We start from the raw sequence: 286,441 nt of genomic DNA, 5'->3' as shown, positions 1-286,441 counted from the left end.
GACCACAGCGCCACCTGCGGCCCTTACAGAGCATAGAAAGGTAAAGGCAAAGGACCCTTGACAGTTGTTTGAAACAAAAATAACATTCTAGGCAATACATTCATCTTTATAGCTGCAATTCGACCCAACAAGGAAAGCTTCAAATTTGTCCAAATTTCTAAATCTTTTTTCACTTCTGTCCAACATTTCTCATAGTTATCTTTAAACAAATTCACATTTTTAGCTGTCATGTTAATCCCCAGGTATTTCACTTTCTTAACCACAGTTAACCCTGTCTCATTCTGAAACCTCTCCCTTTCTATAGGTGTTAAATTTTTCTCTAATACCTTAGTTTTTAATTTGTTCAATTTAAATCCTGCTACTTGACCAAACTCTTGAATTAATTCTAGAACCCTTTTAGTACTAGATTCTGGCTCTTGTAATGTAAGTACCAAATCATCTGCAAATGCTCTCAATTTGTATTGTTTAACTCTGACCTGTACCCCTCTACACACACACACACACACACACACACACACACACACACAAGATAGAATATAATGTATAACATCACTGCAACATATCACTAAAAATGCATAACATCACTGCAACATATCACTAAACTAACCAAAGCAGCAGCACTTGATGTCCGGAGAATATTTTTGACATCAAAAACTCAGGAGAAAATGACAGCCACCTGCCCGCTGTAGAGTTCTCTTCCCCTCCTCCCAGTTTCTCTGATTTACTAGTCCTACTGCAATGGAAGAGGCTTACCTCGGATTTCTTTGTTGTGTTGGGATGGGCAGTGCAAGATTGCTACGAAGAATACAATGTTTTAATTCTGCTTGCAACTGACTGAAGTGTTGCCTCAGGCGGCAGCATTAATGGGCTCTAGCAGTGAGGGGGAGGCCAAGCATGCCCATCCGACATGCCCTAGGGACCCGTCAAGATTAAGAATCTGACTGGTCCAATCTCCCCTTAAACTATGGACCCCGAAGGGGTAAGGATGAAGATAGAGCGTTGACGAATGGAATGAGAAAAAACAGTATGTAGTCCTAGGACTACAAGAAGTTTTGCAAGGAGAAATATACGAAGTGTTACAAAGTAGAAGAAGATAGAGATATTGGTTATGAGTTTGAAATGCAATAGGGAAGATAAGAAATGCATACGGAGAGATTAAATTGGAAAATTTTCAGACAGGATTGATGGAAGACAAAAAAATCAATAAGATGTAAAAGTATGTTTAATTACTGTTGAAAATGATATATTAAACAAAACTAATAAAAAAATTATTAAAAAAGAGAAAAAAACAGTATGGATGTGTCTTAAAAAAGGTTTAGAGTGGGGCTGCAGTAGACACAGGCTTTGGGCACACTTTAAAGCACACCCAAAGCACATTTCTCTCCTCAAAGAATTCTGGGAACTGTAGTCTTCCCCGTTCCAGAGTTAAAATTCCCAGCAACCCTTAACAAACTACAGTGCTTGGAATTCTTTGAGAAGGAAAAATGTGCTTCGGGTGTGCTTTAAAGGTATAGCTGCATAGCCCAATTCTTCATTCAAATGTCACTCTGGTCTGGTTCACAGGACTCTCTCTCTCTCTCTCTTTCTCTCTCTCTCTCTCTTTCTCTCTCTCTCTCTCCCAAATGTCGTCATCAGAGCAGGATGGGGTCAGGTGTCCCCATAACCTGCCCCCTGGGCCACCTGCCCTCCTCTCAATTTGAGAATTCTGCTTTGGAAGCAAAAGGATCTTCAGTGTCCCTTCCAAATCTACGATTCAGCTTTCTGTATTTGTCAATATTTTTATTAGCAAGTAACAGTTCTGGTGGCTTTTTCTTAAGACTGCCCCCCCCCTTTTATTATTATTACAGAAATTCAATTCTTGGCGACACAGAAGAAGTCCCCTTTCTTCCCGACCATTCCCCCAGCCCTGAGTACCTGAAGAACCATCCAGTGTAAAAAACAAAGTGCTTTCAGGGGGAAGATTTATAATTTCATCTCCATGCTCTGTGCCTGTTTTCTTCTTTATCTAACTTCTCCAGCACAGCACGCATATGGGATGGGGGCGGGCGGCACACGGATGTGGGAAATAGATGCTCTGCACACACTGTCCTAGTTTGTCTTCAGCGTCTGGTGGGGAAGGAGAAAGGGGGAAGCTAAGGATAAGAAGAACCTTGCCAAATCAGGCCAGAGACCCATCTAGTCTCATAGAGGCCAACCAGATGCCTACAGGAAACTTGCAAGCAGGTTGTGAGCACGACAGGCATGTCTGTCTCTTTCTCGTATATAAAGGGGGGGGGGGTGTCTTGTTTTTTAAAGAGTAAAAAGAGTGTTATGTACTGAGTTGAATAGGATCCAAAAGGCAGCAGTCTGATTGGTCCTAGAACAATAGGATCCAGAATGCAGCAGTCTGATTGGTCCTAGAACAATAGGATCCAGAATGCAGCAGTCTGATTGGTCCACAGGAGCCACCCAATCCAGCTCCAGGTGGAAGGGAATCCGCAAACTGATTGGCCTACAGGAGAATCCCGGAATTAGCCAATCACGTGGGGCCCATTGTGTAAATAATGTATATAAGGCAGACATTCTGGGGGAACTCCGATTCCTCTTCACCACTATGAGCTGAATAAAGAGCATGAAATCCACTCTCGAATCCGAGTATATTTCAGAGAGCACAGGTCTCCTTGGATGGCTGTTATCGGCAGGGGCGGAGTAAGGTGGGTGTGGTGGGGGCAGTCTGCCTGGGGTGTCATTACCAAGGGGGTGACATTTGGTGCACCGCGCACCCGTGATTCCCGCCTACCACGATCCATTGGGGGAAGGGGTGGAGCTGTGCCATTTTGCTGGCGGCCTTTCCCCTTCGTTTTGACAGCCCCACACTCCTGGGCTGCTGCAGGAGGCATGCAAGCAGGCAGGGAGAGGACGGGAAGGAGGCAGGTAAGCAAACAAGCAGAGGGGGGAGGGAAGGAGAGAATAATAATAATAATAATAATAACCCTGCCAAAGCTAGATGGCTTTCAGGCAAAATTTCTACAATCTCTGCTGCAGGTACCCAACTGCAGTCCCCAACTCCATACTTCCGTTAGAAGCTGGTGAATGCCCAATTTCAACTCAAGCGTGGTGGGCTGCCCTAAAACATTGGCTCAGGATTTCCGTGTTTGATCTAGGGAAGGGTTTGTACCAACACTTGACCAATGAGGAATTTGTCAGCAAATGGCAGAAAACCATGGCTAAAAAAGCCACCTCTATTGGTCTGTCAACCCCCCAAATGTATTACCTTTGTAACGCCCTAAAGACGTTAAAGCAAAGATTATGGGACAAAGCACACAGTGACTTGCGATCTCGATCACACACAGTCTGTAGTCCGCTGGCAGTAGGAGTACAATATGGGCATGTCTTTAACTTAACATCTTACATTAAAAACCTGACAGTACCAAACTATCGAAGGCTTTTCACCAAAGGCAGACTAAACGTCTTTCCTTCTGCAGTGTTGGATGGCAGCTTGAGAGGAGTTCCCTACCAGGACAGACTTTGCTCGTGTGCTCAAGACATCAATTCCATAAAACATATTTTGTTGCACTGTGCAAAATAAGAGCAAGCCAGGGCTGAACTGATATTACCCTTGCCGGTACCTTTCCCGGGAAAATCAGAGGCTCACTATGTCAGGTTCCTATTGGAAGACCGGACAAACGCTAGAACATTAGCAGTGGCAAAGTTTTTATCGGTGGTTGCAAGAACCAATGATCCCTATATTCTGAACAAAATGCTTGTTTAACCTGGAGGTAGGCTGTATGAATTGTGTATTGCTTTGTAACGATTTGTTGGGTCTCTGGACCGTAATAAAGATTGATGATGATAATAATAATAATAAATTTTATTTATACCCTGGCCAGAGCCGGGCTCAGGGCGGCTAACACCAGTAAAATTACAGTAAAAACATAATAAGGGGGGGGGGTTAAATACAGGTTAAAATGCAATTTAAAATGCAGCCTCATTTTAAAAGTAGCCCATAGATCATTTTAAAAGTAGCCCATAGCAGAATCTCCCTCAACTCTGGACCCAAACCGTGAAACTCCATAAAAATCTCAACAACTTTGGCCAACCCTCCCCTAAAAAAAGCCAAAAAGCTCAACAATTCCGGGCAATGACAATGGGTAGATCACAGCCAGTCTTTTTATACTGTGAGTAGATCACAGTCTCTTGGAAGTCCAACCAGATTTCAATGGGGGGCTGACAAGAAATTTTCCGCAGCGGGTACCACCTGACCTTGCTATGCCACTGGCTCCCGGTACAGTCATTACGTTTGCTTCATGATATGTTTTTTCAAGTTGCGTCCTGCAGCAACCCGGAAGTACCGGGTTTCGCCGCTCGTGCATGTGCACAAGCGCTAAATCGCACTTCACGCATGCGCACAAGCGCCAAATCGCACCGCGCACCTGCGCAGATACAGCGCTTCAGGTTGCGGGCTTTTCATGTTGCGAACGGCCCTCCGGAACGGATCCTGTTCACAACCAGAGGTACCACTGTACTTCTCAAACTTGAGCCAGGGATGGAGAAAAGTGCCTGGGGGAATGGAATGAGGCACGGTAAGGTGTTGAGGCACAACGCTGAGGCAGCATTAGGCTTGGTGGCGGCTTTGCTGGGCTGTGAGCATCCTGCAGGGCCGCAACCACAGCCCAGGTGCTTCCCCAGCCGTGTGGCCATGTTGCCGTGATTCATCCCCACCCAGATGATGGGGACATCGCCTCCAGGAGGGCCCTGCTGCTCTTACACCCAGTCATGCGCCACTGCTGAATACCTGGCACATAGAAAACAAGCACACGGAGAAGAAAAGTTCTTCTTTGTAATATTTCTCATTACAGTGGTGCCTCGCAAGACGAAAAGAATCCGTTCCGCGATTCTCTTCGTCTAGCGGTTTTTTCGTCTTGCGAAGCAACCCCAATAGCGGCTAAGCGGATTAGCGCTATTAGCGGTTTAGCGGCTATTAAAGGCTTAGCGGCATAGCTGCTAAAAGGCTATTAGCGCCTTAGCGGCTTAGAAAAAGGGGGGAGCGGGGGGGAAATGGCGAGACTCGCAAGACATTTTCGTCTTGCGAAGCAAGCCCATAGGGAAATTCGTCTTGCGAAGCGCATCGCAAACGGAAAACCCTTTCGTCTAGCGGGTTTTCCGTCTTGCGAGGCATTCGTCTTGCGGGGCACCACTGTATCTTTTCTGCTTTACCATTTCAAATAAACATTTTACGAACTTTAAAATATCCAATGACTTCCCGCCTCTTTCCATGGTTCATTTTACATATCATTACATTCCTGCATATTTTACTACAGTGGTACCTCTGGTCACGTACTTAATTCGTTCCAGAGGTCCGTTCTTAACCTGAAACTGTTCTTAACCTGAAGCACTACTTTAGCTAATGGGGCCTCCTGCTGCCGCTGCGCTGCCGCTGCACGATTTCTCTTCTCATCCTGAAGCAAAGTTCTTAACCCGAGGTAATATTTCTGGGTTAGCGGAGTCTGTAACCTGGACCGCATGTAACCTGAAGCGTCTGTAACCCAAGGTACCACTGTATAACCATTCAAATCAATTTTCCACTTTTACATCCATCAATCATTATTTAGTCTTTTGAATTTATCTTCATGTTGCCAGCGTTTTCAGCTGTACACAGTTCCTTTCCATATATTCAATCAATGTTTTCCAATCTTCAAACGTATGTTCTTCTTGCTCTCTTATTCTATATGTTAAATCTGCAAGTTGTGCATAATCCGTCAACTTAAGTTTCCAATCCTCTTTAGTTGGGACCTCAATCACTTTCCATTTTGGGACTAGCAGAACACAGGTTGCTGTTGTAGCATACATAAATAACCTTTTCTGACACCTGGGAATTTCCATCTGGGTTATCCCCAGCAAAAATGAATCTGGTTTGGAGATATGCTTCAGAGATCCAGACCATGGGGAGCTCTGAAAAATTAATAATTATAAGCTGGACTATAATTTGGTCTTTTTAATTGGAGTATTATGATAGGATATATTAATTGGATGTTTTTTATTGGAAAATCAATAAAAACAATTTTTTTAAAAAGGAATCTGGTTTTGGGAGGAAAGTAATTTTGAACATTTTTTTTTCCAATTCATTATAAATCATTTCCCAATACCCTTTTACACGTTCACAACATGTGGAAGAACGTTTTTACACTTCCAACGGAGTAGAAAAGTTCTAGCCCATTCCAGTGGCGTAGCATGGGTTGTCAGCACCCGGGGCAAGGCAAGTAATTTGCGCCCCCTAACCCGTGGATTTTAGCACTCGAGTGCGAGCGCGCCCCCCCAGATGTTGCGGCCGGCCCCCCCTGACACCCCCCCACGCTACACCACTGGGGCTGGGGGCGAGCGAAGGAGCCAAGGACCCCCCCCCCCCAAAGGCTCAGCAGGAATTTATTAGATTTATTATTTGCGGAGCCCCCGTGGGCCGAGGCAGCCGAAGCCCCCTCCTCTCCTTGGGCTGTAGGTGGAGCCCGCGCTCCGAGGCGCTCCAGATCCAGGCTTGGCGAGCGCCTCTCCTCCCCCCGGCCGGGTCCGGGGGCTTCCAGCCGCGCTCTGTCCTCGCCCGCCCCCCCGCCCCCCCGTGGCTGAGACTTGCGCTGAGAGCCGGAGCCAGCGGCGCCCCCTTCCGCCGGGAGACCCTCGCCCGCCCGCCGGCTTCCTCTCAGAGGGATTTGGGGAGCGCAGGATGCGGCGAGGCCCCTCGGAGCTCTCCTCCCTCCCAGTCGGCAGAAGCAGCCGCCGCCTGTGGCTGGGCCGAGGGGATGGCGTCGGGGTGCGGAGGCTGCCCGTGCCCGGCCAGGCGTCGGTGGCGGCATCAGCGCTGCTGCAGCGGCTGCTCCTCCTGCGAGCAGTGAGTGGAGCGCAGCCGCAGCGGCGGCGGCGTGGCACGCGCGTGTGCTAGGGCGCAAGGCTGGCGGTGGCGGCGGGGAGCCCGGCGGAGGAAGGAACTTGTCCCTTCCCTCTGGACTCGCCCCCCCCCAGATGTTGCGCCCGGTGCAGCCGGCACCCCTGGCACCCCCCACGCTACGCCACTGGCCCATTCCTTCGTTTCTTGTGCTAGTTTTCTATTTGCAGGAAACTTTTTATTAATATTAATATTATTATTATCATCACAGGGAGCATGAAAAAGGTAGTTCCCTTAAGTCTTGCCTGAAGTGGTATTCTCTGTTCTTCCACCTTGACCTTCGCCTCATGGTCAGGCCAGGCCTCAGTTGCGAAGGGAAGCACAAGCCCTTCCTTGTGACCATTCTTTATTTGGATGTGGGCTGTTTTGTTTCCCTCAATGCCCTCCATTTTAAAAACAAACCCTGTTGCCTTCCTGTTTCCCTTAACGCCCATTCCTCAGACGAGAGCAGGATCGGCCTCGAAGTCATTTTGTTTTACCTCAGAGGCCGAGTCCATCTGTCGCTTCATTTTGGCAGGCCTGATAAGGCAAAATTTCACTTATTCCCACCATTCCCACCCCCCCAAACAACATAAGGGGGCAAGCTGAACACTTGAACAAAACATCTTTCTGAAATCTAAATATTACGCCCTCGGAGCATGTCCCTCCTCCCAGCCCTTTCTCCATTTAAATCTTTTTTGTAATGCCTGACTGATGTCATGTTTCTCCTCAAGAGCTCGTGTGTGGGAGTCAGTTCGGCTGCCGTTTTTTGTCCGCTTGATGAGAAATTATTGACTCTGGTTGTAACAACGCACAGGCGGTTTTCCCACAGTTTTTGCCCAAACTTTAGAAATAATTATTATTATTATTATTATTGTTGTTGTTGTTGTTGTTGTTGTTGTTGTTGTTGTTGTTATTAAATTATTAAATTATTATTATTATTATTATTATTATTATTATTATTATTATTATTATTTATACCCCACCCTCCCCAACCAGAGCTGGGCCTGGGCTCAGGGCGGCTAACGCCAATAAATTAAAATCTCAGGGGAAAAAACATTTAAAATACAGGTTAAAATGCAATTTAACTTTTGCTGCTTTTGTTTTGCTGCTTTTAATCCTGTTGTTATTTGTACTGCATTGTATTTAAGAATGCGGATTACGATTATTGATTCTCATGTAAGCCGCCCTGGAAAACATTATTTGAAGGGGTTGGTTAAAATCTGCCATCCAAATAAACAAATAAACAGGATAGCTCAGTTGGCTGGAGCACGGTGCTGGTAATGCCAAGGTTGCAGGTTCAATTCCCGTAGGGGCCAGCTGCATATCCCCTGTTATGTACTGAATTGAATAGGATCCAAAATGCAGCAGCCTGATTGGTCCTAGAACAAAGGATCCAAAATGCAGCAGCCTGACTGGTCCTAGAACAATAGGATTCAGAATGCAGCAGTCTGATTGGTCCTAGAACAATAGGATCCAGAATGCAGCAATCTGATTGGTCCACATGAGCCACCCAATCCAGCTCCAGGTGGAAGTGAATCCGCAACCTGATTGGCCTACAGGTGAATCCCGGAATTAGCCAATCACGTAGGGCCCATTGTGTAATAATGTATATAAAGCAGACATTTTGGGGGAATTAGCATTCCTCACTACTATGAGCTGAATAAAGAGCATGAAATCCACACTCGACTCCGAGTATATTTCATCCCTTCATTGCAGGGGGTTGGACTAGATGATCCTCAGTGTCCCTTCCAACCCTATGAGTCTACAAGTCTCATATATACTGCAAGGGAAACTCAACTCTTCCCATCAGGGATTTGCAGTGACGGGAATAGCCTCAGACAGGGAAGTATTTGTTTTAATTCTGCACAACATTTACAAAGAGAACAAAAGAAAAGCTTTTTATATATTAAAAAAACAACAACAACCGCCTAGCTTGTTTGTCCAAATCCTGCAATGAAACGGGGGGGGGGGGGGGATAGCATGTGGTTCACTTTGAAATTAGACACAAGAACCCTCTGAGATCTGGGAATCCCAATGGATACTGGGCAAAATTATTTGCAAAGTAAAGACAGCAACACACACCAACCCTAATAGATCATACAGAGCAGCAGTGGCGTAGCGTGGGTTGTCAGCACCCGGGGCAAGGCAAGTAATTTGCGCCCCCTAACCTGTGGATTTTAGCACTCGAGTCTCTTCCACTAGTGCAAGCGCGCCGCCCCCCCCCCCCCAGATGTTGCACCCGGTGCGGACGGCCCCCCACGCTACGCCACTGCAGAGCAGTCCTAATAACAGGTCACAATCATACTTTTAAATGCACTCTTATATCTCTTTAACCATCATAGCTTATCCTCAAAAATCCTGAGATTTTTCGTTTCTTGAGAGTTGTTAGGAGACACACACACCCCTCACAGAGCTGCGATACCCAGCACGCTTAAAATCTACATTTCCCATGATTCTTTGGGGGAAGCCATGACAGTTAAGTGTTTAAGATGGCACCATGAACATAAGAGAGCACATGGTTCAATGAATGGTTTCCCTGCGCTTTGCCATGTCTCCACTAGACTAACCGGTATTCGTGTTTTACTATATGTATATAAAGTACCAATAAGCAATCAGAGTGTTTATTTACATAGTTTTCCTAATTTATGCCTCATGACCCAGTCAGAGCCTTCATGACCCAGTCAGAGCCTTCTTTAGAGTTTCTGCCTTTTCCCCCCAACATGGCTCCTATGCTTTTAATTGCTCCTAATTTAACAGATAAAGCTTTCTCATTGCCGAAACTTCATGCTTGGTGACAAGGAAGCTTCATGTGATGAGTTTCTGTCGGTATCTGACAAAGAGCAACTCCTCTGTCTTGTGGTTTTAGAGTGCTGGGGGGAGGGTTACACTTAAAAAGAACGAAAAGTGAGGTAGTGGGGAGACTGAAAAGAGAGAAATCTTGCACAACATAATCCTTTAAAAGGGGGGGGGGGGACAACTACGGATGTCACGAGGTTGTGCTGAAAAATGCACTTCCACTGTTAAAAGGAGCAGTAATGAAAGATGGATTCAGAAATAGACCGGGACCAACTGACTCCATTATGAAGGGGTGGGCAGCTGAGATTTCCAAGAAGGAGGAAAGATGGTTAAAGCGATTAGCAAAAGGTATTCCAAGACACATTTCCTGCAAGGAGGAGACTTCCTTTTCCTGCCTGCATGGCAACAGACCTGCTTTTTATCAGATCAAAACTGTTTATTTCCAATTGAGGGATGCAGACTCAACGAAGTTTTCTTTCCCATCCAAAAAGTCGTAGGCTGAGATAATGAAACAGCCCTTTAAAAACTGAGCGGCATTCTGGTAAACTCAGTTGATATGTATCAACCCACACATTTGGGAAGCAGGATAAGGGGAGTTTAACAACCTACTGTATTCTTAAATAACTCTGCAGTTTCTGGAAAGAGTCTGTCCCCACATCTTCTCACAGCAGGACATTTCAGAGGAGTTATTCCATTCTGACCCTTTTATTTCCACTCCTGTCATATCACTGGCAGCTTACGTAAATTGACTATTTGTCCTTTTTCTGCATTCTGTCAAAATTTGAATTTTTCGACACTTGAAAGCAACTTCAAAACGTGGTTTGAAAACAACCACCACTTCAGACTCTCATACATTCCAATAAATATGTGCATAGTCTTTATTTTATATCAGATATGCTAAGTGCTTTTTTTCACAGGTGGGGGGGACGCAGGGGGATGCATAACCCCAAACATTTTGTGAATCTAAGTTTGGCCTTATTGAGGGGCAGTATTTCAATATGAGTAGGAAAATGACAGTACCCGTAAACATTTTTTTTAGGGAGGAAAAGCACGGGATATACTGATTTAATCCAAGTGGCACACAACAGAACATACTAGTCCAGTTATTGAGATAAATGTGCAGTCAAATGGCAAACCAGCACACTGGAGAAAACAAGCTTGCTCCATCTTCCATGTGACAGCCCTTTAGATATTTGAAGGTGGCTATCATATCTTGTCTCAGGCCATATCTTAGCCATAAACAGTTATCCAGGCTAAACATACTCAGTTCCATTAACTGTTCCTCATAAAGCTTGGTTTCCAGACCCTTAATCATCTTGGTTGCCCTCTGCACACGTTCAACATCCTGTCAACATCCTTTTTAAACTGTGCTGTCCAGAACTGGACACAGTACTCCAGGTGTATTCTGATCAAGGCAAAAGAGAGCAAAACTATCACTTCCATCGATCGGAACACTATACAGTGGTACCTCGGGTTACATACGCTTCAGGTTACATACGCTTCAGGTTACAGACTCCGCTAACCCAGAAATAGTGCTTCGGGTTAAGAACTTTGCTTCAGGATGAGAACAGAATTGTGTCGCAACCCCACTTACCACTTTTTCCCAGGATGGCAAGGAACTATTAGTGAGCAGTCTTTGGGTTCAGTCAGTCAACCAGCTACAAATCCACCTAAAAATGACCTCATCCAGACCACATTTTACCAGCTCCTCTGCACGAATACCATGGCTGATTTTGTCAAAAGCCTTACTGAAAGCTCCTTCCACAGCATTCCCTTGCTCCCCCAAGCTTAATAAAAAAAATGGAAATGTGATTCATCTGGCATGACTTGGTTTTGAGAAACCTATGCTGGGTCTGTTACTATCACTGCATCATTTTCTAAGTGCTAACAGACAGACTGTTTAGGATCTATCCTGGTATCAACATCAAGCTGAAGCATATGTAACCTGAGGTACCACTGTAAAAGGTAAGTGTGCAAGAATTTAGGGTCACATATTAATGGTACAGTATGCATAGCTTAAATTTGCCAAAAAGTGTTCTTCAAAGAAGACCACTGGACACCATCCCATAATACTGGATGAGGGAACTGAAAACCAATTGTTGCAGTCCCAGTTATATATATGTAGTAGCTTTTTCAAAGCCCTTTCATGTTGGAAATCTCCTTTGACAGCTGTTTGTACAGCTGGAAATTGTGGGTGGGTGTTTGGTTTAGGGTTTTGGATTTTACTTGTGTTTTGTTGGCCTGTTTTATTTATTTGTGAATCGCCCTGGGATCTTTACTGAGTAAGGGTGGCTTAGAAGTGCAGTCGATCAATCGACCAATCAATCAACCAACCACCCAATCAATCAATCAATCAAACAAACAAACAGTGCTCTGTAAGAGTTGCTGCAGTGTGGCATTGACATTCATCCCACAGTGAAGAATGTTGGTCAGCTTTATATTTAGTCTCCAGAGTTGACTTATGCCAAAATTCACGAAGCTATGGAAGCAGAACGGTCATGAGATGCGGCTGGTTGGTTCTACTGGTCCTTTAAAAAGAATGGTGGCGATTGCCAAAATTCGCTTATCAATCCCATGTCCAGAGCAGATAAATGCCAGTGCCTGTGATGTTGTTGTTGTTGTCTAGTCGTTTAGTCGTGTCCGACTCTTTGTGACCCCATGGACCAGAGCACGCCAGGCACCTCTGTCCTCCACTACCTCCCGCAGTTTGGTCAAACTCATGCTGGTAACCTCGAAAACACTATCCAACCATCTTGTCCTCTGTCGCCCCCTTCTCCTTGTGCCCTCCATCTTTCCCAGCATCAGTGTCTTCTCCAGGGAGTCTTCTCTTCTCATGAGGTGGCCAAAGTACTGGAGCCTCAGCTTCACGATCTGTCCTTCCAGTGAGCACTCAGGGCTGAGTTCCTTAAGAATGGATGCGTTTGATCTTCTTGCAGTCCATGGGACTCTCAAGAGTCTTCTCCAGCACCATAATTCAAAAGCATCAATTCTTCGGCGATCAGCCTTCTAGTGCCTGTGATACGGCGGGTCAATAAGGAATGCCAGCTTTGGATTGCAAAAATACAGGGCCACTGGGCTGAGGACAGAGCCAAGACAAAATTTGGAGATACACTGTCAGAGCCAGAGTGGAACCTGATGCATTGTGGGTGAACAATCTGGACAGAGGCAACTCCAGATGGTGGTTCATTTTCTGGGGGTCCAAGCATACTCCAATTCTCAACTAACATAGGGTCTCTCTTCAAGGTCACTGCCTTGTCTGGTCCACAGACCTCTGTCCTTCCAGATTAAGAGACTTGGTGATGGCAGCTGGCCCAAGGCATCCACAAAGCCTATCCACAATGTAGCCAGGACTGTGGGTTTTGGTGGCTGGCTAGATCACTGTTCTGGTTGCCTGACAGAAATAGGGCATACCGGTAATCTTTCTGCCCAGACTGGTGAAACAGAGACTGATCTTGTTGACAGGCCCCACTCCCACCCCCTGAATTAGTCAATTGGATTCTGAAAACGAAAACAGGGGGGAAGGAACTGATCAGCTGGAGGAATGAAACAGAGTAAGGTGAGGCAATAAGAATCACTTAGTTGTCAGAAATAGGAGATTCATGAAGAATAATTGCGCAGGACCCTACTGTGTTCTGGGGGGAGAGAGGGAGGGAGGGAGGGACTGTGTGTGTGTGTGTGTGTGTGTGTGTGTGTGTGTGTGTGTGTGTGTGTAGATCTGTGCTTTGCAATAGGAAATGCTTTATTAGCTGGGAGTGGTGGAGAGAAGCCAAGCAGGAAGAGGCAGTAATAAGAAACATTTTTAACTTCTCCCACCTCCAGAGCTTGCCAAACCACTGCTTTCAGAGCGAGAGGGAAAGTGCAGAGGGGACTGCAGAAAAGAATCCTGGCTCCTGCTCCCCATTTAATCAACCTTGATTTCGATACGCCGGCCTCCCTGGGATACGCTTTGCCAGGAAGGAGCTTCGGACTGAATCAGGGGACGCTGCGCCTTTAAAGTTGGAAAATTCAGGAAGGTTCGCACGGTCATCGGAAAGGAGACCCATGATTCTGTATCAGGCCAGGCATCCCAGAATGGTGAGGAGCTGCCCAGGGTGATCTAAATACATGCATCTGCTGGTGTTTTAAAAAAGCAACAGCATTTCAGACTTTGGTACCGAAGAAAACTTTTAGCCGAGGCCCGTTGAAACCAGGAAGGCAGCAGGATACAGGACGTGCCTAAGCTTCACTCTCTTCCACCTACATAGACTTCTGGGTAAGTCAGATTCAATGTTTCTGACATTTTCATTTTTACTTGAGGGGGGATTTTTTAAAAGAAGCTGTCAAGCAAACAGGAATTTCTAAGATCCGATCTTTAGGCACCAGGCCCCTCATAAAAGAATGGAGAAAAGGTTGAAATGTATCACTACTGAAATCAAATTCCTAGCAGCATTTAGCATCTTCGGTTTTTTCTAGCCTGGCTCTCAGACAGGACAGACCAGCTCCCTTGAGCTCCTCCACAAAACCAACTGGCCATTGCTTGGACTCTTCTTGAGCTCAGCTCAGCTGGGAATTATGGCGAAATCCTTGGGCAAAAACGCCGCAAGGACGATGCTAGACAGCAGCACCAATTCGCGGAGAAAAATCGAAACAGATGTTTCCAGGGGTGGGTTGAAATATTTCGTTTGTGGATCGCGGGAATCTGGGGGGGGGGTGCCAAACCACTGGCAGTGAAAGCTGACCACAATAATAATTATGATTTATTAATTTTATACCCCGCCCCTCTGGCTGGGTTTCCCCAGCCACTCTGGGTGGCTCCCAACAGAATATTAAAAACACAATAAAAGATCAGACATTAAAAACTTCCCTAAACAGATGTCTTCTAAAAGTCAGATAGTTATTTATTTCCTTGACATCTGATGGGAGGGTGTTCCACAGGGCGGGCGCCACTACTGAGAAGGCCCTCCGCCTGGTTCCCTATAACCTTACTTCTCGCAGTGAAGGAACCTCCAGAAGGCCCTTGGAGCTGGACCTCAGGCTGAACGATGGGCATGGAGATGCTCCTTCAGGTATAAGAGCAGCTGTAAGAGGATTTATATGGGGCGCGGGTGGCGCTGTGGGTTAAACCACAGAGCCTAGGACTTGCTGATCAGAAGGTCGACGGTTCGAATCCCCGTGACTGGGTGAGCTCCCGTTGCTCGGTCCCTGCTCCTGCCAACCTAGCAGTTCGAAAGCACGTCAAGTGCAAGTAGATAAATAGGTACCACTCTGGCGGGAAGGTAAACGGCGTTTCTGTGCGCTGTTCACCAGAAGCGGCTTAGTCATGCTGGCCACATGACCCAGAAGCTGTACGCTGGCTCCCTCGGCCAGTAAAGTGAGATGAGCACCGCAACCACAGAGTCGGCCACGACTGGACCTAATGGTCAGGGGTCCCTTTACCTTTACCTTTTAAGAGGATTTATGGCAGTGGTGGAGAATCTTGTGCCTTCCAGATGTGTTTAGACAACAACACACATCGGCTCAGACCATTGGCCATGCTAGCTGGGCCTCATGGCAGTAGAGAGTCCCAACAACATGTAGAGGGTCACTGGCTCCCCCCCCCCCCCATTGCAGTGATTTTGTCTCTGTCTTCATCTGAAATTGATAGGCATGTCCATTAAAAATATAGTTAGTGTAGCATTCTTGAACACAGTGAAAGGGCAACCTGAAAAAGCACAGGATACAACTTTATTAATCCAAGTAGTATAAAGGTAAAGGTAAAGGTACCCCTGCCCGTACGGGCCAGTCGTGTCCGACTCTAGGGTTGTGCGCCCATCTCACTCAAGAGGCCGGGGGCCAGCGCTGTCCGGAGACACTTCCGGGTCACGTGGCCAGCGTGACATCGCTGCTCTGGCGAGCCAGAGCCACACACGGAAACGCCGTTTACCTTCCCGCTAGTAAGCGGTCCCTATTTATCTACTTGCACCCGAGGGTGCTTTCGAACTGCTAGGTTGGCAGGCGCTGGGACCGAGCAACGGGAGCGCACCCCGCCGCGGGGATTCGAACCGCCGACCTTTCGATCGGCAAGCCCTAGGCGCTGAGGCTTTTACCCACAGCGCCACCCGCGTCCCCAGGTAGTATAGAGAAATTCTAATTTCCTAAATGACTGGTTCCTGAGGAAGCTACAGTTAAGTCAGCCACCACTGCAGATGTGAGTCGTTGCACAGGATTCAAAAGCGGAAGCCCTGTTCAAAGGCTTCCACCTGCACAATGGGGCTATTCCCCCCTCTCCTCCCCCATGTGCCCCCCCTAAAATTGTCTGGGGGCGGGGAAGGAGTCAGAAGAACCACCAGAACATTATGCAGGGAATGGAGAAGAGGATTGCTCCATCTGGCCATCAAACAATTGCCTTGGTGAGATGCTAAATTCCTCCCATGTTGCAGGAAAACAGAGCTGAAAGGAGGAGGTTGCAGGAGGATGGTAGTGGGTGGGATAAGGGTTAAGCACTTCCCCCTCCACCTCCATTTTCCCACTCCAAATCATACCCTCCCCTTCTGCTTTTGCAGCTGTTTGGCAAAGGCTCATATTCATAGGCCCAGGTTTGCGCCCCAGTGTGTGGTTCCAGCTAGGAACAGATGAATCTATCAATTTTGCTTTCTCTCAGTTTTCCTACCTTAAGTTCAATTCTCTGCATTTCCACACCAGTCTGTGAATTTATTTAAGTTTGCAAAAATTTGTTAGCGTCACGGTACAGATTTGCCCTAATAGTCACACCTTTATGCAATTTTCCCTAATGCTGCACACATAACTTTTGTGAGCACAAGCGAATCTCATTTTATTTCCGTTCATGACAACAGAAACTATCCCGTGGTTTACGTCAGTTTCTACAATGCAAAACTGCGCATGCTCGGAGTATTTCTGCAAATCACATTTTCCTCGACCACTGGCCAGGCTGACTGGGGCTGATTAGAGTTGTAGTGTAGCAACATCTGGAGAGACACAAGCATCTGGTCTGACACATCAGGAATGTAGACACCCTTGTAAAGTGTGGAATGGCGGGTGGGAATGTGAATTGTGTGCTTCACAACTAAAGTAATACACATGCCTATCTAAGGGAGCCCCTGTAAGGCCATTGGATCAGATCAGTTTATTTGTACCTAGCCATCGCAGCTTCTCAAAACAAAAGTTTAGCAGTGTAAAAGTAGCACAAGATGACATCAGGCCTATTGAAGGCTTTCTATTCCCGCAGGCATTTTAACGAAATTCTGGTTTTATAGTTTTATCTGGTTTTTATCCTTTTGCACCCTGATTAGAGTTGATTATAATTAAGTAGCATATAAATTGTTCAAATAAGTAAATAAAACTCAGACCTGAGCAAAACTATTGCAGTAAGCCTACAATTTGCATGCATTTAACTTGTGCGCATTTCACTTTACGCGTGTGGCAAAAATTTGTAAAACAATTAAAAAGAGGGCAGAAAGGGTACAGGGTTCCAGGAAAAATGAGGTTTGGCTATACGCAGTGCTATTTTTCTAGAAAAAGAGGTGCCGGAACTCACCATGAACGCCTCTCTTGTTCTCTAATAATGGCAATGGCGCCCACCTGAGAGGTGCCGGAACTGAGTTCCAGAGAGTTCCTGCTGAAGAAAAAGCCCTGACTATACACAGTTTTGGCTTTAGATGCAATCCCCAGAACATAACCCCTGCATAAGTTGTGGGCTTCCTCTATATGCCATTACAGTGGTACCTCGGGTTACATACGCTTCAGGTTACATACGCTTCAGCTTACAGACTCCGCTAACCCAGAAACAGTACCTCGGGTTAAGAACTTTGCTTCAGGATGAGAACAGAAATCCTGCTCTGGCGGCGCGGCAGCAGCAGGAGGCCCCATTAGAGCCAGTGTGGTGTAGTGGTTAAGAGCAGTAGACTCGTAATCTGGGGAACCGGGTTCGCGTCTCCGCTACTCCACATGAAGCTGCTGGGTGACCTTGGGCTAGTCGCACTTCTCTGAAGTCTCTCAGCCCCACTCACCTCACAGAGTGTTTGTTGTAGGGGAGGAAGGGAAAGGAGAATGTGAGCCGCTTTGAGACTCCTTAAAGGGAGTGAAAGGCGGGATATCAAATCCAAACTCTTCTTCTTCTTCTAAAGTGGTGCTTCAGGTTAAGAACAGTTTCAGGTTAAGAACGGACCTTTTCCCCTAAGAAGCAGGCGTCTCTTAATTTCGTGGCTGCCACCATCTGCAGTGATCATGGAGCCCAAGAAAGTGAAATCTCTCACTGCCTCCATTTCTTCCCCTTCTATTTGCCAGGAGGTGATGGGCCCAGTGGCCATGATCTTCGTTTTTTTTATGTTGAGCTTCAGACCATATTTTGCGCTCTCCTCTTTCACCTTCAATAAAAGGTTCTTTAATTCCTCCTCACTTTCTGCCATCAAGGTTGTGTCATCTGCATATCTGAGGTTGTTGATATTTCTTCCGGCGATCTTAATTCCGGCTTGGGATTCATCCAGCCCAGCCTTTCGCATGATGAATTCTGCATGTAAGTTAAATAACCAGGGAGACAAAATACAACCTTGTCGTACTCCTTTCCCAATTTTGAACCAATCAGTTGTTCCATATCCATGAAAATGGTTAAAGGTAAAGGTAAAGGTACCCCTGCCCGTACGGGCCAGTCTTGACAGACTCTAGGGTTGTGCGCCCATCTCACTCAAGAGGCCGGGGGCCAGCGCTGTCCGCAGACACTTCCGGGTCACGTGGCCAGCGTGACAAGCTGCATCTGGCGAGCCAGCGCAGCACACGGAACGCCGTTTACCTTCCCGCTGGTAAGCGGTCCCTATTTATCTACTTCCACCTGGGGGTGCTTTCGAACTGCTAGGTTGGCAGGCGCTGAAAATGGTTAGGAGGTCCCTATTTCCCTCCCAGAGCTGTGGCTGGTGTAATAATAAATCCCTCTTCACAGGAAACTCCGAGAGTTGTAGCGCTGTTAGCGGAAGAGGGGCCTTCCAACAACTCAAGTACAACTCCCAGAATTGGTCGGGGGAAGCCATGACTGTTTAACGTGGCATCGTAGCACCTTAAAAGCATGGTGCGGATGTGACTTTAGGTTGCGAATCTGTCACCCAGTTGTGTACACTTCACTCCATCACAGGCACTCGGTTTTTAAAAATAGCTGGTCATTGCAGGGAGGACTGCACCCGTGGGAAATTCTCCAGCCCCTAACCTTGAAACAAGGCCAGATATCATCCTTGAAGTCACACACCCTGGATTTATTTTTTTAATTTAAAAAAGGAACCAAGTCGTGAGTACTATTTTGGCCCTCAGAAAGCAGAACCAACAAATGTGTTTGAGGTTTCCAGCCACAGAATCGTACTTGGCGTTTATAGAGGACTTTTCTTCTTGTCATCTTCTTCTCAGCAATCCTTACAAAGATCCTACAACGAGTATTATACTCGTGACATATTACAGATTGGGATGGGGGCAGAAGCAGCCAGCCCAGCAGCACGGGGGCAGGTCAGGGGCTGCATTGCTGACTTTGTTTGCCAACACCGCACACCACTTCCGTTAATAATAAAATAATAATAATAATAATTTATTATTTATTATTTATACCCCAGCCACTCTGGGTGGCTTCCAACAGAATATTAAAATACAATAATCTATTAAACATTAAAAGCTTCCCTAAACAGGGCTGCCGTCAGGTGTCTTCTAAAAGTCTGGTAGTTGTTTTTCTCTTTGACATCTGGTGGGAGGGCGTTCCACAGGGCGGGTACCACTACCGAGAAGGCCCTCTGCCTGGTTCCCTGTAACTTGGCTTCTCTCAGCAAGGGAACCACCAAAAGGAAATATACTCGGAGTTGAGTGTGAATTTCATGCTCTTTATTCAGCTCATAGTAGCAATGAATGAAACTTTCCCCAAAACGTCTAGCTATATACAGCATACACATTATTTACACAATGGGCCCCGTGTGATTGGCTAATTCCAGGCTGCTCCTGCAGGCCAATCAGGTTGCGGATTCACCTTCTCCAGAAGTCTGATTGGCCTCTCCTGCATGCCAATCAGGTCGCTGATTCACTTCCACCTGGAGCTGGATTGGGTGGCTCCTGTGGACCAATCAGACTGCTGCATTCTGGATCCTATTGTTCTGGGATTCAGCTCAGTACATAACATGTAGCGTTCATTCTGATTTGTTTGTGGGGAGGTTATATGATGTTGTGTCGAGCACGTGTCATCCCACACTTTTTAGTGCATTTTCCCATCACTTTCCTTATAGCAAAATCTGGGCGTGGGTTTGGATATGTGTGGGGGTGGGGATTGTTTGTTACACAAGAGTGCCAAGTCAACTTTCATTGTGCCGTCCGAATTATCCACTATGTGGCTGAATCCCAACAGCGACAAAGGTACAAAGAGGAGGTCTTGTGAGTGTGGAAATTGGGATCCGTTCCCGTAAGCAAGCTGGCAAGCAGGAAATGTGGCTTACGAGGAAACCTGCCAAATTCTGCCTGCGGTGGAGCAACTGTGCAATTGCTTCACCATGCGGCCGGCTCACAAGCCTCAAACCGCAATGACCGCTGCATTTTTTCTGGTGTGTGGCTTCAGTGCACCCTGAAGGTGACCACATCAGCACATGCCAAATGTTAGCACCCGTTCCATTCAGCAGCAAAATCCTGCACTGGCAGCAAGTTCCGACTTGTATAATCAGTTCCACTTCCTGCTCAGCTTCATGTCATTTAAGGGGTTTTTAAATGTCAAAAACGATGACCGTACGATGAGCCCTGCTGAATTGGAACAAGGGTCATTCTAGTGCAGCATCCTGCGTCCCACGCAATGGCCAACCAAATATCTCTGGAAAGCTCACTATCAGGGCATGAGGGCAATAATGGCCCTCTCCTGCTTTTGTTCCCAACAACTGGCCTTCAGAGGCACACTGAATAGGGGTTTCATTTACCTGTCAGGGACGTGGGTGGCGCTGTGGTCTAAACCACAGAGCCTAGGGCTTGCCGATCGGAAGGTCGGCGGTTCGAATACCCGCGACGGAGTGAACTCCTATTGCTCGGTCCTAGCTCCTGCCCACCTAGCAGTTCAAAAGCACGTCAAGTGCAAGTAGATAAATAGGTACCACTCCAGCGGGAAGGTAAACAGTGTTTCCGTGCGCTGCTCTGGTTCTCCAGAAGCGGCTTAGTCATGCTGGCCACATGACCCGGAAGCTGTCTGCAGACAAACGCCAGCGCCCTCGGCCTATAGAGCGAGATGAGCGTGCAACCCCAGAGTCATCCGCGACTGGACCTAACGGTCAGGGGTACCTTTACCTTTACCTTTATTTACCTGTCATGACCAAGAAGAACCATTGGTAGAGCTATACTCCATGCATTTGTCTGTTGTTGTTGTTTAGTCATTTAGTCGTGTCCGACTCTTCGTGACCCCATGGACCAGAGCACGACAGGCACTTCTGTCTTCCACTGCCTCCCGCAGTTTAGTCAAACTCATGCTGGTAGCTTTGAAGACACTATCCAACCATCTCGTCCTCTGTCGTCCCCTTCTCCTTGTGCCCTCCATCTTTCCCAACATCAGGGTCTTTTCCAGGGAGTCTTCTCTTCTCATGAGGTGGCCAAAGTATTGGAGCCTCAGCTTCAGGATCTGTCCTTCCAGTGAGCACTCAGGGCTGATTTCCTTAAGAATGGATAGGTTTGATCTTCCTGCAGTCCATGGGACTCTCAAGAGTCTCCTCCAGCACCAGAATTCAAAAGCATCCATTCTTCGGCGATCAGCCTTCTTTATAGTCCAGCTCTCACTTCCATACATCACTACTGGGAAAACCATAGCTTTAACTATACGGATGTCTCTGCTTTTTAAGATGCTGTCTAGGTTTGTCATTGCTTTTCTCCCAAGAAGCAGGGGTCTTTTAATTTTGTGGCTGCTGTCACCATCTGCAGTGATCTAGTGACCAAAAATACAGGTATTTGGTTCCCATTAGCATGCAATAAATGACTGGGATTATCAGATAGATGATAGATAGATGATAGATAGATAGATAGATAGATAGATAGATAGATAGATAGATAGATAGATAGATGATAGATAGATGATAGATAGATGATAGATAGATGATAGATAGATAGATAGATAGATAGATAGACCATTGAAGTGATGCTTTGGCAATCCATTCAAAAGCTGTTAAGTGCACACGCATACACTATTATTATATTTGCTGTCATAGCTACGGCATCCTTTATCCCCCCCTGCAAGAACCGCCCATGCCAGGACACGGAAATCCCACTTCCTGACTGCTGGAGATTCTGCACAGTCCCCTTCCAGTGCGTTAGCCCGCAGAGGCCCTGGACTTTGTTCTGGCAGCTTGTGGCCAACAGCATGCTTGTTAGTAGAACTTAGGATGATTAAGCAGATGTAATGAAAAAATAAATACATTACAGTAAGTTCTTTTAATTGGCAAATCCGAAGGTGCAGTAAACATTTGCCCTTGTGGCTATATAAAGAGAAATATTTATTTAATGCCATAAAAGGGGGAGGGGAGAGAAAGAGAGAGATGCTGCATTCCTGTTATCCACTTGTACCAGATTGCTATTGCTCACCCTTCTGCCTCAGGGCGAATTTGCAGAAGTCAATACCTGAGGTTGACGGGTTCTGAGCATCACTTGATTTTACGCTAGGCGGCTCCCTAGCTGCACACAGATTGGTCCAGGAAAATTAACTTGAGACTGGATGAAGAGCTGCCACCAATCATTTGTGGACAGTAGGCGATGAGATATCTTTATTTTAACAATTATTCTTATTGATTTTTCAAGTTTCGATACATAATATGTAAATGAGAAGAAAACACATTCAATAACATGAACTACATAGTAAGATACTGTAAGAATACGATGTGATTTCACCTGGTTTGGGACCAGAACTCATTCCTGTTTAGGGAAGCTTTTAATGTTTGATGCGTTACTGTATTTTAATATTTTGTTGGAAACTGCCCAGAGTGGCTGGGGAAGCCCATCCAGATGGGCAGGGTATAAATAAATTATTATTATTATTATTATTATTATTATCATCATCATCATCATCATCATCATCATCATCATCATCATTGGCTGCATCCACATAAAACGCTGGCCATAAATCATGGTCGGGGAACTTATTCTACACACAACCTACACACTGGGACGTGCAGGTCAGGCAGTCCACACTTTACTCCTCCCTTTCTAGAGTGGGGAAACAAACTTAAGAGTGGCTGGCTGACTGCTACAAACCAGCACTCATTGGTTTTTATCTCCAGATGTAACACAAACGGTTTTGAATTATGGTGCTGGAGAAGACTCTTGAGAGTCCCATGGACTGCAAGAAGATCAAACACATCCATTCTTAAGGAAATCAGCCCTGAGTGCTCACTGGAAGGACAGATCGTGAAGCTGAGGCTCCAGTACTTTGGCCACCTCATGAGAAGAGAAGACTCCCTGGAGAAGACACTGATGCTGGGAAAGATGGAGGGCACAAGGAGAAGGGGGCGACAGAGGACGAGATGGTTGGATAGTGTTTTCGAGGTTACCAGCATGAGTTTGAAAGTGAGAGAATTGAAGTTATGATTGGAAAAATGCGAAACTTAAAGACTCCAAATGGACAGATTCTTCATCCCTACCCATATGTTATTTGCCACAAAATTTGTGGCGGTGAGTTTCCTCTGTAGCTTCCTTTGGCTTGACAGAGGGCAAAACAGTATGCACACAACTTTTCACTTGTCTCCTCCTCTGTACATGGGCTGTAAAAGAGATGCGGGTGGCGCTGTGGTCTAAACCACGGAGCTTGTTGAGCTTGCTGATCGGAAGGTCAGTGGTTCCACACGATGGGGTGAGCTCCCATTGCTCTGTCCCAGCTCCTGCCAACTTAGCAGTTCAAAAGCACGCTAGTGCAAGTAGATCAGGCATGTGCAAAGTCCATTTCAGGGGCCCTTTGGTCGGCCCTCACGGCCCTTCACTTCATCAAATCTGGCCCTCTTTGAAAGAAGTTTGGACACCACTGAAGTAGATAAATAGGTATCGCTGCGTCGGGAAGGTAAACGGCGTTCCTGTGCGCTCTGGTTTCCGTTATGGGGTCATGTTGTGCCAGAAGCAGTTTAGTCATGCCAGCTACATGACCCGGAAAGCTGTTTGTGGACAAACACCAGCTCCCTCGGCCTGAAAGCAAGATGAACGCCACAACCCCATAGTCGCCTTTGACTGGACTTAACTGTCCAGGGGTCCTTTACCTTTTTAAATGGGCTGCGATGGAGCTGATTTATAGAAATGCTCGATTTGACGATTCCCTGGTCTCATCCAAGAAGGATCTGGAGAGCAGTAGACACGAGAAGGCGCCTCTTTGGCGCATCCTCCAGAGACTTCGATGCAGACAGTGTCTATGAGAACTGGAGATCAGGCCAGTTGTGAAATGACGAGGTCACAAGGTTCCCCATCTCGGACAGAAAAATCTGGGATTCAGCAGCTGGAGCAAAGGCAATGCTGAAGTGTTGTAGCTGCCGGGCTGTCCAAGAGGATGAAAATGAGCAGAAATAGAGAACAGAGTGGGAGGAAAGATGATAGACAGAAAATGTCTCTATTGAGCATCCAGTCTGATTTGTCAGCGGGGCAGTTGTACGACAATGAGTATTTATCCTGATTTATGTTTACATACATTCCCATTAATCATTTGTTCCTCCCACACTTTCCAGGCCGCAAAAAGCCCAATTCTCTTTTAAAGTGGATTTGTTGTGCTGGGGAAACAGAGCCCTTTAAGCCATAATTGCCTGTGCAAAGCTCTGGTGTGCACCTGAATCTTGCAAAAAGAGTCACAGTCTGGAGGTACACTTGATCGATGGAGAAATGCATTCAAAGGTGTGGAATGAACTAATTGTTATGGAAGGCGTATAACAGTCCTGCTGCAAGCAGATCAAATGGATGCTCATGGTTGTATAACCAGTGCTATTTTTATAGAAAGAGAGGTGCCAGAACTCACCATGAATGCCTCCCTTGTCCTCTTATAACATACCCTCCAACATTTCTCTGATGAAAATATGGATGGCCTAAGGCAGGCATGAGAGACGCGGGTGGCGCTGTGGGTTAAACCACAGAACCTAGGACTTGCCGATCAGAAGGTCGGCGGTTCGAATCCCCGCGAGGGGGTGAGCTCCCATTGCTCGGTCCCTGCTCCTGCCTACCTAGCAGTTCGAAAGCACGTCAAAGTACAAGTAGATAAATAGGAACCGCTCCGTCGGGAAGGTAAACGGCGTTTCCGTGCGCTGCTCTGGTTCGCCAGAAGCGACTTAGTCGTGCTGGCCACATGACCCGGAAGCTGTATGCCGGCTCCCTCGGCCAATAAAGTGAGATGAGCGCCGCAACCCCAGAGTCGGTCACGACTGGACCTAATGGTCAGGGGTCCCTTTACCTTTAAGGCAGGCATGAGCAAAGTCCGTTTCCGGGGTCTAATTTGGCCCACTGGTTGGTTTAATCCAGCCCCTGTGACAGTTTATTTCCTGGGGTAAAATCCTAAAAAAACCTCCACAACTTCAACCCTAAAAGAAGGTCAGCAACTTTGTGGTTAAATCCCCCAAAACTCAACAACTTCAATCCTAAAAATAGGTCAACAACTTTGCTCGGCCCTCATGTATGTTCACTTCATCAAATCTGGCCCTCTTTGAAAAAAGTTTGGATACCCCTGGCCTAAGGAAAAGCGAGACATTCTGGGATTAAATCAGAAACCAGGGCTGCTTTTGTAAAGCTAGGACTGTCCCTGGAAAACAGGGACACTTGGAAGGTCTGTTATAATGGCAATGGTGCCCACCTGAGAGGTGCCGGAACTGTGTTCCCGCAAGTTCCGGCTGAAAAAAGCCCTGTGTATAACCTCCATGCAAACAAACCAGAACAAATGCTCAATCTAACCTCTGTATATGCTTTGGGCAAGCAAATCAAGTTGCATGCTCAGTAAACAGGTTGTCTGGAGGAGCCCAAAGACTGAAATGAGGGGGGGGGCGTTGTGCCAGAGAAGAGAGGGGAGGACCAGCTCTCGATACAGACTTCTGATTTGCAAGGAGCCAACCTTCCCTCCGCACAGGATCTTGATCTTTGTCTTCCTTTCTGATATCACTATTTACAGGCCAATGTTCTCTGAGCTTTAGCCTCAACTTCCCCTCCACCGGCAAAAACAAAGCAAGCTGTTTCTGGGGGAGTTGCTATTCTTCCAAGGCTGGAGCCATGCAGCATATGCCTTTCTCTGATAGATCTTTGCAGACTGGTTGAACTCCCTTTGCTTGCATATCTCCCTTTCCACCCCCAAACATCAAGGACAGAATCTAAACAATCTTGATTCCTGTCCGGGCTGCAACGCCCTGGCTACACACTGGAATTCTTGAATAGCAGGAAGCTGAGTGGTGACTTGTTTATGCTAGGAATTTGTGGGCGACGCAGGACAAGAACGGTCTCAGACTCTCAGGACCCAAATTTTGCCTGTATTGACGAAGGGGAAGCTTGCAGGAATTGGAAGGGGCATGGGTGAGGTCAAGACTCCCATGGGTTTAGCTTGGCAAGAGTTTCTGTTTCACAAGGAAATGAACAAACAAGCAATCCAAAAAAAACAAAACAGAAAAGCCCACCCAACCTCCTTCCCACTCCTGTCTCTTCAGTGGAGCAGCTGGAACATTTCTGGATTCCTGCAAAGAGTATTTTTATGTTAGCGATAAGCCTGCGACAAAACCCCTGAGTCCCTGAAATCAGCAGCTGGCCTCAGCTCATGGAGATACAGAAGGGACAGCTTGGAGCACAGCCAGGCAGCGTAGCATGAAAAAGAATCCAATCGCACAACAGTGCAGGATGAACTCAGCACCCTTTGGGGCCAGATCTTTCCAAGAAGCAAAATTAGAAACTCTTCTCTCCTTTCAAAACAACAAAAGTGAAAACCAGTACAGTGGTACCTCGGGAGTCAAACGGAATCCGTTCTGGAAGTCCGTTTGACTTCCAAAACGCTCGGAAACCAAGGTGCAGCTTCCGATTGGCTGCAGGAAGCTCCTGCAGCCAATCGGAAGCTGCGGAAGCCCAGTCGGACGTTCAGGTTCCAAAGAATGTTCGCAAACCGGAACACTGGTTCACGGCATTCGGGAGCCAAAACGTTCGACTTGCAAGGTGTTTGGGATCCAAGGTACGACTGTATAACACAATTGCAGCTCAGAACATGCAATGGGCAGGTTTTCTAAGTTAGCACAGCATCATCTCCAGATAGGGTTTTTTCATGAAGAGTCAGTGAATAGAAGACAGTGGCGGCTCAAAAGCCTGCCTTCTCTTTGCAGACCCACCTGCAGAATAGCTCCCTGCCCAACACCTTTGTGCTAAACGTGAACAGCGAGAAGTGCTGTTCTCATTTGGACAAGACATCCTGTTCTCTGAAGGATGCCTTCTTGCTTCTAATAGTGACCTGATTCTGCTGGTTAACCATACTGGCATCCTTTCCCCCACAGCACTGCAGCCTGCCTTCAGCCAGCCTGCCCAAGATGGATCCCGGTCTTCCTTTTTCCTTCTTCCCAGATCACTCACTTAAAAACTCTCTTTTCCTGTTACCTCAGACCCAGTTACCCTGACAACCTTCCAAACTCCCAATCTCGGTTCACACCTCAGGGCAAGGGGGAAGGAGAGTTCTTTTGCATTGCTAGTTTGGCTCTCAAAGGCCCTGTATTGTTTTCTATAGGTCCTAGCTTGGCCAGGTCATTTTGCATAAGCTTGCACAGGAATTCCTCTGCACCTTGTTTTCTCCTTTCATATCCCAAATAATCAAAATCCTGTTGTTGTTGTTGTTTAGTCGTTTAGTCGTGTCCGACTCTTCGTGAAACCATGGACCAGAGCACGCCAGGCACTTCTGTCCTCCACTGCCTCCCGCAGTTTGATCAAATTCATGCTGGTAGCTTCAAGAACACCATCCAACCATCTCATCCTCTGTCGTCCCCTTCTCCTTGTGTCATCCATCTTTCCCAACATCAGGGTCTTTTCCAGGGAGTCTTCTCTTCTCATGAGGTGGCCAAAGTATTGGAGCCTCAGCTTCAGGATCTGTCCTTCCAGTGAGCACTCAGGGCTGATTTCCTTAAGAATGGATACGTTTGATCTTCTTGCAGTCCATGGGACTCTCAAGAGTCTCCTCCAGCACCGTAATTCAAAAGCATCAATTCTTCGGCCATCAGCCTTCTTTATGGTCCAGCTCTCACTTCCATACATCACTACTGGGAAAACCATAGCTTTTACTATACGGACTTTTGTTGGCAAGGTGATGATCAAAATCCTACCATTTATTAATTTCTAGGGTTTAGGGGGGTCCCACTCCCAAATCTATAAGTATGCAGTCGTACCTTGGAAGTCAAACAGAATCCATTCCAGAGGTCCATTTGACTTCCAAAATGTCTGGAAACCAAAGCGCAGCTTCTGATTGGCTGCAGGTAGCTCCTGCAGCCAACCAGAATCTGCGGAAGCCCCATCAGACGTTTGGCTACCAAAAATAGTTCGCAAACTGGAACAGTCATTTCTGGGTTTGCGGCGTTCGGGAGCCAAAACGTTCGCCTTGCAAGGCCTTTGGGATCCAAGGTACGACTGTATAACACTATGGTCAGTGTTCCCCATCAGTTCAACAAGACTCAACTTCGCACACCAGGTCCTGAGAGATTAAGACTGTGGTCACCTCCCCTCCGTTTGGTTCCATGCCCCACATATTCCAGGGCAGACATCTGAAGGCAGCCCTGTTTAGGGAAGCTTTTAATGTTTGATGTATCACTGTATTTTTATATTTGGTTGGAAGCTGCCCAGAGTGGCTGGGGAAGCCCAGCCAGATAGGCGGGGTATAAATAATAAATAATTATTATTATTACTGAATACATTTAAAAATAGGTAAATGTATAAATCTCCATGTAGCATATCTTTGGTGAGACAAATGCTGTTATCCTATGTGTCTGAAATGTTCTTCCAGGATCCCCTTCCTTAACTCATTCTTCCCTTTTTGTAGAGAAAATGCGGCAAAGAGCTATCGCTGGCCTTTTCGTGGCCATCATGAGCCTCCCAAGAAACATGGAGGCGGCTGGAGGAAAAGGTGAGTGGGAGACAGTTGTGTCAGGCAGAGTGGGGAGAGGCGCAGACTTTAGCACTGGGCCCACTTGCAAAAACAGCTGTTTGCCAAAGAGGCTGCTGTTTTTTAGAAACACTTAGCTTCAGGCCCAGGCCCCACTGAAGCAGTGATCTGTTAGCCTGAGTAGCTACAGCTGCTAAGGATACTCCCCAAATCAGCATATTTTATATTCAAGATCCTGTCCTTATTTTCAACAGAGATATGTTGGAGAGTATGTAGTAGATGGTCTTGCAGTCTCACCAAGGGGGAAACTGATCACACCTAGACTTTCTGAGTCTTAGCAAGGGTGCTCTATCAAGCCACTTTCATTGTTCCTGCCTCCGGGACCTTTTAAAAAGAATACTGAGCATATTGTGGCTGTAGTGTTCTTTGGTTGGGCTAGGAGTATGGACAGGGGCGTAGGAAGGGAGGTGCGGTGGAGGTGAGGATTGCACCGCCTCACTGCGATTGGACCTCGCCCCTGGAGGATTGCGCTGAAGTGTCAGTCCAACAGGGCCCAGGCAGAAAACTGGGCTAGGTCAGGCACAGGGTAACAGGCAGGTTCCAGCAAGCAGCAATGTTGAATGTGGGGCAGGGTCCGGCAGCCTTTTGTCTCTGATGGGGTAATGGCCGGTCCTGATCCCCCGGTGACTCACCTCCCTGTCTCGCCCGAAGGTGAGCACTCCTCCTGCGAGTACTCAGGTCTCTCCTTCTCTCAGACCTCAGTCTCTGCAGCTCGGGAGATGTCGGTGGGTTACTAGACCCAGGGGCCACCTCAGCCTCTCCTGACCCAACTGGTAGTGGAGCAACCATAAGTGAGGCAACGAGGTAATCCCCGCATCTGGAGGCAGGGCAGGCTCAGGCCCCTGACTCGGCTCAGCTGATGCTTGTTGCAGGGGAATTTTTACTAATGTGTATGCCTTTTATGCACACTTTCCCTGAATTTTTACGTTTTTGTACACGTAATTTGGCTGGGGAACTGCATCCCAAAATTCAGAGACGTGTAGATTTCAAAGGCTAGCTGTGCTTCAGTTTGCACATCTTGTTTTGGAAAATACAAATCAGGTCGGTTTGTGGCAAAATCTGAACCCCGTTTCTCCATCATCCTTACTGGGCAGGGAAGAATCAAGGCTCAGACATCAGGGGGAAACGCTGTCCTTCTTTTGTCTTCCTGCAGATCTGGTGAACTGTGTGTGTGAACATCCAAACTGTCTCAATAGCACTTGTACAGGGAAGCTGTGTTTTGTGAGCAAGCATCTGACCGAGGGGGTAATGATCCACAAGAAAGGATGCCTTCAATCCATGTCTGAGTTCTGCAGAGGCTCCCACACGACAAATACTGCCATAATATGTTGCTCAACCGACATGTGTAATTTGAATCGCACCATCCAGTTACCAGGTACAGCTATGCTTTCTCTTGCAGGGACCTAGCCTCGAGGATTATTACATAGCTGTTAACCGTCCCTTATTTGGCGGGAAAGTCCCTTATCCCAGCGCCGTGTCCCACTGCTGTCCCCAATTGATGATGTCCCTTACATTTCCCGGGTTTCAAAGGAAGCAGCTCCTCTCCCTCCCTCCTTGCCGGCCAGGGAGGAGGGAGGCTCCAACTGTGTTGCTTGGCTGCGTTGCTCACCCAATAAGGAGTCTAAGAACAACTGGGGGGTGGAGCTTGCATGCCTTGTGCCGATCAAATCGGCCGTGTTGCCTAGGGACTCGCCTTTGCTCAGCGCTTCCCAGCGGAGAGGTGCCGGTGGTTTCCCTTGCTGCATCCCCTTTGCCGGGTTGCTGCGCTGTGGGAACCACCGCTTGAGGCTTTGTTTGGCTACTGGCTGGGCTTTTTGCCTTTGGCTCGGAGGGGCTCAGAAGTTGAACATACCTGTGTTGGGAAAATCCCTTATTTTGGCTCCTGATCCCTTATTTTCAAGGCTGCTGGTCCCTTATTTTCAAATCTGTAAGTTGACAGCTATGGATTATTATTAGCTCCCATAGGTAGGAGATCCCACAGGTAGCAGCTGGATTGCCATTTGATTGGAGTGAATGTCTGTCGCCCATTGAAGGTGGGGAGCAGGGGAAAAAACTTAAACACATAGCAGAGTTTCCAAAAAATAGACAAAGAGGTAATTGTACTTCATCCAGCAGAACTTTACTGATACTGAAGGTAAATGAACATAATGGTCACAGATCCAGTACATTCAGGATTGGCATGGTCCATAAAAATCCAGTTGCAGCAAAAAACAATAAAACTTATAAATTGATAATAAGACTTAGCCTTAACACTAAGCATACAGAACAGAACACCAGAAGAAAGAGGTAGAAAGTGAATGAGACCCGTGCTTCTCCTGGTCTTACTATTATAGTTAGTACGACATTGACAGAAACATAACAGAACCAATTTAAACCAGCTATCTACAGCTTCCCAGAGAAATAACCCATCAGAAACCTTCTTCCTGTTTCTCTCACATTAGAAGTAAACCTTCTAGAACAGTCCTAAACTAATCAGAATAGGGAAGATCTCCACATATCAGATCAATACTTTCTGTACTAGGTTGTAAGGAAGGGGAAGGTACATTTTACCACATGTGGTGGGATTACAAGATTATTATTTTTTAAAAAGGGAAATTATATACAGGGTGAGTCTTTTAAAAGAGGCCCCATGGAACATGTGTACTCTGTGTCCACGGGGCCTCTTTTAAAGGACTCACCCTGTACAATGAATTGGGGGAAAATGTTTAAAATAACATTTGTTTTTTTAAAAAACCAGAAGCTTTTTTTGTTAGCTATTTTAAGACAAGAGTTGTCGAAAGAAAAACGGACATTATATATGTATGCTACAACAGCAGCAAGAATATTAATGGCACAAAACTAGAAGGCCAGAAAGGATGCGGGTGGCGCTGTGGGTTAAACCACAGAGCCTAGGGCTTGCCAATCAGAAGGTCGGCAGTTTGAATCCCCGCGACGGGGTGAGCTCCCGTTGCTTGGTCCCTGCTCCTGCCAACCTAGCAATTTAAAAGCATGAAGTGCAAGTAGATAAATAGGTACCGCTCCGGCAGGAAGGTAAACGGCGTTTCCATGCGCTGCTCTTGTTCGTCAGAAGCAGCTTAGTCATGCTGGCCACATGACCCGGAAGCTGTACGCCGGCTCCCTCGGCCAATCAAGCGAGATGAGCGTGCAACCCCAGAGTCCGCGACTGGACCTAATGGTCAGGGGTCCCTTTACCTTTACCCTTAGAAGACCGGAGAAGTACCATCAAAAGAACAAGGGCAAGAAAAGTTGATGAACTATGCAGAATTAGCAAAGTTAACGGACAAACTGCGTGAAAAGGACAATAGTGATTTTGAAAAAGAATGGGAACCCTTTACAATATATTTGCAGAAACAACAACAAAAATGGACTCATTGGCAGGATTTAAATAAACATTTACCATTTTATTTATAGAGGACAAGAAGTATAACAATATGATAACACAGTATTATATACAAACAGCAGAATGTATCATCTGATGTAATAAACCAGAAATGGAAGCTGAGGGAAGTCAACAGGGAGGGGGGAAATTGGAAAATGAATATTTTGTAATGATATTGGATATTTGTTATGAGAAAAGAAAATCAATTTTAAAAATTATTTTGAAATAATACTTTCTGTACTAAGAAATGAAAAGTGACAATGCCAAGGGGACTCCTCACCATTAGAGAAGTGACAATAACTGAGTTCATTTCCTTTATTTCCCACCAGGTGAAGAAAATCAGCCTGAAGAAGAGAGTCCTTCTCTTAAGAACCTTCTTCTGATGACCCTGGTCCCCCTCTTCGCTTTTCTGGTTCTCGCTGCGTTGGTGGGGCTGTCTGTATGGAAGGTGTTCCAGAGCCGGCAGAGACGGATACGGCTGAGGTCTGATGATCTGGAGGACATGGATTTCATACTGAAGGCATCCACGCTTGGTGACAGTACCTTAAAAGTAAGTACAGTCATACCTCGGGTTACGGACGCTTCACGTTGCGTTTTTTTAGGTTACGGACACGTCAAAACCCAGAAGTACCAGAACGGGTTACTTCCGGGTTTCGGCGGTCGCGCATGCGCAGAAGCGCTAAATCGCTCTTTGTGCATGCGCCGAATTGCAACCCGCGCGTGCACAGATGCGTTGCTGCGGGTTGCGAACATGCCTCCCGCACGGATCACGTTCGCAACCTGAGTGTCCACTGTAGTCAGTACAGTGGTACCTCGGGTTAAGAACTTAATTCGTTCTGCAGGTCCGTTCTTAACCTGAAACTGTTCTAAACCTGAAGCACCACTTTAGCTAATGGGGCCTCCCACTGCCGCCACACCACCGCCGCACGATTTCTGTTCTCATCCTGAAGCAAAGGTCTTAACCCCGAGGTAATATTTCTGGGTTAGTGGAACCTGAAGCGTCTGTAACCCGAGGTACCACTGTAATAGCACCTCTGTCCCACCCGGCATTGGAATGCGAGCTCACCTGAGCTTCTGTGATCTCCCAGCATCTCGCTTCACTGCTGGTGGTGGGCTGGTGAAAGGTTTTGGTTTGAGCTTCCTGGCTGCGCTTCAAACCAGGATCAGTGCCGGCAGCTCCCAGAATCCTTAGGGAAGAATCCTTTGAGCCCAAACTTTCCAGCAGGTCCTCTCACTGATGGACCCTCCTTTAAAAATAAATGCCTGGTGCTCTGATCTCTGCCGGGTATAGCTGGGAACAGCCGCCATTTGAGATTTCCACAATGACCCTGGAATTGATTCACCCCAGGGCATTGTGGGAAAGTTAACTGGCAGGTAGACCACCTGCTCAGAGTACAGGCAGTCTATTGCTGCATGGGCCTGTGACTTTTCCCCTCATCCTGCTTTTCCTGTGGGAATTTAGTTCCTATTTAGCAGAGTTTTGCAGAAAACAGCCCTGGGTCTCACTCAGGAAGGCAATTAAAGGCATAACAAATAGAGAAACCTTCCAAGAAATGTGGACCCCTTTCTTTAACCAAAATCAAGACCTTCTTATACCAACCGCTCAATGTTCTCAGTGGATGGGTTACATAAAGTAATATGTTTGTTGAATGTGAAGTCTATATCTAGAAACAATCAAACACCATTAGATTTACTGCTGGACGTTTAATAGTTATTGCATTTGTTTAAAAATCAATTTAAAAAATCAATTAAATTAAAAATTGTTTTTAAAAAGGCAGCCCTCGGTCGTTTGACACTTTAATTCTCTCTTTCCCACCTATAAAAACTATGCCAGACACTCTCTTTTTAAATTTAAATAACATATGACTTGATGTACTTGCACTGGCAGATTAAATACAGTGGTACCTCGGGTTAAGTACTTAATTCGTTCCAGAGGTCCGTACTTAACCTGAAACTGTTCTTAACCTGAAGCACCACTTTAGCTAATGGGGCCTCCTGCTGCTGCCGCGCCCCCGGAGCACGATTTCTGTTCTCATCCTGGAGCAAAGTTCTTAACCTGAAGCACTATTTATGGGTTAGCGGAGTGTGTAACCTGAAGCGTATGTAACCTGAGGTACCACTGTATACAATTCAGGTAGGTGATTCTTAAGTTGCTAAAATATCTTACGTAGATTTGCATCTAAGGCTAACTAACATTGACACACCGAATGGTACTCTGGCTCTGAGGCAGGCAGCAGCAAACCCGCTGCTCTAACTGTTAGGACTGTTCAACTAACTGCCATAACTATACAGTGGTGCCTCGCAAGACGAAATTAATTCGTTCTGCGAGTTTTTTCGTCTTGCGAATTTTTCGTCTTGCGAAGCACGGTTTCCCATAGGAACGCATTGAAAATCAATTAATGCGTTCCTATGGTCAAAAAAAGTCCAAACAAAGCCAAATTTGGTACAAAAAGAGTTTATTAAGTGCTCTTTAAAGTCACACATACTGTAAAGAGCATTTCAAAAACTGAAGGAACAATAATTTAAGTTTCTAAACATGACAGAAAAGCATTTAAAAAATCACCAAAGTGTACTGTACATACATTTTCTAAGACTCTGGGGGACAACTGCAACAACAGCAGAGTGCCCCAATGGTCATAAAAATGCAGAAAAAAACACACAAGCTTCCAGATTCTTGCAAACCTCTCCCCAACACCAAGTCCTTGAATTCCAAACACCCCAACCCAAAATCCAAAAACCCCCCAAAAAGTTTTAAAAGTTCAACTTACCAAATGGCTGCAAAAGGAGTTTTGGAAAAGCTTCAAAAATCACCAAAGTCTTCAAAAACCTCAAAAAAGGCTACCACACTGCGTGCAACGGCACCTCTTCAAGCAATGCACCCTGGGTATTAACGGTGTTAAGAAAAAGGAAACAAACTTGCAAGACATTTTCATCTTGCGAAGCAAGCCCATAGGGAAATTTGTCTTGCGAAGCACCTCAAAAAAATGAAAAACTCTTTCGTCTTGCGAGTTTTTCGTCTTGGAAGACATTCGTCTTGCGAGGTACCACTGTACCAACTGCCACAACTGCCACAGAGTGTATGACGTCACAGAGTTCTACAGCGCCGATTTTTGAAATCGGCGTTCTAGAGTAGAGCTTGTTTGGGACGAGAAAGGCAGATATTGAAAGCATTGAAATGATTCTCATGATTATGATTATTTGATTCTTTATGCAATTTCAGCCATAGATCTCTGGGTGGTTCTATGACAAAAGTGCATTGAATACGGCTTGGTAGATCGTTGTTAGCTGTTGCCATTTCCCTGAAGTGTGTCTCGCTTGCCATTCCTCTGTGTGTCACCGCTTGTTTCAAATTGCATTTAGAACCTGCTGAACAATGACTGCACCACCGGGAGCGGCTCTGGGCTCCCCTTCCTCGTCCAAAGAACCGTCGCTCGGCAGATCAGCCTGGTTGAATGCGTTGGTAAGCAGCAAGAAACCCGGTGTGCAAATTGTCACCAACCGAGAACTTCCTAGCGTGTGTGAAAACAGGATCATATTTTCCAGCTCTCTCCTAAACTCTGGTCTCTCGAGCCATTCCTTTGCTCAGCATTGTGTGGAATTGCCATCAAAAATAGCAAGCCCAAGAAAGGTGGTGTTGTTCACACAGATTGTGCATTCAGTCCTGTTTAGGGAAGTTTTTAAAGTTGGATGTTTTGTCGCTTTATTGTTATTATTATTAATATTCTGTTGGGAGCCACCCAGAGTGGCTGGGGAAACCCAGCCAGATGGGCAGGGTAATAATAATAATAATAATAATAATAATAATAATAATAATAATAATAATTTATTTTCAATTTCTGTGACAAAACACACCTATGAATCAAACACCAGTTTGGCTTCAAATGCTTACCTTAAAGGTGAACTCCATGTGTTCAAGGATGCTTGTTTTTTTAAGCAAACATTTTGAAAACTGTTCAAAAAACTATTCCAGGGACTGCAGGGAAGAGACACGAGTTGCTGTCATCACAGTTGGGCTTCTACGCTTTTTACAGTGACTGAAATAGTACCTTCAGAACCACTTTATCCATCACTCATTTTGAGTGAGGAAAAATTGCATGTGTATTGACAGCAATCAGGAATCTTCTAAACGTTGTCTGTCTCTCATGCTCAGTTATGCAACTGACACCCTTCCAGTTTTCGGTTGGGGACAGAAAATCCCATGCTCAAAGCCCAGATCCAATTAGCACAGTTGATATGACCACACCTTGTGCTGGCCTGTGGTTTTCTTCATGCTGTGTGAGACCTGTATTTTAGGGGAATGGACTGTCCAAGCAAAGGTTGCCAGTTTTGCAGATCACCATAAACCAGGTCAGCTTGAGAGATCTCCATTATTACCCTTTATTGGCCTTTATCTCGCTTTATTGGCCGAGGGAGCCGGCATACAGCTTCCGGGTCATGTGGCCAGCATGACTAAGCCGCTTCTGGCAAACCAGAGCAGCGCACGGAAACGCCGTTTACCTTCCCGCTGGAGCAGTACCTATTTATCTACTTGCACTTTGACGTGCTTTCAAACTGCCAGGTTGGCAGGAGCAGGGACCGAGCAACGGGAGCTCACCCCATCGTGGGATTCGAACCACCGACCTTCTGATCGGCAAGTCCTAGGCTCTGTGGTTTAACCCACAGCGCCACCCGCGTCCCTAATTAAGCAATATATACAATTAAAAAGACAACAATGGGTAAAAATGGGTAAAAGGAAAGATGTATGCTAACATTCTTTAGTGTACGTTTATGCACCAGCTCAGGATGATGAACTTAGATGGAGGTAAGCAAAACCTCATGTGAAAATTGTCACCCCCACCCCAAACAGGCAAAGGACGATATGGGGAGGTGTGGCGTGCTACATGGCATGGGGAAAATGTGGCGGTCAAGATCTTCTCGTCCCGGGATGAGCAGTCGTGGTTCCGTGAGACAGAGATCTACAACACAGTGCTGCTGAGGCATGACAACATCTTAGGTGAGCAGAAATGCGGCAGTTTTTCCAGAAATGTCAGCACAGATAAATCAGTATTGTCAATGTTTGGTTTTTTTAGCCAGAGTGCAGTTCCAACACCTTTATTTTTTAAAAAAGTACTAAATATATATACAGTGGAACCTTGGTTCTTGAATGCCTTGGTACTCGAACATTTCGGCTCCCGAACGCTGAAAACCCAGAAGTAAGTGTTTTGGCTTTTGAACATTTTTCGGAAGCCAAATGTCTGGTGCAACTGTCGGCTATTGTTTCTGGGGCACCTGCGCCATTCGGAAGCCGCGCCTTGGTTTGCGAACGTTTCAGAAGTCAAACAGACTTCGGGAATGGATTACATTCAAGAACCAAGGTACCACTGTATATATAGTCTTCAAAATTTACAATCTATGAATTTTGCCATTCATTTCACTAACCAAGTAACGTGTACAGAAATGAATATACTAGGGCAAAGTGCATAAAATGCGTGTGCTTGGGAAGATAACATACAGAAGTGCGTTGTATTAGGGAAAAATATGAATGTGCTTTGCAGTATGTATATATTGGGCAAAATTGCCACAAAAATCTGTATATTAGGAGAAATAAGCCCTAAAATGCTGGTGAATCTTAATAGGTGCTTTTGAAAACAGAGGTCACAAACCAGTACGGAAAGGTTGAAAACTCCAGATTGGAAAAATGAAGAACTGAGCAAAACCGAAACGGCAGTATTTGTCCATCCCTACTTCACATCTCCTTTATTTTCTCCTCCTTCTGCCTCTGTGCAGTCACAGATAGCAAACCTGGGAGATGCCTCTGTTTGGAATCGTGAAGAATGAGTTTGAGGCCTACTGCCAGTCAGAGCAGAGAATTGAGGATAATGGGCTGTGGGTCCAACAGCATAGCATCTATTCTCAGTTCACCAGTGCCCTCCTTCAGTTTTTACTCTTGTCTGCAATCCCTTCCTAGTTATCCTAGCTCAGGCATAGGCAAACTCGGCCCTCCATATGTTCTGGGACTACAACTCCCATCATCCCTGACCACTGGTCCTGTTAGCTAGGGATGATGGGAGTTGTAGTCCCAAAACATCTGGAGAGCCGAATTTGCCTATGCCTGTCCTAGCTTCACCTTTTCCTGCTTCTCTCCCTTTCTCCTCCATCCTTCTTATTTCACCTACCCCTCACTCCCACAATCCCCTCCTAAAATTTCCTTAGGGGAAAACAGGCAGCCATTTTGCATTTCTTTCTGAAGCACCTTGATCATTCATGCCCTTGTGTGGGGTCCACTCCTGATTTCTGCCCTCCTTCAACCGTCCGCAGGATTCATTGCCTCCGACATGACCTCCAGGAACTCCAGCACCCAGCTGTGGCTAATCACTCACTACCATGAGCACGGCTCCCTCTACGACTACCTTCAGCACACAGCGCTGGATGTGGAGAGCTGCCTGCTCTTCGCCAACTCCATCATCTGCGGCCTCCTCCATCTCCACGTGGAGATCTTTGGTACCCAGGGCAAGCCAGCCATTGCTCACCGGGACCTGAAGAGTAGGAACATCTTAGTCAAGAACAACAAGCAGTGTTGCATTGCTGATCTGGGTAAGTAATAATAATAATAATAATAATAATAATAATAATAATAATAATAATTTATTGTTTGTACCCCGCCCATCTGGCTGGGCCTCCCCAGCCACTCTGGGAGGCTTCCAACAAAGATGAAAAATACACTAAAATTTCACATATTAAAAACTTCCCTGAACAGGGCTGAAGTAGACTTCAGGTGCTGAGGTGGGACACTGGAATGCTGGTCCAACCGTTACTTAAGGAGTTAGGAAGCTTTTGAGGGGAAGAAGAGAGTCATGGGGAAGTCTGGCTCCCGCATCTTCCAAATGATTAAAAAGAAAGGTAAAGGTAAAGGAGCCCTGGACGGTTAAGTCCAGTCAAAGGCGACTATGGGGTTGCGGCGCTCATCTCGCTTTCAGGCCGAGGGAGCCGGCGTTTGTCCACAGACAGCTTTCCGAGTCATGTGGCCAGCATGACTAAACCGCTTCTGGCGCAACGGAAACCAGAGCGCATGGAAACGCTGTTTGTCTTCCCACTGCAGTGGTACCTATTTATCTACTTGCACTGATGTGCTTTCGAACTGCTAGGTGGGCAGGAGCTGGGACAGAGCAACGGGAGCTCAACCCATCACAGGGATTGGAACCGCCGACCTTCTGATCGGCAAGCCCAAAATGCTCAGTGGTTTAGACCACAGCGCCACCCGCGTCCCCTTTCCAAGTGATTACACACAAGTGGGCACACAGAAAGGCAGGCAGGTGGGCTGCTAGCCAGGGGCGGAGCTACCTGCCCCGGCACCCGGAGTGGCGCTGGGGCGGGGCTAGCCAGCCCACGGGGTGGGGTTAGCCACCAGCACGCTGAGCGTGCAGGAGCACTGTTTGCCACCTGTGGCAGCATCGTCCCTAGCAGCCTGCCACCCGTGCAGCAAGCATCTGGGGGTGCTGCCCACGCAGCGAGCGCGGGGGGTGTGGCATGGCGATGTCACCTGCCGTCATGGCTGATACCCGGTGCGCACCGCACACACCCCACCCACCTTCCTCCGGCAGTGCTGCTAGCCACTCCAAGCCAGAATGGAGAGGTGTGATTTTTGTGTAGGGACATGAATAGTTGCTAGGTAAAGGTAAAGGGACCCCTGACCATTAGGTCCAGTCGTGGCCGACTCTGGGGTTGCGGCGCTCATCTCGCTTTATTGGCCGAGGGAGCTGGGGTACAGCTTCCAGGTCATGTGGCCAGCATGACTTCTGGCGAACCAGAGCAGTGCACGGAAACGCCGTTTACCTTCCCGCCGGAGCGGTACCTATTTATCTACTTGCACTTTGATGTGCTTTCGAACTGCTAGGTTGGCAGGAGCAGGGACCGAGCAACGGGAGCTCACCCTGTCGCGGGGATTCGAACCGCCGACCTCCTGATCGGCAAGTCCTAGGCTCTGTGGTTTAACCCACAGTGCCACCCGCGTCCCTCAAATGGTTGCTAAGTGAGGGTATATTTATTGGATATTATCCTTCCTCGCATTTGTGAGTCCAGCAGAGTGCATCCCTTTGCAGCTTAAAAGGGAAGCTTAGATAGGCTAGTTTAGGTGCTTTAAGGCAGACTGGATTCTCCTGCTATTCCACCCGCCTTCCCCCTCCCTTAAAACAATAATCACACAAGCAGTCTTGTAAAATTATAAAAACATTTACTCACTCAGAATACTTGTTGATGAGTAACACGTACAGCAGCTTTGTTCAGACAGGCTTAAAACGGTAATTCAGTTACTAGTACTGTGTCACCTCGGGTTACATACGCTTCAGGTTACATACGCTTCAGGTTACAGACTCCGCTAACCCAGAAATAGTGCTTCAGGTTAAGAACTTTGCTTCAGGATGAGAACAGAAATTGTGTTTCAGTGGCGCGGCAGCAGCAGGAGGCCCCATTAGCTAAAGTGGTGCTTTAGGTTAAGAACAGCTTCAGGTTAAGAACAGACCTCCAGAACGAATTAAGTTCTTAACCCGAGGTACCACTGTATATGCTTTAGTCTTGGCATAAGTTGGCAGGATGTTGTAACAGACTCATCAGTTGCCATCATAGACCAGCATTCTTCTAACCATTGGCCCTGTTTCTCCCTCAGGTCTGGCAGTCATGCATTCCCAGAGCAGCGACTACTTGGACATTGGCAACAACCCAAGGGTGGGCACAAAACGCTACATGGCGCCTGAAGTTTTAGATGAACAGATTCAAATGGACCGCTTTGAATCCTTCAAGAGGACCGACATTTGGGCATATGGCCTCGTCCTCTGGGAGATAGCCCGGAGAACTGTCGTTAACGGTAAGGCGACCATTAACTCAAGGTTCAAATATAATCAAGTTGGTTTGTCAATCCCACTCTTTTTACGATGGCCATAAGTGACTTCTTTCTGACTCCCTAGCCCAGAGATGGGAAATCTGTGGCTGTCCATATATTGTTGGACTGCTGGCTGCTCAACCTTGTCCTAAGCCATAGCGTGTGGCTTCTTTTCCAAGCTTTTCTCTAAAAGTGTGTTAAGCATTTTTAACCAGCTCATTAACCAAAAGGGCTCCCGGAGTGTCTTACATCAGATCAGCAAAAGCAGTAACAGTCCCTGCTGTCTTATTAGATCAGGGACTCAGCTATACAGCTGCAAATCAAACCTTTTAAGTGTGTTGTAAGGTGCGTTATACAAATGTGACACTAGATGGCAATGGTGAGCTATGGCACATTCAATGTATTTTTCAAAGTGTTTTTTGTTTTTTTTAAGCATTCTCACAACGTTTTTTATATGTGTCTAGATTCCTCCCAGGACATCCAAAGTCCCATCTGGACTCCCCCCACCCCGCCAGCAAATACCTCTGGAACGTTCTGTCTCCATCCCATAGCAAGTGACCATGTGCATTTTACCATTCTATGCAGTGCTCAGCTTCTGGTACGATGCCTCTCTCCTCTATAGGAGGCAGCATGCCTCTGAACATCAGTGGCTGGGACTCAGAAGTGTGGAGAATGCTGTTTGTGGGTTTCTCATAGGGGTACCCGGTTCTTGTGCTCTATGGGTCTTCATCTGTCCCTGGCCAGAGTCACGTGGAGTGCTGTGCGCCCGGCTTTGCAATCTCCAACGATCAGCTGAATGTTGGCATTTTGCAAGCTGTGCCTTTTCCTGCACGGTTTTATTTCAAACCAAGCGGGCAAAAAACAGTCGTCATCCCACCCCCCGCCCCCACCCCCGAATCATGCTGACATGTGATTGAAAGGTGGGTGGGTCAGGGAGATCAAGATCCGGCTCCCCTAGCCAGATCCAGTTTCCCGCCCCTGCTGTAACATCTCACGCAGCCAGCCTGTCTAAATTGTCAATTTAGGATTGAAAATAGCAGCTGCAGCCAGAGAATTCAAAGGGGAGGACAGCCATACACCACCATCTCCTTTTGCATTTGGCTCCCTGCGCAGAAATAATCACTAATCAGGCTTGTTAATGCGAAGGCTTTCGGCTGGTCTAGTTGGATGGAGGCTTCTCTTTTATTTTCCTTTTCCACGCGAGTGATTAGCTGTAAATTATAAACACTGTAATCTAGTGTCAGCGCCAGGCTTACTGATTAAAGGGACCATTAGACTCAATCAGCACTTTGTTTGTTCAGCTCTGATTAGGAAACAAGCAGCATCCCAGCTCAGTCTGGCAATGGGCCACGTCCATGGAACTTCTACTATCCCCCAGCCAATCCTGCAGGGGAATCGCAGCAAAGCCTTCATAAGGATGCAGAGGCCTCTGAGAAACGGCTTCTTGTCCTGTTTCTCCCCGTATGCATTCATGTAGGAAAGAGACCAGAACCTGATCTTCACTAGGGAGCTTTGTAGGGTGAATATGGTGCTGTGCAAATCTCATACCCTCCGACATTTCTCCGAAGGAAATAGGGACATCCTATTCCATACCCTCCAACATTTATCCAGTGGAAGTTTTGTTGTTTAGTCGTTTAGTTGTGTCCGACTCTTCGTGACCCCATAGACCAGAGCACGCCAGGCACTCCTGTCTTCCACTGCCTCCCGCAGTTTGGTCAAACTCAGGCTGGTAGCTTCGAAAACACTGTCCAACCATCTCGTCCTCTGTCGTCCCCTTCTCCTTGTGCCCTCAATCTTTCCCAACATCAGGGTTTTGTCCAGGGAGTCTTCTCTTCTAGCTTCAGGATCTGTCCTTCCAGTGAGCACTCAGGGCTGATTTCCTTAAGAATGGATAGGTTTGATCTTCTTGGAGTCCATGGGACTCTCAAGAGTCTCCTCCAGCACCAGAATTCAAAAACATCAATTCTTCGGCGATCAGCCTTCTTTATGGTCCAGCTCTCACTTCCATACATCACTACTGGGAAAACCATAGCTTTAACTATACAGACCTTTGGTGGCAAGGTGATGTCTCTGCTTTTAACGTCCTAAGGAAAAGCGGGACATTCCAGGATCAAATCAGAAACCTGGATGGCTTCCGTAAATTCAGTACTATGCCTGGAAAACAGGGACACTTGGAGGGTCTGCTGAATTTTGCGGTGCATGCAGGTTCCCTGTAAATTGCTTGGGATGATGTAGACCGAGATCTGGTGCGGCTGCTATTTAGTCTTCATGCAGGGAAGAACAGAGTAAAAAAGTAAGGAAATGCCATATGAGAGACAATGTGCTACTGGTGAGAGAGATGGGTTAGGACTGGGGAAACCTGAGTTCTGATGTCCACCCCCAGGCATGGAAGTTATTTTGGGCAGCTTATAGGCTGGTTGTTTATTGAGCATTCTTCCAGATAGATTTGTGTGGTGGTTACACAAGGACACGGGTGGCGCTGTGGGTTAAAGCCTCAGCGCCTAGGACTTGCCGATCGCATGGTCGGTGGTTCGAATCCCCGCGGCGGGGTGCGCTCCCGTCGTTCGGTCCCAGCGCCTGCCAACCTAGCAGTTCGAAAGCACCCCCGGGTGCAAGTAGATAAATAGGGACCGCTTACCAGTGGGAAGGTAAACGGCGTTCCGTGTGCTGCGCTGGCTCGCCAGATGCAGCTTGTCACGCTGGCCATGTGACCCAGAAGTGTCTGAGGACAGCGCTGGCTCCCGGCCTATAGAGTGAGATGAGCACACAACTCTAGAGTCTGGCAAGACTGGCCCGTACGGGCAGGGGTACCTTTACCTTACACAACATTGTCAGCTAGGGGTTGTTGTTCTGCACTTTACAGCACAGTTTTCCATCATTTTTCGTATATTAATTGCACTGGAAGGTGCTAGATAACAGCGAGATCTTGTACAACTCAGAAAACTCATCTGGAAGCATCTTAGATGAGCCTGAGCCAATCATTTTTTCATAGCCTAACATACTTCACAAGGTTGTTAGGAGGATAAACTGTGGGTTGAGGGAGACCCATGTGAACTGCCCTGAGCTTTAGAGAAAGGAGCTACATTATTTATTATTAGTAATAATAAACCCATCCCGATCTCTTGCCCATAGAGAAGGTATTGGAGGCACAGTCTGCCTGATACTAAGGTCCAAGATTCAGAACCATGCGTCCTGAGATCATGACGTTTAGCTTGTTCCTGTGGCTTGGATTCTTCTCAGTTTACAATGATGCCAGCCAGGGGTCACCCTGACCTTTCCCAATGGAGAATTTATATTACAGGTGAAGCAACAGCTTGCTAATTCTCAGCCCTACCTGCCCCCCAGAAATGAGAGGCTGAAAAGAAAACACTTGTTAATTAAAAAGCAAAAAGAATCTCCTAGTCAAAGCACAGATTGGCCGGGCTAATCCTATCTCTCTCTTTTGGAATAGGCACTGCCCATTAATAAGCCTATTATATTCACAGTGCACGACCTTAATTGGATGCCTGTTAACTGTTAAGTGCCTAATGTGGCTATATGCCTGCACACATATGCCGGCAGAAACACACACAATCTCTACCAAATGTGGAGTCCTATACAAAAAATATAGAGAAATTGTTGCTTGATTTGATTACTGTTTTGATGGGCCTGATCATCCACTGCCTTGATAGTTCTTTTTTTTAGTTATATCAAGGCACAGTGCGACATTTCGCTGGGCATTGGGGCAATCAGTATTTAAGAAACCCAGAAAACACCATGTCAACGAGCCCCAAATGGTTAAAGTCTCCAGTGCTAAAGACATATGGAGCCAATTAGCATTGGAATGGATTAACAAACAAAAGACCAGCTGCCAGAGGTTCTAGGTGAGAGGAGATTTTGGCCACCAGGTGGCGCCAAAGGCACAAGGCTTTGGGAACAATGAACCTGGCCTCTTGCCATTTGGTTGGCAACCCCTTGAAAATAACTTGTCGGAGTTGGAGACTAGTTTGAGCTTTAAGGGGGGTGGCTGCACCCTGATCAGCCTCAAAGGACCATTGGCCCAGGTGAAACTTCCTGCTGAGTTGTGCAACCAAATCCTTTTTTGTCATGGGGTTTTGTAAGCTTAGGAAAAAAGGCGAGTCGTCTTCTTCTTTGGCAATCACTCATAGCCGAGGAAGATTGTCCGCCATAAACGCGGTCTTAACAGTGAGTCCGTAAGTGACTGTGGAGGCCAGTTCTGCATCCACACGTCCTTCCACAGTGGCGACATAGGTTTCTGGGTGGGAGCTGATCACGGTGAGGGTTTGCCAAGCGTGTCTTCCTCTTGGCACGTTTCTTCCTTTTGTCCTGGGTTTGAGCGTCTTCAAAGTCCATGACACCTTTGGTAAAGGCTGTTCTCCAACTGGAGCGCTCGCAGGCCAGTGTTTCCCAGTTGTCGGTGTTTCTACTACATTTTTTAGATTTGCCTTGAGAGAGTCTTTAAACCTCTTTTGTTGACCACCAGCATTACGCTTTCCATATTTAAATTCGGAATAGAGTACAGTGGTACCTCGGGTTACATACGCTTCAGGTTACAGACACTGCAGGTTACAGACTCCGCTAACGCAGAAATAGTACCTCGGGTTAAGAGCTTTGCTTCAGGATGAGAACAGAAATCATGTGGTGGCAGTGGGAGGCCCCATTCGCTAAAGTGGTGCTTCAGGTTAAGAACAGTTTCAGGTTAAGAACGGACCTCCAGAACAAATTAAGTTCTTAACCCGAGGTACCACTATAGTTGTTTTGGGAGAGGATAATCAGACTTCTTCCGCCCAAAGATATCTTGGGATATGTCAGTCTATATAGCAGAGCTTTCCAAACTTTTCATGTTGGTGGTGACACACTTTTTTAGACATGCATCGTTTCACAACACAGTAATTCAGTTTTACTAGCAAAACAGGCGTTAAATTAACCCTTTTCCAGCCCTGGGAGGAGGGCAGGGAGCATTTGCAGGACACACTGCAGCCGACACACTGTGTCAGCAAACCTTTTCAGCAGGGGGCCAGTCCACTGTCCCTCAGACCTTGTAGGGGGCCGGAATATATTTGGGGGGGGGATGATGCAAGAGCACCACAAGCCCTGGTGACTACTTACCTGTGTCTTGCGAGACGATGAGCGGTGCACAAAAGGGCTCCGGAGAGGGGCTGCTTAAAATGGCGGCCACTCAAGTGCTGCTGTTGCTGGCAATAACAAAGCCCAGCCCCCTTCCTCCTCTAGGCAGGGCAGGGAGAAGCCAGGAGGAGGGAGGGAGGAGGCGCTGCCGCCACTGCCATGTGAGGGAGAGGGAAAGAACGTGCGCACTGGTGATCCACGTGACGATTCCCGGACCGTCTGTGGGCTGGATCCAGAAGGCAATTGGGCCTGATCCGGCCCGTGGACCTTAGTTTGCCTAGGTAAAGGTAAGGGGACCCCTGACCATTAGGTCCAGTCGTGACCAACTCTGGGGTTGCAGCGCTGATCTCGCTTTATTGGCCAAGGGAGCCGGCATACAGCTTCTGGGTCATGTGAACAGCATGACTAAGCCGCTTCTGGCGAACCAGAGCAATGCACGGAAACGCCGTTTACCTTCCCGCCAGAGTCGTACCTATTTATCTACTTGCACTCATCTTGCTTTATTGGCTGAGGGAGCCGGCATACAGCTTCCAGGTCATGTGGCCAGCATGACTAAGCCGCTTCTGGCGAACCAGAGCAACGCACAGAAACGCCGTTTACCTTCCCGCCGGAGCGGTACCTATTTATCTACTTGCACTCATCTCGCTTTATTGGCTGAGGGAGCCGGCATACACCTTCCGGGTCATGTGGCCAGCATGACTAAGCCGCTTCTGACAAACCAGAGCAGCGCACGGAAACGCCGTTTACCTTCTCGCCGGAGCGGTACCTATTTATCTACTTGCACTTTGAGGTGCTTTCAAACTGCTAGGTTAGCAGCAGCAGGGACCGAGCAACGGGTGCTCACCCCGTCGCGGGGATTCGAACCGCCGACCATCTGTTCAGCAAGTCCTAGGCTCTGTGGTTTAACCCACAGCGCCACCCGCGTCCCTCCTTAGTTTGCCTACCCATGCAATAATGTGTCACAACACACAGTTTGGAAAGCGCCGGTCTTTAGCCTGACATTTTCTTGGAATCCAGAAATGCCCCACTTCTCAGCGTTTCAGATCTGGATTTCCTGTTGCCAAACAAACCACCCGTATTGTCAAATTTGGCTAGGGTGTGTGCAAATAGCAAAAGACTGTAATTTTGCACCCGCCAGCCATTGATTATTCCATGGCTTAATATCACAATTTGTCACTGCCTGCAGTAGATTACATGGACATGTTTTCCCCGTGATATAGGAACAAGATTAAGATATCAGTGCCATCAGCAATCACTGTGACAAGCTTACACCCAGCAAAGTTCAAAGCAGCTCTTTACAACTGCTGTAGCACGAGCCCTTTATGACCTTTTCCCTGCTAGTAGTTGTCAAAATTGTGTTTGTTTTTGGAACTAAGAGGCATTCTGGTGATAAGGACCTTAGAATTCTCATGAAACATTACTGCCACTGTTCACCATTTATCCGTACCTTTTCTACACCCCTGTCCATCAAACACCACTCAAAACCTTTCCAAACATGCATTTCAAATAAAGGCCTCAGAAACACATGTTGAAAAAGCAACATTATGAAGTCATCAGAGTGGTCCTACCCCACATGTTCAATATCCATCCATCTGCAAATGGGCTTGAGCTGTGACATTGTACCCATCCATCAAGAATACAGCAAGGGTTTTTTCATGTTAGAGTTCATATTGGCTGCCATGGTATATAGACACTGCTCAACAGAGGTTCTCTCAGGATTCCTGTAAATCTTATCTGTCCAAAAATTACAGTGCTGCTCTTTGTCCGACAACTTTTAAGAGCAGCTCACAAATTACAGAACAGTTTTGCATCCAGATCTAAAATAATGCAAAAGAGTAATACAGTGGTACTTCGGGTTACAGACGCTTCAGGTTACAGACTCCGCTAACCCAGAAATAGTACCTCGGGTTAAGAACTTTGCTTCAGGATGAGAACAGAAATCGGCGTGGTGGCAGCGGGAGGCCCCATTAGCTAAAGTGGTGCTTCAGATTAAGAACAGTTTCAGGTTAAGAACGGACCTCCAGAACAAATTAAGTTCTTAACCCGAGGTACCACTGTAAAAACAGCAGAAATAATCTGAGGCACCACTTTAAAACCAGCTGGCTGATATGCTGGAATGCCTGCACTGGCGGGGGCGCAGGGGCACACAGTTTGGTCAAACTCACGTTAGTAGCTTCGAGAACACTGTCCAACCATCTCGGCCTCTGTCGCCCCCTTCTCCTTGTGCCCTCCATCTTTCCCAACATCATGGTCTCTTCCAGGGAGTCTTCTCTTCTCATGAGGTGGCCAAAGTATTGGAGCCTCAGCTTCAGGATCTGTCCTTCCAGTGAGCACTCAGGGCTGATTTCCTTCAGAATGGATAGGTTTGATCTTCTTGCAGTCCATGGGACTCTCAAGAGACTCCTCCAGCACCGTAATTCAAAAGCATCAATTCTTTGGCGATCAGCCTTGTTTTTGGTCCAGCTCTCACTTCCATAGTTTTAAAGCCTAGTGGTTCCATTTTCAACTACAGTCGTACCTTGGTTCTCAAACGCCTTGGTACTCGTATGTTTTGGCTCCCGAATGCCGAAAACCCGGAAATGAGTGTTCCAGTTTTCGAATATTCTTTGGAACCCGAATGTCCAATGTGGCTTCCGATTGCGTGCAGGAAGCTCCTGCAGCCAATTGGAAGCCGCGCCTTGAACGTTTTTGTAAGTCAAACGGACTTCCAGAATGGATTACGTTCGAGAACCAAGGTACAACTGTATATGTTTCCACTCAGTCTTCAAATATCCCGTTGGAAGCTGCCCAGAGTGGCTGGGGAGGCCCGGCCAGATGGGCAGGGTATAAGTAATAAATGATGATGATGATGATGATGATGATGATGGAAAGCACATTGCAGTAGTCTAGCGTAGATTACCATGGCAGGTGGGTGTGCTTGATTGTGTTTAATGAGAGGCATACACACGTTTGGCTCATAGGGCATGTATCAATGTGATGGGTTTGCGCCATCAACAATACGACTGTTCTTCGGCAATCGCGCCATTTCTTCTTGTGCTGATTTCAGCACTATGACATTTTTGAACAAATTGCCCTTTCCTCCTCCTGTATTCTCTTGCCAAACTCCTCAGCTTCATTGGCAATTATCTTATGCTGGCTATGCTATTCCACTGAATGTATTAAGTAAACCAGAAAAATGCGAATGGAATTGATTACAATGTGCCAAAAACATGCAGTTATCTTGCTTGCCATAGCTTTGAAATTTCCTGATATCCTAGCATCAAAACGTCAATGCCTTGCAAAATGAGGGTGCTGACTAGCTGATCACAGTGCAAGGCTGGAGCATCTCAGCTTCCCTTGATCTGTGAACAAAGTCTTCAGGCCATCGTCAAGATCTTAATGCTTGCTTTCTTTCTTTTTAAAAATTTAAATACTGTTTTTATTTATTTTCATGGTACAGAAGATCGATTTTGAGAAAACAATTGTTACAACAATTGTTGTCCTGATAAAATTATAGACTTTTATCATGCCATGTGTTAAAGTTTCATTTAAGAACTCTTAAGAGATCATGCCAGGGACGCGGGTGGCGCTGTGGGTTAAACCACAGAGCCTAGGACTTGCCGATCAGAAGGTCAGCGGTTCGAATCCCCACGACGGGGTGAGCTCCCGTTGCTCGGTCCCTGCTCCTGCCAACCTAGCAGTTCGAAAGCACGTCCAAGTGCAAGGAGATAAATAGGTACCGCTCCGGCGGGAAGGTAAACGGCGTTTCCGTGCGCTGCTCTGGTTCGCCAGAAGCAGCTTAGTCGTGCTGGCCACATGACCCGGAAGCTGGACGCCGGCTCCCTCGGCCAATAAAGCGAGATGAGCGCCACAACCCCAGAGTCGGCCACGACTGGACCTAATGGTCAGGTGTCCTTTAAGAGATCATGCCACATTTTCCCATGAGTGCTGGGTGGATTCCACACACAGTCTGAACAATTTATGTATTCAATAAGCATTTGCCTTATGTTATAAAAGGAATTTGGTTGTGCTTGCCCTTTGCCCCTCTCACCTGACATGTTAGTTTCTCAGCTAATGCTATTGACCATACTCTGTTATACCAAGAATCAATGTTCAACCCATCACCGGTTTTCCAACATCTGGCTATCTCCATATGAGCAGCAGTCAGTAGAAAGGCTGAAAGGTCATCTTCAGGATAATTATGAGCAGACGGGATCCTGGTGCTTTCTAAAATGGGCATGGGCTCTTCTTTCTCAAATTAACGCTACATACCTGATGATGCTGCACATGCGCCGCAGGTAGCAACAGAAAATATATCTGCTCCCCACAAATCATTGCCTGTGTGTTTCAGGCTTTGAAAATCATCTCACAAAATCACAGCTAGTTTTGGGTAGGGCTGCAGGCATGGAGACCAACAGCAGGTGGCGCCAAAGCCAATGACAGGTGAAGCCATCCTAATTCTAATAATAATAATAATAATAATAATAAATTTTATTTATATCCCGCCCTCCCCAGCCGAAGCTGGGCTCAGGGCGGCTAACAACAATCAAATAACCAAATAGTTGAATAATCACACATTCTAAAATATTTCATTATAAAAATTAATTAAAATCAAATTGATGGCAACCAAAATACTTGGTTGCCAGAGGAGGGAGTCAGGCTGCGCCCTGACCAAAGGCCTGGTGGAACAACTCTGTCTTGCAGGCCCTGCGGAAAGATGTCAGGTCCCGCAGGGCCCTAGTCTCTTGTGACAGAGCATTCCACCAGATTGGAGCCGCAGCCGAGAAGGCCCTGGCTCTAGTTGAGGCCAGCCTAACCTCTCTGAGGCCTGGGACCTTAAGGATGTTTTTATTTACAGATCGTAGGTTTCTCTGTGGGGCATACCAGGAGAGGCGGTCCCGTAGGTACGAGGGTCCTAGGCCGTATAGGGCTTTAAAGGTTAAAACCAGCACCTTAAACCTGATCCTATACTCCACCGGGAGCCAGTGCAGGTGGTATAGCACCGGGTGAATGTGATCTCGCAGCGAGGACCCCGTAAGGAGTCTCGCTGCGGCATTCTGTACCCGCTGGAGTTTCTGGGTCAGTCTCAAGGGCAGCCCCACGTAGAGCGAGTTACAATAATCCAGTCTGGAGGTGACCGTCGCATGGATCACAGTGGCTAGGTCAGGGCGAGAGAGATAAGGGGCCAACTGCTTAGCTTGACGGAGATGAAAAAATGCCGCCTTAGTTATAGCTGTAATCTGCGCCTCCATAGAGAGTCCCGTCCCCCCTCCTTCTCTTTGCCGAGTTACACAAGAAGCAACATTGAGATGGAGGAGGAGGAGGAATGTGACAGGCATAGCTACCCTCTGCACTGCTTGTTAGAAAAATGCAGGTAGGGTAACCCTGTTTGAGGCCGCCAGACTGAGGTTGGTGGAGCAGTTCCCCTGTCAGACGCAGGGGTCAGCAAACTTTTTCAGCAGAGGGCCGCTCCACTGTCCCTCAGACCTTGTGGGGGGCCGAACTATTAAAAAAAAAAAGAACGAATTCCTATGCCCCACAAATAACCCAGAGATGCATTTTAAATAAAAGCACACATTCTGCTCATGTAAAAACACGCTGGTTTCCGAACCGTCCGCGGGCCAAATTTAGAACGCGATTGGGCCGGATCCAGCCCCCGGGCCTTAGTTTGCCTACCCATGGCCTAGTGGAACAGCCTGCACTGTGAAAGATACAAACAAGCTGCTGTCACCCACTTCTCACTGTCTCTAATATAAAAAGGTAAAGGGACCCCTGACCGTTAGGTCCAGTCGTGGCCGACTCTGGGGTTGCAGCGCTCATCTCGCTTTATTGGCTGAGGGATCATGTGGCTTTATTGGCTGAGGGATCATGCTTCCGGATCATGTGGCCAGCATGACTAAGCCGCTCCTGGCGAACCAGAGCAGCACACAGAAACACCGTTTACCTTCCCGCCGGAGCGGCACCTATTTATCTACTTGCACTGGTGTGCTTTTGAACTGCTAGGTTGGCAGGAGCAGAGACTGAGCAACGGGAGCTCACCCCATCGCGGGGATTCGGACCGCCGACCTTCTGATCAGCAAATCTTAAGCTCTGTAATATAACCCACAGCGCCACCCGCATCCCGTCTCTAATATAATGGCCACCAAAAACTTAACGGAGGCATATCAGAACATTCAGGGTCTTACTACTTTATCAGATCCCTTTATGTTTTGAACAGAATTTGTGTGGAGCTGATAGCATGCTTTGTAGATTCCCACAGGATGGGGCAGTGCTGGGATAAAGAGCTGCTAAACCAGGGGTAGGCAACCTAAGGTTCGTGGGCCGGATCCAGCCCAATCTCCTTCCCAATCCGGCCTGCAGACGGTCTGGGAATCAGTGTGTTTTTACATGCGTAGAATGTGTCCTTTTATTTAAAATGCATCTCTGGGTTATTTGTGGAGCACAGGAATTCGTTCATTTTTTTTTTTCAAAATATAGTCCGGCCCACCACATGGTCTGAGGGATGGTGGACCGGCCCACGGCTGAAAAAGGTTGCTGACCCATAAGCTAAAGCTTTGTCCCCCCCTTAAGGTCTGCATGCCTTTAGCCATCAACATGACACAAGTTCCTAACCGGGGTTTTCAAAACACCGGTAATGATTTGAAGCGCTTTACTTGTTTCTCAAAACACTTTTGACAGCTGCCGAAAGGAACAGCAGCCAGATAGGTTCGGTATAACTTTTCCCAGGCAACATTAGCAAACGTATCGTTTTAAAATGGCACAATTGACTAGCATCCTTCATATGCTGACAGATGAAACACTCATCATTGCTGTAAAGAATATTTCTGTGGATTAAGGCTTTCCATGCTGATATGGTGATGACAGGAAGGGGGAGGGTTTCAGCGAGGTCATGTATATTTCAAGGGGCCTCTAGAGGTATAGTGTATCTCCGTACCCCCTGCTGAATTATTCTCAGTGGAGACTGCTCAACCAAGTTTCAGAAATGTGCCTTCCTTGCAACATTCTCTCATATGGAAGAAAGTAAAGAGATTCACTTAAAGACACCATCACTGCAACTGCAGCTAAACCTGTCCTGTGTTCCTAGTGACACCATTGTCTAGTGTGATAGACTCCTTTCGCATGTATCCCCCAGCCAGATTGCAGACCATTTCCCCATAGAAGTGAAAGGGAAATGGAGCCTTCTGTTTGGATCAACATATCCCTCTGTCTAGGGACGCAGGTGGCGCTGTGGGTTAAACCACAGAGCCTAGGACCAGCCGATCAGAAGGTCGGCGGTTCGAATCCCCGCGACGGGGTGAGCTCCTGTTGCTCGGTCCCTGCTCCTGCCAACCTAGCAGTTCAAAAGCACGTCAAAGTGCAAGTAGATAAATAGGTACCGCTCCGGCGGGAAGGTAAACGGCGTTTCCGTGCACTGCTCTGGTTTGCCAGAAGTGGCTTAGTCATGCCGGCCACATGACCTGGAAGCTGTACGCCAGCTCCCTCGGCCAATAAAGCGAGATGAGCACCACAACCCCAGAGTCGTCCACGACTGGACCTAAGTTCAGGGGTCCCTTTACCTTATCCCTCTGTCTGCAAATCCTCACCCTGTGTGCCATTTCTCGTTCTCAAGTTTAGCTTGCGACCTGCAGCACACCAAGGTACATATTGCACACATTTGCAGATGAGTTAGACAGCCTGGTGTACAGCAACATGGATGGAATGCCCTATAGATCTGAACACCCTGACCTTAAACATCTCTCTCTCTCCCCATCCCTGTTGCTCCATCTTTTCATATCGCAGGGATTGTCGAAGATTACAAGCCTCCTTTCTTTGACATGGTGCCAATTGACCCCAGCTTTGACGATATGAAGAAAGTGGTTTGCATCGACCAGCAGACGCCCACCATTCCAAATCGGTTGTACTCAGATGTGGTGAGTGATACAGCGTGATGACTCGCTTTGTTCTAAGTAGGGAGGGTCTCTATGCAGCCGAGGGGAGGAGACCAGTGAGCCAGGTCTCTATCTCTTGCCCTGTCCTCCACCCTTGTAAGGAAACAAGGAGAGCGTTTAACATCATAGCTGGATGGGAACTGGGCTTCCATGTCAAATTGAGGGACCCAGCCCTAGGGGAAACTGAGTGGCACCTTCTGTGCCCAGAGAGAAAAGATGTTCATAACATCTAAGGTGTCAGTCGGCAGCCTCGGGTCACATCTACACCATACATTTTATTATTATTATTATTATTATTATTATTATTATTATTATTATTATTATTATTATTTATTTGTACCCCGCCCATCTGGCTGGGCTTCCCCAGCCACTCTGGCCGGCTTCCACAGAAACCAAAAATACACTAAAATGTCACACATTAAAAACTTCCCTGAACAGGGCTGCCTTAAGATGTCTTCTGAATGTCAGGTAGTTGTTTATCGCTTTGACATCTGATGGGAGGGCGTTCCACAGGGCGGGTACCACTACCAAGAAGGCCCTCTTCCTGGTTCCCTGTAGCTTTGCTTCTCGCAATGAGGGAACCGCCAGAAGGCCCTCGGCACTGGACCTCAGTGTCTGGGCAGAACGATGGGGGTGGAGACGCTCCTTCAGGTATACTGGGCCGAGGCCGTTTAGGGCTTTAAAGGTCAACACCAACACTTTGAATTGTGCTCGGAAACGTACTGGGAGCCAATGTAGGTCTTTCAAGACCGGTGTTATGTGGTCTCGGCGGCTGCCCCCAGTCACCAATCTAGCTGCCGCATTCTGGATTAGTTGTAGTTTCTGGGTCACCTTCAAAGGTAGCCCCACGTAGAGCGCATTGCAGTAGTCCAAGCGGGAGATAACTAGAGCATGCACCACTCTGGCGAGACAGTCTGTGGGCAGATAGGGTCTCAGCCTGCGTACCAGGTGGAGTTGGTAGACAGCTGCCCTGGATACACAAGAATCCCATGCAAGAATCCTGGAAACTGTAGTTCATTAAGGCACACTGCAGAGTATGCAAGAAACAAAGGACCCAACAAAGGAACACAGCATTCTGTGTTGTGTGTGTTACAAAAATTGGGTGCCTCCCCTTCTCCCTGCTGAGTTGCAGCAAGATTCCAGGGGGTTCCAGGCATTCACGCAGGGTCTGTGGTCCTTGGGAGAACTGAGACACGGCGGAGACTGTCGTCACTTTAAGAAATATGATTTATCCACCTATTTACACCTTAAGTCTCCATGGAGGGAGTCCAGCTCTTACAACATGCTCATTTCAAGATGGGCTTGCACCCCACAGCAGTGCAACCCTAGAGTCCAAGGTATATCTGCCTGGCAGCCTTCAGCCAGCCTGCCCAAGATGGATCCCAGTCTTTCTTCCTTCTTCCCAGCAACACTTGCTCAAGACTCTCTTTTCCTGTCACCTCACACCCAATTAACTCTTCCAAACCCCTTGTCTCTGTTCACACCTGGGGCAAGGGGGTGGGGACAGTTCTCTTGCATTGCCAATGGTCCTCAATGGCCCTGTATTGTTTCTTGATGGCCCTAGCTTGGCGAGGTCGTTGTTGTTTTTTTGCATGAGCTAGCCCAATAATTCCTCTGCAACTCTCATTTCTCCCTTCACATCCCACATACTCAAAATCCTATCATTTATTAATTTCTGGGGTTTTCGGTAGCATCCCCCTCCCAAATCTATAATACAGTATGTAGATTTGCAATCACCCTGTGGCATTAGGATACAACATTTGCATCCCTGGTGATCTCCACTTATCTTTCCTGTTAATTAAATAAGGAAATTCCTTGCTGCAAAGATAAGAATATGAATCTGTGTGGGCATTGCCGGGTGGAATCTCAGGAGCTCAGAGAGAGGATGGCCAGGACTTTGCGTGGTCGGGAGATAAGGCTCAAGCTCACAGAGGTTCTGCCCTCCACAGCAATAATAATAATAATAATAATATTAATAATATTTTTTTATTTATACCCCACCCTTCCCGGTTCAAAAACCGGGCTCAGGGCAGCTAACAACAAATTTAAAACACTTAATTGTAAAAGCAGCATAAAATACAATATAAAAACATGAATTACAATAAAATTCAAAAATCACTTTAGGGGAAATAAGCATTAGATAATCCCCAGGTCTAGCTGGCTGAATTGGTCCTACTTGGGCCAGCGAGGAGGCCAGGGGAGAATTAGCTGTGGGGTCTCAGAGAAGGTGATCTTCATAAAAGGGGAGGGGGAGGGAAGAGAAGGGAAATAAAATTCAAATTAAAGGCCAGGCGGAATAGCTCTGTCTTACATGCCCAATGGAAGGAGGTTAAATCCTGCAGGGCCCTGGTCTCATGGGACAGAGCATTCCACCAGGTCGGAGCCATCACTGAGAAGGCCCTGGCCCTGGTGGAGGATAGTCTGACATCCTTAGGGCCCGGGACCTCTAAACTACGGTTATTCATGGACCTTAAGGTCCTCTGCGGGGCATACCAGGAGAGGCGGTCCCGTAAATACGAGGGCCCTAAGCCACAAAGGGCTTTACAGGTCAAGACCAGCACCTTGAACCTGACCCTATACTCCACAGCAGAAGAATTAAAAGTGCACACACTGTGAACACGTGAAAAACAGGATTTGGTTGCTTTGTGCAAGTAAGAGATGGGCAACCTCCAGGATGCTATTGGACTCCAACTTGCATTAGCCCCAGCTATCATGGCCAATCTAGGAACGCGGGTGGCGCTGTGAGTTAAACCACAGAGCCTAGGACTTGCCGATCAGAAGGTCGGTGGTTCAAATCCCTGCGACGGGGTGAGCTCCTGTTGCTCGGTCCCTGCTCCTCCCAACCTAGCAGTTCGAAAGCACGTCAAAGTGCAAGTAGATAAATAGGTACCACTCCGGCGGGAAGGTAAACAGTGTTTCCGTGTGCTGCTCTGGTTTGCCAGAAGCGGCTTAGTTATGCTGGCCACATGACCCGGAAGCTGTATGCCGGCTCCCTCGGCCAGTAAAGCGAGATGAGCACCACAATCCCAGAGTCGGTCACGACTAGACCTAATGGTCAGGGGTCCCCTTACCTTTACCTTTATCATGGCCAATGTTCATAGACAGCAGGAGCTGGAGTTCAACAACTGAATCTCGGTTTTCCTCTGGAAGACAGGGCATGCTCCCAGTTAGCAATTAGCAACTGGTTTTCTTAAAGCAGGGCCCTATTTTTAACTGTGCAAGGATGGAAGGGCCAGCAATATTGGCTCCTCCCACCCTTTTGACCCTCCAAAAGCCCAACAGAGACAAGGACTCTTTCAGCCCCTGGTATAAAACACAACAGAGGGACTGGCAAGAGCTTCTCCTCTGTATTGTGTATCACAGCAGCTCCATCTTAATCTGCCCAAGCCTCGTCCTATGAGCTAAGGAAGTGCTAGGCGATCGTGACTGGCCCACTGAATGGGGATTTGAACCCAGGTCTCTCTGGTCCAAGAGCCTCTAGGGCCATTCTCATGGGGAAGGTGGGATTAAATTGCTATTTGCCTATTTGCAGTAGAGAAAACACCTGAGATGCAAAATGAAAGGAGGGCAGGTCCTTAAGTTGGGGAGCCCCAAGCCTATCACTTGCCTGTCCCTGGGAGTGGGAAACTTGCAGGTATTGGACTCCAACTCCCATGGGTCCTAGTCTGCATGGCCAATGGTCAGGGATGATGGGAGTTGTAGTGCAGCCAGTGGCGTAGCGTGGGTTGTCAGCACCCGGGGCAAGGCAAGTAATTTGTGCCCCCTAACCTGTGGATTTGCGCCCCCTAACCCATGGATTTGCCCTAACCCCAGATGTTGCGCCCGGTGCGGCCGGCCCCCCCTGCACCCCCCACGCTACGTCACTGAGTTCAGCAACATTTAGCGGACAAGATCCCTGCCCTAGAGTATTCACAGTCCTGAAATCCCATATCCTCAGCAAGCTAGCTGTCAGGGAACTGCCATCGGCTCAGGGGCGAGAGGGGAAAAGCCAGATGGATTACAGAGAGGCCCCAAAGATCGTGGGAAGCAGCACCTCCTCAACGGAGGAGACGCCTCTTGTTAAGTTGTGGGTGAACATATCAGACAACACAGCGATTCTTCAAACAGCTCTTGTTTATTCACAGGCCAGAACAGAACTGAACTGAAGGGTTCAGCCAGCCTGCTTATATAGAGCTCCACTAGAATGCAACAGTAACCATTTTCTATAACTATCCAATCACTGAACGTTACTTTTGATCCCTTATTTGCATATGTGGACCTGAACTATCTACAGTATCCTCCTGCTGGCCCAGGGTGAGAACTTCAGTACATAACACCTCTAGTGGAGAGGAGATGCAGGGCTCGGAGGAGGCGAGGCGGTGCCAGGACACCTTGCCTGAGCAAAGCAGGGAGGAGAGAGGTCCTCCGTTACCCACGCCTTCCTTGCGCAGTAGGCTTCCGCGCAGAGAGGGGAGGCGCAGACTGGGCGTCAAAAAACTACTCTGCTGGGGAAGGTTTAAGGACCGCCCACTCTCAGATTCGGCCAGTGAATGAGCAAGCCACGGAATAGAGGCGCTCTGCATGGTGAAGGGTTTTTGGCACCAGTAACGAGGCTTTATGGGACGCGGGTGGCGCTGTGGGTTAAACCATAGAGCCTAGGACTTGCTGATCAGAAGGTCGGCGGTTCGAATCCCCGCGACGGGATGAGCTCCCGTTGCTCGGTTCCTGCTCCTGCCAACCTAGCAGTTCGAAAGCACATCTAAGTGCAAGTAGATAAATAGGTACCACTCCAGCGGGAAGGTAAACGGTGTTTCTACACACTGCTCTGGTTCGCCAGAAGTCATGCTGGCCACATGACCTGGAAGCTGTACGCCGGCTCCCTCGGCCAATAAAGCGAGATGAGCGCCGCAACCCCAGAGTCGGTCACGGCTGGACCTAACGGTCAGGGGTCCCTTTACCTTTTAACAAGGCTTTACAACAGACCAGGGAGGCATTTGTCTTATTGCTCTCGAGCAACCCCCTGATACCTGTAACACTAGCCTATAAGGGAAACGTTTCAGCTTCCTATAGCATGGAATTATTATTTTTTTTAAATCACAATGTGAACTGATTCACACATCCACGTTTAAGGTGCCTGCAGGAGATAGGCTAAGTGAGTGTGGCTTGAGGCTTTTCACCCATGAGAATCTGGTAAAGGAATTGTGTGTCTGCTTCCTTATGCAGACAGATCCAGATTTTTCGTTGCAGGGCCGCATTCCACCACCCTTCCCTGAGCTTTGTTTAGATTTGTTATCATGGCGAAGCAGTTGTATAACCCTTCCACCACACACCCGGGAGGGGAAAATTGCAAGTGCTGCCACCAGTTCTTCCTGCTTTTTCACTGTGAAGAGACACAAAGTCTGCAAACCTAATGGATCAGGTTCAACATGGGGATTTAAAAAGTGTGTCGCTGTTTTCTTTGTACGCTTCGGACCAGAAGTGTGAACTGAAGCTGTGCAACCCCAGAAACGCATCTTCTTAGGAATACAAATTGTTGTTGGGCTTCTGTTAGAGTAAGCATGAATAATATTGGGCTGCTTTTTTTTTAGAATGGTCATATAAGATTGAAAGGGACACGGGTGGTGCTGTGGGTAAAAGCCTCAGCACCTAGGGCTTGCCGATCGAAAGGTCGGCGGTTCGAATCCCCGCGGCGGGGTGCACTCCCGTTGCTCGGTCCCAGCGCCTGCCAACCTAGCAGTTCGAAAGCACCTCCGGGTGCAAGTAGATAAATAGGGACCGCTTACTAGCGGGAAGGTAAACGGCGTTTCCGTGTCCGGCTCTGGCTCGCCAGAGCAGCGATGTCACGCTGGCCACGTGACCCGGAAGTGTCTCCGGACAGCGCTGGCCCTCGGCCTCTTGAGTGAGATGGGCGCACAACCCTAGAGTCTGTCAAGACTGGCCCGTACAGGCAGGGGTACCTTTACCTTTACCTTATAAGATTGAAGAGAAGACAGATGAAAGAAGCAGCGTTGGCACTGGGTTTGAAGGGGACTTCAGCAAAGGGCCTTTTGGTAAGCCCAGGTCGGCTTTCCTGTCAGCGACAAGCCCATAGCTGTCGACCGTCCCTTATTTGGCAGGAAAGTCCCTTATCCCAGCGCCGTGTCCCGCTGCTGTCCCTTATTGATGATGTCCCTTAAATTTCCCAGGTTTCAAAAGAAGCAGCTCCTCTCCCTCCCTCCCTGCCGACCAGGGAGGAGGGAGGCTCCAACTGTGTTGCTTGGCTGCGTTGCTCACCCAATAAGGAGTATGAGAATGACTGGGGGGTGGAGCTTGCATGCCTTGTGCTGATCAAATCGGCCGCATTGCCTGGGGACTCGCCTTTGCTCAGCACTTCCCAGCGGAGAGGTGACGGTGGTTTTCCTTGCTGCATCCCCTTTGTCGGGTTGCTGCGCTGTGGGAACCACCGCTTGAGGCTTTGTTTGGCTGCTGGCTGGGCTTTCTGCCTTTGGCTCGGAGTAGCTCAGAAGTTGAACATACCTGTGTTCGGAAAATCCCTTATTTTGGCTGCTGATCCCTTATTTTGGAGGCTGCTCGTCCCTTATTTTCAAATCTGTAAGTTGACAGCTATGGACAAGCCACTGACAGAAGACTGGCAAGGCTGCCATCAGCACTGGGTGGACTGAGCCACCATTTTAATTTCCCACCGTTCTCCTGAGCATTGCTTTGGCAAATGAGGGGTGGGAAACAGAATGGCACCAGGTGCTGGGGGCCCGGGGAATATTAGTACTGATGCCAAGCCTGTAAAGGAACTTATTGTCATGCAAACTAAACCCGACAAAGAGAAAATATGTCCCAGCAAAAGAAGAAAAAAAGAAAAATTGGGATCGGAACATAAAATTCTACAAAGTAATATGATATAAACTAAGTATGTGGAAATTTTATAGCATGAACAAATTAACACTAACCAAACCTTTAAATTCTCATTTTAAAAATGCAACTCGGTCTGAGCATAACTAAACCAAATGCAATTCGACTATAAGTCTTCTTCAGTGGTCTATAGACGTACAGGACATAAAACATATACCCAAAAAAGAGTTTAAAATGAATATTTAAAATGTTATGCCAGTGTTAATTTGCCTATATTCATGATATAAGGCTTTCGTGTGATTAATTCATGCTTTGTGGGATTTTTATGCTCAGCTCCCAGGAAGTTATTTTCATACAATTCATTCTTGCACAATAAGGACAACATATATCAAAGTATCAGTACACTCTTGAGTCGTTGTAGCAAATCCAGAAATATGAGAGAAAAAGCCATCCAAATAGGGTATTGAGGGGTGGGATCCAGAATGGGTTACGAAAGACCTTTTCCATACTTATGACCAACCAAGGCAGCATAATCCACAGAAGAAGGCGAAAACCATAACTCTTTCTGTTCCAAGGCTTGGCCTGAGTTGGTAGCAGTGTTTATCGCCAAGTGTTCATGTGAGATTTGGGCAACTGCAGATCGCATCCAAACAGCAGAGAAAAAAGGGGGAGAAATTCAGTTGATCTTCCATTTACCGTAGTTTGGTCTGGGTGTTCATCAATATGCGGATGATACCCAGCTCTAGCTCTCTTTCAAATCAGAACCAGTGAAGGCAGTGAAGGTCCTGTGTGAGTGCCTGGAGGCGGTTGGAGGATGGATGGCAGCTATCAGATTGAGGTTGAATCCTGACAAGACAGAAATGCTGTTTTGGGGGGACAGGGGGTGGGCAGGTGTGGAGGACTCCCTGGTCCTGAATGGGGTAACTGTGCCCCTGAAGGACCAGGTGCGCAGCCTGGGAGTCATTCTGGACTCACAGCTGTCCATGGAGGCGCAGGTTAATTCTGTGTCCAGGGCAGCTGTTTATCAGCTCCATCTGGTATGCAGACCGAGACCCTACCTGCCCGCAGACCGTCTCGCCAGAGTGCATGCTCTAAGTTATCTCTCACTTGGACTACTGCAATGCGCTCTATGTGGGGCTACCTTTGAAGGTGACCCGGAAACTATAACTAATCCAGAATGCAGCAACTAGACTGGTGACTGGGAGTGGCCGCCAAGACCGTATAACACTGGTCCTGAAAGACATACATTGGCTCCCAGTATGTTTCCGAGCACAGTTCAAAGTGTTGGTGTTGACCTTTAAAGCCCTAAATGGCTTTGGCCCAGTATACCTCAAGGAGTGTCTCCACCCGCATCATTCAGCCCAGACACTGAGGTCCAGCTCCGAGGGCCTTCTGGCGGTTCCTTCACTGCAAGGAGTGAGGTTACAGGGAACCAGGCAGAGGACCTTCTCGGTGGTGGTGCCCGCCCTGTGGAAATAAACAACTATCTGACTTTTAGAAGACATCTGAAGGCAGCCCTGGTTTGGGGAAGTTTTTAATGTTTGATCTTTTATTGTGTTTTTAGTATTCTGTTGGGAGCCACCCAGAGTGGCTGGGGAAACCCAGCCAGATGGGTGAGATATAAATAAAAAATTATTATTATTATTATTATTATTATTATTATTATTATTATTATTATTATTTAAGAGCTATACTCTGCATTTCATTTTAATGATCTCCAAGGCAGATTACAAACCACACAAAAGCCATGATAGCTCCCAGCTCCCCTCTGGGCATTGTGACCCCACAGAGAGTCAGTGAGGTGTGGGGTGGACATTTTATTTCCAGCTCCCCGGCATTTTTGCTGTTGCTGTCCATATGGGACCCTCACACACACACACACCCCGAAGTGTGCTGCTATGTACGGATATCTGCACATTGTTCTCACTTTCCAACACCCTAGGCTGAATGCTTAGAAAGCTTCCCAGCAGTTCCCCCCTGAGAATTATTGGATGTGTAGAGAGATGGCCCCAGTGCTGCAGAGATGGCATCAATTACTCTGGCTCGCTCAGAAAAAAAGATATTTCTGTCCGCATCGGTTAAATTGAGAGTCTCCCTCAGTCTTCAGAGATCCAGCTTCCTCACACAGACTGAGCCACATTTAACTGCCACTTCAACTGGAACCCTATTTGAAAATCCCACACACACCCCTCAGCCCCTTCCCTTGGAATACAGCCTTGTGCAAATTAGTCTCCTGGCTGCTTTTATAAGTGTAATTTTTCCGGACCTCCCCTTTTCCTGTCTGCAAATGAGAGGCAAAACCTGTTTCTCGGAACGCAGAAATCTGCTTGTGTGCTGAGTCGCACTATTAGTCCATGTGCCTCTACTCTTAACTTGAAGCAGTTGGCAGCGTTTCAGATAGGAGCGTATCTCAGCCCTGCCTGGAGCAGCCAAATCTGAACCTGGGACCTTTTAAATAAATGCAAAACGTCTAATCATAGGTTTGTAGGATCCTGTCATTGCTAAAGTTTAAGCCCAGTGCCAGCAGGTGGCCAGGTTGGGCACTGGCCTTGGGCCTTGGTCGAGCTTCTCACTCACCCAGCTTCCAACAGATATAAAAACATAATAAAACATTACACATTAAAAGGCTTCAGGGCTGCCTTCAGATGTATTCTAAAGGTTAAAAAGTTACTCATCTGCTTGACATCTGGTGGGAGGGCGTTCCACAGGGCGGGTGCCACTACCGAAAAGGCCCTGTGCCTGGTTCCCTGTAACTTCACTTCTCACAGTGAGGGAACCACCAGAAGGCCCTCAGAGATGGATCTCAGTGTCCGAGCTGAACGATGAGAGTGGACATGCTCCTTAAACAGCAATCAAGCACAGTTCCCATCTGCCATCTCAATTTCCCCAAAATACAATGTCCTGGCCTATCGCTGTATGAGACGTGATCAGAACTGGGATTGGAGTCGCCACCTACCGTATTTTTGCTCTATAAGACTCACTTTTTGCCTCCTAAAAAGTAAGGGGAAATGTGTGTGCGTCTTATGGAGCGAATGCAGGCTGCGCAGCTATCCCAGAAGCCAGAACAGCAAGAGGGATTGCTGCTTTCACTGCACAGCGATCCCTCTTGCTGTTCTGGCTTCTGAGATTCAGAATATTTCTTTTCTTGTTTTCCTCCTCCAAAAACTAGGTGCGTCTTGTGGTCTGGTGCGTCTTATAGAGCGAAAAATACGGTAATTTTTTCTAAAATGAAATGCTGCAGTAATTTGGGAGTTTCCCACTCAGGAGAAACATCTAAAGCATGTTGAGAGAAGAAAAATGGTTTGGTGTGACTAGCATACCGCTCTAACCAATTTAAGTGGGGCATCCTGGAATTATAGAAACCTTTCTTGGCTTCTGATTGGATCCCGGAATGTCTCTCTTTTTTTGGTCCAGCACTCTGGTGCAATTCAGCTGGTTCGCACCAGAATGCTGGACCAAAAGACGTTCTTCTTTTTTGTCTTGACCTCTGGCGTGAGTCATCTGCTTCCTGCAAGGGACCAAAATAAAATGAGCGTCCCAGTTTGGATCACCTGGACGTTGGAGGGTATGGATTAGTGAAATTTGGGAGCGGTGGGGAAAAGGGTTCCACACAGCCCTAACCAACGTTATACATACATCTGACATCAAGAATCGCAAGACAGAGAAACCAGTAGGAGAACACTTCAATCTCCCAGGACATTCTATACAAGATCTCAAAGTAGCTGTTTTACTACAAAGGAATTTCAGAAATAGACTGGAAAGAGAAGCTGCTGAATTGCAACTTATTACCAAACTTAAAACCATGGAGAGACCTGGTCTGAACAAAGACATTGGATTCTTATCTCATTATACATGACAAAGCCATTTTTCACCTTCTCACCCCTTGCTTTTTCCTATAAGACCTATTGCAGTCGTTAAGAGTCGTCAACAGGCTCATCACAGCTATCTGCCAATCACCCATTCCCACCACCCTTCTGAGTAATACCCCTCCCCACCTTCTCACTATATAGAAGGATCTGGCAACTTCTGTTTCAGTGTATCTGAAGAAGTGTGCATGCACACGAAAGCTCATACCAAGAACTAACTTAGTTGGTCTTTAAGGTGCTACTGGAAGGAATTTTTTTTGTTTCAACGTTATACATATACAGGATTCTGATCACGTAGAATTATACTAGAGGAAAGCCTATAGTAGTTGAATGTTGCAGTTGTTCCTGTGTGAAAATAATATTCCTCCTCCTCCCCTTTTTTTCTTTCTCTGTCTCCCCTCACCCCCTGCCTCCCAGACTTTGTCCGCCCTGGCCAAGATCATGAAAGAATGCTGGTTCCACAGCCCCCCAGCCCGACTCACAGCTTTGAGGATTAAAAAGACACTGAAAAAACTCAGCGACTCCTTCGACAAACCCAAACAACACTCGTAACTGCAGGGACCAGCTCGGGGACCAGGGATCAAATTTCTGACTGTTTGGCTCGGCAAGAAAGTTCAAGGTCACTTCTTCCACTTCCAGTGGGCTAGTCCTGGCCTCTGTCTGTGGCTGCAGCAAACTTTGTTTGAAACCCGGCCAAGAGGATTTGATCTAGAGCCCCCCTGGCTGGGATCGATCCTTTGCAGGGAAATTTCATGGAACAGATGACTTGCTTCGGGCGTCTTTAATTTGTTTTCTCTAGCAACGAAAAGCGGGGTGAGCGGGGGGGGGGGTGGAGAGAAGAAACACCCACTTCTCCGAGAACATGCATTAATATAAATACCCCCTGGATCTGTAACCTGACGCCAGCCCGTCTCGCCACCAACGCCTGAAAAATGGGGAGGGATCCTGCTCGGAAAGAGCACAGCTGTTCTGCCGAAGGGCCTGCTACCTTGGAAACACCAGTTTAAGGACCATTCATAAGCCGGTATTTAGACTGGGCCTATAGGATCTCTGTGTGTGTGTGTGTGTGTGTGTGTGTGTGTGTGTGTGTGTGTTCTGTCTGCATCACACATATGTTCCTACAAAAGGAAAGAGAGAGCAGAAGAGGAACAGACTTGCAAGAACAGGAGTACAGTGGTACCTCGGGTTAAGTACTTAATTTGTCCCGGAGGTGCGTTCTTAACCTGAAACTGTTCTTAACCTGAAGCACCACTTTAGCTAATGGGGCCTCCTGCTGCAGCCGCCCCGCCGAAGAACAATTTCTGTTCTCATCCTGAAGCAAAGTTCTTAACCTGAAGCACTATTTCTGGGTTAGCGGAGTCTGTAACCTGAAGCGTATGTAACCTGAGGTACCACTGTAGATTCACACGCACATGTAGACAATTGTTCCATGCCACCACAATTTAAGCCTGGGGTGTATAGAGATATATGAGCATGGAACGCTGTCTGGATGGTTAAAGGTAAAGGGACCCCTGACCATTAGGTCCAGTCGTGACCGACTCTGGGGTTGTGGTGCTCATCTCGATTTATTGGCCGAGGGAGCCGGCGTACAGCTTCCGGGTCATGTGGCCAGCATGACTAAGCCGCTTCTGGCGAACCGGAGCAGCGCACAGAAACGCCGTTTACCTTCCAACCGTAGCGGTACCTATTTATCTACTTGCACTTTGATGTGCTTTCGAACTGCTAGGTTGGCAGGAGCAGGGACCGAGCAATGGGAGCTCACCCCATCACGGGGATTCAAACCGCTGACCTTTTGATCGGCAAGTCCTAGGCTCTGTGGTTTAACCCACAGCGCCACCCACGTCCCATCTGGATGGTTTGGAAGAGGCGAAAGTGTTATTTTCTCTGCGTTGCATTTAAACCCGACTCCCCTACAAAAAGCCCTACAAAATAACCCTGGGTGTGTGCGAATTTTTTAAAACAAAAATTAATACAATCGTGCTGCACAGTATGAGCAAACAGGTGAGCTCTGTCAATTGGGATAAGGTCTACATTCCAGTATAATGGTCACTAGCAACTCCCTGGCCTCATCCTTCACCCCCAGAGGCTTCCCATATAAAATGTGTTGCCTTGGACAAGAAGGGCTCTCCCTGCCTTACAGTGGTACCTCGGGTTACAGACGCTTCAGGTTACAGATGCTTCAGGTTACAGACTCCGCTAACCCAGAAATAGTACCTCAGGCTAAGAACTTTGCTTCAGGATGAGAACAGAAATTGCACAGCAGCGGGAGGCCTCATTAGCTAAAGTGGTGCTTCAGATTAAGAACAGTTTTCAGGTTAAGAACGGACCTCCAGAACGAATGAAGTTCTTAACCCGAGGTACCACTGTACTTCCAAGCTGGGTTGCAAAGGGGAAATGTTTCCTTGCACCCCTGGTTTGAATTCAAGTTAAGGAAGAATCAGGGGCTCATTTTAAGGGCAGTCCTGATTCTTCTTCCTTTCAGCCACACCTTGAAGCTTCCAGATGTCATATATGATGTCAGGTCCAGGAAATTTAGGTTTGCCCCAAACAACCCGGTGAGCCAAGATTAAAGGCCTGGCAGGGCTGTTTGCACATTGCATACACTGTGTGCATTAGTTTTCCTGTGCAGGATCAGGCCAGTGCACATGAGCAGCTTGCAGACGGGATGCCCTGGTGCATGTAACACTGCCAATTTGGGGGGTGGGGTGGAATTGGGGTTGGAGGACTTGTCCCATTTTAATCAAACTCCAAGCTGTATTGTCACCCCAAAAGAATTAATCTCCCTTGCTATCCATCCTTCAGAAACATTTATTCCCACTCAAAATATATCCACGACAGGGCAGCTGAGTTGAAACTATGTGAAAGACATGTAAACTCATTTCACACAGAAAAAAACCTCAACTTGCTTCAGAAATGTAATTATTTTGCACGGAAATGCGTTTTATATTTATTAAATTTGTACCGGAAAAAAGCACCCGCAAAGTTTGTCATTTTGTACAAGCCGCATTATTTTTGCAGAAAGAGGAAAAATTGCAGGGGGAACTTTCGGGGGGGGGGGTGGTCATTGACAGTTGAAATTACAGGCTTTTGGGGGGGAAGAAAGAAAGCAACTGAAGGTAATCAAATGATCTATCATGGGAAGGAGCACAAAAGAATGGAAAATGGCAGAAAGGGTTCAAAAAGAAAATTTCTTAATAACATGGAGAAGACAAAAATAGAGCTGGATCTCAACGTAGGGCTGTTTAAATCCCATTAAGGCTAGTGGGAGTTAAGAACTCTAATTGCTGGTTTGTAAATAAATCCTTCTCCACTCACCTATGGCAAGTAATGATTCCCCAGTGAAACCCTACCATGGTTCCCTATTTCTTTTAAGTTGCAAATAGCCAACAGGGATGTTTAGACAGGTGGACTAGTTAAAATAAAAAGGTGGGCTTGTACACTTTGCAGATATATTTGCCAAGGGACAGAGACATGAAAGCAAGACTATAGCTGAGCTGGAATTTGAAGTTGGGATTCCCTCCATCAGACAGATACTTTTGAAATGTTTTTTATATTTGGGATTAACCAGAATGTACTGAGACACATAAAGGATGCGGGTGGCACTGTGAGTTAAACCACAGAGCCTAGGACTTGCCGATCAAAAGGTCGGCGGTTTGAATCCCTGCGACAGGGTGAGCTCCCATTGCTCGGTCCCTGCTCCTGCCAACCTAGCAGTTCGAAAGCACGTCAAAGTGCAAGTAGATAAATAAGTACCGCTCCGGCGGGAAGGGAAATGGCGTTTCCGTGTGCTGCTCTGGTTCGCCAGAAGCGGCTGAGTCATGCTGGCCACATGACCCGGAAGCTGTACGCCGGCTCCCTTGGCCAGTAAAGCGAGATGAGCGCCGCAACCCCAGAGTCGGCCACGACTGGACCTAATGGTGAGGGGTCCCTTTACCTTTACCTTAATGTGACACATCAAAGTTAGTTTCACTGACTCTTGGAAATGATGTGCCACTTTTCATGCAATATATTCTTACACGGATATGTGCATGTGTGTGCATAGGAGGGGACAGGCCCCCCACAAGTTGATGAGCACTGCTATTCAAATAGTGTGCATGCACTGTGTCTTGTGATTGATTACGTCAAGCAGCTTAGTCATGCTGGCCACATGACCCGGAAGCTGTATGCCGGCTCCCTCGGCCAGTAAAATGAGATGAGCGCCGCAACCCCAGAGTCGGCCACGACTGGACCTAATAGTCAGGGGTCCCTTTACCCTTTACCTTTTTACTGTGCCCTGTGTGTCATCATCATCTTCTTCTTCTTCTTCTTCTTCTTCTTCTTCTTTGGTGATCCCTCGTAGCCGGGTAAGATTGTCTTCCATAAACATGGTTTTAACAATGATTCCGTAAATGCCTGTGGAGGCCAATTCTGGATCCACACGTCCTTCCACAGTGAGGGACATTGGTTTCTGGGCAGGAGTTGATCACGGTGTGGATTTGCCAAATGTGCCTTCCTCTTAGCACATTTCTCCCTTTTGTCCTGAGTTCGAGTGTCTTCAGAACCCATAACATCTTTGGTAAAGGCTGTTCTCCTATTGGAGCGCTCGTAGACAAGTGTTTCCCAATTGTTGAGTGAGTGTGCCCCGTGTAAAATGCCATCAGCTCCTAAATCCTTACGCTTGGAATCTGCTGGCTTATGCTTCAGTCCCGGTGTGAGTGAGGGCTCCAGTGCTCACCGAGATTTCTGCATCCGGTCCACATGCATAAAGCAAAGCAGGTTTGCTTTCTCCATAGAAATGAATGGGACAACCTGTGAGCATGTAAACTGCAAGTGCAGCCTGGAACACAAGTGGGGCTCAAGACTGGGGGAAATTTCAGCCTCCAAGCGTAACCAGGGTGGGAATAGCATTGCTAAATTAAGGGGCTCGCTCCTGCAGGATGGCCACTAACTTTGATGGGTCCCAAAGAGGACTAGATAAATTCATGGGAGGTAAGGCCATCAATGGCTACTAGCTATGATGGCTATGCTCTGCCTCCATGGCGAGAGTCAGTAATGCTTCTGAATACCCCAGCTGCCCAGTCCACCGGGAGGTCCAACACTTGCCCCGTCCCGGGCACTGGCAACCCATGCTACACCACTGGAAAAGGGCCTTGCATGCCGAAGGTGCTACATTCAATCCATAACATCTCCAGGTAGGGATCAGAAAGACTCCTGCCTACCACCCTGGAGAGCTGCTGCAAACTCCCATCAGCCCCAGCCAGCATGGTCAGAGATGATGGGAGTTGTAGTCCAGCAACATTTAGAGGGCAACACACTGCTACCCCTGTAATACTAAACTCCAGTCTCTCATGCAGAGCATTGGCCTGACTCCGTATAAAACAGCTTCCTATGTTCCTAAGAGCTCAAAGAGCTGCAATAGTTTGCAATCAGCAATCAGTTAGCTATCAAGGCTGTATGTGCATCCGAAATATTATGGCTGGCTCCACAATTTATTTGCCTAGGAAGTTCTGAGTTCCCTGTGGTTATGGCTGGATGCTTTTATCAAGTGGTGGGTGAACAAATATTTGCACATTAAGGGCTCCAGCTCCAGCTCCAAAAGTGGAGGTTAAGCTGAACCGCAAGATAGCAAACTGATAAACCTAAGGACATTTAGATGGTATGTCATGGTGTTCCTTCTCCTCCCAAGCGTTTATCCCATTCTAGTTGCTAGCTTAAAAGACACCTGCTTCTTGGGAGAAAAGCAATGACAAACCTAGACAGCATCTTAAAAAGCAGAGACATCACCTTGCCAACAAAGGTCCGTATAGTTCAAGCTATGGTTTTCCCAGTAGTGATTTATGGAAGTGAGAGCTGGACCATAAAGAAGGCTGATCGCCGAAGAATTGATGCTTTTGAATTATGGTGCTGGAGGAGACTCTTGAGAGTCCCATGGACTGCAAGAAGATCAAACCTATCCATTCTTAAGGAAATCAGCCCTGAGTGCTCACTGGAAGGACAGATCCTGAAGCTGAGGCTCCAATACTTTGGGCACCTCATGAGAAGAGAAGACTCCCTGGAAAAGACCCTGATGTTGGGAAAGATGGAGGGCACAAGGAGAAGGGGACGATAAAGGACGAGATGGTTGGACAGTGTTCTCAAAGCTACCAGCATGAGTTTGACCAAACTGCGGGAGGCAGTGGAAGACAGGAGTGCCTGGCGTGCTCTGGTCCATGGGGTCACGAAGAGTCGGACACAACTAAATGACTAAACAACAACAACAACAAGTTGCTAGAGAAGATATTTGAATATCTTCAACACTTTGAATTGTGCTCGGAAACCTACTGGGAGCCAATGTAGGTCTTTCAAGACCGGTGTTATGTGGTCTCAGTTGCCGCCCCCAGTCACCAGTCTAGCTGCCACATTCTGGATTAGTTGTAGTTTCCGGGTCACCTTCAAAGGTAGCGCCACATACAGCGCATTGCAGTAGTCCAAGCAAGAGATAACCAGAGCATGCGCCACTCTGGTGAGACAGTCCGCGGGCAGGTAGGGTCTCAGCCTGCGTACCAGGTGGAGCTTGTAAACAGCTGCCCTGGACACAGAATTGACCTGTGCCTCCATGGTCAGCTGCGAGTCCAAAATGACTCCCAGGCTGCGCCCCTGGTCCTTCAGGGGCACAGTTACCCCATTCAGGACCAGGGAGTCCTCCACACCCGCCCACCTCCCGTCCCCCAAAAACAGTACTTCTGTCTTGTCAGGATTCAATCAAATCTCACTGGTGAACTGAGCAAGACCTTCCAAGCACTGAGGGATGGGGCTACAATATCTGTCCCGCCCTCTGCCCTCAACACAGGTTAGCAGGAGCAGAACAAACTATGCACAATCAAGCAAACATCGGTACTGGGCATAATGCAAAATGTTGCTTTTCGAATGCAGAAACTGGAATTGTTTCGATGGGCGGGGGGAGGGCACACCTTTTTGTGAAGGGCAAGGGTGGGGAACCTGCAGCTGTGGCAAAAAGTTGGCCTACAAAGGTCCCTTTCCATATAGAAAAGGTAAAGGGACCCCTGACCACTAGGTCCAGTCGTGACCGACTCTGGGGTTGCGGCGCTCATCTCGCTTTACTGGCCGAGGGAGCCGGCATACAGCTTCCGGGTCATGTGGCCAGCATGACTAAGCCGCTTCTGGCGAACCAGAGCAGCACACGGAAACGCCATTTACCTTCCCGCTGGAGCGGTACCTATTTATCTACTTGCACTTGGACGTGCTTTGGAACTGCTAGGTTGGCAGGAGCAGGGAGCAAGCAACAGGAGCTCACCCTGTCACGGGGATTCGAACCGCCGACCTTCTGATCGGCAAGTCCTAGGCTCTGTGGTTTAACCCACAACGCCACCCGCGTCCCTCCCTTTCCCCATACTGCAGCCAATTACCGTCACACCTGAGATCAGGTGGAGACATGGCTAGGCAGGTTGCATGTGCCGCCAATCTATGCAGACAGAAGGACTGAGCTCCTTGCTTATTAGCTGGTGGGCAGGGGGTTTAATCCTGCTTAGTCTCTGTCTGTCCGTCCATCCATCTATCCCCCCCGTGCACAGTCATGTGCCAATTTTGACAGGTGGGTGGGGAAACACACCTGTCCAACACCTGACTTTATTACTCCCCCCCCCTCGGTAAAGGTAAAGGTACCCCTGACCATTAGGTCCAGTGGCAGACAACTCTGCGGTTGCAGCGCTCATCTCACTCTATAGGTTGAGGGAGCCGGCGTTTGTCCGCAGACAGCTCCCAAGTCATGTGGCCAGCATGACTAAGCTGCTTCTGGCGAACCAGAGCAGCACACGGAAACGCCGTTTATCTTCCTGCCTGTTTATTTACTTGCACTTTGACGTGATTTTGAACTGCTAGGTGGGCAGGAGCAGGGACCGAGCAACGGGAACTCACCCTGACATGGGGATTCAAACCGCCGACCTTCTGATCGGCCAGCCCTAGGCTCTGTGGTTTGGACCACAGCACCACAATATACAGCTTCAAATGTATGCACATCACATTTGCAGCCACTGGAAATGCCAAAGCCATTGTTTGAAGCAGAACAGCCCATGAACTCGCATGCCCTGCATCGCCCAGGCGCTTATCAGCCAACTCCCTTCTTCTAGAATCTAGGAGTTTCCTGCTGATAACAGAAGCAAACATAGCCAGAAGAAGAAGGGTGGGAAAGCAGATGGAGACGAAATAATAACTTAGGCCAATTTTTTTGTTGAAATGACTCCTTGGTTTGATTTTCTGATAAAAGTCCAGATGGTGCAATGACATTTCCTGGAATATGTGATTTCCCCCCCTCCCCCTGTCACTGATTCCAGTAATGTTGCAAAACATTAAGAAGTACACAAAATGGAAGTGACCTATTAGATATTCAATTCCATAAGCCAAACTTTAAAAACAGATTTGGAAAACATGTTTTTTTTTCCCTTTATAAAAAATATTTTGGAGGGGAGGAGTAAAACACAACTAAACCTGCAGTTCCTTCTGGAATAGACTTGTATCCCCCCCTCTTAACCTCAACAGAAGTCTCCTACCTTGGAAAATCCAATATATATGATCCAATTAAAGCATGTAAAGGGTTTTGGTGTGTATTAAATATTTTGGAGGGGCTGACGTATCTTCTTGCAAGACAGCTTGTTACTTTGAGAGAAGGCAGCTATCTCACACAGAAAATGAACTGAAAGGGAGCTGGTAGGCTAGGATAGAGGACTATGAAGTCTTATTAGCGTGTTTGAGGGAACTGAAAGTGTCTGAGGAACCACATGCCCATGATGGGAAGGACCCAGAGGCAAAAGCGAATGGGGTAACAACTGTAATTTTTATTTTTATCTCTGCTAGTTTCTACACACAATTGCACATCTGTCTCTCTGCTCCATGCAGGCAAGTGAGAGCGTAGCATCATCAGACTTCAAGGACACTCAGGGTGCAAAATAGGGCCAGTGAGGGGGGGTGGCCTGGGGAAACTTCCAAGGGCCAGACAGAGTCCTGGAGGGCCACATTCAGCCCACTGGGCTGAGGTTCCCCACCACAGCAGGATGGATGTACGGGAGTCTCCCCACTTAACGCACGCTTGACTAGTGCGCAACCGCACAGTGCCGAGAAAGGATTAAATCAATCTATTTAAATGGCCAAAAGGCGCAAAACAGCCAAAAAAAAAAAAAAAAAAAAGCCTGAAAAGAGCAGAAATAGTGCAAAAATGGCGTAGAAAGAGCAGTAAAATGCCAGGAGCCTTTGCAACTCCAATCCCATCAGCCTTTGCACCGAATGTTGATGCCTGAAGAGAATCGGAGTTTGCAAAAGGAGGTTTGGAGGGAGCGACTGTGGTGGAATTTTGTGGATTTGGGGCAGAGTTTTTGGTGTTCCCACTATAGGTATATGTGCAGTACTTGGGAACGTAACCCCCAAGTAAGCAAGGAGACACCTATAGTTCTATAGGCTTGTAAGGAGAAGGGCCTGCATGAATGGAACGTAAAGCAAAGAAGGTATACATTATGTTTCCCTAAACCCTGTTGATACCAGAGTCCTGTGCAGGGCCAACGATGCATCCCATCAATGGTATTCTTCTCCTTGCGCCTGCTGCATGTACAACTGTCCTCCATCACTCCGGCTGTCTCAACATTTCATACCTCCCCCTCCATAAAATGTCCTAGTGGTCTGCATCAAACAGCTAACATAGCATCTTCAGTGTGGTCATAATCAGCCTCCCGCTAGACAAACAAGCAAAAGCATCCCCACCGCAATCATTTGATGCTTAGGATGCAAGCTCCTCGGGGCAAGGACCAGTAGCTTTGCTTATCTTAACTCAGGGTTAGGCAACCTAAGGCCCGAAGGCTGGATGCAGCCCAATCACCTTCTCAATCCAGCCTGCGGACGGTCCAGGAATCAGCGTGTTTTTACATGAGTAGAATGTGTCCTTTTATTTAAAATACATCTCTGAGTTATTTGTGGGGCATAGGAATTCATTCGTTATTTTCCCCTAAAATATAGTCCGGTCCCTCACATGGTCTGAGGGATGGCGGACCAGCCCACGGCTGAAAAAGGTTGCTGACACCTGTCTTAACTCATAAAGGACCATTACACCGGTGCTGGAACAGAATTAACAATAAAAATAATAATCAGACAGAGCTAGGGCTAAGTTACTCTGGGTTAACACCCAATGGGAAGGCTTACAGCTGGGCCGACTAAGCTGTGGCCCCGGGGCCGTCTTTACCCGGGGGTGCAAGGGTGCGGGGCACCCGGGCGCCGAATTCTGGGGGGTGCCAGGTGCCCACCGCAGAAGCCACCTAAGCTCTTAACTATCTACCTGTTATGAAATAATAAATAATTTTGATCAAGCTAGAAAAACAAAATACATATATACCTAGGTATTACCGAAATGTATACCTACTGTTTCACTAAAGGACTTTTGACTTTGTGTGCTCATTTACCAAAGCTACGCCGCGCCAGCAGCAGCGCTTGTCATTCACAATGGCGGCACTTGTCATTCTCAACAGTGCCATGCACGTAAAATTAACTCTTGCATCAAAATATTATGTTGCATGGTATCTGACATAAGAATGGGTAAAGGTAAAGGGACCCCTGAGCATTAGGTCCAGTCGTGGCCGACTCTGGAGTTGCAGCACTCATCTCACTTTATTGGCCGACGGAACCGGCATACAGCTTCCGGGTCATGTGGCCAGCATGGCTAAGCCGCTCCTGGCGAACCAGAGCAGCGCACAGAAACGCCATTTACCTTCCCATCAGAGTGGTACCTATTTATCTACTTGCACTTTGACGTGCTTTCAAACTGCTAAGTTGGCAGGAGCAGGGACCGAGCAACGGGAGCTCACCCTGTCGCGGGGATTCGAATCGCTGACCTTCGGATCGGCAAGTCCTAGGCTCTGTGGTTTAACCCACAGCGCCACCCGTGTCCCTTTGACATAAGCATAATGAAAGTTAAGTTGGGGGCTAAACTAAATTTGGGGGCACTGGGTGGATCTTTGCATCCCAGCAGCGCATATGCTAAAGACCCCACTCCAGGCTTCATCTCCCATGAGTCCCAGCCAGCATGCTGAATGTGATACAGCATCATTGCAGGGCCACAGGTTCCCCTACGCTGGGTAACAGGGAAACTCTGGTATTGCCCATACAGCTTCTTTAGGGAAGCCTACCTCCCCCCCTTGTGGACCACTCATTTAGCTTATCTCCTCTTTGACTATATGCTGAGCCAGCAAAGCAGTGTGGCTACGGACAAATGTTTTTCTGTGACAACAGCGGAGGGACAGGGAACAAATTCATTTCGATGAAGTATTGCCAACTTCTCTCTGAAACGCTTCCTGCTCCGTTCATTCCAGGGAGATTTCTCATTTTCCAGGGATCCCTTATTTGCACTCTTTATGCATCTCTTGACAAGGCTGCTGCAGCTGGACACAATCTCCTTAAGCTCCGGAGAGGCCTGGTGTAACTCTGTGCATGAACACAGGCAGACGAGGAATGCCACAAGTGAATCATGAGCTGAGCCTTCAGAGAGAATTTAAGATGGGGATTTTCTTTTAAGTCTGGAATGCAACTGCTCCAATAGTACACACGGTCCCCAAGAGACCAGTAGCACAGTGTGTGCGTGTACCGTAGCTAGAAAAGGGAGGAATGGCGCTTTGACTTTCTGTTGCAACCAGACACATTTTAATTTGAATCCTATACTACCAGCAGGGATGCGGGTGGCGCTGTGGGTTAAACCACTGAGCCTAGGACTTGCCAATCCCTACGACGGGGTGAGCCCCCGTTGCTCGGTCCCTGCTCCTGCCAACCTAGCAGTTCGAAAGCACACCAGTGAGAGTAGATAAATAGGTACCGCTCCGGCGGGAAGGCAAACGACATTTCCGTGCGCTGCTCTGGTTCGCCAGAAGCAGCTTAGTCATGCTGGCCACATGACCCGGAAGCTGTACACCAGCTCCCTTGGTCAGTAAAGCAAGATGAACGCCGCAACCCCAGAGTCGGCCACAACTGGACCTAATAGTCAGGGGTCCTTTACCTTTATACTACCAGCATGGTAGTGTCCGACTCTTCGTGACCCCCTGGACCAGAGCACGCCAGGCACTCCTATCTTCCACTGCCTTCCACTGTCGTCCCCTTCTCCTTGTGCCCTCCATCTTTCCCAACATCAGGGTCTTTTCTAGGGAGTCTTCTCTCCTCATGAGGTGGCCAAAGTATTGGAGCCTCAGCTTCAGGATCTGTCCTTCCAGTGAGCACTCAGGGCTGATTTCCTTCAGAATGGATAGGTTTCATCTTCTTGCAGTCCATGGGACTCTCAAGAGTCTCCTCCAGCACCAGAATTCAAAAGCATCAATTCTTCGGCGATCAGCCTTCTTTATGGTCCAGCTCTCACTTCCATACATCACTACTGGGAAAACCATAGCTTTAACTATACGGACCTTTGTCTTGGGCCTTGTTGGCAAGGTGATGTCTCTGCTTTTTAAGATGCTGTCTAGGTTTGTCATTGCTTTTTCCCAAGAAGCAGCCATTGCTTTTCTCCCAAGAAGCAGGCATCTTTTAATTTCGTGGCTGCTGTCACCCTCTGCAGTGATTACGGAGCCCAAGAAAGTAAAATCTCTCACTGTCTCCATTTCTTCCCCTTCTATTTGCCAGGAGATGATGGGACCAGTGGCCATTATCTTTGTTTTTTTGATGTTGAGATTCAAATGTAAGAATTACTTGATTCAAATGTACTTGAGTGTATGCTTCTATGTTACCCTCTTGAATAAGTGTTTCCTTGTACTAGAAAAATGTAGCTAGAGAAATGCTTTTTTAATATATATACTAGGCTTTCTCTCAACCCAGGTCAAAGCTGATGGGCATTGCCATTCAAATAGTGGGCGTGCGCAGCAAGAATGTTATTAGCCCAAAAATGGAAGCAAGAAGAACTACCAACGAAAGAAGAATGGAGGACGAAACTAATGGACTATGCAGAATTGGATAAACTAACAGGAAGGATTCGAAACCGGGAGGACCAGAAATTCACAGAAGACTGAAGTAAATTTACAGACTATTTGAAAAGTATTTGTGATGATCAGACTACGCTTGTAGGTTCGCAAGAAGTTTTGTGAGGAGTATTATCGGAATTATTGCAAAAATGGATAAGGGGGAGGACGGTTAGTTAAAATAGTCAAAGGCAATATGAATTTAAGAAATGCATAAGAAGGGGTCAAAACGGTGGATCATCAGAGGTGCTGATGGAAGTAAAAAAAAATGATTATGTAAGTGATGAAGTTTTGTGGTATGTATTATAATTTATATGTCAAAATAAATAAAAATTATTTTTTAAAAAAACCAAATAGTGTGCGCGCACCGCAAAATCAAGCGATCGATTATGCGGGGTGGGGCTTACCTGCCGCCCCCCCGCCCAGCCCAATATTTTATTCAAGCTCCTGCCCACAAATACACTCGCTCCCCTTTGTCTCCCTCCGCCTTTCCCGTCGGCGGACCCTTTCCCTCCCCGACTCCCCTCTCCTTTAACAAAGGGCCGCTTCCCCTTTAAGCCCCTCGCCGCCTCTCTCGCCCTATCTCCGCGCACTCTCGTGCGCGCATGCGCACACCCCGCCCTCCCCTGGCTGCTGAGGCGCCGCCGCTGCCGCTCTGCTGTCTGCCTCGTCTCGCGCTCGCGCCGCCGCCGCCGCCTCTCGCGCCTCTCTGGCCCCGCGCGAGCTGAGGGCGAAAGCGAGGCTGTCGCCGGTTGCGCCTCAGCTCCTGTCGCGAGGCCGTCGCCATGGCGGGCGGTCCGGCTCGCCGCCCGCGGCCCGTGGGGCCCCAGACGCTGCTGGTGCTGCTCGTCCTGCTGGTTCTCGGGGGCCACCGCGGGGCCCAAGGTAAGAGGGGAGGAGGAGGAAGAGGAAGAAGAAGAAGTAAGGGACCTCATCCAACATGGCGGCGGCGGCTTCAGCTCGGGGTGGGGCGTGTAAATATTGGGGCGAGGGGCGAAAGAGGGGAGAGCGGAGGCGTCGCGGGGTTGGGGAGGAAGGGTCTCTGGTGTGGAGAGGCGGGGTCCCCATCCCTGAGGGGTGGGGATCTGTTTGTGTGTGTGAGAGAGAGAGAAATCCACTCAAACTGTCAGATTATAGGGAGGGGGGTCTGCGGACCCACCGTAGAAACCCTGCCTTTGATCCTTCGCTCGCAGCAGCCGTGGGGCGCGAGGGTTGGGGGGCTGCTTGCTGAGGAGCTGCCGTGCCTTAGCAGGGTTGGGGGGGTTGGGTTGGGGTTGGGGTTGCGAGGTGCAGGCAGAGGATTGGGGGTGGGATGGGGTGGGAGATCTGGAAAAAAATAAGAAAAAAAATAAAAATAATTATAAAATAGTAATAATTGTGATACATCTAGGGCAGGGCTGTGCGACTTCCAAGAGGCTGCGATCTAGAACCGCCGTAAAAACACTGGCAGGGATCTACCCAGCCCTGATCTAGGGGGATGGGGGGGGGGGGGCTGGCATCGAAATCAAGAGAGACAATGGCCAACTGGAGGAGCACCTGATTTCCTCCAGGGGTGGAGGGAGGGTTGTGTTTCTTTTTAGGGGCCTTGCAGACCTGTGATGCCTTTCTCGTGTGTGTGTGTGTGTGTGTGTGTGTGTGTGTGTGTTGGGGGGGGCGTGTAATGGAGGTCACATGAACCCAATGCCTGTTCAGGCTCCTTGCTTCTGCCAACCCCTCTGCAGATCAGACTTGGCGAGGAATGATTTTTAAAAGCATGTTTTTAATCAATAGGCTGGCGTGATGGTTGTTAATTGTGTCAACAAGTATGTAGAACTCCAGAATTTTAACATAAATAAAAAGGAGGCATGGTATGAGACTTAAAGCCCACTATCGGCTCACAGTGGAATTCCAGTTCACCCCAAATAGCCTGCCTCTGAGAATGTTTTGGTTTCACCATGAAGTGTCCTCAGGCCTGATGACTCGAGAGTCCCCCTTGCTGTCTTAACAAAGACATCATCACATAAGGAGCCAGTCAAAAACCAGTTCCTTATTTGCAGACCTGTTTGTTAATGTATTGCAAAGGGAGGTGTGGGGCATCAGCCTTGAGAAGGTCTTATTTCTTAACAAAGCTTTTGATCAGGTAGGGCTAAGCATTGTATGCCACTAGACAACCCAGTTTTGTTCAAGAATAATGGTTGGTCAGCACTTGACCCTGAAAAGCCAATTCCCCTTTGAAATGTTGGAATGCGGTGTGAGTGATTTTTGCCACATGGCTAACTAGGTAAAGGTGAAGTGGCCACATGTAGAACCAATCAGCTTGTGATAAGTTGGCCAGTTCTCAATCATTTCTTGTTATGGATCTCTTTGATGACCTGGATATCCCAGGTCATGAACTGAGGGTACCTGAGGCAGCCACCTAGCTGAAACCAACCAGGTCTGGGTCAGTGGCCAGATGGGAGAGCTTCTGGGAGTTGTGTGTGTGCTGCTGTCTTGGATTCTGTGATGGGGAAAAACAGGATATAAATGTACTAAATAAATCATCAAGCTACTCAGTCAGTTGACTATATGGCAAAGTCAGCTTAGATATCCTTGCCCTTCCCTTTGGGCTCTTCCAGAAAGTCTTCTGGGTACAAGAATTTGTTGTGAATAAGGAACACATGTATCCAGATGGTTTCTTCTGCCAGATAGTTGATGGGGCAAGATATCTCAGTTTCTTGGAAGAGGGAGGACAGAGTCTGGCAATGCCTCATTCAGCTAATTGGAAATTTTGAATTTGGAGAACACTGGTAGCAAGATTATTCCCCAGGACATCTGCAGAGCTGGGCTTATTCTGGTACAAAGATATAAAATGGGTGCTTCAAAGGAGGATGTAAAAAAGATCAACATATAGGGATGGGTGGCAGCATGTTATCTCTAAAGTATGAGTTTGCAGAGGGATAAATACAATCTTACCACTTTCCTGAATGATGGTGTCCAAGGCTGTGTGGCTTAATTTCTTTTTTTAAAGGGGTGTATTGCCATGGTTTCTGAAGGTTGTTGTTTGCCATTGGAAAGAACACAGCTTTAAAGGGATTCTGCTATCAGGTGTTCCCATCAGTTTTATCTAAAGCCCTGCTCCCTTTTCTGATTAATTAACATTTGCTTTTTAGCATTCAACTCTGTGAACTCGCTTTCCCTTAAATTAAAGTTTTTTTAAAAGGATATGCTACAAGGTTCGCATTACAGCCCAGTGTAGAGGAGAGCCGCAATTCTAAAACAATTCCATTATTAGAACTTAACAAATGAGCAATTTTTTGCTAACAAATAAGCTGCTAACAATAAAAAAAAGAAAATCCAAAAATGTCTGAACCAGACAGTAAGAACAGTAGAAAATGACAGCATCAAAAATAACAGGAGATAAAAATCAATCAGTCAGTCAGTCAGTCAGTCAGTCAGTCAATAGCATGCTTAATTTCACCCTAATGCTGCAGTCCTATGCACAGCTAAGCAGATAGTAGCCCCACTGAACTCTTCACACCAGTATGCCAGTCCTAAGTAAACATGCCTAGGATTGGGCTACAAATCTCATTTTCTTCTTTCCAATAATTTTATTTAGCTAAGTTCTGTGTTGAGAAAAACTTAAAAATTATGAGAACATATAAAGTATGCGTGCTTGGATGTTCTGACTACTGTACATGATCTAACAAATGAGAATCCAATGAAATTGACAGTAATAATATTGCTTCATGGCATTGTTGTGATATTTTTAATCCTCCATCTCTTAGTTTAGTTCTCAATTCATTTGTTCCAGCTTTGGGTTGTTCAAACCAATTTTTAAAAATATCCAGATTGCCAGCATAAGGTGAAAGTGGATTTCAAAAGAGCTAGTGGGTGCTTATCATCTAACTGTTAAATGTGAAATTATTAGGGAGCAAATTAACTTTGTATGTGAAGCCTACTGAAGCCTGAGCCTCTCCATTCACGTCACACTTCACTCTGCTCTGAAAAGTTCTTATTGGTTTCCTTCAAATTCATGCCTGTTGAAAAAATAAATAGGAATGAGGAAATTGACTTCCATAGTCTTTGATGCTTTGTTTTGGTTGACAGCAATTGTTTTCAGCAAATGCTGCAATGTACGTTTTTACTAATAGGATTCCTCAGGGAAGTGTGTATGCAGCATGGTTTTATGGGCAAGGACAAATGTGCAAATAAAAACTGACGTTTGTGAAAAGGTGTGTGCAAGGAACCAATTTTGCCAAGTTGCAAGAGAAAGGGGTGGGTGGGTGAAAGCCAATTTTAAAAGGATAATAGTAAACAGCATGAACTGCTTGAAGCTTAACTGTGGTAATTGGTGTCTCTTTAAGCAACCATAACATGCTTTCTGTGCTCTGCTAATAAGGTTCATTTTCAGTAGCTTTCACTTGTGCTGTGTATGTATTTTTACATCAGAATAAAATAGCCTCCCAATTACTTTGTATGGAAACATAATTCAGCTTGCTGTTTCCGTAGCTTCTGAGCATGCATTGTCCTGTACGATTAATAAAGCTACATGTTTAGAAGCTTAGCTGTTACTTGAAAGTAAAAAGTTGTGGATTCCTTTGCTGATATTTCTCAGAACAAGGATTTATTTAGTTCAGAATAGAACGTAATTTATATTTTATTACTTTCCAAGAAAGATACCACTTAATTGGAAATTGGGTGCACTGTCCAAAAAAACCGTCCTTGAACTTCTTTTCACACATCTTGGCCAGAACCCTGAGATTTTCCTCCCACTTTTGGCCATCTGGTTTGATATCCCAATCTACATGCTGCTGTGGAAACTGCACCTGTAAATGCCTCAAGTAAAACTTTAGCCCTATGGTCAAACAAGCAGTTTAAAGGGTGTCCACAAGTAAGATTATTTCCTTTTACACTATTATCCAGAGTGCTTCTCTGCAGCTGCATTCCAGAAGTGCAGACTATAAGGAGATAATTTCTCTTAAGGCGAGCTTTCACTTAATAGTGAGGGCATAACATAAACAAATTGAAGTGGAGAGTTAGCAGCTCAAGGCCCCTCTGCTAAGCCTTTAAAGCAATATTGTATATATAATTTAAGTATTTGAATCAAAGCCTCAGAACCAATCATATTTGCTGTACGTGTTCTTACCGAATTGACCATTTATGAATAAACCCAGAGTACTATGGAGCCAATGTGGATTTGCTCAATATTCAAATTAAAATAAGTTTTTTAAAGGTGCTTAATTCTTGAAGAAAGAATAGTTCATAAATCACTCTGTGTGTCTTAGTACATTCCTATAGTGTTATTTTAAACACAGTAAAGTGAAATAACTTGCCTGTTCATAAGGTACTGTCTTACCCAATGCCAATTTCTGCTGCATTCATTGGATAGAATTTTCTTCCCAATCCCTTTGATCTTTTACTCTATACAGATATTTGATGTTGAATATGTTTGTCTAGGAAATATCTCAATGATTCCAATAATAACCACTTCTAAAAAACAAATCTGTTTGGGACAGCTTAACATTATCTTGTGTGTACACATTTTAAAATTGTGTCATTTAGCAGGACTTAGGAAGCAACAGCAAGAGATGCTGCAGGTTTGTTGGTAGTTGAGATAAAGCATTGGGGCCAACCTACATGTTGCATAATTTTCCTCCGCAACTGTAAGCAACAGAAAGATGGGTGGGAAAGAGAGGTTTAAGCCTTTCCACTCTTAAAAGACTGTTCTCCACTTGCTATTTCCTTCTCCCAACTGGGGGAGACCTGCCTTCTCTATTCACCCTTTCTCATCTTCTGATTTTGGAACCAGTGGCTGTTTTCATTAAGAAAAATAAAGTGAAGAGAAAGTTACATTCATAAACTAGAATGCATTTGATTTCCAAAAGAAAAGTAATTTTTTTAAAATTATGATGTTGATAATGGTGAATATAGTTTAGGAATCTGTAAAGATGTGGGAGTGATGCTTAAAGCATGGGGCAGGTTTTAATTGTGCACTGGACTCTGTCTTATTTGGGGGGGGGGGTAGCATAGTTTTGTTTCTTGCATTAATTACTTCACAGTAACAGGTCAAGCATGACCTAAATATTACCAGACAAGTATATAGAAGTATTTGTCTGTAACACACTTAACTACAAAAACATGAAACAAACTAATATTTCATTAACAGAAGTTGTATAAAACTATTAATAAAAATGTTATAGCAGTGGGGAGTTATAGCACATCATGAGATCCATGCTCCCCACGGTGTAGAAAATCCGGTCACTGAAGATTTATTGGAAGAAGGAAGAACATGGAGGTTGTATGGAGAGGGGGCAGAACAGGGGTACCTAATCTTAAAATATGTGTCTGTTTCTCTGTGTAGTTTGACTCCTACAAGCAAAGAGTCCTAATTCTTTGGCTATCAGATGGCACTCTGGTGCAATAAAAAATAGGCCACACATAAACAAGCATTCTTGGTCTGGGATGCTGAACGAGGAGTGGTTTCTTAGCTTCTTGGAATATTTGACCTTAGTTGATTGATGTGACATACCAATCTTAGAGGATCTATTCCGCCGGAGGGACAGGACACACTAAGCATTGCAGTTATTGTAAATTCTTGCAGGTTCTACCCTAAATTCCTATTTTTGTGATTGCTGCCAAGCCATCAGGAAATATTGCATTAGATCAGGTGTGTTACTTGCCAGTGAGTTCACGGACCCAGTTTGGAGTGTTGTTTGCCTACCAGACCGCTCTCACATTGAGACCTGCTTTTGAGGCCCTCCTTGTAGGCCCACCTCTTGAGAGTAATCAAGTTGGCAAGCATGCGGGAGAAGGCTTTCTTGGTGGCCCTGCATTTGTGGAACTCTGTTCCAACCTGAAGATCAGATAAGCCCCATTCCTAGCAGTTTTAAAGCAGACTTGGAAAACATGCAGAAATTCATGGCGCTGATTTATTCTGATGATACTGTATTTATGGTCTTACTGGACTGTTTCTGTTTCATTGTGCTGGCCGCTTTATTATTATTGGTTGCATTAAAGTTTTAAATTCTGTTTTTATGTTTATATATGTATGTTTGTGCATTGTGAGGAAAAGTTATCTTACCTCTTCACTCTTAGCAGTCCTGCCAACAAAAAGAAAGGAGCCACTGCTTCCTAAATTTGAAGAGAAACAGCTGTAGCATATTTTTTGGACATGGAAAGCGTGTGCAGATCAGTGTTAGAAACTCTCATAATCTAGGTGCCAAATGGCTCCTTAAACCAGGGGTACAGTTGCCAAAACTGAATGCCTAGTTGCCATTTTGGGGCCAGACGGCTCAGAAGTTTTATTTTTCAATACAACTTTTTGGTTCCTGAAATTCATTCTGATTGTGCAAATTAAATATAATAGAGAGAATTCTACAGGGTATGTTGCTAGTGTAAAAATAGTCAAGACCCAAGAATCCCTAGGTATGCACCTCCAGAAGGTGGAGATAATCAAACGCCATCCTGGTACCCAGGCATTTTCACTTGGTCGCAAGTTACCAATAGGTAAAGGTACCCCTGCCCGTACGGGCCAGTCTTGCCAGACTCTGGGGTTGTGCGCCCATCTCACTCAAGAGGCCGAGGGCCAGCGCTGTCCGCAGACACTTCTGGGTCACGTGGCCAGCGTGACATCGCTGCTCTGGCGAGCCAGAGCTGCACACGGAAACGCCGTTTACCTTCCCGCTAGTAAGCGGTCCCTATTTATCTACTTGCACCCGGGGGTGCTTTCGAACTGCTAGGTTGGCAGGCGCTGGGTCCGAGCAACGGGAGCACACCCCGCCGCGGGGATTCGAACCGCCGACCTTCTGATCGGCAAGTCCTAGGCGCTGAGGCTTTTACCCACAGCGCCACCCGCGTCCCTATAAGTTACCAATAGCCAGGTGCAAAATGCACTTGGCGTATGGTGAATTTTGAATGCTGGTGCAGATACTCAACTAAACACATGAAGGCTCAAACTGCAGATGAGGACAAGGGCAGAAATGCAAGCCCCGCCCCAGTGATCTGGGCACATAGGACCTCTGCACATTTAGTGTGAAAGTCAGAAGAGGATTTCTAAGAGCAGTTTCCAAAATAGGAGCCCTTGCCTCAGTTTGTATTGATTATAAAAGTGTTAAGAGAGCTTTGGATTCAAGTACCTAAAGTCCACTTCCTCCTACCCTCTGAAATTAGATGGGTAGTTACCAGGAATAGGCTATGTCAGGGGTCTGCAACCTGCGGCTCCGGAGCCACATGTGGCTCTTTTACACCTTTGCCGCGGCTCCGGGGCGGATACTGGCGAGGGGAGGAGGCGCATTGTGCGCCCCGACACTCCCCACTGTGGCAGGCGCTGTACTGGCTGTGACGTCGCATGGGGGCGGTGTGTGCGTTACGATCCTGTATATATAGCATTAAGGTAAGAAACAATATATGCAGTGTTATATTTGTTTTAAATGCCGCAATGGTTTTGCGGCTCCCAGTTGTTTTTTTCTTCGGAAACGGGTCCAAGTGGCTCTTTTTGTCTTAAAGGTTGCAGACCCCTGGGCTATGTGTATTATTTTTCCAATTATGGTGGCTCATATTTGGAATGTCTTCCCCAGAGAAGCTCACTTGACACCAACCTTGATGCAGGGGTGTAAATGCTCCAAATAAATAATAAAATAATAATAATTTGCCCAGGTATTCAATCATGGTTGTGGGGCCAGTTTTAGCCATTCTGTTTAAATGCTATTAATATGCTATGAACGTTGTTTGTGATATTTTATTGCAGTTCTGTGTTGCTGTTTTGCTATTTTACTACTGTTTACTATTTTAAAACTATATGAATCCCTGATAGTTTTCTACCAAAGGGTGGTTTATATATTTACCAAATATGTCTTCATTTTGAAAAGCTCCCTTCAGTGCAGATTGGTTGAGTTTGAAGATGCCCCAAGGTGGAATTCAATGCAGTGCTAAGTGGGATATGTGTACTGTTGCGCTAGTGGACTTGGTTCCACGCACGCAATAACTTAGTTGAATCCCGCTTTTTATTTGTTCTACAGCTTGCTTTGTGGCAGAAGCAAAGTTGAGCTGGGCCTTCTGTCCCTCACTGAACTTGTGTCTTCGCAAGATGTATGTTAGGTCTGATGAAATCAGTGTCAGCTAGTTCACTTCAGCAGAAATGCATACTCTATAGATCTCTTGAGCAAGAACAAAGCTTTTATTCGGAGGCTCTGAAGCTTAGCTAGGCTTGTTTAAACAGCGTCTTTTGGGGCTGTGTCTGTCTTGGAGCAGAATGTCAGACACAGACATGCCAAACAGACAGAAGTACAATTCCCAGCAAGCTTGTGTTACACCTTCCTTTCAGTACATCTTTAGACATTTTATCACAGATGTAGATAAAGATCGCATGAACCTTATTGTGTCCAACCCAGGAATTTTGTTTTAATTAAGTGGATTATATGTTCCACTTTATAAATGGTGTCTCTACCTGCTTCCAAGCTAACTGCTAGAAAAAGTCTGGTCTGAATTTTGCTTTTGTTCAGTTATTTCTTTTATTGGGCTTGCCCAAACATTCCCAGCTGCACTTTCAATCATCCTGTGAAAAGAACTTGCCACTGGCCTCTTAAGTACCTGTTGGATTCTGAGCATGCAACATTCTCCAAGGTGAAATAATCGTAATAATACCAACTTTTCTTTTGCTTTTATTGACACGGGGAGAATTTTTTCCCGTCGCTAGTCAAAACTTGAAGTACCAGAACTGCACAAGTTGCTTTCTAATCTCCCTCTCCCTCTCCCCGCCCCCCGCTGCCCATGTTTCCTTCTGCCCTGGGGTGTTAAGGCTGACGTACCTGTTTCATGTGAAATCACCAACCTTGACAAACAGGGCTGCATTATCAAGGTGTTGCAGACAAGCAAGGATTTCATAGTATTTTTTTTTTATTTCATAAAAAATGTGGTTTATAAAGAGAATGACAAAGTGTATCACAATTTAAAATAAAACAATACCGAAGGCCGATTAAGGTACCTTTAAACCCCAGAGTGTGGGACACGGGTGGCGCTGTGGGTAAAACCTCAGCGCCTAGGACTTGCCGATCGCATGGTCGGTGGTTCGAATACCCGCAGCGGGGTGCGCTCCCGTCATTCAGTCCCAGCGCCTGCCAACCTAGCAGTTCGAAAGAACCTCCGGGTGCAAGTAGATAAATAGGGACCGCTTACCAGCGGGAAGGTAAACGGTGTTCCGTGTGCTGTGCTGGCTTGCCAGATGCAGCTTGTCACGCTGGCCACGTGACCCGGAAGTGTCTGCGGACAGCGCTGGCTCCCAGCCTATAGAGTGAGATGAGCGCACAACCCTAGAGTCTGGCAAGACTGGCCCGTATGGGCAGGGGTACCTTTACCTTTTTACCCTAAACCCCAGAGTAGACTTATCCAAAATATGGACAGCTATGCAAACCCTTCTGCTAGTTGGTACCTCTTACTTGAGGTATATTCACTCCCCATTCCCCCCCCCCCTTCTAAAAAATGTGATCAGTTATAAGGTTAGCTGCCGGACACAACCTTAGAGCATATTGAAGAGGAATTGCAGAAGGCCTTTAATCCGTCCCTATCCACCTGCAGTAAACATTGGCAAGTAAAACACTACCTCTGGCAAAGAAGCTTTTGTAAATTGGAGGAGAGTCGGTTCAGTGCAGTTGATGGACAAGTGATTTAACACAGGCAAGCAAGTTGGTGTATATTTTTGTTGGTTAAAAATATAAGGGACTTGGGAGCCCTTTTCCAACAAGGAAACTTTGTTGCAGTGAACAATTGGGCTGGAAAATAAGCTCAACCACTTATGTAAGAAAAATTTGACGTACAGTATTTGATTTAGAGGATATCCTGCCCAGTCCCAAGTGAAGAGTGGGAAAAAGCTTCGCATTTTTGCATTTTGTACAAAAACATCTAAGTCCTGGCCTTTGGTGTATTTAAGACAAGGGTGGGGAACCTCTAGCTTATATGACAAATGAGGTCCTCCAGACCACCTAATTTGACTCACAAGACCATTTTTGGCCAACTATACCAAGCCATCACTCTCCGGTTATCATATGATTCAGGTTTGAACGAAAATGATTAAGAACTTAGAAAAAAATCAAACAAATTGAAGAGTTTTTTGTGACTCTGTGTATGTGTGTATTCATTCCAACATTATCAAACGAATGATAACATTTTGAATCATGTTTTTAAGATAAATAGGAATACAACATTCTTGAAAGCAAGAGAGAGAAAACCAAGGCACTGAAGGGGATTTATGGGTACAATCTATGAATGAGTCTCCATTCTGATTTTGAAGAAGTATGAAATGAGATAAAATTCTAGAGATCTCATAAGTAATCATCTGTATTGGTTGGGGAACTTCTTTGTTTTGTAAATAGTGGCTACAGCCTTGAAAATTTGTATTTGCATTTTGTAGTTTTGATTTGCAGGACAGGTAAACCCACGACTGCCAAGGAACAATTGGGATGTTACAGCTTAAGAGTGCACTCCCAATTATTTATTTGCAGCAAGGCTTGAATTCAGTGCTGTTAAAATTCAGCACCAAATGCAAGTCTTGTTGATTTCCGGTAGAATCAGATTGGCAAGTGGGGGGACAAAAGTGTTTTCCCACCTTAATATAAGAATATATTCTCTTCTCTTGCTTTCCTAAGTCTAACATCCTTATAGTAGCTCTGGGAAAAGCTCTCGGGTTTGTTTATATATCATTCTCCCCGATAGTTTGTAAAACCTGCAATATTACTAATTATCAGACGACTCAGTAATATATAGGAAAATTAGCTACCTATAACACATGACTGGCTTTCAAAGATAACAATTACAGTTTTTAATTTGTGGTATTTATGTTAGTATGGCTATTTTGTACAGCAGTATGGAAAGCTAACATTTCCTCTCCAAACTAGTGCAGTTTCTAATATGGGAGTTCTGTGCCCACACAGGTGCTGTTGTAGACAACAAATACTAATTCGAAGCCTTTTTCATGTAAACTGGTTTCAGTAAACCAGTTACTACAGACAAGGTGTCAACGATTACAATCAGATGCTACCCAACATTGACAGATGTTTCTGTACATTCATTCATACAAACAGAATAGACACAGTTAAAAGCAAACATTCAGCGGAATCCAGCCAATGGGCATTCAGGGTGCTGTACATGCTTAGCATGGATGGTCTAGACGTTTTGTGTCAGAGAACAGGACATGTTTGTATCATCTATTTAGTATGCCAGGCAGAGCCAGGACTTTAACAGGCATTAACCCATTCAGAAGACTCATCAGGAATTGCTACAAGTCTAGTAGTGCACTGATTACATGGCAGGAGTGTTGGACAAGTCACTGTCCTAGCCTAAAGCTACTTCACAGGGTTATTGGATCTATAAAATGAGATGACAACATTTTTGTCATCTTGCACTCCTTTCAAGGGGAGAATACAAGCAGGCTCCCAAAGGTTGTATTCTTAAAATAGAAAGCCCTGATATTGACAATCCAGAATCGTGGACTCTGGATTGCTTGTTTTCATGCGTCTGCTGGTCTTTTAAAGCCTATGTTGGTCACTTTAAGGTGTTTTAAGTAACAACATGGGCCGAACTGCATATATTCATCAAAAGCAGAAATAAACCAAATGGAATTGCTCTTAATGGTGGTCGTTTTGCCATTACAAAAAATAAAAAAGATCCCTCCTTTCTTTCCACTCCCCACGGCTTGGAATTTAAAATTGTGTTTGCACTTTCTGGATGCTCAGGAAGAGAGAACTAGAAAATTGCCCCTTTATTTCTTATCTCTTCAATTTAATCTTGTCTCCAAATTGCACCATACCAACAATAATTTGTTAGACTTTCGTTTGTTGTCAGAATCAAAGTCACTTAATGGCTCTATAGTAAAGGAAGTGTACTCAAAAACCCGTTGTTTCTCTTAACTAAACTTGGGAGTGAAAGTTTCTACTGTTGCCTTGCATAGCTGCATTCTCAGAGAGCTTTTGAGAAGGCAGCACAGCTGCCGCCGAAAACTGATTAACCTAAAGACCATCAACAGTCTCAACCTTAATTGAGTTGTTTGAATTTTCATATTAAAATGAGGTCTCCCCTTAAAAATAATTCAAATGCATAGTACCTCACTCCATCTTGGAGCAACAGAGTCTTTTTGTCTTCAATTTCCTTTTTCCAATCCCAAAATAGAAAGGATATCTGCCTGTGCCAGACAGCAGGGCTGAAGTACTAATCTATGTTTATCTCTTGTGAACTACTATTGAAAACTTTATTTTTAACTTTTTCTGATAGTTTGTAACTGATTCTTCTTAATAGCTTACCTTCCATAACTCTTACGTTAGCCCAGTCAAAAACCTACTCAGGTGGGATCTTTATTACCTTGTAATGCAGCCCCTGTCTTGCAGCTTACTGGTCCTGTTTGAGAGGGAAACTCAGAAAGCCGCATCCAGTTGAAACTGCAAGGTGAAGATGCGAGACCTTAATGTACCATATTTTTTGCTCTATAGGACACACTTTTCCCCCTCCAAAAATTAAGGGGAAATGTGTGTGCGTCCTATAGAGCGAATGCAGGCTGCACGGCTAAGCCCAAAGCCAGAACAGGGAGACGGAGCTCTGCGGAGCGCTCCGTCTCGCTCTTCTAGCTTGGGGTTAGCTGCGCAAAGCCTTTGCAGGGCAGCGGGGTGTCTTCACCCCGCTGCCCTGCAGAGGCTAGAAAGGCTGTCCCCGAAGCCAGAACAGCGAGACGGAGCGCTGTGGAGCGCTCCGTCTCGCTGTTCTAGCTTGGGGATGGCTGCGCAAAGCCTCCGCAGGGGCCCTGCGGAGGCTCCAAAGGCTGTCTCCGAAGCCTGAAGCCTTTGGAGCGCAGCGGGAACTTGCGCTGCGTTCCAAAGGCTTCAAGGATCTTTAAGGCTGGCAGTGGGGGAAAGCAGCGCTTCCCACACCACCAGCCCCACAAACTCGGGGGGCAGCGGGAAGGCGGCTCGCCACCTTCCCGCTGCTCCCCGACCTGGTCTTTGAGGCTGGCGGTGGGGGAAAGCAGCGCCTCCCCCCACCGCCAGCCCCAAAGAGCAGGTCAAAAGGAACCTGAAGCCTCCGGAGCCCAGAGGGAACTCCCGCCGCGCTCCAGAGGCTTCGGGTTGCCTTCACTGAAGCCTGGAGAGCAAGAGGGGTCAGTGCACACCGACCCCTCTTGCTCTCCAGGCTCCCGCTGCGTTCCGGAGGCTTTGGGTGAATGCACCTTGAACACACCTTGTTTTAGAGGGGGAGAACAAGAAAAAAAGATTTCCCTGTTCTCCCCCTCCTATGGTCTGGTGCGTCCTATGGTCCGGTACGTCCTATAGAGCGAAAAATACGGTAATTGCAAGGTTGGTATTTAGCCAGTTTCCCCCCTGGGAGTCACAGAGTTCACCAAGACTATAGATGTCACTCTCTGCCTGTCAGGCCAGTGTGCTAGGCTAGAGCTTTCACTGTGGTGCTGATACAGAAGACTGTCTGCGTACACATCATCACTTCCTGCAACATCTTGGATATTTCCTTAGAACCACCGTTCCAGGGCTTGACCTGGGCCTGACCCTGCTTAGGTTGTCAGATGTATTCATTGCCTCTGAAGGGTATTCTGAACTGACTTGACAGTGTGATAACGTCTTCCTAAGGATTGGAGGAGTTTGTTGTTAAGAGCGGGCAATAGTTAATCACAGAGCTTTTTCTTTCTCCTTTTTAAAAGTTGCAACCAACTTTTTGCCTTGAACTCCACACTGCAGGTACGTACATGCTCTTTATCCCCTCTGGGGAAACAGGATCTGATGACAGCTGTAGAAAGTATGGCGTGCTCATTACGTGCACCCACCCTTCTCCTTGACATTATTATATTCATCCTTGGTGTTTCGGGATTTGGCTGCATTTTCTTTTCCAGCCACCTTGAGAGAGGAACAGCTTTTGCTTGGAGGCTTGAGATACGAAAATTGGCAGCTGCCTTGCATTTGAATAAAGGGTAGAATGCAGTCTTTATCCCATAGTGTAGCAAGTGGCTGTTGCTTCATAGAAAACAAGTGGCATCATGTACCTGCGAGATTCAGAATGGAATTATGTGCATTCTTGGCAAATGTGTGTTCTCAAACTCGCTTTTTCTGATATATGAATGCAAGGTGAGAACATTTATAAGGGAGAAATGTTGGGCGGGAGGCTGTAATTCATTCTGTGTGTCCCTGTTCTTTGTAAATCCTCTACCCCCTGAAATCCATAAGTCAGAGCTATTTCCTGTTTTAAGGGAATAACTGATCAAGAAGTCCTGGAGTGCATTTCACAGGAGAACAGGACGGGGTGTGTGTGTGTGTGGCTTCCAATTCCCATCTGGAAATTCCCATCCCCTTTTCTATCTTCCCCTTGCAGCATGAGTCTGCTCTCACATGAGGTTTAACAATAGCATTTATTATATTCATTGCACACTTACATGGCGGAAGACCCATTGAACATAATGGGACTTACTTTGAGTAGGATTGCCCTGTAAAATTGTTCAGAGCTTTTTTCTCATTGTCACAGTTGAGAAACCATAACCCAGTCGTCCAAGCCATAGTTTGGAATAGTAAGGAGGTAACATGAGAACATGCATTCCAATTTCTTGGGACGCGGGTGGCGCTGTGTGTAAAAGCCTCAGCGCCTAGGGCTTGCCGATCGAAAGGTCGGCGGTTCAAATCCCCGCGGCGGGGTGCGCTCCTGTTGTTCGGTCCCAGCGCCTGCCAACCTAGCAGTTCGAAAGCACCCCCGGGTGCAAGTAGATAAATAGGGACCGCTTACTAGCGGGAAGGTAAACGGCGTTTCCGTGCGCGGCTCTGGCTCGCCAGATGCAGCTTGTCACGCTGGCCACGTGACCCGGAAGTGTCTCCGGACAGCGCTGGCCCCCGGCCTCTTGAGTGAGATGGGCGCACAACCCTAGAGTCTGTCAAGACTGGCCCGTACGGGCAGGGGTACCTTTACCTTTACCTTAACATGAGGACATGCATTCCAATTTCTTGCATGCCAGTTCCATCTTCAGTTTGATTTTCTTCCAGCCACAGTTTGCTGTGACATTGAATCAGGTAAGCAGGGTAGCACTAACTTCTAAAATCATGGTTTGAAGTAAGTGTATTTGAAGTAGTTTGGAAGTTAGCAGCTGTAGTTTGTCTAATTCCTATGTCACAGCTGGAGAAAACCTGTAAATGGAGAAAGGGATTGGGATGTGAGGAGGAAGGAAGAGAGTGCAAGCCTGTGCCACATTGCCATTCTTCAAAACCATTGTTTGGAGGATTATCTAAATTCATCTGTGATCTCAGCAATCCTTAATACAACTCTGCAATGTGGGTCCCTACTGTACTTTGCTGAAGAAAGCTGAGAGAGTGTGGCTTGCCCTAGGCGGCCGGGGGAGTTTGTGGTACAGTTTATGTTGAAAGCCTATATCCAGATGTCATCAGCAACTTATTTATTTATTTATAAAATGTATTTATATACAGCTGTATCAAAAAAAAAATCGCAGCAGTCTACAGCAATATAAAAACATATAAAACCAAATGAGAACATCGTAAAAGGTTAAAAACAAGTTAAAAGCAAAAAGAAATTAAAAGCAAACATCAGTAGACCATTGTGGGGGATGCAATCTTAATTGCCCAGCAGAACAGAAAAGTTTTCAGCAGGAATTGAAAAGTTGGCACAGAAGGCGCCCTCTGAATCTCTAATGGTAGGGTATGGGGCTGATGACACGAAAGACTTGATTTCTCACTGTTGTCAAACAAGCCTCACCAGCTCAGGAGTGACCAAAGACACTCCTGCAGATGATCTCGGTGATCAAGCTGGAATATAAGGGTTCTGGAGATCCCTGAGGTATCCTGGAACTGTCTTGTTCAGGGTTTTGTAAATCAGTACAAGAACCTTGAACCTGGCTCGGTAGCAGATGGGCAGTCAGTGCAGCTGTTTTAACAATGGTGTCACATGTTCTTGACCAGAAACTCGCATCAGCAGTCTGGCTGCAGCATTCTGCAGCAGCTGAAGCTTCTGAACCAAGGGCAGCCCCACATAGAGCGCATTACAGTAATCTAGCCACAAGGCTACAGTTGTCAGTCTATCCCTGTCCAGGAATGGCCGTAGTTGGCAAACTGGATGAAACTGGTCAAAGCCACAGAATAAGTTTGGGCCTCAAATGACAAAGGTGTATCCAAGCAGTGCACTTGCTCCTTCAGAGGGAGTGCAACCCCATCCAGAATGGGTAGCTCGCCAATTTCCCAAACATGGAAACCACCTTCCTAAAGAGCCGCTTATTGGCCCTCATCCTGTCCACCAAGACACTGTTCCAAAGCTTTCACAGCCTCTCCTGAGTCAGGTGTTATGGAGAAGCAGAACTGCATGTCGTCAGCATACTGGCAATACCTCGCTCCAGAACTCCTAATGACCACACCCCATGGCTTCATATAGATATTAAATACCACTGGGGAAGAATTGTACCCTGCAGAACCCCTTAGCACAAATGCCATGGGGCTGAGGAACACTCACCCAGTGCTTTTCTCTGGACACGACCTTGAATACAGTTGCACCTCGGCTCCCAAATGCCTTGGGAGTCAAATGTTCCGGCTCCCAAATGGTCGAAAACTGGAAGTGAGTGTTCTGGTTTTTGAACTTTTTGGGGAAGCTAAATGTTCGGCACAACTTCCGCTATTGTTTCCGGCACGCCTGCACAATCGGGAACCAATTGGAAGCCGCGCCTTGGTTTCCGAACTTTTCGGAAGTCGAATGGACTTCTGGAACGGATTCCGTTCGACTTCCGAGTTATGTCTGTATATTAATGGAACCACTGTGATATACTTATTGGGATCTCACACTTAACTGTTTGCAGTTACTGCCACGATCCTTTTTGAGTTGACTTAACCAAAGTGGTGCAGGCTGACCTGCCACCGTGTGTCCTCAGTTGATGTTTTTGGTTTCTCTGGACTTCCCCACCCCAACTGCTTTGCCATGGTAAACAGTATATTGGAGTTATTTTTAAAAATTGTTCTAGAGAATGAATTGCTGCTTCAGATAACTTCTTGGTACTGTACTAAAGCTTATTGATGGCTTTCAAGTTTCCCAATAACAGGCAGGATGCTGGGTCTTTCGCTGCAGATAGCAGTTTGAATCCTGCCTTTGTCATTGATATTCAACCCAGCTGTTCAGTATCTTTCAGGAAATGGACCTGTCCTTTTCAGGGGTGGATAGTGGGGGGTGTTTTGTTTAATGGGAGGTGTTTTGCATGGTAATACATTGAATATATATATATATATATAGTTGAAATTCTCAACAAAGGGCCCATAGCAGATTTGCTTCTCTTGCACTTAAAGATAGTCTGGCGGAGCAGAAATAAATTAGCTGAAAAGAATGCTTTGATAGTCAGTGTCCAGCATGGGATATTCTGAAACACTGATATTTATTTAAAAGTATCTTCCTAAATGCTTTATTTTGCGGTTGGCTGATTGAGGTAGCTAAGCTCACATATGTTTTCAGTAGTTCATACATGTATTGGGAAAGTGCATCAGTTTGAGAGGTTCTCCAAACTCAATTTACTGAAGAGTCCTTAAGTATGGGAGTGTTTTCTATAAAAAGTAGCTATGAGTGAGAGGCTTGTCTTATTCCTGGTGGCAATATAGAATTATAGGAACTAGGAACTGAATGAGTCATTCTTTTATGGATTTTAGCAGATGGGAAATCTGAGAACATAACAGTAAATGTTGGAGATGTAGTCTTGGCCTATTTGTGTTCAAAACGTTCTGTAATGTTACTGGTCCTGCTTTAAAGCCAGGTTCATCTTGGTGAAACTTTGGAGCAATCTGGAGTCCCATCTCAGGGTAGTGGGACCACAAGTTGTGCTTCAGCTGGGAGTTTGCTAACAAGAGCGTTCTTTTTCTGTGTCTCTTCAGCTTTATTGTGTGAGTGCAACGAATGCAACCAAGGCAACACTACATGTGAAACAGACGGAGCCTGCATGGTCTCAATAACAAATGTGAATGGACAGATGCATCATGTCCGAACCTGTATCCCTAAAGCCAAGCTGATACCTGCTGGAAAACCTTTCTTCTGCCTGAGTTCAGAAGATGTGCGCAATACACACTGCTGCTATGAAGACTACTGTAACAAAATTGATCCTCTGGTACCCAGTGGTAAGTAAGCTGAAGGGAAGAGTGCAGTGTGTGGGTCTCTTAAAATACAATTTTTGAAACATCTGATTTTATTCTTGGTGCTGTGCTTGCTAAATCCAGCACCAGTATTTCTCTTTTTTGTTTTATAATACCAAAAGGATCATGGGGGTATTTTATTTTTTACTTATTTGGGTGTGTATTTTTTAATTGCTAATATTTATTGACGACTCTTCAGACATGGCTGTCAGAGCACAACATCCATTTCCCATATAAGAGGATGAGAAAACCATTCTTTTTTTTCGCAACTCTCACTTTTCCCCCCCTTTGGAAGTTGGGCTGGATAGATGAGCAATACTCCATTCTGAAATAGTAGGGTACAGGCAGATTTAGTATCCTTCCTCTTTTTATGAGTTTGGTAGGAGAGCACACAACCATGGAATACATTTTTTGAAAAATATGCAGTAAAAGTTCACAAAATGGAGTGGGCTAGTGGTTTTGCTGTCACTAATGGCATTGCAAATACATGCCCATGACTCTTGTACAACCACATTCCATTTTTAGAAAAGCCAAAAGCAGCAGATGCACTATTTTGAAAGCCAGCACCACATTCTTAGTGACACAATTTTGGAGCTTGAGTAGAGGGAAAATGTGATTAGCCCCACAACAGAATCCAGTCTCAAGTGAAATTATTTATGCCAGGGGTAGGCAACCTAAGGCCCCGGGGGGCGGATGTGGCCCAATCGCCTTCTCAATCCGGCCATGGACGGTTCGGGAATCAGCATGTTTTTACATGAGTAGAATGTGTCCTTTTATTTAAAATGCATCTCGGGGTTATTTGTGGGCCCTTCCTGGTGTATTTACATGAGTAGAATGTGTGCTTTTATTTAAAATGCATCTCTGGGTTATTTGTGGGGCATAAGAATTTGTTCATTCCCCCCCCCCCCCTCAAAATATAGTCCGGGCCACCACATGGTCTGAGGGATGGTGGACCAGCCCACAGCTGAAAAAGGTTGCTGACCCCTGATTTAAGCAGTGTATCAGAGGGGCAACAGCCATATTAAGAAGCTGATTTATTTATTTATTTTGCTTTTCAGTTGCAGTAGAGAGTGATTAACCAAAGGTGGGGATTTTCTTTTTAAATTAGTAATTTAAATAAAAAATTAGGTTTATGTGCACACTTACAGTAGCTATTTTATTCTTACAGCTGTATACTCTGAAGACACCTGAGCCTGATATAGTTTCTTAACTGGGATTTTTTTGAATTCTTTATTTGGTTTCATATTAGTGACATTATATTTAATATGTTTAGATTTTTTTTTCCTTGATACCAGAGTTTGATTGGAATTTTATTTTGCTCTTTTGATATGCGTCTGTGATTATATCCTGACTGTGTTTTTATTGTGGTGTTCTTTTGACGGAAGATAATAAAATACAAATTGGGGGTGGGGAGGAATGGATAAGAACAGTTAGCATTATAAACGCAGAAATTATGTGGAACAGCCAAACAGGTTTGAGCAGACATATCCTGCTAGATTTTCATTTAAATACCTTATCCACCCTTTGGCATATTCACAGCTATGCAGGTTTTAGCACCCTGTTTAGGGCCTAGACAGGAGTTAAATTATGCATGAAATTCCTTGATTGTATATTAGACCCTCTCACTTGAATGCTGCCTCACAGGCTTTTGATCAAGGGTCTAGACAACTCTCATATGACGAAAGCTTACATTGTTTGGGGCTTTTTAGCTTAGACTAAAGGTAAGGGGCTACAGGATAAGAGGTTTATAAAATTGTGTATGGTGTAGAGCAGTGTTTCCCCAACTTGGGTCTCCAGCTGTTTTTGGACTACAACTCCCATCATCCCTAGCTAGCAAGATCAGTGGTCAGGGATGATGGGAAATGTAGTACAAAAACAACTGGAGACCCAAGTTTGGGAAACCCTGGTGTAGAGTAAGTAGATGAAAAAGGGTTTTTTTCTCTTTCTTAAATCTAGACTGCAGGATCGTCCAATGATGCTTAATGGTAGGAAATTTGGGACAAACAAAAAGTGCACACAGCACATAGTTAAATTATGGAATTCACTACCATAAAATGTTGTGTTGGCCACCAACTTGGATGAGTTTAAATAGGAGTTAGCCTTGTCATCCATGAATTTACCTGTCGGTGTTTAGTAGTCATGAGGGCTTTATACTGTTTCCAAGGTGGCTTGCCTGCAAGGACCAGTTCAGACCATAGGTGTCTGGTTTGCTACTTTGGGAAACAGGATGATAGGCTGCCGGGCTGCTCTTCTCTTCTTATTTGCAGAGGGTGAAAATTACACGTGAGAATCCCTTTGGCTCCCCCTCGTGACATCAAGTTCCATTGCAACTCATTGTTCCTGTCAGATCATAGAGAGCCTGTCTGCATGGCAGACTTCACAGAAAAGCAATGTGTTTGTAAAACTTTGGGATTAAGGTTAATGCATATTTACAGTGCCTTCAATTCTAATGCTAAACCACACCATGGCTTAGCGCAAATGCATGAGCGTGAGGGTTCCTCTATGAGCCAAAGCATGGTTTGACTTAGTGTGTCTGCTGAACCTGGACTCATGGCTTGTCTCACTCCAGACAAACCATGAATTGTGCTTCCGTCCCCCCGCCGCCCCCCCCCGAAGTTTAATTTGTAATTAGAAAGCAAATGTAAATTTACACACAAACCACAAGGTTTGTTCTTGAGTTTATAGCTTATGGAGGAGACCAACCACAAGCCCAGATTTGGACAACACATTTGGCCAAACCATGGCTTAGATCTGAGTAGTGCAGCAACAGGAAGGAAGGAACACACACACACACGGGCTGCAATCTTTTCTCCAGGAAGCCACTCACTTGTGTGTTTCCTCTAAGCTATGGTTCGGCTTAGATTGTCTGCACACCATACATTTAAAGCACATTATTTGCCCTGGAGAATCCTGGAAATTGTAACGCTGCGAGGGGTAAACTCATTTCCCAGGATTGCTGGGGAAAGTCATGTGCTTTAAATATATGGTGTGTATGCAGTCTAAGACTTACATGTGAATTAACTTAAAGCAAAACATTTGGGTTACATAATTAGGAAAGATGAAGAGGGACTATTTTCTCAGCTATGGAAGTTATGCTTAATACGCTTAGCCTGCATATCTACTATGGACTCAACAGCTTTATGTTCTGTTAAGTAGACAATTGCTGCAGGTTGGAGTGAAGTTTCTGCTTATGCAAGTAGTTTCTGACTTTCATAAAACATCATAACAGCAAAAGCCACACCTGAGAAGCGCCTTCCTGCCATATAGTTACTTAAGGCCTAAAAGAGCTTTCTTTCAATAGAAGTGAGCAAATCTGCATGATTCTGGGATTTTAAAAAGGGAGTCAATTTGAGTAATAAGCAATAAACTCTTGAGAGGGGATAAAGGAGATGCTGGATAAGTCCATGGAAGTAGCTTATGTTACTTTGAAGCAATGCTTGTCTTCTTATTTTGCATCAACATTTCATTAGTTGTCTATATCAGTGTGAGAAGAGACTTCTGAAAACCTAGAGAATGGAAACAAAAATCCCATTCATTTAGACTTTCTTTCAGTATTATAGTGGCCTGATTCAGATATAATGCTGAACCCTGATTTAGTGTTATGAGCAAAAGCCTCCTCCTACCTTCCATTTTCTCCTAACTGCAGTTCATTTTAATTCAGATGAAATGACAAACTGCAGTTGGTTGAAAACAAGAAGGGGGATGCTCATGATCTCTGCGATGGAGGAAGGGTGCACATCCTCAGTGTAACCAGTGTAAATTCCTGCCAATATCTTTCATCTCTCTTTGCTCCATACCTTTGGTTTTCATCATCACAGACCTTTCTGCGCACTTTTAAAATACAACCTAAAATTATTGCATGCATGCTGGTTTTGAATTTGAAGGTGAAACGTTTGTTCTTTGTCTCTCCTCAAGGGCATCGGAAAGATGACGAAACACCTTCTGGCTGGGGACCTGTGGAGCTTGTGGCTGTGATTGCAGGCCCGGTCTTCCTTGTGTTCGTCATTTTGATCATAGTGGTTTTTGTCTTTCACCACCACCAGCGAGTATATCACAATCGTCAACGGCTGGACATGGAAGATCCATCTTGCGAGATGTGTCTATCCAAGGACAAAACCCTTCAAGATCTAGTGTATGATCTGTCTACCTCTGGCTCTGGCTCAGGTACAAAGGCCTTCCTTTTTATGCAACATTTTCTTAAAAAATGTTGCCAAGCTATGTTATATGGCTCTAATTTTAGTAAAAATGCAGTATATTCACCTTATTATGTTTTTATATATGCTGCAAGCCACCCAAAGTGACTGGGGAAACCCAGCCACAGGCGCGAGGTATAAATAATGAAATTACTATTATTATTAAATCATTTTATTTAATATGATGGAATTCTGAAACCATTCTCCTTCTTATTGTTGCAGTTTAAACAATAGGTGCTGAAAGCAAGTAGCAAGTGGCCCTAAATTGGCTGCTGTTCTCGCCTGGAGTAGGCATTTGTTATGAAGTTAAAGAAGAGAGCGCTTTCTTCCTCAAAGTCAAGTTCTCAGCAGTTATTTTCCTTTCCCTTCTGTTGCACAGCAGGGGTAAAAATGGGCAGGAAAGGAAGGATGTGCCTTTGCTCCACTTCCTTATGTGCTGCAATAGGTGCCCATGTGACTTATCACCTTCCCAGTGTAGATTATAGTTCAAATCAGGCCTGGCATAGCTGCATTCTCATCTACTGCATATCTTTGGCACAAGTTAGCGTATCATTTAGAGCATTCAAAATGCTTCTCAATATCTCAGTAATTGCCAATGACATATAGGATAGATTGTCAGTGTCCCCATTTTGCACACAGGACTGACTGAGGTTGAGCGATGGGCAAGCCGCAAATATGGTCTAGTTGTACCCATTGCTAAAATGGAATCTGAATGAGAATGTGCCAGTTTTCTACTCATAGGCACCACACAGGACACTGAAGTTATAAATGGATTGCCTATAGCATAAGGTAAAGGTAAAGGTACCCCTGCCTGTACGGGCCAGTCGTGTCCGACTCTAGGGTTGTGCGCCCATCCCACTTAAGAGGCCAGGGGCCAGCACTGTCCGGAGACACTTCCGGGTCACGTGGCCAGCATGACGAAGCTGCTCTGGCGAGCCAGCACCAGTGCAGCACACGGAAACGCCGTTTACCTTCCCGCTATAAAGCGGTACCTATTTATCTACTTGCACTTAAGAGTGCTTTCGAACTGCTAGGTGGGCAGGAGCTGGGACCGAAAGACGGGAGCTCACCCCGCCACGGGGATTTGAACCGCCGACCATACGATCGGCAAGCCCTAGGCACTGAGGTTTTACCCACAGCGCCACCCGCGTCCCAATAGCATGGTCAGATGCAAAAGAGACAGGGTTCCTGTACGACAAGTGGCAGTTGCTGAAATTCTCTCTTCACATCTGTTATAAAGCTGAAGGAACCTGCTCTTTTTTGCACATGACGCCTTAAGAGGCTCTTGAGTACTTAAAGCCAAGCCACCTTGGCTTCCTGCCCTATGGGATCCTTTTCAACACTTCCCTTTCTTACTGCCTGAGTATTCCACTAACAAACCCTGTAAGTGGAAGCCCTGTGGAAGGGCTTCCACTTGTGCAACAGGTTTTTCCCATATGTGTGACCCCCCAAATTGGCTCGGGGGTCAGGAGAACCCCAGAATGGCATACAGATGGAGAGTAGGGGGGTTGTTCTGCCTGGCATTAGACAGAACATTCGGCATAGCACAATGTTGAATTCAACCCTTTCTTTCTGCATATTGAGGATTGTCAGCCAGCCACAATAGCAAAGGCCAGTTGTGCACATAGGACTGCAGACTCAAGCTCCTGTTTCAGTGACGTGGCTGCTATGCTTCTGTTGAGGACATGCACACTTTGGATCTTTAGAAGATAATTGCTGCATCAGGCCCTAATAAGAGCAGGAAATCTTTGATTTGGACTCTTGAATACAGTGGTACCTTGGGTTAAGAACTTAATTCGATCTGGAGGTCCGTTCTTAACCTGAGGTACCACTTTAGCTAATGGGGCCTCCTGGTGCCGCTGCCACGCAATTTCTGTTCTCATCCTGAAGCAAAGTTCTTAACCCGAGGTACTATTTCTGGGTTAGTGGAGTCTGTAACCTGAAGCGCCTGTAACCCGAGGTACCACTGTATGTCATAACCAAACTTGGCCTACTTTCCTCTTTATACTGGCCTTGTCTTCCCTATCTCTAATTTAACTTTTTGCCGGCAGGTTTGCCGCTCTTTGTCCAGCGCACTGTGGCTCGGACAATTGTCCTGCAGGAAATAATCGGCAAAGGTCGTTTTGGGGAAGTGTGGCGTGGCCGGTGGCGTGGCGGCGATGTAGCTGTGAAAATCTTTTCTTCGCGGGAAGAGAGATCCTGGTTCAGAGAAGCCGAGATCTACCAAACGGTCATGCTGCGCCATGAGAATATTTTGGGGTTTATCGCTGCAGACAACAAAGGTATCGTGCTGCCTCTGCATTCCAGTAAACAAACCAGAGTTACAGATTGTATTTTAAAATATTGCTTTGTGCTACCTGCAGTCTACATTATAGTTTCATGGCGATGTTGAAGCCTTTGTGTCTGTTGACTGCGCTGATGTGTCATCCTGAAATGTTCGTGAATGCCTTAAGTGCTGAGAGACAAAGCAACAACACAGCACAATTATTTTTTTACTGTTTTTGGTGAGAGGCCAGTTTCGATAGGGCTAAAACCTCACACTGACTCTGATGGAGGAAGAAAGGCAAAGAAACTAGAAAGCTAAAGGATTATGGGCAAGGGAGGCATACTGTTGTCTTTCTGTATCTTAAGGCTTCCATAAGACAAAATTAACTGAGGAAGTTCTCCCCTCCTCTCCCTGCCCCCCATATCACAATGATACAATAATAGACACTCCACCTGGTTTAATCTTCCTTTCTGATCAATGATAAAAGAGGCACAGGGCCACTCTCAGGGTCCTTACCTGGAAAATTCAAGGGAGTCATCATGAAGCACTCAAAGAGTTGAATGTGAAAAATCAATTTGGGCTAACCAGATGGGAGGAGAGAGAGCTCAACCTTAGGTGAGTTAACTCTAGACCCAGGTGTGGGGAACCTCTGGCCCTCCAGATGTTTCTGGACTACAACTTGCCTCGACCATGACCAATGGCCATGCCAACTGAGGCTGGTGGGAGTTTGAGTCTGACAGCAACTGGAGGGCCGCAGTTTTCATACCCTTGCTCTAAGCTGAGCACAGGAAACTGCAGCAGTGGCTATCAGAACAGCTCTGAGTATCACTTTGCCTATGTCTGTCCATGACAGGGGCAGCTTTGCATTTGGCTGGTGGTGGTTGAAGCATAGAGCAACCAGAACCATCCCTCTCGCTCTTGCAGATGGGCAACAGTCACAGCCTTTGGCTTCTGATTGCTAACTGTCGTAACAAAGCGGAACTGGTCACATTGACGTGATTTGAATATGTGCAAAATTCAGATGTATTACACAGGCATACTTCCCAAGCAGCATGTCACATTCCCCCTTCAAAAGGTTATTCAAATTCAGCTAATTCAAATAACTCCCTTCTCAAAACTGATTTTATTGCAGACCTGTGTGCAAGTTACTTTTCCGGGGCCTTCAGAAACAATTAACCTCACACACTGTGAGGACTCCTGCCTTTTGACTTTCACCAGCTTCTAGTTTTGTGACTGGCTCATTTATTAGTTTTTCTGTGAGAGTGTTCAAGCAAAACCTCCCTCGGGGTGGCTTGGGGCTAAGTAAGTCCTAGGACTTCATTCACGGCAAAGTCATCTGACTTCCTCCGTTTCTGTCCAAGCTGTTCAGTTTCTCAACCTGGAAAACATACCCACCCCATCACAGATGCTTCTGCTGCTATAGAAATCACTTAAGCTTAGTGCACTTTTTAAAATTCATGTCTCTGTACCAGCTTGGATATTGCCAGTTTTGAGAAACAGCTCTTGCATTATAGACCTGATCCTGCGCCTCTCATGCAAAATTGATAATCTTAACAGGAAACGAAGGTTAACAGTTGCTCTTATTAGTAGCTATTAAAGAGTATTCATTGTCGGATGATGCCAAGGAAGGCTGGTATAAAATGAGTTGCTTTCAAGTGTATGCAGTGTTGTGTGTGCATATGTGTGCTTGGCCTTTGGGGACACCAGTCGTTTGCTCCTGTAATGCCACAACAATGTGCTTCACTTTGGAGCTGTTCATACAGCAGGAGCAAAAGAATGTTGTATGTGATTTATCACACACTGTCTTCTCTTGACAGCCAAGTCAGGCAGCTTCAGGGATCCGTCCCTTTCCTAGGGCTGGGCAATATCTGGTTTTCAACATTGTTATAAACATCGCGATATACCTATATATCACAACGTCTGGAATATGAATGGAGCTATGTAGAGGCATTGGCTGGCTTCATGGTTTTCCCACATGGTGATTTTTGCATGGAACACACACATACACACAATGATTTGTGATATATTGCCAGGTCAAAAATTAGGAAACCAATATCACAATATGGACTTTGAACCCATTTTGGACAATACATCACCCAACCCTAACATACATCATGATTCACAATACATTTCCAGGTCAAAAAGTATGAAACCGGTATCATATGGACTTCAAACTGGTTTCGGGTGATATATCGCCCAGCCCTACCCTCTCCTTAGTCTCCCAGGACTCGTTGTCTACTGCCTTTGCTAGAGACCATGACCATCAGTAGTGACAGGGAGAATTTCTGTTGTTCCTCCCTTTTTGTTGGGGCGAAGTGTGCGAGGACCAGTCCTGTTGGGGTCTGCCGCTCGCAGCAGTTCCAGTTTGTCTCGTGTATGTAGGGCTTATTGGCGACAGATCTGGTCTGTTAGCTTGCTACTTCCTGGGAGGCAGTGTTGCCCATATCGAGATCCAGACACCATAAAGTTCATACGGCTGTTTGAAACTGCTACATGTCCTAAATAGGGGCAAGGTGATGAACGTGAAGTAGGGTTAGGGTATTAGACAATGTTTATTTTATTATTTATTTATTTATTTATTTAAAAATTCCAGCTTTTCACCATATAAGTCTCCAAGTAACAAACATTGGTACCTCTGCTTACATACTTAATTCGTTCTAGAGGTCCATTCTTAACCTGAAACTGTTGTTAACCTGAAGCACCACTTTAGCTAATGGGACCTCCTGCTGCTGCCGCGTGATTTCTGTTCTCATCCTGAAGCAAAGTTCTTAACCTGAGGTACTATTTCTGGGTTAGCAGAGTCTGTAACCTGAAGCGTATGTAACCCGAGGTACCACTGTACAGCAATAAAATATACAAAACTTAGACATAAATGATTTATATCCCACCAATTTATATCTCCAATGAGTTTCCCTACTCATTTAACCCCCACAACAAGCCTGTGAGGTAGGTTAGGCTGAGAGGCAGTGACTGGCCCCAGGTCACCCAGTGAGCTTCATGGCCCAGTTGGGATTTGAACCCTGGTCTCCCAGGCCCTAGTCTGATATGCTAACTGCTATGCCATACTGGCGCCAAAATTTAATCCTCCAAAATATAAAACCTCAAGAATTTAAAGGGCTGGAATAAAGCGGTTTTGGCCAAGTGTCTGAAATTCAGTAGAGATGGTTCCTATACAATTTCTTGTGGGAGGGAATTCCATAGAGTTGGACCTATGACACTGTAGGCATGACTCCTCGTTGACATGAGTGATGCTTGGGGCCTTTAAATAGTCACCAATGGTGCTCCTCCCAGTGATATCAGTGATCAACTACTAAAGAAGAGTGTCAAGAGAAACTGAACAACTATCCTGAGATGGCGAGACTAACAGGGAAAATTCGGAACCAGCAGGACCAGACTTTCCTAAAGGAATGGAAGAAGTTTTCGATATATTTGGAAAGCAGTTGTAATCAATTGACGTCGCTTGTAGGTTTAAAAGAAGTTTTGTAAGGAGTAATTTATAAATTATTGTGAAAAGAATTAAGAATGGATGTATTGGAAATTTGAGTTTCTAGCAATAATTATAGTAACAAAATGCATAATTAGAAAGACTCTAGAAAACCATCAGTTGAGGTTGAAGGAAGTCTTAGGCTATGATAGCCAAAAATTTCGAAATGATGTTTAAAAGGATGTTATGCTGGAAAATAGTGTAAAAACCAATGAAAAATTGTTGAAACTGATATTGGTGATCAACTTATAGAGTGTACAAAGTAAGGCATCGTGGGACTGAGTGATTCAGGGCTTTGTATACTACTAGCACAGCAGCCTTGAACTTGACCTAGTAGATCCCATAGTAAATGTCTGCAAACATATTCACGCCAGATAGCTCCGTTAGAGCGCGGTGCTGGTAACGCCAAGGTTGCAGGTTTCAACTGCATATTCCTGTATTGCCGGGGGTTGGACTAGATGATCCTTTCCAACTCTACAATTCTTTTATTCTATACAGTAAACAGATTTTTCTCAACTGTTTCGACTTTTGTTGTATATGGTACCTGCTGCTCGTCAATGAATTCTAGCGCAAAAATATGGCTGCCATTTTCTTCACCCTTTTGATGTGCCCTTCTCCCGTTTGCCTTGCCAACAGATAATGGCACTTGGACTCAGTTGTGGTTGGTCTCCGATTACCATGAGTATGGCTCTCTGTTTGATTACCTCAACCGATACACTGTAACCATCGAGGGGATGATTAAATTGGCTCTGTCCGCTGCCAGTGGACTAGCACACCTGCACATGGAAATTGTGGGAACCCAAGGTAAGAAACAGGTTTGACAGATGCGTACAGAGGTCGTTTAGGAAGCGACAGGGCTTCTCTTAAGACCAGCATAAACTGAGGAAGACGAAGTAGCTCGTTCTTTAGATGAAAGCAGGAAGGAAGTTTAAGTCGGCTGGTAATGAGACTAGTAGAATTTAGGGTAAAACAAGTAAGCAACCTGTATAAACCACAATTCCCTACATTAGAAATCATGAGGAACTGTAGTTTGAGATGATCAGGATTGGTTTCCCAAGGAGTTACCGTTCCAGTGCTTGTTCATATCTGCTAAACTATCCTTTTAACAATGTATATCTGCACAAGGCCACTATCCTATCTAGGAGCAGTTGGCTGGCTCTTGCAATGAGTCTGATAAGAGATCTTGTTTACCGTATTTTTCGCACCATAGGGCGCACCGGACCATAGGGCGCATCCAGTTTTTAGGGGGGGGGGAATCAAGAAAAAAAATATTTTCCCCCCCCAGCCCCAAAGAGCAGCCCCATGCAGCCTCTCCCTGCCGGAGGGGTTGCGCGCGGCTATGGCACAAGCCTGCATTCGCTCCATAGGACGCGCACACCTTTCCCCTCAATTTTTGGAGGGGAAAAACTGCGTCCAATAGAGCGAAAAATACGGTATTTCCTTCATAATTAAAACTTTGTTGTTTGTAGTTTTAACACTGACAAGTTTTGTGGCTTTTGTGGTGCTGCCTGCTCCTTTTTAGACTTTATTATTGGCAAATAATTTTATCATTACACTGAAGGACAATTGTAGGATTCTCTTTCATTTCATTTTTCTAGGAAAACCTGGGATTGCTCACCGGGACTTGAAATCCAAGAATATACTGGTGAAGAAGACTGGAACTTGTGCCATTGCTGACTTGGGTCTGGCAGTCCGCCATGACGCTGTTACTGATACAATTGACATAGCCCCCAATCAGAGGGTTGGAACAAAGCGGTAAGAAAATGGTGGCTCACCTGATCATGGGTTCAGTGTTGACGGCTTTGGGTGAAGAGCCAAAAATACGACCCAAAGTTGTTGCAGTTGCTTCATCTATAGCAGGGCTGCCTGACCATTTTTGGCCAAATGGCTACATTGACCCTTGTCCAACCACAAAGGGGCAGCATACCAATGGCGAATGTGGTCACCCCATGCGCTCTCTCTCACACAAATCGGGCATGCAGAATTCACACACATGAGACACACAGAGATACGGAGGTGAGGGACATATAGCCCTCAGCTGATCAACGTAGATGAGCTGTGAAGTGAGGCTTTCACACCCTCCCTGCTCATTGAATGGTGGAGACCAGGGAGAAATTTAAACTTCTCTGCCCACCCCAGTTCTGTTTTACTTGAATCCCCTCCCCCACTGCTACCCAAATTGGTGTGTCTTTGGCCAGAAAATTTTACTTATGGTTGGGGAGAAAGGATTGGCTCAGGCTAGGGCTGACCAATATCTGGTTTTCAGCTTCGTGATATCACCAGCTAAGCATTGCAATATACTGATATGTCACAATATGTGAAATTAGAGGCATTGGCTGGCTTCACGGTTTTTCCCACATTGTGATTTTTGCATAGTGCACACACACATACACATACATCATGATTCGTAATATATTGCCAGGTCAAAAATTATGAAACAGATATGGGTTTCAAGCCAGTTTTGGACGATTTATTGATATATCACCCAGCCCTAGCCTAGGCTAGCTGTTGACAAACCCTGGTTTATATTCTCTCTGCTTTTCTCCTAGCTCAGACGCTTGCCAAGTGATAACTGGTTTGTTTTGCCTACATGCAACATTAGGCTTAGACATTTGACTAGTCGAAATCATTTTTAAAGCATCAACTTCATTAGAACCCCCCCCCCTTTTTAAGTCACTAACAGGTTTGTTATTAATGTTAATGATAAAAACAAATTAGTTAACTGCTTGTTTGACTGCAGTAATCTGACTTTAACAATAGCTGGACACCTAGCGCAAGAATTCAACAACTGCTTCTCTGTACTGTTCGCGTGAATCCCATACTCAGAAGAGCAGAATTTGCACTGCGCTTTTATCTGTGACCCCCCCCCCCCCCGGCACAAAAATACTCTCAAGCAATTGGGGCTGACTTACAGCAGTGTTTCATGCATTTTACTTCAACTATTATTCTCAGTTGTTTCAACAGCTTTTTTTATTTTTTTAGACATGAGTAGTCTCTCAAGAGCATTTTTGGGAGGTGGCAGAAACAATGGGCATCATTTTGAAATTGTTGGAAAGTGCTGGATATGGCTGCTCACATCATTTCATTCATACACACACACACACACACACACACACACCCCTCAAGAGGACAGTGTGTGTGTGTGTGTGTGTGTGTGTGTGTGTGTGTGCGTGCGTAGATTTACAACAAAATATGAACTGAACATTAAGTTCCGCCCCCTACTGCTCATGTCATCTTGAGGGTTTTTGTTTTTTAACATAAAGGCAATAATTACTTATTTTTTAAAAAAAACAATTTCTGTCAGAATGTGCAGTTAAGTTGAATGGGCTTTCAAACAAGGGGCCTGCCATGAAAAATTGTGGTCCTTGAGCCATAGTTACAGCAAATGATACTCCAATATTACTCTCAGATACCATAATAGTATTAGATTTTAGCCACAATAGATGTCATAGTAATTAATGTGATTTGTTCTTATTTTGATTCAGCTACATGGCTCCCGAGGTTCTTGATGAAACAATTAACATGAAGCATTTTGATTCATTTAAATGTGCTGATATCTATGCCCTGGGACTAGTTTATTGGGAAATTGCTCGGAGATGCAACTCGGGAGGTAATGGCTTTCTTTTTCGTTTCTTTGCATAGAAATTAAGAGGGTTTCTGCCTGCTCCAAATGTTGCAATAAAACAGTGCAATCCGAATGCACAGCATTTTTTAAAAGGATGTAGACTAGAGATGTAATTAGGAGGAGCATGGAAGCTCTGCCTGTCTTGTTTGGAGAAGGAAGTAGTCTTGCTGATTCAGAAGATCATGTTGTTCCCATTGACTCAGCATTTTAATCAGACTCTCGCTAATGGGTTTGGTGGGGATTATTGACGTGTCTTTGGTGGGTGGAGTCTCTGTTCTAGATGACTTTTTAAATGGTTGTTCCTGTTTTCTTGGATGCACTGAGTCATTAACATGAAGTATTAATCAACATCACCTGACCTAATCTGAGTTCACATGTGCATGTTTGGTAATTCATATATTGGCATATTTTGTTTCAGAAAAGTTTCAAGAATATGCTGGTCACTCTGTGTGTTATTTTGATGGTGAAGTAGTGGACATTATAATTTAACACACACACACACACACACACACACACCCCGGTTGTATTCTTTGTCATGGACTGAGGAAAGCTGATTGCTTCTCCAATTATTGGGTGTCTTAATAGGAGCTGAAGGGACACGGGTGGCGCTGTGGGTTAAACCACAGAGCCTAGGACTTGCCGATCTGAAGGTCGGCGGTTCGAATCCCCGTGACGGGGTGAGCTCCTGTTGCTCGGTCCCAGCTCCTGCCAACCTAGCAGTTTGAAAGCACGTCAAAGTGCAAGTAGATAAATAGGTACCGTTCTGGCGGGAAGGTAAATGGCGTTTCCGTGCGCTGCTCTGGTTCGCCAGAAGTGGCGTAGTCATGCTGGCCACATGACCCGGAAGCTGTACGCCAGCTCCCTCGGCCAATAAAGCGAGATGAGCGCCGCAACCCCAGAGTCGGTCACGACTGGACCTAATGGTCAGGGGTCCCTTTACCTTTAGTAGGAGATGAGAAAGAACAGGGAAAGCATAAGACTTGAGCTGAGTGGAAACTATGCAAAAGCAGCCCATGTGAGCGAGGGGCAGAGTAATTTAACACCCCACTCTGGGCTGCAGGGTGGGTATGCTGGATGTGGCAGAGGTATCCCTCTGCTCAGCTCCCCCAGCTGTGCTGTCCACCCGCCGACAGCCACCAACAGAGTGACACATGTCACTCTGCTGGTACAGCACTTCCCCTTCCAAATGCCTGTTGTTGGGGTACTGCCAGGGAGACGGGGGCATCAGGCAGGTCCCCAGCTGGCTCCGGACGATCACCGGTCTCCCGTGGAACAGCATCAGTCAATTAGCGACACGAGCCTCAGGTATGTTCCGAGACCTGTGCACACTCTTGTCAGCAGGGTGTATAAATCATCCACAATGGAAGATGGAGACAGAGAGAGCATATTTACAGCTTTATGCAACGTACCACATTTTTCACTCTATAAGATGCACCAGACCACAAGACGCACCTAGTTTTTGGAGGAGGAAAACAAGAAAAAAATTATTCTGAATCTCAGAAGCCAGAACAGCAAGAGCGATCGCTGCACGGTGAAAGCAGCAATCCCTCTTGCTGTTCTGGCTTCTGGGACAGCTGCACAGCCTGCATTCACTCCATAAGACGCACACACATTTCCCCTTACTTTTTAGGAGGGAAAAAGTGAGTCTTATAGAGCAAAAAATACGGTAGTTCAGGAACAAAGGAAAACATGACGGCTTGCCTCCGTGTCCAGGAAAACAGGCGCATGGCAATAGCAGCATACAACGGAAGTTCCCAGCAGACTGTGCTGGGAGTAAACAGGCATGTGATACACAAACGTCATGCCTGTACCCTTTTAAGGTAGAATGGAACTATATCCTAACACCGAGCGCCATCAGCAGCATTGCCTGTGGAAGGCTCCAAAACAGGGCATTCCAGGGAGTGGGGGAATCAAGCTAGTCTCACTGTCATTGGTAGCATAGTCCTCAACTCTGTCCTGATTGCAGGAAACTTGCTGCTCCTCACCTGCCACAAGCAGCAGGACTGTAGATGTGGTGGTTGCCTCGCAGCTCTGCAAAGTGCTTGGATTGTGTCCTAAAAATATTTCAGATTTGTACTGGAAATAGAGAAATGGTGGGGGAGGTACGGCTGCCGCTGCTGTCAAAACCCTGGCCAACTTGTGGAACATCCGCACGGCTCGGGCCATTGACACAATTGCCCCTGAGCACCCTTTCACGCTTAGCTTCTTGGTATACTCCAGAGCCTTTCGGCAAGGAAAGAAGCTGGGAGACAGATTGAACATGAATGGAGGAAAACTCTGGTCGAATGGAATGTAAGATAGGATACAGTTGTGGGTACAGCAGTGCTTTTTCAATTAATTGTGTAGGAATTTTAATGTATGTGATGTCATTAAACTTTTCTCTAATTTCTGATTGAGTTTGTTGAAGATTACACACACACACACACACACACACACACACACACACGGATGCAACAGTGTATTAATATACAGTGGTGCCTCGTAAGACGAAATTAATCCGTTCCGCGAGTCTTTTCGTCTTGCGAAGCACGGCTATTAGCGGCTTAGCGGCTATTAACGGCTTAGCGGCTTTAAGAAAAAGGAAACAAACTCGCAAGAACTCGCAGGACGTTTCGTCTTGCGAAGCAAGCCCATAGGGAAATTCGTCTTGCGGAACGACTCAAAAAACGGAAAACCCTTTCGTCTAGCGAGTTTTTCGTCTTGCGAGGCATTCGTCTTGCGGGGCACCACTGTAGTTCTGTTTTGCATAGTTTCTTGTTTGGGGCGTGTGACTAGCTTTTCTTTCTCTCCCCATCCTCAATCTTTTAGGTACTCATGAAGAATATCAGCTGCCATACTATGACCTTGTACCGTCTGACCCCTCCATAGAAGAAATGCGGAAGGTTGTATGTGACCAGAAGCTACGGCCTAATGTTCCCAACTGGTGGCAGAGTTACGAGGTACAGTTAGACTGTGACAAAGACTATAACAACTTGACGCTTCTTGAACAAGAGGTACCGACAATATTAATACTAATAATTTGCCGCATTAGCTAGGGCAGAAAGGGAAACACTAGCACTCTGTTCTCATAACCCTTGTGAGCAAGGCCTGTGCAAGCTTTTTATGGCAGCCTGAATGCTCTTGTAATGGAGAACCAAAACTACCTAGAGAAGGCAGGATTTCAGTGTGCTAAAAGGAGGTGGCTAACTATGTGAGACCAGTATCATCTTTTGGGATTCTGAAAGTGCAACTTCTGCTTCCTCTGAGAGACAAAGGAGTTGATTTGCAGTCAGTGGCCTGGTTCGCACGTCACATTAAACCATTAGAAACCACAAGCGGACAACACGACAAGCCAGACCACGCCTTGTGGAAGTGCCTGCTATTTCACATTATAGCATAGGTTATTTTCACTATGATTAAAAACAACGTGTGAAACAGGTCAGTGATTTATGGTCCAGATGGTGGAGTGAACACAGTACAGTGGTACCTCGGCTTACATACGCTTCAGGTTACATACGCTTCAGGTTACAGACTCTGCTAACCCAGAAATAGTGCTTCAGGTTAAGAACGTTGCTTCAGGATGAGAACAGAAATTGTGCTCCGGCGGCGCAGCAGGAGGCCCCATTAGCTAAAGTGGTGTGTCAGGTTAAGAACAGTTTCAGGTTAAGTACGGACCTCCGGAACGAATTAAGTACCGTATTTTTCGCTCTATAGGATGGACTTTCCCCCCTCCAAAATGAAGGGGAAATGTGTGTGCGTCCTATGGAGCGAATGCAGGCTTTCGCTGAAGCCTGGAGAGCGAGAGGGGTCTGTGCACACCGACCCCTCTCACTCTCCAGGCTTCAGGCAGCTATCCGCAAGTCTTTGGAGCGCTCCGAAGGCTTGCAGATAGCAGCCTGAAGCCCAGGGAGCGCAGCGCCAACTGCCACTGCTCTCCCCGGGCTTCAGGCAGCTATCCGCAAGCCCAGAAGGCTTGCGGATAACTGCCTGTTCTGCGCAAGCCTTCTGAGCGTGGCGGGAGTTCCCGCTGGGCTCAGAAGGCTTGTGGAAAGCAGCCTGTTTTGGGGGCTGGTTTCGGGGGGAGCTTTGGCTTCCCCCGTCCCAGCCCCGCGGCTAAAAACAAAGCCGCGTGCAGCTTCTCCGGCTGGAGAGGTTGTGCGTGGCTAAAGAGGAAGTCAAGACAGCTGTCTTGGCTTCTTTGCTCTTTGGGGCTGGGGGGGGGGCATAAAAAAAATTCTTTATTCCCCCCCCCCCATGGTCCAGTGCGCCCTATGGAGTGAAAAATACGGTACTTAACCCGAGGTACCACTGTATAGCAGTTCTCTTAATGTTCAACCAAGCACCCTGTTTTTAGCATGCAATTTCAAATGGTTCTTTTGAAATGGTCCAGCACCACACTAAGCTGAGATATGGTGTGTGTTAGAACACTTGAATGACCATACAGTGGTACCTCGGGTTGAGCACGTAATTCATTTCAGAGGTCCGTTCTTAACTTGAAACTGTTCTTAACCTGAAGCACCACTTTAGCTAATGGGACCTCCCGCTGCCACCATGCTGCCAGAGCACGATTTCTGTTCTCATCCTGAAGCAAAGTTCTTAACCCGAGGTACTATTTCTGGGTTAGCGGAGTCTATAACCTGAAGCGTATGTAACCCGAGGTACCACTGTACTCCCATTTGATCTAGGCTGATTGACGCAGTTTGAAAACGCTTAGAAAATTGTTCTCCACGTTGGCCTTGTGTGTTGTTTTTATTGATATTGATAATAATTATTGGAATTAAATCTAATAGGAATTTGGTTTATCGCTGAGCATTTAATGTGTCTGGGAGTAAACCATTAGGCTTATTCTTATTATTAGCCATTTCAGCCAAGCCATGCCCTCCTGCCCTACACCTGAGATCAGATGCGGGGCAGGTAAAAATCTGAGCAAGCCAAAAAAAAAAAAAAAAAGAGGTTTGAAGACACTTGTGCAGTGCTTTGTCTGGTCTTGTTGTGCACTTTGCAATTGGATGGTTGTCTGGTCTCGAGAACCCCTTTGCAAGATCTACTGTATTTTTTCATTCTATAGGACACACTTTTCCCCCTCCAAAAATGAAGGGGAAATGCGTGTGCGTCCTATGGAGCGAATGCAGGCTCCTTGGCTTCATCAATAGCAACGGGAAGCCTCCGAAGCGCAGAGGGAGCGCTCCCTCTGCGCTCCGGAGGCTACGCGTTGCTTTCGCTGAAACCTGGAGAGCGAGAGGGGGCGGTGCGCACCGACCCCTCTCGCTCTCCAGGCTTCAGGCAGCTAACCGCAAGCCTTCGGAGCGCAGTAGGAGTTCCCACCCCGCTCCGAAGGCTTGCGGATAGCAGCCTGAAGCCCGGGGAGCACAGCGCCAACTCCCGCTGCGCTCCCTGGGGCTTCAGGCAGCTATCCGCAAGCCCTAGAAGTGCGCCCCCAGCCCCGCAAGCTCCGGGAGCGGCGGCAAGGCTGCGCGCAACCTTGCCGCCGCTCCCGGACCTGTTCTGGGGGCTGGGGTCAGGGGAAGCTCGGGCTTCCCCCGCCCCAGCCCCGCAGCTAAAAACGAAGCCGCGCGCAGCCTCTCCCGGCCGGAGAGGTTGCCTGCGGCTAAAGAGGAAGCCAAGACAGCCAGCGGGATGGATCCTGCTCGCTGTCTTGGCTTCTTTGCTCTTTGGGGCTGGGGGGGAAATAATTTTTTTTTCTTTATTTCCCCCCCCCCCCTTAAAACTAGGTGCGCCCTATGGTCCGGTGCGCCCTATGGAGCAAAAAATACGGTTGCTCCTCTCCTTAATCTAGTGGATAGTGTCGGTAAACAGAAGCCAGTTTATGCAGGTGGTACCACCTGTGTGATGGCCACATGGTGACTGGAAAACCCTGCTCTCAGGGATAGAGAAATGCTCCACTTGAAGGGAATTAGAAAGGCCATGTCTGTGCATGGATCGATCTTCGTATGCTATGCTGTCTGTAGCGAAATAAAACATACCCATACAGCATATGCAACGAGCCCTATGTAGGCTGAAAGAGACATTGCATTGAATATGCCATTGAGAGATCCCTGATGTCTTCTTTCTTTCTCTCTCTCTCTCTCTCCCCCCCTCCCCTCGTTTTTAGTCTTTGCGAGTTATGGGGAAAATGATGCGCGAGTGCTGGTATGCCAATGGAGCAGCACGACTAACAGCGTTGCGCATCAAGAAAACTCTTTCTCATCTCAGTCTCCACGAGGATGTGAAAGTTTAGTCCGCAAGCCCCTTTCCCGAGGAAACTGCGCAAAAGCTGCCATGCTAGAATTGATGAATGGTGGAGAAGGGCTACCTCGTATTTCTACACAGCCTGCTCCTATCAGCTGGACAACTTGGTGTGCAGGTTAGGTGAGGAAAGTGGACACCCACAGACTTGGCTCCCTTCCTGATTCACGAGTGAAAGTCATCTTTTTTTTCCTAATGCCCTCCGGAGAGCGTAAGGATGGGCTTGTTGTATAGAGAGAGAAGTTGACCGCAACCGTATCTTCTTGTTCCTCTGATGGAAATCCCTGTAAATCCTGGCGACGTGCTTGTCGGAGACAGCCCTCTGGCTTAGGGGAAGTGCTTGAGGACCAACATATGCGCACACATGCGCACATCAGATTTGGGTGCTCCCTTGTCTGGCCATGTGAAGCTCTTAGTCCTTTCCTAGTCTGACAGATCCTAAGCCACCGCAGCCACTAGTGTTCAGCAGCGTGAGCATGTGCAAAGGTACGTGTCCCTGTGCCCCTTTGGTATGATCGTGTCCGCTTGTGCCCCTGTGCATGTGCAAATGTAGAGTGTCCTCGTGTGAAAGTGCAGGTGCTCGTGCTCTCTTTGTCCCACACGTTGAGCATCGTTATCTCTTTTTCCTCTCGCTAGGGAAGGGTGTGAGGGTATCCTCCCTGCCAATTTTTAGACCCATCGGGGCACTACACACCAAACTATCTCACTGCCATCCTTCCCTTCTTTTCAAAGCAGGGAATAGGTTTTATTGTGTGTGTGTGTTTAGTTTCATGGTCCTCCTGTGTTGTCAGGGCTGGGTGGCAACAGTTGCTTAGCAGGCAGTCCAATCTGAAGAAGGAATAGGTGTCAGGTGAAATCAGTGCTGGTCCTCCTGGTTAAAGGAAGCAAGGCTGGGGGAAGCGGCTGACCTTTCAGGATCGTTGCCGTTCTATTTCTCAAGAAACAACTCTAGCATTTTAAACATTTCTCTAATGAAGCATCTGTGGCAAAAGAGTGTTGTCAGAGGCTTCCTGTGAAGATTTATCCCTTAAGGAATGATGACTGCAAAACTAAACTTTTTATTATTAAAAGTGTACGTGTGTGCGTGTGTATGTATGTGTGTATATATATGTTTGTGTGTGTGTATATATATATATGTATATGGTCTCCCGTATTCTGGAAGTGATTATGTGTCACTTGGAATGGGGGGGGGGGAGAGTTTGGAATGGATTAACTTGCATGCATTTTGTTTCAGTTAAATGATCAGGGTGTAATAAGACTGATTTGGCTGTCGTGTTTGCTTTGGGAACAGCCCAAGACTGTATTATGATGCAAATAATGCGTTGAAAACTCCATAGTATGTGGGTTGGGTGTTTGTAGTAGATAACTCCTGAAGCCATAACTTTTAACTGGAATGGTTTGACTATTGTTTGTTAATTCTTATTTAATTGGGAGGGTCTGGATTTTAACTTTTTTTACTATTCTTTATAAGAGAAGTAAAATTGATAATTACCTCTCGTTCTCTTTTTAAAGAAATCACTACAAAAAAAAATACTGAAAAAAAATGCACACAGCTCAATTTTACACTGGAACTGTTTCTACTCAAGTTGTGGGCCCTGACTTCTGAGAGGAGACATTATGTCCACTCTGAGACAGGGCATTTTTTAAGTACCGTATATAAAACATTGTGTGTTTTGCTGTCTGTGGGTGTAGGTGTTCGTCTCTGTCTGTTCCTCCTTCAGCCCCTTCTCTTGTTCTCAACTATGTCAGTGTGTAAAGTTGAAGCATTGTCGTGTTGTGTATCGGAGTCAGTTTTACACGCTCCTTTTGGTTTGAAGCAAACTGTAGCTTCCTCCAGGGCTGTGTTTTGAAAATCTCAGGCGCTCTTATTCATGGAGGGACAAGTGGAGTTTGCCCTTCTCGTACAACCTGCTGCCTTCTGTGATTCTGTTTCTGATTGCTTTTGAGCCAGAGGCTACCACACCTCTCCAGCAAATGGACACAGCTTACCAAATCACCTCTACAACTTGGTTCTAAGATGAAAAGCACCTCGGCATTTGTCTAGATCATGTATTCCCATCAATGAAAAATTGACTACTTAGTTGCTGACATTGGAGGCTGAAGATAGTACATCATGGAGGCTTAAATTTGGAAGATGCACATGTCAACCTCGCAGCGGTAACATAATTCCATTGCTAAGTTCTCCTTAGTTGGTTGGGGTTTGTTTTTTTAAGAAACAAGGGAGCCATTGTCCTTTGAAACTGCTTGGCCTTGGTGGCTGGAAGAGTTGAGGAAGCTGTAGTGTAATATGGTGCCTAAGAACATTCTGAGTGTTCCCCCAAGAAGCAAGTTGTACACTCTAACTTTATGGCATTGCAGTGTTAAGCACACCACTTGGAAGTGTGAAGAGAACCTACTTCTATGTAAAGCATAGCAAGCATGGCCAATAGCCAAGGAATGATGGGAGTTGTAGCCTACACATCTGAAGGGCATGTTGATGACTGTCCCTGATGTAAAAGCAGCTTGAATTGGAGTACAACTCACCTAATTAATATCTTACAATAACTTGCCACCGCTACACAGACACACTTCTGTTGTGTCCTTATGAATAAGCCAACTGTGTAGCGCTGCACCTTGAAAAGTAAAAGGGATAGGCTGTATCACAACGATTGGCTTCTAGAGTCATCATAATATGCATTTATCAAAGAGGCCGCGGGAGCCTCTTGCAGCAGAAACACATTTTTGCTCAGTGCTGCTCCGGAGTGCTATCAGAAGAGGAGCAAGGCAGCTAGCTAAAGAGCATTAAAAAGCACTGGGCCATTACATGGCTAGATGCTCGTTTAGCACATTTCTCTCTTCTAACATATATCTGACCAGTGACAGGTAGACGTTGGCTGGGGTTGCAATTTACAGCACTGCAAATTGCAGCAGTCTGACAGAGGACAGGTTTTCCTGCTCCCACTTCACCTGCTTCAAAGATAAATAGGGATAGAAATCCTAATGTCACATTCAAAGGACTGTTCCTGTCCGACTCCCCACAGATCAGAAGGAAGTGGGCAAGTTGGAGGGCCACTAGTTTCTTCTTGAAATTCAAACAGACACAGTTGCACTCCGTTGTGCATGTTTTCTTCTTAATAATGTGAAAAATTCAAATAAAAGACATACCAACAGTGCAGCTACAATAACTGCTGAGCTCTTTTTTTAGACGGCATAAACTAAGGGCACCTAGGAGAGTGAAGAAAACCAATAACTGTAGCCAGACAACCATGGTTTTTAGTCCACTGGTCTGAAGTTCAGGTAAGTCACAGGATGGAATTTGAGTTCTTAATTCCATTTGGGAACGAGCGACTAGCTTCATCTTGGCATCAAGGCAGACATGAAAGAATCTGGTGACGTCAAACCTCCAAATGAAAAATAGTTCATTCACTGCTTTTTTTTTTCAAATCTAGAAGATGGAAGGTGTGGGTTCCTGGCTGGTACTATTAAGATTTTGTCAGGTGGCACACTGGCTTCAGAAGAGATCATTCTGGTACTGTTGTCTGTCTCTTCCCTGCCCCCCCCCCCCTTTTCCCACTTTCTTGTCCACCTACCCCTGATTCCTACTTGATCTTTATATTTCGTTCAGGTTTTGTATGTTTTATTAGAAAAAGACTGTAAAATAGCCACTTAGACACTTTACCTCCTCAGTATGCAAATGTAAATACATGTAATATAGTAAAGAAATCTTTTGTTTTAATATAAGAATGAGGCTGTCCAATTTTCTGTTGTACATTATTAAAAGTTTGTTTTTATTCACTTCAGCTCTGCAATCTTTTCTTTTCTGGTTAATTCTAGCTAACAGTACTCTTAATAACCATAGACTTAGGAGTGGCCGCAGGTGACATTGACACAGACTGCAAATGGACCAAGCCACCCGTCACTCTTTGGGAAATTGTCCTTTGGAAGATGGTGGACTCTCCTTCGTTGGAGGTTATTAAACTGAGGTTGGATCGCCATCTGTCGGGGGATTCTTTAGCAGTGATTCCTGCATTGCAGAAGGTTGGGCTAGATGACCCTTAGGGCCCCTTCCAACTCTTATAGTTGTATGATCCTGTGAAAACAACCAGACTTAATTCTGAGTAACCATGTATTGGATCACACTGCACATTATGCATACCGTATTTTTCGCTCCATAAGACGCACCTTTCCTCCTAAAAAGTAAGAGGAAAGTCTGTGCGTCTTATGGAGCGAATGTGTGGTCCCTGGAGCCGAATTGCCCAGGGGCAAAAAGCAGATCGTGCCCCCCCCCCTTATTTTTTTTAGAAAGAGGGAAGGGGGTGTTGAAACGAAGCCACTGAGCAGCTGATTGGCAAGCAATCAGGAGGGAGATAAGGGACGCTAGCGATAAAGGAGGCTGCCTGGGAGGGGGGAGGTAAAAGCACATGGATCCTCAGGATTTTTGCATTGGGTCACCCCAAATTCACCATCAGATCACATAGCATGTCCATGGCTATAGCCTGCACCAAAACAATCACGCATCCACTGTTTCATGGGGTCGCAATGGCGCAAAAAGTGGTTATAAAGCACGGATCCACATGGATCCTCAGGATTTTTGCATTGGGTCACCCCAAATTCACCATCAGATCACATATCATGTCTGTGGCCACAGCATGAACCACAAAAATCCATACATCCACTGTTTCATTCAGAATATTTTTTTTCTTGTTTTCCTCTAAAAACCAGGTGTGTCTTATGGTCAGGTGCGTCTTATGGAGCGAAAAATACGGTAAATTGCTTTATGCAAGGGGAAGCCAGAGCACCTTCACCTGAGACTTGGGGGAGCAGTTACTCCTAAACCAGGAAGTCACCCTGTCATTCCTTATCCCTTCCTGCCAAACAAATATGTTTGCCCCATATTTCCACTCCATTTATGGTATTTGACTAATAACTGTTGGCAGTAGACAGATGTGAAGCATCAGAAGGAGGAATAAAAAGCTAAATCTTTTACTCATGTTGAAGTGTCATCTTGGATTTCTGCTTGAGGGTTTCCAGTGGCAGTAACAAGCTTATCCAGCCTTAAGCCTGTGGAGTGTGCTTAACAGAAATTAAGAATTCCCCTCCCCACCCTTCCATTAGTCTGGTAGCATAAATTTTGCTTCTTTTAAGCTTCTTTTATGGCAGAAGTGTGGGTTACCTGCTCATCCAATTTTCTGCGATTAGAAACCTCACCACATTGCTAGCCCCCGTGAACGGAGCATGTTGTGAGAGAGGATTGCCCCCCCTTTATCCCCTAACAATATTATGGTGCCTCATCCACCCTTAAGAATCAACCCAATGAAATTAGGGGTCAGTTTCAATGGGAGATCGCCATCTGGGCCTCGGTTTTTCCATTCTAATCGGCTTTCCCCAAATGCCCTATAATTCTGTTTTCCTATACTTTTAACATAAGGGACCCGGGTGGCGCTGTGGGTAAAAGCCTCAGCGCCTAGGGCTTGCCGATTGAAAGGTCGGCAGTTCGAATCCCCGTGGCGGGGTGCGCTCCCGCTGCTCGGTCCCAGCGCCTGCCAACCTAGCAGTTCGAAAGCACCCCCGGGTGCAAGTAGATAAATAGGGACCGCTTACTAGCGGGAAGGTAAACGGCGTTTCCGTGTGCGGCTCTAGCTCGCCAGAGCAGCGATGTCACGCTGGCCACGTGACCCGGAAGTGTCTCCGGACAGCGCTGGCCCCCGGCCTCTTGAGTGAGATGGGCGCGCAACCCTAGAGTCTGTCAAGACTGGCCCGTACGGGCAGGGGTACCTTTACCTTTTTATACTTTTAACATGCAGTTGGAGACTGCAAGATGCTGTTTAGGCTCAACAACAAGGCATTATTTTTAAAAGGCCAGGAGAGACTTGTGCAGGGATGCGCACTACACATTCCACATGATTTCTGTTTCTAGTTTTACTGCTGTGAAGTTAGGACGCTACGGAAGCACACCTTGCTAGACAGCGATGTGAGCAGGATTTCTAAAAGAGCATGCAGTGCCCTGTGAATCTCCTCCTTGATCCTCAGAATGACTAGAGGTGGATAGCTCATTGGTTAGAGTGTTGTGTTGACAATGCCAAGGTTGCAGGTTCGATCCCCATAAGGGACAACTGCGCATTCCGGCATTGCGGGGGGGGGGGGGGGTTGGACTAGGTATCCTCAGTGGAAATTAAGATGCGCATTAGATTTGATGGCATATTTACATTCACCAGCAAATACTTTGGAGGGGGAGGTTTCAAGGTTTTGAAAATCGAGTTGCGCATCAGATTCAATGGTGTGTTAAAAAAGGTAAAGGTACCCCTGCCGGTACAGGCCAGTCTTGACAGACTCTAGGGTTGTGCGCTCATCTCACTCTAGAGGCCGGGAGCCAGCGCTGTCCGAAGACACTTCCGGGTCACATGGCCAGCGTGACGAAGCTGCTCTGGCGAGCCAGCGCAGCACACGGAACGCCGTTTACCTTCCCGCTGGTAAGCGGTCCCTATTTATCTACTTGCACCCGGAGGTGTTTTCGAACTGCTAGGTTGGCAGGCGCTGGGACCGAACGACGGGAGCGCACCCCGCCGCGGGGATTCGAACCGCCGACCGTGCGATCGGCAAGTCCTAGGCGCTGAGGTTTTACCCACAGCGCCACCCGGTCCCTTCAATGGTGTGTTAGAATTGAGTAAATACAGAGGTACCTTGGGTTAAGTACTTAATTAGTTCCGGAGGTCTATTCTTAACCTGAAACTGTTCTTAACCTGAAGCACCACTTTAGCTAATGGGGCCTCCTGCTGCCGCCGTGCCACCGTTGCACAATTTCTGCTCTCATCCTGAAGCAAAGTTCTTAACCTGAGGTACTATTTCTGGGTTAGTGGAGCCTGTAACCTGAAGCTTATGTAACCTGAAGCGTATGTAACCCGAGGTACCACTGTACAGTATGCACCCTCCTGATGATGGCTGGGGAAAGGGAATCCTGCAAGGTGCCACAAAAGAAAAGGGGCAATTGCAGGGAGTGAAAGACAAGACAAGATGGGGATTTAAATAAGATACTATTTCTATCCTTCGCTTCCATCAGGGAATGTGGGAGAATATACACGTGCCCTCCCCCTTTTATTACCGCAATAACCCTGTGAAGTAGGTTAGATTGAATGTGGTTATCCGGTGTGCTCTTCATTGCTGAGAGGATTGGGCCCTTGCGGGTTGAGGGGCTGTTCCTAGTCTGATCCTGTAATCGCTACATATTGGTTCCATATTTGCTTTATTTGCATATACAGCTAAGTCTCTCTCTCTCTCCCCTCCTCCCCCAAAGCTGTATTGCGCATTAAGCAAGTAAGCCCAACCTTAGATTTGTAGATAGAGGTCACTCCCACACCATATATTTAAGGTACTCTTATGCCTCTTCAGTTCCACAATGGAACTGTAGTCACAAAGAAGAGTTCAGCTGAGCAACCTCTGGTATATTTTTTCTAGGTGCAAAGCCTGAATGCTGTCCACAGATGCCATGCAATCATGAACGTTGCAAATTACTTCCAGTATTTGTTAATTCTAGAGGGAGGTCTGTCCCACCCTTCTAATGCCTATATAAAGGTAAAGGTACCCCTGCCCGTACGGGCCAGTCTTGACAGACTCTGGGGTTGTGCGCCCATCTCACTTAAAAGGCCGGGGGCCAGCGCTGTCCGGAGACACTTCCGGGTCACGTGGCCAGCGTGACAAGCTGCATCTGGCGAGCCAGCGCAGCACACGGAAACGCCGTTTACCTTCCCGCCAGTAAGCGGTCCCTATTTATCTACTTGCACCTGGGGGTGCTTTCGAACTGCTAGGTTGGCAGGCAATGCCTATATACTGCTCGCTTTTTTATACTTCACACTTTTAAAAGGTTTCCAGAGTCTGCCAAATCCTGAACTCCCAAGCAGAAATTAATTATGCTCTGAAGAAGGGCAGGTATAGCAACAGTGGCTATTTAGGTAAAAACCTGCGTTGAAGGTGTTTATCTGGCACTGTGTACCCAACAAAAACCCTACAGAAGTGTATCAAAATATCTTACCTTTTTTTACGTGAAAGGACATGATACCTTTGACCTTGTGAGATGCTGTTTGACTCCAGTTCCCATCAGTCCCGGCCAGCCTGGCCGATGGTCAGGGAAGATGGCAGTTGCCCTCTGGCGACTTTTGGAGGGTTCTCTATCCCCACCTAATAAGGCAGGTAGCAATGTTCATCTCCACAATCAAAAACAAGATACCGTATTTTTTGCTCTATAAGACTCACTTTTTCCCTCCTAAAAAGTAAGGGGAAATGTGTGTGCATCTTATGGAGTGAATGCAAGCTGCGCAGCTATCCCAGAAGCCAGAACAGCAAGAGGGATTGCTGCTTTCACTGCGCAGTGATCCCTCTTGTTGTTCTGGCTTCTGAGATTCAGAATATTTTTTTTCTTGTTTTCCTCCTCCAAAAACTAGGTGCGTCTTGTGGTGTAGTGCATCTTATAGAGCGAAAAATGTGGAGCTTTAAAGACTTTACATATATTATGGTAGCCTTGTATTGTAGCGTTCACCTGGTACCCCAGGATGGGGAAGCTGTGACCCTCCAGCTGTTGATGGTCTCCAGCTCCCATCAGTTCCAACCAGCACAGTCGGGTCGGGGGAACTATGGTCCAACAACATTGGAGGAGTACAGGTTCCCAGGGTAATTAGAAGGTAATTAGTACAGGTTCCCAGGGTAATTCCCAGGGTAATTGGAAGTTCTATGCAGCTACATGAGTGAGCCAGTAAAGGAGGGGTGGAGAGGCTTGCCCATGTCCCTCTATGCCCACCATCAAAACCAAGATGGCTGGGGGGGGGGGGAGCAGTCTCCTCTAGACCCAGCATAAAAATCAACAGGTTCCTCATCCCTCTCCTGACAGCCCCCTTACTCTTGTTTACAAGACTGTATTCAGGTGCTGTGGGTTAAACCACAGAGCTAGGACTTGCTGATCAGAAGGTTGGCGGTTTGAATCCCCACAACGGGGTGAGCTCCCATTGCTTGGCCCCTGCTCCTGCCAACCTAGCAGTTCGAAAGCACGCCAAAGTGCAAGTAGATAAATAGGTACCACTCTGGCGGGAAGGTAAACGGCATTTCCGTGCGCTGCTCGGTTTGCCAGAAGCGGCTTAGTCACGCTGGCCACATGACCTGGAAGCTGTACGCCTGCTCCTTCAGCCAATAAAGCAAGATGAGCGCCGCAACCCCAGAGTCGGTCACAACTGGACCTAATGGTCAGGGGTCCCTTTACCTTTCTTCGGGCATCATTTGGGTGGGAACAACAACAACATATTTATACATACATACATACCCAGCTCATCTGGCTGAGTTTCACACTGAGCAGCTCCCAAAAGAATATTAAAAACACAATAAAACATCGAACATTAAAAACTTCCCTAAACAAGGCTGCTTTCAGATGTCTTCTAAAAGTCAGATAGTTGTTTTAGGTATAGTGGGCCGAGGCCGTTTAGGGCTTTAAATGTCAGCACCAACACTTTGAATTGTGCTCGGAAACGTACTGTGAGCCAATGTAGGTCTTTCAGGACTGGTGTTATATGGTCTCGGCAGCCCAGTGACCTACCAGAGCCAAGATGATTATGCCATTCAAAGGGACTCGGTCTCAGATTGAACGAAATTATTTCAAGTGCTGCAAGGTAAACTCCCCCTTAGAAGGATCAAGAGCTGGGAAAATTTGCTAGTCCATCCGCAACATGGATTCTCACCAGTTTGCCTCGTCGTCATCTGGGGCCAGCTGGGCTTCCAAGGTCTCTGATGAGTCAGATTCTCTGATGCGGCAATAAACAAGGCTTCTGAATGCCACCTGCCCGGTGTCACAGCTGCCGCCTCCTCCAAGCCTTGGGCAAGCCGAGCGGCAAAGATTGCGTAGTTGGCCAAGGTCTTCCAGGTAATGCTGGCTCTCCCACGCACCCATCAAAGAGATTGCAGATGGAGTGATAACTCTTTCCATGGTAACAAGACCAATCACCAACCGTTGCATCCCCTGAGCAAGGCCACCAGAAGTGCCTGTAAGTGCCTATCTCTCCATCTCAGTTCCACAGACATCGGATGTTACCTTCGTAAGTACATTTCCTGGATTCATGCTGATCTGCTGACATGTACAATATAATCATAATAATTGATTATTTCTATCCCACCCATCCGGTGTAGATTATTTCTATCTCACCCACACAACCTTTCACCTTGGATTAGGGGCAGCATAGCAGGGGATGGGTTGCATTTATTTGTTTGTTAAATTTCTATGCCACCCTTCATCCGAGGATCACAGGGCGGTTTTCAATATAAAAAGACAAAAATCATAGAATTGGAACGGATCCCAAGGGTCGTCGAGTGCCCCCCCCCCGCAAAGCAGGAATTGTTTGCCCACCACGATCCTGAGATTTAAGAGTCTCATGCTTTGCCGACTGAGCTATCCATTTTTGTGCATAGAAACAAACAAAAACGATTACCCCCCCCCCCCCGTCCAGTTTAAAAGGCCATAGATTGAACATTTAGCCAAAGGCCAGGGAGAAGAGCAATGTTTTTGCCCGGCACCTAAAAATATATAATAATAACAATTTATTATTTATACCCCGCCCATCTAGCTGGGTTTCCCCAGCCACTCGGGGCAGCTTCCAACAAAAAATATTAAAAATACGATAAAACATCAAACATTAAAAACTTCCCTAAACAGGGCTGCTTTCAGATGTCTTCTAAAAGTCAGATAGTTGTTTATTTTCTTGACATCTGATGGGAGGGCGTTCCAAAGGGCGGGCTCCACTACCAAGAAGGCCCTCCACCTGGTTCCCTGTAACCTCACTTCTCGCAGGGAGGGAACCGCCGGAAGACCCTTGGAGCTGGATCTCAGTGTCTGGGCTGATCGATGGGGAGACGCTCCTTCAGGTATACTGGGCCAAGGCCGTTTAGGGCTTTGTTGATTTGTGTTGCAATCCAATAGATGCATCTTATTCCTTTATAGCTGAAAAAATGTTGTTTGGGGTTTGTGATTCGAGCTCAGGAGGCTTTCGCTACTCAGGAGGCTGATGGATGTCTACCCTAGAACCCTTTTGAGCAGGTGTGCCAGCTGTTTGAACAACTGCAGAAGTCATTTTCATTCATTTAGATCAGGGTTTCCCCGTGTACTGAAGCACATAACCGCATGAGGGGCTGAAGTTTGCCTTGAAAAAGCAGGCGACCCAGTTGAAGGCACTTGCCACATAGGACCCTCGTGGAGGGAGGGGGCTGCTTGCCAGATCATTCCTGTTCCTTTCTGCTCTTACACGAACAGCAATATTCCCAGGGGAAATAGCAAGGATACCCAAGGGATTCCCTGGCTCTGCATGGTATCTGACAGGTGTGGGCATTGGGGAACATCAACACAGCTTCAATAGTACAGTGGTACCTTGGGTTAAGAACTTAATTCGTTCTGGAGGTCCGTTCTTAACCTGAAACTGTTCTTAACCTGAGGTACCACTTTAGCTAATGGGGCCTCCCGCTGCTGTGCAATTTCTGTTCTCATCTTGAAGCAAAGTTCTTAACCTGAGGTAATATTTCTGGGTTAGCAGAATCTGTAACCTGAAACGTATGTAACCTGAGGTGCCACTGTAGTTGCTCTGGCCTCTGCTTTGCTTAGTACAGTGGTACCTCGGGTTACAGACGCTTCAGGTTACAGACTCTGCTAACTCCTAAATAGTACCTCGGGTTAAGAACTTTGCTTCAGGATGAGAACAGAAATTGCACAGCGGTGGCAGCGGGAGGCCCATTAGCTAAAGTGGTACCTCAGGTTAAGAACAGTTTCAGGTTAAGAACGGACCTCCGGAACGAATTAAGTACGTAACCAGAGGTACCACTGTACCGTATTGGCCCAAATATAAGCCTCACTTCCCCCCCCCCAAATTCTGACTGAAAAGTTCTAGTGCTGCTTATATTTGCTACCTTACGGCTCTCCCCCTTCCCCCAGGACACAGCGTGGGTCAATGGCACACCACCTGCCCACAGCCCCCAAGCCTCCCCCAAGCCATCGGGGGATGGAGAGGGGTGGCCGCCGGCAAAGTGGCGCAGCTCCCCCCCCCCCCCAGGAAGCAGCCTGGGTATTGTATTTTTCCCTCCCCCCCCTTCAATTTTAAAGATGCAGCTTATTTGCGGGTGCGGCTTATATTCGGGCCAATATGGTAAGTGGAAGCTTTACGCCACAACTGCAAGGAGCATACTGACTGCTGCATTCCTCAAAATGTTGGGCTTCACAGGGTTCCTCTTTCTGTATGCGCACATGTGCATGACCAGCAGTAGCTTCCGCTTTTTCAGGCTGTTGTCGCTATTGTACACAACTATGCCAAGCGTTCAGAGTTGTGCCAGCAAGTTCCTGTTGATTATCCCAGCCCTGAGATAAGATGTAAACCTGGACCGACTGATTCAGGGGTAGCCAGATGAATTGAAGGAGGAATCAAGTTTTAAAACTTGTATGAGTTAAGAGTTAAGAAAATTTAGGGGAAATGATGTACCGGTGGTATATTACCCCGGTTAAAATTGTAAAAATGCATAAATTGAGTAATAGAGCCTGTTGGAAATGCAAATCAAAAGATGGGGATCTCTACCACCTGTGGTGGGAGTGTGAAAAGATGAAAAAGTTTTGGGATTTAATATATAATGAACTGAAGAAACTTCTTAAGTATACATTCCCGAAAAAAACGGAGGCTTTTTTATTAGGGATAATAGGGGAGGAAGTAAAAAAGGAGGGCCATAAATTATTCCAACACGCTACTGCAGCAGCAAGAATACTCGTGGCTCAAAAATGGAAATTACAGGAGACCGCAATGATAATGGAATGGCAGGCCAAATTTTTTGAGTATACAGAATTAGCTAAAATGACGTATAGAATTCGAGACCAAAAGGGGACAAAGTTTGAAGAAGAGTGGGGTAAATTTGTGGCATATATAAGAACTAACTGTAGAAGTTTAAAAACTATAGCAGGGTTAACATAAATCCTGTGATGTGTATAGAAGGTGAGTAAGAATCTACAAGAGAAGACATATATTAAGAAAACCGAAGCAGGGAGGGAAGGAAGTCTGGCTGTGAATATACGCAGTGTAAATAAGACGACATAAAATGATGACTGTAAAAGATTGTGTGTGTGTTTTTGTTTGTGAAAAACTCAATAAAAAGCATTTTTTTAAAAAAATAAAATTTGTCTGAGTAAGAATTTGGAGATTCTAGTTCCTTCCCACCCACCCACCCCCCAAAAAAGACATGAGAATTGTTTCCAAGGCCCAGCGAAACATTCTGGGCTCAGAGAAGAGAGTTTTCTGGCTCAAACGTATCATATGCATCATATTAACGTAAATGACCCTGCGCAAGGAATCCTTGCTGTTTTTTTCTAGCCCTGGACGCAATAGCAAGGGGATCCCTGGGACCGTCCAAAGGACATTCCAAAGAACAACCCCAAAAGAGAAAAGCATGCGAGACTCGCGTCATTCTGGGAGATGCTTCCGAAACGCCAAATCTCTCTACAGCTGCTGGCCAGCTGTCCCCAGACACCCAGCTCTTGTGTTTGTTCTTAACGAAGAAATGTTTGGCTGCTGGCGACGAGTTCATTCCTTGCTAAAAATTAAGACCAGCTGCTGTGCGCCCAAGCTGAGCAGGAGGAGGACAGGCCTTGTGGCGTTGTCAAAAGGGATTGCCGGGCCTTGTGCAGTACAGGCCAAACGCAGCCGCCGCAGAGGCATTAATAGGCGCAGGCTGGTTTTAGCTGTGTCTTCTGGCTGCTTCCTCTTTGCCAAGCCATAGCTGTCAAGTGTCCCTTATTTGAAGGGACAGTCCCTTATTCCAGCGCCATGTCCCGCTGCTGTCCCTTATTGATGGATGTCCCTTAAATGATGTCCCTTAAATTTCAAAGGAAGCAGCTCCTCACCCTCCCTCCCTGCCGGCTGGCCAGGGAGGAGGGAGGCTCCAACTGTGTTGCTTGGCTATGTTGCTCACCCAATAAGAAGTCTAAGAATGACTGGGGGGTGGAGCTTGCATGCCTTGTGTGTGGCTAGTTAATGCAAGCTGAGGAGTTTTTTGAATGCTGGACGCCATTTTGTTGCACGTGCTGCTGCAAACTTTGCAGTTCAAAGCCAGGCCGGGGAGCCATCTTAAGTTGAGGCTGCATAGGCCTTGTGGTGCATGTGATTCAGATTCTATTCAGTTGAACCTCTGGTTACAAAGTTGGTTGGACAATGTTCTCGAAGCTACCCGCATGAGTTTGACCAGACTGCAGGAGGACAGGAAGACTGGAGTGCCTGGAACAGGTGAGGCTGCAGGTCCCTTATTTTGGCTGCTGGTTCCTTCTTTTCAAGGCTGCTGGTCCCTTATTTTCAAATCTGTAAGTTGACAGCTATGTGCCAAGCCCACCCCCAAAAATAAAACCGCAAGAAATAAAAGGTTTTAGCAGGGTTAGGGAACCTCCAGTCTCCTCTGCCCTGCAACCCAATTTCTTGTTGATCACTTGTGATCTTCCCTGGTTTCACTGCTTTGCCAGTCTGAGGGAAAGAGTTGAGAAGAAAGAAGTAACAAAGGGACTTGGGTGCTGGGTTCTTGCTGAACGGCCAATTTATGAGCAAAACTTTCACTTTCCAGAAGAGTTGCGCTGGTCTGAAAAAGAATTAAAATCTCACCACATCTTATTGGGGGCTGACTTCTGAGCACTGAGCGTCCCCAGTCTGGACCACAGCTCCTTGCAATCATGTTTAGCAACAACTTGAAGGAATCCAAAGTAAGGGGGAAACCAGCTTTGTGGTGAGACAGTAACAAAAGAAAGAGTTTGTTTTGAGCAGGCTTCCTCAACATGGGCCCTCCAGATGTTTTTGGCCTACAACTCCCATGATCCCTAGCTAGCAGGACCAGTGATCAGGGATGATGGGAATTGTAGTCTCAAAACATCTGGAGGGCCAAAGGTTGAGGAAGCCTGGTTTTGAGTTTCCGTTTTCAAGTGAGTATTCGAACAGGCAACCAGTATAACCACTAAAGGGAACTAGAAAAGGGGTCTATGCTTCTTCACTAGCAGTCTGTGCAGCAAGATTAAGACACCTTCTCAAAACAGTACACCCAATGGAGAACATCGTGTGGGGGATTTGGAACTCACCCTGAAGAGGATGAACAGCATATTTAGCTTATTTCGAATGACAAGCACTACAGTGGCCAATCGTGGGGAAATGCATACAGTGGTACCTTGGGTTACATACGCTTCAGGTTACAGACTCTGCTAACCCAGAAATAGTGCTACAGGTTAAGAACTTTGCAGAAATAGTGCTTCAGGTTAAGAAAGCAGTCTGGGAGGTAAGGGTTTAGAAGCTCCTCTCCCTCTTCCTGTGCCAATCTTCCACTTCAGATTCCAACCTCGGGGACTGCAGAAAAATGGAACCACACAACTATAGGTAACACATCGCGTCATGCTTAGCAAGTGTGTGGTTTGGAGGTGTTGTCCCCCTCCCACCAGTCATTTCTCCCCAGCAAGCGCATGGAACAACTGAAAAGTCCTGCATTTTGTGGAGAAGTGTTATTACAAAGCTCTCCACAAAAGCGTGCCTTTCATTGTTTTAAATCTGAAGCACCGGTTTTGTTAAAGCCGACCCAGAAAAACTTAATTGTCCTGCAGAAACAATTCAAAAGGAAAATCACTGGGAATTCCCAGGGGTGCCACAGGCTGCCTTCTCTATAACTACAGTGGTAACTCAGGTTACATACGCTTCAGGTTACAGACTCCGCCAACCCAGAAATATTACCTCAGGTTAAGAACTTTGCTTCAGGATGAGAACAGAAATCGTGCTTCGGCAGCGCAGCGGCAGCAGGAGGCCCCATTAGCTAAAGTGGTGCTTCAGGTTAAGAACAGTTTCAGGTTAAGAACAGACCTCCAGAACGAATTAAGTACTTTTAAAAAAACTTTTATTTTGCTTTAAACAGGTACATATAAATTTTGTTGTTGTTTAGCCGTTTAGTCGTGTCCGACTCTTCGTGACCCCATGTACCAGAACACGCCAGGCACTCCTGTCTTCCACTGCCTCCTGCAGTTTGGTCAAACTCATGTTAGTAGGTTCGAGAACACTGTCCAACCATCTCGTCCTCTGTCATCCCCTTCTCCTTGTGCCCTCCATCTTTCCCAGCATCAGGGTCTTTTCCAGGGAGTCTTCTCTTCTCATGAGGTGGCCAAAGTATTGGAGCCTCAGCTTCAGGATCTGTCCTTCCAGTGAGCATTCAGGGCTGATTTCCTTCAGAATGGAGAGGTTTGATCTTCTTGCAGTCCATGGGACTCTCAAGAGTCTCCTCCAGCACCAGAATTCAAAAGCATCAATTCTTCGGCCATCAGCCTTCTTTATGGTCCAGCTTTCACTTCCATACATCACTACTGGGAAAACCATAGCTTGAACTAGACGGACCTTTGTTGGCAAGGTGATGTCTCTGCTTTTTAAGACGCTGTCTAGGTTTGCCATCGCCTTCCTCCCAAGAAGCAGGCGTCTTTTAATTTCGTGGCTGCTGTCACCATCTGCAGTGATCATGGAGCCCAAGAAAGTAAAATCTCTCACTGCCTCCATTTCTTCCCCTTCTCTTTGCCAGGAGGTGAAGGGACCAGCGGCCATGATCTTCGTTTTTTTGATGTTGAGCTTCAGACCATATTTTGCGCTCTCCTCTTTCACCCTCATTAAAAGGTTCTTTAATTCCTCCTCACTTTCTGCCATCAAGGTTGTGTCATCTGCATATCTGAGGTTGTTGATATTTCTTCCGGCAATCTTAATTCTGGCTAGGGATTCATCCAGCCCAGCCTTTCGCATATAAATATAGACAACCAAAATTACAAAGGAAAATTCCTTAATAGTAATGCAAAAAAAAAAAAAAAAACCTACAAAAAACTACAAAAAATATTGAAGTACATGACGCAGAACATAAGCAACTATGGGAAAGATAAAAGAAAAGAAAAAAGAAAAATAGGGAAAAAAAGAAAAAGAAATATGAGCCAAAGCAAGAAAGTTCATCTATTGTACACTTCCATCAAGCTCACAACAGATCATTATTCTTATCAATTCTCTCTATCTGCATTCCAAAGGAATCCCTCATCTTGGTATCAGGGAACATAGAGAAATGTTCCCAGAACGAATTAAGTACTTAACCCGAGGTACCACCGTACTTTCCTAGCTGTGCTGCAAGCCACAGAAGACAGAAAACTCAGGCTACAGACAGCAGATATCACCTGAATTACAGTAGTAGAACCTCGGCAAAGTTTGGGGCAATAGAGGCGGGGGAGGGGGGAATAACCTGAAAGATTCTATGATAGAAGTCTATAAAAGCATTAACAGTGGACAGTGAGAATATATCCTCTCCCAAGATACTAGAATTAGAGGGCACCCAAGAGTGATTAGCAGGAACGCGGGTGGCGCTGTGGGTAAAAGCCTCAGCGCCTAGGGCTTGCCGATCGAAAGGTCGGCGGTTTGAATCCCCGCGACGGGGTGCGCTCCCGTTGTTCGGTCCCAGCGCCTGCCAACCTAGCAGTTCGAAAGCACCCCCGGGTGCAAGTAGATAAATAGGGACCGCTTACTAGCGGGAAGGTAAACGGCGTTTCCGTGTGCGGCTCTGGCTCGCCAGATGCAGCTTGTCACGCTGGCCACGTGACCCGGAAGTGTCTCCGGACAGCGCTGGCCCCCGGCCTCTTGAGATGGGCGCACAACCCTAGAGTCTGTCAAGACTGGCCCGTACGGGCAGGGGTACCTTTACCTTTAAGAGTGATTAGCAGTAGGTTTATAGCAAACAAAAGGAAGCTTTCCTTCATGTGTAACACAATTAGCCAATGAACTCATTGCAAAGGGATAAAGTGATGGCTGTGAACATAAGTAGATTTTTTTGTTTCCTGTGCACGACTACTCAGGAACTTGTTCCCAGGTAGGTGGCGCAGCGTCACACGGTTGCATCCTTAAATGAGATTTCTGCGAAATCGTATACCGAGTGTTTTCCATGGCACTTTCCTTATCTGGTGAGTTTCGGGAAATCAGATACACCTGGTAAATGATCAGCATTTCTAATGTGTGATTTGTAACTAATAGAACCAGGCCATCTCAATTTCCGTTAGGGAATACTTACGCACTTATGGGCTTTCCTAACTATTTATGAACATTTCCCATAAAAATGAGACGTTTGGTCAGCAGAGGGCACTACGTTACCATATAATCGCACGCGAAAGCAGCACGAGCGAGAATTTAAAAATACATACATACAGAAATACAGTGTTATATTTACCAGTATACAGTCCCGGGGCATATTCCAACCGCATCTGTCTACAGGAGAGAGTTGGTCTGCGTGCAATATTTATTTATCGGCGTGCAATAAATAAACCAAGTCCTTTTTTCTCTTCCTTTGCTTTCTTTCTTTCAAGCAACGTCCAACCCTTCCCATATCCACACACGCCGCCCTCCGGTCCCCAGGAACAAAATATGCAGACGACCAAGGGGGAAGTGAGCTGTCTTATAATTTGCAAATCAATAAATTCTAATGAGGATTGTCTCGTCGCTTTGCCACAAACGAAGATTGGGGCAGGGTTTGCAAGAGAGCAAAAGCACAATCCTCGTTTGTTCGGAAAACAATTCCTTTGCAGGCATTTCGGATTTGTATGCAAAAGCAAAAAAAGAGAGAGCTTTTTGTTTGTTGCCACAAGGATCGCTTTCATGGCTTCAGAAACGGGGGCCAAGATCCGGTTTCCCAGCCTAAGGCTAAGGCAAGACACGCAACGGAAGCCCCGCTACCTGGACCGCATAAAAAAGAGCATTGTCTTGTAGTCACACCGGAGACAATTGAAACAATCCGGATCTCTCGGGAAAGGGCGCAATCCGAGACCCTCCGGCCCCACCCCTGGCGGGCTGTGCAAGAACACTGAGGTCTAGCGCCTTGGAAGTTGAAGAGGCAGACGGGGGGGGGGCGCCCTCTGCAAGAACACTGAGGTCTAGCGCCTTGGAAGTTGAAGAGGCAGACGGGGGGCGCCCTCTGCAAGAACACTGAGGTCTAGCGCCTTGGAAGTTCAAGAGGCAGACGGGGGGCGGCCTCTGCAAGAACACTGAGGTCTAGCGCCTTGGAAGTGGAAGAGGCAGGCGAGGGCGCCCTCTGCAAGAACAGTGAGGTCTAGCGCCTTGGAAGTTCAAGAGGCAGGCGAGGGCGCCCTCTGCAAGAACACTGAGATCTAGCGCCTTGGAAGTGGAAGAGGCAGACAAGGGGGGGGCGCCCTCTGCAAGAACACTGAGGTCTAGCGCCTTGGACGTTGAAGAGGCAGACGGGGGGGGGGCGTGACTCACAGGAGAAGGCTGGGAGGGGGGATTCCTCTGGAAAGCGTCAAAAGGGTTCCTTGCAGCCTTTCTCAGCATTTAGGTCCCCAAATGTTGTTGAACTACAACTCCCATCACCCCTAGCTAGCAAGGCCAGAGCTCGGGGATGATGGGAGTTGTAGTCCAACAACATCTGGGGACCCACAGGTTGAGAACAGCTGCATGGTCTTGGAGAGCGGCCAGAGTGCCCCCCATTTAGAACTGGAAGGGACTCTTGAGGATCATCTAGTCCACCCCACCCCAAGGCAGGAATATGCAGCTGGCCCGCACCTGCAACCTCGGCAATATCAACACCCCGCTCTAACCAACGGGGCTATTCCCCTCCTCCTGAACCTCTGTGGCCGCGCAATGGGTCCCTGGCGCAATGGCTGTTCACCAGAAGGTTGCTGGTTCGAGCCCAGCCCGGCAGGATTCTTGCATTGCAGGGGGTTGGTCTAGATGACCACTTGGGGTCCCTTCCCATTCTACTCCGGAAAGAAGGCGGGGACGTTCCCGGCTATGGGCTCGAGGGGGCGGGGTCTAACTGGAAAGGGCGTGGCTCCGCCGGCCCCTAAAGAGGCGGGGAGAGACACCGCTGGCGAGAGAAGCCGAGGGGAGGGCGTGGCCTGGCCGGGAGGAGGGCGTGGTCTCCGCGACGCCCCGCCCCCGGCGCTCCTCCAAGAGCCCATATAGCTCCGTGCAGCGCCGCCGCCCCCTTTTCCTTTCCGCCCCCCCCGGCTATGACCCTGCGGAGGCTCCGGAGGCTCCGGCCGGGGCAGCCCGACCCAGAGGCGGCGGCGGCGTCGAGTGTGGCGGGCGCCGGTGTTGTCGGCGGCCGAGCGTCGGAGCTGGAGCTGGAAAGGGCGCTGGCGGCCTCGGGGGGCACCTTGCCCCGAGCCCGGAGGGTGAGTGAGAGCCCCCCTCTCTGCACGGACGGAAGCGCGGGGCTGGATCCGAGACCCGTGTCTCGCGAACACGCGCCGCGTTCTCACGTTACGCGCTCCCCGCCGCCCTAAGCCAAGAGACCCCAGTCCTAGGGCGGGTCCCATTCCGGACCCTAATAATACGCCTCTGCCGCCTCCCACCCCACCCCCCATCACTTTCCCCCCGAGGATCGGGGCAGGAATGAATGACACCCGCCCGGGATTTCCCTCTTCAACTCCACGGGAGATGGAAAAACACGAGGGGACGTCGCCCCCCTCCTCCCGCGCCTCTTCCCGGCTGCCTTTCTTGGAGACGTTTCCTTCCTTCCACCTCCTCCCAGCCATGCTTTCCCCTCGGTCGCCCCCCCGCCCCCATCTCGGATGCGCGTCCCCGAGATCAAAGTCCTGCTTAAGTCCTCCCCTGCATCCTTGGAGCACCTGCGAGGCGCGCTTCCAGTCCGCAATGGGGGGCGAAGTGGGAATCGGGGTGCTGCTGGGTCGGGACTCCCTGGTGCGGAGGGAGAGGCGAGGTCTCTTGACACGGATTTTCCCCTTGTCGCCTCCTCCTGCTTGGGCGACGCAAGGGACAAAAGGAATGCTGCTGGCGCTACTTTGCTTGTTCCACGTGGCTCACCTGGGAGTTGGAAAGGGACCCCGAGGGTCATCTATCCCAGCTCCCCTGCAATTGCAGGAATCATCTTCTAAGTTGCCATTTGTGGGGACAGTCGAACTCCCTTCTGGGCTCTGCGCATTGTTGCCCAAAAAGGATAGTTTGTTTGTCTCACTCTTATGGACTACTGTACTTATTTAGTTCAGGTGGTTTTTAATGCCTGTCCTATATAAATGGACGGCGTTTCTTGCCCAGCAAGGTGGTTGTGAGTACAGTGGTACCTCGGGTTGAGTACTTAATTCGTTCCGGAGGTCCGTTCTTAACCTGAAAGTGTTCTTAACCTGAAGCACCACTTTAGCTAATGGGGCCTCCTGCTGCTGCCGCGCCACTGGAGCACGATTTCTGTTCTCAGGTGGTCTATAAGATGTTTTTCATGTTGAACTTGAGCATGGATATCCATGCAGGCGCACATGCGCCAGAATATCAATGGAAACATTCCCCGGGTATCCCACAAAGTGAGAAATTAGTAATACAGTGGTACCTTGGGTTAAGAATTTAATTCGTTCCGGAGGTCCGTTCTTAACCTGAAACTGTTCTTAACCTGAAGCACCACTTTAGCTAATGGGGCCTCCTGCTGCTGCTGCGCCGCCGGAGCACGATTTCTGTTCTTATCCTGAAGCAAAGTTCTTAACCTGAAGCACTATTTCTGGGTTAGCGGAGTCTGTAATCTGAAGCGTATGTAACCCGAGGTACCACTGTGCAAGTAAAATGCAAACACAAATTGTGGCTTTTGGTGCTATGCAGACTGAATTAGTGGCTGCTATCTGAAGCTGGTGATGCAGCTGTTGGACCTCCCAAAATCTTTTTACCAGGAGAGAGAGAAAGAAGAGACTCTCCTTTTACAGGGGTAGTTTTGATGGAACGCGGGTGGCGCTGTGGTCTAAACCACAGAGCCTGGGGCTTGCCGATCAGAAGGTCGGCGGTTCAAATCCCTGCGACTGGGTGATCTCCCGTTGCTCGGTCCCTGCTCCTGCCAACCTAGCAGTTCGAAAGCACGTCAAAGTGCAAGTAGATAAATAGGTACCGCTCCGGCGGGAAGGTAAACGGCGTTTCCGTGCGCTGCTCTGGTTTGCCAGAAGCGGCTTAGTCATACTGGCCACATGTATGGCTGTATGCCGGCTCCCTTGGTCAATAAAGCGAGATGAGCGCCGCAACCCCAGAGTTGGTCATGACTGGACCTAATGGTCAGGGGTCCCTTTACCTTTACTTTTGATGTGTTTGCATGTGTGTCAACCTATGACTCGCTGGGTTCTTCAGATATTTATTGGACTCCACCTCCCATCATCCTTGTCTGGTTGGGGCTGATGGGATTTGGAGTGCAGCTGTATTTGGAGACCACCACATTCACGATCCCTGGTATATGGGATGTTGCTTTTTTTGTTCCAGACAATGCTTCTTTGCATGGGGCATGTGGGTATGCAACCTACAGCCACCCCTGGCTGGGGTATCCATTCGCCTTTAAAAATGGCACCTACTTTCTGTCCCGCAAATGTTCCCAAGAGACTTCATGCAAAAATGCTCCTCATATTTAATACCTAGAAAACAATATTATTGAGCTCACTGGTATTTTTATTTGTGTGTTTAACGTGGAACATGGACATCTGGGTTAGACAATTGTGGTGTTTGGGCACTTCCAAAGGGATGTTTCCTTATCTGAAGGGAACCTATTGAGAAGTGGCAATAGGGTGAGGAAATGATGCAGTATTCATTTGGCAATTTCTCCCTTTCAAACTTTGTGGTCCTCGTTCCGTTTCGTGCTTCTAGAGGTACCTGATTGGGTTCCTTGGAAAGCTAAATCAACTTGAGAGAGGGAGAATTGATGCAACTATGACTTCTAAGTTGCAGGTGTACCATGGTCTGTGTAGAGTGTGCAAGGCTTAGCAGTTCTGGGAAATAGGATCAGAAATCTCTGGCCAAGGAGCCATATAAGCTTGAGATGCCTACTATCTATTCACAGGCAGATCGAACCCTGCTGATCACCGGTTACTTGATCCCAGCATCTTGGGGTGATTACTTGAACAGTATCTCATTCGGGGGTTATTCATTAGCTAATGAGAAGTGTGATGATTTGTGAGGCGCTCTGAGATCCAAGGATGAAGAGTGGCATGCAAATTTAGTAAATAAATAAAAATAATAGCATTTGGTTACTCTGTTTTTCCAACCACAGAGTAAAGACACCCTGATTCTCCTCCTATAGCAAGGACTTCCTTCTCTCTCATCTGTATACGGACTTATCCCTTGTTTTCCTGCATTTCAATGACTGTCATCTGCTTTCGTAGTCTGTGTGGCTACATCTGCTCTAACTTTCTTTTGTACTCCATTTCTACCCCATGTGAATATGCCTTAGGTCAGTCTTCCCCAATGTGCTGCTCTCCAGATGTGTTTAGACTACAACATGGGTAGGCAAACTAAGGCCCGGGGGCCGGATCCGGCCCAATCGCCTTCTAAATCCGGCCCGCGGACGGTCCGGGAATCAGTGTGTTTTTACAAGAGTAGAATGTGTTCTTTTATTTAAAATGCATCTCTGGGTTATTTGTGGGGCACAGGAATTCGTGCTCCCCCCCCCCCAAAAAAAAATAGTCCAGCCCCCCACAGGGTCTGAGGGACAGTGGACCGGCCCCCTGTTGAAAAAGTTTGCTGACCCCTGGACTACAACGCTCACCAGCCCCTGGCAGCATATCCTAGGGGCAAGGACTATTGCAGTTGCAATCCAACAACCTCTGGAGGTTGGGTTAGAGGGTTGGAAGAAACCCAATTTCACATCTCCATTCTGCCACACAACTCAATCGGTGATCTTGAGTCGGTCAACATCTGTCTGTCCAGCCTAACTCACAAGGTTGTTGTGAAAATAAAACTGGTTAGAGAAAGCTGCGGAGGTCACATACGTTCAAAACATTTATACCACTTTTTACGGTCATGGCTCCCCCAAAGAATCCTGTCTACAGTAGCTTACCCCTTGCAGAGCCGCAATTCCCAGCACCCGTCTCAAACTGCAGTTCCCAGGATTTCTTAGATTCATGGTTCTAACGGCGGTGTAAAAGTGCTTTAAATGTGTGGAGAAAATGTGACCGTAGGCTGCGCTGAGCTACCTGGAGGAAGGCTGTTATTTTAAAACTCTTCATTTCACCCCCCTACACCTGAAATATTCGTTGCTCCTGCTTGATCTTCCAGAAAGCAATTAAATCAGCCGGCAAACTGCAAAGTCGCTAGTGCCTTTTCTCATAGCTTTACTGCTGCTTTCTCGAAGCAGCTCCTGAACTTTGCAGCAGCAACTAAATCTGAACTGAAGCCGGTCTCGTTGGCAAAATACAAAGCCAGTACATCTGGTACTAGCACCATGAGCTCCGCAGTCGCATGCAATATGGTTTTCAACCGCATATGTTGCTTCAGGCAAGTCGTCGGGCTCCTGTGGTAAACTCTGTCTGGCAGGATTGCAGTTAAAAGTGGCTTAACACCAGACTCTTCCCCCCCCCCCCCCGAAGCTGCTGAGCAGCTTAGCTTGTTGACCAGGGCAATTTGAAGATTCGGTGCTTTTTCAGTGTCAGAAAAGTTGGCAACTGGCGAATGCCCAGGCCAGAGGTTTGCCAAAACTGATGTAGGGGTAATCATAATGTTAAATCCAGTGAAAAAGTAAGTTAACACATCCCAGCCTATCTACAAAATATGTCCAGGTCTCCTACGACCTTTTCTTTGCTCCAACAAGGAGGGATTGGTGGTCTGAGTGAAGGAAAATGCGGAGAACTTCAAATGCTTCTTGTGTCCAGCGTATTTGACTTATCCTCCTACCCTCACCGTACACACAAATATTTATTTATTTTTTGAAAAGCACAAAAGTTCTTCCAGTTGTTAAGCTAGATAACCACTTGGATCACCGGCTTATGGAAGAAAGGGAACAATTGCCAACAATATTAGTAGCCTAAATTCCTGGGACATTAGTTTGGTCAAGTTCTCCAGATAAAATATGAGTACTTGACATTTTTGAGATGCATCACTACAATGATTCACTGATCAAAAGAACATTAGCAGTAAAATAAGGCTCTAATAGGGCAATACAGGACCAGGAAAAGGTAGGGTATTTTGTGTGTCTGTGTGTCCCAGGAGAGTCTGTCTTCCCCATGTGCATTTGGAAACTGAATGGCCAAGGAAAAGCAATGTTGGAAGCGAGTGCCATTTGTGATCATGGAGCAGCGTCATTACTGATCACAAGGCAGGTCTGTTAAAGCACCCGACTTAGCTTTTAATTTCTTGCTTTTGTTGAGCTTGTGCCAACAGGAGAGAACCGTAGCCAGTCCTAAAAGGCAGGGTGTTTTTATTTATTTATTTAATGAATTCTTCTGGTTTTTGAGAAGGAGAGTTATTAAAATAGCAGGTTCTATTAATGGTCTATGTGTGCAAGATTGCCAGGTGGGGTAGGCGATTAGGGTTGCAGCGGGGATTTGCAGGCTGTGCCGACTGGGGCGTTTGTGATGGTGTGTATGAAATGGGGGTTGCAGTCACCGTGTGGCGAGGTGTGTTTTTCGGGTATCAAGTGTGAGGCTGATAGGGTTCAGAAGGAGAATAGGGTATACAGGAGGCAGTGTTCGAAATTAACCAGGAACCAGGCACATTTTGCACCTGGCTATCGGCCAGTAGATAAATAGGTACCACTCCAGCGGGAAGGTAAACGGCGTTTCCATGCGCTGCTCTGGTTTGCCAGAAGCAGCTTAGTCATGCTGGCCACATGACCTGGAAGCTGTACGCTCGGCCAGTAAAGTGAGATGAGTGCCGCAACTCCAGAGTCGTCCACGACTGGACCTAATGGTCAGGGGTCCCTTTACTTTTATTCTGAACACGGAAAGAAGCCGTTGGGCTATCGCCAGCCCCATTTTGGCCAGTGGGGTTTCAGGCAAGCCTTGGTAACCAAAGGCAGCTGGAAAGCCCCTCTGCATCTAGCCAGGAATCTGGAACATGGGGGTTCTACTGAGTCAGATCACCGGTCCAATTTGGTTTAGGACTTTCTATATAGGCTGGCAAAAGGGACGTGGGTGGTGCTGTGGGTTAAACCACAGAGCCTAGGACTTGCCGATCAGAAGGTCGGAGGTTCAGATAACTGTGACAGGGTGAGCTCCTGTTGCTCAGTCCCTGCTCCTGCTAACCTAGCAGTTTGAAAGCACGTCAAAGTGCAAGTAGATAAATAGGTACCGCTCCGGTGGGAAGGTAAACGATGTTTCCGTGTGCTATTCTGGTTCGCCAGAAGCAGCTTAGTCACGCTGGCCACATGACCCGGAAGCTGTACGCTGGCTCCCTCAGCCAATAAAGCAAGATGAGCACCGCAACCCCAGAGTCATTCACGACTGGACCTTACGGTCAGGGGTCCCTTTACCTTTACCTATCGGCCACTTGAGACCAAGTAAAGATATCTGGGCACCAGGATGGTGCCCGATAACTCCACCATCTGGGCATCAGTGGATCCTGACTGTTTCCCCATGCTAATACCACATCCTGCGGAATTCCATCAGTTCTATTTTAACTGTACAATCAGAATGAATTTCAGGAGCCGAACTGCTTTTTCTGTGCAGCCTGAGCAGGAGCAGTGAACAACATTTATAGTTATATCTCCACCCCCATCGTTTAGCCCAGACACTGAGGTCCAGCGCCGAGGGCCTTCTGGCGGTTCTCTCACTGCGAGAAGTGAGGTTACAGGGAACCAGGCGGAGGGCTTTCTCAGTAGTGGCGCCCGCTCTGTGGAACACCCTCCCTTCAGATGTGAAGGAAATAAGCGGCTATCCTATCTTTAAAAGACATCTGAAGGCAGCCCTGTTCAGGGAAGTTTTTAATATTTAATGCTGTACTGTTTTTAACATTTGATTGGGAGCCACCCAGAGCGGCTGGGGAAACTCAGCCAGATGGGCGGGGTATAAATAATAAATTATTATTATTATTATTATTATTATTATTATTATTATTATTATTATTATTAAATGTTGTAGGTTCTCTTACTTCACCCCTCGGCCCTGCTCACAGTTATGAGGAAAATTCTTACTTTATGAATGGTCTGTTTCACCCTTCAGAAAAAGAGGTCGGAATAGGCCAATATCTATGTTGACCGTCCCTGGATCAAGTGACTTTCCTTCTTTAAGTTCTCTAAGTTCAAGGTTCTCGCCTGAACCAGCCAGATCTTTTACTGACAATCCATCACATTCAGTCCATCATCTGAAAAATAAGACTTTAGAGCCGTCTTGCCCCAAAATGGCAACTAGACATTCCATTTTGGCTACTTTAACCCTGGTTAAAGGAGCCATTTGGTGCCATGCTTATATATCTGAGTTTATAACACTGGTAGTGAGACTGGAGTAGGTTTCCAAAGGTGATCTCAGGCCCCAAAAGATTGGCAAGCCCTTATTTAATCACTGCACCACACTGGCATATTTCATAACCAAAGGAGTAGGCGCTGCACGCGCTCTCTCCACAAACATGGTGGTCCTGGCAAAATCTTCACTTCAAACCCAGAGCTATGTACTTATTTTTCCAGTACAGTGGTACCTCAGTTTAAGAACAGTCCAGTTTAAGTACGATTTGGTATACACACTCCACAAAACCGGAGATAGTGTCTTGGTTTGAGAACTTTACCTTCGTCCAAGAACGGAATCTAAATGGTGGAAGGGCACTGGTGGCGGGAGGCCTCATTAGGGAGCACACCTCGGTTTAAGAACGGACTTCCGGAACGGATTAAGTTCGTAAACCGAGGTACCACTGTACTTACTGCCATAGACTTTAATGGAGCAGGAAAACCTTAACTTTTGAACCGCTGCTCAAAATTTCATCCAGTTGCTTTCCTTGAGAGGCCTGAATAAGAATCACACTAGGTTTCACCAAAATGGAAAATAAATAAATGATCTCGCTATTTTTAAAATGGGAGGTGGAAGCCTCCATTTCAGACTTTCTTTATATTGCTGGACCTCTGGCAATTCTTATTGGATCGGTTTGAAACTTTCCTGCATCCGCAGACCCCATCGGGTTGATCAGCGGTGCCAATTTCAACATATTAGTTCAACAGGTGCCATTTTTAAATAAAGTATAAGAGTTTTGGGTCTTATGGTGGCAAAGCTTCCTTTTTTGCAAAGTTTTCTCCAAGCCTTCTCCCCTCCCCCTGTAAAACCTTTGATGCCCTCATTACCGGATCCCAGACCCGGCTTTGGCGTGGCTCCTTCGGGGTTGAATTACTAAAGCACAAAGTATGCGTGTACCACATCAGTTGCAAAAAGGGACGCCTGCCTGTTTCCTTTTCCTCTTTAAAGTTCACAGGCACAAGGCCCTTCTCGTGCTTTGCTCAGTGCTCCTGTGTGTTTTTTAAAAGGTTAAAAGTCGCCTGAAGAGCATTCTGTTGTATGGAAAAAAAACCTCGCATTGCTGCTTTAACTTGTGTCCCATACCACATTCAGCTCCGTTCCCGGATTTAAATTAAATTGTAAAAGTCCCTTTAAGTTTTCCCCACTATTTGTGAGGTGTTTGTTGTCCAAAATTCCTTCATTTAGCCACCTCCTCTGTGGAGTTTCCCCTTCTTCTCTCAGTTCCACTAACACAGGATTGTGGTCTGAAAGTGACCTAGGCGGTATCTGTTTTCTTCATCCTCAATGATAAATCACTGGATGTCCATATCAAGTCGATTCTTCCGGCAGACTGATTGTGGCTCTGAGAAAAAAGTGACTTCTCTGTCCAGTGGGTGTTTAAACCTCCCAAATTATAACCAAATTATAGTCTCCCTTCCTTATGTTCGTTTCTCCTTATTGTCCTATCCATTTGTAGGGAGACCACCCCCATTAGTATCTCCAAGTAGAATTACTTTCTGGTCCATGAATTCAAACATTCTTTCTTCTAATGTTTTATAAAATTCCGACTATCATTTGGCGCATAAATTCCAACTATTACTAATTACTCACTTTGTGTGATACCCAGGGGATGTTTCCATTGATATTCTGGCGCATGTGCGCCTGCATGGATATCCATGCTCAAGTTCAACATGAAAAGCATCTAGACCACCTGGAAACCCACTTTGCCCACAACCCCTCTAAGGAAAGTTATTGTGATGTGTCTTTGACTGGAAATTCTTTAAAAAGAACCAGGCTAGCTGATGTTCACCTGGACTTGCTGTTAAAGAACCCCCACAATGCAGGAATCTTGGTTAAAGCATCCATGACAGATGACCATCGAACCTCTGCTTAAAAACCTCCGAGGAAGGAGAGTCAACAGCCTCTTGTTGGAGTCTCCTCCACTACTGGTTTTCTGAATGTTTAGTCAGAATCTCTTCTCCAGAAACTTGAAGCCATTGGTTCGAGTCCTACCCTCCAGAGCAGGAGAAAACAAGCATGTTTCCTCTTCGCGTGACAGCTCTTAAGATATTTGAAGATGGTTATCATAGCTCCTATCAGTTTCCTCTTTTCCAGGCTAAACATACCCAGCTCCTTCAAGCGCTCCTCATAAGACTTAGTTTCCAGTTGATGATGATGATGATGATGATTAATACCCTGCCCATCTGGCTGAGTTTCCCCAGCCACTCTGGTCGGCTCCCAGCGGAATATTAATAATAAAGCGATAAAACATAATAATAATACAGTCATACTTTGGGTTACAGACGCTTCAGGTTGCGTTTTTTCAGGTTGTGGACCGCCGAAACCCAGAAGTACTGGAACGGGTTACTTACGGGTTTCGGCGGTCGCGCATGTGCAGAAGTGCTAAATCCCGCTTTGTGCATGCGCAGAAGCACCGAATCACAATGTGCGCAGACGCGCCGCTGCAGGTTTCTAACGTGCATCCCGCATGGATCACGTTCGCAACCCAAGCGTCCACTGTAATAATAATAATAATAATAATAATAATAATAATAATATATCCTGCCAATCTGGCTGGGTTTCCAGCACATATAAAAGCATAATAAGGTGCCAGACATTAAAAACTGCCATGTAGTTATTTATCTCCTTGACATCTCATGGGAGGCTGTAGGGTGCCACTACTGAGAAGGCCCACTGCGATGAACAATTGGACCACTTTAACTGTCCAAAGAATCCTAGGAACTGTAGTTTAAGGGCGCTGGGAATTGTAGCTCTGTGATGAACTATAATTCCCAGGATTTTTTTTGCAAGCAGGGAGCCACGACTGTTAAAGTCATGTAAATGTGCTTTCAATGCATGGTGCGGGGCTAGCCTATAAGCCAGGGGTCCCCAACCTGTGACCCATGGGCCACTAGCGGCCCACAGAGGCCATTTAACTGAGCCGCCTGCTCAGTGAGTCTCCACACGCTGCACTAAACCGGCGCAGTGCGGCGCAGAGACTCCAGAAATCGCTTCTGCGCATGTCTGCGGCACTGGAAATCGCTTCTGCGCATGCCCAGATTCCGGAAATCGCTTCTGCGCGTGCCCAGATGCCGGAAATCGCTTCTGCGCATGTCCGCAGCACCAGAAATTGCTTCTGCACATGCCCAGATGCCGGAAATCACTTCTGCGTGTGCTCAGACACCAGAAATCTCTTCCGGGCATGTCTGTGGCGCCAGAAATCGTTTATGTGCATGCCCACGGTGCCAGAAACCGCTTCTGTGCATGTCCGCAGCGCCGGAAATCACTTCTTTGCAGGCGCGATTTTCATGCATCTGGGTGTGCGCAGAAGCGATTTCTGGCGCCGTGGACATGCACAGACACGATTTCTGGTGTCGCACTGCGCCTGTCCGGCCCTCGGAGGATCTCCGCAGGAGTGATCCAGCCCGGGCCCAGTAAGCCTTGCCGACCCCTGCTCTAAGCTGTAACGTAAATATAGCCCTGCAGAGGCAATTTGGCCTCCAAGCGCTACGTCTCTGAGCTGAAGTTTGTGCTGGTTGCGGCAACAGTTGGGGGAAATAAGGACTCATTTCCTGTGCGGCTCTGCACATCCCATAATAGTATCCTGTGGCTATGGCAGCCTGTTACTGCACGCAGAGATAACAGCTGCTGAAAGGAACTTTGAATGCTGCGAGCTATTGTACAAATGGGCTTGAGCGCCGGAGAAACTGTCTAGAAATAAGTTCCGTTAACCAAGTTATACAATTTGTTGCTTTTAATAGGGGGGCGGGAGACGGAGCGGGGGCCCAACTGCTGCGGGGGGAATGACGTCAGTGCAAAAAAAAAAAAAAAGCCCCCCCCCCAACACCTTGACATCACTGTTTTTCAGAACAGGAATGACATAAGTGTAAAGAAACAGAACAATTGTGTCAGGGACTTGTGTGGTGGCGGCTAATTTGCGAAGTTGTTTCAAAACAAGCTTCAGAAACTGTTCTGAGGTTGGGAGCAGAACTGTGGACTTTTTTTCAATTGCTCCTGAAAAAAGCTTTAAAAATAACCAACAGTAATGAATCCCCAAAGCAGAAATTTGTGTACTATCCTTCTTTTTTCTTTTTTTCCATTTTGCGCAATTTCTGTATCAAGTTGTATGGATGCTCTATTAAAACCCACCTGGTTTGTTGCTGATTCTACCTCTGGGGTGAATCCGGAGGCGAAGAATTATTCGCATTTTGCGGCATTCCACGTACCTCTGCGTCCTTCGGACGTCCGATAGCTGAACTCTGCTTCCTTCAGAATTAAAATGGGAGAGATGTGCTTCACTATTGCACTCCTAACAGCCAGATTCAAGGGTGCTGAATTCTTATTATCTCTCCCCAAAAGGAGTGCGACGTGTGCATTTTTACAGTTCTCAACACACCTCCTGATTAGGAGGAGAAAACGTCGTAGCAGCCATTCCTGGGGATATCTCAGTACCTCTGGATGCGAACGGGATTCGTTCCAGAGCCCCGTTCACATCACGAGCAGAACGCAACCCGCGCATGTGTGGGTCACGATTCGCTGCGCATGCGCGTGATGTCATTCTGCGCATGCGCGAGTGGCGAAACCCGGAAGTAACCCATTCCGTTACTTCCAGGTCACTGCAGGACGCAACCTGAAAAGATTTAACCCGAGGTATGACTGTATTTTAATGAACCTTTTAATGAACCTTTTACTGAGGGTGAAAGAGGAGAGTGCAAAATATGGTTTGAAGCTCAACATCAAAGAAACAAAGATCATGGCCACTAGTCCCATCATCTCCTGGCAAATAGAAGGGGAAGAAAGGGAGGCAGTGAGAGATTTTACTTTCTTGGGCTCCATGATCACTGCAGATGGTGACAGCAGTCACAAAATTAAAAGACGCCTGCTTCTTGGGAGAAAGGCAATGACAAACCTAGACAGCATCCTAAAAAGCAGAGACATCACCTTGCCAACAAAGGTCCGTATAGTTAAAGCTATGGTTTTCCCAGTAGTGATGTATGGAAGTGAGAGCTGGACCATAAAGAAGGCTGATCGCCGAAGAATTGATGCTTTTGAAGTATGGTGCTGGAGGAGACTCTTGAGAGTCCCATGGACTGCAAGAAGATCAAACTTCTCCATTCTTAAGGAAATCAGCCCTGAGTGCTCACTGGAAGGACAGATCCTGAAGCTGAGGCTCCAATACTTTGGCCACCTCATGAGAAGAGAAGACTCCCTGGAAAAGACCCTGATGTTGGGAACGATGGAGGGCACAAGGAGAAGGGGACGACAGAGGACGAGATGGTTGGATAGTGTTCTCGAAGATACCAGCATGAGTTTGACCAAACTGTGGGAGGCAGTGGAAGACAGGAGTGCCTGGCGTGCTCTGGTCCAGGGGGTCACGAAGAGTCGGACACGGCTAAACAACTAAACAACAACAAATGACTGTATTTATACCCCACCCATCTGGCTGGGTTTCCCCAGACACTCTGGGTGGCTCCCAAACGAATATTAAAAACACAATACAGCATTAAGCATCAAAAACTTGCCTAAACAGGGCTGCCTTCAGATGTCGTTCATTCATTCAATCCAGGGGTTGTCAACCTTGTCCCTATTGCCCACTAGTGGGCGTTTCAGAATTCTAGGTGGGTGGTAGGGGGTTCTATGGCACAAGACTGGTGGGTGGTAAGGAAATTTTACCATCAAGAAAGATGCATTAGTGGGCGGTAGGTATAAAAAGGTTGACTGCCCCTGATTCAGTCAATCGTTCCACTCCACTATCCTTCTTTCGGTCAAGGAACTGAGGGCAACAGAAATTATTATTTCTTCAACATCATCACTTAATTTATCATCACAACAGCCCTGTGAGGTTGGTCGGGTTAGGCCAGGCATGGTCAAATTTAACCCTCCATATGTTTTGGGACTACAACTCCCTTCATCCCTAGCTAAAAGGACCAGCGGTCAGGGATGATGGGCATTGTAGTCCCAAAACATCTAGAGGGCCAATCGGAACATTGCAATCGAACATTGCAATCGGAAACGGAAGGCTTGAATTACAATGGGGAATGCAAATTAGCAGCACAACAGGAAACACGGGGACACCTACTTCCAATCTTGCAGTGTTTGGGTTCCAAGTTGTTCGTGAACTAAGCTGTTTGAAAACCGAGGTGCCACTGTACCTTTCAGTGCCTCTCCCCAGCTTTTGCTCCCTGTTCTCTCTCACACTGAATTTGCAATGGATGTAAAGTGTCGCGGTCGGGTGCAAGGGAAGCTGTTTCATAGGAATTCCAGCTTAAAACTGCCCTGTTTAACAAGTTGCTGTGTGTCAGAAATTGTCTGCATTGCTTCTTGAACACGGATCCTTTGGGTAGGCTGGAAAATGCCAATTTTTAAACTTCATGGCAGAAACCGGGGTGACAGGGCAAAACTCTCCCCATCTTCTTTCTGAGTGCCGAGGCTTGGATGGTGTGGCTTTGGTAAATGTGCAGCGAAAATCTCAGTTTACTCATCAACCAACCACTGCTGTTTGCCAATAACACATTTACGGACTGAGAGGCAAGAACGCTTCCACATAGGTTGTGAGCCCAGGCATTCCCTCTCAAACACAATTTGCCATACCCTCCAATGTTTCTCTGATGGAAACAGGGGTGTCCGTTGTCGTTACATAGCACGCGCATGTACATCACGATTCACGATATGTCTTCGGGACAGAAACTATGGAACCGGTATCACGATTTCAAACTGCTTTGAGCGATAGCTCGGTCAGTAGAGCATGAGACTCTTAACCTCAGGGTTGTGAGTTTGAATCCCACACTGGGGACTCGGCTACATTGGCAAAGAATAAAGCACTTTATATGCATTGTTTGTGGCACTGTGGGTTAAACCACAGAGCCTAGGACTTGCTGATCAGAAGGTCAGCGGTTCGAATCCCCGCAACGGGGTGAGCTCCCGTTGCTCGGTCTCAGCTCCTGCCAACCTAGCAGTTTGAAAGCACCTCAAAGTGCAAGTAGATAAATAGGTACCGCTCCGGTGGGAAGGTAAACGGCGTTTCTGTGTGCTGCTCTGGTTCACCAGAAGCGGCTTAGTCATGCTGGCCACATGACCCGGAAGCTGTACGCCGGCTCCCTCGGCCAATAAAGCGAGATGAGCGCCGCAACCCCAGAGTCGGCCACAACTGGACCTAATGGTCAGGGGTCCCCTTTACCTTTATGCATTCTAACAGTGCGACACCAGATGGCGCTGTGGAGATCCCTTCTTGCCAACCTGATTTCTTGAAGTTTGCAACGCGTTTAACTGGAACGCTTCTTGGATGTGTCTAGATCCAGCCTGGGCGAAAGATTCCTGCATTGCCGAGGTTTCAACTAGTTGACCCCCCGTGGCCCCTTCCAACTCGACAAGTCTGTGATTCTCCGATATACAGTGATACCTTGTTCCTCAAACGCCTTGGTACTCAAACAACTTGGAACCCAAACACTGCAAACCTGGAAGTAAGTGTTCTGGTTTGCGAACTTTTATCGGAAGCCAAACGTGCTCCGTTTTGAGTGCCACACTTCCGTTTTGAGACTTACGCCGAGTTCTCTCTGTTTTTGCTATTTATTTTGTGTTTTTGTTTTCACGACTGTTTTTTTGTTTTGTGACTTTGTGGAACCCAGTTCAGCTACTGGTTGATCGCTTGTGTGACTGCAGTACACTGTTTACCATTTTCATTTTATGGACCAGTGGTCTCGTTAGATAGTAAAAATCATGTTAAATTGCTGTTTTGGGGGTTGTTTTTATAAGTCTGGAACGGATTAATTCGTTTTGCAGTACTTTCTGTGGGAAAGCGCTCCTTGGTTTTGGAATGCCTTGGTTTTGGAATGGACTTCCGGGACGGATTAAGTTTGAGAACCAAGGTACAGTGGTACCTCTGGTTATGTACTTAATTTGTTCCGGAGGTCCGTTCTTAACCTGAAACTGTTCTTAACCTGAAGCACCGCTTTAGCTAATGGGGCTTCCCGCTGCTGCCATGCCGCCGGAGCACAATTTCTGTTCTCATCCTGAAGCAAAGTTCTTAACCCGAGGTACTATTTCTGGGTTAGTGGAGTCTGTAACCTGAAGCGTAGGTAACCTGAGGTACCACTGTACTACTATATCAATATATCGCCCAGCCCTACTGGGGAGCATGTGCGCCAAATTGGGAGTGACATTTGAGAGCCCAAATTCTGCTACTGCTGACCTATAGCCCTTTCCCAGAGTGAAGTCCCCTGATTCAGGTTCCTCCCCCGGGGTGTCCCAGCAGGGGTGGGGTGCCATCTGGGTCCCCCTTTTCAGGCTGCCCGATCTCTTTTCTCCTTGTTTGCCCTGCTTTTGCGCAGCCTCTGATCTGTCTGCCGCCTCTGATCTCTGTAAAACTGTGACCCTGGAAAAGGCAAAAATAAGAATTAAAAACACCCTGCGCCTCACGGCAGGAAACCGCCACTCTCTCGGCCAGGAGATGAAAAGGCCTGTTTGTTTATGGAGCCGTCCGCCCCATTGATGGGGTGGAGTCAGAGCACAAAGATATTGTGCAGGAGAAGCTCATTTTACTTTCAAAACTGCTGCGTGGAATTATTTGCATGCGTTTTGACTGTTGGGCCTCGCATTGTGCTACCAATCTGATGGAGCCTGGTGGCAGGGAAGGGGGCCTTCAACCTCCCCACACCCCGCCCCATATCCAACGGGTGATTCCTACTTGCACCCAGCTCCGACTCTGCCAGCTCGCACCCTCCTCAACCCAAAAGATGTGTCTCCTTTATTTTGCCGCCTCCGCCTCCAGCTGGATATTGGAAGCACATGTTTGCACCGGGGTCTGTGTTTAATTACTGGTGGAGACAGCAGTCTATGCAGGTCCAAGACGGCTTATTTCGTTTTTTGCATCTTTGGGCTCCCGGGGACCAGAGTGGAGGGATGGCTTGCCGCGTTGGAGGCATGCTTGAAAGGGAATAATTGGGATTTTCCTGCATCCTCTTTCTCTCAGCTGGTTGCCATTTGGAGCAGCTTCTGTCGGTGCTGCTGTCTTCTTCTTCTTCTTCTTCTTCTTCTTCTTCTTCTTCTTCTTCTTCTTCTTCTTCTTCTTCTTCTTCTTCTTGTTTGCTTATTCTTTTTAAAGCCCTAAACGGCCTCGGTCCAGTAGACCTGAAGGAGCGTCTCCACCCCCATTGTTCTGCCCGGACACTGAGGTCCAGAGCTGAGGGCCTTCTGGCGGTTCCCTCGCTGCGAAAAGTGAGGTTACAGGGAACCAGGCAGTTTTCTTTCTCCCAGGTTTTTCCTTTCTCCCCTTTGCCACAACTACTGTATTTTCCGCTCTATAAGACGCACCAGACCATAAGACGCACCTAGTTTTTGGAAGAGGAAAACAAGAAAAAAATATTCTGAATCCCAGAAGCCAGGACAGCCAGCGGGATCGCAGCGCAGCGATCCCACTAGCTGTCCTGGCTTATGGGATAGCCGGGCACAGCCTCTCCCAGGCCGAAGAGCCGCAGACACGCTCCACGCGGCTCTTTAAAGGGAGTGCTGAGCAGAGCCTCCCGCCTGCATTCGCTCCATAAGACGCACACCCCTTTCCCCTTACTTTTTAGGAGGGGGAAAGTGCAGCAGTTGGCTCCAGTTGCAGAGCAGCAAAATTGGCTTGATCTCTGCTCAGCTAGCGATACATGGCGGCAGCCCACACCCAGAAACCAAACCACGTGGTTTTCAGTGGGACTCGAGTGAGCTGGACTCCCCCCGCAAAGCGTGCGAGCAGTTAACTCGACAGACTGTGCGAAGAGAGGAAGCATTCAGAAGACTGAAACTGGATCCAATTGACTTTTCTGGATTCGTCTAGAGCAGAGCTCTAAAAACAGAGGGAGCGGCTCTTTTTCACCCAGAGGAGCCACATTAATTCGGGGGGGCGGGGCGTTGCATGCCAGTGATGGGTGAGGCCTGAGGCCAGAGTAGATGGAGCAATGAATATGACTCTTACCCTTTGTACGGAACGCTGCAGCCGTACAAAACTCGGAGGTTCCTGCTCAATAGGGCGTGTTGAATTTTTCAACTTTCCAGAAATGAGGGGCGCTTAAAAGTTGTAATGCGACCAGGGAATTCGAAAGAGACTTTGGTTAAATGAATATCGTTTGGTTTTGCTTGGTAAGTGAAATGTGCATAAAATTGCACAGAAATCATTAAAAATGATTGCAGTTATAACAGGCACCCCAAGTGCCCCTATTTTCCAGGGACAGTACCAGATTTAAAGAAGCCGTCCCGGTTTCTGATTTGATCCCAAAATGTCCCGCTTTTCCTTAGTCCCTATTTTCATCAGAGAAATGTTGGGAGGATAATGGAGTTATGTGACCCCCGAGGCAAGGAGATAAGTAACTACAACCATTAGAAGACATCTGAAGGCAACCCTGTATAGGGAAGTTTTTTAACTTTTAATTTTTTATTACGTTTTTTATATATGTTGGAAGCCGCCCAGAGTGGCTGGGGCAACCCTGTTAGATGGGTGAGGTGGTATTATTATTATTATTATTATTATTATTATTATTATTATTATTTTAGTGTTGCTGCTGCTGTTGTTGACTAGGGTGTCCCTATTTTCATTGGATAAATGTTGGAGGGTATGTTGTAAGCATACTGACCAAGCTAAATGTTGTGCAGTCACAAAAATAATAAGATTTGAATTCCTTGCACCCAAAAACATATTTCTAAGCCCCCTCACTGGAGAAATTTGCAAAAAACAAGTTCCACATCACGGCTCAAGGACACAGCCCAGCAAAAGCACTCAAGAGCAGGACCGGGGAGAAAAAAAGCCAGAGGGCCAGATAGAGAATTCCAGTGGGCCACACTGCCCCCCCCCACCCTTAAGATCCCCACCCCTTCTCTAAAACGATCCCAGGAGTGTGAGCTTTGGGTGTGTAGGTTCCTTAGGCCACCAGGGAACTGGGATTTCTCCTGCCCTGGCAGTCTGCTTCTGCAAGTAGATTCAAGAATACCTTGGGAATTCATCCTCTGCAACTACAGGCCTCAATCCAGCACCGCAGTTAGGCCTGTTGATGCCCATCAGAATAAATGGGTTTAGGTGTACCTAACTCAGTGGTTGACTTAAGCCATGGGTAGGCAAACTAAGGCCCGGGGGCTGGATCCGGCCCAATTGCCTTCTAAATCCGGCCCGTGGACGGTCCAGGAATCAGCGTGTTTTTACATGAGTAGAATGTGTCCTTTTATTTCAAATGCATCTCTGGGTTATTTGTGGAGCATAGGAATTCAATCTTTTTCTTTCTTTCTTTCAAAATATAGTCCGGCCCCCCACAAGGTCTGAGGGACAGTGAACCGGCCTCCTGCTGAAAAAGTTTGCTGACCCCTGGCTTAGGCTATAAGTGTCCAGTTCTGGCCCTCTGCCTCCTTTGATTTGTGTCCTTCAGTTATCCCACTTCATTAAAGGGCGAGTCACTTGTATTGTATCCAAACTCGAAGCAGCTTTTTCTGGCCCAGTAAGTGAGGCTAGACCTTTTCCGTAACAGAGAGCTAAATCATCATCTCTGCTGCGAAACAGCGGCACGCTGTTCCCAAAAACCCGAAGCAGCTCCAACGAGCTCACGCTGGATAGACTTGCAAAACTATTGCGGGGATCTTTGAGCCAACAGGCCGTGATCTAAGCCATTTTAAAGGTAAAGTGACCCCGACCATTAGGTCCAGTCGTTGCCGACTCTGAGGTTGCAGCGCTCACCTCGCTTTACTGGCCGAGGGAGCCGGCGTACAGCTTCCGGGTCATGTGGCCAGCATGACTAAGCCGCTTCTGGCGAACCAGAGCAGCGCACGGAAACGCCGTTTACCTTCCCGCCGGAGCGGTACCTATTTATCTACTTGTACTTTGAAGTGCTTTCGAACTGCTAGGTTGGCAGGAGGTCATTTTAGGCTGGTGTAAAACAGCGGCTTAGAGACACATTTTGTGCTTACAGGCTCTGGCTGGCGTGCGGAAATGTTTGCATCCCATGCGAGAGCAGATGTTTACTTTCAAGCACAATCCCCATTGCATGTGTGGCTCTTTAATAGAAACCTGCTGCCTCTGCCTCTTGGCTGCTCCCAGCAACGATGTGGAGTTCAGCCGGGAAAAAAACGCCCCAAAGACGCATATGTTTGCATGCTCGCGCAACTTGGAAAACTTCACAAGAGACGGCGCATTGTCGCTCCGTCCAACTGCTGCCGGGCGGCTTTGCCAAGAAGTCTTACGTTCCGAATGCTCAATGGGAACCGGAATGTGGATCTGCCGCCCACCTCTGAGTGGGTAGTGGGATCTATTTATGCAAATAGATGTGCTTCTTTGGCCCTCTCCCCAGCTCCCAGCATGCACTGGGTGTGCTCAAACGCCCAACAATGAGAGGGTCTGTTTAGGATGGGCCGGACAATTGATTTCATTTTTCCAAAATACGGGGCTTTTTGCATAAAACAGGCTTTCTCTCTCAAGGACTTCTCATTTCTCCCCATGGCATCGAGCCATTTGGCTTTAAAAGCCTGCAATGTTCAAGACGTGACTTGGAGCTTGCATGCTTGCACATCGGAATTGGTGGTGGGTGTTAAGACCCTCTCTTTGCAGTTGCAGTCCTGGGCCAAGTATCTGAAACATTTGAACCCGAGCTGTTCCAAGAAAAGCCCCCTTAAATAATCGGGTTTATGCTAAAGCTCTAGCAATAAGCTCATCTTTTGATGGACACCAACTCCCATCCGTCCCAGCCGGCATGGCTAGTGATCGGGGCTGATGGGAGTTGTAGTCCAACACCACCTGGAGTGGGCAGATTCCTTTTTACAGTGGTACCTCAGGTTACATACGCTTCAGGTTACATACACTTCAGGTTACAGACTCCGCTAACCCAGAAATAGTGCTTCAGGTTAAGAACTTTGCTTCAGGATGAGAACAGAAATCGTGCTCCAGCGGCGCAGCAGCAACAGGAGGCCCCATTAGCTAAAGTGGTGCTTCAGGTTAAGAACAGTTTCAGGTTAAGAACGGACCTCTGGAACGAATTAAGTGCTTAACCCGAGGTACCACTGTACAAGGTTATGTAGTGTGCTTCAGAGCCATAGAAAGGGGTGGCGACTAGATCTGGCAACTAGGGGAGTTTTTAATGTTTGATGTTTTATTATGTTTCTTATTTATATGCTGGAAGCTGCCCAGTCAGATGGGCAGAGTAAAAATAATAAAATCATGATCATGTGCAAACAGATGTCATTCAGCACCTGTTCCTCTGTGGCTTTTCCCTGGCTTCGAAACCATGAAATAGTTCTCCTGGTCCAGCCCTCTACCTTATCCAATCCTTGGGTGTTGTAGCGTTTGTGTTTGTGTGTGTGAGAGAAAGAGGGAACGCACTTTGAGACATGCCTTCACTAATTGCGGTCTTTGTTTTCCTCTTGCCATCTCTTCCTCAGGGCTCCGGATTCAAATGGCGATCTCTCAGCCAGTCACCCGAGCAGCACAGGTAAGTTCCTTTGTTCCTTTCCTCTAGAAGAATTTAAGCGGAATCAGCAAATTCTGTTTGCTGGCTTTCTGCTTACTCTTATCTCTCTCTCTCTGTGTATCTCTTAAGTCAGACTAAGCATGTAGCCTTGCGGTATTTGTGATTGCCCCGTGGACTCAACAGAAAGCACATCCGATCACAATGGTGCGTCCAGACGGTTGTCTTCTTCCTTCCCTGCCTCACCGCGCTCTCTAGTTCATTTTTTCCGCTGCGGCTCCTTAATCCCGGATCACAGCTGCTGCCACACGTGCTGCCACCCTCTAGGGTATTCCCAGCTCAGCGGATGGTCTCTGGGGGTGTGAATGGCCTTCGGGGAGGAGCTTTAAGGACAGGGCCTTCATCCCTGCCTCTGAATGAGCTGCTCTTTCAATAGCGACAATGGCTTGACTGATTTCTAAAAGGAGGCGGATCATCTGGGGAGTCTTTGACATTCTCCCCCACCCCTGGGGCGCGCTTGACAGGAACAGGGGTTAATTCCCAAAACATAGGCAAGGCGTTTGGCTTTCCCTGCAGGGTAGTCTTGAGAGTGACATCTGCTTTAATCTGCGGGCGCCTGGTCCTCTGAGGTCCTCTGCGGACGCCTGGGGTTGCTCTGAGCATAGGGCTCTGGGTGGAATTCCGTTCTCTGTCCGTCCCTCTCAGTCCCAAGATAAACTACTCATAATAAGTAGACTCCTGTGTCATCATTTTTAACAGACTCCTGCTTCATCTGAACAATGGGTAGGTAAACTAAGGCCTGGGGGCCGGATCCAGCCCAATCGCCTTCTAAATCCGGACCACAGATGGTCTGGGAATCAGCATGTTTTTACATGAGTAGAATGTGTCCTTTTATTATTATTAATAATAATAATAAAAACAAAAATAATTCCTTCCAGTAGCACCTTAAAGACCAACTAAGTTCTACTAACTTAGTTGGTCTTTAAGGTGCTACTGGAAGGAATTTTTTTTGTTTTGACTATGGCAGACCAACACGGCTACCTATCTGTAATAATAATAATAATAATAATAATAATAATAATAATAATATTTATACCCCACCCATCTGGCTGGGCTTCCCCGGCCACTCTGGGCAGCTTCCAACAAAATATTAAAATACAGTAATGCATCAAACATTAAAAGCTTCCCTAAACAGGGCTGCCTTCAGATGTCTTCTAAAAGTCTGGTAGTTGTTGTTCTCTTTGACATCTGGTGGGAGGGCGTTCCACAGGGCGGGTGCCACTACCGAGAAGGCCCTCTGCCTGGTTCCCTGTAACTTGGCTTCTCACAGTGAGGGAACCGCCAGAAGGCCCTCGGCGCTGGACCTCAGTGTCCGGGTAGAATGATGGGGGTGGAGACGCTCCTTCAGGTATACTGGACCGAGGTCGTTTAGGGCTTTAAAGGTCAGCACCAACACCTTGAATTGTGCTCGGAAACGTACTGGGGACCAATGTAGGTCCCCCTGGGTTATTTGCATCTCTGGGTTATTGTGGGGCCTGCCTGGTGTTTTTACATGAGTAGAATGTGTGCGTTTATTTAAAATGCATCTCTGGGTTATTTGTAGGACATAGGAATTTATTCATTCCCCCCCCCCCAAATATAGTACGGCCCCTCACAAGGTGTGAGGGACAGTGGACCGGCCCCCTGCTGAAAAAGTTTGCTGACCCCTGCAAACTCCCCAAGAGCTCAGTTGGTAGAGCAGGAGACTCTTGATCTCAGGGCTGTGGCTTCGAGTCCCGCTTTTGGGTAAAAAGATCGCTGCAGGGGTTGGACTAGATGACCGCCGTGGTCCCTTCCAGCTCTAAAATCCTGTGGTTCTAAGATCCTGAATGCAGTCCAAACTGCTAGTGACTGTGTTACTGTAGTGCAGGGTGGCCGACCTGTGTCCCCCACCCCCCGCCCCGCCTTCCGTCAAAAGTTTTTGTGGCTCCCAAGATCCACCCCCTCCATTTGTGATTTTAAAAAATGAAATAACTCCTTTTTTAAAAAAACAACAGCTCCTGTGCATCCCCTAATGTGATGCCCAAAGGTTTTGTGGGTCCCTCTAGGTCAGGCATCCCCAAACTCAGCCCTCCAGATGTTTTGGCACTACAATTCCCATCATCCCTTACCACTGGTCCTGTTAGCTAGGGATCATGGGAGTTGTAGTCCCAAAACATCTGGAGGGGCAAATTTGTGGGTGCCTGCTTTAGGTCCTTCCATTCCCGCTCCCCCCCCCCCCAATTCTCTAAAATGTAAACAAATACAGTTTTACTAACTGCTGCTGCAGGTTCCCATTTGGAAGGCAGGCTTGAGAGCTGCATTAATTGGCAGGCCCACTTTGACAGTTTAGTCCTTGGGAAGAAACCCCCCTCTCAAAAGGATTTTCAGCTCTTAGCGATGATTTGTGCCCAGTCTTTGCTACACAGTCTGTGACCCAGGCCAGTCTTCAATTCACGCACCCCACAAAATCGTTTGTTCTTAGCTGTCCTGGAGCAGATTTTGGATGGGGCCGACCAGAAGTTGTGAACTACAGCTTCCATTATTCCTGATTATGGTCCACGCCGGCTGGGACTCATGGGAGTTGGAGTCCAGAACATCTGGAGGGCACCAGGATAGTGAAATCTAAGCAGAAAGCTTACCTTTGTTGGTGATATCACCCTCTTTCCGAAACAGAGCTTGGAGCGCTGTAGCTTGATCCCAGTTCAAAAAATGTAGGGTTGGGCACACCAAAAGTAACCACTTGGAAGGAGACACACACACACACACACACACACACACACACCACAAAACCCCACTCAGTATCCCCTTTCTTTGATTTAGTTAAGTGTTTACCAAATTTGGGTCTCCAGCTGCTCTTTAACTACAATTCCCATCATCCCTGACCACTTGTCTTGCTAGCAAAGGAGCATGGGAGTTGTAGTTGAAAAACAACTGGAAACCCAAGTTTGGGAAACACTGGTTTAGTTGTCTTCTGGCTGGCTTGTTCCCCGATGAGAATTACAGTGTAAGAATCCTTTTGTGTGTGGTACTTTGTGGTCTGGGGTGCATAGTCTGATCTAGCTCGGTTTGGCAATCTGTTCATTAGACGCCTCTCAGGATGAGAGCGTGGTTTGGAAGGCCTCCTTTTCTGTTAACGATTTAGCTGAGTTTTGTTGCCTCAGGGCGGAAGGCTCAGAAGTTAATTAGGAATGTTACACATCAACAAAAGCACCACTTCCTGTTCAAGTTTGGGGGCTGGTGGACATGTGGCAAGTGTAATCGCTACCTAAACCCCTTTGCGATCGTACCTTAAAGCAGAATTCCCCAAGTACCATCATCTGTGACCATCGGTCATTTTGCCTGATGATGCTGACGGGGTTGTAGCCGGACACCCTTTGGGGGGACACAAGTTTGTGGAAGGCTACTTTTAAAGTTCTGGTTCACCAGAAGCGGCTTAGTCCTGCTGGCCACATGACCCAGAAGCTATACGCTGGCTCCCTTGGCCAATAAAGCGAGATGAGCGCCGCAACCCCAGAGTCGTCGGCGGGTGGACCTAATGGTCAGGGGTACCTTTACCTTTAAAGTGTAGAGGTGAGGATATGAAACTGACAGAGTGCTTCCCCTGCCCCTCTTTAACAAAATTTATTCACTTGCCATTTTCAAAATGCTTTTGTGTCACCTTTTAAGTTCTCGTGGAACCAGTGGCGTCGTGAGGGAGGGGTAGTGCACCCCGGGTGCCATGTCTGGGGTGTGTGTGACAAGAACACATCCTGCGGGGGGCTCGCCCCGCCACCCCGGGCACGGCAGCGCAAGCAGCCATCGCGGCCCCATAAGGAGGATCCTCCCGTTTGCGGCTGCAGCTGTGAGCGGAGGATCCTGCCACTGTCCAAACGGCGCTCAGGCGGCATTGGTGGCAAACCACTATGTACAACGCATGCACTGTGTCGCGCGTATGCGCTGTGCGTAGCAGTTTGCCACTAGCTCCGTATGGACGGCAGAGGGATCCCTCTGCTACCGGCAGGAGCCGCTTACGGCGAGCCAGGAAGGGGGCATAGCTGTCAACTTTCAGATTTGAAATTAAGGGATCAGCAGATGGTGACAACAGCCACAAAATTAAAAGACGCCTGCTTCTCGGGAGAAAAGCAATGATAAACCTAGACAGCAACTTAAAAAGCAGAGACATCACCTTGCCGACAAAGGTCCGTATAGTTAAAGCTATGGTTATCCCAGTAGTGATGTATGGAAGTGAAAGCTGGACCATAAAGAAGGCTGATCGCCGAAGAATTGATGCTTTTGAATTATGGTGCTGGAGGAGACTCTTGAGAGTCCCATGGACTGCAAGAAGATCAAACCGATCCATTCTGAAGGAAATTAGCCCTGAGTGGTCACTGGAAGGACAGATCGTGAAGCTGAGGCTCCAATACTTTGGCCACCTCATGAGAAGAGAAGACTCCCTGGAAAAGACCCTGATGTTGGGAAAGATGGAGGGCACAAGGAGAAGGGGACGACAGAGGACGAGATGGTTGGACAGTGTTCTCAAAGCTACCAGCAAGAGTTTGACCAAACTGCGGGAGGCAGTGGAAGACAGGAGTGCCTGGCGTGCTCTGGTCCAGGGGGTCACAAAGAGTCGGACACGGCTAAACGACTAAACAACAAGAAAAGCCTTGGAAAAAAGGGATCAGCAGCCTCCTCTGTCCCAGGGACAGTCTACGGGATATCTAACAATCCGGGATAGCAGCAGGAAACGGTGCTGGAATAAGGGAATTTCCTGTAAAAAAAGGGAAGGTTGACATCTATGGAAGGGGGACGGACGGGAGGCGTGGCTCCCGAGAGGACGAGATGTACAGCTTTGCCAGCACCCCAGCAAAGCGGCATAGCTTCCCCCCCCTTCCCCCAATGGCTCAGGGTACTTGGGAGTCGTGGGGGCGCAGAGGCGTAGGAAGGGGGGCAGATCACCCCAGGTGTCATCGCTGAGGGGGGGGGGGACATTCGGCGCCCGCCCGCGACTCTCAAGCCTACCCCAAGCTGTCGATGTGGAGGGGGGGTGACAAAAAAATTTCCGCACCGGGTACCACCTGGGTTTGCTATGCCTCTGCATGGAACAGCAGCTTTCACATAAGAGGGAGAATGTTGGTTCACAGAAGGTAACTTGCTCAGGCACATGCAGAAGTGTACAGAAACACCTTCCAGTGTGTTTATTTCTGGAGCTGGTTGGGTGCTGATTTAATTTGTTAATGAGGGGGAAAGAAAATTTGAGTAATCAGGTGTAGGCTGACTGGGTCCAGCTGCCTTGGAATAGGCTGAATCCGTCTCGTTAAACCATCTTGTCAGGAGCAGGAAGACTCTTTTGTCTGTTGCACACCTGAGCAAGGAAGATGCTTCAGGGCAAGTCGACGAGGCGGCACGTTGTGTGAAACGAGTGCGTGCAACAAATAGGCTGCCTTTCTGCGTCTGCACATGGTTCAGGAATCCAAGAGCAGCCCAAAGGCTCCATCCTCCTTCCCTTTAAGCCACAGCTAAAATTGTTTTCAAGTTGAGGACGTCTGGTGATCGTCAACCCCTTTCACTTGATCCACAGATCATGGAAGTCAAATACCCTTCTTGGCAGCGTTTTCCAAACTTGGGTCTCCAGCTGTTTTTGGACTACCGTTCCCATCATCCCTGACCACTGGTCTTGCTAGCTAGGGATGATGGGAGTTGTAGTCCAAAAACAGCTGAAGGCCCAAGATTGGGAAACACTGCTTCTTGGTATCACTTCTGAAAGCATCCTAGCCCCTTCATCCAAACATCACAGGGCAGTTTACAACATAAATATGAATAATATTCTCAATTTGGCTCACCAATGGGAAGTCAGCCCAAATGTTATTATTTAATTAGGATTGTATTGATCCTAGTTTTGGCAACTTCTCTGCTGGACCTTGAAAAGGATTGCACGACCTTGACATCTTTTAAAGTCTTTATTCGTGCAGTTTAATAACTATCACCAGTGACTCTCGCTCAGAACGTATTCTGTTAATAGATGTTCAGTTGTACCATGGTTCACGAACGGAATCTGTTCCAGAAGTCCATTCGACTTCCGAAAATGGTCGAAAACCAAGGTGTGGCTTCCGATTGGTTGCAGAAGCTTCCTGCAGCCGATCAGAACCCACGTGGGATGTTCGGGTTCCAAAGAACGTTCGCAAACCGGGACACTCACTTCCGGGTTTGCGGCGTTCGGGAGCCAAAACGTTCAACTCGCAAGGCGTTTGTCAACCAAGGTACGACTGTATTCTCCTGTTACTCTACTCTTGTATTAAACCTCTGTAAGCCAAAAATACCCATGATTTGAAATGTCAAGTTACTTTTTGTTTTTTAAATCATAACCAAATAGTAAATGAGAAACTCCTAGATGGGCACAAAAATTCAGAACGGCCGCAGCTTTGGGAACTAACAATACTCATGGGGACCCAGAAGTGTGGCTCCTGCAAAAACTCATACAGCACCATTTTTCGATGAGTTGCATGGAATTAAAATTCAGTAAGCAGTTCCTCAAACTCTGGAGAGCCACACATTCTCCACCCCTGGTTTACCTGTTCAGTAGGTATCCCAATTTGCCATTACTGTTTGGTTCACCTGCCCCTTCTGTACTTAGGTTTCTGTTTTGATTCCTGTGTCTACATCCACCCACAGCCAACTTTGCCCACTCTGAGCCGCTGCCTGGATTTGTCAAAGCTGGATTATACAGAAGCCCACTCCCCTCCTGTTTGTTTTGTCGTCTTAAAACTGGGGGGAGGGAGGGAGTGTAAAGCATCAGAAGATGTCCTACTGCAAGGCAAAAACTTGGACCATAGATCAGGATTTCCCAAACTTTGATCCCCAGCTGTTGTTGGACTACAACTCCTATCATCCCTAGCCAGCAGGATCAGAGGTCAAGGATGGAGGGATTTGTAGTCCAAAAGCAGCTGGAGACCCAAGTTTGGTAAACCATGCTGTGTAGAGTATTGGGTTTTTTTGTTTGGGGAGGAAGTGGTGTAGTGGTTAAGAGCGGTAGACTCGTAATCTGGGGAACCGGGTTCGCGTCTCCGCTCCTCCACATGCAGCTGCTGGGTGACCTTGGGCCAGTCACACTTCTCTGAAGTCTCTCAGCCCCACTCACCTCACAGAGTGTTTGTTGTGGGGGAGGAAGGGAAAAGGAGAATGTTAGCCGCTTTGAGACTCCTGAAAAGGGAGTGAAAGGCGGGATATCAAATCCAAACTCTTCTTCTTCTTCTTCTTCTTCTTCTTCTTCTTCTTCTTCTTCTTCTTCTTCTTCTTCTTCAGCACATGCAGGCAGGCAAATGAAGACAAATTGCACACAGCTATGGAAAAGATAGTCTCTTGGCATCCCCTGGGAAATCTCAGCAACTGACCCCTTTCCTCTTGTTCATTCCAGGAAGGTGATCACACTGGAGAAGGAAGAGACTCAGGCCTTTGGCTTTGAGATTCAGGTGAGTTCAGAGGGAATCCCTTCCATTCTGGCTCTTAACCCAGGGAGTCCAGAATTCAACAAGGGTTCAGGTGTGTTGTGGGTTGCAACCCATGAGCTTTGAGTACCATTTTTTAAAAAAAGATATTTCTGGATCTGAAGTTTTTTAAGCTGTTGGATCTCAAGGAGCAAAAGGGCAATTTCCATCTTTAAACTCAGTAATTTGGTTTTTTTGGGGGGGGGTCTTTGAATCGGGCTACTCAGGCATTTCATCATGCTCTCAATTTCCAAAATCCATCTCTTCCTACCAATTTTGTAGTACCAATTTTGGGGAGGGGTGGGAGCAGCATTTGAAATTCACCAGGTGCTTGGTCACTTGCGACCAGGTGAAGATGCTTGAGAGCCAGGATGATGCCTGATGAGGATCCTTGGATCTGGACCGTTTACACACACTAACAACACATCCTGTAGAATTCTGGTTTTTTTATTTGCACAATCAGAACGGATTTAAGGAACCAAAAGGGTAACTGAAAAATACAACTTTCAGTTCTCTTAGTTCGATAAAGGTTCTTGAGGGGGTGAGGAAATACAACTTTCTAGCCGCCTGGCACCCAAATGGCAACTAAGGTAAAGGTAAAGGGACCCCTGACCATTAGGTCCAGTCGTGACCGACTCTGGGGTTGCGGCGCTCATCTCGCTTTATTGACTGAGGGAGCCGGCGTACAGCTTCCGGGTCATGTGGCCAGCATGACTAAGCCGCTTCTGGCGAACCAGAGCAGCGCACGGAAACGCCGTTTACCTTCCCGCCGGAGCGGTACCTATTTATCTACTTGCGCTTTGACGTGCTTTCGAACTGCTAGGTTGGCAGGAGCAGGGACCGAGCAACGGGAGCTCACCCCATCGCGGGGATTCGAACCACCGACTTTCTGATCGGCAAGTCCTAGGCTCTGTGGTTTAACCCACAGCGCCACCCGTGTCCCTAGAATGGCAACTGGGCATTCCTTTTTTTGGTGACTGCAACGTTGGTTCAAGAAAACATTTAGTACCTAGCTTATATATCTGAGTTTCTAACGCTGGCAAGGGGAGGTTTTGTCTTATTGTTTGCAGTGTGTTCATATATCCTGGAGCTGCTAGGAGGCAATTGTTCTTTGTTTGTATTTATCGACCTTGCCAGATAGCTCTCAAACTACAGTGGAACTTTGTGTGTGTGTGTAACATCTTTATTGAAATTTCAAAAATACATAACTATATGTGCACTAAACATGGTGAGACACAAACCAAAAAGAGAAACAGAACCCGTGCAGGAGGGGAAACAAAGGGGCGAGGGGGGAACCAAAAACTGTATATTTTGCAAGGTTGTTGTACTTCACCAGTTCTTAACCTATTACAGTATATTTGTAAAAATGGATTCTAAATATCATTGAATTTGTCCATGGCAAGTCTGCGTTTATATGCAAGTTGTTCATATGTTGCGAATTTGTCTTAAGTCTTCAATCCAATCATAGAAGGGAGCTGCATTTTTATTTTCCGAATTCATCAGGATGGGTAAGGGCACGGAGAGTCCATTCGTATTGTCCTTTCGTAAGGTTCCATGTGCTGGGTATATAATTCAAGAGGATATTTTGCTCTGTAAATGTAAGGTTGTTCCGTACAGTTCTGCTGATGGTTTCAGTTACCCTCTGCCAAAAATGTTTCAATATACGACAATGAAAAAACATACCGTATTTTTCTCTCTATAGGACGCACCCGACCATAGGAGGCACCTTGTTTTAGAGGGGAGAGCAAGGAAAAAAAATTCTCCCCCTCTCTGCTCAGCGCCCCTTCAGCGAAGCGGCAGGAGAAATGGAGCCCCTTCCATTTCTCCTCCCGCTTGGCTGAAGGGGCGCTGCACAGCTCTTCCTCTCTGCTGAAGCCGGGAGAGTCTTGCTCTCCCGGCTTCAGCAAAAGGAACCTGAAGCCTCCGGAGCGAGGAGGGAGTGCTCCCTCTGCGCTTCGGAGGCTTCGCGTTGCTATTGCTGAAGCCAAGGAGCCTGCATTCGCTCCATAAGACACACACACATTTCCCCTTAATTTTTAGAGGGGGGAAAGTGCGTCCTATAGAGAGAAAAATACGGTACGTTTTAGAGAAGCATTATCCCTATTGCATCTCTAACAGTTAAGCTATGGTGGAACTTGCACATTATTTGGGTGACTGCGGTCTGACCTCATTTTAAAAACCAACCAACTCCTCTGCTCCTTTCAGACCTACGGGCTCCACCACCAGAACACAAAACGGGTGGAGATGTTCACCTTCGTATGCCGTGTGCATGATGATAGCCCGGCCCAGGTAGCTGGCCTGAAACCAGGTAAGAGATGTCACGCTTTAGCATCTTGAACCTAATGGACTACTTGTGAGTTTTCACCCTTGTAAAACTCGCTTGCTTTCAAACGGGGTGGGCTGGAGAAACTAAGCAAATACTGATCAAAACCCTTATCCGTGTGGTGTTTGATCAAAAGTCAATGTGTCTAGGCAACCTAAGGCCCGGGGGCCGGATGCAGCCCAATCGCCTTCTCAATCCGGCCTGTGGACGGTCTGGGAATCAGCGTGTTTTTACATGAGTCAGGGAAGTTTTTAATATTTAATGCTGCACTGTTTTTAACACTTGATTGGGAGCCGCCCAGAGTGGCTGGGGAAACTCAGCCAGATGGGCGGGGTATAAATAATAAAGTAGTAGTAGTAGTAGTAGTAGAAGAAGAAGAATGAGTCCTTTTGCTTAAAATGCATCTCTGGGTTATTTGTGGGGCATAGGAATTTGTTCATATTTTTTTCCCCAAAATATAGTCCGGCCCCCCACATGGTCTGAGGGACGGTGGACCGGCCCCCTGCTGAAAAAGGTTGCTGACCCCTGCTCTAGGTAGCTTCTTGAGAAGGAAATAGAAGGCAAGAAACCTGGCGTCCACTAGAAATCTCAATTTATACTTCCATAACTCCTTTTTGTGGGGCAGGGCATGTTTTCCCCCCTCCCCCAAATTTCAGAAGTTTTGGCAGTTCTAGATACGCTGCAGAAATCCTAATGTAGGGTTTCCCAAAACTGGGTCTCCAGCTGTTTTTGGACCACAGTTCTCATCATCCCTGAGCACTGCTAGCTAGGGATGAGGGGAGTTGTAGTCCAAAAACAGCTGGGAGACCCAAGTTTGGGGAACAGGGCTGTGCCTGGTTTCAGGTTCTAGAGGGCCCTTGTGATTTGCCTTTTCTTCCCACACTTTCTGTCGAAGGCGCGCCGATTCGCTTCTTGCAGGGGCAGGTTCAAAGCTGTCGGCAGCCCCATAAGACAGCAGGCTGGGGGGGGGGGGAGGCAGAGCCAAGGGCAACGCGTGTGACTTTCCCCTCTACAATGAGCCCAGCTGCTCTTCTCCCCGGAGAGCTGATGTTGTGTTCGCCGGGTCACGTTGGCAGCAGGTGGAGTGGCAAGCTCAGGTGCTTCGCAGGGCTGAGCTGTGCTAGCATTGCTCCCTCTCCTTCCTTCCCGTTACTCCAAGGGTGTCTTTTACCCTTCTCTCTGCACTGCAGATGATTTTCAAAGGGCACATACATAGATCCAGGGTTCTGTGTGTGTACGACCTTCCACAAAAGTGCTGCTGTATGCGAAAGGTTAAAGGTAAAGGGACCCCTGGCCATTAGGTCCAGTCCTGGCCGACTCTGGGGTTGCGGCGCTCATCTCGCTTTATTGGCTGAGGGAGCCGGCATACAGCTTCCGGGTCGTGGCCAGCATGACTAAGCTGCTTCTGGCGAACCACAGCAGCGCACAGAAACGCCATTTACATTCCCGCTGGAGTGGTACCTATTTATCTACTTGCACTTTGACGTGCTTTCTAACTGCTAGGTTGGCAGGAGCAGGGACCAAGCAATGGGAGCAAGAATCTGTCCTCCAATTTTTATTATTATTTTATTTTAAGGTGGCATTTCTGTAGCCCTGAAGATGGCAGCATGATGTGTGAAAGTACCATATTTTTCCATGTTAAAGAGGTTTTTTAAAATTAAACTATCCTATTAAAATGTGGGGCTCATCTTATACACGGATAGTGCATCTGAGGGACGTGTTATATGTTCCTTCCGGGACCCGGAGACCCTCCGCGGCGATTGGGTGTGTTATTGGTGGCTGTGGCAAGGGTTGGGCTTGATTGGCTGTTGGTGCGGCAACTGGGCAGGCGAGGTGACAGTGGATTGGTGGCGTTTGCGATGACACGGGCGAGTGGCAGTGTAGGTCACGCGGGCGAGCAAGCGATTTTCCGCAATCCCCCCTAAAAAAAATATCTCCGCAACTCTGGGCATTTCCCATTTTTTAAATTTTTACTCCCCAAAAATAGGGGGTGTCTTATACACAGAAAAATACGGTATGTGGGCAGTGCCTGGTGAAATCTGAAATTGCAGCATCTCCCCCATTGTCTTGGCTTAGGCGTCTCTGCTCTTTAACAGGGCTCCTGGCCCATGACTTAGTAGAGCAGAACAAATTAAGCAAGAGAAGCAATGTTGCCCATTTGCATAACTTCTACAGGTCACAAGCTTCTGTTTACATCACCGAGTTTCCTGCCTTGGTGCACAAGCACAGCAGTAACCAACGGGGTGATCGCTAGATGCTATTGGACTACAGCTCCCATCATCTTTGATTGTTGGCCATGCAGGCTACAGCTGATGGGATTTATAATCACAGAGTTCCGGACTCCCATGGGTCGTCCATCCCCCTGCAATGCAGGAATCTCAACACGTGGTCCCCCATCCAGTTTGTAACCAGACCAGACCCTGCTTAGCTTTGCAAAAAGTGCTAGCAGTTAGCACATACAGCCCAGCCCAGATCTTCTAATGCCAAAGGGAGCCAGGGGTTTCTTCTTCCCTTTGCAGGCTTTGAAAATGACAGCCGCCTCTCTGGCTTTTTGTTAACGCAGGGGATACGATCACAGGCGTGAACGGGCTCAATGTGGAGGGGATACGACACCGTGAGATTGTGGAGATCATCAAAGCGTCTGGGAACGTGCTCAGGTGAGTGTGTGGGAGATTATTTGGGGGGAAGGGCCAGCCTACCCAGAAGGCATTGCTTGTCCACGGGGTGGAGAACCTGTTCCTAACCAGCCACCACTAATCAGATTCTTGCCCTGTCCAGGTTAGAGACCTTGTACGGCACTTCCATCCGCAGGGCAGAGCTGGAAGCCCGTTTGCAGTACCTCAAGGTGAGTGACGTGTGCTGGTCCCAGGGGGTTACCGTGCGGCGTGGTCCGAGTCCAGTCCGAGATTGAGGGTGCGGTTTGGAGGCTGTCCATCAAAGCTGAAGCTGGGTCCAAGGCAGGGAGTCGGGTGAGGTCAGGAACTCTGGCAGAAGAGCAGGACAGGGTGCAGGCAGGAACAGGCTACCAACAATGTTGCTCCCGCAACCTGGGACTGGGGCTGGCTGGCTTTTATCTGCCCCGAGGCATAGGGCGGCCCCGGTCCAAAGGTGACTCGCCTCTCCTGGCCTGGAGGCGAGCACTCCTCCTGCAGGAACTTAGTTCCCTCCACCTCTCTGCCCTGAGCCTCTGCAGCTCAGGAGAGGCTGGAGGGTTACCAGAACCAGAGGCAACCTCAGCTTCCCCTGCCGGGGCTGAGAGTGGAGCACCTGCAGGCAATGGGTCCTCCATCACCTCAGGAGCCAGAGCAGACTCAGCTGGTGCCTGCACCTGAGGATCCAGCACAGGTGAGGACCCTTCACGCTCAAGCCCCAGCCCCGGCTCAGCTGGTTCTGGAGGCGGGGACTCCCGTGCAGGCTGGGATTCCTCAGGTTCAGCCTCCGAGTCCGAATCCCAGGCCATCACATGACGTTTCCGTGAAGAACACACAGCAAAACAAACAAAGAAGTGTCAGAACTGGAGATGAGCTTGTTTTTATTGAAATAAGTCAGTCAATGCAAACACCTGGCTTGTACAACACAATACAAAACAAAATAGTGAAAATACAGGGAGTGCATGCAGCTGAATGGTTGGACTAGGATAAAGTTTGCAACTTTTTAGAAAAACGTAGTACAGTGGTACCTCAGGTTACAAAGGCTTCAGGTTACAGACTCCGCTAACCTGGAAGTAGTACCTCGGGTTAAGAACTTTACCTCAGGATGAGAACAGAAATAGCGTGGCAGCAGTAGGAGGCCCCATTAGCTAAAGTGGTACCTCAGGTTAAGAACGGACCTCTGGAACGAATTAAGTTCGTAACCAGAGGTACTACTGTACTCATCTTAATCTCTTTTAAGGCAACAGGAAAACTGTTCCCTTGTTGGCTCACATTCTGGTTTCCTAGTAAGGGGTTGGCTGCTGTCACCTGGCAAGGTGGGCTACATCTTTCCTCCTGTCGTTGACCCCAGGAGGAAAGACAGAGCCCACCCTCTGGGTGTAGGCATTTTAAATAAAAGCACACATTCTACTCATGTAAAAACACGTTGATTCCCAGACCATCCGTGGGTCAGATTTAGAAGGCGATTGGGCTGGATCCGGCCCCCGGGCCTTAGTTTGCCTACCCATGCGAGTCTAGCTTCTTTCTCCCTCAGCATGCTGGAGGGAATTGGCAACCCTGGTGGTTTTACTAGCGATATACTGCCTAGAGAAACCACCATCGCGGTCTGCCCCTTATTACTGGTCCCGGGCGATATATCTCCCAGGCCTAACATAGCAGGGAGCTGTAGTTTATTATTGAGAGGGACCCTGATGGCTTTTCCTTTTAACAGCAACCAGCGGGACCTCTTACATACAATGCAGGGCCTGTGTTGGTACCCAGCTGCGAATTAGTATTTTCCAGTGTCTTCTCAAAAAATGGGTTGCTGGGTCTTTGTGGCTGGATAGATGGATCCATCCATGCCTTCCTCATCCTCAAAGTGGGGGTGAAGCTCTATAGCCTATGTATACCTGCAAATTAAATGTGCAAGAATCAGACCTGGAGAACCACTTTTAGACAAGATTAATCAAGCAGATTTTGAAACACAAATGAATGCTGGCCTCTCTCTCCATTGCAGCAAACGCTCTATGAAAAATGGGGGGAGTATCGGTCGTTGATGGTGCAGGAGCAGCGCTTGGTCCGTGGTGAGTGACAAAGATACATTTGCGTAAACAGCACCTGGGCCAGTCTCCTCTGTTCTGGTACCCTCCAGATGTCATGCTACAACACTCTGGACCGTTGGTGATGCTGGTTGCGGCTGAGGGGAGTCCCAACAGCACCTGAAAGGTGCCAAGTCAAGGCTGATCTAAACCAGAGTTTCCCAATCTTGGGTCTCTAGCTGTTTTTGGACTACAGATCCCATCATCCCTAGCTACCAGGGCCAGTGGTCAGGGATGATGGGAACAGTAGTCCAAAAGCAGCTGGAGACCGAAGATTGGGAAACCCTGAGCTAAACCATTTCACAACTGCAAGGACGGGAAATGGCTGTTTTGAGTGCACAAAAAAAGTGTGCACCGACCCCTCTCGCCCTCCAGGCTTCAGCAAAAGCAACGCAACGTCTGCGGAGCGTGGAGGGAGCGCTCCCTCTGCGCTTCGGAGGCTTCGCGTTGCTATCGCTGAAGCCAAGGAGCCTGTATTCGCTCCATAGGACGCACACACATTTCCCCTTAATTTTTGGAGGGGGAAAAGTGCGTCCTATAGAGCGAAAAATACGGTACTTCTTTCTCCCATGTTCTCGTTAGTGGCTTTTGAATGGACTGGGCTTTGAAAAAGTTCTTTGACTGTGATGCACATCTGTCATGGATGCTTCAACTGAGGCTCTTGCATTGCCATAAAAAGGTAAAGGTAAAGGTACCCCTGCCCATTCGGGCCAGTCTTGCCAGACTCTAGGGTTGTGCGCTCATCTCACTCTATAGGCCGGGAGCCAGCACTGTCCGCAGACACTTCCAGGTCACGTGGCCAGTGTGACAAGCTGCATCTGGCGAGCCAGCGCAGCACACGGAAACGCCGTTTACCTTCCCGCTAGTAAGCGGTCCCTATTTATCTACTTGCACCCGGAGGTGCTTTCAAACTGCTAGGTTGGCAGGCGCTGGGACCGAACGACGGGAGCTCACCCCGCCGCGGGGATTCGAACCGCCGACCATGCGATCGGAAAGTCCTAGGCGCTGAGGTTTTACCCACAGCGCCACCCACGTCCCACAGCGCCACCCGCATCCCTTGCATTGCCATAGTCTCTTCCAACTCTGTGATCTATGTCCTTGCCCTGTGTCTGGAAGCGGTTGGAGGATTGATGGTGGCTAACAGATTGAGCTTGAATCCTGACAAGGCAGAAGTACTCTTTTGGGGGGGGGGACAGGAAGTGGGCAGGTGTGGAGAACTCCCTGGTCCTGAATGGGGTAACTGTGCCCCTGAAGGACCAGGTGCGCAGCCTGGGAGTCATTTTGGACTCACAGCTGTCCATGGAGGCGCAGGTCAATTCTATGTCCAGGACAGCTGTTTATTAGCTCCATCTGGTACGCAGGCAGAGATCCTACCTGCCCACGAACTGTCTTGCCAGAGTGGTGCATGCTCTGGTTATCTCTCGCTTGGACTACTGCAATGCGCTCTACGTGGGGCTACCTTTGAAGGTGACCCGGAAACTACAACTAATCCAGAATGCGGCAGCTAGACTGGTGACTGGGGGCGGCCGCCGAGACCACATAACACCGGTCCTGAAAGACCTACGTTGGCTCCCAGTACGTTTCCGAGCACAATTCAAAGTGTTGCTGCTGACATTTAAAGCCCTAAATGGCCTTGGCCCAGTATATCTGAAGGAGCGTCTCCACCCCCGTTGTTCTGCCTGGACACTGAGGTCCAGTGCTGAGGGCCTTCTGGCGGTTCCCTCACTGCGAGAAGCCAAGTTACAGGGAACCAGGCAGAGGGCCTTCTCGGTAGCGGCACCTGCCCTGTGGAACGCCCTCCCATTAGATGTCAAGGAAACAAACAACTATCTGACTTTTAGAAGACATCTGAAGGCAGCCCTGTTTAGGGAAGCTTTTAATGTTTAATAGGTTATTGTATTTTAATATTCTGTTGGACGCCACCCAGAGTGGCTGGGGAAACCCAGATGGGCAGGGTATAAATAATAAATTTTATTATTATTATTATTATTATTATTATTATTATTAATTATTATTGTTATTATTATTATTATTATTATTTTATTAACTGGAACCCTTCTTCCCTGCTAGGGATCGTGGTTAAAGACCCCAGCATCTATGACACCCTGGAATCTGTGCGTTCCTGCCTGTACGGAACTAGGCTGGCCGGAGGCCCTGCTGCCCCCTTTGGGGTGATGTTGCCAGGATCGGGGAGCACCTACAGCAGCGTGGGCTGCGTCAGCACCGCCACGGACGAGAGCGAGGATTCGGTCTACCAGACCTGCTTCTTTGACTCTGCCGACTCCCTGGACATTGCCCCCGCAGCCGCCCAGCCCTCGCGCCCGCGCCCAACGCTCACCCGCAGCGCCAGCGTCAAATGCACAAGCAGCAGCAGCAGCAATGGAGTCGCACGGTTCTGGGACAGATCATGCGACCAAAAGAACTCCGCAGCCGCCCCAAGGCCCCGGAAGAGCAAACCGGGGAGCTTCCGCAAGAGACTGCTCAAATTTATCCCCGGGCTGAACCGTTCCCTGGAGGAAGAAGAAAGCCAGTTGTAAAAGGAGATAGTAGCGCACAAGGGCATTTTTTTTTGTGGGGTGGGGTGGGGTGGCCGGCAGTCTCAGCTTTTATAAAGTTGGCTAGTTTATTTATTTATTTATTCGACCAGCAAAGTGGATTCAAGCACCCCACCGGGTTGGTTCTCGGTGGATTTGAGGCTTCCAATAAGATCCCAAGCACCAGCAATTGTTAGGCTGTGCCTCTCGGGATCCAGGTCGTCGGGCAGATCTGGTCACGAACCTTGAGGAGAGAAGCAATGGGGGTGGGGGGTGGGATTAGCTCAGAAGGAAACGCGACAAATTGTAAAGCCAAAGAAGTACGAGTGATCTGGTATTCTTTGTTCCGTGGAAGGATTGTGGTTTTTTTTTTAAGAGTTAGATTCTTCCACGGAGCAGGGTCAACCGAATCTGTGAATGCTACTCAGTTTGTTCCTTACTCTATTGAAAGGGTTAGGTCAGGTTTCCCAAACTTGGGTCTCTAGCTCTTTTGGGGACTACAAATCCCATCGTTCTGCTAGTTATGGATAATGGGAACTGTAGTCCAAGAACAGCAGGAGGCACAAGTTTGAGAAAACCCATGATTTCTGGAAGGGGTGGGTAGAACTGGGAAATTGAGTGCTCCTTCCAGCTAAGGATTAAAGATGGGGGCGGGGGGAGAGAACACAACAACTTATTGAGAGTTCAGGGTGGCCTGCAGACTGTGGGCTTTGATTTAGGACCTGGAAGATGTATTAGCGGAAACGGCATGTTGACCCTAGGGCATGAAGTAGCATTTGAGGTATACCTAAAAGGTAGAGTTAGAGGAGAGCCCAGACCTGTGATAAAAATGGCTTTTGGTGGGGAGGGGCTTTAAAAAAAGCTGCAGGATGTGGTATTTGGTGGCAGACCTTGAACAAAGGAAGAACTCGGGGCCCAGGGTCCTTCAGTATTGCGTCTCCACATCCCTGTGATATCTGTCCAAGTGTGAGAACTACCAAATTAAATTAGGCCTTGCCCCCCCGAGAGATAAAACTGCTCTTCCACTGGGCATGACTCCATCCCTGGTAGGCCCCCAAATATCTTGTCACGTACTGCAATGGCTTTTCTAATATCAAAAATCTGGCAGCAACGTATGGGAATCCCTCTTCCCGCCCCACCCCGGGGTTCTGTGCAATTGTGGTTTTTCTTTTGAGCTGCTGATCTCTCTCTTTAATCTCAGAGGAGGCCTTTTCCACCAGCCACATCCTGCCTGTCTCGTCACCTCAGGAGGCCGGATTCCTCCTCCAGTACTTTAAAAAAAAAGTTGATGCTTTTATACTTTTTGTCTCGATATTTTCTACAGTGGCTATTTAAAGGAGGCGAAGGGCTACTACGTTCATTGTTTTGTGTTCTCCCTGTCAGCCACGTTAAAGGCTTTCTCTAGCTACCAGGAAATAAGAGCGAAACGTCCGCTGAGGGACCTCAGTTTGGAGTTTGTTTTGGTTTTAGGCTCCATCTCCTCAGAGCCTTTAAGAGGATTCCTGTCGCTTGGCCTTCTGAACTACAACTTGCGGGGTCCCTGAGAAATGGAAGCCAGGCTGAGTGAATGTCTTAACAGGGTGGCGTTATTCCTGTAAAAGCTTTACTTCTCGTTCAAAGCAATGTTCTGGTTATAAAAGCAATGAAAAAGGGAACTTCTTTTTTTGCAACTCTAGCTCAACCTTATCTGAGGAAGTAGCTGCAGGAAGGGGGAGGCGGGTGACACGGCGTCAAGAACAGGCAAAGTTGCATATTTGTATCTCAAAAAGAGATGCCAAACCTTTAAGCTAGGACAGGCGGTTGCTGTTACTGAGTACACCCAATACATGCAAAAAAAAAGTGACCCAAGTAAAGGGGAGTGGGCTCTTTTTTACAAACATGCACCCATGGTTTCAGGTGTTTACTTGTTCTCTTTTGATAAAACATAGTAAAGACTTTTTGCAATCAAGTTGTGGTGGCGAGTCTCATTTTGCACCAAGTTCTCCGTGGTCTGTCTGAACTACCGTATTTTTTGCACCATAACACTCACTTTTTTTCTCCCAGAAAGTAAGGGGAAATGTCTGTGCGTTTTATGGAGGGAATGCCTAGGGGTGGCGGGGGGGATCTGCTGCAGTCGTGAGCAGAGGATCCATGGTTCCCCTTCCTTCCCTCCTCCGTAGCTCACTTTGAAACAGCAAAGCAGGAGAAGAGCCGCTGAGTGGGGAGGAGAGAGGGACAGAGAGCCTGCTTGCTTTAAAGGAGCAAAGTGGGAGAGGAGAGGAGCCTTCTCCCCTTATACCCCTCTTCATTATTAGCAGCATCCTTCTCCACACACCCCATGTGTGCTCCTTGTCCCTTGAGTGCTTTTCCTTCCCTCCCCACTTAAAATGTGGTTACAAAGCACGGATCCACATGGATCCTCAGGATTTTTGCATTGGGCTACTCAAACTTACTGTCAGATCACATGTCTGTGGCCACAGCATGAACCACAAAAATCATACATCCACTGTTTCGTTTAGAATATTTTTTTTCTTGTTTTCCTCCTCTAAAAACTACGTGCGTGTTATGGTCGGGTGCGTGTTATAGAGCGAAAAATACGGTAGCTTCCCTGAGAAACTTACCGTATTTTTTGCTCCATAAGATGCACTTTTTCCCTCCAAAAAAGTAAGGGGTGCACCCTATGGGGCGAATGGCACTTCGCAGAGAGGTAGAGCTGCGCAGCCCCCCTTTAGCGAAGCGGGAGGAGGAAGGGAGCCCCTTCTGTTCCTTCTCCGGCTTCGCTGAAGGGGCGCTGCGCAGCTCTCCCTCTCTGCGCGGTGCCTCTCCTGCAAAGGAGAGGTGCTGCGCAGAGAGAGAGAACTGTGCAGCGCCCCTTCAGCGATGCGCCCAGGAGAGTCTGCGCGCGGCTATCCCATAAGCCAGGACAGCAAGAGGGATCGCTACGCAGCGATCCCGCTTGCTGTCCTGGCTTCTGCCTTAGCCCCACACAGCCTCTTCCAGGCAGGGGGAGCCTTCATCCCGCTGCCCTGAAGAGGCTTGGCGCGGTTATCCCAGAAGCCAGAACAGCCACACGGTATCCCAGAAGCAGATCCCTCTTGCTGTTCTGGCTTCTGGGATTCAGAATATTTTTTTCTTGTTTTCCTCCTCCCAAATCTATGCGCGCCTTATGGTCTGGTGCATCGTAAAGGTAAAGGTAGCCCTGCCCGAAGGCCAGTCGTGTCCGACTCTAGGGTTGTGCGCCCATCTCACTCTATAGGCCGGGGGCCAGCGCTGTCCGGAGACACTTCCGGGTCACGTGGTCAGCGTGACGAAGCTGCTCTGGCAAGCCGGCACCAGAGCAGCACATGGAAACGCAGTTTACCTTCCCGCTAGTAAGCGGTACCTATTTATCTACTTGCACTTTATGGGTGCTTTCGAACTGCTAGGTGGGCAAGAGCTGGGACTGAAAGACGGGAGCTCACCCCTCCACGGGGATTCGAACCGCCGACCATGCGATCGGCAAGCCCTAGGCGCTGAGGATTTTACCCACAGCGCCACCCGCGTCCCTCTGGTGCGTCTTATGGAGCGACAAATACGGTATGTTTTCCAGACAGATCTTCAAACAGTTGCTGCTCCCCAAACCTGAGTAGTACTTATTATTATTATTATTATTACTTGTCAAACTTTTGACAACAGCCAAGCGCAGTTGGGCGTCAGGGGTTGGGAGAAGCACATGGATCTTTTCTCCTGCTGTCCGAGCTTTTGAGCCATCCCAGCTGGGTGCTGGAGGCCCACCCAAGCCAGTAATTCAGCATTTCCTCAGTACTGCTGAGTCCAAGCTTTTGCTTCCCCTGCGGGGTTTGGTTTGTTCCGTGTTCTGAGGCAGGGCGTGCCCCAGCTGCCTTGTTCTGTTCCTGTCCCTTGCGGTCACCCTTAATTGCATAGGGAACGGTCCTGCCTGGCCCAAAATAAACCCAGATCAGAGGCAACTCTTGTTTAACTTTGTAAAGAGCAGGTGCTATGTGGCCTCTCTATGGAAGCATTAATCACCCTTCCCCTTCGGCTAGCTGCTTCTACAGAGTTACAAGGCTGCTGCCGGTTTCTCGACTGGCTTTTAATAATAATAATTTTTATTTATACCCCGCCCTCCCCAGCCAAGGCCGGGCTCAGGGCGGCTAACAAGCAATAATAAAAACAAGTTGAATGCATACAACTTAAAAACAAGATTAAAATACAGTATTGAAACAGTAAAATGTTAAAATGCAGCCTCATCACAGGAGGAGAAAAGAATAAGAAAGAGGGGGAGGGAATCAAATTGGCTCAAATCCAAAGGCCAGGCGGAACAACTCTGTCTTACAGGCCCTGCGGAAAGAAATCAGATCCTGCAGGGCCCTGGTCTCATGAGACAGAGCGTTCCACCAGGCCGGAGCCAGTGTTGAAAAGGCCCTGGCTCTGGTTGAGGCTAATCTGACTTCTTTAGGGCCCGGGACCTCTAGGGTGTTGCTATTTATGGACCTTAAGGTCCTCTGTAGAGCATACCGGGAGAGGCGGTCCCGTAGGTACGAGGGTCCTAGGCTGTGAAGGGCTTTAAAGGTCAAAACCAGCACCTTAAATCTGACCCTGTACTCCACCGGGAGCCAGTGCAGCTGGAAAAGCACTGGGTGAATATGCTCCCATGGCAGAGACCCCGTGAGGAGCCTCGCTGCAGCATTCTGCACCCGCTGGAGTTTCTGGGACAGCTTCAAGGGCAGCCCCGCGTAGAGCGAATTACAGTAGTCAAGCCTGGAGGTGACCTTTTGAAATGCTCGTCAGGTCACGCAACACATAGGAAGGTAATGGTCTCCAAAGTACCGGTACTGTATGTCCTAAGCCGTTTTAGAGCTTTAGACAAGTACTCTGAAGTGTGCTCAACTTGAAAAAGATTGCCTTATCCCTGGAAACTGTGGGGAACAGAGGAAAAGGGTCTTTCTATGTGAGTGTCTGGAGGCGGTTGGAGGATGGATGCAGGTTAATGGATTTGGGTTAAATCCTGACAAGACAGAAGTACTATTGGGGGGGGGGGCACTCCCTGGTCCTGAATGGGGTAACTGTGCCCCTGTGTCATTTTGGACTCACAGTTGTCCATGGAGGCGCAGGTCAATTCTGTGTCCAGGGCAGCAGTCTACCAGCTCCATCTGGTATGCTGGCTGAGACCCTACCTGCCCACAGACTGTCTCGCCAGAGTGGTACGTGCTCTGGTTATCTCCTGCTCGGACCGCTGCAGTGCACTCTATGTGGGGCTACCTTTGAAGGTGACCCGGAAACTGCAATTAATCCAGAATGAGGCAGCTAAACTAGTGACTGGGAGCAGCTGCCAAGACCATATAACACCGGTCCTGAAAGACCTACATTGAATTGTGCTTGGAAATGTACTGGGAACCAAAGTGTTGGTGCTGACCTGTAAAGCCCTAAATGGCCTCAGCCCAGTATACCTGAAGGAGCGTCTCCACCCCCATCGTTCAGCCCGGACACTGAGGTCCAGCGCTGAGGGCCTTCTGGCAGTTGCCTCACTGCAAGAACTGAGGTTACAGGGAACCAGGTGGAGAGCCTTCTCGGTAGTGGCGCCCATCCTGTGGAATGCCCTCCCATCAGATGTCAAGGAAATAAACAACTATCTGACTTTTAGAAGACATGTGAAGGCAGCCCTGTATTGTAAAGTTGGTTTAATTTTTTATTATGTTTTTATATACAGCAGTACCTCGGATTACATATGCTTCAGGTTACATACGCTTCAGGTTACAGACTCCGCTAACCCAGAAATATTACCTCGGGTTAAGATCTTTGCTTCAGGATGAGTACAGAAATCTTGTGGCAGTGGCGCAGCAGCAGCAGGAGGCCCCATTAGCTAAAGTGGCGCTTCAGGTTTCAGGTTAAGTTTCAGGTTAAGAAGTTACAAGTTACAGTTTCAGGTTAAGAACAGACCTCTGGAACAAATTAAGTACGTAACCAGAGGTACCACTGTATCTTGGGAGCCACCCAGAGAGGCTGGGGCAAGCCAGTCAGATGGGCAGGGTACCATTAATTATTATTATTATAATATTATTATTATTATTATTATTATTATTATTATTATTATTATTATTATTTCACAATTTTGGGACTATCAATTAAAAGGCCAAGCTCCAAGCCCAGGACTAGGGGACTTGTGTCTAGATGCTGTTGGATTACAACTCCCAGCAGTCTAGTCAGTGGCCGGGATGATGGGAATTGCAGTTCAGTGACATCAGGAGGACCAAAGGCTTTCCACCTCTGGTGCAAGCCTGGGTAGATCAGTATGAGCCTTCACCAACATGGTTCCTGACAGATGTTTTCAACCACAACCTCCATCAGCTTCAGACAGTGGAGCTGATGGGACTTACAGTCCCAGGTACCTGCAGGGCACTGGCTGGTAAAGGCTGCTCTGGAGCCACAATTTCTTGGCCTACCCAGACCTGAAAGCAACTGAAGCTGGAACCATTCACATGATACATTTAATGATGCCACTTGTGGCTTCTCCCAAATAATTCTGGGAATTGTAGTTTAAGGGTGCTGAGAATTGTTAGGAGGCTCTTATTGCCCTCACAGAGCTACCATTTCAAGAGTTCCCAGTGAAGAGGAATTGGTGATTAAACCACTATGAGAATTGTAGCTCTGAGGGGAATATGGGTCTCCCAGAACTCACAGCACCCTTAAACTATAGCTCCCAGGCTTCTTTGGGGGAAAGCTAGGACGAAAGTGGTGCAGTGCTTTAAATTTGTGGTGCGAAAGAGGCCACCATTAAACAGGATTGGGTCCAATCACCGCCTAGACACTTGGCCAAATGTACACTCAAGTTCCATAACAAATATGGGATGTCAGTGTAGTCAATTAAATACCCTGCCTAAGAGTCAAGGGACTCTGGAGAGTCCCATGGACTGCAAGAAGATCAAACACACCAATTCTTAAGGAAATCAGCCCTGAGTGCTCACTGGAAGGACAGATCGTGAAGCTGAGGCTCCAGTACTTTGGCCACCTCATGAGAAGAGAAGACTCCCTGGAAAAGACCCTGATGTTGGGAAAGATGGAGGGCACAAGGAGAAGGGGACGACAGAGGACGAGATGGTTGGATAGTGTTTTCGAGGTTACCAGCATGAGTTTGACCAAACTGCGGGAGGTAGTGGAGGACAGAGGTGCCTGGCGTGCTCTGGTCCAGGGGGTCATGAAGAGTCGGACACGACTAAACGACTAAACAACAACAACAAAGGGTTATAAGAAAGTGATATAACCCAGCTTGAGCCACATAGGATACAAACGTGGTAAAATTGCTCTAGATGAAAAGAGAAGAGTCTCTGATTATAAGATTGCTTCTCCAATACTTCCAGAGCACCAACGGCAAAGTGATTATTTGAGTGTGTTTATATAATCTCAGAAGTGCTTCTTGCCAGTTTTTTGGGCCCTGTCCACCCATCTGCAGAAAAGGGCAAAAACCACATAAAACACGACTTTAGGAGCTCGTGACAAAAAAATCAGACAGTCAAAGGGGGAAAGGAAACTTTCCACATTAGCTACACTAATTCTGCTAAATGACAGCAATAAATCTTTATTTAGAAATGCTTAGAGTTCATTTTAGGGTGAATTTGCCTTAGCCAAAGAATTTCGTGCAGATTCTAATAAGTTCCACAGTGGCTCTTTTAAATGAATTAACAATGCAACTCCTATGTGGGCCTATGGGAAAGTATTCCCAACTGTGTTCAACAAGGCTACTCCCGAGTTTAGTGCAGTTAGGATTACAGACCCCAACGATAGCAGAGAACCATTTTCAAATAGTGTCCGCCAGCAGACCAAAAACGATCTCTTGCGAGAGGGGCATTCCCAGAGGTAGAGAAGGGACTGGCGCTATCAGCAGCGCTTAGCTGTAGCCCTTCGAAGCTGCAAATAGGAAGGACCTTTTCTTTCCTCCCAGTGCCCCCCCCCCCAATATTCATCCTTCTGCCAAGGGCACCCAGCAAACTAACTAATTGGCTGTGTTTCGGAGGGGTTGGGGGGGGCTGCTAAGGCTTATGCTTGATCCTGGGCATGGATTATTTGAATGAAAGCACACAGGCACACTCCCCATCTGTCACCTGGCAGGTTGAGACGAACTGTTCCACTTGTTCAGAGAAAAACACACATATTTAGCTGGGTGGGTGGGGAGCTCTCAGCAAAAACCCTTGCCACGAACAATCACCGTACATCTGGGAATAAGCACCCAGAATCCCAGGTTTTTATGCCCCCTACTGCAAGTCCCTTTCAATGCAGGGGGGGGGATCTGAAACTAACCCCTTCTATCTCAATTACACTGGTACCTTGGTTCTCAAACTTAATCCGTTCCGGAAGTCCGTTCCAAAACCAAAGCGTTCCAAAAGCAAGGCGCGCTTTCCTATAGAAAGTAATGCAAAATGCGTTAATCCGTTCCAGACTTTTAATAACAACCCCTAAAACAGCAATGTAACATGATTTTTGCTATCTAACAAGACCATTGATCCATAAAATGAAAGCGGTAAACAATGTACTGCAGTCACACAATCAATCAGTAGCTGAACTGGGCTCCACACAGTCATAAAAACAAAACAGAAAGAGCCGCAAAAACAAAAACACAAAATAAATAGCAAAAGCAGACAGACCTCAGCGTAACACTCAAAACGGAAGTGTGGCACTCAAAACGGAGCACATTCGGCTTCCGAAAAAAGTTCGCAAACTGGAACACTTACTTCCGGGTTTGCAGTGTTTGGGTTCCAAGTTGTTTGAGTACCAAGGCGTTTGAGAACCAGGGTACCACAGTAGTGGCTGCCAACTTTTCTGCAAGCCCTTGTTGCTCTGCCTTTAGTGACCAGCTGAAGATAGGCAGAAATCAGCAGGTGAATCTTTTTTATGTCAAAGACCTTAGCAGGTGCTAATTATTACTGCTTCTGCTGTGGAAAAGCATCAAAGGCTGATTTCTGCACTTCAATCTGTATTAAAGGTACAAGGGGCAGCCTTTGTTTTTTCCTGATCATCTGGGAAAACTAACTCCAATTAGTCCCTAGCTTCAAAATACAGCTACAGAAATAGGTAAGGTACCCCTGCCCGTACGGGCCAGTCTTGCCAGACTCTAGGGTTGTGCGCCCATCTCAAGAGGCCGGGGGCCAGCGCTGTCCGGAGACACTTCCGGGTCATGTGGCCAGCGTGACAACGCCGTTTACCTTCCCGCTGGTAAGCGGTCCCTATTTATCTACTTGCACCCGGGGGTGCTTTCGAACTGCTAGGTTGGCAGGCGCTGGGACCGAACGACGGGAGCGCACCCCGACGCGGGGATTCGAACCGCCGACCTTTCGATTGGCAAGCCCTAGGCGCTGAGGCTTTTACCCACAGCGCCACCCGCATCCCCTAGCTACAGAAATACCCCCCCAAAAAAAAAAAAAAAAAAACCAGAGCCTCAGTTTTGAGGAGGTCCCCTTTGCAAACTACCATCTGGAGGGGCAACCTTAGGCAGCAATGTACACATAACCAAAAACCTTGCACATCTAGAAATAATTAGCATTAGAAATAAGTACTGTAACTAGAAATGCAATATTTCTCACCATATTAGGGAAGGCTGCAATCCAGGGTGCAGGGTGTTGATGGGGAGCATCAAGGATCCTGCTCTGCATTCCTCTGCCATCTTCATCTTTAAATCAGAAACTTGTACCAGCAGGTCCTTTGAACCAAGGACTGTCCTTTAGAAATTGGATGCATGCAATGTCCTCTCTCTGCCTATGGACAGCCAATCCTCCTCCTTTGTGGATGAGCCCTGTTGTTAAATGGCAGCAACAGAAGCCCAGCGAAAGCAGTACTGCTTGGAAGCCACAGTTTTAATTTCCCACAATGCCTCTGACGTAGCATTGCTCTGGGGCATTGTGGGAAATTTAAAGAGCCCTTTCCAACCCGGGGTGGGGAATTGAAGAGCAGTCACCGCCAGTGGACTCTACACCAATGCTGTGGATCCTAAACCCTTCTGCGATGCTGCATAAAAAGACCAGGGCTATTTCTAAATAGCATTGAATTGCAAAATTCAGCTGTATGGGTATTCCCTGATTACTTGGTCATTGGTCACAGCTGAATGGAGAATAAGCTACATTGGAAAGAAATCTGCTTAAAGTCAAAGAACATTTAACCATGGCATTAATATCTGGGGTATGTGATCCAGCTTTGAGTGCTACTAGGAGTTTTTCAAATCAGTCCTGACAAATTCTCCTGTTTCACCCTTTTCAGGGGAAACATCCCATTGCACTTAGCTAGAATGCATTCCAGGACAGCGGCAGCCCTATATTTGGGGGGGGGGGGCTCCTGAAGCTTCAACTGCATTGGGGTCCCCTTTGCAACCAGCAACAAACAAGGCCAGGGTTGCCACTGTTATCTTCTTCCACGGAGTTGTTCCCTGACAGATCACTGCAACTTTACAACTACTGGCTCTCAGACTTTGGCGTTGTTGAAATATATACAACAAAGAATTCATCAACTTGAGTAGCATGACTCAAATTGGGTCTACTAAGGTAAAGGTAAAGGGACCCCTGACCATTAGGTCCAGTCGTGGCCGACCCTGGGGTTGCGGCACTCATCTCGCTTTATTGGCCGAGGGAGCCGGCGTACAGCTTTGATCCCATAATGCCCCGCTTTTCCTTAGGAAGTCCCTGTTTTCATCAGAGAAATGTCAGAAGGTTTGGAATAGGACATCCCCAGGGCTTTTTTTCAGCCAGAACTCACCAGGACTCAGTTCTGGCACCATTGCCATTGTAAGAGAACAAGGGAGGTTCATGGTGCGTTCTGGCACCTCCTTTTCTAGAAAAATAGCACTTTTTTGATTGGAGAAATGTTGGAGGGTATGGAAGCCATAGCTGGCAACTTTTCCCTTTTTTTAAAGGGAAATTCCCTTATTCCAAATAGGATTCCTCGCAAGAAAAGGGGAAAGTTGAGAGCTATGTATGGAAGCTTAAGCTTCATTTTAGAATCAGTTGAAAGGGACCTTGAGGATCATCTCGTCCAACTCCGGAAACCAATGTCCCCATTGTGGAAGGATGTGTGGATCCAGAATTGGCCTCCACAGTCACTTATGGACTCACTGTTAAAACCGTGTTTATGGAAGACAATCTTACTTGGCTACGAGAAGAAGAATGCAGAAATATGCAGCTGTCCCATAGTTTAAAGGTAAAGGTAAAGGGACCCCTGACCATTAGGTCCAGTCGTGACCGACTCTGGGGTTGTGGCGCTCATCTCGCATTATTGGCCAAGGGAGCCGGCGTACAGCTTCCAGGTCATGTGGCCAGCATGACTAAGCCGCTTCTGGCATATCAGAGCAGCGCACGGAAACGCCGTTTACCTTCCCGCCAGAGCGGTACCTATTTATCTACTTGCACTTTGACGGGTTTTCGAACTGCTAGGTTGGCAGGAGCAGGGACCGAGCAATGGGAGCTCACCCCGTCGCGGGGATTCGAAACACCAACCTTCTGATCGACAAGTCCTAGGCTCTGTGGTTTAACCCACAGCGCCACCCGCATCCGTCCCCTAGTTTAGTTTATACTAAAAAAAGTAGTATAAACACTGATAACTGGGAAAGACTGGCCTGCGAGTGCTCCAGTTGGAGAACAGCCTTTACCAAAGATGTCATGGGTCTTGAAGACACTTGAAATCAGGATGAAAGGGAGAAACGTGCTAAGAGGAAGGCACATTTGGCAAACCCTCAGTGTGATTAACTCCCACCTGGAAACCTATGTCCCCACTGTGGAAGGACGTGTAGATCCAGAATTGGCCTCCACAGTCACTTACGGACTCACTTATAAAACCATGTTTATGTAAGACATGGGTAGGCAAACTAAGGCCCAGATGTCGGATCCGGCCCAATCGCCTTCTCAATCTGGCCAGCGGACGGTCCAGGAATCAACATGTTTTTACATGAGTAGAATGTGTCCTTTTATTTAAAATGCATCTCTGAGTTATTTGTGGCATATAGGAATTTGTTCAATTTCTCCCCCAAAATATAGTCCAGCCCCCCACAAGGTCTGAGGGACAGTGGACCCTGCTGAAAAGGTTTGCTGACCCCTGATGTAATACAATCATACTTGGCTACAAGTGACTGCCAAATAATAATAATGCAGGAATATGCAGCTGTCCCATATGGGGTTCGAACCTGCAACCTTGGGCATTATCAGTACCATGCTTGAACCAACTGATTTACATAGTAGATCCACCCCGGGTCCTGAATACAGAAATGAGTCTGCAAAAAGCCCTGAGGTGGTGGCTTCAGATCCCTGGACAAAGTTTCTCCCATCACAGTGCCGTGTGAGCAGAAGCAACACATTTGCCCCAACGTTCCCTCCCATGCAAATGAATGGGTTGCCTTCCATTTAGCATGCAAATGAATGGGTACTTTCCATTTAGCATTTAAAACAAGAGGGAAGGGCTGTCGTACATGGGTATAGTGCATGCTTTGCATGCAAAAAGGCCGAAGTTCAATTCCTGGTGCCTACAGGTAAAAAAAAAAGAAAAAAAGATAAAGGACTCCTGGACGGTTAAGTCCAGTCAAAGGCGACTTTGTTGTGGCGCTCATCTCGCTTCAGGCCGAGGGAGCCGGCATTTGTCCACAGAAAAGCTTTCTGGGTCATGTGGCCAGCATGACTAAACCACTTCCAGCGCAACAGAGCACCATGACGGAAGCCAGAGCGCATGGAAACACTGTTTACCTTCCCGCTGGAGTGGTACCTATTTATCTACTTGCACTGGCCTGCTTTCGAATTGCTAGGTTGGCAGGAGCTGGGACAGAGCAGCAGGAGCTCACCCCGTCGAGGAGATTCAAACCGCCAACCTTCTGATTGGCAAGCCCAAGAGGCTCAGTGGTTTAGACCACAGCGCCACCTGCGTCCCTAGCCTCAAAAGACCTCTGCCTGAACCCCTGGAGAGCTACTGTCAGTCATTGCAGACAACTACTGAGCTAGGGCCTGATGTGATATAAGACATCTTCCTGGGCACCTGTATGGCAACAAGAAACTGCCTGCTTTAGTAGGCAGCACACGAGTCTTTTGGCCACCTGTCGCAGCCACGGGTAGTGTTATTGCCTGAGGCTAGGGCTGGTTCTCGGTTGATGAGCTTACATAGCAGGTGGGTTGTTGCGAGGGTGAAGAGCAGGTCAGGATGCAGGCCTTAATTGTTGCTGGGTAATCACACAATCTGCAGCTGGCGGAGTTTGGAGAGGCAAGGGGCTGGCTCTATAAATAGGAGTCACGCCATTAGGAACAAGCAGGTGTTGCTGTTATCTCAATGCTCACCTGGCCCTGGTTGTCATAGTACCTGGAGCCTGGCGGTTCAACGATATTCCTGCAGCATGACTCCTGTAACCTAAGCGAAGAGGTAATAACGTGAGCAGCAAGCTGGGTGACCACGCAAGGACTGAGGCAGAAGGAGCGCCAACTTTGTCTCGTCTAGAAAAGGATCTCTTCCTCTAACAGCAGCCCAACAGGCTAGAATTCTGCAGGTGAAACCTCGGGGCCATCTCCGTGCCAGCGGAGGTTTCACCTGCTAGATTTCTGCAGTTGAGATATGTGTGTTCTTATTTACTTATTGAATTTATATACCGCCCTATACCCGGGGGTCTCAGGGCGGTTCGCAGAATAAAATCAAAGATATAAAACCACAAAACATGTACCTACAGGACCGCCTCTCCTGGTATGTGCCGCGGAGGACCTTAAGGTCCACAAATGACAACATTTTTTGAGGTCCCAGGTCGCAAGGTGGTTAGATTGGTCTCAACTAGGGCCAGGGCCTTTTCAGTACTGGCCCCAACTTGGTGGAACGCTCTGTCACAAGAGACTAGGGCCCTGCGGGACTTGACATCTTTCCGCAGGGCCTGCAAGACAGAGCTGTTCTGCCTTTCCTTTGGTTTGGACTCAGTCTGACACTTATGTTTCCCTCCCCTTATGGTTTTGATCTATGGGCTACTTTTAAAACGAGGCTGCATTTCAAATTGCATTTTAACCTGTATTTTAAATTGGTTCTTTTCCTATTATGATTTTACTGTAATTTTACTGGTGTTAGCTGCCCTGAGCCCGGCTCTGGCTGGGGAGGGTGGGGTATAAATAAAATTTATTATTATTATTATTAAACAACAACCCAATAGCCCCCCAAAAAAACAAAACAAAACACATTTTAATGGGGGTTTACATCTATTGATTGCACTTAGAAGCAAAATGCATTGACAAAGATATATAAATAACATTCAATAAATCTTTACAATGTAGGACACATCATAAAAACTGATCCATTGCAAAATAAACATCATGTAAATAAAATATATCAATATTTTCTTAAATTGCTCCCAGTAAAGTACAACATCCTACACTTCAGAATTCAAACATAAACCTTCTGTCTGGCTAGCCTTTCCTTCTTTTGCCTTAACCTTTAAGAAATATTTTTAGTTTAATCAATTATACCACACATCCCAATCTGCTATTGATAGCCGTTATTAATTTTTCATTCATTATGTAAAAATCATTTCTACTTTCACATCCTGCCTTTCCTTCATCACGGAACTCAAAATGACAATCTATGGCATTCCCTGCACCTGTTGGACTTCTGCCCGGTGGCTGCAGGACCTACATTTAGACCACATTTTGAGACTGTAGTTTATTTCACCAGGAAAGTGTGCTATTTCTGCACTTCCTGCACCGCATGTTCCTGCAAGGTTGTTCGATTCCCAGCCTGAGAAGAAAAGTTGCTACTATCCCATAGGTGGAGGGTTCTGTGCTGGAAATGGATTGGAGTGCACTGCTAAATTTTAGAATCTCATAGAAGCTCTTATTGTTTTGTTATCCTAGCTGTCCTTGGCGCAACCTGAAATCTGTTCCACACCTTGCTGAGGCTCATCTAACAGGTTCTATTAATTGTGCGAAAGCAATTAACATGCTTATTTTTAAAAATTCAAAGAGCTGCCTCGTTGGTCTCTCGATTGGGGCCGCAGCGTGTGGGGAGAGGGATCTAACCCGTTCATCCTTTGCTGCGGCCCTACAGAAAATCACCGCCGCAAGGAGGGCACCAGCTCTCTGCATTCCTCCTATATCGTTTTCCAAGGCAGGTTATATTGGGAAAGCCTATTGGTGTTTCGCAACTTCCTGACTAGTTGCAGGACCTTAGCCAGACCTAGCAGAGTACACGCAGAATCCACGGAAGCAATTGGCGACTTGGCTGCAGACAGGATAGACGAAGCAGGAACCAGGAACTTGTAGTTTATTATACACAGTGGACTATTTACAGAAACAGAACACGGATCTTTTGCTAGCTCTCTCTGACACGACTCACAACTCCTACACTGACACACAGAACTCTGAACCTCTGAACACTGAACTAACACATTCCAGTTAGTAGGCCATTAATTATTACTCCCTTGAAAGAGCTTGACCAATCAGGGAGCTGTCTCCATGTCTCTGTTATCACCAGGCAGACTAACTCCTTCAGATTGCCTTCTGGCTGTCTGCCAAACCTTAATTGACTCTGTGTGAGTAGCTGCACGTACACAGTTTCCCAACAGGTTATTGTATTTGCTTTACGGTTCTCGCCATGCTACAGTTGCCCCCTTCAATGTTCTCTAACGGAGAGGTGGAGAGAACCTGTGGCTCTCTTGGAATACGGTGGTACCTTGGTTCTCAAACACCTTGGAACCCAGTTTGCAAACTTTTTTCGGGAGCTGAACATGCTCCGCTTGGAGTGTTAAGCTGGTGATTTGAGTGCCACACTTCCGTTTGGAGTGTTACGCCGAGGTCTGTCTGCTTTTGCTATTTATTTTGCGTTTTCGTTTTTGCAGCTAGCTCTTTCTGTTTTGTGTGGAACCCAGTTCAGCTACTGATTGATTGATTGTGCGACTGCAGTACGTTGTTTACCGCTTTCATTTTATGGGTCAGCGGTCTCGTTAGATAGTAAAATTCATGTTAAATTGCTGTTTTAGGAGTTGTTTTTAAAAGTCTGGAATGGATGAATCCATTTTGCATTACAGTGGTACCTCAGGTTAAGTACTTAATTCGTTCTGGAGGTCCGTTCTTAACCTGAAACTGTTCTTAACCTGAAGCACCACTTTAGCTAATGGGGCCTCCTGCTGCCACCGTGCCGCCGGAGCACAATTTCTGTTCTCATCCTGAAGCAAAGTTCTTAACCTGAGGTAATATTTCTGGGTTAGTGGAGTCTGTAACCTGAAGCGTATGTAACCCGAGGTACCACTGTACTTTCTATGGGAAAGCGCACCTTGGTTTTGGAACGATTTGATTTTGGAACAGACTTCCAGAATGGATTCAGTTTGAGAACCAAGGTACCAATGTAGTTGAAATCTGGCTCCCATCAACCTTGCCCATTGGCCAGGCAGAAAGTAGGATCCAGAGAGACCCACAGGTTCCCCCCGCCCTGCTCTAATGGTTCAAGGACCTGTGGCGTGTGACTTTTGGAGTGTGTGCCCCTTTGCAGACGTCCTCACAAACGTTCCCACTGCAGATAATAACTGGGCTTGGTAGAGTCGTCAGGCTGACCACACAAAAAACCTCTTTTGCTTTACTTCTCATTTCTCTTCTTGCTTCGCAACAGGAATTATATAGAATTGCTGAGAGTATGAGGAAACATCTTCCTTGACCTTTCGTTTTGGGAACCAAGTAGCAGACAGGGGGTCTGCTTTCCTTAACCTTTGTCTCTGTTTGCAAAAGAAGGTGCAAGAGAAGGCTGGTTTGGGCCTCTAAACTGGGAGGACCAGACCCATCGGATGTCAAGGAGATAAAGAACAACACAACTTTTAGAAGACATCTGAAGATTTTTTCAACGTTTGATGTTTTAGTATGCTTTTATATGTGTTGGAAGCTACCCAGATGCCGGGTATAAATATTATTATTGCTGTTGTTCTTGTTGTTATTATTAATAATACAGTGGTACCTCGGGTTACATACGCTTCAGGTTACATATGCTTCAGGTTACAGACTCCGCTAACCCAGAAATAGTGCTTCAGGTTAAGAACTTTGCTTCAGGATGAGAACAGAAATCGTGCTCCGGCAGCGCGGTGACAGCGGGAGGCCCCATTAGCTAAAGTGGTGCTTCAGGTTAAGAACAGTTTCAGGTTAAGTACGGACCTCCGGAACGAATTAAGTACTTAACCTGAGGTACCACTGTAATAATATTTCAATGACTCTTTCTCCACCAGTTGGTGGAAACTTCACTAGGGTGTCAGCACAGTAGCTCCCTGGGTAGAGCATGAGATTCTTAATCTCTGGGTCCTGGGTATGAACCCCGCCTTGGGCAAAAACTAGATGTCCACTTTATGAAGGGGATGTGGGTGACAATGTGGTCTAAACTACTGAGCATCATGGGCTTGCTGATCAGAAGGTCAGCAGTTCAAATCCCCGCAATGTGGTGAGCTCCTGTTGCTCTGTCCCAGCTCCTGCCAACCTAGCTGTTCAAAAGCATACCAGTGCAAGTAGATAAATAGGTACCATTGTGGCAGGAAGGTAAACGGTGTTTCCGTGCGTTCTGGCTTCCGTCACAGTGTCCCGTTGCACCAGAAGCGGTTTAGTCATGCTGGCCACATGACCCGGAAAGCTGTCTGTGGACAAACGCCGGCTCCCTCAGCCTGAAAAGCAAGGTGAGTGCCACAACCCCATAGTCGCCTTTGACTGAAGCTGGGACAGAGCAACGGGAGCTCACCCCGTCGCGGGGATTCGAACCGCAGACCTCCCGATCGGCAAGCCCAAGAGGCTCAGTGGTTTAGACCGCAGCACCACCTGCATCCTTTGTTGTTGTTTAGTCGTGTCCAACTCTTTGTGACCCCATGGACCAGAGCATGCCAGGCCCTCCTGTCTTCAGTCCCCTATTATGAGCAGAACATCCTTCTTTGGTGTCACTTCTATAAGGTCTTGTAAGTCTTCATAGAATTGGTCAATTTCAGTTTCTTCAGCACCAGTAGTTGGTGCATAAACATGGATTACTGTGATGTTAAAAGATCTGCCTTGGATTCGTATTGAGATCATTCTATCATTGTTGAGACTGCATCCCAGTACAGCTTTCGCCACTCTTTTGTTGACTATGAGGGCCACTCCATTTCTTTTACGGGATTCTTGCCCACAGTAGTAGATATGATGGTAATCCGAACTGAATTTGCCCATTCCCGTCCATTTTAGTTCACTGATGCCCAGGATGTCAATATTTATTCTTGCCATCTCATTTTTGACCACATCCAACTTACCCAGGTTCATGGGTCTTACATTCCAGGTTCCTATGCAATATTTTCCTTTACAGCATTGGACTTTCCTTTCGCTTCCAGGCATATCCGCAACTGAGCGACCTTTCAGCTTTGGCCCAGCCACTTCATCAGCTCTGAATCCTTAGTATTGTCAAAACCGACTGGCAGAGGTGCTGCAGGATTTAAGACCTGGGACTCATCTTCCCCTATTTGGAGAAGCTGGGGATTGAACCCCTCACCTTCTGCATGCAAAGCAGGTGTTCTGCCACTGAGCTGAACCCTTCCCCTTCAATTACCATGCCCAGAAAGCACAAACCTGTTGGGATTCGCAGGATACTGGATAAGTCTGCAGGCTTCAACAGGATGATGCAATACTCTGCTGGGTCAGAGTGACTCAGCAGAAGTGTGATTAGTGTGATTGGCTATCACCTGTTTTAAAAGGAAAGCCTGTTTAACAGTTAGTGTGGTGGTTGTGCTGTAGTGTGGTGGTGCTGTGGTGGAGAGTATTCGTTTGTAAGTACTCTGTATGGACTGTTTCTTTTGTATATAGCCTGTATATAGCTCACATTAAAAGGACTGCGCTGAAAAACCTGGAACTCTTAATGCTTTGCTGAAAACGCCGCGTGGAATACGCGACAGGGTTATGGGCCCAGCACGCTTCCGCTGCGCAAGAGTACAGGTGGCAGTTATCTAGCCGTGGGTGCTGGAGGTGAGCTGCAGGGATGGAGCAGTCCAGAACTGGCATGTTGCTGGAGAAGCTAACGGCCACGAACTACAGCATCTGGTCGGTCCGCATGCAACACTTCCTCAAGCGTGAGGGCCTGTGGAAGGTGGTGGAAGCTCCACCGCAGCCCCCTGAGGAGGATGAGGACGACGATGAAAAGCTGGCACTAGCAGAGGCCCAGCTTGAAAGGGATGAGAAAGCTTTGGCTACGATCATCCTTGGAGTGGACGACAGCCAGCTAGTCTACGTAGCTGATAAGGTGACAGCAAGTGAGGCGTGGAATGCGCTCAAGGCTGTCCATGTGCGAGAGACAGCTGGCTCACTGATAACACTGACCAGGAGACTGTACCGGTGTCGGAAGAAACCGGGGGACTCCCTGGTAAACCACCTAAAATTCCTAACAGGCTGTTTCCAGGAGCTAGCCTTAAGAGGGAGGCCTGTGGGGGAAGAGGACAAAGTCTTTATAGTCCTGAGTTCCCTTGATGACAGCTATGATATGCTGGTCAACTCCCTCGAGTCGGTAGAGACTGATAAGCTGACTCTGGAATACGTTACCGGACGGTTGTATGCAGAGGAGGACAGGCGTGCAGAGCGAAAGATGACCTCAGCCCAGCTGTTGGAGCATCCCAGAGGGAACAACAGCCGGGAAGAGCAGAGGTGTCGGGAGCCGGAGAAACAGCCAGGAGGAGCTGCTGCGGACCAGCCGGTGGTCAACAAAGTAAAAAGGTGTTTTTGCTGCAAGTCCAGTGGACACCTGCTGCGGGACTGCCCAAGAAAACAACAAAAACAGCAGAAGCACAAAAGCCAGCAGAGGGAGTCTACCGCTTGGGTGTCTGCAGATGGTCAAGAAAATGAAGAGCTGTGGGTTCTGGACAGTGGAGCTTCTCAAACCTTTTGTAAAAGAAAAGGACTGCTAACTGATGCTAGGGCTTCAAACAAAAAACATGTAAGTCTTGCTACGGGCCAGAAAGCTAATGTGGTTTGTGAGGGGGAGGTTGTGTTCCCACAGCTGGGACACACATTCAGGAATGTGTTGTGTGTGCCTAGTTTGCAAAACAATCTCCTGAGCATTCCTGACTTGGCAAAAGCAGGCTTTGAAGTAAACTTTGTGGGAGATCAGTGCCAGATAAAGCAAAATGGGACAGTGTTGGCAAATGCTAACCTTAGAACTAATATGTATGTACTGCAGTGTGAGTCTAATGTTGCGAATGTGCAAAATGTCCCAACCCATGATATGTGTATTCATCTCCTGCACAGGCGTCTGGCTCATGCAAGCTATAAGGTGCTGAACAAAACATTGGAGTTGTGTGGGGGGATGAAAAACATTAAAAGTTGTGATAATTACTTAGACTGCAATATCTGCAAGGAGGTTAAAAGCAGGGCTTGCCCAGTAGCAAGAGCAAGCCAGAGAGAAACCAAAAAACCACTGGAGTTGATTCATGCTGATGTAACTGGTCCTTTTCCACCAAGTGTCTCCCACAACAAGTACTGTTTGATCCTAGTGGATGACTATTCTAGATTTGGCTGGGTCTATCCATTAAAGCAAAAGTCTGACGTTGCCCAAACTTTGAAGTTCTGGGTAAGAAGGGTAGAAAGGCAACTTGGCAAAAAGGTGTGCTCTATTCAGACAGACAGGGGAGGAGAGTTTATGGCAAGCTCCCTAAGAAACTGGTTGCGTTCCCAAGGGATTAAACATAGGCTTACCAATGTGGCGACGCCTCAGGAGAACGGGGTAGCAGAGCGTAGGGGAGGTGTCTTGCAGACACAAATGAAAGCATTGTTAGCAGATGCAAATCTTCCAATTAAGTACTGGGCTGAGAGTATTAAGACCGCAAATTATATTGGGAATCGCTTGTGGTCAAGGGTACTAGATGACATACCCTATAAAATTCTCTATAACAAAAGTCCCAGTTTGCAACATTTGAGAATCTTTGGGACAAAGGCATGGGTTGACATACCTGTAAAGAACCGAAGAAAAGGTGGGAAAAGGGCACAGCAGTTGCTATTTCTTGGGTATGAAAGTGGTACGAAAGCCTACAGGTTTGAAGATGATAAAAATCTTTTGAGTTATAGTCGATCAGCCAGCTTTAATGAGCAAAGAAATTGGCCCAAGATACATGCAAACCTGCTGCCAGGAAAAGTTTTACTGCCGAGCATACCTGATAAGGCAGTTGAAACAAAGCTGAGAATTGGCAGCTCTCCCAGAGAAACTGAAAGGGAGGAGGTAAAGACTGAGCATTTTTCTCCAGCTGCTAGCATGGAGCAGGGGAGAGAAGAAAGTGCAACAGGGACAGGAGGAGGTAAATCTCCAGAGTCAATCCACCCCAAAAGCAGTCCTGAAGGTAGCCCAGGGGGTGAGATTAATGAACCAAGGAGGTCTGCAAGAAGTAATAAAGGTCAACCTCCAGACCGTTATGGGTTCCCAGCCACCATAAACCAGGTTTGTGTAACTGAGCCAGAAAACTTTGAAGAAGTGCAAGAGTTACCTACTCTAGAGAAAGAGGCGTGGTTAAAGGCAATGCAGGCAGAGTATAACTCTCTGCTAAACAACAATGTGTTTGTACCTACAGAATTGCCTGAAGGTAAAAAGCCCATAAGCTGTAAGTGGGTTTTTAAAGTGAAAAAACTGGCTGATGGTAGTTGTCAGAGGAAAGCCAGATTGGTTGCACGGGGCTTTACACAGAGGAAAATGATACATTATGATGAAGTGTTTGCCCCAACAGCAAAGGCTGAAACAGTAAAATCAGTTTTAGCAATGGCAAGTCTGAGAGGGTTAAAAGTTAATCATTTTGATGTTGCCTCAGCATATTTAAATGCTCCTATTGACGCCGAGGTGTATTTACAGCAAATACCAGGTTATGAGCTGGAAAAAGACAGCATGGTGTTGAAACTGCAAAGGGCACTATACGGTTTACACCAAAGTGCACGTCTATGGCATGAATGCATAGACACAACTTTGAAAAAGATGGGATTCAAACAAAGCCTGGCTGATTCCTGTTTATATTCAGCAATGGTGCAAGGAAGTGTTTGTTATTTACTTTTGTATGTTGATGATATCTGTCTAATAACAACTGCACAAAAGCAAGTGTCTTGGTTTATAAACAGCCTAGGTAACAAATATAAACTAAAGTATTTGGGAGAGATTCAGAATTACTTAGGAGTAGAGGTTCAGAGAAATGAAAAGGGTGTCTACTCTCTGAGTCAGAAGGAAAAAATTGAAAAGTTACTGAAGACATATGGAATGGAGAGGGCAAATGAGGTTGACACTCCCATAACTACCCAGTACAAAAATGAACCAGAAGGGCAAAAATGTGAGAATGCAACAGCGTTTCATTCTCTGTTGGGTTCTCTGTTATATTTAAGTTGTTGGACAAGACCCGACATAACATTGGCAGTGCACATGTTAAGCCAAAGAAGTGCAGACCCGGCTCAGAGAGATTGGGTAGCACTTAAAAGAATCCTAAGGTATCTGAAAGGCACAAAAGATTACAAACTGGTGCTGGATACAGGATATGATCAGCAAGTGTATGCATATGCTGATGCCAGCTGGGGGGACAGAGAAAATGGAAAGTCTACCACTGGCTATGCCATATATATTGGAAATGCCCTGGTTCAGTGGAAATCCCAGAAACAAACATTTGTTGCCACAAGTACTTGTGAAGCAGAGTACTCAGCCATAAGCGAATGTGTATCACAAATAGAATGGTTTGCTTGCCTAACAAAAGAGCTTGGAATACCTTCTGAAATGCCAATCACTGTGCTAAGTGACAACATGGCTGCACAACAGCTTGCCAACCAACAGAACTTTAAAAGCAAGAGTAAACATATTGCTATAAGATACGGAAATGTAAAAAATGCTTTGGAAAGAAATGTGTTAAAGGTACAGCACTGTAACACAAAATGTAATGTGGCAGATTTGTATACAAAATGTTTGGATGCTCCTAAATTTCGAGACTTAAGAGAATTATTAGGTCTCAAGCCTTTGACTTAAGGAGGAGTGTTGGGATTCGCAGGATACTGGATAAGTCTGCAGGCTTCAACAGGATGATGCAATACTCTGCTGGGTCAGAGTGACTCAGCAGAAGTGTGATTAGTGTGATTGGCTATCACCTGTTTTAAAAGGAAAGCCTGTTTAACAGTTAGTGTGGTGGTTGTGCTGTAGTGTGGTGGTGCTGTGGTGGAGAGTATTCGTTTGTAAGTACTCTGTATGGACTGTTTCTTTTGTATATAGCCTGTATATAGCTCACATTAAAAGGACTGCGCTGAAAAACCTGGAACTCTTAATGCTTTGCTGAAAACGCCGCGTGGAATACGCGACAACAAAACCTTCTAGCACTGCTGCTGCTGCTTGTTTGCAAGGAAGGTGGGGGAAAGAGGGAAGAAATCTCCTTTCACTCTAAGTCCCTTTGCCTAGGATGCAAGTGACCTGGAAGTGCAGAAATGTCGAGAACAAGCCTACCAGCAGAGCTACTCTGTGCAGGTTTATTTGTGGCAGTTCCGGCGGGCTAAATATTAAAACCTCCGTCATTCGGCTTCTGGGGAAGCGTTGCCAAGTGTAGGTGGGCAACACCAAATGACTAATGCGAACCACGCGATATAGTTAGAAAATGTGCGAGGACAAGACGCCGCCTGACCGAGGGAATGAGGAAAAGACGCATCTGCGTGCATCTGCTCCTGACAGACCTTCTGCCGTTCTTCTGGCCTGCGTGTTGTCATTCCGTATTTGGGTTACAAGCGCTGCATCCCCTCCCTTTCCCCTCCTCTTTTCTTAAGCAGTCGGGAAAAGCTCTTCGCCAAACCAATAAACAGACATAGCGGGAGCTTGGCATTAGCCAGCCAAGATACCTATCATGAATTGGGATGTGGAGCCGACAAAGGAAATCGGTTGAACGATAAAATCCAGAGCGAAAACGAGGGTGCGAAGAGAGCGTCTCCACAGAAGTCCTAAAGGGCAAGTGACAAAAGACCTTTGCTGTCTTTTGAAAAGCTGGGTGGGGAAAAGGGATTTTCTGTCAGGGGCAGACTTTCCTGGCGTAGTTGCTGCAGCAACAGCACAAACTGTACCTGACAGACACACACACACACACACACACACACACAAATTCCCGCAAGAAGGTAGCTGCAACATCCTGTATTCCAAGAGTTTGGGGCCTCAGGCATCTAGGGGCCAGAGACAGCCCTCCAGGCCTGTCTATCTGGCCCTCAGGACACTTCCCAGGCTGCACCCCCTCTCCCTAGGCAACCACACTGCCACACCCTCCAAGTGTCCTTATTTTCCAGGGACAGTCCCGGGTTGACAGAAACCAAACCTGGAATGTCCTGCTTCTCCTTAGGGTGTCCCTATATTCAAAGTGTTGGTGCTGACCTTTAAAGCCCTAAATGACCTCGGCCCAGTATACCTGAAGGAGTGTCTCCATCCCCATCGTTCTGCCCGGACACTGAGCTCCAGCTCTGAGGGCCTTCTGGCGGTTCCCTCACTGCAAAAAGTGAAGTTCCAAGGAACCAGGCAGAGGGCCTTCTTGGTGGTGGCGCCCGCCCTGTCAGATGTCAAGGAAATAAACAACTATCTGACTTTTAGAAGACATGTGAAGGCAGCCCTGTATGGAAAGTTGGTTTAATTTTTTATTATGTTTTTATATACAGCGGTACCTCGGGTTACATATGCTTCAGGTTACATACGCTTCAGATGTCAAGGAAATAAACAACTATCTGGCAGCCCTGTTTAGGGAAGTTTTTAATGTTTGGTATTTTATCGCTTTAGTATTATTATAATTATGATGATGATTATGATGATGATGATTAGAGCCACCCAGAGTGGCTGAAGAAACATAGCCAGATGGGCGGGGTATAAATAATAAATTATTATTATTATTATTATTATTATTATTATTATTATTGAAACATTGGAGGATGTGGAGTTATGTGACCCCCAAGCCAAGGAGATGAGTAACTCTTCAACCTTTAGAAGACATCTGAAGGTGATACTGTACAGTGGTACCTCTGGATGCGAACGGGATCAGTTCCGGAGGCCCATTCGCATCCTGAAGCGAACGCATCCCGCATCTGCGGGTCGTAATTCGCTGCTTCCGCGCATGCGCGTGACGTCATTTTGAGCGTCTGCGGATGCGCGAGCAGCAAAACCCGGAAATAACGTGCTCCGATACTTCCAGGTCGCAGCGGAGTGCAACCTGAAAAGGCTTAACTTGAAGCGACTTCAACCCGAGGTATGACTGTGCAGGGAAGCTTTTAATGTTGTTTTACATTTTTATATATGTTGGAAGCCACCCAGAGTGGCTGGGGCAACCCAGTCCGATGGGCAGGGTATAAATAATAAAAGTGTTATTCTTATCATTGTTAAGAAAAGGTAAAGGGACCCCTGACCAATAGGTCCAGTCGTGACCGAATATGGGGTTGCGGCGCTCATCTCGCTTTATTGGCTGAGGGAGCCAGTGTACAGCTCCCGGGTCATGTGGCCAGCACGACTAAGCTGCTTCTGGCGAACCAGAGCAGCGCATGGAAATGCCGTTTACCTTCCCGCCGGAGCGGTACCTATTTATCTACTAGAACTGGCGTGCTTTCGAACTGCTGGGACCGAATAACGGGAGCTCAGCCTGTTGCAGGGATTCGAACTGCCGACCTTCTGATCAGCAAGCCCTAGGTTCTGTGTTAAGTAGAGCATCCCTATTTTCATCAGAAATGTTGGAGGGTACGTACTCCTCACCAGCCCAGCTGCATACCCAACCCACCCTGAGTGTTTTTGCCTACCTGGAATATGTCCTTGAACCCCGATTATGTGTCTTTGCTCGCCTAGAATAGGAGAGGACAGAGGGGGTGCCCTCAGGTCCTGCCCCCCACCGGGAGATGACGCCCCCTCCTCAGGTTGCCCCAAAGCGAATTCCCCTCTTGCCCTAGCCCACCAGCCCCCCCTCACAAAAAAAATTACAATCTTTCAATGCTTAACCGCACCATCACATTTCCAGGAGGCAAACACCTACTCGTTTTAACAAACCGCGTCTGTGAGGAAAGAGACTTCCCTCAACGCAAGCCACAAGAGGCAGGGCTGAGGAGAAAAGAAACATATATGGACAGTCGAGGAAGTCGAGGCGGAGATGGGAAACCACGATGACGCCAAAGAAAATGGCGGTCGGCGTGGAGGGGAAGTTCTCGTGACCTCGGCTGCTATCTCTAGAAGTCTTCGGAGGGGGAAACAAACTGAGGGATGTCGCCAGTATCTTTCCGCTGCCTTCATTTCCCCACCTCGTGGCACGTTTATCACAACTGAGTCGTTTTTTCATTGGCATAACGGAAAAGTAAAAGGGAGGAGGGCACAGGTGGCTTAAGGCCTGCCAAGGAGCTCCCCAAGTCAAAGAAACGATGCCCCACTTTCCTGACTTTGTTGTTGTTGTTTAGTCGTTTAGTCGTGTCCGACTCTTCGTGACCCCATGGACCAGAGCACGCCAGGCCCTCCTGTCTTCCACTGCCTCCCGCAGTTTGGTCAAACTCATGTTGGTAGCTTCGAGAACACTGTCCAACCATCTCGTCCTCTGCCGTCCCCTTCTCCTTGTGCCCTCCATCTTTCCCAACATCAAGGTATTTTCCAGGGAGTCTTCTCTTCTCATGAGGTTGGAGCCTCAGCTTCAGGATCTGTCTTTCCAGTGAGCACTCAGGGCTGATTTCCTTAAGAATGGATACGTTTGATCTTCTTGCAGTCCATGGGACTCTCAAGAGTCTCCTCCAGCACCACAACTCAAAAGCATCAATTCTTCAGCGACCAGCCTTCTTTATGGTCCAGCTCTCACTTCCATACATCACTACTGGGAAAACCATAGCTTTAACTATACGGACCTTTGTTGGCAAGGTGATGTCTCTGCTTTTTAAGATGCTGTCTAGGTTTGTCATTGCTTTTCTCCCAAGAAGCAGGCGTCTTTTAATTTCGTGGCTGCTGTCACCATCTGCAGTGATCATGGAGCCCAAGAAAGTAAAATCTCTCACTGTCTCCATTTCTTCCCCTTCTATTTGCCAGGAGGTGATGGGACCAGCGGCCATGATCTTCGTTTGTTTGATATTGAGCTTCCAACCATATTTTGCGCTCTCCTCTTTCACCCTCATTAAAAGGTTCTTTAATTCCTCCTCACTTTCTGCCATCAAGGTTGTGTCATCTGCATATCTGAGGTTCTTGATACTTCCTCAGATATGCAGATGACACCACACTGACTTATACCTGACTTATACTTGAGCAAATCCGCGTACAGTAGAGATGAATAAAGCACAACCTGAGAAGGCAAAAGAAAGAAGGCATGGGATATGGATACTTCCCTTTTGGGAAAATGTAGATTTTTCATTGCATTTTCAATAAGAAACCAACATAAGAACAAATAAGCCTCACACAGGAAAGAGCGGAGACGCAAGGATAGGAAAGAAATGCAGAAAGCACAGCATATTACGGTCTAAGAGAAAATTATATGAAAATGTTCTATCGGAGGTATCCAACATCGAGTCAATTAGCAAAAATGTATAAATCTAAATCAAATAAGCGTTGGAAATGTAAAGAGAAAGAAGGTTCTTTTCACCACATGTGGTGGTCTTGTGGTAAGGTTAAAGCTTACTGGGAGATGATATATAATGAATTGAAAAGGATGTTTAAAATAGCTTTTGTAAAAAAAACCCAAAAAAACCAAAAGCTTTTCTTTTGAGAATTATAGGGACAGAACTACTGTATAGAAACTTATTCATGTATGCTACCAGAGCGGCAAGAATGTTACTCGCCCCAAAATGGAAAGAAGCAGAATTCCCAGCAAAGGAAGAATGGATACAAAAACTTATGGAATATGCAGAAATGGCGAAATTTACCGGAAGAATAAGAAATCCAGACAACAAACTTTTTGTAACAGAGTGGAAATGGTTTATTGAATATTTACAGATAAACTGTAAACAGATAAGAACATTGGCAGGATTGTTGTAATAACCTGCAGTTTTATAAGAGTACACATTTAAAGCAGCTGAATAAATGAGCATATTAAATTAATTTGGATATGCAGAAGATATTAGAAATAAATTTAAGGAACCACAGAAAGAGGGGGAAGGAAGTCGAGCTTTGAAATGTTAAAATGATTGTAGAATTAGTGAAATGTATAAACCTGAAAAGCATAATTTAAAAAAAATGCAGAAAGCAAAATGGCCAATCACTGCATGTTTATTGTAGCCAAATACCTTGGTACAACTGAAGGGATGGGCTGGTTGTGTTCTGTTTCGTTTGTGTAAGAAATGAAGCTGACCGAAATCACAAAAAGTTAGCGTGTTGCGCTTTGTTCCTTGGCTTCCTTTAGGTTATGTGATCGATCACACACCAAGGCTATCTGCCATTCTTTACCAGAACTCAAGATTGCTCAGGTTGAAGGTTTTCCAAAATCTGGGTAGGGTTATTCCCTTCAGATGCTCCCAGCCTCTTCTTCATTCTTCCAAAGAGCCCCTCTCCTAATACTTTGTTGACATACCTTTTAATGCAACTCCAATGATTTTAAGTATAAAATGGGCATGTGGAATGCAGAGCGCATTCCTGCTTGTCTGGGCAAAACCCTTGACCTTGGCTTGTGCAGCAAGAGCGCCCCCTTCTGACACAGCCAGGCAACATCTCGTTCAGAGAGGAAGCCCAGGCAGGTTCTGAAAACAGAACCTGGGTAGGCAAACTAAGGCCCGGGGGCCGGATCCAGCCCAATCGCCTTCTCAATCCAGCCCACGGACGGGCTGGGAATCAGCTTGTTTTTACATGAGTAGAATGTGTCCTTTTCTTTAAAATGCACCTCTGGGTTATTTGTGGGGCATAGGAATTTGTTTGTTTTGGGGTTTTTTTTCAAAATATAGTCTGCCGGCCCCCCCCCCAAAGGTCTGAGGGACAGTGGACCAGCCCCCTGCTGAAAAAGTTTGCTGACCCCTGATATAAACCCTGTGCTCTAACGGCCCATGTGCCTTTATAGAAAGAGCAAGCAAGGAAGCTCACACCCCCTTTTTGTTCATATACCGCTTAATCAAAAAATATATCTCGAGGCACACACCTGACCTGAACATTTAGAGCACAGTTATACCACTTTAACAAAAGCCTGGGAACTGTAGTTTGTGTAGGGGGTTGTTGTTGTTTAGTTGTTTAGTCGTGTCCGCTCTTCATGACCCCATGGACCAGAGCACGCCAGGCACCTCTGTCCTCCACTACCTCCCGCAGTTTGGTCAAACTCATGCTGGTAGCTTCGAGAACACTGTCCCACCATCTCGTCCTCTGTCGTCCCCTTCTCCTTGTGCCCTCCATCTTTCCCAACATCAGGGTCTTTTCCAGGGAGTCTTCTCTTCTCATGAGGTGGCCAAAGTATTGGAGTCTCAGCTTCAGGATCTGTCCTTCCAGTGAGCACTCAGGGCTGATTTCCTTAAGAATGGATAGGTTTGATCTTCTTGCAGTCCATGGGACTCTCAAGAGTCTCCTCCAGCACCATAATTCAAAAGCAAAATTCTTTGGCGATCAGCCTTCTTTATGGTCCAGCTCTCACTTCCATACATCACTACTGGGTGTAGGGTGTTAGGAGGCTCCTATTCCCCCCCCCCCCCACAAGCTACAGTTCCCCAAGTGGATTAACAGTCAATCACTCTTCCCCGGGAGCTCTGGGAATTGTAGCGCAGTGATGCAAAGAAAACTCCAGTGGTTATAAGTGCTTCTCCTCTGAATGCAATTCTGCCTGCTTCTGCCTGGCAGTGCCTTCGTGCATGTCTGCGGACGTGTGCAGAGATCTGTGCGCATCAGCGTCTCTGGTGTGCATTTCCCACCTGGCGCTCCAACAGCCAGCCAAGGCAAAAACAACAGTTGCATTCCAGAGGCTCTGAGCTTTGCCAACGCAGGCGCAGCGGTCCTGAGACGCAAACCCATTGTGACAGGCCAGTGGGCCCCAGACAGCCAAGCACCTTCTGCTTGGTTTGCAATGGCATGCAAGGCATGGAGGCAACTGGATTTAGCGCCAGGGAGCATCCCACGCCCTGTACCCTGGGCATGCCTGGAGATTTAACTGGAGGGGAGCAATGAAGCGCTGAGAAAGTCTGGAGAGGAGGGGTTGGGGGAGTTGGGGGAGTGGTGCAGGAAAAACAACTTATTCCTTACCTTAAAGAAAACAAAAGAGATCACTGTGGACTTTAGGAAATGTAAATTGAATATTCAGCCACTTATTATTAAGGGGAAGTGCGTGGAACAGGTCTCGGTGTTTCGATTTCTGGGAATGGAGTTGAGAGATGACCTAACCTGGGGAGAAAACAGCAAAGACCTGATGAAGAGAGCACAGCAGAGGTTATATTTTCTGAGAATCCTCCGGAAAAACAATCTCTCAAAGGACCTGTTGATGGCATTTTACCATTGCACTGTGGAGAGCGTATGAACTTATGGTCTGTGTGTGTGGTTTGGGAGCTGCACGGCCAGGGAAAAAACAATGCTATCCAATGTTGTAAAGACTGCAGAGAGAATAATTGGGTGCATTCTTCCCACCTTGGATCAAATCTATGCTGCCAGGTGCCACAAGAAAGCGGCAGAGATAGCGTAGGATAGTACGCACCCCGGAAATGATCTCTTTCAGCTTCTGCCTTCTGGAAGAAGGTATAGGGTTATAAAGGCCAGGACTAGCCGCCTGAGAAACAGTTTCTACGCAAATGCAATTCTGGTTCTAAACGCAGCATAAGGGGTCTCTATAGTAATAGTGTATTTTAAAATGGGGTTTCAGAGTTTTTAGGGGTTTTTGAATGTTTTATGTAGTTTTTCAATTTCATTGTTCTGCATGGGACAATGACAATAAAGATATCGTATATCGTTAGTTGCAAGGAAGCTCTTCCTTCAAGGCCTTCCACTCAAACTCAGGAGACCAAAATGCTGATCTAGAAATCAAGGCTCCCTGACACCTGAGATCAGCCTCCTGTGATTGACAGGTCCCTTTAACACAGGGGTCAGCAACCTTTTTCAGCCGTGGGCCTGTTCACCGTCCCTCAGATCTTGTGGGGGGCCAGACTATATTTTGAAAAAATACTGTATTTTTCACTCTATAGGATGCACTTTTTCCCTTCAAAAATTAAGGGGGGATGTGTGTGCGTCATATGGAGCAAGTGCAGAGGGAGCGCTCCGGACGCTTCGTGTTGCTTTCGCTGAAGACTGGAGAGCGAGAGGAGTCGGTGCGCAATGACCCCTCTCGCTCTCCAGGCTTCAGGGATAACCGCCTGAAGCCTTTGGAGTGCAGCGGGAACTCGCGCTGCACTCCAAAGGCTTTGGGTTCCTTTCGCTGAAGCCGGGAGAGCAATACTCTCCTGGCTTCAGCAGAGAGGGAGAGCTGCGCAGCGCCCCTTCAGCCAAGCGGGAGGAGAAATGGAAGGGGCTCCATTTCTCCTGCCGCTTCGCTGAAGGGGCACTGAGCAGAGGGGGAGAATTCCCCCCCCCCCCCCGTTCTCCCCCTCCTATGATCCGGTGCATCCTATAGAGTGAAAAATATGGTATATATGAAGGAATTCCTATGCCACACAAATAACCCAGAGGTGCATTTTAAATAAAAGCACACATTCTATTCATTTAAAAACACACTGATTCCTGGACCGTCCGCGGGCCAGATTGAGAAGGTGATTGGACCGCATCCGGCCCACGGGCCTTAGATTACCTACCCCTGCTTTAACAGCTGCACAAGAAGAAATGCAACGTCAAGCTTTATCCAGCATAAAAACATGGCAATGAGGCATGCTGAATTTTTGCTCTGGAAACACAGGAGGAAACAGGAAGCTGCCCTGCTTGTCAACGTTATAGGAAAATTTGGGGTTGGCTTTTACAGCTCAAAGGGACAGCGGATGGCGCTGTGGGTTAAAGCCACAGAGCCTAGGGCTTGCCGATCAGAAGGTCAGCGGTTCAAATCCCCACGACGGGGTGAGCTCCCGTTGCTCGGTCCCTGCTCCTGCCAACCTAGCAGTTCGAAAGCACACCAGTGCAAGTACCGGTAGATAAATAGGTACCACTCTGGCGGGAAGGTAAACAGCGTTTCCATGCACTGCTCTGGTTCGCCAGAGGCAGCTTAGTAATGCTGGCCAGCAGCTGCATGTGGAGGAGCGGGGAAGCGAACCTGGTTCACCAGATTACAAGTCCACTGCTCCTAACCACTACACCACACTGGCTCTTTGTTTGCTACTATGTTTTGTGTTTTTATATTGTAAACTGCCCTGTGATCCTTGGTTGAAGGGCTGTGTAGAAATTTAATAAACTAATACAGTGGTACCTCGGGTTACATACGCTTCAGGTTACATACTCCGCTAACCCAGAAATAGTGCTTCAGGTTAAGAACTTTGCTTCAGGATGAGAACAGAAATCATGCTGCGGCGGCAGCGGGAGGCCCCATTAGCTAAAGTGGTGCTTCAGGTTAAGAACAGTTTCAGGTTAAGAATGGACCTCCAGAACGAATTAACTACGTAACCTGAGGTACCAATGTAAGACGAAGTAAGACGAAGCAGGCTTGATAACACAGCACATAAGCTTCAGATCCATGCTGAACAGCAACGAGCAATTATTATTGAACTGCATCAATGTGTTCTCACAAGCTCGTCCTCATAACGATGCTGCCTAGAAGCTTGATTTAAAAAAAATTTGAAAAAATGGGGGTGCAGCTGCAGTCAAGTGAGCTACGTTAACTCAGTTTTGGCCATGGACTCTGAATAACCTCCTAGACTGCTCTCCCTTCCACGCTAGCATGAGGCTTGGAGATTCTGTTTTCCGGGCAGCGCCTTGAAATATCTGAGCCCGACTTAAGTTTTCTGCTTGTGACTCACACTTGTGCCTCGTCCCCAGCTAGTTACGGAGGGCCTTTGGCATGAGATTCAGCATTGAAGCAAATGCAACAGGCAGGCTTTGGGGGGGGGGGAGGAGAGAGAGAGAACCAAACTTCATCTTGAGCCTATTATTCTGAATCCTGCAAAGGGACACATGTCCGGGACTTTTTTTTTTTGGCGCACTCTAGGTTCATCCAGCGTCTTTTCCTGCCTGTTTTTCCTGTGGGATCTTGTGGAATTCCTGCTTGGAAACTCCCTCCCCAGCTTTTCCGGTGGCAGTGAGGGACCATTCTAGGCTGTGTTTAAAGAACATCTTGGGCTGAATGTGAAGCATTTCGCTCCTCTTCCCTGCCTCTGTGTCTGGGGAACACATGCTCTCGTTTTTTCCATCGCAAAAAAAAAGTGCTTCCAGTCTGTTATGTACTGAGTTGAATAGGATCCAAAATGCAGCAGTCTGATTGGTCCTAGAACAATAGGATCCAAAATGCAGCAGTCTGATTGGTCCTAGAACAATAGGATCAAGAATGCAGCAGTCTGATTGGTCCTAGAACAATAGGATCCAGAAGGCAGCAGTCTGATTGGTCCTAGAACAATAGGATTCAGAATGCAGTAGTCTGATTGGTCCTAGAACAATAGGATCCAGAAGGCAGCAGTCTGATTGGTCCTAGAACAATAGGATTCAGAATGCAGTAGTCTGATTGGTCCTAGAACAATAGGATCAAGAAGGCAGCAGTCTGATTGGTCCTAGAACAATAGGATCCAGAATGCAGCAGTCTGATTGGTCCTAGAACAATAGGATCCAGAATGCAGCAGTCTGATTGGTCCTAGAACAAAAGGATCCAGAATGCAGCAGTCTGATTGGTCCTAGAACAATAGGATCCAGAATGCAGCAGTCTGATTGGTCCTAGAACAATAGGATCTAGAATGCAGCAGTCTGATTGGTCCTAGAACAATAGGACCTAGAATGCAGCAGTCTGATTAGTCCACAGGAGCCACCCAATCCAGCTCCAGGTGGAAGTGAATCCGCAACCTGATTGGCCTACAGGTGAATCATGGAATTAGCCAATCACTTGGAGCCCATTGTGTAATTAATGTATATAAAGCAGACATTCTGGGGGAACTTCCATTCCTCCTCACCGCTATGAGCCGAATAAAGAGCATGAAATCCACTCTCAACTCCGAGTATATTTCACAGTCTGTCACAGTTTTCTGGTGGGATACAATCCCACACCAGCACATTCATGATGTGACGTTTTTACAAAATATTTGGGAGGTTTTGCGCAACAAAGCTTGCTTCGCACGAAAGATCAGACTTTTTCCGATAAAGGAAAGTGACGTAGAAACACTCTGGGAAATGTGGGGTTGCGCTGGCTTGGAAGCAAAGTCACATCTCCCCGCGAACAAATTAGAACTGTGGGTGGAAAAGTATTAGAAATTAAGAAAAAGTATTTTACTGTAAGCAGCACAGGAGGGAGGGGAAAGAAGCACCTTGAAGGGGGGGAGGACAAAAAGTCATTTTTTAAATCTGTGTTACATTTGTTGTTCATTTGTTAAAAATTTGGAAAACTAATAAAAATTAATTGACAAAAAAAAACAACCAAAAAACAACCACAACCCAGAACAAATGTTCATTAAATAACAAACACCGTTCAATCACCCTGCGGACAAATGAGGTTGGGTGATTGAGCAACAGGTCATCTGGAAGAACCCAGGTCACCTGGGAGCTTTAAAACAGGATTAGACAATTTCATGGAGGAAGAGGCTACCATTAGCTACTAGCCAGGATGGGTAGGTTCGGCCTGATCTGACGTCTTCCTTGGTGATAGGATAGGGCAATTGCCCCCTTTCCCCTTGCAATGCCAGCTACTCCATGCTGCAAAAGCGTCAGAGTGCAAAGGGTATTAAGCCTCTGTCTGGCTCCTTCTGCCAATAAAAGCCCGGAAAGATGTGATGGGAGGGGGAAAGGGGAGAATTAAATGGCAGGTCCCAACTTAAAAAAGGGGAGGGGGAAAGAAGGGGCGACTACCACTTTTAGAACGATGCCTGATTAATCAAAGACGGTGTGTTGTTGTTGTTTAGTCGTTTAGTCGTGTCCCACTCTTTGTGACCCCATGGGCCAGAGCACGCCAGGCACTCCTGTCTTCCACTGCCTCCCGCAGTTTGGTCAAACTCATGCTGGTAGCTTCGAGAACACTATCCAACCACCTCGTCCTCTGTCGTCCCCTTCTCCTTGTGCCCTCCATCTTTCCCAGCATCAGGGTCTTTTCCAGGGAGTCTTCTCTTCTCATGAGGTGGCCAAAGTCTTGGAGCCTCAGCTTCAGGATCTGTCCTTCCAGTGAGCACTCAGGGCTGATTTCCTTCAGAATGGATAGGTTTGATCTTCTTGCAGTCCATGGGACTCTCAAGAGTCTCCTCCAGCACCATAATTCAAAGGCATCAATTCTTCGGCGATCAGCCTTCTTTATGGTCCAGCTCTCACTTCCATACATCACTACTGGGGAAACCATAGCTTTAACTATACAGACCTTTGTTGGCAAGGTGATGTCTCTGCTTTTTAAGATGCTGTCTAAGTTTGTCACTGCTTTTCTCCCAAGAAGCAGGCGTCTTTTAATTTCGTGGCTGCTGTCACCATCTGCAGTGATCATGGAGCCCAAGAAAGTAAAATCTCTCACTGCCTCCATTTCTTCCCCTTCTATTTGCCAGGAGGTGATGGGACCAGTGGCCATGATCTTCGTTTTTTTGATGTTGAGCTTCAGACCATATTTTGTGCTCTCCTCTTTCACTCTCATTAAAAGGTTCTTTAATTCCTCCTCACTTTCTGCCATCAAGGTTGTGTCATCTGCATATCTGTGGTTGTTGATATTTCTTCCGGCAATCTTAATTCCGACTTGGGATTCATCCAGCCCAGCCTTTCGCATGATGAATTCTGCATATAGGTTAAATAAGCAGGGAGACATCTAAGGGCAGACAAATAGTTGCCCCATTCTCAACATCAATATGTGTGTGTTTTTGTGATGGCTTCATCATTCAAATGTTACTTGTGCCCACAGACAAGACACTCTTCTTTCGCTGGCAACGTTGGCATGAAGTGGTACAAAACACACACACAAAACGTGCCAAATGTTCAAACTATTGCAATCTTTGGAACCATATGCAAGTCAGCAGTTATCCAATACACACAAGGCAGTAAAAGGTGCCTTAGACCAGGGGTAGGCAACCTAAGGTTTGTGGGCCAGATCCGGCCCAATCGCCTTCTAAATCCAGAACGTGGATGGTCCGGGAGTCAGCGTATTTTTACATGAGTAGAATGTGTCCTTTTCTTTAAAATGCATCTCTGGGGTATTTGTGGGGCCTGCCTGGTGTTTTTACATGAGTAGAATGTGTGCTTTTATTTATAATGCATCTCTGGGTTATTTGTGAGGCATAGGAATTTGTTCATTTCCCCCCAAAAAATATAGTCCGCCCCCCCCCCAAGGTCTGAGTGATGGTGGACCAGCCCAAGGCTGAAAAAGGAGCCCTGCCTTTAGACAATATAACAAACAGTTCATCTCTGGCACCATCTGCTGGTCAAAGTGACAAATGCAGCAGTGATGCTAGAAAGATGATTACAGTCGGACCTTGGATGCAGAACGCCTTGCGAGTCCAACGTTTTGGCTCCCGAACGCTGCAAACCTAGAAGTGAGTGTTCTGGTTTGCAAACGTTCTTTGGAACCCGAACGTCCGACGTGGCTTTCCAACGTTTTGGAAGTCCAAGGAACTTCCAAAACAGATTCTGTTCGACTTCCGATGTACCATTGTACTGATTTTTTGCATAGACAAAAAACAACAACAATAACAACAGAGAGAAGATAGATAAGAGTAATCCTGTTTGTAAGCAAAACCCCACAACTTTTTTATTGACGCAAGATTACAGAAAATATTCAACAACAGAAAGAACAAAACCATGTTTTTCCACAACTGGACATAATTGCCCAATGACCTGCCAGAGCCAAGAAGATTATGCCATTCAAAGGGACTCGGTCTCAGGTTGAATGAATTTATTTAAAATGGTGCGAGGCAAACTCCCAGTTAGAAGGATCAAGAGCTGGGAAAATTTGCTAGTCCATCCGCAACATGGATTCTCACCACTTTGCCTCGTCGTCATCTGGGGCCAGCTGGGCTTCCAAGGTCTCTGATGAGTCAGATTCTCCGATGCGGCAATAAACAAGGCTTCTGATTGCCATCTGCCTGGTGTCACAGCTGCCGCCTCCTCCAAGCCTTGGGCAAGCCGAGCGGCAAAGATTGCGTAGTTGACCAAGGTCTTCCAGGTAAGGTCTTCTAGTTATCTCTCGCTTGAACTACTGCAATGCGCTCTACGTGGGGCTACCTTTGAAGGTGACCCGGAAACTGCAATTAATCCAGAATGCGGCAACTAGACTGGTGACTGGGAGCAGCCGCCGAGACCATATAACACTGGTCCTGAGAGACCTGCATTGGCTCCCAGTACGTTTCTGAGCACAATTCAAAGTGTTGGTGCTGACCTTTAAAGCCCTAAACGGCCTCAGCCCAGTATACCTGAAGGAGTGTCTCCATCCCCATCGTTCTGCTCAGACACTGAGGTCCAGTGCTCAGGGCCTTCTGGCAGTTCCCTCACTGCAAGAAGCCAAGTTACAGGGAACCAGGCGGAGGGCCTTCTCGGTAGTGGCACCCACTCTGTGGAATGCCCTCCCATCAGATGTCAAGGAAATAAACAACTATCTGACTTTTAGAAGACATCTGAAGGCAGCCCTGCATAGGGAAGCTTTTAATGTTTGAAGGATTATTGTATTTTAATATTCTGTTGGAAGCCACCCAGAGTGGCTGGGGAAACCCAGCCAGATGGGTGGGGGTATAAATAATAAATTATTATTATTATTAACTGGAACCCTTCTTCCCTGCTAGGGATCGTGGTTAAAGACCCCAGCATCTATGACACCCTGGAATCTGTGCGTTCCTGCCTGTACGGAACTAGGCTGGCCGGAGGCCCTGCAGCCGCCTTTGGGGTGCTGTTGCCAGAATTGGGGACCGAACGGGAACTCACTCCGTCGCAGGGATTCGAACCGCTGACCTTCAGATCGGCAAGCCCAAGCCTCAGTGGTTTAGACCACAGCGCCACCCGCGTCCCAGTTCCAGCTTATCAATATCCTTTTTAAATTGTGCTGCCCAGAACTGGACACAGTACTCCAGGAGTGATCTGACCAAAGCAGAATAGAACAGGACTTTGACTTCCCTTGTTCTGAACACTATACTTCTGTTACTGGATCCAAAAATAGCATTAGTTTTTCTTTTCTTTTTGCTAGGACCCCCTAGACCCTTTTTGCATGTACTACTGGCGAGCCAGGTGTCCCCCATCTTATATTTGTGTATCTGGTTCTCCACGGAAATTGGGGTGGGAAGACAACAAAAACAAGAGAAAAAGACATAATTGTGTTTTGATTATATATGCTAAAAATGTTGAAACTTAATAAAATATAATTGGGGGGGGGATAATTGTGATACAGTACTGTGGTCCTAACAGAGTTCCTCATTCTGCAGTAGCTGTCGGATAATACAGAACTGCGTCTAGAAATCCTGTTGTTGTTTAGTCGTTTAGTCGTGTCCGACTCTTCGTGACCCCATGGACCAGAGCAGGCCAGGCACCTCTGTCCTCCACTACCTCCCACAGTTTGGTCAAACTCATGCTGGTAACCTCGAAAACACTATCCAACCATCTCGTCCTCTGTCGCCCCCTTCTCCTTGTGCCCTCCATTTTTCCCAGCATCAGTGTCTTCTCCAGGGAGTCTTCTCTTCTCATGAGGTGGCCAAAGTACTGGAGCCTCAGCTTCAGGATCTGTCCTTCCAGTGAGCACTGAGGGCTGATTTCCTTTAGAATGGATGCGTTTGATATTCTTGCAGTCCATGGGACTCTCAAGAGTCTTCTCCAGCACCATAATTCAAAAGCATCAATTCTTCGGCGATCAGCCTTCTTTATGGTCCAGCTCTCACTTCCATACATCACTACTGGGAAAACCATGGCTAGAAGAAGAAAAAGAAGAAGAAGAAGAAGAAGAAGAAGAAGAAGAAGAAGAAGAAGAAGAGGAGGAGGAGTAGTAGTTTGGATTTGATATCCCGCCTTTCACTCCCCTTCAGGAGTCTCAAAGCGGCTAACAATCTCCTTTCTCTTCCTCCCCCACAACAAACACTCTGTGAGGTGAGTGGGGCTGAGAGACTTCAAAGAAATGTGACTGGCCCAAGGTCACCCAGCAGCTGCATGTGGAGGAGCGGAGACGCGAACCCGGTTACCCAGATTACCTGACTACCGCTCTTAACCACTACACCACACTGGCTCTCTTTAACTATACGGACCTTTGTTGGCAAGGTGACGTCTCTACTTCTCAAGATGCTGTCTAGGTTTGTCATTGCTTTTCTCCCAAGAAGCAGGCGTTTTTTAATTTCGTGGCTGCTGTCACCATCTGCAGTGATCATGGAGCCCAAGAAAGTAAAATCTCTCACTGCCTCCATTTCTTCCCCTTCTATTTGCCAGGAGGTGATGGGACCAGTGGCCATGATCTTCGTTTTTTTTGATGTTGAGCTTCAGACCATATTTTGCGCTCTCCTCTTTCACCCTCATTAAAAGGTTCTTTAATTCCTCCTCACTTTCTGCCATCAAGGTTGTGTCTAGATTTAGAAATCCTACTCAGGTTTAATTAAAGCTCTCACCACACGAGGGCAGTGCAGCACAGCCTTGCAAAAGCTAGAGAAAGATAATCCTGGTTCAATAGTACGTATACAATAGCTATCCCTTAAACACACCGTGATCATTTATTTTCTTCGTGTTCCAGCTCTAATTTCCTGCTTCTTCACCCTTACAACTCCACAGCATTTCAACTAAAGCCTGGGCCCCCAACTCCTGCAAAGAAATTACTTCAGACCAGGTGGATTTTTATCTAGCATGACTAAGCCACTTCTGGCGAACCAGAGCAGCGCATGGAAACGCCGTTTACCTTCCCGCCGGAGCGGTACCTATTTATCTACTTGCACTTTGACGTGCTTTCGAACTGCTAGGTTGGCAGGAGCAGGGACCGAGCAATGGGAGCTCACCCTGTCATGGGGATTTGAACCGCCAACCTTCTGATCGGCAAGCCCTAGGCTCTGTGGTTTAACCCACAGCACCACCAATGTCCCTACCTTTTACTGTACCTTCCAACATTTCTCTGGTGAAAATAGGGACGCCCTAAGGAAAAGCGGCACATTCCGAAATCAAATCAGAAAAGGAGACGGCTTCTGCAAACCCAGGACTGTCCCTGGAAAATAGGGAAACTTGAAGAGTCTGGGGTTAGCACACTGGAGTGGAGAACCACCCCAAATGAGCATTAGCACCTGAACATTTTGATAAGCTGATTCTTGAATCACACTGGGATTTCTTCTAGATGGGGAGTGGAAGCAATGTTTGCTGCAACTCTTCCACTCCCGGGATACTTACAGTGGCTATTTTCTGCCTTCAGTGCTGGAAATGGAAGACATGCCTCTGAAGACCAGTTGCTAGGATTCACAAGAGTGTGGCTGTGCTTATGTCCTCCGTACGGGTTTCCCATGGGCTTCTGGTCGGCCTCTGTGAGAACAAAATGCAGGACAAGGCGGACTTCCTTTTCAGCCCGATCCACAACAGCTCTTCATTACCTGCTAATGTGTGATCAGGTTCTATTGGGCTTCAGGAATCATATACAGTGGTACCTCGGGTTACATGCGCTTCAGGTTACAGACTCTGCTAACCCAGAAATAGTACCTCGGGTTAAGAACTTTGCTTCAGGATGAGAACAGAAATCGCGCGTCAGCAGCAGGAGGCCCCATTAGCTAGAGTGGTGCTTCAGGTTAAGAACAGTTTCAGGTTAAGAACGGACCTCCGGAACGAATTAAGTATGTAACCACAGGTACCACTGTACTGCCCGATACGCACAGGTCTCATTCCTCTGCCCTTCCAAACCCCAATCTGCTCTGGAGGGTACCCCAATCCCCTGGAGCAGATTTTGAGAATGCACCAGGCGGGTGCTGCTGCAGGAAAAGAAGTAATCTGTGTCACAAGAGGAATAGCAATTCTGGACACAGGCCCTAAACGGCCTCAGCCCAGTATACATGGAGGAGCGTCTCCACCCCCATCGTTCTGCCCGGACACTGAGGTCCAGCTCCGGGGCCTTCTGGCGGTTCCCTCCCTGCAAGGTTACAGGGAACCAGGCAGAGGGCCTTCTCGGTGGTGGCGCCTGCCCTGTGGAACGCCCTCCCATCAGATATCAAGGACATAAACAACTATCTGACTTTTAGAAGACATCTGAAGGCAGCCCTGTTTAGGGAACTTTTTAATGTCTGGTGTTTTATTGTATTTTTAATATTTTGTTGGAAGCTGCCCAGAGTGGCTGGGGAAACCCAGCCAGATGGGTGGGGTATAAATAATGAATTGTTATTATTATATAATTATATATATTTAGGTGCCGGGCAAAAACATTCCTCTTCTCCCTGGCCTTTGGCTAAATGGACGGGGGAGCAGGGGAGAGAGAGTATCACTTTTGTTTGTTTTTATGCACAAAAATGGATAGCTCAGTCGGCAAAGCACGAGACTCCTAAATCTCAGGACTGTGGTGGGCAAACAATTCCTGCTTTGCAGGGGGGTGGCACTTGATGGCCCTTGGGGTCTGTTCCAATTCTATGTCTTTTTGTATTGAAAAGGTGACAGTGTGTGTGTGTGTGTGTGTGTGTGTGTGTGTGTGTGTGTGTGTACTGGGGAATTTCCTGTGTATTCGGGGTCTGATGAGCTTGCATCAGAATGAACTGATTTTAGAATGTATTTCAATTAATTGACTGTGATTTTTTTGTAAACTGTGTTATTTTTACTCATTTTTGAGTAAAAATGCCGCTCTGAGCCCGGCTTCAGCAGGGGGCGGCGGGATATAAATAAATTATTATTATTATTATTATTATTATTATTATTATTATTATTATTATTATTTCATGTGCAGACTGCAGTGGGGGCCAAGATTTGGCATCCTGAACATCACAGCTTTCTCTCTCTCCCCCCCCTTTAAGGCTGCAAGTAAAAAGGTAAAGGTACCCCTGCCCGTACGGGCCAGTCTTGACAGACTCTAGGGTTGTGCACCCATCTCACTTAAGAGGCCGGGGGCCAGCGCTGTCCGGAGACACTTCCAGGTCACGTGGCCAGCGTGACAAAGCTGCATCTGGCGAGCCAGCGCAGCATATGGAAACGCCGTTTACCTTCCCGCCAGTAAGCGGTCCCTATTTATCTACTTGCACCCGGAGGTGCTTTCGTTCCTGCTAGATTGGCAGGCGCTGGGACCGAGCAACGGGAGCGCACCCCGCCGCGGGGATTCGAACCGCCGACCTTTCAATCGGCAAGCCCTAGGCGCTGAGGCTTTTACCCACAGCGCCACCCGCGTCCCCTTTAAGGCTGCAAAGAGAACTGCAAAGGTCATCGTTTCCTTCCATTGTTCTTGGTTCCTTCTCCCTAACAGAAATCAAACAAATTCTGTGCAATCAGCACACAAAAGGATATGCAAAACCCAGTGCTATTTTTTTCTAGAAAATAAGAGGTGCTGGAACTGAGTTCCAGTGAGTTCCGGGGGGGGGGGGAGAAGAGAGAGAGAAGAGCCCTGCAAATATCCTCAATGGGCAGGATCTATTGTCAGGCTCAGAAGTAAGAGAGATGTGCAGCATAAAATACACTTAGGTACAACGATTTACCAGCTCTGTCGGTAGAGCACAAGACTCTTAAATCTGAGGGTTTTGGATTCGAGTCCTGCTTCACGGGGGGTTGGACTGAATGACCCTCGTTGTCCCTTTCAACCCTACAAGTCTATAATTCTATGACTTCAATAGGCTCAAGTAGATGGGTGTAGCCGGGGGGGGGCAGCTGCCCCCTCCTAGATCAAGTAAAACAATAGAAATACTTAATTAACTGACCAATCACATCGGTCCAGTCCCGTCCCCAACAAAAATCCTGGCTACGCCCATGCTAAAGTACAGTCGTACCTTGGAGCTGGCTGACCTGACCGGAAGAATCCACGGCCAGAAAGAAGCGGAGACACAAGAGGATTGGAAGAAATTCAAAGAATATTTAGCTAAATATTGTAATACAGTGGTGCCTCGCAAGACGAAATTAATTCGTTCCGTGAGTTTTGTCGTCTTGCGATTTTTTCCGTCTTGCGAAGCACGGTGTCGGGAAAGTTTTGGGAAAGCTTCAAAAATCACCAAAGTCTTTAAAAACCTCAAAAAAGTCTACCACACCGCGTTCTATGAGTTGCTCCTCGAAGTCAAGTCGCAACTGTATTAACGGTGTTAAGAAAAAGGAAACAAACTTGCAAGACGTTTCCGTCTTGCGAAGCAAGCCCATAGGGAAAATCGTCTTGCGAAGCAGCTCAAAAAACAAAAAACCCTTTCGTCTAGCGAGTTTTTTGTCTTGCGAGGCATTCGTCTTGCGAGGTACCACTGTATAAGATAAATAGAAAAAATTTGGAAGTAACAGTTAGGCTTAGGGGTAGAATAAGGATACGTGGTAGTAAATATTAAGGATTAGAATATTAATAAAGGAGAAGAGGTTAGTAAATGAAAGGAGTTTATATTATTAGAAATATGGACTTGGAGAACTATTATAAAGGCAATATAATGAAATTCAGTTAGAGGGGATTCGAGAAAGTCAGTTATCAATGTGAGGAAAGTTGGATATTTGAAGAGATAATCTTTTTTCTTTGCTTTTTTTGTATGTTTAGTTTATTATTGTGTGGTGTGTTTCTTTTTTCTTTCTTGCGTATTGTGTTACTTTTGTGATAAATGTTGAAAAGCAATAAAAAAAATTGGGGGGGGAGTACACTTGTACCTCGGAAGTCGAACGGAATCCGTTCCAGAAGTCCGTTCGACTTCCAAAACGTTCGGAAACCAAGGCGCGGCTTCCGATTGGCTGCAGGAAGCTCCTGCAGCCAATCAGAAGCCGCGCCGAACGTTTGGGTTCCAAAGAACGTCTGCAAACCGGAACAGTCACTTCCGGGTTTGCGGCGTTTGGGAGCCAAAAACGTTTGAGTCGCAAGGCCTTCCGACTTCCAAGGTACAGACGGCTGTATACCTAACTCATCCAAAGGACTAAGATGGAAACCTCTGCAGCCGGAAACTTTCTGGGCTGCACTGTGTGGATGTGACCGATCGATGTCTTGCCTCGGAAACCAGAGAAACTGAATCCGAATCTAGACTAGACGGAAGGGCTGTTGGTGGGCGGCCCTCAGACCGGATGGCTGCGATGTGTCGCCTGCTCTGGATGGGGTTACACTCCCTCAGAAGGAGCAAGTATGTCGCTTGGGGATATTTGTGGATCCATTTGTGTCACTCGAGACTCAAGTGGACTCAAGAGTTTGATACGGAAGGGGAGGGCATGTCTTCTTCACCTTCTTCTTCGCTACAATATATCCATTTATTTCCAATTGTCAATGTCAAAAGGGACTAAAATCTATAAAATTCATAGAAAATCAATTTGCTCAATTTCTCTAGGACTCCATGACACCTCCCCTGTCCTCCATAATCCCTCAAGTAAGGTGTCAAGACCCTAATCCTGTCAAATCACTCTGCCAAGCCTTTCCTCCGGGCAATGCCAGGTGACAGAATATGCATACATGGACCATTGACTTCTCATCACCGGTACTCAGGAAGTGCTTATCTGCGCATATCTCCAGCTCTGCATATTCCCCCCTCCCTCCTCCATATGTTAATCCGGTGTAACCCAACCTCTCCTTAATGTATTCATGATGTAATCTGTGTAACCCAACCTCTCCTTAATGTATTCATGATGTAACTGGGATGTATTTTGCACTGTATTCTGGGACATGGAGGGAAGTTTCAAAAGTTCATGTCACCCCTTTCTCGCTGTTCAATCTCGCCTTGAACCTGTTGCACAATAAACTTGGATCTTCTGCAGTTTGCTCCTGTCTCTGGCTGAGCTCATTTTCCTCCGCAGAGACCCGCGGACTTAGTCCGACGAGCTGGGTGGCAGAGCAGCCTCGCACCCAGATTTTACCATAACAATTAAAAAAAAAGAAAACTGGAAATTATTTATATATGCAACAACAGCAGCAAGAATTACATTAGCACAAGCTTGGAAGATAGAGGCAGTACCAACGAAAGAACAATGGCAAGGGAAACTTATGGAATATGCAGAACTGGCAAAATTAACAGATAAACTACATGAAGAGGATAACAAAGACTTGAAAAGAGAATGGGAACCATATGAAGAAGCAACTGGACTTACTGGCACGGTTTGAATAAACAAACACAATTGTATATAACAAAAATTAAGATTATATGTATGGGGAAAATTTCGGGAAACAACACGCAGAGTGAGTAATACGGAAATAAAACAAAATGGGAATATGAGGGAAGTCCAGGGGAGGAGGGGGGAATGTGGAAAATTGTTAGAGAAATATTCTTAGATGATGTATACATGGAAAAACCAATAAAATATAGAATTTTTATTAAATTTTCTAAATTACATTTCAAAATATTCATTGAAACAACCCTAAATCAATGACGTCCTTTCTTCTCTTTTGGTGGTTCATTTTGCATATCCCTGCATATTTTACATGAACTAAACCATTCTATAACCCATTGTTGCATCCATCAAAACTTATTTACACTGTTGAATTTATCTTAATGCTATAGTGGTGCCTCGCAAGACGAAATTAATTCGTTCCGCAAGTTTTTTCTTCTTGCGAGTTTTTCGTCTTGCGAAGCACGGTTTCCCATAGGAATGCATTGAAAATCAATCAATGCGTTCCTATGGAGACCGTCCGGGGACAGAGGGGAAGCGCCGCGCGCCTTCCCCTCTGTCCCCGGACCTGTTTTAAAGCAAGGGGCAGCGGGGAGAAGATTGCTTCTCCCCGTTGCCGCCCCTTGGTTCAAAAGGGGTGCCTTCCCCTCTGTCCCCAGAGATTGCGGGGCTGGCAATGGGGAGAAGCGGTCTTCTCCCCGCCGCCCCTTGCTTCAAAAGAGGTCCGGGGACAGCGGGGAAGACGCGCTGCGCTTCCCCGCTATCCCCGGAGCTTGCGGGGCAAGCTTCGTTTTGCGAAGCAAGCCCATAGGGAAATGCGTCTTGCGAAGCGGCTAAGAAAACGAAAAACTCCTTCGTCTAGCAAGTTTTTCGTCTTGCGGGGTACCACTGTACCAGCGTTTTTAAATGAATGCAATTTTCACCCATATATTCAGTGAACGTTTTCCAGTCTTCCTTAAATGTGCATTCTTCTTGTTCTCTTTTTCTATATGTTAAGTCTGCAAGCTGCGCATATTCCAGCCACTTCTGGCGAACCAAAGCTGCGCACGGAAACGCCGTTTACCTTCCCGCCGGAGTGGTACCTATTTATCTACTTGCACTTTGACGTGCTTTCGAACTGCTAGGTTGGCAGGAGCAGGGACTGAGCAATGGGAGCTCACCCCGTCACGCGGATTCGAACCGCCGACCTTCTGATTGGCAAGTCCTAGGCTCTGCGGTTGAACCCACAGCGCCACCCGCATCCCTAAAGCCAGTGTAGAATCACAGAATTGTTGAGTCGGAAGGGCTCCTGAGGACCATGTAGCCCTGTGGTGGCCAAATTTGGCCCTCCAGCTGTTTTTGGACTACAACTCCCATCATCCCTAGCTAACAGGATCAGTGTTCAGGGATGATGGGAATTGTAGTCCAAAAACAGCTGGAGGGCCAAGTTGGCCACCAATGAACTAGCCCAAGCCTCTGCAATGCAGGAATCTTTTTGTCACACAACCCTGAGATTTAAGGGTGGGTCTACACATGGGGGGGGGACCACTATAAAGTCAGAAATTAGATTGTTATAACAAAAGCAAAACAAAACCCTATGGAAAATCATGTTTAAATATTTCCTGCTCTCTGGCGCCACCTGGTGCTGCATGTTTATAACGTGTTCAAATTGTCGTTTTTTTACTAATGTAGCCAAGTCCTCAGAGTCTCATGCTCTATAAAAATGAGGGTGGAAACTGAGCTTTTTCTTTAAGGTGGGTGGGAAAGAGTTTATCCAAGAAGGGGCGTAATCCCCAGTTAAATTCTTTCAACAAGCACCAATGGATCGGTTGGCTTAGTGTCAGCAATAAAAGCAATTATTGCACTGGGGTTCATTATTACAGTTTATACCACGGTTTAGGCTTTTAATCATTTGCCCTCAAGAGTGCTCAGAAAGTGTGAAACACTTCTGTTATCAGCAATGTTTTTCTGGTGTGTTACTCACTTCCAGGAACAGGAGCAGGAAGAGCAGAGGAGGTGGGACTTTTAGGGAAGCTTTTAATGTTTAATAGACTATTGTATTTTAATATTCTGTTGGAAGCTGCCCAGAGTGGCTGGGGAAACCCAGCCAGATGGGCGGGGTATAAATAATAAATTATTATTATTATTATTATTATTATTATTATTATTATTATTATTGAATAAGACATTCCTATTTTCTTCGGAGAAATGTTGGGAGGGTATGCAATAACTAGTGGTGACTCTCCAAGCTTTTGGGCAGCGGTCTCTCCTAGTCCCACCTGGAGATGCCAAATCTGGAACCTTGTGTACGGGAAAGCAGTTGCGCTGCCCCTTCCCCTGTGACTCAGCCATGGCCCTTCCCTTAGGGGAGAGGGGTTTCTGAACCCTTTCCCCTGGAGCTGCTCTTTCCTGCCTAAAACCGGCAGCCTCTTTAAGCCCCGCTGTGGTAGGAAACATACATAGGTACGCAAGTCTTTTCCACAGGGGGGAGAAGACGTCTGTGGGCATGTGCGATTTTCAGTGGTGGTGGGAAAGGAGGCTGGGAGGTAAGGGTTTAGAAGGTCCTCTCCCTCTCCCTGTGCTAATCTTCCACTTCAGATCCCAACCTCGGGGGCTGCAGAAAAATGGAACCACACAACTATAGGTAACACATTGCGTCATGCTTAGCAAGTGTGTGGTTTGGAGGTGTTGTTCCCCCTCCCACCAGTCATTTCTCCCCAGCAAGCGCACGGAACAACTGAAAAGTGCTGCTTTTTGTGGAGAAGTGTTATTACAAAGCTCTCCGCAAAAGCGTGCCTTTCGTTGTTTTAAATCTGAAGCGCCGGTTTTGTTAAAGCCGATCCAGAAAAACCTAATTGTCCTGCAACAATAATTCAAAAGGAAAATCACCGGGGATTCCCAGGGGTTCCGCACATAGCTGTCAACCGTCCCTTATTTGGCAGGAAACTCCCTTATCCCAGCTCCATGTCCCGCTGCTGTCCCGGATTGATGATGTCCCTTAAATTTCCCGGGTTTCAAAGGAAGCAGCTCCTCTCCCTCCCTCCCTGCCAGCCAGGGAGGAGGGAGGCTCCAACTGTGTTGCTTGGCTGCCCAGCCCGCCCCCCTTTCACCAGCCTCGGCCCCCAGGAGCCCCTTCCCGCTGGGACTGGCGGGAGCCTCGGGCCCTTCCGCCGCCATCCTCCTTGCAGCCACCGAACTGGGCTTCTCTGCCTGGGGCCTCCCCTCTGCCTGCCACCGCCGCTCCCGCTAGGCCGTACTGCGGCTGCGCCGCTGAAGGACCCAGATGAGATGGGCAGCCTGGGGCAGCCTATGAATTGCTGAGGAGCCTTGAGAGGAAAGCGAGGGCAACCATAGAGAAAGCAGTTCAGAGAGAGGAGGAGGAGGCAGAGGCAGAGGCAAGTGTTCCAAGGGCTAACCATAGGGGGGAAAGCGGAGGAAGGACCGCAAGCGCTTCTCCCATAGATTTGTAGTGGTAGATTAGCATAGATGGTCTGATCTGCGGGTTTACTTCGGGCGCTATTTCCCCCCCCCCCTTCCTCCCGCCCCGCCTGATGGAACTGAGAGCTGCAGGTGGAGCACGAGAGAAAAGATACAGAACTGCAGCAGCATCTTCGTAGCTTGGACTTCGTTTTGCGCAAAAAGTGGTTGCTGCTTGTAGTTATTTAATTGCAGTGCTTCATCAGCTGGTGTCTTGAGCAGCAACCTCTGGAAACGAAGGGCTAAAACCCGGCGCTGCTCTCCCAAATTATCTGGTCCCTTTTAACTTCGTATTTCAGCTGGTTGACTAAATTCCCTTATTTTTGAGGCTGCTGGTCCCTTATTTTCAAATCTGTAAGTTGACAGCTATGGTTCCACATGCTGCCTTCTCTATAACTATTTTAAAAATGGTTATAGATCTATGGATCCATCCATAAATCTTCAAGGTGATGTACACGCAGCTTCTGAAACAATGCGAAGATAAAATATTTCAACCAACGGAAACAAAACACCACCCAAATCTGTAAAGAGATACGAATAGAAGAAATTGAAAACGGGAAAGACGGGAACATATTATTTGCTCTAAAAGGTTCAAGAGAACAGAACGGTGCCTGGGAGAGAACAGTGTTGATGCAAGCCAGGCAGATATGCATGGGAAGGTTGTCAAAACGCTCAGGGTGCCACCACACAAAAGGTCCCGTCCTGGATAGCCACAGCTTAAGGTAGGGCACGTGGAACAGGTTGTCAGAGAACGGTCTCAGCAGATAGTCTAGTCCAGGGTTTCCCAAACTTGTGTCCTTAGCTCTTTTTGGACTACAACTCCCATCATCCTTAACTAGCAGGACTGGTGGTCAGGGATGGGAATCGTAGTACAAAAACAGCTGGAGACCCAAGTTTGGGAAACTCTGGTCTAGTCCATGCAGGGAAAGGTGAGACCTCACAACCCCTGGACCCAGACAGAGCTTAGCTTAATAGCAGCACTTTTAATTAGCAAAGGATTTTAATTACTGGCAAAATAGGTTCTGTACAGCAGGTCTCAGTTAGCAGCCCATATTCTGAACCAGCTGAAATTTCTGATTTATTTATTTTTGCCTCAAAAGCAGCCTCCAAGTTGCTGCATATGTGCTAGATGCGACATCGAAGAGATCTTAACTTACAGAGCCAAAGGATGAGCCTCAAATCTGAAGAATGGCAGTTCTGGTAATTTACAATTTCTCCAAAAGACAAAATAGGAACAAGGTTCTGGGTTACTATTTCCCTGTTGCCCTTTAACATTTTGTGCTGTAATCTGGATTGCACTGAACGACTTTGCATATTGCACCTGAAACACAGCAGCCACAATTCCCCCCCTTGACTGTACAACTTCCCATCTACACATTTTTTAATCAATTAATTAATCACCCAGCGATTAATAGGTCATTGTGGTACAACAGCACCTTTTGGCTAGTGCCCATGACATCACTCACAATAAACAACACAACCCACTCTGCCGTCAATACGCAGGTGGCTGCACCACAACATTTTCCTATGCAATACTTAAATCTGGTGTGAAATGAGAAGGCAAACCATGCGTGCCGGTCTGCCTCGCATTACCGGCGTTCACAATGCAGCGCACGTGCTTTTTTTGTGTGCCAGGAGGTGTTTCTAACACCACGTGCGAGAACATCCTCAGCCAACAAAGAGCGGACCTCTCGCAGAAGCTAAATTACAAAGCGAAGGGTGGGAAGGGCCTGATGGGCTGCAACTCTGGCAGAAGCATAGGCGCCGACTCCATGGGGCCTGAGGGGGCCCGAGCCCCCTTAAAAATTTAAGAAAATTATTAGTTATATTATGCTTTGTAAAATCACAAAATTATGTTGGTATTTTTTATTTTCCTTGTTTGATGATAGTTACCTTTTAAAATACATTCAGTAATGAGTTAAAACAAAGCCACTCCCGATCTAGAGAGGGGGTGGGGTTGCGGGCTCTTGACCCATCAACAATCTCGCGGGGCTGGCGTCAGCCCCGCGAGAAGCGGGGATTCCCCCTAGCTCATTAATATTCACCGCCCACGGCAGCAGCCAATCGGCTGCCGCAAAGGGCGGGCCCTCACAGGTTCACTTAAGGTAGGGGCAGCCCGGGGCTCGCCCCTTTCATTCCCCCAGCAGCAGCGGTTTGGAGGTCTTGGGCCCCCCCAATATTTTTTATAAGTCAGTATGGGCCCCCCCAATATTTTTTATAAGTCGGCGCCCCTGGGCAGAAGCCACAGATCTGAACCACACGTTGCGCTTTGGGGAGTGTGGTGCCACCGCAAAAACCTGCAACCAGCTCCCATGCCACACGGATTTCGGACAGTGGAGTGCAGACCTCAGCAGGGAGGAGGGTGGGGGGCAAAACTAGCATGATTTGGCTCTGCCTGCCATTACCTCTGGCGCCATCTACTGTTAGCCTCCCCGCCTTCAGCCCTACCAGTCCCAAGGGGCACCGGGCCACTGCTGATTATATTGTTATGAGTTGCGGGGGGGGGGGTAGTAGGCTGCACGCAAAATCCGTCTAAACCCTGGAACCAGCAAGTGTTAAAATATAAGCCAGGCTAGCTTCACGGGACGCGGGTGGCGCTGTGGGTTAAACCACAGAGCCTAGGGCTTGCCGATCAGAAGGTCGGCGGTTCGAATCCCCGCGACGGGGTGAGCTCCCATTGCTCGGTCCCTGCTCCTGCCAACCTAGCAGTTCGAAAGCACGTCAAAGTGCAAGTAGATAAATAGGTACCGCTCTGGCGGAAAGGTAAACGTCATTTCCGTGCGCTGCTCTGGTTCACCAGAAGCGGCTTAGTCATGCTGGCCACATGACCCGGAAGCTGTGCGCCAGCTTCCTCGGCCAATAAAGCGAGATGAGCGCCGCAACCCCAGAGTCGGCCACGACTGGACCTAATGGTCAGGGGTCCCTTTACCTTTACCTTTTTAGCTTCCTGTGTCAAGGTGATCGCCTTGGTGATGGGCCATTAAGAGAACAAAGGAGAGGGGGCTCTGTGCTAGACGTCAGAGTTAGAAGGACAAAGCCTAGGTTGGGAGTTGGCAGTGATGTGGGCCAGATGTAAAGCCGCAAGCCGGAAGAAGACAGAGAGGCAGAGCCATGCTTGATTTCTGTTTAAATCCAAGGCTGCAGCTATAGGAGAAACAAGACCCTTTCAGGGTGTTGATGCTGTGAACCCCTCCATCGTAGACTCAGGTTGTGTTGTTGTTGTTGTTGTTTAGTCGTTTAGTCGTGTCCGACTCTTCATGACCCCATGGACCAGAGCACGCCAGGCACTCCTGTCTTCCACTGCCTCCCGCAGTTTGGTCAAACTCATGCTGGTAGCTTCAAGAACACTGTCCAACCATCTCGTCCTCTGTCGTCCCCTTCTCCTTGTGCCCTCCATCTTTCCCAACATCAGGGTCTTTTTCAGGGAGTCTTCTCTTCTCATGAGGTGGCCAAAGTATTGGAGCCTCAACTTCACGATCTGTCCTTCCAGTGAGCACTCAGGTCTGATTTCCTTAAGAATGGATGCGTTTGATCTTCTTGCAGTCCATGGGACTCTCAAGAGTCTCCTCCAGCACCATAATTCAAAAGCATCAATTCTTCGGCGATCAGCCTTCTTTATGGTCCAGCTCTCACTTCCATACATCACTACTGGGAAAACCATGGCTTTAACTATACGGACCTAAAGACACCAGAGTCTCCGCTGTGCCACATTCCAAAAGTAAACATGGACCCTGGGTAAAGTGCCCAGAATCTCCCATTAGAAAAGCTCGCTTACTCAAAAATAAAACCAGTTTTGCTTCTAGTTTGTTTGGCACTGTGACCTAAATGCCACATGTGAAACTAGCCTTTGCAAATCCCTTTCCATATCCAAGAGGCACAGAGAACGGCTTAAATTGTGACTTGTGAAAACAAACCCGATAAGCACCAGGCAGGCATGTCCCAAGAGGCAATCTGGCCCCCCTCCTGGGGGCATTTTCAGGAGCGAAATTGTACAGTGCCATCCCAAGAAGCGAGTTTCAATAAGTTCTGCATGCGGCTCCAATCCTGCACACTTACCTGGAGTTAATACTGCTTCTACGCTGACATCCTTCAGCACCGCTGAGCCGCTTCTCTTCGGCACTTAGCTGAAAGTGGGATGAAAAAAGGCGATCCTCAGAACACGCCCTATCGGATAAGACGCTTTTGTAATGTTTACTCAAAGGTCTGCCCTATTCAGCAAAGGAAAGGCCTCTTCCACTGTTAAGAAAAATCTTCCTACTTGCAATCTGTTTTATTGCTTCCTGCTGAGTGAGGCTGGGGGATTATGGGTGAACTGCTTAATATCCTTTGAACAGCTTGTCTTAGTTTTCCCTTATTGTCCGTTTCTGGGGGAGTTCATTACAGTGGTACCTCGGGTTAAGTACTTAATTCGTTCCGGAGGTCCGTTCTTAACCTGAAACTGTTCTTAACCTGAAGCACCACTTTGGTTAATGGGGCCTCCCGCTGCCGCCGCACCACCAGAGCACGATTTCTATTCTCATCCTGAAGCAAAGTTCTTAACTTGAGGTACTATTTCTGGGTTAGCGGAGTCTGTAACCTGAAGCATATGTAACCTGAAGCGTATGTAACCCGAGGTACCACTGTATATGTGTGTGGATATATAGTATATTTTTAGTATATGTGCTGCCAGAGCACAAATCTTATTCAGTGGTACCTCTGGTTATGAACTTAATTCGTTCTGGAGGTCCGTACTGAAGCCGAAACCGCTCATAACATGAGGCGCGCGACTTCCGCTCACATCCCGGGGCAAAGTTCCCAACCGGGAGCATCTACTTCCGGGTTAGCGGAGCTCACAACCTGTAGCGTTTGCAAGGAAGACGGTACGTAACACAAGGTTCCACTGTACACATGCACATACATGTACACATACCTTGGAAGCTCAATGCCTTGGCTCCCGAAAAAGTTGGCTCCCAAACAGTCGAAACCCAGAAGTGAGTGTTCCAGTTTCCGAATGATTTTTGGAAGCCGAACATCCGGCGCGGCTTCCGATTGGCTGCAAGACGCTCCTGCAGCCAATCGGAAACTGTGCTTTGCTTTTTATACGGTTCTAGGAGTCGAACGGACTCCCGGAACGCATTCTGTTTGATAACCAAGGTACCACTGTATATGTGAGACCCTTTTTTCAGTCAGAGCTCACTGGAGCTCAGATGCAGCACCTCTCAAGTGGGCGCCATTGCCATTCTAAGAGAACAAGGAAAAGTTTACGGTGAGTTCCAGAACCTCTTTTTTTAGAAAAATGACACTACAGTCATACCTCGGGTTGAATGTGCTTCGGGTTGAGCGCATTCGAGTTGCGCTCCACAGCCACCTGGAAGTAACGGAGAGCGTTACTTCCGGGTTTCGCCGCTCGCGCATGCACATACGCTCAAAATGGTGTCACGCGCATGCACGTCAGCGGCAAAACGCGGCCCACGCATGCACAGATGCGCCGTCGCGTCTTGCATTGTGTTCAGGATGCGAACGGGGCTCCGGAACAGATCCCGTTCGCATCCCGAGGTACCACTGTAGCTACACATGCGCCTGTTCAATGAGACATTTGGGCTTTCCCCCCCTTCTCTTAAGTGAATGGGTGGTTTTTAATGAGGGACTGAAAACGGAAGAGAGACACCATTGAAATGAGCGCCCTGGATAGTCGCCTTTCTAAGGGCGGCACGTGAACCGCGTTTAGCCCCATGCGCGACAATGGCATCTTTACAAAACCGGAACCGGTCAGACATTTGGAGGCGAGCCAGGATTCGGGAAATCGTTGCAAAGGCGGAAACTCACGACATTGGAAAGGCGGGGCTACAAGGTGGCTGCTGACCTTTCTCTTCTGTTTGGCGGCTGCCCAAAAGGAGTGGGAGGGAAGCGGTTAAAAAAAATAATAAGGGAGGGGAATAACTTTCATTTCAGGAACGGAATCAAAAAATTCCTTCCAGTAGCACCTTAGAGACCAACTAAGTTTGTTACTGGTATGAGCTTTCGTGTGCATGCACACTTCTTCAGATAGTTTCAGGGAACCCCTAAGCAAAGACCACATCCCACTCTCACCTTAACTGTCCAACCCAACAAGCCGTTCCTCTTCTGTATATTTTACTCGATAGTAAAGTTTCTGCCCCAGTTCCCCAGTTTGATAAACTCTACTCCCAAGGAAAAGCCATTTGGACGACCGCCTTGCAACAAACTCCTACTACATTTCCTATGAAACCGTCGGGTCCAGTTACGTTCTACTGGGCTAAATCCAACCTTAGGCGTACTTACTCACGAGGAAGCCCCGTTGCACTCAATGGGGGGGGGGGCTGACTTCCAGGTACACAGAGTCAGGACCGGGCTACCGCCGGGCGCAACCTCCCTACTGGTTTCCATTGCGCACTCGCTCCGAAGCAAATCCCACCCGGCTCTGCGCTGCTCCGCTCCCCCAAACGCGCGTTGCTTCCGGCGGCGGAGGGCTGCGGCCGCGCAGCGCGATCCGCGTCCTCCTCCTACACACGTTCATCGGCAAGCCAGCGTCGAGTGGGGCTGCCCCCGCTTTCTATTAAAAACCGCCCTGAGAAATTCAGGAAGGGATTTTTGTCCAGTGCCAAATTGGCAAGAGCTCATTTCGCCCCCGTGCATTTGATGACGGCTCCTGGTTTTTTAAAAGTGCAACGAGGAGGAGGCGTGACGGTAGCTGAATGGAGGGGGGGGCTTGTTTTTTGGGTTGAGCTTTCCCCCCCCCCTCCCATAAACTGGAGCGCTTGCTTTGCCATCCGCGCGTAGCGTTGCCACCTGTGATTGTCTCCTATTTCAATGCAAAATGCTGCGTCCTGTATTGATAGTTTTGTTTTACATATTCCAGATCTTATCTGTCTCTGTCTGTTTGCCAAGTTAGGGATCCTCTCCAAATGCGTGTCTGAAAGGTCATGTATTTAAGCTCTGGGTAGCCAAGGACAAACAGATTTATAAATTCATGTGTCTGTTTGTGTGACAAATTCCAGAGGGGCCATTTTGTTAGGCTGCAGTTATGGGCATGTTGTTGTTGTTTAGTCATTTAGTCATGTCCGACTCTTCATGATCCCATGGACCAGAGCATGCCAGGCACTCCTGTCTTCCACTGCCTCCCCCAGTTTGGTCAAACTCATGCTGGTAGCTTCAAAAACACTATCCAACCATCTCGTCCTCTGTCGTCCCCTTCTCCTTGTGCCCTCCATCTTTCCCAACATCAGGGTCTTTTCCAGGGAGTCTTCTCTTCTCATGAGGTGGCCAAAGTATTGGAGCCTCAGCTTCAGGATCTGTCCTTCCAGTGAGCACTCAGGTCTGGTTTCCTTCAGAATGGAGGGGTTTGATCTTCTTGCAGTCCATGGGACTCTCAAGAGTCTCCTCCAGCACCATAATTCAAAAGCATCAATTCTTCGGCGATCAGCCTTCTTTATGGTCCAGCTTTCACTTCCATACATCACTACTGGGAAAACCAGAGCTTTTACTATACGGGCCTTTGTTTGCAAGGTGATTTCTCTGCTTTTTAAGATGCTGTCTAGGTTTTTCATTGCTTTTCTGGAGTGGCAGGCTTTATGTTAGGGGGAGGCAGAACCGAGTTATCTGCGACGCAGATGGTCAGTTAGTTTAGTATTTTTATTTCTTTATTTACTTGATGGAGGGGGCAGCCGCCCCCTCTGCCCCCCCCCCCCCCGGCTCGTCTATGGCTGCAATGGATTGCTCTGAAGTCACTTCGGGACAAGATTTATTTTTTAAAAAATCGTCTCTGTCCTGTATTTGGCATGGACAAAGGTAGCAACCCTACCGGGACCTCACGTCATACTTGCACCAGTGCACTGACGTTGCAGGTGTTGTAAACAAAAATTGCCCTTTTCCCTTATGGGGTATCCAAGAGCCCATATAGTGTCCTTACATAGGTTCCCTATTGGTAGGAGAAGATAACAGAGGCCAACCAGAGAATATTGAGAAGCAAAGCAGCTAGTAAGCTTGATCTTTATTGATCTGTTGCAACAGGGTGCTCCCCTCACACGCAGGAGAGAGGAGGGACCCAGAAAAATGCTGTGCAAGGCCTTATAAAGACTTTTGAAATTGCCACCCTGTAGATCAAAACCAGCCCCAGAAACATCATACATACATCACAGAAGGGGTGTAACCTAAGACCACCCCTCAGATACATCATACCTACATCACAGAAAAGGGCTCTAAAACAGAGATTTGAATGTTGTTTTTCATCTCCTGTCTGGCAGGTTACTTGATTGGATTGCCTGGGGAGCCTGGCCAGTCTTTTGTAATTCCTGGGCCATGTCACAGGCTCACACCCTATTGAAACACAGACATACCCTTAAGACAGGATTTGTGAGGAAAGAGACAATGGAGAGGTTTCCCACTTTGACCTTGCAGAGAAATCATTTGCTCAGTTTAGGAATCAAAATGGTTCCAGGTCGGTCTTCCTGTGCTGATCTATGTACGGGCTTGGTCGGTACACTTATGAACATTACCATATATCTAAGGCCATAAAATTCCTATCACACAGCCGGGCCGGCGGCGTTGCAAGGCTGCGCTCCCTGCCCTTCTTTTCCCACTGGGGGCAAAGGCTGCTCCCCTCCCCTGGCAGCCCCACCCTGTTCCGTGGCAACGCCGCGCATTGCTCCGGCGCGCAGTGCGGGGGAGCCTCGCGCGTCCTTGGGCGTGTAGTATTTTGGGTTCGGAGGCGTCTATTTTTAGCCCCATTGATGGCTGGGATTCCGACGACGTCAACGGAGCCCGGCCTTGACGTCACGGAGGCTCCTTCCAAGCCGGGGCGGGGAGGCGGGGTTTGCAGAAAGTCAAGCGGCGCACGGATGGAGAGCGAGCAGCCGGGGCGAGCGCGCAGGGGGCGGGAGGCGGCGGCGGCGGAGAAGAAGGGGGTCAGGGACCCATCGCGTGGGTGGGGGGCGGGCTGGGGGCTCGGCATGGCTCCGGAGGCCGCGGCCCAGATCCCAACACCGGACTGCCCGCCTGGGGAAGAGCGCGGAGAGCGGGGGAAGCAGGGGTGCCAATGGAGGACCGCCAGCGACAGCCAGGTGAGATGTGGGGAAGAGGCGCGTCGGTGGTGGGGAAGATCGATTTTCCTTTCTCTCTCGGAAGCATAGGAACCAACTCCTAGGGGAGGAGATCCCTCCCCGCAATAAAATATTTGGGGGGCCAGCTCCCAAAAAAGTTGATGGGCATTGACATTAAAATAGTCCCTTGTGATCGATTATGTGGGGCAGGGCTCACCTGCCCCCCGCTCAATATTTTGTTCAAGTTGGCACCATGGGCGTATCTAGGGAGGCGGGGGGACGACAGCTGCCCCTCCCCTAAATCAAGTAGATACATAAAATACTTAACTAACTGAGCAATTGCCTCGCAGGTAGCTTGGTTCGGCTCCCCCAACATAAATCCTGCCCCCCCCCCGCAACATAAATCCTGGCTACCCCTATGGGTAGCAGCCCTGCTGGGAAGGCAAAGCAATGCCTGGCTACATAGAAGTAAATCCCACTGTTTTCTGTGGGGTTTACTCCTAGGTACCTGCAATGGCGTTTTAGAAAACCTACATAAGGACTGGTTTAGTTGATCATAGTTTTTAATCTCTCTGGGTTCTGTTGAGGGATCTCATGCATAAAGCTGTCCTTCTTTCTTACAGTGAGCAGGTATTATTGTAGGGCAGCCCAACCATAGCTGTCAACGTTTCCCTTTTTTTAAGGGAAATCCCCTTATTCCGAATAGAATTCCTCGCAAGAAAAGGGAAAAGTTGGCAGCTAAGATCCCAACCATTCTCACTTGAATAACAATATATGGGATATTAGAAGGGTTCCGGCCACCTGACTACTGTACTTCTGTATCATTTTTCTTTCTCTTTGGAGTTGGCAAAGGCCAGGCTAGTTCTGGTCTTGCCTTTCTACAAGATTGTTCCAATTAGGGGGGGGATGTTCCCCCCCCCATTCCAGTAAGTGAGCTGAATTGCAAATTGAGATGTTTTCAGGCAGTGTAGATCTCCTTCATGCAGTTTGGCACTCTGTATCCCACCTTGGCATAACAAAACACAACCCCTCTTCTGGAGCTGGGCACATATGTCGGAGTGGCCTGCATACTCTGTATTCCACTGGATAGTAGTGTGGGTGTCTAGACTTGTGTTTGGAGTGAAATGAAGATGCTAATTTTGTTTGCATAATGGAAATTTCCTGGGCTACTACAGATTTTGTATTGGCGAACGTGCTGCTTCACAGAGGAGTGGTCACTCTCAAATACATATGCATAGGAGCGAACCTAACACTATAATCTTCAGTATGTTTACTTGAAGGTAGGTCCCACTGAGTTCAGTAGCATATATGCCAAAGCATTCATGTTTAGGATTGAAGCCTTTGAACATCACTGTATATGTTGCGGGGGGGGGGGGGAGAAATATTTGCTTGGCTGGCAAATGAAGTATTTTTTTCCCTGTTGCTTCTTCCTCTTGCTAGAGCCTCAGTACTGATTGCTACATGGACAGCCTAACAAAGCCTTGACAATGCTTCAAAAAATTTTTTAAAAAAAAAATGTGGTTGTCCCCAGCAGGATAAACCATTTCGTGCTATATTTTTTCCCTCCGTCATATAGATTTCCTTGAGAATTAAGATGGACTGTATGTGTTTGCGTATCTGTAATCACGCTGGCTAAGCACGAAATGTGGTTTTTCTCATAGAATAAATTTAGTTATTAAAAAAACAAACCAAGCCCCTAGTATTTGCTGATGCGAAGTTAAGCCAGAAATTGTATGAGCACGGTCGTGTGTGTGTGTGTGTGTGTGTGTGTGTGTGTGTGTGTTGGGCAGTGGGCATTTAGTGTTTAGTGTAGCTCCTTCCTGTGGAAATGCTGTCTGAACTCACTTTGTTAACTGGTTAACTTCTAGCTGCCTTGGATAATTTTATCCAAGGTGGGGTGTAAGTTTAAGAAATAAATACCGGTAACCCAAATACTGCCTCTTGCCACTTGGTGCAAGTACACACTGCCCTAGATATGGGCTTCAGAAAGTTATGAGATTCCTCTCTCTGTGTGTCTCCATTTCTCTTTCTTTTCCTCTCTCGCACGCCTCTCACCTTTTGAAACTCGCTGAAGCACTGACAAAGGCCTAGAGAGCACGCCTTTTGTCTGGATAGGATAGTGACTTGGCTCAGAGCAAGTGTTGTTAGTGATGTGCTTCTCCTTTGCGACTGCACTGCAGTCTTTCCTGGATGTCAGATGTGCAAACACCCCTTTGGGTGACTTGTGATCTCAGTCATATTTGCCCATCAGTTGGGCACCGTGATATACCCAGTTTTTAAGGGGTAATCCATTCAAGAGCTCAATCAGGCGTTTTTTTGGTAGCCTAGTGTTGTCCATCTGTTGAATTCTAAACCAATAGCAGAGGATTCTTTTATCTCTTTGGCTCTCTATGCTCAACGTGCGAGTTTCCAACATGACCACGGCAGATTGCACGTCTTTGGATAAACCTACAAGGACTCTTAAAAAATAATTCTATGGGGGTTCCAAACCAGAGACCTTTGAGGTACCCCAAACCTCTGCACCATATAAAATTTGGGCCATTGTTTTTGCTTTATACACAGATAAAGGTAAAGGTAAAGGTACCCCTGCCCATACGGGCCAGTCTTGACAGACTCTGGGGTTGTGCGCCCATCTCACTTAAGAGGCCAGGGGCCAGCGCTGTCCGGAGACACTTCCGGGTCACGTGGCCAGCGTGACAAAGCTGCATCTGGCGAGCCAGCGCAGCACACACGGAAACGCCGTTTACCTTCCTGCCAGTAAGCGGTCCCTATTTATCTACTTGCACCTGGGGGTGCTTTCGAACTGCTAGGTTGGCAGGCGCTGGGACCGAGCAATGGGAGCTCACCCCGCCGCGGGGATTTGAACCGCCGACCATGCGATCGGCAAGCCCTAGGCGCTGAGGCTTTTACCCACAGCGCCACCCGTGTCCCTTTATACACAGATAGAGCTGGGTTAACCAGATTTCCACCTCTACAAGCAGCGAATTTCAAAATAGCTTTTGCTGATTTAAAGGCTTACAATTTAATATTGGACTTGTGTAAAATACCATGATCTGGCTGCCCCAGTGCCCACTCTGTGGCTGGCTCTTCCTGTGGCATGCTTCCTCTTGGTAGGCCAGGGATAGCAGGTCTGTAGGCTTATCGATGTTGCTAAACTCCAGTTCCCATCAGCTCCAGCCAGGATGGCCCATGGTTGGCGATGATGGGGGTTGTAGTCCAATTGGTGTTTGATCCTTGCCCGCAGGTCATGAAAATAGAAATTCAGCTACCGTATTTTTCGCTCTATAAGACGCACCAGACCATAAGTCGCACCTAGTTTTTGGAGGAAAACAAGGAAAAAAATATTCTGAATCTCAGAAGCCAGAACAACAAGAGGGATCGCTTCGCAGCGAAAGCAGCGAGCCCTCTTGCTGTTCTGGCTTCTGGGATAGCTGTGCAACCTGCATTCGCTCCTTAAGACGCACACACATTTCCCCTTACTTTTTAGAAGGGGAAAAGTGAGTCTTATAGAGCAAAAAATACGGTACTTAGGAGGTCCCCTGCCCTGCATCTTGAATGTCTGGTAGTACCTGACCTCCTCCTGGGTTGCGATGGAGCATTGTCTTTTCATTTGGTTAGGGTTGCCATATTTCAAAAAGTGAAAATCCGGGTGCAAATGTTGTTGAGATCTTTTTTGGGCAAAGTTGTTGAGCTTTTCCCATATATGTCCAGAAATTCCAGAGGTATGGCAGCCCTACATTTGGTGTTTCGGTGCAGATATCAATGAAAGGTGTTGGCATACGGCAGAGCAGCCTCCCTGCTCTGTTCAACAAAGGGAGACATTGTGCGCATGGCAATTCCGCTTGCACAACTCCAAGTAGGAATTTGGGCCTCGTAATTGATTTGGCACCCCTGGGTAACTGACTCAAGTAGCATTGTTTCAGATACCCCCCCCCCCATTGTTGATGATGTTCAACATTTCCCCAATGAAAATAGGGATGTCCTGTTCCATAATGATAATAACGATGATGATAATAATGATTTTATTATTTATACCTCACCCATCTGACTGGGTTGCCCCAGCCACTCTGGGCATCTTCCAACATACATAAAAGCATAATAAAACATTAAACAAACTTCCCTGTACAGAGCTGCCTCCAGATGTCTTCTAAAGGTTGTACAGTTCCTTAGCTCCTTGTCTTGGGGGTTGCATAATTCCATGCCCTCTGGTGAAAATAGGGACATCCTAAGGAAAAGTGGGATATTCTGGGATCAAAGAGTCTGGGAGTGTGCCTTAACTGTGCATGTATGTACCGTATTTTTTGATCTATAAGACTCACTTTTTCCCTCCTAAAAAGTAAGGGGAAATGTGTGTGTGTCTTATGGAGCGAATACAGGCTGCGCAGCTATCCCAGAAGCCAGAACAGCAAGAGGGATTGCTGCTTTCACTGCGCAGCGATCCCTCTTGCTGTTCTGGCTTCTGAGATTCAGAATATTTTTTTTCTTGTTTTCCTCCTCCAAAAACTAGGTGCGTCTTGTGGTCTGGTGTAGAGCGAAAAATACGGTACTTGGAATTCAGTTTTAATGTGATTTGAGTTTGGTCAGTTTGAGACCAGCAGCACGTTTGAGGGGTGCTGAAAAGAGTGTGTGGATCAGGGCAACGCTGCAACGTTTGGCCTCCAGTCCTGGCGAAACAAGCTCTTTCATAACTGTGCTAAAACAGTCACCAGCCTGCTCAATTGCATCAGGGTTCTTGTGTGTGTTTTTTTATTCCTTCACCAGCCAGCCATCCTGGGACTCCCAAATGCTTCCCCCAGCTTTGGCTAGAAAGTGACGTTTTTAGGAGGTCAACTCGGGAGGGGAAGGGAAAGATTCTTGGTTTAGAAGGGATTCCCCACATGGCCTATATATGGCTCTTGGCGTGTTCTTCCAAGACCTGCTGACGCGAGCCGCTGCCTGTCCAGCTGCTGACGTCCAGCGGTGGGTGGGACACCCCTTACGCTTTCTCTGACGCCGCTGTGGGCTTGGCTTCCTCTGAAACACAAACATGCGTGCATTCAGCGCTCTGCCTGCCAAACCCCACGAAGCAGTTCCCGGCCCGGCCCCTGATGATTGAAACCAGCTGTGGGCTGCTGTCCTCTGCCGCCACCGCTGCTGGCTGCCTGCCAAATGGCTCCTCTTGGCCAAGGTGTTCGCTACACCTGCAGCTTTGCTTGAGATGAAAGGGGGAGAGAGCGAGGGAACAGACCGAGGAACACCAGTCCAGCTCCCGTGCGATCAAAGGCAACACTCCTTTCAGACAGCAAATAACCTAACCTATGGAACTTTCTCTTACGGGTGAGTCACACTTCGAAGCAAGGATTCCTTTTGCCGGGGGGAACCCAGGAACTAATTGTGGCTACAAGCCTTCTGAGCGAAATAAGACCAATGCTCTTTAGATAGAAGGGCTGAGTTTCTGCCTGGAAAGGAGCTGATGGTTCCATCCACGATTTTATCGAGCTGCGTTGTTACTTTTTTGTTTGGTTGTGAGTCACGGGTGTTTTTTGCAAATAGAAACTGCCTTAAACAGTTCGGCCAATTAAAATGAGCTGCGGGGAGTGCGCAGGAGAACTATTTACCCTGGAATAAATAATTATGCTAACTGGGGTTTTTATCCAGGGCAGCGGTATTAAAGGGCCCATTCTCCACTCTGCCAAGGGATGCCCAAGGAGCAAGGATGTTAGTTTGGGTCATTGGTGGTGGTTGCCCTGATCTGAGGTAAAGGTAAAGGGACCCCTGACCATTAGGTCCAGTCGTGACAGACTCTGGGGTTGTGGCGCTCATCTCGCTTTATTGGCCGAGGGAGCCGGCGTACAGCTTCCGGGTCATGTGGCCAGCATGACTAAGCCGCTTCTGGCGAACCAGAGCAGTGCACGGAAACACCGTTTACTGTCCTGCCAGAGTGGTACCTATTTATCTACTTGCACTTTGTGCTTTCGAACTGCTAGGTTGGCAGGAGCAGGGACCGAGCAACGGGAGCTCACCCCGTCGCGGGGATTCGAACCGCCGCCCTTCTGATCGGCAAGTCCTAGGCTCTGTGGTTTAACCCACAGCGCCACCCGCTTAAAGGAGGGGTGAAGAACTTGCAGCTCTCCAAATGTGGTTGGACTACAGTTCCCATTATCCCTGACCATCTGGCCAGGGCTGATTGGAGTTGGAGTCCACCAGCAATCCAGATATCTACATTAGACTATGAGAATATTCCCCCCACCCACCCTTCAACCAGACCTGAGCAAATAGGAAAGATCAACAGTTTAGCCGCCCTGATTATGTGAGAGGGGATGGGTACAATTATGGCGAAGGATGTATGGTTTCCTAAACACAAGACGGCCTTTATTGCAAATCCGGACTCTTCCTCTTAACGGTGTTGCTTTTCTTGGAAGTTCTCTCCAAAACCCAGTTTGACATGTTCGTACACTTTGTCCTCTACCTGTGTTCCTGTGCCAGGAAAGATACATTTACTTCCTGCCAATCAAAATGCTTATGGCAGGACTCCCTGGATACATGTGCCGCAGGTGTACATTGCCTAAGGGAAGGGAACTTCCTGAACAATAAAGAAGTCATTTGGGGTCAGGACGCTTTGGAAAAGGCCTCTCTTCTTTAGTTTTTCCTTCTGTAGAAGCGGAGAGAGCTATCTCCTGCTTCTCCCCAGACAGGTTTAAGAGACGCCTCTCCTTCAGTGATGGGCTTTACATACTGACTTCAGTTCTGACTCCGCCACAAATTTTCCCCGTGAGCACAGAAACGCCAACGTCAAAATAATTTTGCTTCCTGGAGAGACTTTACCAGAGTTTTGTCATGAATCAGTGGAAGCTGTGGGCTGGGCGATTCAAGATTCACTGGCCTGGATTGAATCTAACAGATATACAGGCCCAGCGACTGATCAGAGAGGGAACGTTAGATAAAGCACAATTGCTTAAACAAAGCACATCACAAACGTGTACTAACCTAGAAGGGAAAAGCGCTGGGTGCCACCTGTAAAAAACTAGGATACAGGTAAAATCCTCCTCAGATAACGTGAGCCTAAAATCTAGGATCCAGCTATTTTGCTTAACTTGCCGGCATTCATTTATTTATCGCATTTGTATCCCAACTTTCTTCCAAGGGCCTTGGGGTGGCAAATGAAGGATGTACAGTGGTACCTCAGGTTAAGTACTTAATTCGTTCCGGAGGTCCGTACTTAACCTGAAACTGTTCTTAACCTGAAGCACCACTTTAGCTAATGGGGCCTCCTACTTCTGCCGCACCGCCGGAGCCCGATTTCTGTTCTCATCCTGAAGCAAATTCTTAACCTGAAGCACTATTTCTGGGTTAGCGGAGTCTGTAACCTGAAGCGTATGTAACCTGAAGTGTATGGTAACCTGAGGTACCACTGTACTTGTTGCATCCTAAAAACCAGCTTTGCAAAGTAGACCAAGCTGAAAGACCATGATTGGCCCAAGATTGTGAAATTTGCTTTGTTGCTGAATGGGCTTCCGACCCTGGCTGTCCCGAGTCCTTGCGGTGTTCCTGTGACACACCTTGCACACAGGACTTTAGTATCGTCAAATCTGCCTGCTACGCCTGCCTTGAGGAGGAAAAAGGCCTACGTCAGCCTTTCTCAACCTGTGGGTCCCCAGATGTTGTTGAACTACAACTCCCCTCACCCCTAGCTAGCAAGGCCGGAGCTCAGGGATGATGGGAGTTGTAGTCCAACAACATCTGGGGACCCACAGGTTGAGAACCGCTGGCCTAGGGCCTCAGCTTGTTTAGTTACCCAGCTTTGAGGTCTTCAACAGAGAGAGGCACCACCTACAAGCCTGGAAATGTTTCCCTCCTTAGAAGTTTCTGTACCCTCTCGAATATCCTGCAACACCAGCCAGGAACTCGGAGCCTCTTGCAACATTCTTGTCTAGAACACTCAGTTAGCAGCCTAGGAGGACTTTGTACCTTTCGTTAATCCGGTTTGCACCTGGGCTGCGGGGAGGGGGCACAATCTCCCACTTTCCAGCTGTTCTCTTCAGTCCCGAAGCACAATGCGCAATATCGGATCGCGCCTAGTCAGGGTTTCTGTAAGATGAGATGCCACTGGGCAGAACAGAATGCCAGGGACGTTGTTTTGCCTGGGGACAGAGTAGCTTTTGTGCGTTAGAAACCAGGAATTGCACGGGGCATCTCCATCTCGGAGTGTGGGCAGCTGGCAGATTTTGAGTGCTGCCTGGCTGCCTTGCACAAAGGGTGGTAATGCCCAGAGTCCTATGTGGCAGCACCAAAGGTTCTTGGATCTGATTTCCTTCTGACTGTGTCTTCATCTGCTGTGTCTTGGGGGGGGGGGGATGGAATGAGTAGCACATCCCATCAGTGGCAGAGAGGGAAACTGGCGAGACGGTGGTGGTGGTCATGAGAATTCACCCAGCCTTTGACTACCCATTCACAGTGATCCGCTGCAAAAAAATACCGTATTTGCCAGATGAGGACATCAGCAGCCAGTAACGAGGTCCATATAGTAAAAGATCCATTTGGCAGACTTATGAATCAACCCAAATCCTGCCTCATAAGGGGAAACATTTATGAAGTTTTCTATAATGTTGTCACACAGTTTGATGCCTCTCTGTATTCTTCGTATGGAAGTTCATACAAGGATTTGGGGGCCACTGCGAAAAGGCCCTGCGACTGCCACATCGTTTTCCCTTCCCCGCCCCCTTTTGGACAGTGGTACTCCGAAGTCTCTAAAGGGGGGGTGTAAGTGAGAGATTGGTGGAAGAACACTGAGACGCCTCCTAGAAAAGACATCTGGTACGGAAACACTTTTAATAACTCAGCAAGCGGCTTGCTACCCTGCCTGGCACCCAGTTCCAAGCTCTGAAGTCTGACGCGTAAGTTGGGAACACTCTGAAACGCAAGGGTTGCCTTGGGAACATACCCCCCAAGTACCAGGCTCGCAAGCCATCTTTTCTTTAGAACCAGACTGTGCCGGAACAGTTTGTGTAGTTAATCTATCTTCTCTATGGGATGACTTGGATGCAGCTGGCGGTACATGGTGTTGCTGGGTGTTAAAGCAGGGTCCAACTTGGCAGCGGATGTAGGGCTGGCTGCTTGTCTGATGGGTAAAAAATAAATAAAAAGTCTTGTTTTGTTGCACTAGAACCATAGCAACAAGAGTTTGGGTTGGTTTTTTCCCCTCCCCTGTTATTAGCATGAGTTTGGAACTGAACTATTTTTCAAATCAATTGGTACGAGAGATTATGGGCGTTGTAATCCAGCAAGACGCGGGTGGCGCTGTGGGTTAAACCACAGAGCCTAGGACTTGCCGATCAGAAGGTCGGCGGTTCGAATCCCTGCGACGGGGTGAGCTCCCGTTGCTTGGTCCCTGCTCCTGCCAACCTAGCAGTTCGAAAGCACGTCCAAGTGCAAGTAGATAAATAGGTACCACTCCGGTGGGAAGGTAAACGGCGTTTCTGTGCGCTGCTCTGGTTCGCCAGAAGCGGCTAGGTCATGCTGGCCACATGAGCCGGAAGCTGTACGCCAGCTCCCTCGGCCAAGAAAGCGAGATGAGCACCGCAACCCCAGAGTTGGTCACGACTGGACCTAATGGTCAGGGGTCCCTTTACCTTTGCCTTTAATCTAGCAAGATCTGTAGGGCTAAGAGTTCCTGATCTTTGACTTAGTATCCAGCAGTGATCAAGTTGTGCACTGATCTTGTAGTGGGGGGTGGGTGGGTCGTGAATACAAAGACTTCTGCCTCCTTCTCTCCAGTGTCTTTTTAAATTATTGAGCCAGGGATGGTGTTTCTCCCTTTATATATATTAATAATGATATAAACAGAATTTTGTCCTCTTCAATAGTGATATCCATTCTCAGAGTGCTGATCCTTATGTAACCGACACCTGCGTAAGGTACTAGCAGGCTTTGGGGAAACCCAATAGATTTGCAAAAGTACAAGAAATATTTGGGAGGGTGGGGGGATCTTTAAAAAGCTCAGAGCAACCAAAGAGAACCAGTCACATGGAATACTGATTGACTGCTGGGGAAAGCTGAAAACTGGATGGGTAGTGGCAGAGAACAGGAATGGGGTGTCTGAAATCCTGAAAATCAGTTTGTTCCGCCTTGCATCAATGCTTTATATATGCCAGACGTACTTGATTAATTCAGGCTTTCTACCTAGATGATTCTGACTTCTAGACCAGATCGGATGATAGAAACCAATCTGCCTTCTGAATTTCAAATTGCATAATTACTGTTTTAACGCGTTTGTTCAAGAGTGGAAACCCAGTGTGCAGCGTTTTCCATGTGTACATAGCAGGTTCCTTGCTTGATGGTTTTAGAGATTATTTTGAGTGTAGGAGAGGCACAAAGGCTTTACTAGAAGCACAGAGAGGTCTGAGTAGGTTTTCCCCTGGTCTCCACCCCCACTGGCAAGCCACATTTCCATGCTTTCAAGAGAAGGGCTTGCCTCGCTCTGAGACTTCAATACGGCTGCAGACCTCAAACCACTTAGAAGTGCCTTTAAATTGTTTCAGAGTGGAACTTTCCATTGAATTAATGTGAGGACTGGTTGTCGTCTACATATACGTGCCTTTCGAATAGCTTTTTTAACTCTTCTTTGAGGTCTGGTTTTTGCCTTTTTGGGGGGTGCTCTTCTCATTTTCTCCTCTTCTTCTAGAGTAGCCGTCAACTACATTTTTACTGGCCAGCTGAAAGCAACAGAATGATTTTGGACTATTTAAAGAAATGTTACAGTTTGATGAATTTGCGGTCAGGATTTGAAGCACGTGCAAAGAAAGAATTGGGACTTATTGTAATATTGTTAGGACATAAGAGATAGAAAACGGGGGGGGCACAAAATCATCATGGAAAAACAGGATGGGAAGTCGAAAAAAATAAAAAAATGATGTATTGGAGTGTATATGTAGAATTTTTTTACTGAAAGTTAATATTTTACTTTATTTTTATTTTTAAAAATTCCTTCTCAATCATTTCCAAATTCATTGGTCATATCGGGATTCTCTCATTCTCCCAAAGAGCTCAAGATGCCATAGAGGAGGTTGTTCTATTTTTTATCCTTGCGAAAAACCTGTGAGGGGAGCTAGGCTGAGGAAATCAGTGACTGATCTAAGAAGAGGGGGGTTTTTTTGGGTGGGGGGCTAAGCTCTTTTTATGCTCAGAGTCCAGTCCTGGATTCATGATTCTTCCCCCCAAAAAATATTGAAAACACAGTGTTCTGTGGGGAACCTGATACAGAGAAATTGAGCCCCTCTGAGGACAGAGGACTGGCTAGATCAGAGATGGAGAAGGCATGGTACTCCAGATGTTGCTGGACTCGGTCGTCCCTGGCCGAGGTCGATGAGAGTTGGTACCGACAACAGCTGGGGGATGTCAGGTTCGCATCCCTGAGCTAGAGCCATCTTCAGATTTCCAGTAGCGCCAGGATTCTGTGACTTGGATTTTAGTAGTATCCCTCTATCATCTATTTACCAACCCAACATTCTAAAAACAAACCAAGAAGGCACCGTTGGTTTTAATTCCTGAAATTTTAGGGTTTGTCCCCCCCCCACCCCGCAAAAAACCCCAGCATTCGAGAGTGCCGGGGTAACCAACCAATTGACAATGACATTCCTCTCCTCAGCAGCTGCTCTGGGATTCCGGCCAAGTCTTCAGCTCAAACATGCAAGAAAAACGCATCTTGTTACGCAGTCGGTCTTAACAGGCGCGAGGCCTTTAAGCAAACCCAGAGGCTGCCGAGGCTAAAAATATTTTTAACAATAGGAAAATACATCAATCTTTCCGGCTGCCGAGTTATCGGCGTCTTTTATGCTTGGCCTACAAAATTCCACTTGGAGGTTGCAGCCCCTGATGTATCGCCAAGTTGGAAAATGGGGAGCGGGGGGGGGGGGAGTGGGAGTAGAGGAAAAACTCCTTCCGCCCTGGGCTGACTTTGTTTTTGTGACACTAAACTCCTGGCAAAGTGGCTGGGGCCTCTGGGGTTTGACCGCTGGGGCAAGGATCTTTAAGGCAAAGCTTTATAAACACACACACACAGCCTGATCTTATATGCATGTTTACTCAACAGTACGCCACACTGAGTTCAGCAGGGGTCCTGAGGGTGGCAACACAAGAACGGGGCCTTATCTGCAGTGGCTCCCCGTTTGTGGAATGCTCTCCCCAAGGAGGTTTGGCTGGCACCTTCATTATACACCTTTAGGTGCCAGGCAAAAACGTTCCTCTTTAACCAGGCCTTGGGCTGATGGACATCTCTTGCCCTTTGAAAATGTGTTGGGGAGGGGATTATTGGGTTGTTTTTACTTTTGCTATTTATGTTTTTATATTGTGATTTTATCTTGTGAGCTGCCCTGAGACCTGCGGGTATTGGGTGATATACACATTTTAATAATAATGGTGATGATGTTAGCACTACAGCCTTTGCATTGGCTATATGAGTAGGGACCTGTAAAGGTAAAGGGACCCCTGACCATTAAGTCCAGTCGCGGACGACTCTGGGGTTGCCCGCTCATCGCGCTCTATAGGCCGAGGGAGCCGGCATTTGTCCGCAGACAGCTTCCGGGTCATGTGGCCAGCATGACTAAGCCGCTTCTGGCGAACCAGAGCAGCGCACGGAAACACCATTTACCTTCCCGCCGGAGCGGTACCTATTTATCTACTTGCACTTTGATGTGCTTTCGAACTGCTAGGTTGGCAGGAGCAGGGACCGAACAACGGGAGCTCACCCCATCGTGGGGATTCAAACCGCCGACCTTCTGATCGGCAAGTCCTAGGCTCAGTGGTTTAACCCACAGCGCCACCCGCATCCCATGTGCAGTGGCCGGTAGTTGCATGCCTTTTGGGAAGTTCACCGAACGAGGCCTGTAGGCAATAGACCATTCCCGCTTCAGTGGCTGGGGCAACCCAGTCAGATGGGTGGGGTATAAATAATAAAATTATTGTTGTCATCATCATCATCATCATCATCATTATGGAGCATTAGCACAGCTGTAGTAGGTCAAAGAAAGTGGCTACAGATTGAGAACCCTCATTTGGGACTTAAGTAGTGGGGAGCCATAGAGGCAAATCAGCCCAAATACAGTGGTGCCTCGCAAGACGAAATTAATTCATTCCGCGAGTTTTGTTGTCTTGCGATTTTTTTCGTCTTGCGAAGCACGGTGTCGGGAAAGTTTTGGAAAAGCTTCAAAAATCACCAAAGTCTTTAAAAACCTCCAAAAAGGCTACCACACCGCGTTCTATGAGTTGCTCCTCGAAGTCAAGTCGCAACTGTATTAACGGTGTTAAGAAAAAGGAAACAAACTTGCAAGACGTTTCCTTCTTGCGAAGCAAGCCCATAGGGAAAATCGTCTTGCGAAGCAGCTCAAAAAACAAAAAACCCTTTCGTCTTGCGGGTTTTTTGTCTTGCGAGGCATTCGTCTTGCGAGGTACCACTGTATTTTTCTCTTACTGGCAAAGGACCGCAAGATCCTGCACTGATGATAATATGCTTTTCAGCTAGTCAGAGTTAATTGTAGTACCCTCTGATTTCTTGTGCTGCCTGTTCATTCCAAAATCCAGGACTCAGTGAATGAACCTGAATGAAATCTGTTAATCCCAGTAGAGCCAAACCCTGAAAAGTCTTCACCCATGTTTGTTGGCTTCCTCTTATGATTCTTGGTTATTACAACCCAATAGAACAGGTTATGCAAACTACGAAAAGTAAAGAAAAGAGAAAGTGTAGATTAAAGGCATGCTTGTTCCAATGACTTGTCTCCCAAGTTATCTTACCTGAACTATAGCCTGGGAAATTTTTGTGGGCAATTTAGGACTGGTAGTAGCACCTAATGGGTACTTTGACTCTTTGGATTTGAGGAGGATGTGATGGTGGAGGCTAAGGTTTTTGAATATTTATTGGTTTGGCGCTTTTCAGGCAAACCTCCGAAAGCGGTTTCCGTAAGGTTCTCGCAAAAAAATAAACATTGATTTTTTTTACCCAAATTTTTTTTAGACTGGAACAGACAACATCTTTATTTAACAAAAGCTGTTACCGCATCTTCTCACTCGCTCTCAGAGCAAGATTGTTCGTTGTTGCGTTTTATCTACTATTACTGATGTTCATATAGATTTAGGTTTTATTGCGTTAGGTTTAGCTTGTGGAGATGTGAAGGTGGGGGGCGGAATTAAGAGGGGCTGTGTGCCCCCCCAAGTTTTTATTATTTCCACGCCCCCTGTTTGTTTCTAAAAAAATACAGGAGGGAGTGGTTCCAGTTTTCCATTTTTCCAGAGTTTTACCAGAACTTGCCTTAAAAGCTGGGGGGGGGGGCTGGCGGGCTGTTAAGGTCTTGTAAACAAAATTGCAGAGAGCAAAATCAGGATTTGGAGGTGGGCTTAGAAAGCTGGCTGGGAAGGTAAAGAGAATGAGGCTTCTCTGAGGTTGTGGAGGCAGGGATGACTGCCAGTGCCTTGTTGGTGGCAGAGTTCCAGGCTTTGAGAACTACAGTGGTACCTCGGGTTAAGTACTTAATTCGTTCCGGAGGTCCGTTCTTAACCTGAAACTGTTCTTAACCTGAAGCACCACTTTAGCTAATGGAGCCTCCTGCTTCCGCCGCGCCGCCGGAGCACGATTTCTGTTCGCATCCTGAAGCAAAGTTCTGAACCTGAAGCACTATTTCTGGGGTAGCGGAGTCTGTAACCTGAAGCGTCTGTAACCCGAGGTACCACTGTACTTCTTTAAAAATTATTTATGGTTGGGGCATGCAAGGAAAGCCACCCAGCCAGCAACAGGTGCACTGAGGCACGTGCAGAAAGCTTGACCTAGTTTTCTGGACTCCTGAGTCACCCTTGTCTCTAGTTTCCCTTTTTTGATTGAGCAAAACATGCGCAGGGCGGGGGGGGGGGGAGAGAGGGGTTTCCACCAGGCTCTTTCCCAAAACAGAGCCAGCCAACTAGAGATGGTGATAAAGGGCAAATGTTTGATGCAAGCTGGCAGGGCTCTGCCCTCGTCTTTACACTCATTTCCCTAGCCTAATTTATTATCCACTTTGGAGATCTAGTGAGCTTCAGATTCGCTGCAGCTTTTTTCCCCAGCACCAGTGTTATAAATGTGCAGAGTATGGTTTTCTTGGTTTTTTTATTTACCGCATTTTTTGCTCTATAAGACTCACCTTTTCCCTCCTAAAAAGTAAGGGGAAATGTGTGTGCGTCTTATGGGGCGAATGCAGGCTGCGCAGCTATCCCAGAAGCTTGAACAGCAAGAGGGATTGCTGCTTTCACTGCACAGCGATCCCTCTTGCTGTTCTGGCTTCTGAGATTCAGAATATTTCTTTTCTTGTTTTCCTCCTCCAAAAACTAGGTATGTCTTGTGGTCTGGTGCGTCTTATAGAGCGAAAAATACGGCATTTATTGTTTCTAACTTTTTAGTGCTGCCAGTGGTACTGAACATTTGTGAATAATTAACAAATATCCTGCCCCTAGTTGGGTTGTATGGGAGAGAAGTAAGGACACGTACTACAAAGGATGTGTGCATCATCTAAAAACACAGTATATAGTTGATATGGGTGCATAATATTTTTTTAGAAAAGTTGTTTAATTGACAGATATGAATATTATTCTTGGTTAAATGAATTGAAACTCTTGATTTTTAACATTTCTTCAATCGGGTTGTAGGCTTAGTGCATTTTCAAAGCATGGGGGGGAAATATTTTAAAAATTCTGCTTATGTAATTGTTTAATTTTATAACCAAGCTAACCCCCACCCCGCCCAAAGATAGGGACTTAAGGCCTTAGGTTCCCAGGCCATCTCTCATCAATACAGTAGCCAGCCCTGCTTAGCTCAGTCATGTGCCTTTTAAAACCATGCCGCAGGGGCCAATTAATTGCATTGCAAGAAGGCAAAAACCTGGAAAACATCCCAGCCTTGGTTAAATGGGGTTAGAAAAGCGAAAGTCATGCCCTCGCTGAAATTGACTCTCACCATAGGATTGCAACTTTTGTTTATTTCTTTTGCCCCTGTGCCTTTCACAGCAGCGGGGGATGCAGAAATCCTGTTTTCCCATCTCCAGGCCAAGAAAGTGGGGGGGGGGGGGGTCTCGTCTGAATTCACCGTGCGCTGTTATTGAAGAAGGGAGTGGACGACGCTTGCAAACAAAACAACGTTCAAAATGTTGCAACCCAAATCCCGCATGTTTGTAAAGTTCGCATTATCCCCAAATACTCCTGAGAGGGGGGGGCAGCAGCTCTTTGTATTCATGGTGGTGGCGTCGTGGCTTTTGCAACGATCTGAGCAGAGAGCAGTGCCCGCCCCCCGCTTGGCACCGTTCCGCTCCCTCTCCGGTGGGCATCTTCTAAATCAAGTCTCGGGGCGTTCCGCCGGCCCCTGCTCCCAGGAAAAGGGGAGGAGCCGCTGCTTCGGGCGACTATAGGAGGGGAGGGCCCTGGAAGCACAGACGCGAGCGGAGTTTGGGGTTGTCCTGAGAACCTCGTGGCGGGCAGGGAGGGACGGAAGGAGGGAGGGCTGCAACCACCGCCCGGCTGGGGGGTTGCCGGCGTGTCTGCAGCGCTGCGAGAGCTGCCTAAGCCGCGGTTCCGAGCGCTGCTAGGAGCTCGCCTTGCAAGACCGCGCTCGCCTCTTGCATCGCCGGGTCTTTTTTTTTTATTACTATTATTTTGCCGTCGCCCCTTCATTTCCGTTCCCTGGATCCTCCCGTTCCCCCTTTTGGTTTTTCCTATGACACTTTCTCTCGTCTCCCCGGCTTAGGGAAAGGGCTCTATTTTTAGCCGGGGGCAGCTCGTTCTATTTTTAGATCAAACAATTCCAAGGCGTGCGTCAATGGAACCCCGCGTGCGTCACCCGCGCAGACATTCCAACCCCTCCCCTCGCTCCGCGGGCGCCGGAACATTCCGCCCCTTTTTGCCTTGTATGGTGAAGCCTGCAGCCCGGCGCGTGCGTCAGAGGATCCCCCCTCCTTCCCTGCCCACCCCTCCGCCTGTGCGTCACAGAGAGCTTAAGAGAATCTCCTGGCCACGGGCTGGTGAGCCCCAGTGGCTTACTCGGCGTCTAGACGGCGTGCAGATCTCTCTCTCTCGCGCATCTCTGGGCTGCTGCGGACCAGGAGGAAGGCAACCGCTGCCGCCAAGCCCTCGATGCAAGCTTGACTTTTTTATTTTTATTTTTTTTTGGAGGGGGGGAAGGCTCCCCCACCACCAAAAAGAACCCCTTTCGGAAAGAAAACCCCAAAGTGGAAGGAACTGCAGCAAAACGATCTCTGAGCTGACTTGGGTACGTGGATTTTCTTAAAACTCTGCTTTTTTCTCTCTCTCTCCCGGAAAGTGCTTAAGATGCGCGCCCGAGGGTCGACTTTTTGGCAGATGTAGGGGGGGGGTTGCATGGGGAGGGGTGCAGAGAGATGCGGGCTGCGTTTTGTTTTGGAAGGCGGAAAAAAGAACTTTGTAGTACACGGATTGTAGCGCGTTGCTTTGTGCCCGGGGTGCTCTTGCACGGTGAAAAGTTGGCTGTGCAGGAGATCGGGGCGGGGGCGGTTATATCTTTTGGGCTGGGGAAGCTTCTACTCCGGAAAGTTTTTTTCTGCAAAATGGGAAGGCTAGGTATAGACACTGCTTAATGTATGCATTCTAAATCCAGGACTTGAGGTGCAGCGGACCCTTGCAGATCTAACTCGTTTATCTTGAAAAATTCCTTGCAGTAGCACCTTAAAGACCAACTAAGTTAGTTCTTGGTATGAGCTTTCGTGTGCATGCACACGAAAGCTCATACCAAGAACTAACTTAGTTGGTCTTTAAGGTGCTACTGCAAGGAATTTTTTTTGTTTTGACTATGGCAGACCAACACGGCTACCCATCTGTAACTCGTTTATCTTGGTGCATCTTAGGGGGTGAACAGAACTCGGTCCTTAGATTTAAGCCCCACGGAGTTTCTCAGTGATTGGCTCCTAAGTAGGTGTGTCTGGGCTTGCAGCCTTCGAAAAGTTGCTCTAAGGTGGAGTTCAGCGCGTTACCAGGATCTGCAGGGCTGCTCGTTTTCATAGTGCAAACATTAAACCTGACGTTACGTTGGCAGCTTCTGAAAGCCGTCCCGCATATGGCTCCTAAGTATAATTGTCTCAGAGGACATTGTTAACTGAGTGGGATAAAAGTGATGCAAGCAGATATTGAAATGAAATAAACGCAGGAGAATTATTTCTGAATTTCAATCAAACGGCAAAAATATATATGATCCAATGAGGAAGGTGTGAAATGATGTATTGGGGCATGTCCCGTCCCCCCCCCCCCCCGTGGTATGTATTGAAGGAGATGTTGGCTTTTTTGTACTGGAAAAGTGCAAGGGGATTGGATTTGCAGGGTTGTGGGGGGGTGGACTGGGTTTGGGCTAAGGAAACTATAATGATGCACTTGTTTCAAGTGTTCAGGGAACCCACATTTGCATTTTAAAGGATGAGGTTGCAGTAACCTGAGCTTCTGGGAGTTTGGGCAGGTGTGTGCTGGTGAGTTTTAAGCGGTGGGTTTTGCTTTATATATGTACATTTAAACCTCGATTGTGACAGCCGTGTAATCTGACGGGGGGGGGGTTCTTTTGGGGCAAAAGTTTAATGGTGTCTGATTTGGAAGGAAAGCGAGTTTGCATTACTGGAAGGCAACCTGGTGGACGTTTGCTAGCCAAAAATACAATGTGCAGCCAGCCTCAGTGGGCTCTGAATAATGAAGACTGTTCCCTTGCAAAGTTCCCTTGCAAGGCTGGTAACATGGTTTGGTTTTTGTAATACTCCGTATTTTGGAGAGGGGGAAATAAATAAGGAGTTCCATCTTTGTTGAGGTTGCCACTGATTTGTTAGACACCTGCAGCTCTCCAGTGAGGCAGAAGTTTCCTTTATCAGGCTGAATGTGCCCTGCCCCCCCCCCCCCCCCGTGTACAGGTTTCTCCTGACTTCAAGTTTATTTCCTTATTCTGAGGCCACCAAGGAAGAGCTCTCTGTGCCAGATTCTTGTCTGCGTGAGGTAAAGCCTTTGCAGAGTGTCCCCGGGGACATTTGATCCTAATCGGGTTGGAGAATTTTTTTGTAAAGCCAATGGCTGGTCCTGTCCTTGTTTCCTGAACGCAGAAATCCCTCTTCAAGATGGAAAAGGGTGGGGTTTGCATGCAAAGTGTGCAGAGGGAAGATTTTGAAGCACCCTCTTATCCGTCTAATTTCTTCCCCCTCCTTCTCAAAAAGAGATGCTCTTCTTTCAGTAATAATAATAATAGTAATTGTAAGTTTTGATTTGCAAAGCAGCTTGCTGTCAGCACAGGTGGTGTGGAGCGTAAATCAGGGAGGGCTCCTTTCGCCATGGCCTCTTTCATGTGGCTTCTCAGGGGCTTGCAGTTCCTGGCATGTTCTGAGCAACAGGTGCAGCATCAAATTCAAGCACCTGGCAGCCTGTTTTTTTCACAGCTACCAGGGTCTCCTCCTGTTTCTAAGTTGGTGCGCTAGACTTCAAAGGCTGAGGAGCCAGATCACAGCGGGTTTCGTTTTTTGTCGCGGTTCCAAATTCATCACGGGCACCTTCTTTTCCGGGCCACATCAACTTTCTGCACGTAAGGTGCAGAAAACGTGAAAAACCTAGGTGCATGAATCAGTTGAGTCTATCATTATAAAATGGGGGATTTCATCGTAGTTTAATATGAGCTCATCCTGTGGAAGTGGTGTTCAATAACGAGGGTGCCATCCCGAAGATGTCTACTTGGTCTGTTTTGTTTTACTGGAATTAAAACAACAAAGAATGTGGTTTACTAAAAAAAGAAAAAAGAAGTCCCTTTGGATTCAGTGGTAAAGATGTATGTAGCCTCAGTTACAAAAGGCACCTCGTACTTTCATTACATCTCATCCAAGTACCCTCCATTAGGAGAACTTGCTGTTGGCAGGCTAAAGCAAGGGGCAAATTGTCTGACAATCAGAACTAGGAAAAATCCCAGGTGGCTGATCTGGGCTTCTTGAAATCTGATGTTGACAGCTCAATAACTTTGTGTCTGGTTTCTAATTATTGGAAGCTTGTGTGTGTGTGTGTGTGTGTGTGTGTGTGTGTGTGTCTTGTTGACAGCATGGAGTACAGAGTTGATTGCCATGTTGACTTCTTCAGAAGTCTTTCAGGCGTAGCTTTCCTCATCATGCCATCCATGTAACTGTATGAAGCTTCACCTGTTTGATTTCTGCCTTCTGCATAGCTGTTAAAGGCAGGGGGAGGGGAGTGTGTGGCCACCATCTATAATACCACTAGACAGTTGTACATCTGGGATGGACTCATCCTAGACCCACCTCCTTCAGGTGGGCTTGAGCACAAGCAGTTATTTCCAGCGGTTATCGCTGGAACGTCTTGGCCAATAAACAGTGGGGTTCTTTTTCCCTAGAGTGGGACGATAACCTCACCCATATGTTCCAAACCAACAGTAAAATTGCACTTGTTGTTCCATGCGCCCTTGATATCTGTAAGCCATCTTAGCTTTAAAACATGCATGAGCATCAGCAGCTACTGTTTTCGGTTCCGAAGTTAGGAACCCCTCCATGGTTAATTTGCACTAACCGTAATCGTGTACAGAGACAGCGATCCATCCTTACTGTTTTGGCTTTCCGGCAGGGGGTGCTCTTGAGCAGTCTGGTCTGCAAACACAGGGAGTATTTTAAGCAAAGAGCTAGTAGGTCATATTGTTAGTGCCCAGTTGATTTCTCTAAACTAGGGGTATGAAATCTTTCGCCCCCTCCATACACTAGCCAGCATAGCCAATGCTGTGAGCATTCAGATTTTCTGACCACTGTTGGGGAAAGTTTGCTGGGCTTGAGCGATGATCTGTCTAACCCAGAACAACTACACCAATGCAGGGTTTGTTTTTTTAAAAAAAAGACATTAATCCTCAAGCTAACTCTAGAATAACTCCAGACTAATGAGATTTATCCAGATGCGCTTCAAGGTAGTTTATGCTTCCTGGTGTCTGTCTTTCTCTGAAACAAGGAATGTGGAGGCACCTGAATGCCCCAACTGTGAAATGCAAGAGAAGCCAACTTGTACCAAGATATGTCCATCCGTAAAAATTTTTTAAAAGCAAACAAGCCCACGAATGTACAAGAGGTAGCCGTGCCTCCGTTGCTTGTTTGTGATGTGTCACAGAAGCCATTTGTGTTTGGGAAAACAACAAGGCTCTGGAAAGGGCTGGCTGAGCTGGAGAGGTGAATGCGTTGTTATGGAAAGACTGCACCCATTAACTGTTCTTGGACGGCTGGGGAGGGCCGTGTGGGAGAAGCAGTACACAGGGTGCCGTTGCACACAGGCAAGGCAAGCTCCTGGCATTTGGAGCCTCTGTTGGAGGCAAATGTGCAACTTACAGAGCCCCTATTGGATGCTGTGAGTCCCTTAGTGCAACACACAAATGCCCGGTTTTCCCATACAGTGGTACCTCGGGTTACATACGCTTCAGGTTACAGACTCCACTAACCCAGAAATAGTACCTTGGGTTAAGAACTTTGCTTCAGGATGAGAACAGAAATCGTGCTCTGGTGGTGCAGCGGGAGGCCCCATTAGCTAAAGTGGTCTTCAGGTTAAGAACAGTTTCATGTTAAGAACGGACCTCCAGAACGAATTAAGTACGTAACCAGAGGCACCACTGTAGTTCAGTTGGCCGGTCCCTGAGGCTTTGGGGGAAGAGTTTTGGTCCAGAGTTTGCATGAACACAAAAGGTGTCTTTCTGCAACATCCCAAAGAGAAAGGTGAAATCCTACTCTGGGAAAGAGTTGCAGAACCTCTGCTGGTGTATCCAAACCGCTCCATAGAAACATAAAAGTAGAACTCTATAAATTATTGAACCTAATGCAGCCATGCACATTCATTTAAATAGGTCTGCTCTGAGTGCAACTTAGCTGAATACAGCCCTACGTTTTGGCAGCAGGATAGCAATCTGCCAAATAAACAAGGTTGTGAGAATAGTCTTTGCTGTTAAAACCTGTGACTACCTACCCCGTGTCATGCTGGTAACAGTCATAAAGGGGATGAACTGTGGGTGTGGTATTGCCGGCATGTTTTGCATGCCACCTGGCCAGGAAAGCCCTTGCTGCCCTGCTTTTCTGCCTTGAGCAAAAACTGTACACTAGCATCGAGCATGTCACCTGCTCAGTATTTATACATCAACACGGCTATGGTGGCTGGTTGGAAGGGCTGCTAGAGCGAATAAAGGGGACAAAACCCATTGCACAAGCTAGCAGCCCTGTTTGCATCCAGAAAATCTCCTGTGCTACCTTTTGAAAGCTCTTCATACAGAGAAGATAGTAAGCAAATGTATGGAATCTCTACAGAAGGCAAGTGCAGAGCTGTGAGATTCATTTATGGGGCAGGGCAGGAGTTGCAGGGAGTATTTCCTGACCCCTGAATTGTCCAAATTTAGTGTGTTTTCAGAGCATTGTCAATGATGCGTTCCCTTTTCCTGGACCTGTGACGGCTGCTTGTCTCACCTGAGTAGATCAATCTCTGGACCTGGGGTAGCCAAGGTGTACTAACTTCTTGGTGATGTTAGACACCAGCAGCCCCAGCCAGCAGCCAGCATAGGCAAGGGCCAGGCATGATGGGAATTGGAGTCCAGCAACATTAGGAGGGGACCACATTGCCTATCCCTCCTCCATGGGACTCCTTCAGTCTATAGACAGAAATATCAATAGAAAGTTAGCATTATCTGTCACACCATTCGACTGATGCTCTGACCTTGCAGCCTTCTTTCCCCGTTCCTCCTTTTGCTAAGAGGCCCCCTTGTTTGAGAAGCCCCAATGGTATTGGCTGTCATCTTGTGCTCTGCCATCCCAGCCACAATCCCTGAGATTTGATCTCCAGCGAGTGTAATGGAACTATCTCGATTTGTACTACCAAGGGAGATGGCCCTCTTGCATTTGCAGACGTCAGGCCTTCCTCTGGGGGGGAAGAGAGCTAATAAATACTATGTCACAAGGAAGAGCCCAGGGTAGCATCTGTTGCTGTGTTAGAGCACTGTAAATCCTAACAAGCTTTAACAATTAAGTACCAGGGTTCTATTTTTAGGGCAGCAGAATAACGAGCCTATGTGGCAGCAAGGAAGCTGGGAGTGTGGCAGCGCACTGGTATCAAGCAGAGAAGGTTCTTCTTTAGAAAGCAATGGATTGGGGCTTGCCCACCCACTCGTTGGGCAAATGGAACCTTTGGCCCTGATCAGTGTTCGAAATTAGCCAGGTGCATTTTGCACCTGGCTAACGGCCACTTGCAACCAATTGAAGATGCCTGGGTGCCAGGAAGGCGCCTGACATTTCCACCATCTGGTGGTTCGTGCCTGGGGATCACTGGATCTTGACTGTTTTTACACACTAATACCACATCCTGTAGATTTCTATCAGTTATATTTTATCTGCACAATCGGAATGAATTTCAGGAGCCGAAATGCTTTTTCTGTGCAGCCTGATCTGGAGCAGCGAACAATGTTGTAGTTAAACGCTGTGGCTTGTCTTCAGTTACCCCACCCCACTGCCTTGCTCACAGTTAGGGAAAATATTCTTATGTTATGAATGGTCTGTGTCACCATTCAGAAAAAGAGGTTGGAATAGGCCAATATATATGTGGGCTGTCCCTGGATCAAGTGACTTTTCTTCTTTACGTTCTCAAAAGTTCTTCAGCTATCTCAAGGTTGTCTTCTGATCTAGCCAGATGTTTAGCTGACAATCCATCATGGTCAGTCCATCGTTTGAAAAATAAGACTTTAGAGGTGTCTTGCCCCAAAATGGCAACTAGACATTCTGCTTTGGTGGCTGTAATCTTGGATTAAGAGAGCCTAGTTTATAGATCTGAATTTCTAACACTGGTGATGGCAACTCCCTTGTAGAGGCCACTGGAGTGGCAAACTGTTAGAAACCCTGGGGGCTGCTTCTGCCACTTCCTGCCCTGGAAGGAAGTGTGTTGCGAAGGTCAACATTTGGGTGCCCATTCAGGTAACTGAAACGGACCCTTATTTGTGACCTGTTCTCACTACAGCCGAAGCACCTGCCATTCCATCGGCTTCCTCTGCCCACGTGGTTCTCTGCTCTGCCACAGGGATGTGGCGTGTGCTACCTGGCACTCTTCCTAAACTGGGCAAGGAGGGAGGGCAGCCTGGTTCAGTTCAGTGGGAGAACCTTCTTTTCCAGAGGCCAGCTGAACCAACAGCAGCTTAACAGAGGGATTGTGGTTCTGGCCGGTCCGTAGCCGCAGTTGTCCCAGTACCACTGCAACCAAAGAGGAATTTGTTTCCCGCCAAGGAGAGCTCCTTAACCTTGTCCTTGGAACTCTGCGTATCTCTGCATTCCGTGATCCTTTACTGCCCATTAAAGCAGAAGCTCCTTCACCAAACAGAATCTAACCTTTAAAGGTCTGCGATATGAATGACATTATCAACTTGCCGCAACTTGCTTACTGTCTTGGTTTTCGCCTGGGCCAAAAACTCCTGTTACGTCTCCTCTTCCACAGGGCGGGGGGACATTTGCTGTCAAACCCCCACAGAGCGTACTTTCAGCATGAGGGTGCCTCTTGGGGGTAAAGGCACCCTGATTTATTGTATCTTGTCTGTGCCAGTGCTTAAATTGCTGCCCAGCTTCAGCCTCAAGAGATAAGAACAGCCCTTCAAAAGAAGCACTTTTTTAAGGTCAATGTGAGCAGTGATCAGGCAGAGGTGTGACTCAACAAATAATCCTTTTTTTCTTTTCTTTTTTACAATCTTCCTCTTCATTACGTGCATGAGAGATGCATGGAGCAATAATGTCTCTTAAGCTTTCCCCCTCCTAGAATCAGCCAGCCGTAAATCTTACGAAATAAGTTTTGCAAAACAACAGCATTTCCCTCTCAGTCTTGTAGGTGTGCTGTCCATCGTTAAGAGGGTAGGAAGCGAAAAGAAAAATCCATGTGAACTACCGTATTTTTTGCTCTATAAGACCACAAGACGCACATAGTTTTTGGAGGAGGAAAACAAGAAAAAAAATATTCTGAATCTCAGAAGCCAGAACAGCAAGAGGGATCGCTGCGCAGTGAAAGCTTCTGGGATAGCTGCATAGCCTGCATTCGCTCCATAAGACGCACACACATTTCCCCTTACTTTTTAGGAGGGGGAAAGTGAGTCTTATAGAGGAAAAAATACGGTACTTACTGTTAGTGATGTCTGACTATGAATTATAGTTTCCAAGCCCAGCTCTTTTCTTGATAGGAAGGAAACGGCCTAATATCCGAGGGCACTTAAGTCCACACTGTTGTTATGTTCCACACTTTTGATTGTGGGAATATTGAGAGATCCGGAATCGGGGAAGATTAGGATGAAAGGAAAAGCTGAAGGTCTGGAGATGGACCTGGGAAGTCCCAAGCATTGCTGCATCTCGAAACAACATCAGTCAAGAACTTGAGTCCTGCCTCAGTACCTTGGTGGTCTTGCCTGTTTAAAACCAAAGCTGTGGGCTCTGTGTCCCTCCCACAGCCCTGGCCCAGTAATTCCTGGATTACGGGAGTTGTGCTCCAGCAAGATCTGTAGGGCCACAGTTTCCCCAGCCCTGGTTCAAACCCATTTGGATAACTACCTTTTGTGTTTGGAATAAAAAGTTCTTAAAAGTTCTCCCCGTGCTCCTTTGCTGTCCCTTCACTTCCAGAACATGGCTCCTTTCACAAATGCCTTTTGGCATCTCCATTTTGTCCTCAACTAACAGGAGTGACACCCAAATGGGAAGGCATCTGAGTTTCCCCATTCCCCCTCCTATTTATTTACCGTATTTTTTGCTCTATAAGACTCACTTTTTTCCTCCTAAAAAGTAAGGGGAAATGTGTGTGCGTCTTATGGAGCGAATGCAGGCTGCGCAGCTATCCCAGAAGCCAGAACAGCAAGAGGGATTGCTGCTTTCGCTGCGCAGGCGACCCCTCTTGCTCTTCTGGCTTCTGAGATTCAGAATATATTTTTTCTTGTTTTCCTCCTCCAAAAACTAGGTGCAACTTATGGTCTGGTGCATCTTATAGAGCAAAAAATACAGTATATTTCATCCCCTCTCGCTCTCTCTCCTCACTCATCCATCTGTGGAACGTTCTCCCTCAGGAGGTTGTGAGTTCTCCTTCCTTGGTGGTTTTTAAGCAGAGCTTGGATGGCCATCTGTCATGTATGATTTAGTTGAGATTCCTGCATTGCAGGGGGTTGGACTAGATGACCCCCGGGGTCCCTTCCTAGTCTACAATTCTATGATCCCCATCCAAATGCCTGCACTGGTGAGCCAGCTTCAGGCAGTCCACATGGCCCTCCTCAAGGAAGTAAACAGTGTGAACAAGCATACCCATTCCCTGAAGGAGCATGTGTTTGCTCCTGCATGCTGCTAGGCATGCCTCGTGGGTCCTATATAAGCTGGCTGTTTGGGGGTGGCTTTGCTGGAGGTGGGGCGATGTGATTTTTGCTTTCCTCCTTGCCTTTGAAGCTCATCCTCTGTTGGCACAAGCCAGGATCATCGTCTCAGCTTCAAAGTTAAAAGGATCTTGTGTTGGTTGGTTGCCCAGTTGTGCTGTCGGTTGCATTCTCCGCATTACCAAGGAAACTGTTGCCTAAGGCTTGTGCCCACAGCAGGTTCCCAGCAAATTAGTGCGAGGTGGAAGAATAAGAGTGGAAATGAGCTCACCCAGCTGCATGCCTCCTATTAGGCAAGGAACAATAAACATCGCCCACGCACAACAGTCATGATGCAGACAACAGGAGGGTCTTTCCTATTGTGTCTTTCCACCCAGTGATCACGCACCTGTTGGATATCGGATCAGACGGCTAGGAAATAAATCCTTTAAAAATAATGGTGCCTTTTCAACAAAAATGACCATCGCCATGCACAATGCCCCATAACCAGCTAGATCTACAGACCTTGTTCTTGCTGTTAGCCAGGGGTGTCAGAGACTAGATGTTGCAAAAGAGCGATCCCTGGCAGTTCTCTTTTAAGTTGGATCGTCGGCTGTATGTTGCATCTGCCTCTAGTCGACAGTGGCATCCAGTAAAATGCTGGCGCCGTGCATTTTACAAAGGCAAATGGAGGTGTTTTCATTTAACCCAAAGTGCTGTTAGTGCCCCAAGGAGATGGGTATCTCTAGGAATGGCCAGAGTTTGTGCTTGGCTCTGTTTCCTGCTGATTTGTTTATTAAATTTATATACCGCCCTTCATCCGAAGATCCCAGAATGGTTCACAAGATGAAAATACAGGATCAAATTTCCTACAAATTTCCTTCCTCCCATGAACAAAAGGTGCCCCACAAATGTGTAAAGGCCTCCTTTGGGCAGAGGACTCCTTTGCATGAATGAAATAGGCTGGCATGCCTACATGTATGGGAAACTGAAGAAACTGTTTGCATGAATGGGGGCCAAGATTTTGATGTGAGCAGGGCAGGCCCTATCATTGGGCATAACAAGTCAGCAATCGCTGGGGGCAGCAGCAAGGTGAACCAGGCTCTTGTGTGTCGTGTGACACCCCCAGCAACCCTCCTGCTACCCTCAGATGCTTCACCGATATTGTCAGGATGCAGGATTCAGCTGCTGGTCCTGTTAGCATCCCCCTGGTTTTGGGGACAGGGGGTGGCATATTGTCCCTTGCTTCAGGTAGCAAAAACGTCCTGGGCCAGCTCTGTTTGTAAGGGTGCTCGCCAGCAGCAATCTCTGTTAGGCAGGGCTCCCTTTTCCCCTTCCGCTTTCATAGCAGCCATTTAGCCTCTGACCTCTCCTGCTAACCAGCTACCGGACGTGTCTCTAGACTAGGAACACCCACCCTGCCAGCTGTTGGCTGGCGCCCTTTGAGACTGGTTGGGTGGGAGGTAGGGAGGCCAACAGCAGGTGGAGCTAGAGAGTCAAACAGCAGGTGCAGGCAGGGCTAATGAGAGGCAGAGCTAACAAATTTTGCCCCCATCCTACAAGGGGGCAACACTGAAATTAAAGAGGAAGACGACAACAGGCAATACCACTCGCCTGGGCTGTGCATAAGGCAAGGGGCTGGCTGAGGTTACACTGAGATTGGTGGGGCAGTGCCCCAGTTTCCCTAATGGGCCAGCTGCTCCCTCTCAGAGGACATTATACGACCGACTATCCCATAACTGACAGCCGACTCTCTTCTCTTTTCCCTCTCCCCTTTCCTCCTAGAGATGCCCTGTATCCAAACCCAATATGGGACCTTGCTTCAGAGCGGAGGCCCCTGTGAGCGCTACCCAGCGGACCTCTTGACCCCCGAGCTTGGCAAACCCACCATGGACCTGGTTAACACAGAGATCACTGCCGCCGCCACCTCTCTGCCCAGCTTCAGCACCTTCATGGACAATTACACCGGCGAATTCGACGCTTTCCTCTACCAGATCCCAGCCGCCAACCCCACGGCCGCCTCCTTCAAGCTGGAGGATTTCCAAGTGTACGGCTGCTACCCCGGCTCCTTCAGCAGCCAGCTGGACGAGACGATGTCCTCCAGCGGCTCGGACTATTACGGCAGCCCCTGCTCCGTCCCTTCCCCTTCCACGCCAAGCTACCAGACTTCCCAGGCGCCATCTTGGGAGAACTCCTTTGGGGCCTATTCCCCCACGCACGCCTACGAGGGCATGAGGCCTTGGGCGTCGGCGGCAACGGAGCCTCCCAAAAGTAGTTCCGCCCAGCCCTCCTACTTCTCCTTCGGCCCCTCGGCTCACAGCCCCGGGGTCCCTCCGCAGAGCCCCCTGAAGATGCAGCCGCCCACCCACCAACACTTGGTGGACGGAGACGTCTTCTCTCTTCCACAACCTTCCTCGTCGGTCAGCTTTTCCCCTTTGCCGCTCAGCCAGGCCTCGCCAGTCCTGGACGGCTCCAGCTTAATGGACAGTTCGCTCTCGCCAAGCAAGGCGCGCAGCCCAGGGTCCAACGAGGGGCGCTGTGCCGTGTGCGGAGACAACGCCTCGTGCCAACACTATGGTGTCCGGACCTGCGAAGGCTGCAAGGGGTTTTTCAAGGTAAGAAGAACAACTTTCTGGCTCGCCCTCAAAACTGAGAACATTCTCATGCGCTGGTGGTGGTGTTTTTCAAGCTATATCTATGTTTAATGCACTTAACTCCCCCTCCCCAAAGGATTCTGGGAATTGTAGCTTGCCAAGGGTGCTGGGAATAGCTCTGTGAAAGAGTAAACTATATTTCCCATGATACTTTTTCTTTTAAATAAGGGAGAGTCATGTGCTTTAAATGTATGGGGCGTGTTTCTGTGTGCTGGATGCTGCTAGGCAAGGCATTCCAGTCCTCCATGTGTCTCTAGAGGCAGTGCAAAGCATGCTGGGACTTTTTGGAGGAGGAGAGAGGGAGGAAGCCTCTTCTGTTGACTGCTACAGGGATGAGTCATCGGACCTTTCCCTGGCCTCTCCAAATAAAGGAGGTCTTTGTGAGAGCACTCTGTCCCCTCACAGGGGTAGGTGGCAAGAGCATTTTTGGAAGGTTGGAGATGAGCTTTCTGCAGGCTACGGGACCTTTAGGAAGCCCTCCATCTCTCAGAGGCTGAAACGTTCGCATTTGTTCCATCTAGTAACTTTCCACAATTGTAAACCCACAAAAGTTAGGAATGGAGTTGTTTCCTGGAGTGCAGAATTCCTTTCTGCTGCAAGCAACAGCCTGTACACGTCTCCACAAGTAAATAGACCAGAGCAGGCATGGGTGAGAAGGGGACCTATGGCCCTCCAGAAATTGTGAGACTCCAACTTCGATCGGCCTCAGCCAGCCTGGCTCAATGGTCAAAGGGATGATGGGAGTTGTAGTCCAACAATATCTTGAGGGCCATATGCTACTTGTCCCTGGACTAGGCCCTGGCTCTTAGCTGAAAGTTCAGTGAGATGCTTAAGTAGCCAAGCTCCCGTTGCTCGATCCCTGCTGCTTCCAACCTAGCAGTACGAAAGCACATCAAAGTGCAAGTAGATAAATAGGTACTGCTCCGGCGGGAAGATAAACGGCGTTTCCGTGCGCTGCTCTGGTTCGCCAGAAGCGGCTTAGTCATGCTGGCCACATGACCCGGAAGCTGTATGCCGGCTCCCTCGGCCACTAAAGCGAGATGAGCGCCGCAACCCTAGAGTCGGTCATGACTGGACCTAATGGCCAGCATGACCTTTACCTTTATTGATCTCCTGGCCAAGAAAGACCAACCGTGATTCTGGTTCTGAGAATTCAGCAGGGGAATTCTGAGAACTTCCTCCTCCCTGCAAATCTTCTCTCTGGAGTCAAGTTGATTTAATATATGTATTCTGCTTATAATAGATAATAGAACCATAGATTTGGAAGGGACCCTTAGGAACATCAAGTCTGACCCCCTGCTACGTAGCTGTCCCATACAGGGTTCGAACCTGCAGCCTTGGCGTTATCAGCACCATGCTCTAACAACAAACACTGCGATCGCTAAACAACAAGAACAAATTAATCAAACACAGTAGCGTAACTGTTTCCCAACCTTGGGTCTCCAGCTGTTTTTGCACTACAACTCCCATCATCCCTAGCTAGCAAGACCAGTGGTCAGGAATGATGGGAACTGTAGTCCAAAAGCAGCTGGAGACCCAAAGTTGGGAAACACTGGGATAGACCAAGCAACAACTAATTAATGAAAACAATTTAATTGGATTAACTGTAGTGACTCTGGAGCAAGGGCCTGTGGCCAGGACGAGGCTGATCTGCTAACAGCACAACCCTCCTCCCCATTTCCTAAAGTTCCCACTTCTACTGTAGTTTTGGAAAATTATAAACATATACATTTAGAAGCTTGGAGGTGATAAACTTCAGGACACAAAACCTCAGTGACAGAGGAGTAGGGAGGGAGTTAGTGAGCACAAGCAGATCTTGCAAACCAAACCAAGAGGGCCTTCTGGCGGTTCCCTCACTGCGAGAAGCCAAGTTACAGGGAACCAGGCAGAGGGCCTTCTCGGTAGTGGCACCCGCCCTGTGGAACGCCCTCCCACCAGATGTCAAAGAGAAGACAACTACCAGACTTTTAGAAGACATCTGAAGGCAGCCGTGTTTAGGGAAGCTTTTAATGTTTAACAGACCACTGTATTTTAATATTTTGCTGGAGGCAGGCCAGAGTAGCTGGGGAAACCCGGCCAGATGGGCGGGGTATAAATAATAAATTATTATTATTATTATTATTAACCCTGGCATTTTCTACAAGAGAGGCAGTGCCTGAACACCCTCCTGTAAGTCTAGGTACTTAAAAGCAGCAGATATGTCTGAGGGTATATCTGTACTACAAACCTGTTTTGTTTAGCACCCCACTTGAAGTCTTGTGACTCCTTCCACGGGACCCGTAGCTTTGTGAAGATGCTGCAAAGTCATTTTGTTTGTTTGTTTAACCCTTATATGCCAAAATGGCTTCTCAGTCCTTTTACAACTATGGAATCCGTTACAAAATCTATGCATAATTAAATTACACAGAGCATTGCAGCATCTGTCATTAAAATGTACAATAAATCAAGGCAGTTAAAAAGCATGGTAATCAAAACACAGCTGAAACAATAAGGTCAGACGTTCAAGTTCAGGGAAATGTGTCCCTGAGCAAATGGGTCTGCAGGATCCGTCGGAACGCCAGTACTGATGGGGTCTCTCATATCTCGGTAAGGAGGGTATTCCGCAACGCTGGTGCCACAAGGATAAAGCCCGTCTCCATGTTACCACAAGCTAATAATCATCTGGCCGTGGCAAAACTTAACCGGGTTCCATTTGCTGATCACAATGTCCTTACTGGGCAGTGGAGAGGAAGAAATTCCCTATGAGATTCTTAGCTTGCCAAAGCGACGGAATAGCTGTGATACCAACTTGTTTGTGGGTAGACGTGGCCTCATGCCAATTGTCAAACGGCCAGATCTCCGAATTTGCAAAGCTGTGGGTGGGTGGCTGGGGACATTTTGAATCCTGAAACTTTCTGAGCTAATTCTCTTGGCCAAACTTGAATGGCGGGGATCCATGTTGTCTCTGTCGCTTTGAAGCAGCCATGCGACCCGTTGCTTATAATTCAGGTACTTTACTCCTGTAAAATAGCCGGGAGGAGGAGGTGGCGGCATAGTAAATGCTTGTTTACTTACAAGATTTATATAATTTTTGGCTGGGCGTGCAGCAGACCCAACATTCAGCTGCTTCAAAATGCTCAGATTTCTACCCAGAGTTGTTTGATTTGCATTTTGAACGGCCCCATTTGGGATGTGTGACTTTCTAACTCGTCCCACGACCGAGAGCTTCAATTATTATTATTATTATTATTAATAATAATAATAATAAATTTTATTTATACCCCGCCCTCCCCAGCCAAGGGCGGCCTCAGGGCGGCTAACAAGCAATAATAAAAACAAGTTGAATGAATACAACTTAAAAACAAAATTAAAATACAACATTAAAAGATTGAAACATTAAAATGCAGCCTCATCGCAGGAGGAGAAAGGAAAAGAAAGAGGAGGAGGGAATCAAATTGGCTCCAAGCCAAAGGCCAGGTGGAACAACTCTGTCTTACAGGCCCTGCGGAAAGAAATCAGATCCTGCAGGGCCCTGGTCTCATGAGGCCCTGGTTCCACCAGGCCGGAGCCAGGGTTGACAATGCCCTGGCTCTGGTTGAAGCTAATCTAACTTCCTTAGGGCTCGGGACCACTAGGGTGTTGCTATTAATGGACCTTGAGGCTCTCCGTGGGGCATACCGGGAGAGGCGGTCCCGTAGGTACGAGGGTCCTAGGCCGTGAAGGGCGTTAAAGGTCAAAACCAGCACCTTAAATCTGACCCTGTACTCCACCGGGAGCCAGTGCAGCTGGAAAAGCACTGGGTGAATATGCTCCCATGGCAGAGACCCCGTGAGGAGCCTCGCTGCAGCATTCTGCACCCACTGGAGTTTCTGGGCCAGCTTCAAGGGCAGCCCCGCATAGAGCGAATTACAGTAGTCAAGCCTGGAGGTGACCATCGCATGGATCACTGTGGCCAGGTCGGGACAGGAAAGGTAAGGGATGCGGCTGCTCAGACCTGCCCCCTTTTTAATGCATATTGCATTAAACTGTTCTCCAGTTGCATGAATGCAGAAAGACCCAGATCTTATGCATACCACACAAAGACCTTTCAGACTTTTAGTGGTTGAGGTGAGCCAATCGCAGATCTTGGAGAGAGGGACACTTCGGTTTCTCTGACGTCAGACCTTCTCAGTGCCATTTCCATCTTTCATCACCCCATTTCTGTGGCATTATGGTAACAGTAATAATAATAATAATAATTTTATTATTTATTATTTGTACCCCGCCCATCTGGCTGGGTTTCCCCAGCCACTCTGGGCGGCTTCCACAGAAACCAAAAACACACTAAAATATCACACATTAAAAACTTCCCTTAAGATGACTTCTGAATGTCAGGTAGTTGTTTATCGCTTTGACATCTGGTGGGAGGGCGTTCCACAGGGCGGGCGCCACTACCGAGAAGGCCCTCTGTCTGGTTCCCTGTAACCTCACTTCTCGCAATGAGGGAACGGCCAGAAGGCCCTTGGCGTTGGACCTCAGTGTCTGGGCAGAACAATGGAGGTGGAGACGCTCCTTCAGATATACTGGACCAAGGCCGTTCAGGGCTTTAAAGGTCAACACCAGCACTTTGAATTGTGCTCGGAAATGTACTGGGAGCCAATGTAGATCTTTCAAGATGCGAAAATGTGAAGGCACAGCTGTGTCTGGAAGGTGCGGCCTCCCTCAGGTGGCGTACGATTTCTGTCGTACCCTTGTGAAACTGGAAACGGCAGGGTTGTAGGAACACTGCAATAAATAAACCGGCCTTTTGTCTTTTCTCGACACCGAGCTTGGAGATGGCCCGTGTGTTTTTGCGCATATGCGTGTGATGAGTCCTAAATGTCCCCCCTGCTCTTCTGTCTCCCGCAGCGCACTGTACAGAAGAACGCCAAATACATCTGCTTAGCCAATAAAGACTGCCCTGTGGACAAGCGGAGGAGAAACCGGTGCCAGTTTTGTCGTTTCCAGAAGTGCCTTGCTGTGGGAATGGTCAAAGAAGGTAAGAGACGTCCCTGTTTGTTGAGTTTGATGTGCAGGTTAAAGTGTTAATAAGATCAGGGGTTTAATCGGCTTGTGGCCTGTGTTATTTGCCCAAGGCAAGCACCTTAATGCGTTTGGTCCTTGCAATCACTGGCAGATTTAAATCTCATTTTACAGTCATCAGTGTCCATTGAAGCAGTCAGGAATATCTGCTCTTCAGCCGTGAATTGTCAGAAGGATTAAGGAGTGATTAGGTTCTGCGCTGATGTAATCTGTGCCATATTTTGACTGGGTGCACTAGCTAACAACAGTCTGCTAGTGTCATTGCCTCGCTCTGGCCAGAGAGATCTACATAAAGGGGTTTGGGGCTTTTTAAGTGTGGGGTCAGGAGCAGAATTATTCAGAGCAAAGAGCCAATGAGAGAGGACATGTAAATGACTTAGCATGAGGGGAGGAGAAGCAACTCTTGTCGCAAGCTTCCTTTGACTGTCCAAGACCAGCACTCCAGATGCTGTGGGACTCCAACTCCCATCAGCCCCCAGCCAGCTTGGCCAATGGTCAGAGGTGATGGGAGTTGTAGTTCAGTAGCATCGAGAGAGGTCTCCCACTTAATACAAGTATCGCATTCCGCACTTCTGTTGTGCAGTTGTGAAATACAGTGGTACCTCAGGTTACAAACACCTTGGGTTACAAACACTTTGGGTTACGGACTCCGCTAACCTGAAAATACAGTGGTACCTTGGGTTAAGTACTTAATTCGTTCCGGAGGTCCGTTCTTAACCTGAAACTGTTCTTAACCTGAAGCACCACTTTAGGTAATGGGGCCTCCTGCTGCCGCCACGTCGCCGGAGCCCGATTTCTGTTCTTATCCTGAAGCAAAGTTCTTAACCCAAGGTACTATTTCTGGGTTAGCGGAGTGTGTAACCTGAAGCGTATGTAACCTGAAGCGTATGTAACCCAAGGTACCACTGTAGGGTAGGTACCACTCTCAGGATGAGAACAGAAATCACGCGGCGGTGGGAGGCCCCATTAGCTAAAGTGGTACCTCAGGTTAAGAACGGTTTCAGGTTATGAACAGACCTCCGGAACAAATTAAGTTTGTAACCAGGGTACCACTGTACAGAATACTAGTGTGGCTAAACCCCAACCTGCCATCTTGTGAAACGTACCTAGCATACGGCAACTAGACCAATGCCTGCTCCACTTTGGCCGGTATCCAAATTCCATCCTGCGATTAAAAACCTTCCTAAGCCCCACGGTTAGTCCTGTCGATAGTTCCCGCACGTCTCTGCTCCCAACCTCTCTGAATGTGTGTCTTTTTTTCACTTCCTCCTTCCCTCAGTGGTGCGGACGGACAGCTTGAAAGGCCGGCGTGGTCGTTTGCCCTCCAAACCCAAGCAAACTCAAGACACCTCTCCAGTCAGCCTCATCTCCTCTCTTGTGAGAGCGCACATAGATTCCATACCCAGCGCAACAAAGCTTGATTATTCCAAGGTACTTACTAATCTGCGTTCCTACCGTCTGTGGCACTCGTGGCTGACTTGGGGCGGCGGGGGGGGGGGGGGGGGAGATAGTGTGCCAGGCAGATAAACAAAACACATTTGTACTTTGTTCCTTGTGGGATGCCCCAAATGGTCCCCGTGAAATGCCCGGAAATAATGGTGCCATTTTAAGTGCCTAGGTAGTCTAACATGCCATGGAATGACTTGGAGCAAAAGGCTAGGGAATTCAGCAGGGCAAAGCCCTTCCCAACAGATGCCGCAAGTCCTGTTAGTGGAACATGCCTGAGCTGAAGGAGTGGGGGGGGGGGGTTGTTTTTGGATACACCTTCCAGCCCCAAATCAACTGCCTAGACACTTGAAATGGCTCGTGAGCAGAGAATACACTACACTGGACTAGGACAGCTGGGGTGGGGGGATCACATCTAGCAAACAATGCACCCCTTTGGTTTCAGATAGAATGTGGGTAAAGGTAAAGGGACCCCTGACCATTAGGTCCAGTCATGACCGACTCTGGGGTTGCAGCGCTCATCTCGCTTTACTGGCCGAGGGAGCCGGCGTACAGCTTCCGGGTCGTGTGGCCAGCATGACTAAGCCGCTTCTGGCGAACCAGAGCAACGCATGGAAACGCCGTTTACCTTCCCGCCAGAGCGGTACCTATTTATCTACTTGCACTTTGACGTGCTTTCGAACTGCTAGGTTGGCAGGAGCAGGGACCGAGCAGCGGGAGCTCACCCCGTCGTGGGGATTCGAACCGAAGATTTTCTGATTGGCAAGTCTGTGGTTTAACCCACAGCGCCACCCGCGTCCCTCAGAATGTGGGTAGAGGAGTCTAAAAAGCCCAGGACACAAATTTTCACAACCCTCTGGCTGTTATGGGGGAGTGGCGCTGTGATCTAAACCACCGAGCCTCTTGGGCTTGCCGAATGGAAAGTCGGCGGTTTGAATCCCTGCGACGGAGTGAGCTCCCGTTGCTGTGTCCCCGCTCCTGCCAACCTAGAAATTCAAAAGCACATCAGTGCAAGTAGATAAATAGGTACCGCTGTGGCGGGAAGGTAAATGGTGTTTCTGTGCGCTCTGGTTTCTGTCACAGTGTTCTGCTGCGCCAGAAGCGGTTTAGTCATGCTGGCCACATGACCCGGAAAGCTGCCTGTGGACAAACACCGGCTCCCTTGGCCTGAAAGCCGCAACCCCATAGTTGCCTTTGACTGGACTTAACCGTCCAGGGGTCCTTTACCTTTTACCTTTACCTTACCAGAAGTAATGTATTTAGTGTTAACTCTGGAAGTGTATACTCCGTTCTGACCAAACTAAGCCTACTGGTATATATTTTGCTCTAGGAAGGCCTAGTTTGGTCAGAAAGGAGTTTACACTTTCAGAGTTAACACTAAATACATTGCTTCCGGCAAATGAGCCACCATAGCTGCGGGAGGTCCATGAAAATCTGTGTCCCGGGCTTTTTAGACTCGTCTACCCATGTGCTATCTGAAACCCAAGGGCCGCAATGGTTGCCAGATGTGAATTACATTTCCATTATTTTCAGCCCTCCTATGCCATTATTAGTAATCTCTGGCTTGAGAATGCATTATTTGACCATTCAAATGAGAGTCTTGAGTTCATCAATCTTGATTCCTCTCTATCAGCGCTAGCAAGGAGAATGTCATTGTGCTGGTGGTAGTGTCTACACCCCTGCCCGTCTCTCCACCCCCTCCCAAAATAAAATGAGTAGGTTATCAGGGATAGGGGGGCATGAGCTGGGTTGTGTCTGCTCTTCAACCTTTTTTGCTTGTTTCCTCCCCTCCCCAGTTCCAGGAATCTGTCTCCTACCAGTTTGAGAAGGAGGACTGTGTCGACGTCCAGCAGTTCTACGACCTGTTGACAGGCTCGATGGACGTCATCCGGAAATGGGCGGAGAAGATCCAGGGCTTCCTAGAGCTTCCGAAAGAGGATCAAGACCTGCTTCTGGAATCTGCTTTTTTGGAGCTCTTCATTCTCCGGCTAGCGTACAGGTAAAGGTGCAGCAGCAGAGCTGCCGTACGAAACCCACAGTGATCCACTTAGCCTCTAAATTTGGGGCAAGCTCAGTAGGTCACCTCGTATCAGGTTGCAGGAACGGTGGCAGTACGGCAAAATAAAGCAAACAGATGCAAGAGAAGGGAATCCTCCATATATAGACCCAGGGCCCTTGAATTGAACATTATTGCATTATGGGCCCTCTAAACATCTGATAGGAACGCGGGCGGCGCTGTGGGTTAAACCACAGAGCCTAGGACTTGCCGATCAGAAGGTCGGCGGTTCGAATCCCTGCGACGGGGTGAGCTCCCGCTGCTCGGTCCCTGCTCCTGCCAACCTAGCAGTTTGAAAGCACGAAGTGCAAGTAGATAAATAGGTACCGACCCGGTGGGAAGGTAAATGGCGTTTCCGTGCGCTGCTCTGGTTCGCCAGAAGTGGCTTAGTCATGTTGACCACATGACCCGGAAGCTGTACACCGGCTCCCTCGGCCAGTAAAGCAAGATGAGCGCCGCAACCCCAAAGTCGTCCGCAACTGGACCTAATGGTCAGGGGTCCCTTTACCTTTTTAGACATCTGATAGGGGATGCTGTGAGCAGAGGAAGCCTTTGTTTACAGTCTCTCCTTCCTTACTCTGGAAGGGAAGGGTTTCTGCGTGTCGTGCTGGGATAAGGGAATGGTGGGTGAGAGAAGACCGCAGGTTCTGTTTTTGCCCCAAAGTGGGTGGGTGGGAGAGGCCAGCGGCAGAGGACATGGCTTTCACAGCCAGTTCAGGAGGCTCCTCAGCTCAAGACCTCTGTCTGGAACAAATTCTGTGCCTGCCTGTGACCCTGGGATTCCAAGTTCCAGTGAAGCAGCAGGGTTTGGCAATGACCTCCAACTGCCCAGTCCAAGCCACCATTTCCCGGCAAACACCCATGGCTTGCCCCGCTGCCTCTATACCCTTCCCTCCAGGGACCGACACACACTGTCCAAGTTTCAACTCAAACCGTGCTCTCTCTCTCTCTCTCGCAGGTCCAAGCCAGAAGAAGGCAAACTGATATTCTGCAACGGGGTGGTGCTCCATCGGATGCAGTGTGTCCGAGGCTTTGGAGAGTGGATCGACTCCATCATCGAGTTCTCCCAGAGCCTCCACCGCATGAACATCGATGTGCCCTCCTTCTCCTGCCTCGCGGCGCTTGTCATCATCACCGGTAGGCCCGGCGCCCACATCACTGGGGTGGTTCTCCGGGGTGCACGGGCGAGGCTGCAGAAAGCGCTGGTTGAGAGGCAGGATCGAGGAAGCACCAGATCTCTGGAAGGGAGGTGCTTAAGGCTCCCAATCAGTTTGTGACATCTCTAAGTGCCTTCAGGGAAAGGGATAGATCAGATCTACTTGCTCTGGGAGGGACGCGGGTGGCGCTGTGGGTTAAACCACAGAGCCTAGGACTTGCCGATCAGAAGGTCCAGCGGTTCGAATCCCCGCGACAGGGTGAGCTCCCATTGCTCAGTCCCTGCTCCTGCCAACCTAGCAGTTTGAAAGCACACCAGTGCAAGTAGATAAATAGGTACCGCTGTGGCGGGAAGGTAAACAGTGTTTCCGTGCGCTGCTCTGGTTCGCCAGAAGCGGCTTAGTCATGCTGGCCACATGACCCAGAAGCTGTACGCCGGCTCCCTCGGCCAATAAAGCGAGATGGGCGCCACAACCCCAGAGTTGGTTATGACTGGACCTAATGGTCAGGGGTCCCTTTACCGTTACCTTTACTTGCTCTGGGAGGGAGGGGTCCAGCAATATCTGGAAGGCACCGCCGCTCCAGTCCTGATGGCCCAGCCAAGGCGTGGCTTGGCAAGGGAGGGAGCCTGTCATGGGGGCACCCGGTTGTGCCCCCTTGCGCCCTTTCAGAAATCTGCGCTCAGGGACACAGTCCTCCTGGTCCTTCCTAAGCTACGTCCCAACACCTGAGTAGCATGGAACACCATGAGATACTTATGGGACCTTAGGGAGTCCAACATGTATGACTGCATCAGGGAGAATAATAAATATTATTTATTTATTTATTTATACCCCGCCCTTCCCGGTTCAGAAATCCGGGCTCAGGGTGGCTAACAACAAATTTAAAACACTTAATTGATGCAACAAAAAACAGCCTAAAATACAGTATAAAACGTGAATAGCAATAAATTCAAAAATCAATTTAGGGGGGGAATCCATCCCATAAACATTAGGTGATTACCAGGGCTAGCTGGCTAAATTAGTCCTATTTGGGCCAGCTAGGAGACCAGGGGAGAATTAGCTGTGGGATCCCGGAGCGGGTAATCTTAATAAAAAGGGGAGAGGGAGGGAAGGAAAGATCAGCCTAAGTTCAAATTGAAAGCCAGGCTCTGTCGTACAGGCCCTGCGGAAGGAAGTTAAATCCTGCAGGGCCCTGGTCTCATGGGACAGAGCATTCCACCAGGTCGGAGCCATCACTAAGAAGGCCCTGGCCCTGGTGGAGGATAATCAGACTTCCTTAGGGCCTGGGGCCTCTGGTTATTTAAGGTCCTCTGCAGGGAGGAGAAGTCCTTGGTTCGCTCTCGTGTTTAACAGCTGCTTCCCTATTCTTTTCTTGCTGCTGCCGCCGCCGCCATCTCCACCTTCTCTCCGCCGTCTCCAAACCAGACCGCCATGGGTTAAAAGAGCCAAAGAAGGTTGAAGACCTCCAGAACCGCATTGTCAGCTGCCTTAAAGACCACGTGACTTCCACCACCAACGAGCAGCTCCACCCGAACTGCCTCTCCAAGCTGCTGGGCAAACTCCCCGAACTCCGCACCCTGTGCACTCAAGGGCTCCAGCGCATCTTCTACCTGAAGCTCGAGGACCTGGTCCCCCCGCCGCCCATTGTGGACAAAATATTCATGGACACGCTGCCTTTCTGAGGACTCCGAAAGAAGGAAGGAAGGAAGGAAGTTGCCGTGAATCACTGGTTCTTCCTGTTTGGGGGGGGGGGAGGGTGGCTTTATATATATATATTTGGGGGTGGTGGCTGATGGACAGAAACTGGCAGAGGGGATTTCCTTGCCACCCCATCACCTGGAGGGGAGTTTGCAGGGACATTTTTCTCCCCCAGTGACATTACAGAGGATGTTTAAAATTTTGAAGCCTAGTGGTCGGAAGATGAAGGCCACTAGCGTTATCGTGTCTCCACACCCCCCTTTCTCCTTTCGTCCACCCTTTTCGATCTTGGAGTTTAGTGGGACATTGCTCTCCTTCTCTCTTCCTCCTCTTCCTCTCTCTGACCTTCGGACAACTTTTTTTGGAGTTTGTGTTCTTCTTTTTTTAACCTTGGGGGGGGGAGGGAATATCCCGGTGTGCCTTCTAGGGTTACATGCACAATATCCCTAAATAATGCTGCCTTTCCCATGTAACTTGCCAACGGCTCCACACGTGCAATGCGACGCCTAAATTCCATACAGTTGCACAGATCAGCTTTGTGTAATACATGTGGAATATGTTGGTGTTTTGTGTTTTTTGTCGTTTTTTTTAATAGTCAAAGGCTGGTTAGGGATTTAAAAAAAAGAAAAAGTATTGCCTTCTCTTTACTTTATCCACGTTCCTGGCCCTGGCGAAGAATTCCCTCTCAAGTATGGGAACTGGGTGAGGTTTTTTGTTTTTAGTTTTTCCAACTCCCTTCTGTAAAAGCTGCTTGCAATCTTGAACTCGGTGCAACTTGGGGGGAGTGGCGGTCCAGTTTACGCCGTAAGCAAGCACATATCCCTCAGATAGCTTGTTCTTCCCACCTGCCGCTTCGTCAGGAGCGGCCAAGTTTTGTCGGATGGTGTTTTTGTGTTCTTTTTTGTGTGTGTAAAAGTTGTATATAAGAGGATCGGCACGTTGGCTTTGTAAATACAGATGAATGGATGATTGAATGAATGGCAGAGGAGGGAAAGCGGGGGGGGGGGAGGGCTCTTCTGTATGAGCCGCTGAGAAATGTGCTTCGCCCTAAATTTGCAGGACACCTTCTGCCTTTCTGTGTATATAACTTTGTATTGTAAAGTCTGCCAAACTTTTTTTTTTTTTTGACATTTATATTTGTCTATCCCTCCTTTCCAATTTCCAGTATGTGACTTTTTTCCAATTATTAATATATATTTAATATATTGAATTAAAAAAAAAACCCTGAGTAGATGTACTTCTAATGCGACTTTGTTTCTTTGCTTGATCGCGAGACGTGCGTGCCGGTGTAAACTGAGCTATTTGAAACTGGAGTTTCCTTTTAAAATGAGACAGTCTCTTTCTGGGTTTCCTGTCCTAGCTTACCTTAACTTGAAAGGTTAAAGCAGGAGTCAGGCACTGCCTCCCTATGACATGTGGGCACTTTTGTGTCGCCCTCTTTCCTGGTCAAACAGGTTTTGTGAAACGTAAGCTGCCGCTTTTCACAAAGCGTTAAGACGATTGTCCACTTAGCCCAACAGCTCTGCAGCTTCTCTCTCTCAGAGAAGATGGCCAGGATCGAACCTGGAGACTTAATGTACCGTATTTTTCGCTCTATAGGACGCACTTTTTCCCCTCCAAAAATTAAGGGGGAATGTGTGTGCGTCCTGTGGAGCGAATGCAGGCTCCTTGGCTTCAGCGATAGCAATGCGAAGCCTCCGAAGTGCAGAGGGAGCTCTCCCTCCGCTCTCCTTGGCTTCGCGTTGCTTTCGCTGAAACCTCGAGAGCGAGAGGCGTTGGTGTGCACCGACCCCTCTCGCTCTCCAGGCTTCAGGGATAGCTGTCTGAAGCCTTCGGAGCGCAGCGCAGCATGAGTTAGTGCTGCGCTCCGCAGGCTTCAGGTTCCTTTGCTGAAGCTGGGAGAGCAAGACTCTCGCGCTGCAGGAACTTGCACTGCGCTCCAAAGGCTTCAGGGATAGCTGCCTGAAGCCTCCGGAGCGCAGCAGGAGGTCCCACTGCGCTCCTGAGGCTTCAGGTTCCTTTTGCTGAAGCCGGGAGAGCAAGACTCCTGGCTTCAGCAGAGAGGGAGAGCTGCGCAGCGCCCCTTCAGCCAAGTGGGAGGAGAAATGGAAGGGGCTCCGTTTCTCCTGCCGCTTCGCTGACGGGGCGCTGAGCAGAGAGGGGGAGATTTTTTTTTTCTTGTTCTCCCCCTCTAAAACAAGGTACATCCTATGGTCGGGTGCATCCTATAGAGCGAAAAATACGGTATGTAAACCTATGTGCCCCTATCCCTGAGCTATGACCCCAAAGTCGGTGTACCAGCAGTAAAAATGCCAGGTGCGTTCACTCCCCCAAGCAGGAATCTCTCGCTGTCTTCAGCCTAAGCAGCTGCTCTTAATGAAAATATCAATAGCATTACTTTAAAAAGGGGGTATTCGCTCATTTTGCGCAAATCTGATAAAATGATAGAACTTGCCAACTTTGAGGTGGTTGATATCTCCATCCTTAAGCAAGCAAACTTTGATCACTTTGAGAAGTAACACTGTACACAACCTGATTAAGAGGTTTTGAAAATCATAGAATCGGAGAGTTGGAAGGGACAAGTCATCTTGTCCAATCCCTGGCATCCAAACATCCATGACAGATGGCCTCCCAATCTCTGCTTAAAAGCCCCCACAAGGGGGTCCGTTCCACTGTCAAACAGCTCTTGCTGTCAGAAAGTTCTTCCTGATGTTGAGTCAGAATCTCCTTTCTTGTAACTTGAAGCCATTGGCTCAGATCCTACCCTCCAGAGCAGGAGAAAACAAGCTTCCGCCATCTTCCACGTGGCACCCTTGAGATATTTTGAAGATTGCTATCATGTCTCCTCTCAGTCTCCTCTTTTCCAGGATAAAGATACCCAGCTCCCTCATACTTCTTGGTTTCCAGGCCCTTGATCATCTTGGTTGCCCTCCTCTGCACACGCTCCAGCTTGAAAAGGCAATCAAAAAGCACAGAGGGAATTTATTTCATATTGTTCATGTATCTATCCTGTGAATTGAGACGCAAAGTTCCACTGTCTAATGGGAGCCCTTGGTATGTGACAAGCTTTCTGTCCTGAAGTAGAAACAGTGCTGAAAATGGGAGACAACATTGCGTATACTGTAAGAAGAGAATGGGGCCAGGAGATCTGTGACCTGGAAACTCACTCCTCACGGATAAGTTCTCTTGAAAGAAACATTTGAGAGAAAGGGGGAGAGAGATTCGTGCCCTATTTGGATATGACAGTTTTCTGCATTCCCTGGTTAAATATTGCAGGATGCAACCACAAGCTGCCACAGAAGACAGGCCCCTTATCCACCAGTTTCTCTCTCTCTCTGCATTGCCTCTTTTTCATTCCGGCCAGAGGGCAGTTTCAAACACCACAAGACGACCCCTACAAATTTAATAAATAATAATAATGCCATCAACTGTGTGCAGCTGTGAAGCAACCCATGTGTAGATATTCACCTCAATTACCTCACATGTAAGCAAGCCCTAAAGGATCTTCACTGGCTCCCAGTACGTTTCTGAGCGCAATTCAAAGTGGTGCTGACCTTTAAAGCTCTAAACGGCCTCGGCCCAGTATACCTGAAGGAGCGTCTCCACCACCATCGTTCTGCCAGGACACAGAGGTCCAGCTCCGAGGGTCTTCTGGCGGTTCCCTCACTGCGAGAAGTGAGGTTACAGGAAACCAGGCAGAGGGCCTTCTCGGTAGTGGCGCCTTTATTATGGAATGCCCTCCCGTCAGATGTCAAACAGATAAACAATTATTTCACTTTTAGAAGTTATCTGAAGGCAGCTCTGTATCAGGAGGTTATGAACGTTTGACGTTTTTGATCCTGTTTTTATTTGTGCTGGAAGCCGCCCAGAGTGGCAGATATGCAGAGTATACATAATAAAACTACAGTGGTACCTTGGTTCTCGAATGTAATCCATTCCGGAAGTCCGTTCAACTTCCAAAACATTTGAAAACCAAGGTGCGTCTTCTGATTGTCGCAGGTGCCCTGGAAACAATAGCCGACAACCACACTGAATGTTCAGCTTCCAAAAAACATTGGAAAACCGGAACACACACTTCCAGGTTTTCGTTACAGGTAGGTAGCTGTGTTGGTCTGCCGTAGCCGAAACAAAATAATAAAATTCCTTCCAGTAGCACCTTAGAGACCAACTAAGTTAGTTATTGGTATGAGCTTTTGTGTGCATTCTGAAGAAGTCTGCATGCACACGAAAGCTCATACTAATACTGTAAGTAACATAAAGGTAAAGGGACCCCTGACCATTAGGTCCAGTCGTGGCCGACTCTGGAGTTGCGGCACTCATCTCGCTTTATTGGCCGAGAGAGCCGACATACAGTTTCCGGGTCATGTGGCCAGCATGACTAAGCCGCTTCTGGTGAACCAGAGCAGCGCACGGAAACGCCGTTTACTTTCCCGCTGGAGCAGTACCTATTTATCTACTTGCACTTTGAGGTGCTTTTGAACTGCTAGGTTGGCAGGAGCTGGGACCAAGCAACAGGAGCTCACCCTGTCGCGGGGATTCGAACCGCCAACCTTCTGATGGCAAGTCCTAGGTTCTGTGGTTATTATCCCTTAATAACTAACTTAGTTGGTCTCTAAGGTGCTACTGGAAGGAATTTTTTTATTTTGTTCCAGGTTTTCAGGAACTGAAATGTTCAAGTACCAAGGTGTTCAAGAACCAAGTTTCCACTGTATTATTACTATTATTATTTGGCCATACAATCACTACTGAAGGCTGTTTCTAAGGCAGAATGATTTCTGTGTAGGGATGCCATTGCATTCTCAGAGTAGTTCTGAGGAACCACCCTTCCAAGTGTCTCCTCCAAGCCTGCCCCTCCTATTTCACGGGTGGGGTTCAAGGCCTGGCACTGATGTGGCTTGCCCAGTGTTCCCTGCCAAGCCCCACTCGGCACCACCTGTGGTGCGGATTAAGAAGGGGCTATTTGGGTGGCAGAGATAAGCCTGGCATTTGTCAGCTCAGTGGGGGCTCCCCCACCCCACCTCCCATCAGCCCGTTGATAGCAACAGATCTGACACTGTAGGGTCCCCCTCCCTTTAGGCAAGGCCTGTGTTCCACCAACTGGAATGTTTAGCCTACAAGATGCATCTAAACAGCTGTTCTGGATCACACCAATGGCGAACCCATGCCCAGGACCCAGCCTGCAAAGAGGGATCTGGCTTCAGAAAGCAGTAGCATAACACAGATAATTTTTTTTTAATTCATATTTTTATTGAAAAAATAATAATTATAAAGAAATAACGTGATACAGGGAAAAAATATGGGAGGTGAACAAATATGTATATAAGGAAGAGAGAGAGAAAAACAACATGCAAAAATGCAATGTAATATACTCCCATAAATTCTTAAATACAGTGGTACCTCGGGTTACAGACACTTCAGGTTACAGACTCCGCTAACCCAGAAATAGTACCTTGGTTTAAGAACTTTGCTTCAGGATGAGAACAGAAATTGTGGCGCGGCAGCAGCGGGAGGCCCCATTAGCTAAAGTGGTACCTCAGGTTAAGAACAGTTTCAGGTTAAGAATGGACCTCCAGAACGAATTAAGTTCTTAACCCGAGGTACCACTGTAAATTGATATAGTGTTTCCTAATGCGTATGTAGATGTTAATAGCCTACTACATTCGGCACAAACTCATTCCAAACATTGTCATCTTTATCCAAACAAAGTCTACACCTGTAAGCACTGGGTTCATAAGTTGTCATATTGTCGGCCCATTGATTAAAGGGGATCATATCTTTAATTCTTCCAGTTCATCACTCTCTCTTGGCCACCATTAGGGCACGTGGAATCAATTCTGGTTGCCCCATTGTTAATTTCCACACAATAGGTATATAGTACAAAAGAGTACACTCCTCTGAAAGATTTGGCTTTTTCTGCAGTCACAGTTGCACAGCCCAGCACTATCTCCCAAAATTTGGTTAAGTGTAGAACACTGTACAAACATATGTTTCAGAGAGGCATTGTCTCTGCCACATCTCCAACACAGAGTTATCTTAGCTAGTCCTTTTTTATACAACCGTAAAGGAGCCCAATAGATTCCAAGTACAGTGGTACCTCGGTTTACGAACCTAATCCATTCTGAAAGTCCGTTCTTAAACTGAAACCATTCTTAAACCGAGGCACACTTTCCCTAATGAGGCCTCCCGCCACCGGTGCCCTTCCACCGTTCAGATTCCGTTCTTAGACCAAGGTAAAGTTCGCAAACTGGGACACTACTTCCGGTTTTGCGGAGTTCATAAACCGAATAGTTCGCAAACAGGGCTGTTCGTAAACCGAGGTACCACTGTATCTAAGGTATTGATTGAATCTTAAATTAAGACTTATACAACAGAAAACAATATTTAGCACAGCACAGAGTAGCAATAATCAGAACTTGCTCCTTCCTGCTACCCACGCCCATCTGGCAGCTTCAGATATTAAGGACAACTTAAGAACGAAAGCAGATGCTCAGAGAATCTTAGGATCTCTTTATATTTTTTAATGTGCCAGCTTATTTTTCTTGTCAAATTTCCACCTGCCCAGAAATTTATGCAAGCAAGCGTTTTCGATTAACAGTCTGCTGGACCCAGGAGTGGAGAAGCCTTAGAAAGCTTTGGGAAGGTGGGGACATTTGGGCCTCACAACGGCCTAATTGGGGCAAGATCTAGGAAGACGTGCTGTGCTCAATAGGCCTGAGCCGTTTTGTTTCTTTGAATAAAGAGTTAACCTTACCTAACACCCTGTGAGTTATTGCTGACCTGTTCCAGCCACTTGCCCTGACAGGAAGATTTGAACTAGGCAAAAACTCTTGAGGAAAAAGTGGAGCGAGGCTGGGAGCATCCCATAGGTCTGCATTTGATCAGCATGCTGATATAAACAATTAAAAATCAGCATGTATACCTAGTTCAGTTTCACCATAAGGTAGAAATTCCTTTGCTTAAACAAGAAGGAAGGAAGGAAGGAAGGAAGGAAGGAAGGAAGGAAGGAAGGAAGGAAGGGTGGTTTTGACTTGTTTCAAAATTATTCCTTACAAAGTGTCAAAAGGATTGCACCAAATGATCCTGAAATCAGTGTGTTTTATGTCTTAGAATCATAGAATTGTAGAGTTGGAAGCTCCCTGTGAATCATCTGCTCCAACCCCCTGCAATACGGGTGTCCCATACAGGGATTGAACCTGCAACCTTGAGGTCCAGTGCTGAGGGACTTCCGGCAGTTTCCTCGCTGCGAGAAGCCATTATATGGCAAGTCTGGGCCAGTCCTTTGTTACAAGCAAATTAACTTGCAGTGAATTAACAGAAGCTACCACTCCAACTTCTCAAACTTATCTTCTTGTAAGGGCTTCCTGGTGCAAGTAGATAAATAGGGACCGCTTACTGGCGGGAAGGTAAACGGCGTTTCCGTGTGCTGCGCTGGCTCGCCAGATGCAGCTTTGTCATGCTGGCCACGTGACCCGGAAGTGTCTCCGGACAGCGCTGGCCCCTGGCCTCTTGAGTGAGATGGGCGCACAACCCCAGAGTCTGTCAAGACTGGCCCGTACGGGCAGGGGTACCTTTACCTTTACCTTTAAGGGCTTCCCAATATCTCCGTTGTTCCTCTCCTGCCTCAACACCATCCTTTCATCTTGGCATTACACAGTTATTGCTGCTGTTGTTGCCAGTTTATAATTCTTGGCCCGTGCAGCTTTTTGAAATGGAGAACAGGTGAGAATGGTTTTAGCCAAACGCAGGTGGAAAGCTTGATAATATTTCGTTTCATTTACGAATCACTTCCCATGAAACATCCCAAAGCAATTAACAATGAAACATATATATATAAACCATTTCAAATCCAATACAGATAGCGGGCATTTCTGGATGACCTGTTTGTTGAGTATCATTTGTTTGCAGGGAGACTAGACAATGTTGGCTGTTTAATGAGCATTTATTCTGATTCGCTTGTGGGAAGCTTAGGTGACATTGCATCAAAGAAAATATTATCTCACACTTTCCAGTGTGTTTGTTCATCTGTTTATTTGTTTGTTTGTTTGCTTGGCTGGTTGTAAGTCACTTGAGCTTGCCTTGGGCAAGATAAGATGACTAACAAAATTATTATTTATTTATTTATTTATTTATTTTTCCCATGCATTTTCCTTTTACTTTCCTTGCTGCAAAAAGTCCGATCTATTCAGAAAGCGGGTTTGCTTTGCAAGATTCCCAAATCAGTTTATAAATGCACAACCTAAATTTGCTGGTACAGTGGTACCTCGGGTTAAGAACTTAATTCATTCTGGAGGACTGTTCTTAACCTGAAACTGTTCTTAACCTGAGGTACCACTTTAGCTAATGGGGCCTCCCGCTGGCGCCGTGCCGCCACCACGCAATTTCTGTTCTCATCCTGAAGCAAAGTTCTTAACCTGAGGTACTATTTCTGGGTTAGTCTGTAACCCAAAGCGTCTGTAACCTGAAGTGTCTGTAACCCGAGGTACCACTGTAATTGACTGAATCCCACCCAAAAAGAGTTTGGAAGTGTCCACAAACTGGAATAAAAATATCCACTTAAAAGATGTTGAAAAGGTAAGGTCTTCAACAGATGTCTTAAAACAGGCTTCCTCAACCTCGGCCCTCCATATGTTTTGAGACTACAATTCCCACCATCCCTGACCACTGGTCCTGCTAGCTAAGGATCATGGGAGTTGTAGGCCAAAAACAACTGGAGGGCCAAGTCACTAGAAATGGCAAGATGTCTCCTCCCACCTTTCAGCTTTTTTAGCCAATGAGTGACACCAGAACTGAAATTGAGAAGTGTTTTGTTGGGACTCTAGGCCAGGAGTGGGGAGCCTCTCTAGCCCCTAGGAGACCCTTTCCCCCAAACCATGGCCACCTGCCCACCAGCTGATGTCACTGGGGCACATAGGCCTTTCTTACACAGCCCCAGGGAAGGTGCAGGAGAGGCTGCCCTAGCAATTTCCTCAGGAGTTGACGGTTTTGTCAGGAGCCGATGAGAACTGCTCTCCTTGACCTGAACACCCTCCTGCCTTGTATCTTCTCAAAAGCAGCTGCAGTACCTGTGGCCAGAAGGCAAAGGGACCCCCTTGGCAGAACGAGCCACACAACAGGGCTGCATTTTGAAGCCAGTGAAGTAATACACACTACCATCCGTAAAGGCTATTAAATTACATCCTTGCCCCTCTGCTCCTCCAATAGAGCCAGTTCCCGATCAAGACTCTAAGCAAATAATTAGACCGCAGGGAGTTGTGCCAGTGCAAGGAATCCCCTCTCAGATGCTAGAGCCCCACCCGGACACTGTGGTGGGAAGGCATCTGGTTGCCACGGTAACATTCCCTGCTCCTCTTAGAGGAGCCTCATGGGCATGTCTCAGGTAAGGTAAATGATAGGAGCAAGCAGCTGAGCTTGGATCTGAACAGGCAGCCGGGAGATTAGAGTTCTGCTTACCTCCTGACCCTCTTGCCCACAGTCCCTGGATTTTCTCTTAATTTCAGGAATCAGTTTGCACCCATGCTCTTCAATCTCTCCCAGGTTGTGCTGCACTGTCAATATTGTTTGTGCAATTGGAAGGGGTTGGACTAGATCAGGGGTCTGCAACCCGCGGCTCCGGAGCCGCATGTGGCTCTTTTACATCTTTGCTGCGGCTCCGGGGCGGATACTAGCGAGGGGAGGAGGCACATTGTGCGCCCCGACACTCCTCACTGTGGCGGGCACTGTACTGGCTGTGACGTCGCATGGGGGCGGTGCATGCATTAGTCATGCACCGTCCCGACGTCACCTTCCTGCCCGCTGTCAGATCGTGGCTCCGGAGATATATTTGTTTTAAATGTCGCAATGGTTTTGCGGCTCCTAGTTGTTGTTTTTTCTTCGGAAACGGGTCCAAGTGGCTCTTTTTGTCTTAAAGGTTGCAGACCCCTGGACTAGATGATTCTCGGGGTCCCTTCTGACTCTATGTGAATTATACTCGGAATCTTATAGTGATTTCATGCTCTTTATTGCAGCTTGTAAAACAGTAATTCAATTGCCCCCCAAACCTCAGGCTTTTATATACATTATTTACACAATGAGTCCCGTCTGATTGGCTGATTCTGCTTCCCTCCTGGAGCCTGATTGGTCTTTTCCTGCAGGCCAATCAGTTGTTGCATTCTACGATCCTACCAGCCTAATAGGCTGATTAACTTCCTCCTGGAGCCTGATTGGTCTTCTCCTGCAAGCCAATCAGTTGTTGCATTCTAGGATCCTACTTGCCTATTGTTCTAGGATCCAAGCTTAGTACATAACACTATGATTCTGTGAAAGTGGCTCGGTCACCCTAAGCACTGCACAACAAATTCACCTTTTTCTTTTAAACCGACGTCTTGCCATTTTTAAAGTGATGAGGTGAACAAATAGTGAGACAGAAGACAAGAAGACACCTTGCAAGCAAACTGGAGTGGGTGCTTATTGTCATATAACCACCCCATAAGCAAATCAGAATGAATGCTCAACAAAGACTTTGGGTCTTCTCAGGCACATTGATTATGGAGCATTGCCCCTATTTGAAGGGAGATTTGATACCATTGGGACGTGGGTGGTGCTGTGGGTTAAACCACAGAGCCTAGGGCCTGCAGATCAGAAGGTCGGCGGTTTGCATCCCCGCGACGGGGTGAGCTCCCGTTGCTTGGTCCCTGCTCCTGCCAACCTAGCAGTTTGAAAGCACGTCAAAGTGCAAGTAGATAAATAGGTACCACTCCGGTGGGAAGGTAAACAGCGTTTCCGTGCACTGCTCTGCTTTGCCAGAAGCGGCTTAGTTATGCTGGCCACATGACCGGAAGCTGTACCACATGCTGGCCACATGACCCGGAAGCTGGCTCCCTCGGCCAATAAAGTGAGATGAGTGCCGCAACCCCAGAGTCGGCCACGACTGGACTTAATGATCAGGGGTCCCTTTACCTTTTACCTTGATGACCATTAGCTATTGAATGAGCATTCATTCTGCTTTGTTTGAGGGGATGTCAGATGCTGCTGCATCAAAACAAATGTGACCTCCCACCTCCCATCACTTAGTGGGGGGGAAATTCCCCAATGTTTTGGGGATCTTGTTGTGCAAGACCTCCTTATCAGCTAGAATTGCACACCCTGAGTTTGCCAGTATGTGATTAAAACCCACCCGAAAACAGCAACAATCTGGAGGCTCCCTGGATATATTCCAAATGATGTGATAATCATGGTGAGAGCAAATAAGAATGAATGCTTGATAAACTGGTCATCTGGAGGTGTCAACATACACAGAAAGGGAAAGGGAAAGGGAAACCTGACCATTAGGTCCAGTCATGACCGACTCTGGGGTTGCGGCACTCATCTCGCTTTATTGGCCAAGGGAGCCGCTGTTTGTCCGCAGACAGCTTCCGGGTCATGTGGCCAGCATGATTAAACCGCTTCTGGCGCAGCAGAACACTGTGACAGAAACGAGAGCGCACAGAAACACCATTTACCTTCTCGTCACAGTGGTACCTATTTATCTACTTGCACTGATGTGCTTTTGAATTTCTAGGTTGGCAGGAGCGGGGACACAGCAACGGGAGCTCACTCCATCGCAGGGATTCAAACCGCCAACTTTCCGATCGGCAAGCTGAGGGAGCCGGCGTACACCTTCCGGGTCATGTGGCCAGCATGACTAAGCCGCTTCTGGCGAACCAGAGCAGTGCACGGAAACACCGTTTACCTTCCCGCCGGAGCAGTACCTGCTTGCACTACTTGCACTTTGACGTGCTTTCGAACTGCTAGGTTGGCAGGAGCAGGGACCGAGCCATGGGAGCTCACTCCATCGCGGGATTCAAACCACCGACCTTCTGATCGGCAAATCCTAGGCTCTGTGGTTTAACCCACAGCGCCACACGCATCCCAGTAACACACACATACTTTTCTCCAAACAGAAGGATCCTTGTTGAGGCATGAATAACATTTCAGTACAGAGTACAGTGGTACCTCGAGTTAAGTACTTAATTCGTTCCGGAGGTCCATTCTTAACCTGAAACTGTCCTTAACCTGAAGCACCACTTTAGCTAAAGGGGCCTTCCACTGCCACCGCACTGCCGGAGAATGATTTCTGTTCTCATCCTGAAGCAAAGTTCTTAACCCGAGGTACTATTTCTGGGTTAGCGGAGTCTGCAACCTGAAGCATATGTAACCTGTAGTGTATGTAACCTGAGGTACCACTGTACCTCCTTAAAGAGGGACACGAAAGAGAGAAGCATCTCTTGCAGAGCTTGACCAGCTACCTAGCCGAATCTTTTGCCAGGCAAGCTCTTTCCATGGGAATTGAGGCTCACAGAGAGCTGGGTGCGGGGAGTGGCTTTAGGATGGGACAGTAGCTCAGTGCCAAGAGGTGGGTGGGATCACAGGACGGTGAGCCCATGTGGAAACTCTGATGCCCTTGAACAGTAAGTAATATCCCCCAGGCAGCAGCTGTAAGGCTCACCACCTGTTGTGCTGTTGATTTGTTCTCCCCAAAATAGGCCGGGAATCATGATCTCCCTGCTCTCCCCCACTGGCTGGAATAATTCTCTACCTGGCACCAAATCAAAGGCTGCCCAGTGTCCCTGCCTGTAGTGGCACTCTCCTTTGGGTAAGGGTTTCATCAGGTCGCTGAAAGAATGGTGTTTAAATACAGAGAGGAAGCAAAGAGAGTCCCGTCTCCTCCTGAGGAATATGTGACTCACCAGCTATATCCTATGCAATCCACGAGGGAGAGATTGAATCAGCTATGGGAAAGGTTGCTTTGCACAGAGCACTGGGGGCTGGAAGAATAGCAATGTGAATATTTCAGTCCAGAGATCAGAGGGGCAGAAGATCAGAGGGGCAGAACCTGTAACCCCAATGGTGGTCCAGAGATCAGAGGGGCAGAACCTGTAACCCCAATGGTGCAGCGTGCAGGCGGCCACAGGGGCAGTTGCCCCGGGTGCCAAGTTGTTAAAGGACCCCTGACCATTAGGTCCAGTTGTGACCGACTCTGGGGTTGCGGCGCTCATCTCGCTTTATTGGCCGAGGGAGCCGGCGTACAACTTCCGGGTCAAGTGTCCAGCATGACTAAGCCACTTCTGGCGAACCAGAGCAGCGCACGGAAATACCGTTTACCTTCCCACCGGAGTGGTACCTATTTATCTACTTGCACTTTGACGTGCTTTCGAACTGCTAGGTTGGCAGGAGCAGGGACCGAGCAACGGGAGCTCACCCCGCCGGGGCGCAAAATTTCAACACCCAGTGCTCTCTCAATATAGCTGCGCGCTTCCATCGTTGGGCTCCGTTGAAAACGGCTTGTCCATGCAAACCAGGAAGTGACCTCTCCAGACAACGAAACGACTCTTCTTTTCTTATCATTGTCGCTGTGATCTTCTGGGTGACGCAGACACTGTTAGGCAGTTAAATGCACATGTGAACTCTGTCCGTTTCCCTCCCTCCACGCAGCCCTGGCAACCCACGCTACGCCACTGCACCAAACTACAAATTGTAGAATCATAGAATCGGGGAGTTGGAAGGGACCCCGAGGGTGATCTAGTCCAACCCTTGCAATGCAAGAATTTCAACTAAAGCATCTATGGCAACTGGCTTTAAAACCTCCAATGAAGAAATAACAGGTTTCCTTGCCGTGATAAAAATTCACTCCCTCACTGCGAGAAGCCAAGTTACAGGGAACCAGGCAGAGGGCCTTCTTGGTAGTGGCACCCGCCCTGTGCAACACCCTCCCACCCGATGTCAAAGAGATAAATAACTACAGTGGTACCTCGGGTTACATACGCTTCAGGTTACATACGCTTCAGGTTACAGACTCCGCTAACCCAGAAATAGTGCTTCAGGTTAAGAACTTTGCTTCAGGATGAGAAGAGAAATTGTGCTCCGGCGGCGCGGCGGCAGCAGGAGGCCCCATTAGCTAAAGTGGTCTTCAGGTTAAGAACAGTTTCAGGTTAAGAACGGACCTCCGGAACAAATTAAGTACTTAACCCGAGGTACCACTGTATACGGAGAGAGGAAGACATCTGAAGGCAGCCCTGTATCCGGAAGTTTTTGTGTTTAATATTCTATTATGTCTTTGTATATGCTGGAAGCCGCCCAGAGTGGCTGGGGCAACCCACAGCCCGCCCTGTGGAACACCCTCCCACCCGATGTCAAAGAGAACAACAACTACCAGACTTTTAAAAGACATCTGAAGGCAGCCCTGTTTAGGGAAGCTTTTAATGTTTGATGCATTACTGTATTTTAATATTTTGTTGAAGC

At 47.4% G+C, this 286,441-nt stretch overlaps 4 protein-coding genes and 1 long non-coding RNA gene across 11 annotated transcripts; 4 read left to right on the top strand and 1 right to left on the bottom strand.

Annotated features, from left to right (window-relative positions):
• The first annotated feature begins 13,412 nt into the window (after positions 1–13,412).
• On the top strand, positions 13,413–67,707 carry ACVRL1 (activin A receptor like type 1). The gene is made up of 10 exons (XM_028710519.2): positions 13,413–13,946; positions 28,653–28,736; positions 29,929–30,150; positions 32,484–32,704; positions 35,515–35,614; positions 37,001–37,147; positions 38,452–38,727; positions 40,796–40,993; positions 53,894–54,024; positions 65,151–67,707. The coding sequence occupies exons 2-10, from the start codon at positions 28,658–28,660 to the stop codon at positions 65,283–65,285; spliced, it is 1,509 nt and encodes a 502-aa protein (XP_028566352.2). The 5' UTR covers positions 13,413–13,946; positions 28,653–28,657; the 3' UTR covers positions 65,286–67,707.
• A 10,618-nt stretch (positions 67,708–78,325) lies between these two features.
• Positions 78,326–120,349, top strand: ACVR1B (activin A receptor type 1B). Of its 2 annotated transcripts, XM_077923923.1 has the most exons (9): positions 78,326–78,565; positions 96,523–96,762; positions 100,693–100,941; positions 103,022–103,252; positions 107,357–107,524; positions 108,319–108,475; positions 110,206–110,330; positions 113,154–113,338; positions 116,437–120,349. In XM_077923923.1, the coding sequence occupies exons 1-9, from the start codon at positions 78,466–78,468 to the stop codon at positions 116,560–116,562; spliced, it is 1,581 nt and encodes a 526-aa protein (XP_077780049.1). In that variant the 5' UTR covers positions 78,326–78,465; the 3' UTR covers positions 116,563–120,349. The 2 variants fall into 2 exon arrangements, with proteins under 2 accessions (XP_077780049.1, XP_077780050.1); XM_077923924.1 differs by lacking the exon at positions 78,326–78,565 and having other exon boundaries at positions 113,154–113,284.
• A 16,178-nt stretch (positions 120,350–136,527) lies between these two features.
• On the top strand, positions 136,528–176,184 carry TAMALIN (trafficking regulator and scaffold protein tamalin). Its single transcript, XM_077923922.1, has 8 exons — positions 136,528–136,758; positions 157,144–157,193; positions 164,581–164,635; positions 166,856–166,958; positions 169,537–169,630; positions 169,752–169,818; positions 171,621–171,687; positions 173,773–176,184. The coding sequence occupies exons 1-8, from the start codon at positions 136,594–136,596 to the stop codon at positions 174,237–174,239; spliced, it is 1,068 nt and encodes a 355-aa protein (XP_077780048.1). The 5' UTR covers positions 136,528–136,593; the 3' UTR covers positions 174,240–176,184.
• On the bottom strand, positions 171,345–229,381 carry LOC114586731 (uncharacterized). 4 transcript variants are annotated; one of them, XR_013391763.1, is made up of 7 exons: positions 229,032–229,381; positions 214,464–214,592; positions 204,303–204,440; positions 187,508–187,577; positions 183,791–183,906; positions 174,041–174,212; positions 171,345–171,513 (listed from the first exon to the last, which is right to left on the bottom strand). It is a non-coding gene; the product is annotated as an uncharacterized LOC114586731 (long non-coding RNA). The 4 variants fall into 4 exon arrangements; XR_013391765.1 differs by lacking the exon at positions 183,791–183,906; XR_013391766.1 differs by lacking the exons at positions 171,345–171,513; positions 174,041–174,212 and adding an exon at positions 180,287–182,610.
• Positions 229,382–231,652: 2,271 nt separating this feature from the next.
• NR4A1 (nuclear receptor subfamily 4 group A member 1) lies at positions 231,653–273,429 on the top strand. Of its 3 annotated transcripts, none has more exons than XM_028710465.2 (7): positions 231,653–231,808; positions 259,920–260,749; positions 265,655–265,784; positions 267,108–267,259; positions 269,071–269,273; positions 270,289–270,467; positions 271,913–273,429. In XM_028710465.2, exons 1-7 carry the CDS (start codon positions 231,784–231,786, stop codon positions 272,167–272,169), a joined length of 1,776 nt encoding a protein of 591 aa, XP_028566298.2. In that variant the 5' UTR covers positions 231,653–231,783; the 3' UTR covers positions 272,170–273,429. The 3 variants fall into 3 exon arrangements, with proteins under 3 accessions (XP_028566298.2, XP_028566305.2, XP_028566316.2); XM_028710472.2 differs by lacking the exon at positions 231,653–231,808 and adding an exon at positions 236,944–237,103; XM_028710483.2 differs by lacking the exon at positions 231,653–231,808 and adding an exon at positions 248,908–249,041.
• The last annotated feature ends 13,012 nt before the right edge of the window (positions 273,430–286,441 follow it).

Source organism: Podarcis muralis, chromosome 2 (assembly GCF_964188315.1).
Source record: "Podarcis muralis chromosome 2, rPodMur119.hap1.1, whole genome shotgun sequence".
Lineage (NCBI taxonomy): Eukaryota > Metazoa > Chordata > Lepidosauria > Squamata > Lacertidae > Podarcis > Podarcis muralis.
Note: the sequence above shows the minus strand (reverse complement) of the source record. Positions and strands in the feature narration are given on the sequence as shown.

What these genes read in the sequence shown, in the direction of transcription:
- ACVRL1 (XM_028710519.2), top strand. Translation starts at nt 28,658, where the DNA reads ATGCGGCAAAGAGCTATCGCTGGCCTTTTCGTGGCCATCATGAGCCTC. An exon ending in TCGCACCATCCAGTTACCAG is followed by an intron (nt 30,151 to 32,483) that starts GTACAGCTATGC and finishes ATTTCCCACCAG; the next exon opens with GTGAAGAAAATCAGCCTGAA. An exon ending in CAGCCTGGTTGAATGCGTTG is followed by an intron (nt 35,615 to 37,000) that starts GTAAGCAGCAAG and finishes CACCCCAAACAG; the next exon opens with GCAAAGGACGATATGGGGAG.
- ACVR1B (XM_077923923.1), top strand. Translation starts at nt 78,466, where the DNA reads ATGGCGGGCGGTCCGGCTCGCCGCCCGCGGCCCGTGGGGCCCCAGACG. An exon ending in GGGCCACCGCGGGGCCCAAG is followed by an intron (nt 78,566 to 96,522) that starts GTAAGAGGGGAG and finishes GTGTCTCTTCAG; the next exon opens with CTTTATTGTGTGAGTGCAAC. An exon ending in CAGAGGGTTGGAACAAAGCG is followed by an intron (nt 108,476 to 110,205) that starts GTAAGAAAATGG and finishes ATTTTGATTCAG; the next exon opens with CTACATGGCTCCCGAGGTTC.
- TAMALIN (XM_077923922.1), top strand. Translation starts at nt 136,594, where the DNA reads ATGACCCTGCGGAGGCTCCGGAGGCTCCGGCCGGGGCAGCCCGACCCA. An exon ending in CAGTCACCCGAGCAGCACAG is followed by an intron (nt 157,194 to 164,580) that starts GTAAGTTCCTTT and finishes TGTTCATTCCAG; the next exon opens with GAAGGTGATCACACTGGAGA. An exon ending in CCCGTTTGCAGTACCTCAAG is followed by an intron (nt 169,819 to 171,620) that starts GTGAGTGACGTG and finishes TCTCCATTGCAG; the next exon opens with CAAACGCTCTATGAAAAATG.
- NR4A1 (XM_028710465.2), top strand. Translation starts at nt 231,784, where the DNA reads ATGGAGGACCGCCAGCGACAGCCAG. An exon ending in TGTGGGAATGGTCAAAGAAG is followed by an intron (nt 265,785 to 267,107) that starts GTAAGAGACGTC and finishes TCCTTCCCTCAG; the next exon opens with TGGTGCGGACGGACAGCTTG. An exon ending in ATTCTCCGGCTAGCGTACAG is followed by an intron (nt 269,274 to 270,288) that starts GTAAAGGTGCAG and finishes TCTCTCTCGCAG; the next exon opens with GTCCAAGCCAGAAGAAGGCA.